The sequence below is a fragment of the Lygodium microphyllum genome, chromosome 6 (assembly GCF_053477565.2).
Source record: "Lygodium microphyllum isolate KBCC chromosome 6, Lygodium_microphyllum_v1.1.10, whole genome shotgun sequence".
Taxonomy (NCBI): domain Eukaryota; kingdom Viridiplantae; phylum Streptophyta; class Polypodiopsida; order Schizaeales; family Lygodiaceae; genus Lygodium; species Lygodium microphyllum.
In genome coordinates, this window is record NC_141140.1 from 135324163 (window position 1) to 135612520 (window position 288358).

The 288358-nt window shown below is 40.1% G+C and overlaps 1 pseudogene; it reads right to left on the minus strand.

The window, feature by feature from the left end:
- Window positions 1-180050: 180050 nt before the first annotated feature.
- LOC148035170 (uncharacterized) lies at window positions 180051-180648 on the minus strand (annotated as a pseudogene).
- Between the last annotated feature and the right edge of the window lie 107710 nt (window positions 180649-288358).

Consider the following 288358-nt stretch of genomic DNA (forward strand, 5'->3'; position numbering starts at 1 on the left):
GTGGAAGCCAGTCCTCTAAAAGCTACTAATGGCAAAGCTAACTCCAAGAAGGAGCTACCAAAGAAGAAGATAAAAGCTAAGAAAGAGACACCGAAGCCTATTCAGTGAGACCAATAGAAAGAATGGTTTGGCGGGAGAAGAGAACCATTAAATTATGATCTATGCTTAGTTCGGAAGAGAGGAAGAACTATATGTCCTTGATCCAAGAATTCTATGACATTTTTTCTTGGAGCTATGATAAGCTGAGGGTATCCCTCCTAGTTTGGATGTGCGTACTATTCCCCTGAAGGAAGGTAGCTGGCCTATTTGACAAAAAGTGAGGCATATGCCTTTTGAACTAAGGGACACTATTTGAGGAGCTACAATTGGCCTAATATTTCCTGTACAACACATGGAGTGATGTTTGCTAGTAGTTATCATGCAAAAGAAAAATAATCAAATCTGGCTTTGCATAGATTTTAGGGAGCTCAATAAACAGATGGTTAAAGATTACTATCCGTTGCCATTTATTGATTAGTTCCTAGATAAGTTTTAGTGGGTAGGAATATCTATTCATTTATGGACTACTTCGCTGGTTATAATCAAATGGCTATTGTAGCGAAAGAAAAATTGAAAATAACATTTATCATTATGTTTGGTACCTTTGTATATCATTTGATGGCTTTTGGATTATGCAATGTGCTAGGGTCTTGGAGACATATGGTTGCTAAAAATTTTGGTTATATTTTCCCAGAGGAGCTAAAAGTTTTTATTGATGATCTGGGGGTAGGCACTATAAGGGAGAGACAAGTGATCATTTATAGAAAATGTTTTAAGCAGTGTAGGCCATTCTACAACATTGCTCTCAATCCAAGAAAATGTGTCTTTGGAGTGCCCTATGGATTGTTGTTGGGCCATGTGGTTAGCTCGACTGGTATTGCGACAACTAATCTTGAAAAGATAAAGGTTATCATCGCTATGAGTCTACCACATATTTCTAAAGAAGTGCATAGCTTTCTATCGCTAGCAGGGATAGCAGCTGAATATTATCGATGCTTCATTAATGCATTGGCTGAGAGGACATTGCCATTGATGAATCTATTGTCCTTTAATTGACTATTTGTTTGGAGTGATCTATGTCAGGCATCCTTCGAGGATGTGAAGTAGGAATTGGAAAAAGCGCTAGTTTTGAAAGTACCTAAAAGGGGTGAGATATTTTATATATTTTCATCCGCTACGATATATAATATTAGCTACTATTTAGCCCAGATTTGGAAGGAGAAGTGGTACCATCCGATCGCATTTGCTAGTCACAAATTGGGGTTTTCCGAGATTAATTATACCTACATGGAGAAAATATGCATTGGGATGGTCTTTGCAATGAAGAAATTTAGGCACTACATCTTATATGAAAAGGTAGTACTCATACGAAGATAGAAGGGTTGAGGCTATTGTTAAATAAGTTGAGCCACTTGACCACCTAGCAAAGTGGTTGATCACTTTGTAGGTATTTGATTATGAAATTAGGAGTAAGCTCTCGAAGTTGCAAGGCATTGTTGAATGTCTTGTGGATTTTGAGGAGCTAAAAGAAGTCTTGGCTGAAGGTAGTGACCTCGGCGGTCTATTCAAAATCAATATGGCCTCCATTCCATCCTGGTATGCTACCATATCCACAAGAGAGGCTAACACTGCTTTGTCAAAGAGTGAAGAGAGAAAAATTAGGCAGTAAGCCTTGAACTTTGCCTTGATTTCAAGAACACTATATCGGCAAGGAGTTGATGATGTTTATCGTCGATGTGTTATGCTTGATGAGGTGTTGTCTATCTTGGACGAGTGTCATGACTCCGCTTGTGGAGGGAGATTTATTGGATGATTGACTACACAGAAAGCTTTGAGAGCTAGATATTGGTGGCCGTCCATTTTCCAAGATGCATTTGCATATGCCAAGAGATGTGCTACATGTCAGAGATATGACAATAGGGAGAATAGGAAGCATCCATCGAATCATATCATGGATATACTACCATTTGAGAAGTGAGGCATTGATTTCGTTGAACCTATACATCATTCGTCAACTACACAAAAGTGTTATATAATTGTGGCGACAAACTATTTGATGAAGTGGTTTGAAGCCACACTGCTACAATGAAGGATAATACCAAAGAAACAACCATTTCTATTTTGGAAAAGATTATTTGCTGTTTTGGTCCATCTAAGGAGCTTGTGTCTGATCATGGGACATTTCTTTGAATAAAGTGATTGAGGCTTTGATGGAAGCTCTGAAGATTAAACATAATAAGACCATGCCTTATAATCCCGAAGCTAATGGGCAAGTAGAGAGTATTAATAAGCAAATTGTGGGGATTTTATCCAAGATGGCATTTGAAGGAAACCATGATTGGGATAAGAAGTTATATGTGGTTGTTTGGGCTTATAATATAATATTTAAAAGAGCTATAGGCCACACCCCTTTTAAATTAGTATATGAAAAAGAGTGTATTTTACCTTTGGAGATTGAGCTGCCTACAATAAGATTTACTATAAACCATTCTTTGGGTGAAAAGGAAACGTTGCAAGCAAGGTTCATTTCCCTTACACATTTGGATGAGATTAGATTATAAGCTTGGGTACATTAGGAAGTAGGGAAGAAGTGGATGAAAATGCTTCACGACCTTCGGGCTAAGATGTATAGATTTGCTAAGGGTCAATTGGTCCTATATTATGATGCCCATTGTGAGCTCTTCCTAGGCAAGCTGGAACCCAAATGGGATGGTTCTTATAAGATTGTTTGTATAGGAAAGAATGGCTCTACAACCCTTTTAGTGGATTTGCAAGAAAGGAAATTTCATTAAACTGAAGCCCTTTTATGTATAGGGGTTGATGTTGGACTTGGTGCCTTTGCAGGTCCTTTAGGATCTAGCTGTTCTCATATTACTGAGTGGCAAGATGGATCTTTCACGTGGGATATTTGAGTCTATTGCCACCATTGTCATAGAGTTCTTACTAGCATCCCTATTGAGTTTAGTGAGGAAGGAGAGATTGTACTTATCTTACCCTCTCTCCCGATTACTTTGACTATCATAAGTACGAGTAGGTTGTTTGCCATGGTAGGTTATATCAATGAAGCCTTGGTTTACATATTATATTTTGATGGAGCTTCTTGAGAACCTGCTAAGCATTGAAGCATTGGGATTATCATTAAAGATCCTTGTTGTCAAGTGGTTCTAAAAATGGGAGTGTATTTGGGCAGTTCTTTTATGAATAACATGGCAGAATACAAGGACTTATGGGGCTGAATTTAGCCAAATGTGGTGGTATTCATGAGTTATTGGAAAAATGCAATTTACAGTTAGTGATCGACCAATTGAATGGGACCTATAGTGTGAGAGATCCCATTCTAAGAATGTACCATTGTGCAATCTTGGATGCCCTCGAGATCTTTGAGGCAATGACTTACCAGTTGATTCCGTGATAGTGAAATTGCTTTGCAGATTCCCTGGCTAACTATGCCTTTGTTGAAGATGTCTTTCTTAAATGTGGTCTTGAGGGGCTTTTGCATATACCTCTTGATGTTAGCCCAGGAGTATTGGGGGGACTGCTTTTGCTGACATATCTTGTTTTGGCCTCGATGGTTAGTCTGAGTTATGAGTCAAGTAGTGGCGATTGATCATCTTCCTATTCTGTCATGGATACATTGGATTGTTCGATGGCATATTCATAGGACACCCCTTACTATTTATGTAGGGAGGTTAGCTAATATTTTGATGCACTTAATATAGGGCTTGAGCATCCATTCTTCTTGGTCTAGTTTTGTGCTTCAGTAGGATTTATATTAGGACTAAGGGTTTGTTTTCAATAGTATATTACTAAATGGTGTGCTTTATGATTACATTTCGTTAGGCAAAGAGGGCCATTCGTTTTTTGTGGTGCAGATGTAATTGATGGTTTTTTGTTTTAGTGATGTACTAAACAGATTCGACGGAGCACATAGAGAGAGCCTCTTGCTGCACAGAAACTTCTTGTGGCCAAGTTTCGGGTGATGTCCCTCCTTTACCAGTCCTTTCCCTTTATGTTGTATTGTATATGTATGTGGAGAATTTTTTTCTTTTTGTTGGGGACTAGCATTCAAGGCATGAATTCCTAGGGGGTTAGTTTTGGTGTATCTAGGGAGTTTTGAGTAGTTGTCCGCCTCCTATAAAGACATTGTTGGGCACTCTAAGAGCTGTTTTTGAGAGTAGTCCTAGAGACCCTATTCTGCTAGCTTGCTAGGCAATTATTTCTAGGAATCCTTGTTAGTTGTGAGGCAGATAGAGAAGCCTACCAAATAAAAGAGAAGAGACAATGAATATATCTAAAATATATATAAGGTACGAAGGTGTGTAAAAAGGGGTTCTAATCCCTAAAATAAGAAAACAATGAAAGAAAAAATCAAAGAGCAGATGATCATTGCCTTGTGAAGGCCTAGTAAGTTCTTGGGGAGATGAGTCACACCCGATGCCTTGTCTTTTTGGGGGTGACATTTAGCTGAAAAATAAATAATGATGGCTGAAGCGAAAATAAAAGTGAGTGAAAGGAAAAAAGGATTTAGTGTCGCCTTGCAAGAGCTTGGTAGGTTCTTGGGTACTGAGACACGACCTGAGGCCGGTGCCCTATTCTCCTTGGGTCACAATATGCTTAGCTATCTCCTTTTTACATGCCCAAGTATAAAGTATTGAAGAGAAAAAATGTGGTAAAATGGAAAAATCTATAGACCACTGTCAAGATTGTGGGAGAGAAGGAAGGAGTCTCACTTGTAGCTTTCTTGCTTGCACAATGGGGGAATACACATAGAGATGGAGGCTGAAAACAGTTTTTCTCTTCTTAGTTGTGTAAGCCAAAAGAACACTTTTACAAAGAAATAGAAGAACCCTATATATGGGTCTCAAACCAAACTCAACTAACTAAGGTGGCATACTAACTGAGCCACGAACTAGAGTAGATAAGAATAGCTATCATGTAGCTATTATTCATGGGCGGTATACCGACCGCATTTACAACTGACAAGTCGGTGACATAAATGCACAACGGTCACCCTGGCATATCACGAGTGGAGCTCGATATCTCAACACTCCCCCTCGAGCTCAATCCCAATTCCTGCACGCCAAGCAGGTCTCTGAACTTGCGCAGCTTCTTTGTGCCCAATGCCTTCGTGAATATGTCAGCTACCTGATCTTCTGTGCTGACATAAACTAACCTAGTAAAACCCTCTCCCGCACATAGTGATAATGCACCTCAATGTGCTTTGTTCTAGCATGATAGACTGGGTTATTTGCCAAGTGTATACTACTCATGTTGTCACAATAAATGACAACTGGCCCATCTGTAGGCTGATGCATATCATAAAGTAGCTTATGCAACCAAGCTACCTCACATGCAGCCATTGCTGCACCCCTGTACTCAGCCTTTGTGCTGGACAAGGAAACTGTAGGCTGTTTCTTGCTGCTCCAAGTGACTGCAGCACTCCCAAAAGAGAACACATATCCACTGGTAGATCGTCTATCAGAAATGCTACCAGCCCAATCAGCATCAGTGTATCCATGCAACTGTATCTGAACCCCAGTCTCATAAAATAGTCCATACTGCAATGTGGACTTCACATACCTGAGTATGCGTCTAGCCGCATCCAAATGCAGTTTTCTTGGAGCCTGCATAAACTGACTTACCAATCCAACATCGTAGCTCAAATCTGGCCTGGTAATAGTCATATAAATCAAACTTCCTACTATGCATCTGTACATAGTAGGGTCTTCCAGAAGCTCACCTACATCTGTGCTCAGCTTCACATTCTGCTCCAAAGGAACTGAAATAGGCTTACAACCTGTCATTCCATATTTGGACAGCATGTCCAATCCATACTGCCTCTGCAAGAGCTGTATCCCACTTGGTGATCTAATCACCTCAATGCCCAAGAAATAACGCGGCTCTCCCAAATCCTTCATCTCAAACTGTTGCTTCAATAGCATTTTCACATGAAGGATATCTTTATCACTGTCACCTGTCATAATCAAATCATCAACATAAATGACAAGTAGCATAATACCTTTCTCTGTTTTTCTCACATAAAGTGAGAAATCTGCCTTGGAAATCTGAAAGCCAATAGTGACAAGATACTGTCCTATCTTGTCAGACCATGCTCTAGGTGCTTGCTTCAAGCCATACAATGCTTTCTTCAACCTGTAAACAAACTCAGGATGAACAGCATACACATAACCTGGTGGCTGTTCCATATAGACCTCTTCTTGCAAATCACCATGCAAGAAGGCATTCTTTACATCCATCTGATGTAAAGACCATCCCTTTGATGCAGCCATAGCAATGACTGCTCTTACGGTTGCCATCCTTGCAACCGGACTGAATGTTTCTTCATAGTCAATGCCATATGTTTGTGCATACCCCTTGACTACTAATCTTGCCTTGTATCTGTTCACAGAACCATCTGCATTTTGCTTCACCTTATAAACCCACTTACAGCCAATTGCATTCTTACCTTTAGGCAGAGGTACCAATTCCCATGTAGCATTTGCTTCCAAGGCATCCATTTCTTCATCCATGGCTTTCTCCCATTTTTCTTTTCCCGTGGCTTGCTCAAAAGAAGTGGGTTCTGGTTCCTGTATCACTTTGACCATATATGCATAGTGAATGGCTGTAAATCCATCATATTTCAGCCTATCCACAGGATACCTAGCTCTCGTAGACCTGCGCAAAATAGGTTCACTCCCAGGTGCTCTCAAAACATCCCTGGTCTTCCTTACTCCAGGTGTAACAATAGAAGGAATACCCAACTCATCATCAATGCTCTGTTCAGAGCCATTGGATTCAGCATCCACATAAGAGTGACCTGCATTCATATCAAACATGGGCTGATCAACCTTCTCTTTTCCTTTTCGTGATACCTGCATACCACTATCTGCATTCCTTTGAGAAGATTCTCCTGATCTCAATCTGCCTGTCCATGGCGAAGAATGTGAACCACTGCTAGAGGATGCTCCAAGTCCACTAATATCTTGTGACTGCTGCTGTGAATTCTGTGCAACATTACCATTTTGTGCATCTACATTATCAATCACATTTACTGGTTTATACCAGCTACTCATCTCATAAAAAAAAACATCTCTGCTCACTGTAAACTTGCGAGTAGAAGGGTTATAGCATCTATACCCTTTCTGCTGCAAAGAGTAACCAATAAAGATGCACTTCTCAGCTTTTGGATCCAACTTGGATCTCAACTCATCTGGCACATGTACATAGGCAATGCAACAAAAAATTTTCAAATGAGAAATATCTGGTTTCCTGCCAGTATACCTCTCCTCTGGAGTCATCCCATGTATTGCTGCAGTGGGAGTCCTGTTCATTATATAGACTGCTGTAGCAACTCCTTCAGCCCAATAAAAATCTGGCAAGTCTTTTTCGTTGAGCATGGCACGAGATACCTCTCCAATATGCCTGTTTTTCCTTTCTGCAATTCCATTTTGTTGTGGGGTATGACTGCATGAATATTGTTGCTTTATACCATGCTCCTGCAGGAACCTTGCAAACTCATTTGAGAGGTACTCTCCCCCTCCATCTGACCTTAGGCATTTTATTTGCAGGCCTGTTTCTTTTTCAACCATAGCTTTAAGAGTTTTGAAATGCCCAAAAACTTCACTTTTCTTTTTCATAAAATACACCCAAACTTTTCTGCTATAGTCATCAATAAAAGTGACAAAATAATGACAGCCTCCAAGAGATGCAGCTTTAGTAGTCCACACATCAGAGTGGATTAATTCCAATGGCTTCTCACTCTCTTGAACATGTCTAGGAAATGGTTTCCTTGCCTGTTTTCCAAATTGGCAGGCTTCACATACCTTATGCATTTCTGCAACCTTGAATTTAGGCAATCATGCAACAATGTTTTGGGCCTGCATTGATTTAAGTCGCTGTACATTAACATGACCAATGCGTTTATGCCAGATATCAATATCTGCAACTACACCGGTCCCATGTGCAAACATTGCTGCACTCAATTCAGACATGTCTGCATCCAACGTAAACATTCTGCCCTTCTTCTTTCCTTTTGCTATCAAGCGACCTTTATTTTTCATATCCTCAACAAAGCATCCATGAGGATTAAATCTGACCTGCAAGCCCTGCTCAACCATTTGACCAACAGAAACCAGATTCTTGGTGATATTCGGGACATGAAATACATCGGACATGTATTTTTTTTTCCCATCCTGCATAGACAAAGGAATTTTTCCAATCTGCACAATAGGATGTGCAGTATCATCACCAGTCTCCACAAATCCTGGTTTTTCCATTTTCCTTGCATCCTCCATCCATTCTGCGTGACCTGTCATGTGGTTTGATGCACCTGAGTCAACATACCATACATCATTGCTTTCTTCTGCACTTGTCACAGAATTATTCATGTGCTGCACCATAAACAAATGCTCATTTCTGTCATCACCCTGTCTACTAGAAGATGCATAATTCCCTTGTTGCAGTTTTCCATTCATGATGTCATTCTGCTTTTTATAGCAGTCTTTAGCCATATGATCCATTTTACCACAGTAGTAGCATTCAACATTGCTGTTTGCATTTTGGCCTCTTTGCCATCCACCACGACCTCTTTGGCTCCCCCTGCCTCTAGAGTTACCAGGTCCTCCTCCATAGGACTGGTTTTCTTGAGTTTGCTGTATATTCTGATTTCTACCACGGCCTCCAAATCGGCCTCCTCTACCTCTGCCTCTACCTCTTCCAGCATTTGAGTAGAAGACAGCTTCCTTTGAAGTTCCTCCCGAAGAAGATGCACCACCATTTCTCTGCTCCTCAGAAATTAGAAGAGCAATCAACTCCTCAAAATCAGGAAATCTTTCATGAACTGAAATGGATGTCCGAAACTGTGCATAATCCTTTCCTAGACCATTCAAGGTCACATAAACTAAATCATCATCTTCCACTGGCGACACTTTGGTGGGGATACAACAGCCCATAAGGTGCTACAATCCCAACTATGGTGGCCCACCCTATTTCGTGATGCTGCTAAATTTGTAAAACACTACGATGAGTGCTAGAGGACTAAGGTGCTTGTGCGCAAGGATAAGATGGAGTTGACCCCCGTAATAGCATGACAGCCCTTCAAAAAATGGGGCATTGACTTCATTGGACCTATCAGTCCTGCGGCACAGTACTCCCAGGCATGCCACATCATTGTGGCAATTGATTACTTGACGAAGTGGGCAGAGGCAAGAGCCACTAGGAAGGATGACACTAGAACCACTACGAAGTTCTTGTGGCAGCAGGTCTTTTCACATTTTGGTTGTCCAATTGAACTAGTAAGTGATCAGGGCACGCACTTCATTAATGAAGTGACATCCCACCTACTCTCGACCTTCCTAATCATTCATAGAAGGTCCTCGCCCTACTACCCTCAAGCAAATGGCCAAGAAAAATCCACGAATAAAATCCTAGTCAACGTGCTTACGAAGGTGGTATCCACATCACAAAGTGACTGAGATAACAAATTAATGGCGGCCTTGTGGGCCTATCGTACAGCTTATAAGACGGCTGTAGGACATAGTCTCATGGATCGTTACGTTTTTATTATGAGAGAACTCTGTTACGCTTATGTTCTATGTGTAAGACATTGTATCCTAGGGTCAATCCCTGGGGTGTAGGAGAGCTATATAGCATTTTGCTAGGGGGAGCTCTTTATGTATGTGAATTGAGGTGTTGATCACTTGTATGTTTGGATACTTCATCAGTTGGACTTGGGAAGAGAAATACATTGGACTACCAACTGATACAAATGCATGATTTATTTAGAGTAGTGTATAGCCTCTAGACGCTCCTGGCCATGAGGCCATGAGGGTGGTTTGGTGTGCACAAGAGGCCCTTGGCTAAAGCCCTAGAGCCATTGTCGGGCCTGCTTTAGGTTTCGACAATCATGGCACTTTTTTCCCTCTTTAGGAGGTTTTTTCCCATCAAACTTGTATATATGCCTAGCCACTTTCACGGCATACTAAGTCTCATAAACCTTCTCTATTGATATCTCTTAATACACGTTGAGTTGTGCTCTCTTAAACTTCTTTTTCTTCAAGCTATATATTTGCATTCCTACAACCCTAAATCTAACAATTGGTATTAGAGCACCCTTCAACCTCTAGGGTAGGGTCACCAATACCCTTTGCTTGATTTCCTTAGGTTGGGATGAGATTTAATGAGCATTCATAGGTCAATAAGTACTTATGTGATCTCATAAGGATTTGGCATTGTTAGAATTTTTATTTGGGTTTGTTTCAACCTCCATTTGTACTACTGCTAGTACTATACAAGCTATTTCTTTTCTACAAAATCTTTAACATCTATTGAATATGCAAGTAAGAGCCCTTACAGCCTCCTTTGTATTGTGCTACATAATAGCATAGGTTAGTTTTGTACATATTTTCCTCTAATTTTGCATCAAGTACAATCCATGGCCATGGTTGGCAACAATGATATAATTTGTATGTTGGTTGTTGAGGATAAGTTGGATGGAACCAACTATCCATTGTGAACTTTTATCATGCATTATGTATTGTTGCAAAGGATCTTTAGAACATTGTGCATGGGCTTGAAAGATGTCCTACTAGTGTTTTAGAAGCTACAAGTGCAGCAAAAATAATAGAAACAGATGTTGTTGAGGATGTTACCAGTTCTAATTTTGCTCCTATTGATGCTAAAGCACCACCACCACCATCTAATCCTAAGAAAATTTGGTGGATGGTAGAGATGCAAAGGCTCATGCTTTGATTGCATTGTTTGTTAAACACATCATGATCCCACATATTTGCTTATGTAAGGCAACTAAGGATGCTTGGTGATATAGTTGCACATTTGTTCAATGGAAAAATGAGGACCATGTTTCTTAACAAGCAATTAGAGAGTGAACATATGGATGAAGGTGACTTCATAGATATTCTTTTGACAAAGATAAAAGATCTTAAGGAGCATTTGATTACTATAGATGAGATTTTTCCACACAATTCATTGCTGTAGACTATTCCTAATGATATTCTAAATTCTTATCGTAGTTTTGCATCTATTCTTTGTTTGATGATGAAACAAAATCTAAACGATTTCTCATTTGATGATTTGGTTTCTATTTTACTATAAGAAGAACAATCTAGGAAAAACAAGTCCATTATGTGTATTGCAAAACAAGCTTTTGTGGCTAGTTAGAAAGGTAAAGGAGGAAAGCCCTACTAGTAAGTAGAAATTTGCAAGTGTTATTCAAATAAAAAAGGCTGGTGAGGATGAAAATAAAAAAGAAAGTTAATATTGCAATGCAAAAGATCATGTAATTAGAGACCTAAACTGGCTTCAAAAGAGGCTAAGAAGAGAGACTAGTACGGTTGTTGCAAATGCCTCTCCTTCTAAGTTAGAATTTGCAAATGTTGTGCAAGATACAAAGTAGGCATTTAGTGCACAATGTAGTTATGTCCCTTCTTTACATAATTCTTATATGTTCATTATAGATTTAGATGTAAGGTACTTTGACAATGGTGCCACTAAGCATATTATGTCTTTACACAATATGTTCACTTTTCTTGAGTGTTGTCCTAAGTGCAATACTATGAAATTTCCTAATAACTCCTCTTATCTTATTAAAGGAGTTGGAAAATTTGTATTAACTATTATTAATGGTAGTACTTTCACACTTATTGATGCTTTGTATGTACCAAAGAAATTGTTGTCAGTTTCTACATTTGCCAAGATTAGCTTGATTGTGAAAAATGTATGGTTCATGATCTCTGTTGTGGTGATATAATTGTTGCATATAGTTCACTACATGCCGTGAGTTGTATAAGCTTAATGACTATGAACGATCTACAGAAGACAACATGACATGTGCAATTTCAGATGGGTTGCAGATTCGTAAGTAGTTTCAGATACAAAACTTTAGCATATGTATTTAAGTCATATAAATTTAGCTAGTTTGTTGTGCATGCAAAAATTTGATATTTTTCTTCAATGCCTACTCTTGAGGCACCTAGAAAATAGATTTTGGAAGGCTACATATTGGATAAAAGTAGCGTGTTTCATTTTCAAAAGATGGCTTGATGAGAAACTACATTTGGCATACAATGATGTTTGTGGTCTCATGCTAATATCCTCTTTTGGCAACTATTTGTACTTCATGACTTCCAATAATGATTACTCGATGCATGCATGGGTATGTAGCTTAAAATCTGAGCCCAAAGTGTTTTGTGATTCAACCAGTTTTTTAGCATGGCTAAAAATTATCAGGGTGTAAAGTGGGCACTCTCCATTTAAGTTAAGTGAGTGGAGCCCTAAGGTGAACACCAAGAAAAATGGGAAAACTACTGCAAGCAAATCTATCTTGTCACATCAACAAGCATGTTCTTCATTTTTAATCAACCGCAAGAAGAAAATGAACACCAATCTTCACAAATCTTCATGCAACATCACATAGCAATTCTCCCACAGATTTATTACAATAAATTTTCAACATATTTTGCATATTCTTCATAGAAACCATCAAAGAACCACAATGATAGAAAGGAAAGATCAGCTTTGAATGGAATTCATCACATAGTATTAATCTTTCATCATCTTCATAGTCTTTATATAGTCTTTCTATCATGTAGATACAATGTTTTTCATAGAAAAATTGGCTCTCTCTCATATTCTCTCTCTCATTTATGCTCTCTCTCAATAGCACATTGGAATTACAATGAATTAATCTCAATAATCCTCTCTTGGTTGTGGGTACCCCTCCCAAAAGGTATGTCTGAAATGAAAAGTCACCAGAGCCACTATAGTGTCTCCCCTTGAGAGCTCACTATTGTCATTGTCATTGTAGTCTTCATTTCAAGTATTCTTCAACTAATTCTTCTACTTATTCAAGCTATTTTGAACTTTTATTATTTCTCTTTCAAGATTTCAAAACATTCCCCAAGCCAAATATCCATCCATCAGAACAACAAATACAGAAGCAAATAGAGGCTTACAGAATAGAGATGGAAGCTCTACAAAACATTGCTGTAGAGGGTTAACAAAAGGCATAAAAACCATACAACTCAAGTCAAAATCATTTCAGACCATCCAAAACCATCCAACACACTCTCATTAGTTCCTCAAAATACTCATTCACAATCCCAACCTCACAAATAGAAAGAAATCAAATCAAAATAAAGGCATAATAGACCCTATCACAATCAAACAGACACATTACAGAACCTATTAGAACATTATATCTCCAACCAAAAACCATCATGAGCTTCTCAAACATACTTATACCATCCCAACACATTCCAAAACACTTCCAGCTCAACAAAAATCAATCAATAAACCCTCAAAATCAACCATTCCATCTCATAAAAACAATAAAAATCAACCCAAAAAAGAAGTTGATTCTGCCCTCAACATATCCCCACACTTAATCAAGGAGCCCTTGTGACCTGAAAACAAGGCAGAATGCTAAGCCCAAAAACTAGCTCAATATTTCGTTCTGAAAATTCAATCAATTACCATCCACAAACAATGTCAAGTCCATCAATCTCCAAAATAGCTTGGATCCATCAAATAGATTGATGACAACAAAATATCTTAAAGCACAAATCAATTTTTAGTTTTTAAAATATAACCAAAAAAATTAGTAAAGGATATAAGAGATTCTTCCATTCCTTTGCAAGTCTTCAAAACTTCAACCAAATCCATAAATCAACATCTTTAAATCTTTTTCACTTTCTCAAACCATATCTTAAGATAAACACAAAGTAATCACACCCACACACTAATACATAACACAGAAAAATTTGAATGAAACCCCAAAAAGGGAGAATGAAAAAGGGATTTCATTAAAGCTCAATCCACCAATTAAATCTATAAAGAAATCATCAATGAAGATGTTGTCATTTAAAGGCTTGATGATTTCAGAACCTATCCATAGAAATGGATTCATCTACAAATATATTGGGAGGATTTTGAAAAAATTGTAAACAACACATCCTCTCCACAAGGTCAAGATATCCGCTTGGAAGACAAAGAGTATGAAAGCACAAGATATCTAATTGACGGGAATCAATATCAACATTGGCATTCAAGCACAACTTTGGAACCCGCTTTTGATCATTATGAGAGTGTCGATGTATATGTGCTAGGTATGAAGCAAAATGAGCAGTTAATCTAATTGAAGGATCAATAGATTGATGATGGATCTGGGAAAACTTTAAATAATTCTGATAAGCATGGATAGTAGTCTACCAATCCCCTGGAATTATAGGCTAATTTATTTGAGGTCATGTCAATGAATCAGTTTGGCTCCACCCTCTTCATCTTTATATCTGCAGATCAAAACCACAGTGTGTACTAACCAATTGAGGGGGGACTAGGAATAAAAGATATAGATGGTGGAATTGGAACAAGTATAAGGGGGATGAAGGGATGGATAGGAAAAATCATAAAAATAAGAAAGGGTTAAAGATGGAGATTCATATAATTTTACTAAATTAGATAAGAAAGAGGTTAGAAAATAGGCTAGAAAAGTGGAAAGGAGTGTGATAGACAGGGTAGAACAAGGAGGAGCATGAGAGAAAACATGATGGACAATAAATGGGCAATGAGTGAATATAGGAATTTGAGGAGCACCTTGTGTTTGGAAAAGAAGAGGAGAAATAACATGGGGAGCCGCTTTAAGTATGGATAGGTAAGAATCCAATCTGTGGGCCATCTATTGATAATATACAAGGGAAGGCATTGATGGACCTAGAACATAGCAACGATTATAAGCTTCAAAGAAAGAGGTATCAAAAGGGAATTGATTAGAAATATGGGCTAAAAGATCCTCCCTCAGTTGATTAGCAGTTTGTAATCATGCAGGAGCTTTTAGTTGTCTCTAATTCAACAGACTCAATCATGGAATGCAAAGCCACCTCAAGACATGCATCCACTTTGGAAGGATAGGCTTGAAAAATCTCATCCATTTGCAACTCCAAGTCTTTGGCATAAAGAAAAGCTTGCAAGATGATATCCCCCGCATACCAAGACATATCCTCATAATCTTGAATTAGGAGATCAACTCTAAGATACATGTAAGACATTAGCATGGTGTCTGGTATAACTAAATCCATAAAAACCATTCGGGCAACTTCTATTAAAAGATATGAGGACCAAGCACCACCCCATCCATCCTCTTGAGGATGCAAATCCATCGTGGATAGCTTCATATAAAGGCCAGCTTTTGTTGTTGATTGTGCACAAAAGAATGAATGATCTAGCGGGATGTATTCCAAAAACTGCTCAAAATAAGACCACAAAAGATCCATTCTAGACTAAAGTCTCTCCACTTTAGCTTGGAACAAAGGACACAAGGTTGCATTACATTGAAAAGTAGCGGAGTCCATAGCGAATAAAGATGATAATGATGGTATATTAGGACTTGGAGAAATGGAGTGTACTTGAGTCAACTGCTCTTTTAATCCCTCAATCTTGGTATTCTAATGCTCAACTGTACAATTTGTTAATTGTAGCTCCATTGTTTGGGAAAATTTAAGCTTTAAACTCTTGGGTTTCTTGAAAAAGATGATCTTTATCCTCATTGATAGTAGCTACTTGAGCCATTGTTTCAACCAACTGGCCTGCAAAGAGGAGATTTCCAATTTATGGGCTTTTATCAATTTGGCCTATGACTCTGTTTTCTTGAAAAGATCGAAAAGAGTTTCCTTTGTTGAGGTAAGCTCAATGTTAGCCTTATGTAACTCCTCCTTGGAGTGCTGCATCCCATGGAAGGAAGAGTACAACTATTGATGAAAACAAGCTATAATCGATATCTCTATAGAACTTTGAATATCCTTACAGAGGAAAGGAATCATGTCTCGTGAAACTAGGTGATGCAAAGAAGGAATTGGTATATCCAAACTACCATCTCTGTGTGCCCTTAATAAATTTGGAGATGTGAGGCATGTAGGAAGGGTACTGCTCGATGTAGCAGGGATCGGTAGCACTGGAGGAACGGAAATAGGAACCGTTTCAGCCACATACTTTAAGGGCTTCCTCTGAATGACTAGAGGAGGAGGAGAGGAGTCATGATCTTGTGCCAAATGGGCTTGATTATTGGGCACTCCTAGAAGAGGTGTTTCTCATTTTCTTCATGTCTCTCAACAAAAGACATAGAGGGGGACAAGGGAATTCTTTTGGATAGCTTGCAATTTTCTTGAAAGGAGCCTCCATTTGAAAAAGTTCAATTTGTAATAAGGGATGGCCTTCCAAACATGCTTCAGTCAATGTTGCCAAGTGGAAGGCCTAGCCATTGGGCGAAATCCCTTCCACTTTGGTCAACGAGGGTGAGGGGGTTAGCAAGAGACGGAGAGCAAAAAAATTTCCATGCTTCCTGCATTTGATCAATTACTTACTTGTTGAACTCATTAAAGCACCAAGGGGGTGACAAACAAGTTGTAGTGGACATAGCCCAATCCATCCTTAAACATCCAAGGGTGCACTGGAGCCATTGTGACTCCCTATAGTAAAATTAATGCTAGCCTTAATTGTCTCTAGAGGCATCTAGCACATGTCCTATTTTTTCCAAATCTACTCCCAAGTCCTTAGATATTTTAGGTAGATCCTCTTGGTGAGAGAGTAATTAGTGAGGAGAAGTGCAACTAGCACGTCAAATGCAAATGGATTGAGCTAAATGCTAGTGACTAGTGAAGCATCGCCATTTCTATTGGAGTCCAAGGACCAATTGATTTGGGAAATAATATGTTGCCATCTCCTACTAAAGCTTGGGCGGGATCTTGACTAGCTAAAGGTAATTGCAAGATATGTCTCACCAAGACAGGTCATACTTGGCATTCCCCCTTCTTTCTAGGGATGTAATCCAAGCCTCTAGCCGTAGGGACCAAGGTTGTGTCTTATTGATTTTTCTAGTAAGCTTGAAGCATAGTCTATTTGTTTTATCTACAAAAGTCTCTAGGCCAACACCTCCTTCATTCCTAAACTTTGCTGCCTAGAGTTGCTTGAGTCTATCTTGCAAAAAAGGTTATGCTTCATACCCACAAGGATCAACCTAAAAACAAGGTTTTTAAATAATTTCCAAGGTCACCTCATAGTTTATCTAGTGTCGGGTTACAATTAGCTAATTGTGTAAATCTACTCAAATCAAAGTAGGCATGTGTCATACTTGGTTCAAAGAGAGTGAGAAATAAGAGGAAACTAATACATCGACCCCTCTACCTATAAGAAAAAGTCTCATCCTAGCCTCTTAAAATGACACAAGGTTAGGATCTATGATTATTTTCTATGGTAGTCAACATTTCGCCTTCCTAATTTCTCGTAGTCTAATGCTTTCGAGGGAAATCTATTAGCTCATCAAGACCACCCTACCATAGTACGGATTTGTTGCCCTTTTGCTTTCCTTCTTATGATGGGTTTGCTTAGTTGCTTAATTACATGGTATGTTTAGTTTGACATATAAAAATAGGCTCTTTAATTCACTCATTAGGCATAAGGTCAATTCACGTAACTTAGTAATGACACAAAAATAATTAAGATAATCCTTTCAAAAAAGCAAATATTTATTTCAAATTGATTAAGGTAATTATATTAGATCAACCATCTGTATAGGACTTAATCCAAAGGTGAGATAGTGCCAATCCATTTCCTTGCTCTCATTCAGCTCCATTAGGCATCATTGATCTTTTTTCCAACTTGCTACCATTGCATGTGTTGCCGTTGATTACGGTACCTTGATGCTGACATGGGGACATGTTAATACATCCTTCTAGCTCTTTTATTGATAGGATAGCATCCATAATAATACATTTTATTCTTGTAGATGAAATCCATCTCTCTAAAATAATAATCCATGTAGTTGACCTATCTTGTAAAGGAAGATCATGTAGCGGCTTTATTAGTTAGCCTCTCTAGTCCATCTCCCCCACACTCCTTAGGCTCTGTAATAAGGACATCCCAATTGATTTGCGTTAGGGATTGTTTATCCTAGTATGACCATAGAAAGCTAAGAGTGAAGTTGGATGCCCTAAGTATCTCTAGGTATAGATTTCTGAAGCTTATCCCAATCTTGATTTGTTTAGCTACAAGTGTAAGGGAGCAAGATGATTATGATAGCCTCGACCTGGTTAGGTAATTGACCTACTTGGCATGCATTTTAGGTGCTGCTCATCATGGTTCCTAATACAAGTGTAAGGGATCAAGATGATTATGATAGCCTCGACCTGGTTAGGAGATCAAGATTGACCTAATTGGCATGCATTTTAGGTGCTGCTCATCATGGTTCCTAATACTTTTGCCGGCCAAGCATGGTGGCTAGGTGGTCTTTAGGGTAATCCTATAGGGAGTTGTGTGTTTCTTTCTCACTTATTGCCATACTAATAGCTAGAGTGTTCTTATTAGTGAACCCCCATTTCAAAGTGTCATGGCTTTCGATCACAAGTTTAACTACATCCAACTAATGTATAGTGTAATATCATACTCTTGGAATACCAGTAGTTCTCTCCAACCTATTAGAATTTTGTCACTATTGGAGTGTTTGTGTTACAAGTTCTCATTTCAAACTATGATTTCTTTTTTTTGCAACTTAAATGCACCAAACCACCATAGCTCCTCATTTGAGTGGACACTAAATGTTTCCCTAATAGTTGGATAGTGTGCATCATCTAGCACTTGAATGATTACAATCATGGGCCATCCACTCTAGCTGATAACCTCTAATACCCCGCCTCATAAAGTTTCAATAGGAAGTTTTGGTTGGATAGTGCCATGCATGCTTCCATACCATTGCAAACATTTAGCTATTTAGTTAGAACAATATATTTTGATGGACTATATGAGATAACTTGTATGAAGATGTTGTTAAAGTGAGCAATTACAATCAACAATTAGAACAACTCAATAATTATGTTGTTAAACTTGTTATGCTCAAATAAAATCACATCCCAAGTTATTGAGAAAAGAATTATTTTTTCTTCTTATAAGTGCTTATTCTATTTGGCTAATGCCTTCACATCTTCATTGATTATCAATCTAGAGTGTTCACTCTTGTATTTTCATGGACTAATTGTATAAAAATGTATTCAATAGCATGGCTTCAATGATTTCTCTAATTCTACAGTTTTTCTTCCAACATTAGTTGCATTCTTATTGCAACCTTGTGAAGATTGTGTATTACCAAGCACAACTGTTATGAAATTTCTTGCAAGATATAATAATACAAAGATCAAGAATATAGAAATATCATAAAACTTATCTAAGTAACCTTAATATACTAAGGTACTTGATTGGAGAACTTCGTTATGTTGCCATGGTCCTTCTCTTTAAGGCATCTCCACCTTTTGTGAGTGAGTCCATGTAGATTTCTCCTCCTTCATGAGATATAGCTCCTAAGCATATGATTGTTTGTTGCCTTCTCTATCTAGATTTAAAGTAAGCTTTTAGATTATATCTCTAATAAACTCTTGTTGCTTGCCTTCTCTCTCTTGAGATGAATGAGATTTTTAGCATTGTCTTCACACTCTTGTTGAACAATTTTGCAATTGCCCTTGAAATCCTCATGTCTTGTTCAACTTACAACAAGTGTTTTTCAATACTTATAGTTTTTAAATTAGATTGTCTAAGTAGATTTTCCATCTATTCATGCATGAATGTCAATGTTGATTGGAATACCCATTGGCACACATGCTAGGATAATTAAGAATCATTGGAAATAATAAAATCACCCTTGTTTCCATATGCAAAAGGTATATATGAAGGGACATATAACAAAAGGAAGAGGGGCTCATGTGAACAAATCTAGAAAGGTTTGACAGACGCTACGCTTGCCATGCAATATTAAATACTTTTTAAAGGTCTCCTTTAGCCACAACAAAATAGAATATTATATATATATATACATCATCCACAAGTAAAATAAGATATTAATATATGCACGATATGCGTTTTCTTACCCTTGGTTTTATTGACATGATCTAGAGAAAATTAATGAGAGCATATTATGATGTGAACAAGTACCTAAGAGAGTCAACTTGTAATGATTTCAGAACTTATTGAAGTTTACAAAATCCTGATGTTAGATAAAGTGAGCATGCCAAGTGATTGATTTAAGGCGGATGTAGATAAGAAGATATTTAACTTCACGTTGACAATTGAGGAGATGCTACTTAAAGGAGCAATATTGATAGGAAGATACAAGATGGAGAGGTGATGAAAAACCAATATGTCTTAACGAACTAAAATTTTGTGCCTTCTAAAGTAGGAGAATATATATACAAGTTTGCTCCCATATTTCTTTAAGTGTAATAGAAATTGCGGTAAAAGATATGTAATTACATACATAACCCAAAATTAAATCACATAAGCTCCTTAAAAAGCTTTGAAAAGCACTAGATTGCATGCCACAAGGTTCCACAATACTGTAGCTTCTATTAGTTGGGTTCAAAACCAATTAGGCAAGTCATAGACTATATGACTTCACAAAAAAAAGCATTTCTAACTATTTGTGTGTTTCTAGCATTCATGCTTTCAAGATATTTTAGAGCTTATGAGTTTCATAATTCTCTTCTTTATCACCCAACAAAATATGCTTAAGTGTGCTATGTGGACTACCTACTTTTATTATCCCCATGAGTTTGTACCATAGAGCCCTATTTTTCTCTATAGACCCGAAATTGGCACCCAAAATTATCTTTATTTCTTCCACATACAACATAGTTAGGGCATATTTGATAATGCTTTTTACCCTTATCCTTCCAAAAAGATTGTTATCCCTCCTTGATAGAGTAAAACATTCCATTCATGAGAAGAAGTAGATTTCTAGGCATGCTTTGATCTCCTGTCCAATAATTATGTCTCATGCAACTTTTGTATCCTCAATCCATCTTGACATGGTATGTTCAAAGTCTATTCTATTCTTTATGAGATCCAAGAGTTCCTCCTTAGGAGTTGTTCACTATTTGAGCCAATGCAAGTCATTGATTACAAAGAAAGTTGGCCACTTTCCTCACTGTTATAGTTTGTAACTACTACTTCTCTTCTTTCCCAAGCTTATGTCTAGCAATTTCTTGCAAGCCATAAACATGCAAATTCTAAGAATTCCATAAATCCTACGAGTTACACACCCCTTTCCTATATTTTTACAAATTTAGATTTGAACTAATCAATACCATGGTAAAGTCATCATAAAAGCATTCACTTTGCAACAAATTTATACCTAGAATAAAGAGGAATCACCCCTCCTATGCTAAATATTTCCATTAACAATCTCCCTTCAAGCTTTTATCAATTTTTGATCAACTTGTTGAGTTGTGATTTGTATATTTTCTTTCTTATTTTGGTACATAATCGCATACCATCATGTTTGGTTCCATACTCACTAGGAAGTCCAACTTTAGCTATCTAGTCATGCAGTAGAATTGACTAAAAGATTGACCTTTTAAAGAGATTGAAGCACAACCTCTTGACTTATATGATAGCCATTCCAATCCACCACCTTAATTTAAGTTAGGAGCTACTAGTTGGTCTACATGCAATGAATGTTTATCCCTAATGACCTAATAAAGTGTCTAAACATACTCTCCAATTTCTGCCATTGAACTTTTATAGAAGGAAGTATAATATATGCAAAGATCATCATGGGAATTGATATTGATTAGTGATAGTAGATTTTATTACAACATGAATTTGGTAACACTTTGGATGTGATAACTAAAAGATGGGTGCGACATTAAGTAGCAAGTGCACTAGTTTGTCTATTCTTTCGAAGTTTAAGACAAAGGTTTGAAATCAACAAGTAGATTTGGTAAGCTTCAGTAGCACCATTGGAGTAGCTACCCATTTTCTCAGAAATGCAATGAGAGAAAATATACCTTATGCCTAAAGATTTGAAATCAATAGTAATGTTGGTAAGCTTGAGTAGGATCACTGAAATGGCTATCGAGTTTCTCACAATGAAAGGAGAGAAAAAGACATGTTATGGGAGTTATCTTTGCACTTTATATTACATCACAAAACTAAGTAGGAAAAACATGAAAATTGCAAATTTTATAAACCCTAACTTCATTTGCAATATATATTTGAAATTGGAAACTCTTGCGACAACCTTTTAAGAAGAAAAATTACATTCACTGTCTTAATGCAATGGAACAACTTTTATGAATAATGTGCAAAAATAATGAGGTAGATACAAAAGGGATAAGTATATTGTGCATATTGTCAACATCTTCCACCTATCTTAAAAAGGCCACTTGGGCTTTTGGAGACTTCTTGTGCTTGGACAAAAATGATAGAACCAACGAGTCCTTAACTACAATATCTAAGAGTTTATAATCGTGAATACTAAATTTTCTCCTTGCTAAGTACTATATGACTGAAAACAAATATGTCATTGTGAACGTTGACTTAATAGGCTTGTAGACAAAGTAGTGCTAACATAACTTTGATAAGAACTATCATTTATATTGTGCCCTTTCACAATAACTTAATCTTGTAGTTCATGTAAAATTTCTTGTTAAAGTTTCAAAGAAGGAAAAAGAGATAGGTTTTGAACATATTTTACCTATCTTCAATATAAAAATATCATCAATAACTTAACATTCATTCTCAATCTTTTAGCAAGTTGAACGAAGAGACATCCACTTGCTATTCTTGGAAACTTTATTGAAACATCTATATCTTCATTATACTCTTTATGGACGATCCACGTACATGGATAATGTAGAGAGTATAGTATTATATGTTATAGAAAAGTTAGCAAATGACAATAATGATATAAGAGTTATAAAATTTGGATCTATAGTGGAGCCAACCTCCTTATTTAAAGTACTTGTTACATGCTATACCAGTAAATTGAGGAAATGAAGCTCTAGTAATATGCACAATTATTCAACATTGTAATGCTATTATAAAATCTAAAGTGTGGCCAACATCCTCATTTGGGACATGCTATAAATTAAAAACTTAAGATGAAATGTACAATTTTATCCAACTTTGCAATGTAGGTTTTCATTTTTTCAAATGTGCAATCAACTTTGGACAAAGTTTCATTGATAACTTCCTATAAGTTGTCAATACTTGAACCTATATGAGTGCAAATTAGTTGAATGAGTGGAACAAGGTTGCTATGTAAGGCCTAGAATTCCTTTAATGTAATCATTGGGTCATGTGGAATGATATCTTCCCACTTTATTTGTATCGCATAACGGTTGTGGGGGATTGAGAATTCAAGTTGTATTTTATTTAGAAACTTGAATTTTCTTAGTGTTCCTTTTTTCTTGCTTTAATTTTGATCTTGCTTTGTCTTTCATATCATAATATTGGAGAGGGGGAATGTTTAATGCCTCTCTAGCTTTATCGAGCAATGCCTCTGAACTTTCTTCATATTCCAAGCTAAGAAAACCATGGAACAAGATCTCAAGTGATTCCTTGGCGGAAGTGGCTGGAACCCTTGAGTTATCAACACAGTTTGATGATTTTGGGGGTGAAGGTGACTCATCAATTAATAACCTTCTTCTTTTTCTGGAGTTCACTTTCTCAAGGCTTGGATAAGTTTTAATATCTTTTGTTGCCAAGCAAAAAGGGGGCATCTTCTTCCAAGACTCTTTCACCCATATTTGTCTTGACCGAATTTGGGATGCTAAGAAAGCACCACTTCTCATTGAAGAAGAAGGGGAGTTACTAAAAACAACAATATATTTAGTGTTTGGGAGGACTCTCACAACCCAACCACCCAACCAAACTCCTCGAGTGAAGCATTCTACACAATCCCCTACTATCCATTGGTCATCTCCACGTATTGGTCTTGGACTAGGACGAATGGCAGATGATGGCTCATTGTGCATCATAGGATCCTTGAGATAGCCACATGGTTCATACTCCACAACATACCAATTTGGGCGATTCTTTGATCTCCTAACTATGCGGCCTGGAAACCAAATGTCCTCCATGTCTCTATTGCCCTCCACTTTCATGCCCTTGTAGAATTCCTCCTTAAACTTTCCATCTTCCCCTTCCACACCTTTTTGAGTCTCTTCTTCCATTGACCATCAAATAGACCCTTTATCATGGTGCCCTAAACATAATACTATGTTGACACTAAACCACATTAGACTAGATCATGATATTTATACGTCTTAGAAATATAGTGCAATAAAGTTGTATATTGCAACTTTCAACTCATTGGTATTGTGTGCCATAAACTTTTGATATAAAGTTAGTTAGAAAATGAAAGTTAGATTACTTGAAAGGCGAGCAAAGGGGGACTATAATTAACTACAAGGGAAATTGATTTACAATCTTGAGTTAAGATTGTCAATCAATTTCCCTTGTAGTTAATTATAGCCTCACAACAGGCACTTTACAGAAACTTGTTCTACTATGTGATGGCCCTTCTTCTGATATCGCAAAAAGGAATGAGAGAGAGGATGTTGGCATTGCTGAGCCTTCCTTGCTCATATGTGCCATTTATAGCACTTTGAGCAATGCAGATATAACTTTGTTCTACACACAATGTGTCTCATCAACTTATTCTTGAAACGTGATGGCCCTTCTTCTCATATATGACAAAGGAATGAGGGTTAGGATTGCTAGCAATGTTGTGCCTTCCTTGCAAATAAGTGGCATTTGGAGCATGTCGGATAGAACTTGTTTTACAAGAGTGTGTGCCATCAACCTATTCTACAATATGCGATGGCCCTTCGTCTCATACCGCAAGAGGAATGAGAGAGAGGATGCTGGCATGGATGTATCTTATAATTCCATGCTAACGAGAGGGCCATGCACAGCATTCTTGAGCCTCTGATGGATAGAAGGATTGGCCGGCTTGCGACTGTGCAAGCGGAGCCATTGATGTTCTTCAGTGAAATATAATGCGTCTCGTGTCTGTCAGAGATTTTCTTCATGATGAGCCATTTGTTTCTGAGAGGCGATGGAAGGCGGAAGATCAAGCCTGCTGGGACTGAGAGATAATTGGCACAGACAAGGAACTTAACTTGGGAGGGAGAGAAAATGTGTGATTATATTTCACTTACCTGGTGGTGCCGCCCCCGACATGCGACACGCAGAAAGAAAGAGAGAGAGAGAGCGACCGCGCACGCCTGCTGACCCTCTGCCTTTTCGTTTGATATCCACGGTGATTTTCGATTAATGTCAAAAAAACACCTAATTTGAAGCCCTAAGTAGAGGCCCAAACCCTCGATTAATGTCACAAAAACACCTAATTTGAAGCCCTAAGAAGAGGCCTAAGAACACGGGTACACTCTTGAGTGGGTTAGTTGATTACCTTGAGAGGTGCACAGATACCACTCTTGGCCATTGATCCCATCAATGGCCAAGAGTGGTATCTGTGCACCTCTCAAATGGAATCAATGGCCAAGAGTGGTATCTGTGCACCTCATGGCCAAGAGTGGTATCTGTGCACCTCTCAAATGGAATCAATGGCCAAGAGTGGTATCTGTGCACCTCTCAAATGGGATCAATGGCCAAGAGTGGTATCTGTGCACCTCTCAAGGTAATCAACTAACCCTCGATGGGATCAATGGCCAAGAGTGGTACTTGTGCACCTCTCAAGGTAATCAACTAACCCACTCAAGAGTGTACCCATGTTGCCCCACCTCACTAATCTCAATTGTGGCCCCGGTGAGAGAGAGATGGGATCAATGGCCAAGAGTGGTACTTGTGCACCTCTCAAGGTAATCAAGTAACCCACTCAAGAGTGTACCCATGTTGCCCCTCATCACTAATCTCAATGTAATCCACAAAAAAGTGGTAACCCATGTTGCTCAACCTCCGTAACCCGTAGCCACCTCATTAGCTCGATAATTATCTATCCATTGAGCTATCATGGTTTAATGTGGAAATTCGTGGCCCTTCTTAAAGCCAAAAAAGAAATTTCAAAGCCTTTTCCTGCTTGTGTATCATATCAAGGTGTCCTCTTGTGCAAGGGTTCTTGTTTTTTGCACGAGCTACTACTTTTACACTGGTTACTCTTTTCTAACACCACGACTCAAAAACCTTGCCTTTGAAAAGTGCACACGATTCTCAAGCCATTGATCGTATATCTTTGGGGATCTTTAACCATGTGAGATAGTGATGACACCCAATTGCGAGTGGACTGCGCACAAAGGGGTCAAATATAGTTCTTCAAGTCTAAGGCAAGGGGTCAATATAGTTCGTCGAGACTAGGAAAAAAAGGCTAGTCTTTTCCTTCAAACCTAGTATTGTTCTTAATGGTTGTTAGGTTTTGATAGTTTTACATGTGTGATTCTCATTCCATCTCCATAATATTGATAAATTTAGAGCTTGGTTACACTCCAAAGCTTCAAATAAGCTAGCCTCTTGCACACGAATGTAAGCACTCTAGAACAAATGAAGTCTATGCTTCGAATCATTGCAAACTGTCAACATCAATGCAAAGAGTAGGACTTTAAATCCCCATTGGCTGAGTTTCATGGCATGGACCCCTATATTTCTCATATTCCAATCATTTCAATAATGATGCACTTATATTTTGCATCATGGAAGTTCGATACCTATTAAGATTAATAAAAATATTTATTTCTAGGATTAATGTGTTAAGCTATTATTTTTTAAAAATAAAGCTTAATCCTTTTGAGCTCAAATCTCTAAGTCATCATGCTATTGTCTATACTTTAGATTAGAACCCTCTTGCAAAGCTATTTTGTAAGTATTATACATTTTGCTTTGTTCGTAATTTGAAGATATTGTAAACAAAAAATTCTTAGGTCTTGTTAAGATCTACAATTATTTTGGATATAATTTTTAAGAATTATAAATATTTAGCGGGATATTTCAATCTTAAGATTAGCTTGAATCCATATTCCACATTACATTAAGCAAAAAACTATATTTTAGCTAATTTTGTACTAGAACGTTTTCTTATCTATGACTCTCTATTTATAATCTTAAACCAGTTCTGAATACATACAAAGATATTTTTTTGCTAAAGCACACCTCTAAATTGACCTATACTTTGTTAAATTTTGAAGTTCAAACTAGTATAAAGAACTAACTTCCTAGCAAAGTAACTTTAAACCCAATCTAAATTTGAACATACTGTAATAAGAAAATATGTAGCTTGTAGAAAGCCCTAAAAATTGTATTGCATATGATTTTAGGCAAATACATATAGTTTTGAAGTATTCTTATCCAAAGATAGCTTGTTAGCCTAGTTCTATAGTGAATTGCACTGATATATGCTTTGTGGTCATCTTTAAGTACTAACTTTACCAAATCTTAATCTCTGTTTGGAGAAAGTTAATGAAATACTTTTTGTAAAGCATAAAAAGATCTACAAGTATTCAATTTTATGGACTAAATTTACCCATTCTTGGTCCATTTTTGGAGATATGTAATGATCATTAAGATATCTTAGCTCCAAGCTACCCTTAAGACTCAAATTTCCCTACATCAATCTAAATATTAGGTTTTGGCGATCTTTAGCCTCCAAAATGATGCTCTTAGACTTAGAATTATCTAGCCTTGTTTAATAGTATATATTTTGTACAACTTTTAATCAACCACACTCTTTAGTTATGGCCTTCATCTAATACTCAACCATATGAAAGCTATATATATTCAAAGTAGGCATTTCACCTTGGCTCACACTTAGCCAAGTTTCCATACTCCTAATCTATCATTCGAGTACATATATAGTATATGAATAGCTTATTCTAGATTATGAACCTAGTCATAGGAGTTGAATCAACAATAACAATTCATTAGTGAAAGGTAGAGCATGAGTGGAAGCACACAAGCGGAAGCAAGAGCAAAGCAAGAGCTACGGCGGTTGGAGCAAGAGAGAGAGAGAGAGAGAGAGAGAGAGAGAGAGAGAGAGAGAGAGAGAGAGAGAGAGAGAGAGAGAGAGAGAGAGAGAGAGAGAGAGAGAGAGAGAGAGAGAGAGAGAGAGAGAGAGAGAGAGAGAGAGAGAGAGAGAGAGAGAGAGGGAACTCGAACCGTCACAATGTGTGATTGGCCCTCCCTTATTCAAATGTCATTGAAAGAATAAATAATGAAGTTATCGTGATGGGTGCTTGTCACCTACATTGTATAAGTGTGTGGGTACTATCAGTGTAATGAATACACAAGAAGTTTGGCACATGCACCTTTATCCCCAAGAATTAGGACCTACTAGTATATCTATTGTCTTATTTTCCATATTTTGGGAGTAATATGCACGGAAACACTTTTTTCTTCCCTCTATAGGATGCTTTTTTCCTTTGGCCTTGTATATATTTACTCACTTAGGGCATACTTAGTCTTGTAGATCTTTTCTATTGATACCACTCAATATACCTTTTGTTGTATGCTCTTAAAATCCTTCTTCTCCAAGTTATGTATGTATATTTTGACAATCCTAAATCTAACACTAGTATTAGAGAAAAGTTGATGGTGTGGCTTGTAGTTTGAAGGAAAACTGGCTAGCATTTGTGACTGGAAAAGTCTTATTGGCTAGTGAAGTTTCTTGGGATCCTTTTAGATCATTGGTCAACAAGGATTATAGGGCTAAGTTGGCATCAAGGGGGATGTTGTAGTAGTGCCAAGTTGTAAGATGACTCGAATTGGCTAAGACCAAAGGTTCCCATAACCTCAAGGTTTTGGAGTCTAGATAGCCATAAACAACTTTGGAAAACCTTCTCTTTAAGTATACCTTTGTGCCAATAGTACTAGGATAGATGACCTCCCAATAAGTAAAGGAAAATCTTATTTTTTTGTTAGAAATGAGAAATTTGCAAATATTGTCCAAACATAGAACCTTGAAAAGGATGAGAAGAAAATGAGACAAAAATCTATTTCACATATTTTAAGGTGAAATATCATGTCATTAAGCATTATCCTAAATTGGGTGCAAAATAGGCTAAGAAGAAAGAGACTGGGCTCTCCTTCTAAACTAGAATCTACAAAAGTTGTGCAACTTACAAAGTGTGCACTTAGAGCACAATGTAGTGATGACCCTTCTTTGCATGATTATTGTACATCTATTTAGATTTGAATATGCCATATTTTGATAGTGGTGCAACTAAGCATATTTATTCTCAATGCAATCTATTCACTTCTCTTGAGTTTGCCCCTAAACGCAATATTGTCACATGTGCCAATAACTCTTCTTATCCTATTAAAGGAGTTTGAGAAAAACTATTGCTAATGGTAGTACTTTCACACCAGATACTTTGTACATACCAGATATCAAGAAGAATTTGTTACCTATTTTTGCACTTACCAAGATTGGCTTGATTGTGAGGTTTATTGATGATATATATACAATTCATGATTGCTCATGCGTCCATACAATCATTGCATCTAGTTAACTATATCATGGGTTGTACAAGCTCAATAATTATGATAAATATGTGGAAGACATGGCATATGTAGTTGCCAGTTCATATGTCATTTTAAATGCAAAACTTTAGCATGCATGGTTTTTCTAGTTTGTTGCACTCGCAAAAATCTATTCTTCATTTCTCACTCTTGAGGCACCTATAAGATACATTCCTGAGGGTTATGGTAAAATGCAATGTGATTTCTTTCCAAAAGATGGTTCCTGGGGAGTTGTTTAGAAACTGTATTTGTACACAATGGTGTTTGGTCCAATGCAAGCACGGTCTTTTGGTAACTACTTGTACTTTGTGAGTTTCATTGATGATTATTCCAAGCATGAATAGGTAAATGCTAGGAAAGTTTAGTCCAAATTGTTTTTGTGCTTCAAGAAGGTTGTAACAATTGCTAAAAATTTGTCAAGATGTAAATTGGGGTCTCTCTATTCTAAGGGAGTACTTGTCTTAGGATTTTAATGCATATCTAGATGAACATGGGATAAAACACATGCCTTAGACTTTGAGGCAAAAGTAGCTAGCATTTGAAAGTCAAAAGAATAATTGGCTAGTGAAGTTGCCTAGGTCCTTTGGCATGAATTGTTGGTACCTTGGGCATAGTTAGCTTATATATAATCTTGGACAACTTGGCATGAAGGGTGAGTGTTTGGAGTGGTGTTAAGTTGTAAGATGACCCAAAGTGGCTAAGATAGAAGGCCCATGTCACAATAAGTTTTGGGGTCTAAATGGTTACATACCAGTTTAGAAAATCTTCTAGATAAGTGCATGCTTGTGTCAATAATACTAGGATGAGTGAGACCTCCTAAGAAGCTTTTTCCCTCTCCAACAATTTAGAAGATCATAAGGTATCTATTATACTTTGTTTCCTCTTCTCAATGGTGGGTAGTCAAATGAAGCACCAAATGAGGTCACTTTTAAGCATACACAATTTTTTCATAATTCCACATTTGTCTTTTTTGGATGTAAATGTGAATGATGCATGTTTTGATGAGAGAGTAGAGATTGAGAAGTTGAGGACTATGCCAAAATGGTTGGTGCAAACATTGAGTGTCAAATAAATTGGATGTACATTTAGTTGCATTCATTTTGGCTCTTGATAGTGCCTCTTATGCATCAAATTGCTATGTGTCAACTATATCTAGTCTAGGTGATGAAGATGAGCCTTGATCTTTTGAAGAGGCACAAAAGTCAAGAAATTGGATGGTTGCTATGCAATTTGAATATGATGTTATCGCTCAAAATAGTACTTGGGACTTATGTGACTTGCTATGCAATTTGAATAGGCCATTGATACTAAGTGGGTTTACAATTGGATGCTTGAGTTATGTATGCATTGTGAGGCATGGCATTTGATTTGGAGTTTCACATTTGAGTAGGTCTATGCGTAGCCCAAGAACCAATCATTTTTAGGGAGTGAAGTGTATCTTTTGCTACTTGAGTGGTACTCAACACCTTGGGTTGTTTTATCCCAAGGGCAGATCATTGCCACTAGACTTACATGCTTTTTTGTATTTCGATTAGGTTGGTTGTTATGGCACTCATGTATCCACAAGTGTTTTTTTCTTTATGCTCAGTGGGTCATACATATCATGGTTGAGGAAGAAGTAGCCTAATATGACAACTTCTAGTTTTATGAAGCTAAGTACAAGGTAGCTTTCACAACTATGATGGAGTGCCTCACATGTCCTTTAGTTGATTTGGGTGTTGGATAGTCATTTGCCACCATTGTCTTTAATGATAGTTAGAGTGCATAGGCAGTTGCATAAAAGTCAATGTTCAACACTCACAGTAAGCACATTGAGGTGCATTATCACTATGTTAGGGAGAGAATCTCTGTAGGAGAGGTCATCTTGGCCTATGTGCCAACATAGGATAACCTTGCATATTTTTCACAAAGGCTTTGCCTCATGAGAAGCGTGAAGATTTTCATTTTTCTTTGGGCTTACTCCTTTTGGTGGACCATTCATTGTCCACTAGGCTTGGAACTTCCATATACATGGCTTCCAATTCTTGCTCATCAAATCACTTCCAATGTGTATTTGTTACCATTTCTTAGTACCGATGCGCATGAACACATGTAGGATCACTAAGGAAATTTTTTCCCTTGGCCTTGTATAAATGTATATCCACTTTAGGGCATAATTAGTGTTATAAATCTTCTCTATATTGATACCACTCACGCACTTTATGTTGTGGGCTCTCAAGTTTCTTTTTCTTCAAGCTATGTGTGTATCCAACAATCTTTACTAATCAAAGAATATGTATAACCTTAAAAAATATAATGTAACTAAATAATTACTAGGAATATTTTACTAGCATAGTTTTTTCTTATAATTACTTACAAATCTATTCCAACCATAACCTCTTCTGAAAATTCAATCTAGTGTTGTCATCTTGTCTAAAACTTAGTTAGATTACTCAGATTGTGATTTCATACACTTAAATATATAATTTACTCGTTTGTGATGAGTACCTCCATTTTCAACACGTTTTGCCTTTTTTGTCACCGTTAGAAATAGTTTTATTCACCTTTAAAGATTTATTACATTTGTAATACCATAACCTTATTTCTTACCTTGGTTGACCAATGCTATAAATCTTGATTCATCCTTATCTTACATATGCTTCTTATCATACATACATTTATTTTCTAGCATAAATATATATACATACACACATAGATATATGTATATATCTGTAGAGATTTTGAATTCATAATTTACTAAGCTTGATAATATCTTCAATATTAGAATCACTTAATGTATTATAATAGATATGTATTGATTATTTCATGTCTACATGTTTTAGCTTATCATCACTATAAAGTAAGCCCCCTCAATATTACTTATTTCAAGTTCTCGATGACACTAGGCCTTTCCATGCTCCTAGGCTAGTACAATTGGAATTGTTCATACTAGACAATCTCATTGTGTAAGACCATTTACCTATCCAACCAATGCTCAAGATGTGATTACTAAAGCCATGGAATCTAAGGAGGGTAGTTTTGTTTGGTCAAGAAATGCAAAATATCAATCGAAAAGTGTTGACAAAACTCCCCCTATCAATTTATTATAAAATTTCGACTGTTATGAAGGAAAACCCTAGGCTTAGTCACACCAATGAGTATCGAACTATTGTTCACATGTCTATCGTATCGGGCTTTTCTATTAGGCTGGCGTATCTAAAACAATACTTTTGTCTAATAGAAACTATTCATGACATCATTGCAAATAGTATTTGTATCAAATAATGATTTGAATGAATTGTCATTTTTCTAGTCAAAGGAAATACCTAATAAATAGTTGAATATTGCAATTTTTAGCTATTGTAATCTACAAACAAAGTAAGCTAAAGCCTCATCAACTTGCTCCTAGATTTATGGACCTATTAGAGTTTCTAGAAAAATCAATCACAATGCCTTTAAACTTGACCTTCCCTTTCGTTGTAACATTCATAATGCATTCCACATTAGTCTTATTAACCTTTGAAAGGACTCTTCCATGTTCATTCAATTTATGACCCTCCTCCTTAGCTTGAAGATATTTTGAAATTTGAAAACACGAGGCTATCATAGACATTGGCTAGATGGCAACTCTTGCATGGAATACTTATTCTAGATACCTTACTAAATTTAAGAATCATCCAGTTGAGGAATCCCAATGGATGATAGCATGTGCTACTTTGCACTCTTATCATGCTTCTTCATATCATAGGTAATTGAGAAAGATTGTTTTTCTGCCTTGAAAGTATGTTGCTAGGAGGCAATAGTTTTTATTGGTAGAGGGATGATGGCCTTAAATGGTTCTACTCTATGTATCAAGAGACATTACTGATACCTTTTTTGGTACCTTTTGAGGCATTTTGTACGTTTTGGTATAGTATTGTATATTTTGTAATTAACCATTTTGTACAGTTTGAAACATTGGCCATGTTGACAAAATGCTTGAAGCACAAAAATACTTTAGACTTAGCTTTCAAACTATATATACCCATGCATACCTAGAGTAATTATCAAAGTCCTTGCTTTTATTGACTTTTTTGATATATTGGTACGCATTCTTGATGTGAGAATCTATAGATTAAAAATTTGGCCTCAAGCACATGATGAATGAAGTGACACCTGACTTCAATGTTCTTAGTTTCACATCAAATGCTAGATTATTTTCCAACATGATGGCACTCTAACTGTCACTATGCAACAATTGCATGTCTTCTCCCTGAGGCTAAAAAATCCTACTATAGACAAGTAATCCATATGGCTCCTTTGCATGTCTTTGTGGCTGTAACACTTCACATCCACATTAGAATTAGGTTGATCCATGGCATCATGAGAAACTTGCATAGGCTAAAAAATTACCTCATTTTGGTGGTACATGTGATTGTGCACCACTAAAAAGAGGTAATAAAGTATCATATGTATCTTGTGAGTGTATTCTTTTATACATAAAATTATTGAGAAATAAATCATAGAATAAGATATAACCTTGTATGCACAAATAAAGTAGCCTGCTTGGAGTTGAGATCCCTTCTTTCTTGTGCTTACTCTGCCTTCTCTTTCATTGGCTTGCTTGCTTCTTCGTTTCCCACCTCTCTTACTTTTGGAGACGTTCATGGGGTCTTTAGGACTAGGGAGAGGTACTGCTCTTGGATGGGAGATCTCTTTGGAGTCTCCCCTTCTTCTTCTTCCCTTTTTGTCTCTCCCATGGCTTCTTGGATGATGGCAATTAGCACCCCTCCAAACCATATTAGGGATGCTTTTGATGCAGGTGTTTTTCGATCCACAACTTGGTGTTGTGGTGACTAGTGACTCACCTCCTGCAGGTCTTTGGCTCGATGACAATGCCTTGGTTGATGATTCGATAATTTTGCAGATGTGGGCATTTGGATTTACTTCATCTAGGGCCCTTGCTACGATACTTTCAAGCATTGGCACTGGGATTCGAGCCATGAGGGTATTGTATCTATGATTAGAGAACAAGGCATGCACCATCTTGGCCTGCTAGATGGCAGGGTCAATGTCTGCTAGATTGATCCCATTGTTGGTGTGCACCTTTGTCATTAGCATCTTTAGCATGCTATAAACATCCATGTTTTGTCTCTTCCTCTGTGTGTTGGCCAACCCTAAAGCCTTCTCCACTATCTCAGGGGGGCTAAGCACAACCTCTATCCTTTTAGGGGAGCCTTCCTTCCTAATGGTTACCATGCCATTGTTCTTCCTCACATTGAAATTTCTCAGGAATTCTGTGCACCTGCTGCGGTCAATCTTCTGGCCAACCTTCTCTTTGTATCTATGGAGATTGCACTGGTTGGCTATTTGTCTCACTACGCCTTCATTGTGGTACTTAAGTTGGTTTTAGACTTATGTTTCAATGTGGCTAGTCGATATCTATTGTGCTCTTCCTTTGAGAATGGAAGTTGACCTACTATCTCGAGTTCCTGTTATGGAACAATAGCTTACAATTAGCTCATTTGAGAGTACCTTTTGCGAAAAAGAAAAAGTTTAAGAACAAACATTATGAAATGGTGCGATGTTCAAGTAAGGATTGGAAAATTTTTATACTTCAACTAATCCACACAGTGCAAGCACATATTCCATAAAAGATTTTTTTCAAGTTCAAGTTCCCTTTATTCATCATTTTTTTCTTTTAAACCTTTTTTGCTTGTGAAGTTCTGTTTGAAGTCGGGTTTGAAGTTCTAAAGCTCAAACAATATTTTCTTTTCCACCTTACCCCCTCCCCCTTAGGAATGATGAAAATCCTTCCTAGGGTTGGAGGGTGAAATGTTAAGGGCGTAAAGCACTTGCTTGTTGCGCTTTATTTCTTCATGAGCCAAGCATAGAATTGTGGGTTATACTCTAAGTGGGCGTGATGGTCCATGTTTTGAGGCCTAATGCCTATATGTGTAATGTAGGTCATCGGTTAGGAAGTCTCTTGAGTCCATCCTACTAGCGATGTGCATTTCTTTCTCAATTAGGAGTTGATTCAAATAGGGATTCATATCATGTTCTTCTAAAGGTTGTTTGCATGTGATGGCCAATACTCTGAAGAATGAGGTAGGAGCCACATAGGTCGGATGATACTTGGAGGTTTTGATTGCATGTCTCAGCTTGGCATTGGTCATAATTTGGCAACACTCTTGTTCCCATTGGAATAGAGAGCATACCATTTTCACACAAAGAAAGAGTTAGACTCAGTTAACCATTTCAGCTCTTCTAGCTCTTGGGTTATTGTTTGCAGAGACTTTGTTTTTGCTATAGGAGGTGAGACACTGCTATTTGCCTTGCTCCCCAGAGAAATCTCGTTGGCAACCAAGGCCTCGTTCACCTCTAGAATCTTGACGAACATGAACTCATATTCCTCCCAAGTGCATGGCAAGGAGCGTACCCTTGTTGCTAATAGCTCCTCGCGAGGAGGCCTACATCCAACTGCTCATAGCTTTTAGCAAACATGGTGAAGTAGCATCCAAGTGTTTGATGCAGGTGTGAGGAGGCCATCCTCTGTATTCGCGACTATGTTTGAGGCCAAAGCAAGGATGTATTTCTACTTATAGGAGGTCTAAGGCGGCCTACGAGTTTGGGGTTTGGTTAAGTTGGATAACTCAACTACTGATGCCTAGGCTACTCTGGGTGTTTTTTGGCCACTTGTGTAATGGATTGGTCTCATGGCTCAGTTGATATGCTACTCTCTACTTGTCGAGCCATAGAATTGTTAGGTTGAGCCATTTCGGATGCACTTGATTACAGTTTCGGTCGATAGACTTGTTGGGGCTCAATGGGGTTGGTTTCTTTTGGGGCAGTTTTTTTCTCATACCTAATTGGCTTATAGTCTTGTGGAGATGCTTGTAAAGTGGTGGGCTGAGGGACACTTGTGCCACTCATGGTCTTGGGCAACCAGATCCAAGTGTTGCCTTGGTAGTAGCCTTGAGCACGCAATAGGCTTTGGGTACCCATCGTGGCTTGTTGGCTCTTGTAGCGCCAATTGTGTCTCCTAGGTCAAGGGCATGATGTTTTAGGATCATGATTTTGTGTTGCGGATTGGCTTCTAGGTGATTATGGTTGTCGTTTGGGTATCTATTTGAGCTGCTACTCAATGGCTTTAAGTGCGATTGTTGGTGGTTGTGGCCGATTGGTTATGGTGGGTCGGGATAAGTCGCGATAAGTCGTGACCCCCTCCTTAGGCTTGGTACTAAGTTGCTTTAATAGTGGCATTGTGGTCTTAGATGGAGCTGCGCTACCCTTGTTGAAAGCCATCACTAAATTGAACATTTCCAATGGCAAGGTGAATGCACTATGAGTCGTAATCAACATTGCAGTGTACTTGCTTCTTGAATGCACGTTCTAGTAGCGATTCCTTACCAATGGCTTTGGTGTTAGGCATCACGTAGAAAATCATTGGTAGGATTTTAGTCTCGATAGAGACTGCTACCTTGCACTTTCCTAGTAGTGAATAAGATTTCCCCCTAAACGAGCTAAGTTTTGCACTAGTAGGTTGCTATTGGGGTTGATCAATGAGGGTCCAATGATCGTGTGTAAGGATATTATAGTCAGCTCCCTTGTCAATGAGTGCATCAAAGGCATATGTCTTGTGACCAGTGATCGATATGCATAGGTATGCAAGTGCCACTACTTCCTCATCCTCATCCTCATCCTCTATCTCAGTGATGGTGGCTACTCTTACGTTTATAGGTGGGTCTAGAATTGGAGGCTCATGTAGTGGGTGCATTGGAGGAGGGTAGTACTTCTTGAGGTGACTACCATTAAAGAAGCCTATGCTCTTCTCCTCTAGAGTCTCGAGGTCTACATTGCTGGTTGGACTAATGTTGTGAACCTTGAAAGGTCCTAGTCCCTTGAACTTCATCTTTTGCTTATGGCCCTTCACTAAGTACAAGAGCACTAGGTTGCTCTACTCGAAGTCACGTTGTTTGACATGCTTGTCAAACCAACTCTTGCATCTCACCTTTTTTCATATCAATGCATGGGTTGCTAGGAAGTTGGGTTTCAAAGAGGTATTCTAACTCCACCAGCCATTCCATCCATGCTTCCTTGCCATCCCATCTTTCTTGTACTGCCAATCGCAAGCTTGGAACAAAGAACTCCACTGGAAGGATGGCCTTGGTCCCATGGGTTAGCTTGAATGGTGTTTGCCCTATGGCCATCTTGTAAGCTATCCATAGACCCATAAGATAAGATACAACATAAAGGAAAGTGGCCTACTAAGTCAAACAGTGCATAACCAACTACACTAACCGACTGGCACTATGTCTTTGCCAACTGTAGGTAGGTGTAACAAACTAAATATAATAAGTGATAAGTCAATGGCCATGTGAGTATCATAATAACCACCAACGTGCTAAGTGTAGATGTGCGGACCCATCTAGCCAAGCGGTCCATCATCAATGTTCGCACATATTGACCTTGCCATCTCAACAAGAAGAAGAGAGAGAGAGAGAGAGAGGAGAAGAAGAGGAGGTAAGGAAGAAGAGAAGAAGAAGAGGAGGAGAAGAAGAAGAGAGAGAGAGAGAGAGAGAGAGAGAGAGAGAGAGAGAGAGAGAGAGAGAGAGAGAGAGAGAGAGAGAGAGAGAGAGAGAGAGAGAGAGTCTCCGAAGGAAATCGTTCCTCCTCCCCTCCTTACAGGGTGACCACGCGTGTTGCTCTTCCCTCCATCTTTCGATGAGTTTAACCTCCATCTCCCCGCCAGTTTAACCCCATTGCAATTGAAAGGAGTAACCCTAGCACACCATTTCTCTGATGAGAGAAAGAGAGAGAGATTCGTAAGGTGAAGGCATGGCCCCAAAATGGAGGAACACACGCATCATTAGTAATCTTGTATCCAACAATGGAGCCATTGGCCAAGGTGTTACTAGGAATACAAATACAACGTCGAGTATGGACAATTCATATTTGAATATCCAGGTACTAACTACCATCTCTGCTATCCATTGATGCATAGGCATGCGCATGAATTCATTTCAGCAAGTAGCTTGAATTTACTTTTTGATAGTTAACGAACTCATAAGGGATCATAGGTTAATTCCTTTTGCAACCATAGATGACCTTGCATAGATTTATGCATACGGTCCATTGAGGTTTGCACAAACCCATGTACTCAAATACTTTGCATCCCAGTGCTACGCAATGAAGTCATATGTGGCTTAAAGAACATAAAGGGTACTTAAGGGTTATGCACATAGTCGGTGCATAAATAGGAAATCTTATATGAAACATGCATCGATGATACTCAAGTTGACCTTGCATTAAACTCTTGCATCCATCCTATGAAGATTTCGCATTGAGTAATGGTTAAAGAGTTGTCTTGTGCTGCCAAACCATGAGTTGAGCAGAACTCGCACGATAATTCAGGGATTACTTTGCATTAGAAGATAGCCTTGCATCGTTATAAATTTGTCTGGCATTCTTTAGGGGAAAGGAAGATAAAGTCTATTAAAAATTCTACATAGTATAGCCCTTTGATCCCAAGGGGGAGAGTGAGTACGCGATGGGAAGGTTATAGCGACTACTCCTGCAATGTTGGAAAATGATACCATTGTTTTTGTTGAATGATCAAATAACGTCCTAAATGCTTTTGCATTAAACTGATTGTGGAATGTGATTTGGATGATTATACTAAATGTTTGTATTTGATGGTAAATGCATGGCAGGGGTCAGTAATTAAAAGTTGCATGGGGAATAAAGGAATGTTTTCTTGGAAGATGGCATTAGAACACCATATTGGGGAATATGGTAATTTTCCATAAGTTTAGGACACGTGGTCAAATCTTTGGATTTGTCATAACTTGAACACTATAACTCCCAATCGAGCGCTCTATAACTTAATTGATTCCATTTTTCAAGTGCTTTCTAATGATAGGTCACACCATATGGTTTTGAGAAACTTATGGGCATGTTATTTGGGTGCCACATTTTTAGTATTCAAAAAATGGAAATTGGGAGATTCCCAAACTCACTAATGTTGTGTTTTAGGCTGATTTCCTTGATTATGCTTGATTCTCAATTGGATTAATCAAGGAAGGATATTCTACACAGGTGGATCATCTCCAAGGTCACTCCACCGCGTTTCAATCGGAAAGGGCACTGCTCAATTCGCAGGCCAAAGGTCGAGTTGTGAAAAGGCCAACCATGGAAGTTGTGTCTCACTCCTAGGTCACTTGGGGTCAGTGGAGCTCTGGACACCCCTTGCCTAGTCCGGAACGAAGGTAAAGACTACCGTGGATGTTGGAAGATCTTATTCTAGATAAAGGATAGAATTTGTGGTGCCATGTGATTTGGACCAATTACTTCTGCAGGGCAGAAGGGGTACTTCTGTTGGACACAAGGGGATACATAATTCTCGTATATGGGCAGGGGACAAAGATTAACTTGAAGATAAGTTAAGGAACTTGTTTGTCGAAAGGACTGCTTGTTTTTTTTTTGTGTCGATGCTGTAAATTACATGAACGAATCCTATTCCCTACGATGCTGTAAATTACATGAACGAATCCTATTCCCTAAAAGGCCTAATTAAGGAAGCTGATTTTGAATGTCACACACAAATGTGATAGGACCTAATTAGAAAACTAAAGCATCAAGGGAAGTGGGTGGGAAGAACCCTGATGGGTCTATCCTACAATATCCCAGAGAACTCGGAGGCTTCTCACAAGGTTTTACATCGTTTGACCTATAGGCATGGTTAAGTTAGAACCTGTTTCATGTTGTTTTAGGGGACCGAGATGGGACTATGCCCTACAGGTAGAGAGGTTGAGTGGCGCATCCCCCTTGTTTCCCATTCTCTTTGAACTAAGTGCGGTATGGATATCCACATTTCAAGTCACATTTCAAGTCGATCCTAGTGGGTTTGGCCGCGAACATTCTGTTGCAAAAGGCGGACTCGGGAAACCCTAGGCGACAAACCTCGGAACATTCCATGGCGGCGACACTTAGATTCATTTCTTGATGGACTATTAAAACGTGTTTGGACAACTGATAGGTGGGCACATTACAACTTTCTTCTTTGGGGCCATGGTCTTTAATCGTGAGATTAGAAAAATAAAAATTTGGCGAATGAGCTTGGGGATAATTATATTGACGGAATTTTGATTAACGGGGGGTGGGAGGGGGGGGCAAAAACGATCAGCAAGAATTTCAAGAAATTGAGAAGAGCCTTGATTCCATAGGGGAATAGGATAGAAGGGATGGAGGAATTTAATTTGAGAGCTCACGGAGTATCCTCCTTATCTTCTTGACGAGAAATTCACGTGCTCACGCTTCTCTTGCCCACTCCTCCCTCTTGCTCTATACTCTTAAGAAGGGCCTCTCCCCTCTTGCTTGGATTGCTCTCAACAGATCCCTATGCCTCGTATCTATAGCTAAATTGGAGAAAAAAGGTTGTGGCTAAGAAGAAGAGCTCTTTATGGAGGGGATCTTGGCAAAATCAACAATCTAAAGCTTCCAATATGCAATCTGATGCTAGCGATTTGATCTTTGAGGTCCAGAGAGGCTGCAGAGATGCCATGACCGATTGGCCTGGCTCTAGGATGATCTTACTTCATCCCAAGTCTCTTTTCAAACTGAAAAGAGGAGGATATTTCCGGAGTTAATTGCTAAATATCTGGAGTTGAATTCAAGCTTTTAGATACGGAATTGGAGATGCCAAATTGGGGGGGGGGGGATATTGCGCTGTTTTTTTCCCAAAAAGAGGGGGGTGGCAACCAGAGATCATTGTCACCTTCCTCTCTTCTTTCTATTTTCTCAAACTTTTTAAGCTTTAAGGTTTAAAGATTTTGTGATCTTTCTCTACTTACCAAGTTTTAAATGTGTGTAGTCAAGTTCGACTTATGGCTCCTAACTCTCGTTCACATGGTCACTTCCATGATAGATGGCTACATTCTTTGTTAATGTCGGGTTATGATCTTTGGGTTTTTTGCTCGAGATCTTCTCTATTTAATGATTCTAGAGTCCTTCAAGTCCATTCTGTGAGAAGTCGAGAAGGTTTACATTAAAGTTGGGATATCACAATTGTACTTAGCTTGCCAAAGTTCAAGTACATAGATTTAGGACATGTATGTTCCATTTATCAGTTTGGAAAGTAAGGAAGATTTCCATTCGTCAAATATGTCAAAAAAAATTCTAGACCTTTGCAATTTGTGCATTCGGATGTATGGGGTCCTACACATAATGCATCCTTTAGTGGTGAAAGATATTATGTATCATTTATTGATGATTTTAATAGATATACAAGGCTATATATTTTGAAGCACAAAGATAAAGTACTAGGTATTTTCAAGGATTTTAAAACACATGTTGAAAATGAATTTGGGTGTTACATCTCATGCTTGAGTTCTGATGGAGGTCGTGAGTATGCTTCTCGAGACAAGTACTTGGCTATGTATGGCATCAAAAGGAATCTTACATGTTACACAATGTTACAGAATCGAGTGCTTATGGAAGTTATGAGAGCCATGCTTAATGAGAAGAATCTACCGACAAACTGCTATTAAGCTAAAGCAATTGTAATTGTAGTTTATGTCTTGAATAGAATACCTACAATTGGAATTTATGATATTACACTCTATGAGAAACTGTATAAATACAAATCAAATATTAGCCACCTTAAAGTCTTTCGATGTATTGCTTATGTACATGTGCTTGATGAGAAGAGGAAGAAGTTAGATTTAAAGGCTACTAAGTGTGTCTTTATTGGCTACATACTTATTAGCAGAGATGTATTATTTGATGAGTTGGCTTTGTGTTATTGTGGTTAGAATATAGTGGTTTCTGATGGACCAACTAGTCATACTCATGCTGAAAATTATCCTTCTACTAGTACTACAATGAGTGGACCTACAAGTGATGTGTCTTCTATTGTTAGTCCTTGGACAAGATGCTTATGCAATTATGGTTTTGTATCTACCATTGACATGGATATGTGGGTGAGGGGGAGATTAGATAAAGGAAAAGAGAAGATGTTTGATGATGCTACTGGCACCTGACCTCTGGATATGAATCACCTGGCAATGAAAGTCTTGATAGTGACTTGAGCATACCATTTGTTACTATGCCTAGACTTAGGTAAAGTAGGTATGTGCCAACTCATGAGAGGGAATTGCATAGTGCACTACCATTAAGAAGGCCAAAGAGAGTCAAGAAGCCTATTGATAGGCTAACTTATAGTGGGTATTCAACCAAACATTTTGCCTATATGACTAAAGTGATGGTCCGCAAAGAGCCTACAAAGTTTAGTGAGGCAGTTGGAGATAAAAATTGGTGTGCTGCCATGGATGAGGAATATGCAACATTGGCTGAAAATGACACATGGGACTTGGTCAAATTTCCTAAAGGCAAAATACCCATTGGCTATAAATGGGTTTACAAAGTGAAATGTAGGGCAGATGGATCGTTGGAAAGATTCATAGCTAATTGTTAAGGGTTATGCATAGTAGTATGGTTTGGATTATGAGGAGATTTTTAGCCAAGTTGTAAAGATAAAATTTTTGAGAACTGTCATTACTTCATCAACATCTAAGGGATGGAAGCTTTGGCAGATGGATGTCAAGAATGCATTTCTAAATGGAGATTGAATTGAGGTGTATATGGAACAACGTGAGGGCTATGTACACCTTGATTACCCGAATCATGTGTGTAGGCTGGAAAAGGCCCTTTATGGATTAAAACATGCACCAAGAGCATGGAACGTTCACATTAGTTTGTATTTACAAGAGCTTGGTTTTTAGATTCAATATGAAAAATATAATCTATTTACAAAGAAGACAGAGATAGGTCATGTATTCTTGCTCATGTATGTAGATGACTTGATCATTACTAGAGATGATAGCCATGGTATTGTTGAGATTAAAGCCATGTTCCAGGCTGAGTATAAGGTGAAAGATTTGGGAGAGCTAAAATAATTTATTGGGATTGAGGTCATATCTACACCTCAAGGAATCTAGCTTCTACAAAAATAGTATGCACATTATATATTGCTGAGATATGGCATGATGGATTGTAAGCCCTGTTGAATGCTGAATTGACTACGTTTTTTTGGTTGATTTTTGTTGTTTTTGAAGGCTGACTAGTTGATTTTTGATGGATTTTGAGTGATGAATAGTTGTTTTGGAAGTGTTTGAAAGTGTTTTGGATGATATTGATTATGTTTTGGAAGCTCATGATGATTGTCAGTAGAAATATGAGGCTCTGTGATGTTTTGATAGGTTCTGTTTAGCTTCTGTTTTGTTTTGTTTCTCTTTTTTATGAAGCATGGATTGATAATTGATGGAAGTTGAGGTCTTTTGCAAGGTAATTGAATGGTTTTTTTGATAGTTTGGAATGGTTTTAGTATGAGTTATGTGGTTCTGATGCTTTATATTGACCTTCTATGAAATCTTCTGTTGATCTTATGTGAGCTTCTATAAACCTTCTGTAGATGTTCTGTAAGTGTTCTATGGAATGTATGCATGACTTTGGGAAAGTTTTCTAGCCTTGGAAAGAGGTGAATGTAAGTTCAAAAGAGTTCAAGGAAGCGAAAGAAGTAGCTACTGAAGAGTCAAGAGAAGATTGTAGTGAAGTGACAGTGATGAGCTATGAAGAGTCACTGTAGTGGCTCTGGTGACCTTTCATATCAGACACACCTTTTGGAAGGGTCATCCATGACCAAAGAAGGATTATTATGAGTGAATATAGAGAATTTTAGTGAGGAGATGATGTACTATTGATTGAGAGAGAAAGAGAGAGTCAGAGATAGCCAATTCTATGCAAACAATGTATCTATCTATGAAAGACTGTGAGAGAAAACTAAGAAGACAATGAATATGAATACTATGTGATATTTTTCCATTCAAAGTGGTTTTTCTCTTGTGTTCTCTTTGTTAGTTGATAAAACATATGAAGAATATGAAGAAAATGATAAATTTTGTTGAAGATAAAGCTGTGGGAGATTATTTCTATGATGTTGCATGAAGATTTCTTGCTAGTGGTGTTCTTTTCCTTGTTGTGGTTCTCTAAAGAATGAAAAAAAAAAGCTTTTTGATGTTACAAGATAGATTTTCTTGTAGTAGAAACCCCTTTTCCTTAGTGTCTCTCTTGGAGCTTGTCATTAACAAGCATTACAAAAGTCTGAAAATGAGGGAAATGGCATTGCCAAGAAGAGAATAATTCAACGGATGCTTGCAAAGTTCCTTCTACCATTGAAGAATTGGAGATTCTCATTTCCAAAGCCACTTTCCACAAGAATTTCATTCCACAATGGCGGAAACATATTACCATCATGATGCAAACTCTATGTGGTGGACTATTTTCTCTTCCTGTTGAAGCAACAGAAGCTTGCATCTTGGTGGAAATTTGTTCGGGAACAAACTGAAGAGTAGAAACAGAGAGAATAACCATCCATGGAAGATTTGGCATTCATTGAGAAGTTTCCAGACATCATTAAGTGGTGGGAGATCATGAAGAAGCTTCAGGACTCATGGTCAGTGGAGGTTCACAAAAACAAGAAAGAAAAGAGTTGAATTTGTTCATGGATGCTCAACAACAGGACACGTGGGATGCATGGTGCACTGACAATCTCATGTTTGTCCAATTAGCAACCCATGGAAGTTGGTGGATCGAGTATTCTTCACAACATACCCTATTGAATCCATCATAAGATGGCATTATTATGATGACGGCACAACAATGATCCTCAAAAGAATGAGTTTTAATACCTTTAGAACACAATATCTCCCCCTCTGTAGTGGTTTGAAAGCTAAATTCAGAGATGTAGAAAAGAAGGAAGTAGAAGAGATGTTGACCAGAGAGTCCTTCAGAGACTAAAGCCCCTTTGATTCTATTTAGTTGACTACAGACTAACTGGTTGGACACAACCCCTAACGAATGACACAATCAAGAGGCAAGTACTAGAACGAGTCTAGAGGTATGTGAGAAGAGAAAAGGCAAAAATCAAGGCTGCAAATGAGCTTACAGTAGAAGCCCCCTTTGATGCCTTAAAAGCACTCTTTACAGAAGTCCCCATGGTGACTCAATGTCCCCTTCCTAGACAGATTCGTCCTAGAAATATTGATGAGAGGCTAGCAAATGTAGTCCCATTGCCAAATTTTAAGGGAGAGTACAATGAAGATCCCGATCTTCATGTAGCTAAATTTATGGTAGCATGTGTGGCTAACAATGCCAGAACCCCTGAGCATTGGTTAGCAATATTCCTCGCCACTTTCAAGGGCATGGTGTTTCAATGGTATGAAAGACAAGAAACATGAACTTTTGGCACATGGGACGACTTGAAGTTGGCCTTTCTCACTAAATTCAATGTGAAGGTTTTGAAGAGCATATGTGAGAGAAGTTCATAAATCTAAGTCAATCCTCTGGAGAAAGAGTAGAAGCTTATGTCTTGCGAATGGAATCCATCCTGAAGAGATGGACCAATCATCATTTGGATGAAGGCATCTAGAAAGGAGGCCTATAACCAAAAGTTTGCAAGTTTGTGGAATTGAGAAGACCACTTAATCTGCAAGCTATAGTGGAAGGTACAAGACTATATGACGAAGTTAAAGCAAGATTGCCAATGTCTTACCTCCTCCCATGCTAGGAATGGTATACCCACCAAATGCAATTCCAGGAACAGTTCCGTATCGCTACCCCTAGATGTAAACAATGTCACAGTACAATGCACCTAATCCATAGTGACTGCAGATGACAATGCCTCAAATGATGGTTCAACCACAACAACAGTGGTCTCAAATAGTTTCTCCAATGGTGACTCAACAATAGTGGAATCCTATCCACTGGAATCAACAACCCCAAGCCTCAATAGGAGCTTTGAATCAAAACCAGAATAGAGGACCTCCTGGATTAACCCAACCAGTGCATGTAGTAATCATAAAAGCTTCCCAAAACCCTACTACAAGTACTTCAGGAAGTGAAAATATGAAGGACTACCTGTCCAATTCAGTGGCAAGTATCAAGAAAGAGCTTATAGATGTGATTACAGAACAACTATAGATGTTGAAGGTGAATATCGCCAATATATCCACTCTTGCAAGAGGTGGAAGAGATGTGATGCGTTCTAATACATGGTGTGGAAAGTGCCATCAAGTGGGACATTTAGCCACTAAATGTACCCGAAAACCAACCATTCCTGGAGCCTTTTGTTCATACTACTTGAGGAAGAACCATAAAGAGGATATCTGCTCTCTGAAAGAGATGCATGAACGAAGAAAGAAAAATGAAGATGCATGATTCAACTTGCTAGAATCCAAAATGACAATGCAGGACATTGGACCAAAACCTAGGGAGTTTGGTCTTAATTTTGGTCCAAGGAGGTTTCCCTCTCAGAGTTATAGAGGACAAAAATCTGGTGGTGGTTAAAGATCAGAGGTGGAGTGCTATAGATGTGGAGAAAAGGGTCATATCTCACCAAATTGTCCAAAACCTAGAAGGTCTGTGGAACAAAGCTCTTATGTAGTCAATGCAAAGAAGAAGGCCACACTACAAAAGATTGTCCAAGTCCAATCCTTGTGAAATCTAGTTCTGATACCCAACAGAAGACCCAAGAACCTGCTTCCAATCTGGTAGAATTGGAAGTGACTGCAATAATACGTGCAAAGAAAGGAGAACCCGTAGTTCCAAAAGAGAACGTTTCCTCTGTCAAGACTGTGAAGTTCAACCTTCCTAAGGAAAAGAAGAACAATGCAGTTCAGGACAATGAAGTACAGAGTACTACAGAGCCATAGAGAGCCACAGAGATAGTTGCAGAGACAGAACCAGAGGTCCAGGAGATAGAGGATGCAAAAGTACCTCCTCATGTAGAAGAAGCATAGATGTTGCTGCTACTAGAAGAAAAAGGGAAGATAAAAGTGGGTGTGGTCCCATTTCCTAGCTGATTGGAAAAGCTTGTGGATCTTATTATGTTGAGATGGCAAGTTCAACACGTGTGAATATTGATGATAGACCGCCTGGCTAGATGGGTCCGCATGTCTACACTTAGCACATTGGTGGCCATTATGATACTCACATGGCCACTGACTTATCACTTATTATATTTAGTTTGCTACACCTACCTCAGCTGGCAAAGACATAGCACCAGCCAATTAGTGTAGTTGGATATGCATTGTTGACTTAGTAGGCCAGTTTCCTTTATGTTGTATCTTATCTATACTTTGTGTACATTGTATAGTATGTGGAAGAAGAAGAAGAAATCAGCAAGAAAACGTTTTGGCCTCCATCTCTCTTCTTGTATTCTTGAGTGAGCTTCCGCTTGTGTATACAGTGTGTGTTTGGCGTCGTAGCTCAAGCAAGTCCCCCCACCATGCGATTCTTGACATGGCATTAGAGCCACGCCACTGAGAGAGGCTGATTTCAAAGGTTGAAGTGAAGGAGAAGAAGCAAGGTTTGAGCAAGCAAGCAATGGGTAAGAAGCTCTCCCATTCTTCCACTCTCTCTCTCTTGGATAGTGCCTATGGAGGCACCGGAAGCAGGGTCGAGCAAAAATCTCAGATTGCTGTGAGATTTGGTGTGCGAGCAAAAATCTCAAATTGTTGTGAGATTTGGTGTTATTTTGGGCGTCTAAGGCCGTTTCAAGCCCCGTTTTAGAGCCGCAGGGTTGCGGATAGTAGTTTCATGGTACATTGTGATTTCGACTATATTGACCAAAAGTGGATGCATAGTTTACAGATTGCAAATATGTAACTTTTGAGGTGTTTGCAGGAAGCAAACATAAGGTTTATCTGCAAATAGGTTGCATATTACATGTACTATTGAGCAATCAGTGAAAAAGGTTGCTTGGTATAGTGCTGTGCACGTGTTGTGAAAGATTGCAGAAGACTAGATTGTTGTGTTGTATCCTTGTTTGTGATAAATGGTAGAGAACAGTGGAAATCCGATTATTGAGAAGCTCGACAAGAACAACTACCCTTCATGGAAGTTTCATGTGATGAACTTCCTTATTGGAAAGGGCCTTTATGAGTTTGTCTCAGGTGAAGAAAAGGAGCAAGAGCCCTCCGACTACAGATGAGTTAAAAGGATGGAAAGAGTGGAATGCGAAAGACAAAAAGGTGATGTACTGGCTATTTGCAGTAATTGATAATACTATGGTGGGACATATCAGGAATGCAGAAACTTCACATACAGCTTGGACAATTTTTGAGAGCATGTTTTCAGTAAATACAAAGGCACGAAAGATTCAACTCAAGCAAGAGTTGAATGCCTTGAAGAAAGGAAAAATGTCTGTCAATGAGTATGTTTTGAAGGTGAGGAGCATTGCAGATGCCTTAGCAGCGATTGATGCAATGCCGGATGATGATGATTTGGTTTCATCCACTCTGAGTGGCCTTACCAATGAGAAGGCATGGAAATCCTTTGTTACTTCAGTATATGTACGGAAGCCATTTCCAGATTTTGATGAGCTGATCTCTCTCATGATTACTGAAGAGATCAATATGCAGGGTGATTCATTTAAAAGAAATGGTGAATAGGTCCAAGCATTTTACTTGAGTTTAGGAAGGGGACGTGGAAGATCCTCTTCGAGAGGCCGTGGTATGGGACGTGCTAGCGATAACTAGCAAAACAAGTTCAATCAACAGTTTAGTGAAATGTAGGTTTCTAGAGGCAGAGGAAACTTTAGAGGCACGGGGAGCTCTAGAGAAAGAGGTGGATGGCAGAATAGAGGTTCTGGAAATTCTGCTATTGTTTGTCATTATTGTGGCAAAACAGGCCATATTGCAGCCCATTTCTATGCAAAGAAGGATGATATTTACAGTGGTAAATTGCAGCAAGGAAACTATGCATCGTCTTCACGAAAGAATGAAGACAAAAATGAGCGTCTGTTTGTTATGCAGCATATGATGAATGTAGTTACAGGAAAGGGGACACATGATGATGTATGGTTGTTGATTCAGTTGCATCTAATCATATGACCAATCATGTTGAATGGTTTGGGAGAGATGCAGGACTTACAAAACCCAGGTTGTGTGCAGACGGGTGACGATTCATACCACCCAATTTCACACATTGGAAAGGTTCCCTTGTCCTTTTATGATGGCCATACAAAGAGTCTAACATATGTATTACATGTGCCTTCAGTTACAAAGAATCTAGTGTTTGTTGGCCAAATGGTAGAGCAGGGGTTGCAGGTCCGATTCAATACAAAATGTTGTTTTGTAGAAGACTTTAATGATAAGTGCAGGTTGGTCGCAAAAGGAAGTAGAGTTGGCCGAATGTTCACTTTAGATGCTGGAATTCCTGCAATGGATGCTACTATGTATGCTAAAGGAAAAGGAGTAGTTGCAGATATTGAAATATGGCATAAACGTATTGGACATGCAAATGTGCAAAGGTTGAAATTAATGCAATCCACAGGATTGGTTATAGGGTTGCCTTATTTTAGAGTTGCAGAATTGCATAAAGTCTGTGAAGCATGCTAGTTTGGTAAGCAGGCAAGACAACCCTTCTCGCATGATAGAGAAGTGAGCAGAAATATACTTGATGTAGTACATACAAATGTTTGGGGGCCTACATAGAATGTATCTCTTGGTGGCAGAGCAAACATTTTGTCACATTTATTGATGACTATTCAAGGAAGCTACGGGTATACCTCATGAAGGAAAAGAGTGATGTTTTGAGCACTTCAAATATTTTAAGGTAGTTGTTGAAACATAAACATGCTTAAAAGTGAAGTGCTTGAGATCAGATGGAGGGGGAGAGTACCTCTCTAATGAGTACAGTGGCTTCTTGAAGACTCATGGGATAAAGAGGAAATTTACTTGCAGGTATACCCCACAGCAAAATGGTGTTGCAGAAAGAAAAAACAAGCATATTGCAGAAGTTGCACTGGCATTAATGGCTGAAAAGAATATGCCCAAACATTTTTGGTCTGAGGCTGTCCATACTGTTGTCTACATTATGAATAGAACTCCCACATCTGCAGTTCATGGGATGACTCCTGAAGAATGCTTTACTAGCAAGAAGCCTGATGTATTGCACTTGAAAGTATTTGGCTGTGTTGCATACGTTCATGTGCCAGATCAGCTACAGAAGAATCTCGATCCAAAGGCAAAAAAATGTGTTTTTATTGGATACTCTTTAGAGCAGAAAGGGTATCGCTATTATAACCCTGTTACAGGTGAGTTCAGAGTGAGCAAGAATGTTATCTTTGATGAGATGGGAAGTTGGTATACACCTACTGGTGATGTTTTGGATGATGATAATGATCATGACAGCTATGTGCAAAAAGATAAACAAGAATCACGGAGTCTTAGTGGACCAGAAACATCATCTGGTACTACACCTACATTGAGCCCTTGGTTTGGGAGACTAAGGAGTAGCTCCACACCTTCAAGTGGATCTATAAGTGTTGCAGGGAAGGACAAAGGAAAGAAGAAAGTGCTGGATGGTAATGATGCATCTACCAGTCATTTGGGATTTAATGGATATTCTAGTGGTTCGGAGAGTTTGGATGATGAGCTTGGTATTCCTTCAGTTAGGACGCCAGGTGTATAGAGAGCTCATAGTAATGTAAAGGCTCCATTGAGTGATCCGGTGGTATGCAGATCTAGCAGGGTCAGATACCCTATTAAAAGATTTGGTTTTGAAGGTTATGCAGCTCATCATTATGCTTACATGGTGAAACTAGTTGAGGATGTTGAGCCCACTTGTTTTGAGGATGTTGTTGGTCATGCTCATTGGGATGCAGCAATGGATGAGGAGATGGCTGCATTAGAAGCCAATATGACTTGGGATTTGGTACCCTTACCTAAGGGTAAGAAAGTTATTGGCTGTAAGTGTTTACAAAGTCAAGCATAATGCAGATGGTTCAGTTAGCAGGTGTAAGGCTAGGCTGGTTGCAAAAGGCTATGCTCAAACATATGGCATAGATTATGACGAGACATTCAGTCCAGTTGCTAGGATGGCAATTGTTAGGTGTGTGATTGCCTTGGCAGCAGCCAAAGGTTGGAGTTTGCAAGAAATGGATGTTAAGAATGCCTTCTTGCATGGTGAATTGCAAGAAGAAGTGTATATGGAGCAGCCAGCAGGCTATGAGGATTTAGAGCATCTCACATATGTGTGCAGGTTAAAGAAGGCGCTCTATGGGTTGAAGCAAGCACCTAGATCATGGTCTGACAAGATTGGAGAGTATCTTGTCAATATTGGATTTTTTATTTCTGGGTTTCTTTCGATGCTCAAATTACTAGGAAGTTATCTTTGCTAATTGCACATCTTAGCAAGGCAAATGTTGTTATTTGGCATGAGTTCATCTTTAAGAAAAACGGAAGTTAAATTAAACTGTATTGACTGGAAAGTAAATTGTCACAAGGATAGCAAAACCGTGACAAGACGATTAATATTACCTTCCAAAAGATAACTAAACCAATCTAAACATAGAAACATTCATACCCTAAGCACTTGACTACTTTCCTTACTGTAGGGACAATAAATTCGTAAAGATAAGGAACTAGGGTTTGTCCCTAAGGTTCTTAAAAAAAGAAACCCTAGGCCTAACATACGTCAGCTTAAAGGATCTAAAGCAGATTATTCCATTGCAGGACTTGCGCAGCAAGTACGAAATCATTTAGTCTTGTGATTGATTCACAAGGAGAAAGGGTAAAAACCCTCATCAAGGATGGCAGATCCCTACACAAGTTATCTTGCAAAAGGACGTATTTTTGGATATCCTTCTAAATAAGAAAAGTTGTAAACTGGAAACTAGCATATCTAAGGAACTTTAGGGTTGACCAAGTTGGGTTAATAAGGTATGCCCTACACCGGAATGTAAAGGATCTTGCCAATTTACAAGACACCTTGGGAACGAGTGCTGATACGCTCAAAAGGAAAGAACACTTCCTTAGCAGTTTGCCAAACAACTCGGTTGATTAACAGAAATGTTTGTGCTTGCTAGAGATTTTAGGGCTCTATTTGAATTATGAATTACAAATTAAATGAGTACCTATACTTCAGGTTAAAGGCCTGAAGGAAGAGGCAGTTTCAGTTACCCCCGACTACCTGCCTAACCCTAACCAAGGGGGTTGTTCACCGCGCCAGGAACGTGGACCGAACCCGCTGCGAGAGGTCTCTCCGTTGAGCTCTACTTGGAGTAGGAGGACGCTTGGGTGCCAGGGGGGGCTCTGGCCATAAATCCCTCGCCTTCCGGGTCCTGCACAAGAGACTAACGTGACTCGGGATTGGATCTCGAGGCCCGCATACTAGTTTACGGGCGGAAGCTTGGAATAGTGATCCCTGAGGATCACTGGATAGCCTTCGAGCAGATTATGGACAAGCCTACGGGCGGAACTCCTTGTATTTCAAGATAAAATGATGAAATGTAAAAAAGAAAAAAGAACTTGCTTGATATTGTTTTTCTATGTCACGTGATAAGATTACGTGAAGGAACCAGTGCTTAACAGGATTAATTAAAGAAGCTGATTGTTATATATCAAATTAATGTGTTAGATAATTACATAACTAAAACAAACCGAGGAAAGTGCGGAGGATGGGCCATGGGTCCGTCCTACGGTTGGGTGGTCCCGGTTAGCCAGGAACTTTTCTCAAAAATCTCGAAGAACAGCGGGATGATCATCATCATCAAAACAAATAACGAGAACGATGACCTAGAGTTACGTCTTACCCGATTTACGTTGTTTTAGGGGAACGGAATGGGAGCTGATCACTCACTTTATGTGAGAAAGGAAGATGTAGGGTTGGTCATCATAGTCATCTATGTGGATGACTTGATTATTACAGGTGACAGTGACAATGGGATTGCTGAAGTTAAGGACTTCTTGAAGAAGAAGTTTGAGATGAAAGATCTGGGTGAGCTGAGATACTTTCTTGGTATTGAGGTGATCAGATGTGATGATGGTATATGGCTATCCCAAAGGCAGTATGGCTTGGATATGTTATCCAACTATGGTATGACAGCATGTAAGTCTCTTTCAGTACCATTGGAGCAAAATGTGAAGTTGAGTGCTAATGTTGGGGATGAGATATAAGACCCTACTATGTTCAGGAGGATAGTAGGGAGTTTGATTTACATGACTATCACAAGGCCAGCCTTGAGCTATGCTGTTGGCCTTGTGAGTCAATTTATGCAAATGCCTAGAAAGCCTCATTTGGATGCAGTTAGACGTATATTGAGGTATGTGAAGTCCACTTTACATTATGGACTTTTTTATGAGGCAGGTAAGGACGTACAGGTCTTTGGATACACAGATACAGATTGGGCTGGTAGCATGTCAGACAGAAGATCTACAAGTGGATTCATGTTTTCCCTTGGTAGTGCATCAGTTACGTGGAGCAGCAAAAAGAAACCTACAGTTGCTTTATCGAGTATAGAGGCTGAGTATAGAGATGCTGCTATGGCAGCATGTGAGGTGGTATGGCTGCAAAAGTTATTAGGTGATTTGGATGTGCAGGGAGATGGTCCAGTTGTCATTCATTGTGACAACATGAGCAACATACAGCTATCTAGGAATCCAGTGTTCCATGCTAGGACAAAACACATTGAGATGCACTACCACTTTGTGAGAGAGAAGGTACTTGCAGGAGAGATTGACTTGGTATATGTCAGCACACAGGATCAGATAGCTGACATTTTGACAAAGGCATTGGGTGTAGAGAAGCTTCGAAAGTTCCAAATCTTACTTGGAGTTGCAGAGATAGAGTTGAGCTTGAGGGGGAGTGTTGAGATGGCAAGATCAATACGTGCAGACATTGATGATGGACCGCCTGGCTAGATGGGTCCACACGTCTACACTTAGCATGTTGGTGGCCATTATGATACTCACATGGCCACTAACTTATCACTTATTATATTTAGTTTGTTACACCTACCTGCAACTGGCAAAGACATAGCGCCAGTCGATTAGTGTAGTCGGTTATGCACTGTTGACTTAGTAGGCCACTTTTCTTTGTGTTGTATCTTATCTATACTTTGTGTACATTGTATAGTGTGTAGAAGAAGAAGAAAAAATCAGCAAGAAAACATTTTGGCCTCCATCTCTCTTCTTGTGTTCTTGAGTGAGCTTCCTCTTGTGTATACAGTGTGTGTTTGGCACCGCAACTCAAGCAAGTCCCCCCACCACACGATTCTTGACATATTAAAGAGTATGATTTGGTCAAAGACCTAGACACTTTTAAACCAAACTTAACATTCGATAGTTGATATTGTCTTCTAGATGTCAAAAGAAATTCAAAAGCATACTGACTAGAAGGAGAGGCTTAAGAATTGTTCCTTCTGTGGCGACCAAGTCCAACAGAGCCTCAGAACTTGCAAAGGAAGTAGATGTGGCTAAAGCCTTCTTGGATCCTGGAAACCTAGCGATTGGCATATGGATTGAAGGGTGCTTTGTTGCAAATGCATTGATTGATGGAGACTCATCAGTAAACATAATGACAGATGTGACATGAAGGATCTAGGATTGCAAGGAATGCAACCTGCACAGTGGCTCATCAGATTGGCAAACCAAAGTAGAATCAAATCATTGGGTATTCTCCCATATGTAAAGACAACCCTTGCAGGAAGAGACTATTGGCTGACATATCTAGTGGTCAAACCAAATTCCTACGGGGCTTGATACCCTCTGTTGTTGGAAAAATCTTGGCTTTTTGAAGTAAGAGCTAGGACGGATTGGTTCAAAGGGACCCTAACCCTAGGCAAAGGACCCAATAAAGTAGTATTGAAGTTGTATGGATTGCAAAAAGGAAATGGATCCACATCCTTCTAAGTCGTAATAGACTCCTCCAATGAAGTAACAAATGGTACATCAGGAGAAGAAGAGGCCATCAAATAGATCCTCCCCAAGAAAACAGAGGCACAATCCCTAATAGTGAGCACTATAAGCCAACTCCCAAAAGATGCAAAGTCCTTGTCAATGGATGAATACTTTCTACCTAAGCTAGGAATGACATCTGAAATCACTACTGACAGTGAGATAGAAGCATGGATGTATTGCTCTCCCTATTACATGGCCATAGCAGAGCTAGAGATAGAGGTAGATGGCGAAGGAGAGAATGCGTTGTTCTCTTACAAAGCTCCTACAGAGGTAGAGTCAGAGCCTAAAGAGGACAATAATGAGCCTAAAGAAGAAGATTATGAAAGCGAGATAGAAGAATCTATTCCATTCGAAGAAGGCATAGATGAAGAGGGAGTCCCAAAAGCCTTAGAAGTAGAAGACTTTATGCTGTTGTGGATAGAATGATGATGGTACCCTTTGGAATGGTAAATGGATCTTCTCATATGCAAAGCCTTTATAAGAAATGGATTAAGAAAAAATAATTCATCTTTTATCAGTGGTTCCTACCACCCTCATCCACCCTTTCCAAGAAAGGATGATGATGATGCCCATTGTCAACAAGCACCACCCCCAAGGGCCCAACAAAATTTCGAGTGTCCCTGTTATGTGACCTTCCTGGATGCATCCTTAGAAGAGAAGTCCTCAAGATTTGAGGTAATTAATATCCAAACCAAATCTGAGACATCCTTGATACCATTTCAACATCCCAAGGAACAACCCAAACCAAATCTGAGACATCCCTGATACCATTTCAGCATCCCAAGGAACAACCCAAGTCCTCATTGAAACAAGAAGTTGAGTCTAGTGGGACATCAGAAGAAGACACCACCCACTTGAAGGAGTAGAATCTATACCCAGAAGCACTCTGTGGGACCTTCATCCGTGAAGTGGAAGGTGAAAGGCAGTTAACCTTTGTGGATGTACATGGCACTGAATGCTACTTGAAGGTGGGTAGTAGTAGCCTGCTAGAAGGGGAGTTGTTGATCTTGTACAACTTATTGAAGGAGAATTTAGATGTGTTTGCATGGTCCTATAAAGACCTAAAAGGGATTGATCCCACAATATGTTAGCATCACATTGACTTGGAGCCTGATGCTAAGCCAATACAACAATGAAAGAGGTGCATGAATCCAAATTACTCCACCTTAGTGAAAGCCGAGCTACTAAAGCTTTTGGAAGCCGAATTCATCTATCCAATGGCTAATAGTGAATGGGTTTCGCCCATCGTGGTCGTGCCTTAGAAGAATGGTAAGCTTTGCATATGTGTGGATTTCAGCAAATTGAATTCCAAAACCAAGAAGGATCACTTTCCTATCCCTTTTACAGACCAACTGTTAGACACAATTGCAAGACATGAGCTTTACTCCTTGTTAGATGGCTTTAGTGGATACAATCAAGTGCAGATAGCAGAAGAAGATCAGTCCAAAACAACCTTAACCACGAATGGGAGACCTATGCTTACAAGGTGATGCCGTTTGGGCTCTGCAATGCCCCTGCTACCTTCCAGAGAGTCATAATGGTAGCATTCCAAAATCATCTGCATGACTTTATTGAGGTATATCTGGATGATTTTTGTATTTACAATTTGATCCTTAAACATTGGGGACATTTGGAGCAATGCTTTGATCGATGCCAGGTGTATGGGATATTCCTCAACCCCGAAAAATGCATATTTGGAGTCTCTTCTAAAGTTTTGTTGGGCCACATTGTTTCTGCACAAGGGATATCAACAGACCCTGTAAAGATTGAGAAGATCGCAGCCTTAATAGCACTAACCAACCTCAAACAGTTGAGGGGATCTCTAGGCCATGTGGGCTACTACAAAAAGTTCATAGCCCATTTTGCAACAAAGGTAGTCCCCCTACATAAGCTTCTAAGGAAAGATACTGAGTTTATTTGGACAAAAGAATGTGACAAAGCCTTCAGCACTCTGAACCAGTGTCTAATTGAGGCACCATCTTGCAACCTCTTGATTGAATGAAGGAGTTCCATGTACACATTGATGCATTAGTTGAAGGATTAGGTGTAGTCCTATGCCAGAAGGGATCCTTGAAGCTGGATCAACCCATTTATTATGAAAGCAGAAAGGTCACTAAGAGAGAGCGGAACTATAGTGTGATAGAGCTGGAGTGTTTGGTAATGGTGTTTGCCCTAGAGAAGTTTTGCCACTACTTGCTGTCAACTCATTTTAAATTTTATGTGGATCATGAGGCCCTGACCTTCCTAATGAACAAAGCAGATGTGAAGGAAACAATGATGAGATGGCTCCTTCTATTCTAGGAGTTTGACTTTGAGGTAATCACGAAATGTGGTCGCTCCTATGTTTTGGCTGATCATCTGTCGCGTATCCTGTAGAATGCAGACGAGGAGTAGGATGATCTAGACCTCCCTGATGCTTCCTTCTTTTTAGTCAAAATTGTCACCCCTTGGTATACAAACATCGCCAACCTACTGGCAATCCAACAGTATCCTCCTGGTATCTCTAGTCTGGAAAGGAAGAAGCTTCTATTAGAATTAGCCCCCCTAGGCGGCACACTGTACAAGAAAGGCAAAGATGAAGCGCTCAAAAGATGTGTTGCAGGAGACGAGATTGGGATTGTTATGAAGGCTTGCCATGACGAGCCATGTGGAGGCCACTTTGCAGGAGAAGCAACAATCATAAAGGCTCTATTAGTAGGATACTGGTGGCCGACCCTCCATAAGGATGCCTATGACTACTGTAAGCAATGTGATGCATGTCAATGGATGGGAAAAGCCACCAAGACCAGTGCCATGCCACTCCAACCTATCCTTCCCTTGAAGCCATTCAAGAAGTGGGGCATTGACTTCGTAGGTCCAATCAAACCCCCCTCTAGATGGAAGCAGAATAGATACATCATGGTATGTACAGATTATGTCACCAAGTGGTGTGAAGCTGAAGCTCTGAAGCAAGATGATGGAAATAGCATGGCCTTGTTCCTATATGAGAAAATCATCACCCGTTTTGGCAATCCCCTAGAGCTATTAAGTGATAGAGGTACTCATTTCATTAATAAGGTCATGGAAGAACTCATAGAGCTATATAAGATCTGTCATCGCAAGTCCACCCCCTGTTACCCTAGAGCCAACGGCCAAGTTGAAGTCACCAATTGCATCCTCTACTGGATCCTGACAAGGATGATTGCCGCACATTGCCATGATTGGGATGATTGACTTACAGAGGCCCTTTGGGCGTCAAAACCTCCCATAAGGAAACTACAAGACATACACCCTTCGAGTTGATGTATGGTACAGAAGCCATTTTTCCTCTTGAACTGGAGTTTTTCTCCCTACGAGTGGCTATTAAGGAGTGCTAGGGAGATGCCGAGTCCTTGCAACGCCGTCTCCTGCACTTGGAATGTCTAGACGATACTCGTAGGATGGAATCGCATCCTTTGCTCGATCTTGACAAGGACGATTGCCCACATTGCTTTGGGATGATCGACTTAGAGAGGCTCTCTGGGTGTATAGAACCTCCCATAAGGCAGCTACAGAACACATATCCTTCCAACTAGTGTATGGTACAGAAGGCATTTTTCCTCTTGAATTGGAGTTTCCATCCCTATGAGTGGCTATCAAGGAGCGCTTGGGAGATGACGAGTCCCTGTAATGCCATCTCCTACACTTGGAATGTCTAAACGAGACTTGTAGGATGGCCCTACAGTGCATGGAAGCCATGCAAGCCTGACGAAAGGCCTATCATGACAGCTTCATCAAGCACAAGGAGTTCAAGGAAGGTGATCTTGTCCTAGCCTATGATTCGGGATTTGGCAAGTTTCCTAACAAGCTTCAATAACACTAGATGGGCCCTTATAAGGTACTTGTCGTCAATCCGAATGGCTTAGTCCAAGTCTAGACAATTGTTGCTTTGGATGATCCCTTATTAATGGCTATCATCTCAAGAAGTATTACCCTCCTTGGGGATCTTGACAATCATCGTCAATAGCTTCATTATTATTTGCACAATGGTTGAGCTGGCTCCTGATAACCCTCTTGCTGATTCTAATGATATGGCTCCATCTTGATAGCCCTCACAACTGCGTTCTCCCTCCCCTTGGCTTCCTTTTGGTTTGATGCAATAAAGGTGGCGAGGATGGTTCTGATCTATGGCATCCATGCCATTCAATGCTTCAAAGACAATAAGAAAAAGAAAAAAATATAAAATAAAAATATATCAATCATGAGAGAAAAGGACTTTGGTCCCTATCATGCCGACCTATTCTTCAGGAAAAGATGGAAACACCCTCGAGAGTAGGGTAAAAGAAAAAAAAACAATAAAATAAAATAAAACTATTATGGGAGAAAAGGAAGCAATTCCTTGTCATAACAGGCCTCGTTCCAAGACCACATGCACACACCCCTTGGATGGAAAGCTGGTAGTGGAAAAAGATGGTAACACCCCACAGTCTAGGATCACTGAATCTCTAGCCGAAATCTTGCATACGATGTTTTCAAGCCACCTCCCTTGGTGTGTTAAATTTTATAACCTCTCTAGTGCTCCTGATTCCTACAACAGACCAAGTTCCCAATACGTAATTTGAGCATCAAACTTATTGGCTATCTCCCTGGGTAGGCTTCTTCATCAACCAATCCATGTTGATACCATTAACCAGGCAAAGCTGATCTTCATCGACAAACAATTGAGTGATGCGAGCTTTCATCCTAACAGGATGGGCTGTGAGTATGGGTTGCCCTTTGTATTATCAACAGAGCGTGAGACAGAGGGTGGGGTGAGTGACCAGTCCTTTCCCTTCAATTCAAATGAGAGGTGAGCTATGTGGAATAGAGGGTTGCACGCACGGGCTGACCTCTAAATGTACAACACATGATATGTCCTTGTGCACTGCACTATAAGGCTCCCTAGCCTTTCTTTTTGCACTGTATGCCAGCACAAGGTGGGATACACTAATGCACCATCAAATGCACACAAGGCATACAACCTTTGCACAAGCGATTGTGAGGATAACAATAATGGGTGTAAGGATCAGGTTGCCCTTCTATATTCTCAAATAGAGTGTCAGTCAGAGGGGGGTCGAGTGTGACTGGTGTGTCCTCAAAACAATCATCGAGAGGTGAGATTGAGGGATGTTACAACACTTGACACAAGGTATATTTTCCTTTCTTACACACCCATGGGATGGGTCTCTACAGTCATCATAGGACACGCCACCCTATTCTGTACACTGCACCATAAGACTCATGGGCCTTCCTGCTTGCATCTATGCCAGTCGGGGTTGGACACACTTATGCACCATCAACTGTGCACCGTGGCATACTCCTTCTATCCCATTTTCATTGTCAATTTCTAAACCGGGTGTACGTTATGGGGTTTTCTACGAGATTCATCGAGTGAGGGAGGAGTGACTGTTCTTTCCTCCCCACTATGCGCCAGTGCAATATCTTTCGTGATGACCCGAATTCTTGTGCCTTCGTCAGCAAAGCTGCCTCCTTGGGTGCTACTGGGTGGCCCCTGCCACGCTAGACGTATGCTATGAAGACATCTTGGTACCTCCTGCAGTCGATTGTGACACAAGATGCAATATCAATAATCAATCGCAATGCTTGGAAAACTGGGTCAAGTTTTTCTAACCCTACACCTTTTGTTTGACAGTGATGGTCATGTTTTTAAGTGTGGGGACGTTAACGTACAATCCGAGGACACGTCTTGTGTTCATGCGGAGTCATTTCACCCTACACAATAAGGTTTTAAGAGTGGGGACACGTCCTTGCACATTTGCCAAGCATACATCTTGCATATGTCATTCACAGAATCTGTGTATATCCCATGTCTTCACTTTACCTTAATGGGTCCCTTGCCCACCCACCAACCCTTGTCTCCCTTATCTACCAAGCCATTTCTATTGTTATTTTTCTTTACAGGATCTTTTGGTTATTTTTCCATGTGCACACATCCTAAGTTTACAAAAACCCAAATCCAACCTTGCATCCATGTGTATCCCTTTAAATTGTACATTTTTCATTTTTCTCACCCCCTATTTTGAGCAACGGATTGAAAGTTATTAATTTTTAAAGCAATTCTTGTACATTGAATGATTTTCCATGTGAACTATCCTTTGTTGTTTCAGAACACTGATCTGATGTAGCAATGTTGTCCTACACCTTCCATATGACATTTTTCCTTTTTACACCCTGTCCTTTTGACGTATGGTTTTTTCGTTATTAAATTTTGCGAGTTTTCGTGCTTATTTTTGTCCTTTTTCCATGTGAACTTGCCCTATTCTCCTCAAAATTCAATTCTGAGTGACTAGCCTCGACCAACCCCCCTTGCTGCCCATTTCTCCTTTTTCCATTGCCTTGTTCTGACCTACGAATTTTTCATTATTAATTTTTATAAGTGTTTTCGAGCTTCGTTTTATTATTATTTCCATGTGATTACCTCCTAATCCCATCGAAACCGAGTTCTAATGTGCCAGTCTTGAAGATCATTTGTGTGCTGACATTTCTCCTTTTGACTGGCCTCTATTCCGGTGGATGGATCATTATCTATTAATTTTCGAATCCTTTTTCGGATATGATTGTTGGGTTTTTCCTATGTGAACACATCTTATCTTGATCGGAATTGTATTTTGATGTGATAGGATTATTGGGCATGTTCTTTATCATATTTCTCATTCTTCTCACACTTCGTTTCAATAAATGGATTCTCCAATATTAATTCCCGTATGCATTTTCAACCTGGATTTTTGCATTTTTTCCATGTGAATGCCTTGCATTCTCCCCGGACCCCCTGTTGCATTTTTCCACCATCTTCCCCTTGCCTTTCCACACATTTTCTATTTTTACAGCATTTCATTTCAATGCATGGTTTTGGTTTTATTAAATTTTTTTCGTGTTTTTACGTGTGTATATGCCTCTCGCGTTGCGTGTGAACATCCATGTTTTTCAATTTACACGTCTTTTGAAGCATCTGTTGCACCCCCATGATGGTGTCCCGATCGTCTACGGGTTCTGGCATTGAAATTTTTTTTTACCCCCGCCCCACGCTAGTGCACGGGATGAGGGGAAGACTACCTTTGATTTTTCTTTTTCTTAACAAAAAAAATTCAATAAGAATTGTTTTTTAATTTTTTTAAATGCAAAAAAACCCTCCCCCTCCTTGACGGTTCCATTCTCTCCCCTCCTTCCCTCCTCCTCTCTCTTCCTTCTTTCTTTCTTTCTTTCTTTCTCTCTTTCTCTCCCCGACACAACCTTCTTTGCTCCTTCCCCCCCTCTCTCTCTCTCGCTCTCTCTCTCTCTCTCTTTCTTTTTCCCTATTCCTGTTGCTTCTTCTTCCTCCTCCTCCTCCTCCCTACCTCTATTCCTCCTCTTCTCCTCCTTCTCTTCGCCTCCCTCCTCCCCCCCCCCCTTCTTCTCCTTTCTTCCTCCCCCTCCCCTTCCGCCTTCGCTTTCTCTTCTCTCCCTCCTCGCGCAGCGCCTGCCTCTGTGCCCGCTGACTGCCTAGTGCCACCCCCTCTGCCACATTGCTGCTGCCCCTCCTCCATGTTGGCGCCACCACTCGCTAGACGGAGCTATCCCACACCATGGGTCACCACAACCATCGTCGCCTTCCACTGTGGCCCTCGCTGCCCTTTGGTATATGCCCGCCGCCCCGCCAGTCCCTTGCCATCGCCGCACCGATGCCCCACCCCACACCCCACCCGCTAGCCCCTTTCCCCCCACCCCTTCCTACACCCCCCTTCACCCCTTTCCCTCCCACCCCTTTCTAAGCCCCCCTTCCCACCCTCCAATCCTGCAGCATTCCCCACTATTCCCCACCACTCTCCCTTCACCCCTCACCCTACCCTCCTCCCCCTTAGCCCCCCTGCACACCCGCCCTCTGCCACATGTCTTCTTGCGGTTGTTCATGTGTGAGCCTCTCACTAGTGTTTCCGACGCGTTTGTAGCTGCCATTCCTGTGCAATTTGTGTCTCCTAGATCATGCCGTGACTTGCTCATGAGCTGTTTAGCAGCTGTTCACACGTGCAAACACGTGTGTCCCCTTGTTCATGCAGTGGTGCAGATATTAGCAGCCATTCACACATCGTAGCCGTTCCTGCGTAGTTCATATGTGCTAGCAGCTGTTCAATGTAATTTTCAAACCGGAACCCATTTAAAAAATCCATTAGAAACACCAAAAACCATAAAATAATTTAAAAAAGCATAAAAAATCTATTTAAAAAAATAAAAAATCACAAAAAATAACCGAAATTTTCTTGATCAATTGTTGATTTTTGGAATCATTTTTCTTTGTTGAACGCACATGAATAAATGACAGAAAATATTATTAAAATTTTCAAAATCCTTTTACAATTCATAAAAATTTAAAAAAATATTTTAAAAATCAATAAAAATGTTATTTTTTTCCCAAAAAAACTTGAAAAAAAATCACACACTCTTCCATATGTTTTTCAATATTTCATGAGCTTACATTACCTATATAAACTCATTTAAAGAAAAACAAAACAAACCAACAAAACACCACAAAAAAACAACAAAAAAACCCAAAAAAAAAAAACCACACACACCCAACATCATTAAACCAACCAATACTACACTAAACAAACCAAAAATAAAGCTCACAAACCCATTTACATTTTGGAACCCTCATTTATCTTTTCTTTAAAAGAGAGAAAAAAAAGAACAAACAACAAACAAACAAACAATAATCACAAACACACAACCTAAAAACCAATCTTATCTATATTTTTGACCCTTCCACCACCCATCTCCACAATTTAAAAAAAAAACAAAACATACATACCAAACTAAAACAAAACCAAACACACAGCTTTAATGTTAAACGGAACACCCCACCCAAAATCCTAATAAATGACCGATAAATCTTAAAACAGACCCATAAAAATTTTCCAATTCCCCTTCCCTAATGATATGATCATCCACATTGCACAAGTTCCCCATCTTTTTCTTTGGTGCATCATGGTATTCGTCTTTTGGTTTGTATTTGACAGGAGGCAGCTAGTCACCTTATTATTACCACATGTGGATTTTTTTTCTCTTTTGTGCGGATTCTTTGGACGCGGAGTACATTTCAGACCTTGCTATCCACCCACCGCTAGGTTCCTTTCCTTCTTCCCTCTGCCATGTACACCATAATACACCATTAATTGTAATTTAAAATTTACCGACCATTGCACCCACCACCAAATGAACACACTGCACATCATAAATTGTAATTAAAATGAGCTCTATTGTTAATTATAAAAGGAACCCCACCATTGCACGTGCACTATTGCACCATAATCCACGTAATTTGCAAATCAAAATCCATTCATAGTGCATGTGCACACGCACTAGTGCACATACACATTTAAATTGTAATTAAAATAAACCCCTCGAAGTCACGGATGCATGTGCTTTGCGCCAAACATCATATAATAATAATAATGAACTACATTTTTAGAGACCCCCAATCCAATTAGTTAGTTATTTTGTCAGAGTGGGGTTGGGTTACAAATTCAATCTACCATGCATTAAGGGTTTAATTAAAAATGACTTGCAAACCAATTTTTCATTGATTAAAATGAATGCGATAGTGATCACTTGCTCACTTCACCGCCCTTTAGGTGTACGCTCAATGATTACGGGGATTGGGATTCCTTAGTCCAGAGGTCAATTGTATTTTTCCATGATGGTCTGAGTTAGTCATTTTGTTTTTGGTCGAGTTAGTGTCTGGGCTATGGTATGTTGGAACTTATATATTTATTTTTGTGTGCTTGATTATGGGGATTGGGGTGCTTGATTGTCATGCATATCACAAAGCTTTCGATTGCACATGTATGTAGGTCATGTCAAATTTTTTATGTAGGCTGTGGTTTGTTTGGGGAAGTTTGGTCTAGTCCTGTTTTTTTCTCTATTGCGACTTTTTTGTGATATCCTTCTTAGCTGTGGCTTTGTTTATTCTTTGTAGGAAATTTTCCTATTTTTTCTTGGTTGTGTGTGTGTATACATCTTGTGTAGTCTGAATGGCATCGTCTTCCTCTACTCCCCCACTTGTGATTCAACATGTGCCATTACCAGTACATGATTATTCCCTCCTTTTGGAGGTGGATTGTATTCGTCGTGCTGGTCTTTGTCATTTTGTGGCCCTGAAGTTTCTGCCAGTGGTGGATAACAAGCTCTGCTACTCCTTTCTATCATCATACAAGAACCAGTCTGACTTGGTTTATAACCGACGCTTTTGCTTATCCACAACCAACATCAATGATGCATTGTGTTTGCCTCTTTCAACTTCTTTTGTCCCTAGTGGAAACCAATTAATGACAGTTGAAGAGATCCTTTCCCTTCTTCAGAAGGAGATGTCCACCCCTTTGGTGTCCAGCAAGGTTATTACTAGTTCAGGGGTTTCTGTTGCTCATATCGCCTCCCCGATATGGAAGCAACTTTGCCAGTTTCACGTAAGACGGCAAGCCTGCATTTAAATGTCTCTCCAAGGATCTTTTCACTGCTTCTGTTCAGATCTTGGAAGGGGCTAAATTTAAATGGTCAACCTTCATGTTAACCAAGATGGATCAACATTTCCAAATAGTTAGAAAAGGTCAGGGAAATAATGTGTCTTATGGTGCTTTCCTTCAGAAGATTATCACTCTTGCTCCTCCTCCTGGTGGTGTGCCAATGGCTAATCCTACTCCTCTTTCGAAGTAGCCACCACCTCGTGTTCCATCCCTTCCCCCATTACAGAAAAACTCAAATTCAGAGGATGAGCCCCCTCCAAGATTTTCTCGAATTAAGTGCTGACGTACTAAAGGGTTTTTGTAGTATCAGCTACAAATCCTCTGGTCAAGGATACTACTCCGCATGTTTCTAGTAGTTCCCTTCATGCGTTCCTCTCATGTCCTAACATATTTGCAGCTCAGAGAGATGGACAACTAGATCAACAGATTCCTACTTCCCTACATACATTGATAGCTGGACCGTTGCTCTCTCAGATAGTTTCTGGTGTCTAGTCTACATTGGAGACCTCCCTTACATCCTATCTTCAGTTTATTTACATAGGAGTGTATACTTCCTTGCAAGACAAAGTGGATTCATTGACCAGCTAGTTGAGTAAAGCCTTGAAGGATTTGGCATTAGCAAAAGCTACCCTGAGTGACATTGATAAGTAGATGACTAAGGTGACTATTTTGATGGATAACCAAAAAGTCAAAATTCAGGAGCTGGAAGCTAAAGTAGCTACATTAAAAGCTGAGAATTTGTCCTTAACAATTGACAAAAATGCAGCTCTTGAGGAGATGTTAGAGATAGCTCGTAAATTGGGAATTTGTGAAGGTCAACTGCAACATTTCCAAAAAACTATTGAGGCCCAAAAGAAGCTTATTGAGGAGCTTAATCAGAAAGTTGCCACTCTTTCTATTCCTCCTCTAGCCCCTGTAGTTTCTTCAGTCATATCTTCTAGGGAGGAGCTTGACCAATTGTAGCATAAAGCTAAGCTGTGTGATGGGTTTTCTACTAAAGTAGAATGCCTCCAACAATGCATGGCTTGTGTGTAGGAAGATTTTATTTGCTATACTGACTTGGTGTCACCGCCTCCTTCCTTTTGGGTTAAATATCATCATCATAGATTTTCCTTATACATATCCTTAAGCAATGTGGATTTGGAGCCTCCAGAGGATGGATGGTCAAATATTTGGTTTGTAGATTTCTTGAGAGCTATTTTTGATCGATTAGTGGATGAGTTGGTTTTCCATGAAGTTCAGTTATTATATTTTATGTATCTTATAGGCCATTTTTGCAGATCCCTGATGAGAAATATCTAAATGTTTATGTGGGGATGTGATCTTGCAAGTTGTTATGTATGTGCACTCAGTGGAGCTTTTGCTAGCACAGAGTTTGAAGACTTATCATAAGTAGATATCTTGGTGTAAAGGACATGCTTAGTATCCACCTTTGGAGATTGCCACTTGAGAACCTCGTTGTCTCAATAGTGTATTCCACAAATCTGATATCCAACCTTTACAGTCTTAGTTCTTGAGCTATCTTGTTGATCATCCATTATTTATTGATTCCTTTTTCCAGGATTTTCATTTTCTTTATTCTTTCTATCAATTTCATTCTGCAGATCTTTTGTCTTATTCCCTCATATCTTATCGTTTTCCTTTATATGTTTCTCTTCTTTTTTCTGAACCTGATATCATTCCTCTTTTACCTTCTCATCGTCTCCTAGGTTTGGGTATATCGCTTGTCTCTAATCAGGGACTAGGGCCCAATTGTACATGAGGTTTAAGTCATGCACCCTGGTCCATTGCCACCTTGGTTCGTCTAACAGATCTTGGAGTGGCTTGAAGTTTGCTGCTAGATTGCCAGCTAGCTTGCCAGTCAAATACTCCAGAATCTCTTGGAGTTCCCTCTTGTTATTTGGCACTTGAAATGTGATAGGTTTAGGTCGCCCACGAAGGGCTCCTGCCATTATGCAGACTGGTATGGAGGGTGTGTCTTTTGACTTGCCAACTGTCTTGATGGCTTACTCGTATGCCTCATGATCTGAGAATGGCAAGTTGATCCTAGCAAGGACATGCATCCAGTCTTCCTCATCCTCCAAGCATGGGATATAATTTGCTTAAAAATGACCTAAGAATGACACAAATAAATTTTTATAAAACTTTTTATTGCAAACTTATAGGCAATGATATTTTTTCCATGAAGACAATGATTCTAGAAAGTTATTAAGTTTTTTTCATAATTTTTAGAGACTATTTAGTATATTTAAAAATTCAAAAATATATATTTTAAAACAAAATAATTTTCACATTAAAAATGGATTTCCAAATAAGATAAAACACACAAGCTCCAAGAAACCTGCAAACCTCCGAAGTGAAGAGCAAGTCTTCGCAATCTTCTTTATGGCATCAACCTTTGCAGGAGAAGGCTTCCTACCATAATATCCACACATATGACCAACAATCAAAACTTTTCTGGCACCAAAAATTGACTTCAACCCTGACAAGGTCAGATTCACTTCCTCTAGTTTGCAAAGAATCTTCTCAACATCTCTAATATGTGAAGCCACAAAGAATCTGCATCCATGGACGTCTAAAGAATCATATTTTCCTTCTTCTAAGCAACCCTTGATAGGTAAGTCATCAATGAAAGGCATAGTAAGCTCAGGAATAAAATCTCGTAGAACCTTGCTTATTCCATTCATTAGATGGGCAACCAAATTAGTAGCTCCTTGTGGAAGCATACACATTCGGACAAGGCCTAAAGGTGTCTTCATCGTAGTAAAATCCCTACTCTCAAGGGCAAGCTGAAACTGATCATATCCAGAATAAAGATCTCCAAGAGAATAGATAGCACGTCCAGCAAAAGATTTAGTAGAATCATCCACAATAGGTCTAGCACCAACATTTTGAATAGTGGCCTTATTTACTGGTTGTAGGTCTTGTATGAATCTGAGTATCCCATTCTTCTTAGGAACTGTGAACCATCTGTTAGAATATGGAACTAAAGATGGCTCTAGAATCCCCATTCTTATCCACTCATTCAAAAGCTCTACAAATTTGGGCAAGTGAGCCCTCGGCACATTAGGCCGTAGATTCCAAGGGACATGCGGAATGGTAAAAATAACCATAGGCATCACAACCCTAGCATCAACGCATCCAATCTCATGTGGAAAGAAATAAAAAACTTTTTCATGTCTGCATAACATCTCTTCAAAAAATCTTACCTCTTCAGGAAGCGGAAAATCTTTAGTCCCAATCTTCATCTCTTTCGATGTCACAACTGAAAACTTATGTCCAATACCTGGAGGATCTTGCAAAAAGAGGTTGCATAGCAGCTCTCCTAATCATCTCATTAAATATCCTAATTAGACTTTATAAAGTGTATGACCAATTTTTAGCCCTCTTAAGGAGTCGGCAAATTCCCTTCAAACCTTTTTGATGCATTCTCCATATTTTCCACCTTCCTTATCACTTCATTTACCCTCATTCTATGATTTATCTTATCCTTCCTTACAATCTTCTCCTCTTATTCCATTGTCTTCTCCATCTGATTATATTAACCTTCCTCCCCAGACAATGCTGGATACACCTGGCTATGATTATGACATTCTTCGTCGCAATAAAAATGGATGCTGTATGATTCTATGACAGGACTTGGCCTTTTATTTCAGGGTCTTGGGATATGTCTGTGGCATGTTTGAATTCTTATCTTCATTTTGCTAGAGTACATGTTACTTTTGAGGATACCAGTGTTCACCTTGTAGCTCATTTTTGCTGGTATCTTGCCTTCATGCATCATCAATCTCATTTGAATACTCAAAAGAGTATCCCCCAATCGATCATAGATCCAAATGTGGATGTAGCTGCTACTCAAATGGATTTACTGTATTACTTTGCACAAGCCTTCCCCAGCAAGTTTATCCTCTTACTAGAAAGGATGTGTTGTCTCCAGTTCCTCCAAAATGTACCTCAGTACTTTGTAGATGAGAACAAAGCCTTGGAACTTCTTAAATTGAGTATGCAATTTAAGAAGAAACATCTTCATCCTACTTAACAAAATAGAGTTTTCATGATTGTATCATCTTTTTTCTTAATGAAAAACTTTTTTTGTGCTCTCCATTTTTGGGAGTGTATGCCATTCAGACTACCTGGTTTTGTATCAAGTGTTAATGTATGCATTATTTTTCTCTCAAGTGGAGTTGAAGATGAAGATGGATCTAATCGTGAAGCTAATTGATGGATGGATGGACATAAGAAACTTCTTATATCCTTTACCAGTTTGTTTTTTTTTGTTGATTTTAAGAAGTGTTTACGGATAAAGGTACTTTCCTTTCGTTGTATTATTTATCAGAGATACAGGTTATAAGTTGGGGTCATGGTTGGATGGAATTTTCATGAAGATTGATATTGAAGATCAACAATTTAAGCTCTTGAATGAACTTGTATTTCCTTTTTCTTAGGTTGCCAGGATGCTTCCCTTATTAAGAGTGGGGATATGTTGAATGCTGAATTGACCAGATTTTTTTTTGTTGATTTTTGTTGTTTTTGAAGGTCGAATGGTTGATTTTTGATGGATTTTGAGTGATGACTTGTTGTTTTGGAAGTGTTTGAAAGTGTTTTGGATGATATTGATTATGTTTTGGAAGCTCATGATGATCCTCAGTAGAAATATGAGGCTCTCTGATATTTTGATAGGTTCTGTTGAGGTTCTGTTTTGTTTTGTTTCTCTTTTGTATGAAGCATGGATTGATGATTGATAGAAGTTGAGGTCTTTTCCAAGCTTATTTAATGGTTTTTTTGATATTTTGGAATGGTTTTAGTATGAGTTATGTGGTTCTGATGCTGTCTGTTGACCTTCTATGAAACTTTTTGTGAAATCTTCTGTGAGCTTCTGTAAATTTGTAGATCTTCTGTAAGTGTTCTGTTGAATGTATGTGTGACTTTGGGGAAGTTTTCTAGCCTTGGAAAGAGGTGAATGTAGCTTCAAAAGAGTTAAAGGAAGTGGAAGAAGCATCTACTGAAGACTCAAGAGAAGACTTGAGTGAAGTGACAATGATGAGCTATGAAGAGTCATTGTAGTGGCTTTGGTGACCTTTCATATCAGAGACACCTTTTGGAAGGGGCATCCACAACCACAGAAGGATTATTATGAGTGAAAGTGAGGAGATGATGTACTATTGATTGAGAGAGAAAGAGAGAGTTAGAGATAGCTAATTCTATGCAAAACAATGTATCTATCTATGAAAGATTGTGAGAGAAAACTAAGAAGACAATGAATATGAATACTATGTGATATTTTTCCATTCAAAGTGGTGTTTCTCTTGTGTTCTCTTTGTTGATTGATGAAAAATATGAAGAATATGAAAAAAATGATCAATTTTGTTGAAGATAAAGCCGTGGGAGATTGTTTCTATGATGCTGCATGAAGATTTCTTGCTAGTGGTGTTCTTTTCCTTGTTGTGTTTCTCTAAAGAATGAAACAAAATCTTGTTGATGTTATAAGATAGATTTTCTTGCAGTAGAAACCCCTTTTCCTTGGTGTCTCTCTTGGGGCTCCAAGCCCATGGAAACACTACTAGATCAAATTGTTAAACTTGCTGTTGATGTTTGCAGTGAGATAGAGAATGTCATCATGTATAGGAAGATGGTAGGCAACATGATCTATCTCATTATTACTCATCTTGACCTCAGTTACTTACACTGGGGCTGACTAGACAATTTATGCAGAATCCACGTAAGCCTCACCTAGATGCAGTCAAGAGGATTATATGGTATGTGAAGGGTACTACTGATTATGGCATGTTTTATGAGTTTGAAAAGTGACTTGAGTTAACAAGTTATACATATGTTGATTGGGCTAGCTGTGTAAATGATAGAAGATCAACTAATGGTTATGCTTTTAATCTTAGTAGTAGTATGATCAGCTAGAGCAGTTAAAAGCAACTAACAACTGCTCTCTCTAGCATAGAGGCAGAATATAGAGGTGCATCCTTAGCTACATATGAAGTAGTTTGGCTCTTGAAACTGCTACATGACATGGATATATAATTGGACGGGAAGGTCATATTACATTGTGACAAACATGAGTAGTGTGCTATTGTCTAGCAACCCAGTTTACCATGCTAGATCTAAGCACATAGAAGTTCATTATGACTTCATTAGTGAAATGGTACTTGGAGGACAAATAGATTTGCTTCATGTGAAGATTGAAGACCAAGTAGTTGACACCTTTACCAAATCACTAGGTAGAGATAAGTTTGTTCACCTCAAGAAGCTAATTGGAGTACAGAAGGTTGACTTGAGCTTGAGGGAAAATGCTGATTCAAGCTTAGTACTTATGATTGATCTAGTGTACACTATATCTAGCTGTCATCAAAATGTGTGCCATAATAATGAGTCCGTGTGTGCTTGGTCAGTTGTGACCTATCTTATCTTTTGTATGGTGTGACTTAGACTTTAGAGGGTATTACATAGAATGCATGAATAATGAGAATGAGAGTCCACACTACTCTCACTTAGAAGCTCCAACCCTTTGTCTATCTCGACTCCTCTCCTTCAACATAGTTGTATACTTCTCACCACATTTAAAACAAAACCCCCTTTCTTTTCTTTCCTTGGATAAGTCCATGGGAATGGATTTTGGAGTGCTAAATGTTGAATGTTGAAGTACTTTTAGGCTTGTTGTCCCCTTATTTATTATCCATTCTTGGACTATTTGCTATCCTAATATCGCTTTGAGATCTTGAAATATTAAATGATGGATAAATTGGCACTCTATAGCCCCCACTAGATGTATTATTGTTTTGACATAAGCATTGTCAATCTATCCTACTTTAAAATTGTCCTTGGCTATCCATAAGTGGAATGAAATGTAGACTCTCTTCTATACTTCCTTCCATACCTTTCTATAAGCTCAATAGCTTTAAAAAGGATAGTGGGGTTTTGAGCCATAACATCAACCAACAATGAAATTTTGAAGCCATACATATACTTATGGAGCTTGGCTCTATCAATTATAGCCTCCATATACATAGTGAGGTTGAGTAATTGGTTTGTGATTCCCGTACACTAAGGCCTCTTTGCTCTAGTTGATACCACCTTCTTATCAACTTTTCCTTTTCAAGAGGAGAAACAAACTTTAGCCACGAGTATCTTAAATGCATTCCAATTCTCCCCTATTATGTTCTCTTAATGTACTACAACCAAGTGTGTGTGAACCCTTCCAAGTGTAATGAAGCAAAGGGAATTTCCATGTCATCATTATTAGGGAATATATCAAAATATGACTCCAACTTTGAAATCTATTCCTCTAGGTCGATAGATAGTGAAGATGATTGTCCATTATACTTTGCCAAAAGTATTCTATCCTTTAATTCCCATTCATGGAAAGGTTACTATCCCAAAATAAGTCGATCATGATTGGTAAGTATTGGACTTCCAAATTTTGATGATTCTCTTTCATAAGGTGATTGAGAATTTGTTTTTGGAACCTTCTTGAAGGCGAAGGACCCCTTGGTACTTGACCTTATATATTTCCACCATTAATGTTGCCCAAACAGTCATCATTCATTTGTGAAGTCTCTCCTACTTCATATTAACTATTGGGTATACCCTAGCATCCAATAATACATTGACTTTGAGAATTAGGATTAGGTGGTTGAAGTGGGACTAAAGATTTACTGTTTGACTTAGCTTTTTCTTTTGCATCCTTGTTACCCATTTGCATTTGTATCCATTGGGTGAATTGGGGTCATAATTTGCATATTGAACTCCACTAACTTATCAATGAAGACTTTATTTGGGTTGTTGAATCCACTAATTTATCAATGGAAGACTTCAATTGATGGCTAGACAATATGATTTTCTCAACCCTTGAAAGTAGCAATGCATGTCTATAAGCATGCATATTCTCATGTTTACACATGAGATGGTTGAGAATGCTAATTTCCCCTTGCAATTGAGGCTCTTCAAGCTTTCTCTGGGTGCATTTTCTAGCATGGAATCTCTAATTTGTTTAGTATACTCAGCGTGGGATGTATTCTTACCCTTGTGACTTGTCATTATAATGTTGTCCTAGAGACATGTTTAGTAAATTGGCTATAGCTTAAGATAGGTGTTAACCCTCAGACAAACAAGGTGGGAAATCTAGAAAATCAAAAGCAGAAGGCAATGCCAAGGCAATTTTGGAATGGAAGGAGGACACAAGAAGTATAGAAAAATCCTAAAATCAAGGAGAAAGGCACACAAGAAAAAGCGCAAGTCAATACTTTTGTAAAAGAGCGCAAGGTGCACCGTGATTTATTTTAAGAGCACCGGGTTCTCACCTATGAAAATTGTTAAGGTAGATGGGAAATTGGAAGGAAGCTAAGAAGATAGGAGGATAATGGGAAAAAGGACCTAGGCCATGGTCGGCCGTGTAAAAAAGGGGATAAGGGGATGACCGCCCAAAAGGGATTTTTGGCCTTGTATATAAAGTTCAAAAAGTGAATGAGAGCCCATTCTTTGGTGTGTGGCAAAATGGATTCATCTTCTTCTTCTCTTCTTCTCCTCTCTTGCTTGCTTGTGAGTGCTTGAGGGAGGGAGTGCGAGGGAGTGAGGGAGTGAGCTTGTGAGAGTAAGTGAACTTGGAGGTGAAGCTCTCCATCGTCCTCTCTCTTCTTCCCCTTTTCTCTTCTCTCATCTTGCACGTGGCTATGGAGGATGGGGCTTAGAAAAAGAGGCATGAGGATGCTTTAGCTCACATCACAAATTGTGGAGCTATTAGAGTGCTCGAGAGAGTAAGCAACTCAATCGGGCATCAAGGTAAGCTCACTACACTTGTAGAGAGGGATAGCGTGTTGGCTATGTGAGAGGTAGCCATTAGTGCTTGCTTGAAACTCTTGAGCAATAAGTGGTCCATGGGTCTTGGCGGTTGAGCTTGAGCGCCACTACATTTTGGTTGCATTGCTGGGACTAACGGATTCAAGCTTGAGTGCTTGTATGCTTCAAATCGAGCTTCGAAGTAAGGGTTTCATCCCCGAACTAGAGCTTGATATAGATAGGTAGGAAGTGAGAAAGTTTGAAGAGGTATTTGATCTCCTTAGCAAGTAGGTTTTTGGTTTTCTGGATTTGGAAAAGCAGGCTGGAGTAGTTTAGGTGTTTTCTTTGTGATTTTTGTTTGCATTTAGGTAGGATAGGATCAAAATAGTGTGAGCACATAGTAGGGTTTTTTGTTGCTATATAATAGGCTGAAATAGAAAAAATAAGGGAAAAAATTTGAAACCTTGGATTAAATGCTAGTAAGAGGAGCAAGATTAAGGCAAATGCAAACCTAGGCATGGCAATAAGAGGCCGGGAGTGGCAAGGGAGACCTCATTTTTTAGTTGAGAGAGAGAGAGAGAGAGAGACCTATTGAGCAAAAGAGATTAGGGCACTAGATTTTGGAGCTATTCCTCTGATCCAGGTATGCAAAACTCTCCTTGTATGTCATTATTGCTATCTGGAAAGTCTTGCAAGAGGCTGTGAGATGTGCTTGAAGAAACCAATCAGAATTGTCATGTTGCACCCTGCCACTTCGCAGTCGGACCAATGTGTCTAGTTCGATTACCAGAGTCGGGCAGTCGGATCTTCGAGTTCCAACTGGAAGAATTGGACCATCCGACTCTAGGAGCTGGACCACTAGGTCATCCAGTCAGACACACTTTGATAGTCAAACAAACCCCTTGGTCCGATCAAACCAATAGCCCGATTGGAAACCCACCCATCCAACCGGATGATCTCCCCAATTGGACACCTCATTTGTTTAGTGAGACTACCACTCAATTGGACCTAGTAGGAATCAGACTAAGCTATCCGATCAGAACACCTTTGAGAGTCGGACCATCCAGAATCGGACAAGTCCAATTTTGGTAATCGGACCAACAAACTAGAATAAGAAGATACACATCCAAGACCAATTCCACAGCTCAGAGTCAACCAAGATTGAAACCAAGACACCCCTGGAAATCTACCCTAGCTCGCCAAAGCCAATAAACTAGAGGAAACCATGACTATACGGCCTAGAGGTAAACTCTAGGAGCACAATTGCGTAGGCGACTAGATGTATAGCCCAAAGATTGGCCTCTAGACTATAACCCAGCCTTGATAGAGCGTAGAGGGAGCAACATAGACCCCTCACAATCCTTAGGAATGACCAGAGACCACACTTAGAGCCATATTAAGTCATACATAAGAAGTGGGGATAGCTAGAATTGCATAATCATTTTGTAGGTGCACCCCACACAGTGATTTATTCCACATAAGTGCATTGGAAAAGGACAGAATGCCTGATTTTGTACCATGCATAGCAGAGCACTAGCATTGAACATACATAAGTTTAGGATAGTTTTCAATAACAAGGAACATAGGCAGACCTAATAACTCGAAGGAACCCAGCAGTAGGAGGAGGCCCCAACACATAGTCAGGTGCCTCTCAGAGCCACATTAATAGGACCTATGAAGACGGCACAATGACTAAAAGGACACCAAGATTGAGGGCAAAGTGCTACCAAAGTTGCTTAGATTAATCGACAACCTTGTGGAGTAGGAAGTAGGAACAATGTCAAAAGTAAACACTGACCAGTTGTGGACTTGGATGAATTCCCAGTTGTGGTCCAAGACATGGTCAACGAGTATGACATGCTAACCAATATGGTGGTCCACGGTAGGCCAGTAGAGGAGGTAGTGGCAAGCCTGGAGGAAGAGAGGAAACTGGTTAGGAGAGCACTGTAGGGCATAACTACCTACAACTGCAAGCAGAGAACTCGGAAGTTGCAACAAGATGTAGATGTGCATGAGTCTTGACGCATGCTAGCCTTAGCCAGCAAAAACAAGGCAGGACCAACTGCACAGAGAGAGAGAGAGAGAGAGAGAGAGAGAGAGAGAGAGAGAGAGAGAGAGAGAGAGAGAGAGAGAGAGAGAGAGAGAGAGAGAGAGAGAGAGAGAGAGAGAGAGAGAGAGAGAGAGAGAGAGAGAGAGAGCGATAAAGGTAGACCTCACGCTGAGCCAGCTTGTGACCAAGTGTCTTATCGACAACACAATTGCTAAACAGAGGGTAACAGCACTAGTGACCTCGCTGCTCTCAGGCCTGGGAATTACTTAGGAGGCAAAGAGCCGATCAAAAATCCATGCAGTAGCTAAGCAACTAGACAAGTATCAGCCTAGTAGCGACTCCTACAGTTTTGTAGATCAGTTCAAGAAATTTTGCAAGGCCAACAGTCTCATAGACCTTGCACAACACTCCCAAGCTTTTGCACTCTACTTAGGCAAGAAGGGTAGGACATGGTACACCAGCTTAGACATGGCAGAGCAAGCAAACTTTGCCCGAATAAAAGATCTCTTCATTAAGAGATTCTTGAAAGCGGGATACTCTAATAACCTCATAGTGTGACTGACGAATGTCAGTCAAAAGGACAAGGAGGACGTAAGACAATACGTCACTCATGTGCGTAGCCTCTTTAAGAGAATCCCCACGAATGAGTGACCAAATGAAAGAGCAATCTCCACCATGTTCATGAACGGAATTCATAGTGAGGAGTTGTACAAGGCTTTGATAGGTAATCTAGCTTGTAGTGAGAAATGTTAGCTAGGGTCTTTGACAAAGCAATTAGGGTGGATGACCAGTTGAGAGAGAGGAGCTCTCAAAGTTCAAAACCGTGACAAATCTAGTCAGAGGACCTCAGAGAGATCACCACCTCTAGCAAGGGATCAACTCCTAGCATGTGGGACAGGGGGGAAGAGTGTAGATCAAGGCCAGGAGCTAGCCAAGGTGAGGATGGAGTTAGCACGACTATAGACATTGGTGAGGAAACCAATGCGACCGCATGTCCAATGCGTGCATTGTGGTGGAAACCACCTCCTGCGGGCCGAGTGCCAGGATCCTAGGTCTAGGTCTTGTGCGAACTGTGGTAGATTCAGGCCATGATGCCATGCATTGTAAGTTGCCTAGGAGATTCCCTTATGTCCAGTCATACAGCCCACCATACTTGGGGAATAGGCTACCAAATTTCCTTTGAAAGAGAAGCCCAACTGGCACTTCCATCACCAAATGATGCAAAGCATGTCATCCCTCGGATGGAGATCAACTCGACGAGCATACCCCGGCCACTAGGACCCTGTGTGACCCATCCACCAAGTGATGCTCTAGTCCATTACGTGGAGGAGCCTAACAAAGACGAAGCCTATGTAAACTCTTATATCTCATATGATGAGGAGGGCAACCTAGTCCTGATGGACTATCAACCACAGTAGCGATGATGGTGTTATATATAGGTAGGGGAAGAGGATTTGCAGGGCCGACCCAAGATCCAATCTCGTGTTGGGACTTACAGTCACCTAGGCCACATCTCATCATGCTCTCTAGAGAGAGAACAAGCGAATAAGGAAAAAGTCGACCTCAGATATGTCAAGTGTGGCATCAATCACCTCTTTACTGATTGCCCTAGATGGAAGCCATTCCCTAGCTAGGAAAACATGCCCTCAGTGCCCTTGGGGCTGTTCAGAGTCAAGACATTCAACAGCAAGGACACACCCATCTCGCTACATGTCATGACTAGAGCATAGGCGAAGTAGGCAAGCCTATCACTGCCAGGGCCCAACAATGTAGATGCAGTATCAATAGGAAAAAAGAGCCGATGGAGGAGGAAAAAGACTAACGCAAATGTCACTCTTAAGATTGAGGGTGCGACAACACTAGTGACTGGCAAGAAGGTCACAGATTCAGAGGCAGAGACTACCACTCCAAAGAGGCCAGAGAAAGGGAGTGTAAAGGTAGGGGAGTATCCCCACCCTAGGTGCCAACTCGAGGCAATAGACAAAGTCAAGGAGTGGGTAAAAAGCCCAAGAGCACCTCAAGGATGCTTAGCCTATCTTAGAGGATGAGATAGAGCCTATCTTAGACGCACCTATGCCACACAAGCGGTGCCACCTAGGCCAAGTTTAGATACCATGGGCTAGCCGGTTAGTCAAGACCAGTGGCCAAGAAGCACAAACCTAGGAGAGAGGCAAAAACTAGCAATCTCCTTGCAACATTAGTGACCACCCCAATGACCCTGAGTTTAGAAGACTTGCTTAGACAGCACCCCACACTATGACAGGAATTGAAACATTAGGTATTGTAGGATCCTGATGCAGTCACGTAGATACCCATCTTGACACTACACTCAGTGCTGAAGTCATTACATGTTAATGCCTTTTGGGAAGGCGTTGAGACTCACGTAGTTTTACCTATCCTAGCCCTAGGAGACATCACATTGAAGGGAATCGTAGATACTGGGGCGGGTGTGAGTGTGGTGAGCCATACTACGCTCTAGATTTGGGGAAACCCGCCTGTCAAAACTACTAGGTTCAACATCACTCTAGTTACCGGAATAAAAGTAAGGCCATTTGGAGTCTCAAAAAATTAGCCAGTGAAGATTGTGGGTGTCCAATTCTCTGTGAACTTCATTGTCATGAAGGGAGTGGACTATGACATTCTGCTAGGATGACCCTAGATGAGGAATGCTCGAGTCGTTGAAGATTGGGGCAACAGTCGAATGTTCCTAGGGAATCGAATGAAAGTGGTAAAGGTTGAGATGGATACTTGGAAGACGACCCCTGTTGACTTGGATGCCATCTCTACCATGCTCAGGGGTGATACACCAATAATAAAGTCTCATGGACCCCTAACCAAATACATCCCTTGTCCTGAGGATGAGTGAGATTGGATGCATGTCCTAGTGACCATTGATCTCTCATTCTCAAACGAGGACAAGACATACAGACAGGCTGCAAAAACTGTCAGTGTGTCAAGGAGGGAGCCCGCATTGCCACTCTGTATGATGGCTAGGAGCTCAAGAAGCCGACCTAGACCTATCTCTTCCCATGTTCCTAGTAATAGGCTATAATTTCATGAGATCCTCGAGTATCTAGCAGGCAAATTGATTGGCAATCCCATTGCTAATCTCAAGCCCCTCAGAGACCTCCTAGACAATCCTAAGTGGAAATGGACTAAGGTGCATGACCTAAACTTAATATACAATTGGGCCTTAGTCATCGACAAAGGACAAGCTAGAGACGAGAGTCTAGAGGATGACAAGTAGACAGGAGGAGCCAATTCTAAATACGAGTACAAGGACTGCCACTCTAGTAGTCAGGAAATCGGGGAAGAAGTAGGCACCGTAGAATACGACACTGAGGGAAGGGTGATATAACAACTCAAAGCAAACTCCAAGCCCCAAAAAGGGAGTCCTTATAGGATTGAGAGAGGAGTCATGCGGATGGAATGTGATCGTCTTGGCTGGAGGGAGCAATAGATTACGAACAAGCATGGATAGCCCAACCTTCGGCAACACCCTTGCTTAGGACAGACGCACCCACCGGGATTTGACTACCAGGGGAAACTTCTTCCTCTAGCAAGGATTGTGAGTTTAATTCTAAATCGGAGGTGAGTAGAGAGAGTGACCTAGAGATACCCCAACCTCCGAGGACCAAATGCACGAAGCGGACCTGCCTTTTCACCTAAGGCACAGGTAATCAAAGGAAAAAAGGAGAGGACATATGAAGAAGGCAGAGCAACAAAAGAAACGACAAGACCTACCGAGACGCTTTATGAAGTTTAAGAGAGATGACAAAGTAGTGGTTCTGTTGGGAGAAAAATGACAAGGACAGACAACTGAGCCAATTAAGGGACTCGCCAAGGTCAAGGAAGCTTGGCAAGGGGTGAGAAGCCTCAACCGGTGTTTATAGTAGCTAACACCCTGACTGAGGAGGAATAGGCTAGTCTCATTGTGCTCTTGCAAGAGTACGTGGATGTGTTCGTCTGGTCCTTAGATAAACTCAAAGGCGTGGATCCTAGAGTGGTGATGCATAACATACCAACGGCCCCTAATGCAGTGCCGGTAAAACAATGACCATACCCTATGAACCCAAAACATGCCCAAGCTGTGAGGGAGGAAATCGATAAGCTAATGAGGGCAGGATTCATCTACGAAATAGAGCACACAGACTAGGTATCACTGATTGTGATAGTCATGAAGAAGAACGGGAAGATATGAGTGTGCATGAACTATAAGAAGATTAATGCCACGACAAAAAGGGATAACTATCCACTACCATACACAGGGCACATGCAGCGGGCAAAGAGGCCTATAGCTTTTTGGACGGCTTCTTAAGATACAACCAGGTGCAAGTACATCCCGATGATAGGCACAAGACAACATTTGCTACTGAGTGGGGTGTTTTTTCTTACATCGTAATGCCCTTTGGGTTGATGAATGCACCTGCAACCTTTCAGCAGCTAATGTGCACCATCTTCAAAGATATGCATAGATGAGAGCTAGAGGTGTTTGTAGATGACCTATGCTTGCACTCTAGTTGGGCAGAACACCAAATAATCTTTGAATGATGCAGGCTTTACAACTTGTCATTGAACCCTTTGAAATGCTAGTTCTGGTTTAAGCATGGATGCATCCTAGGGCACGTGGTGTCCAAGAATGTCATAGTCACTGACCCTTTGAAGGTTAGGGTCATTGTCGACTTGCCGCCACCAAAGCACTATAAGGGAGTTCAGTGTTTCTTAGGTCACACCAAATACTATCGATGCTTTGTGTTGAATTACGCATTGATTGCAAGACCATTGTATAAGCTATTGATAGTGTTTGAGTGGACTGATGAGTGCCAATGAGCATATGAGGAGTTGAAGAAGGCTCATATGACTACACCAATCTTACGAGCCCCAAACTAGAACATCATCTTTCACATGCACATAGACACATCTAAATGTGCTATTGGAGATATCTTGTGCCAGTCTGGGGAGCATGATTTGGATTACCCCGTGAGTTTTGCTAGCAAACAACTCACTGACACGGAGATGAACTACTCCACCATAGAAAGGGAAGGGTTAGCCATGGTGTTCACGGTGAAGAAGTTTCAACACTACCTCCTGGCCACGCATTTCACCTTCTTCATAGACAATCAAGAATTTCTCTATCTCATAAATAAGCCATGCGCTACGGAACGCATTTCTAGATGGTTGCTTCTTCTTCTAGAATTTGATTTCTCTGTGGTGGTATGCAAAGGCAAGCAGCACTACATAGCTAATCACATGTCCCGAATACCTACAGGAGAAGTCGCTAGGCAGGGCATAACTAACAATTTGCCAGACACCCATCTTTTCAGCTTTTATAGCAAGAAAGATTTGTTCAAAGTCGATCTAATGTCATACTAGGCGGATATTATAGTCCAAGTGCTAGAGCACGGTCTGCGCAATAGACCTATCGAGAAGGCCAGCCTTAGGTGACTTATTCTGAGAATCCAACCATACCAATTGATGGCCAGTCAACTCTATAGGTTGGGACAAGATGGGTTGCTACAATGATGTGTGTGCGAGCACAAAATGCACAACGTCTTGAGAAAAGTGCATGGATGGATCGCTAGAGGGCACTTCATTGGGGATATGAGAGCATGCAAGGTGTTGCAATCTCAGTTGTGGTGGCCCACCCTATTTTGTGACACTATTCCATTCGTGAAGCATTGCGACGAGTGCCAAAGGACTAAAGCTCCTGCCTGAAAGGATAAGATGGAGTAGACCCCTATCATTGCATGGAAACCCTTTGAGAAATGGGGAATTGACTTCATTGGACCCGTCAGTCCCGCAGCACAATACTCACAAGCTAGATACATCATCATTGCAATCAACTATCTTACAAAATGGGCCAAGGCACGAGCCACCAGGAAGAACGATGCTAGGACCACAGCGAAGTTCTTGTGGGAGCAAGTTATCTCACGATTTGGTTGCCCTATTAAACTAGTAAGCGACCAAGGCATTCACTTCATCAATGAGGTGATTGCCCACCTGCTCTCAACCTTCTTAGTCATCCACAAGAAATCCTCACCCTAATACCCTCAAGCTAATGGCCAAGAAAAATCCATGAACAGGATCTTAGTCAACTTCCTTACGAAGGTAGTTTCTACCTCACAAAATGGCTGGGACAACAAACTTATGGCAACATTATGAGCTTGTCGGACAGCCTATAAAATAGTTGTGGGGGACAGACACCCTTCAGTATGACCTATGAGAGTGAGGCATTTTTTCCACTACAATTCTTTGTCCCTAGCCTGAGGATAGCAATGCAGGAGAGATGGGAAGGGAAGGAAGCTTGGACCTACCACCTCATGGAATTGGAATGGCTCATTGAGACTCGGCTCCTAGCCACCCATGCCCCAATTTGTGGAAAGCATGACACAAGATGTGGTTTGACAAACATGTCAAACAACACAAATTTGAGCAGGAAGACCTTGTTTTTCTCTATTTGATAAAGGGCCACAAGCAGAAAATGAAATTTCGAGGGTTGGGACCGTTCCGAGTGCGCACCATTAGTCGGACGGGCAACATAGAACTTGAAACCCTTGAAGGTGAGGGTATATGCTTCTTTAATGGCGGTCGCATAAAGAAGTATTACCCTCCCACACACCCACTACATGAGTCCTCTATGTTGGAAGCCCCTATCAATGTCCGCGTAGCCACCATCATCGAACTACTAGAGGACAAGGATGAAGCAGTTGTAGCACCAGCATAGCTACGCATCATGACCACCACTCGACGCACACACGCTTTGATGTCTTGATTGATGAAGGAGTTGACTCCAATGCCTTGGCTCACACTCATTGGACCCTCATTGATCAGCCACAGCTACAGATCACCCACGCTAAACTTAGTCCATTCAAGGAAAAGTCATATGCACTCTTAGGGAAGTGCAAGATCGCGGTATCTATCGAGTCTGAGAGCCTATCACTCATCTTCTATGTATTTCCAAATACAAAAGATGTAGGTCAAGAGTTGTTATCAGGATGCACAATTAAGAAACAAGTGCAGTGCAACATAGATTATGATCTGTAGTGTATTCACCTTGCCATTGGCAATGGTTGAATTGAATTGTGACAGCTTTCATCAAGGGTAGTGAGGCTCCACCCAAGCCTGCCATGCCACCAATAGACCAAGCCTAGGGAGGGGGGTTGTGGGTCATCACAACCCACCCAGACTACAAAACCACCACCAACTAAGGCCATCCCCAAATCCACAAATCCCACACTTAAATGGGTTCCAAAGCACCAAAGACAACTTGCTTATAGCCAGCAAATGCAGCCCCACAAGGCTAACAATTTTCATTCAAAACCTAAGTGACCGATCTGACGCTATCGACATAGGCGCACAATCAAGCTGCAATGGATCCCCAAAGACCTATTGTGAGCCCAAGGATACTACAAATGCCACACCTCGATATGGGTGCCCAAGAAGAAATATCCTAGAAGCATAGTCCAACCATGATCATCACTTGCCATCCCATCCCCAAGAAGCCACACTCCTACTAAAGCAGCGAACCACCCAGAAAACTCGAGCAACCAAGAATATAGAACCCACGATACTTGCGTTAAAAAAACCCCAACCAATCTATCGACCCAAACAGCTACATGATACCAGAGAATCATCTAAATCCAGAGAGCTTGGCACCCCAATGGCTGCGCAAGAAGAGGACAATGCACCATCTGTGCCACTGGAGCCACCCTCAGTACCCCAAAGCAGCTGTGGGCACACGAATCAGACTACGGAGCTACCCTTAGAAATAATTCTTTCAAGTTTTCCACCCCTCAAACCATTACTATCTAGCTCAATTTCACACCAACCACCAGTAGGCCTTAGGCCTTCCTACGATGGACATTCATTTCTATCGGTCAAGGACCTTGTTGACAATACAAGAGATGACTTGGTGACTTGCATCAAGCTCTTGGATAACACCTTTACCACATTTGCTAGGAGCTATGAGAACTTGACCTCAACTTGCTTGACGAACCCCTTGCCACCGTTGAGGTTCATAACTTATCTTTCACTTGGGAAGAATACAATTTTATGACCGTAACGGCCCCCAAAGTCTCACTGGAGTTGATCGATAATGGTGAAATCTCAAAAGAGCACGTGTTCATCAAACGACTAATAACATTATACTGCAAGCCTCAAAGGCCTATGTCAACTCTTGAGCATGAGGAACTTCACTCACCTTGCTACCTCAGACTCCTAGTTCTTACAAAAATGGTGTAACTTACGTCTCCAGTGGGAGAAACAAGATTGCCAAATAATGACTAATTTTGAGTAGCGACATGCCATCAAAACAATCGAGTATGACGCAACTTACATAGCACCAACCTATTTCAGGGTCTTGGACATCACTCAACATAAACACCAAGATGACTAGGTCTTGGCCCATCCGTACATTGATCGCATCCTTACGGAAGAGAGGAGCTACATGTGGCTAGCCGCATCAACTCGGGTGATTTTCTAACCGATGTCCTAACTTACATTACCCAAATATGCATTAGTCCTCGTAATCTCGATTGTCATGCCCACTTAGAATACAACCCTGATTTCTACAATTGGCTTCTACCAAAGTAGATAGCACCACACTATGCTCAAATGTCTAATCCTAGGAAGGATTCTTCTCATTCCCAAAGGGGGAGGGTGTAAGGTGAAGTAAGGTGAAATCAAGGAAAAGTGTCATAAAATCCTAGGAATGAATAGAATTGCTTGAAGGAAAATTCTCTTTTTATGCTTAAAGAATGTTTTTCTTTCCATAAAAGCATGATCAATCCCTGTTTATCCTCCAGCAAGAAAATGTCTTAAGAATACTAATGGTGAACCATGATATATGACAAGAACCTAAAATGGCATGGCAAGATGAAGGTAGCAAGCTTTCATTCACAGAGGAAGAGTATGGCTTGATGGTAGAAACAAGGGACTACAGCCACTTCACATTCAAGCATGCCATAAACCTAGAAAACGCCATCATGGAAGAGCTGCCCATAAAACAACTCGTGGACCAGTGCAACCTACAAAAGTACATAGAGTGGGTCAACTACGTACTTCTGTGTAGTCTACAGAAGTACGTAGGCATTCAACTACGAAAAGTGCATAGAATTTTTTAGAAGCTTCAATGCCAGAAGAAACTATGGCATGGTGACAATCAGGAAAGGGGAAGAAGCCCACCAAGTGGAGGTGGAATTGAGCCGTGTGGTGTTGGAGAGGGTCCTAGGTTTGACTAGCAAAACAGAGCGATGCCCAAGGAGGGACGTGTATAGCATGCTAGGGATGAACAAGGCTATTGTACACACAATGGATGGGATAAGCTTAGCGGATATCCCAAATCCTAAGATCAACAAGATGCATGCAAAGATAGTCCATGCCCTCTTTTCCTGTCAAAGCTACAATGCCCTTATGAATAGAATCGGGGTGCCACTGTTGGAGAGCATCGCAACAGGATCCCCAAATGAAATAGATTGGAACACCTTCGTGTGAAAAACTATTGAAAGCTTAATGAAAGCTTTGACCACCAATAGAGCAGTGGCGAGAGGAGAATCCCCGGCCTCCACAGCAAGATCAACTTGAAAGAAGTCCTCCTCCAAGGCATCCACCATCAAGTTTGGTGGAATCCTAACGGCCATCATCCAGGAGGCCTTGAAGGACACAGAGGAAGGTGGAGAGGGAGTAGGGGAAACCCTTAACCAATTGCCTCACCACGAATAGGTGCGGTCAAGCAAAATGACTATAAGTGGTAAGGAAGAGTAGAAGACACAGTCCAGACCAAGGACAGCCAAAGACATAGACGAAGGGAACCCCATCAAAGCTACAGAAGGAGACAAAAGAAACAATGACAAGGGAGGAATGGGCCGAGTTGAGAAAGGCCCAAAAAGAGTCAAAGAGGGCCAAAGATGAGAGAAGGAGAAGGGCTGAGAAAGAGACAGAAGAGCTAAGGAGAAAGGAAGATGAAGACATGGCAAAGGCCATGCACAGGTCTGTAGAGGAGACCCAGGGCTCCAAAAGAATGGCCACCTTGAGCCCATGGCATGAAGGCAAACCAAGTGGTAGCACTAAAGTAGCCCTAGTTATTGCGAGGAAGAGCAAGGCCCTGTTGCATCCTCTCCCTTCGACTCTCACACCTTAGACCACCACCACAACCTCCACCACGCATGAGCCAGTGTCTACCACATGGACACCACTCAACTCATGTCCATGATGCAGTTCCTGGTCATGAAAGTACAAGAAATGGCCCCAGGGGTAGGAGCCAAAAGGTTGGCTATGATGAACGCTGAGTCTAGGCAAGACCCAAAGTGGAAAAAGTTGGAAGCATCCACCACAGCATTGCCAATGATGTTCTTGGCTGCGGACAATGACGCCTATGTGGGTGAAATCCTAGCCCAACTAGAAAGGGTTAAGGAAGAGAAGAAGGCCATTGATGTGAAACTAGAGGCCGAAAGAGAAGTTGCCATGGCCCTATGGCTAGAGATGACACAGCAAGTCGTTGAGCATCAAAAAGAAATTTCAAATCTGAAAGACCAACTCAGTGCCAAAGAAAAGGAGGCTCAAGAGAACGAAGATTGCCTAAGGCAAAGACTAGAGGATGAAACACAAGACTTGGTAGCAGAGCAGCGGGACAATAAGTTGCTCATCCAACAATACGCTGAGCTCCAGCAACAAATGGCACAGGTGGAAGCTATGCATGAAGAACTAGGGAGGTCTCGCAAGAAGGAGACGAGGCATCAGGAGAACGATGCCAAGAATAAGAGGATGCCCTGGTATTCCAGATATGGTCGGCAATGGAAGAGCAAGGAAGGATGGAGAGAGAAATAGGAGCCATTTTGAAAATGAAGAAAGAGGCCATTGACAAAGCCACAAGAGGCCTACAAGACGACCTGGAGAACACTCGGGAGGAGGTGGAGGCACTAATGGCCATGGCGATGACTGAAAGAAAACTACACTGGGCGGAGCTAGAAAGCTGCATGCAAACTACTAAAGATCTATCAGAAAGGGTCGCAGAAGCCTACTAGTAGTGCTCCGTGGCTGAGCAAGGTAGGAGGATAGCAAAAGAGCAACTGAACCACCAAGATAAAGAGAAGACCCAAATGATGAATGCGTGGAATGAGTAGCAATAGGTGGTAATGACGGTGTCTTAGGAGATGGAGAGGGGTAAGGAAAACTTGGAAGAAAAGGCATAGTAGTGGGAGAAGTACTACTTTGAAAGAGTGTGAGGGCTGACAAAGCGCCTGGCAATATCGGAGTGTGAGAAAGTGCTCGCAGAATAATCTAGAGCTGAGGTCGCTAAAGCATGCTCCAACACACAGAGGCAAGCCTTTTTTAGCACTGTGCTTCATGTCACACAAGTTGAATGCAAGGATTCGGTGGAGAGAATGAAGACGAAGTTGGAATTGATAGCCAGAGCTTTAAGGTATGGCTTGCAAGAGCACACACTCCCAACCAGCATGGGCATAACCAAGGAGCAGCAATGTAGCTACTTGCAACAAGCCGGCCACTCCATCGATGAGCTTAGGGAACTTGGATTCGAGGAAGCACCCCCAATTCAACTCACTATGGAACAAGACACCGAGGAAGGGTTGGACTTTGAGCAAGCATTTAAAGAAGAACTGCAAATCAGAGAGGGAGGCCAGTCTACCCTTACCTGATCTACCCCCAAAAGAGCTAAAGGGTGATAAGGTTCCCGAGCGCGTTATTGATGTAAGAAGAAAAAGATAGGAACTTGTGGAGCAAGCCCATCAAAGGGTGCAAGCACAGCCACATCAGCTTGAAAGCTACAAGTGAGGCTCCTTCCTTCTCTCCCACAATCTTGACATGGTATCAGAGCCTTGTTCGTGGTAAGGAGCTCAAGAAAGCAAGCCAAGCTCGCGGTGTTCTGTTAAGAGGAGCAGTGTTGCTTTCATTTTCTGTTTTGGGAGCAGATCTCTGCAGGTAGCACAGCTAGAAAGTGCAGGAGTTCATTGTCTCAGATTGAGACGCCCTTCATGGTGAAGCAAGAGTGCGACCTTGTTTTTTTTATTTGAGGCCATTTCGGGGCCTGTTTTGGAGGCGGAAGTTTTCTGCATGCACTTAGGAAAAGGCCCAGTTTTATGTGGTGCAGCCACTGTTCTACAGGTCGGTGAAAAGTTACTGTAGAAATTGCATCGTATGCTTGTGCGCAGAGACATTGGGAGTTACAGAATCATCCCTGTTGCCTGTTGATGCAAAATCGTCACTAGGAAGTGACTGTATGGTCAAATACCACTTTCGTCAGTTTTGCAGATTTGCCTTTGTGAGGCTGAAGCTGTGTTCTTTGCAGTTACAGAATTTTTTGCAGTGTTCTGTAATGGCGTCTGATTCTCTCTCAGATTGTCACTGAAAATCTTGACAAGAACAACTTCCAAGCATGGAAGTTTAGAATGACAAATTTCCTTATGGGAAAAGGATATTGGGAATTTGTTGCAGGAAATGAAGAAGAACCAGTTCTTCCTGATGTTCCCAATCAACAGCAAATGCAGGCATTTAAAGCATGGCATGAGAGAGCCAGGAAAGTTATGTACTAGCTGTCTATCAGCATTTCAAACTCTATGATTGTGCATATTCAAGATGCAAGTACGCCAAAGGAGGCATGGGATACTTTGTCAAAAATGTATAGCACAAATACGCAAGCCAGGAAAATGCAGCTCAAGCAAGAGTTGCATAATGTGCAAAGAGAAAATATGAGCATCAATGACTACCACATGAAGGTGAAGAAGATTGCAGATGCACTTGCTTCCATTGGGTCGCCAGTGGAAGATGATGATTTAGTTTCTGTGACCTTGAATAGTCTAGGAAAGGATTATGCATAGTTCCGAACATCCATTTTCGTCCGTGAAAGATTTCCTGATTTTGAGGAGTTGATTGCTCTTCTAATTTCTGAGGAGCAGAGAAATGGTGGTGCATCTTCTTCAGGAGAAACTTCAAAAGAAGCTGTCTTCTACTCAAATGCTGGAAGAGGTAGAGGCAGAGGTAGAGAAGGCCGATTTGGAGGCCGTGGTAGAAATCAGAATATGCAGCAAACTCAAGAAAACCAGTCCTATGGAGGAGGACGTGGTAACTCTAGAGGCAGGGGGAGCCAAAGAGGTCGTGGAGGATGGCAAAGAGGCCAAAATGCAAACAGTAATGTTGAATGCTACTACTGTGGTAAAATGGGTCATATGGCTAAAGACTGCTATAGAAAGCAGAATGACATCATGAATGGAAAATTGCAACAAGGGAATTATGCATCTTCTAGTAGACAGGGTGATGACAGAAATGAGCATTTGTTTATGGTGCAGCACATGAATAATTCTGTGACAAGTGCAGAAGAAAGCAACGATGTATGGTATGTTGACTCAGGTGCGTCAAACCACATGACAGGTCATGCAGAATGGATGGAGGATGCAAGGAAAATGGAAAAACCAGGATTTGTGGTGACTGGTGATGATACTGCACATCCTATTATGCAGATTGGAAAAATTGCTTTGTTTATGCAGGATGGGAAAAAGAAATAACTGTCCGATGTATTTCATGTCCCGAATATCACCAAGAATCTGGTTTCTGTTGGTCAAATGGTTGAGCAGGGCTTGCAGGTCAGATTTAATCCTCATGGATATTTTGTTGAGGATATGAAAAATAAAGGTCACTTGATAGCAAAAGGAAAGAAGAAGGGCAGAATGTTTACATTGGATGCAGACATGTCTGAATTGAGTGCAGCAATGTTTGCACATGGGACCGGTGTAGTTGCAGATATTGATATCTGGCATAAACGCATTGGTCATGTTAATGTGCATTGACTTAAATCAATGTAGGCCCAAAATATTGTTGCAGGATTGCCCAAAATCAAGGTTGCAGAAATGCATAAGGTATGTGAAGCCTGTCAGTTTGGAAAACAGGCAAGGAAACCATTTCCTAGACATGTTCAAGAGAGTGAGAAGCCATTGGAATTAATCCACTCTGATGTGTGGACTACTAAAGCTGCATCTCTTGGAGACTGTCATTATTTTGTCACTTTTATTGATGACTATAGCAGAAAAGTTTGGGTGTATTTTACGAAAAAGAAAAGTGAAGTTTTTGGGAATTTCAAAACTCTTAAAGCTATGGTTGAAAAAGAAACAGGCCTGCAGATAAAATGCCTAAGGTCAGATGGAGGGAGAGAGTACCTCTCAAATGAGTTTGCAAGGTTCCTGCATGAGCATGGCATAAAGTAGCAATATTCATGCAGTCATACCCCACAACAAAATGGAATTGCAGAAAGGAAAAACAAGCATATTGGAGAGGTATCTCGTGCCATGCTCAATGAAAAAGACTTGCCAGATTTTTATTGGGCTGAAGCAGTTGCTGCAGCAGTCTACATAATGAACATGACTCCCACTGCAGCAATACATGGAATGACTCCAGAGGAGAGGTATACTGGTAGGAAACCAGATATTTCTCATTTGAAAATTTTTGGTTGCATTGCCTATGTACATGTGCCAGATGAGTTGAGATCCAAGTTGGATCCAAAAGCTGAGAAGTGCATCTTTATTGGTTACTCTCTGCAGCAAAAAGGTTATAGATGCTATAACCCTTCTACTCATAAGTTTACAGTGAGCAGAGATGTTGTTTTTGATGAGATGAGTAGCTGGTATAAACCAGTAAATGTGATTGATGATGTAGATGTACAAAATGGTAATGCTGCATAGAATTCACAGCAGCAGTCACAAAATATTAGTGGACCTGGAGCGTCCTCTAGCAGTGGTTCACATTCTTCGCCATGGACAGGCAGATTGAGATCAGGAGAATCTTCTCAAAGCAATGCAGATAGTGGTATGCAGGTATCACGAAAAGGAAAAGAGAAGGTTGATCAGCCCATGTTTGATGTGAATGCAGGTCACTCTTATGTGGATGGTGAATCCAGTGGCTCAGAATAGAGCATTGATGATGAGTTGGGTATTCCTTCTATTGTTACACTTGGAGTAAGGAAGACCAGGTATGTTTTGAGAGCACTTGGGAGTGAACCTACTTTGTGCAGGTCTACGAGAGCTAGGTATCCTGTGAATAGGCTGAAATATGATGGATTTACAGCCATTCACTATGCATATATGGTTAAAGTGATAAGGAACTAGAACCCACTTCTTTTGAGGAAGCCATGGGAAAATAAAAATGGGAGAAAGCCATGGATGAAGAAATGGATGCCTTGGAAGCAAATGCTACATGGGAATTGGTACCTTTGCCTAAAGGTAAAAATGCAATTGGCTGTAAGTGGGTTTATAAGGTGAAGCACAATGCAGATGGTTCTGTGAACAGATACAAGGCAAGATTAGTAGTCAAGGGGTATGCACAAACATATGGCATTGACTATGAAGAAACATTCAGTCCGGTTGCAAGGATGGCAACCGTAAGAGCAGTCATTGCTATGGCTACATCAAAGGGATGGTCTTTACATCAGATGGATGTAAAGAATGCCTTCTTGCATGGTGATTTGCAAGAAGAGGTCTATATGGAGCAGCCACCAGGTTATGTGCATGCTGTTCATCCTGAGTTTGTTTGCAGGTTGAAGAAAGCCCTGTATGGCTTGAAGCAAGCACCTAGAGCATGGTCTGACAAGACAGGACAATATCTTGTCACTATTGGCTTTCAGATTTCCAAGGCAGATTTCTCACTTTATATGAGAAAAACAGAGAAAGGTATTATGCTACTTGTCATTTATGTTGATGATTTGATTATGACAGGTGACAGTGATGAAGATATCCTTCATGTGAAAATGCTATTGAAGCAGAAGCTTGAGATGAAGGATTTGGGAGAGCTTCGTTATTTCTTGGGCATTGAGGTGATTAGATCACCAAGTGGAATACAGCTCTTGCAGAGGCAGTATGGATTAGACATGCTATCCAAATATGGGATGACAGGCTGTAAGCCTATTTCAGTTCCTTTGGAGCAAAATGTGAAGCTGAGCACAGATGCAGGTGAGCTCTAGAAGACCCTACTATGTACAGACGCATAGTAGGAAGTTTGATTTATATGACTATTACCAGGCTAGATTTGAGCTATGCTGTTGGATTGGTAAGTCAGTTTATGCAGGCTCCAAGGAAACCACATTTGGATGCGGCTAGACGCATACTCAGGTATGTGAAGTCCACATTGCAATATGGACTATTTTATGAGACTGGGGTTCAGATACAGTTGCATGGATACACTGATGCTGATTGGGCTGGTAGTATTTCTGATAGAAGATCTACCAGTGGATATGTGTTTTCTTTTGCGAGTGCTGCAGTCACTTGGAGCAGCAAGAAACAGCCTACAGTTGCCTTGTCGAGCACAGAGGCTGAGTACAGGGGTACAACAATGGCTGCATGTGAGGTAGCTTGGTTGCATAAGCTACTTTATGATATGCATCAGTCTACAGATGGGCCAATTGTCATTCATTGTGACAAGATGAGTAGTATACACTTGGCAAATAACCCAGTCTATCATGATAGAACAAAGCACATTGAGGTGCATTATCACTATGTGCGAGAGAGGGTTTTACTAGGTCTTATTGATCTAGTTTATGTCAGCACAGAGGATCAGGTAGCTGACATATTCACGAAGGCATTGGGCACAGAGAAGCTGTGCAAGTTCAAAGACCTGCTTGGTGTGCAGGAATTGGGATTGAGCTCGAGGGGGAGTGTTGAGATATCGAGCTCCACTCGTGATACGCTAGGGTGACCGTTGTGTATTTATGTCACCGACTTGTCAGTTGCAGACGCGGTTGGTACACCGCCCATGAATAATAGCTACATGATAGCTATCCTTATCTACTCGAGTTCGTGGCTCAGTTAGTATGCCACCTTAGTTAGTTGAGTTTGGTTTGAGACCCATATATAGGGTTCTTCTATTTCTTTGTACTAGAGTTCTTTTGGCTTACACAACTAAGAAGAGGAAAACTGTTTTCAGCCTCCACCTTTGTGTGTATTCCCCCATTGTGCAAGCAAGAAAGCTACAAGTGAAACTCCCTCCTTCTCTCCCACAATCTTGACAAGGGCGACTACTCGACTTCTAACTTGTAATTAGATCTCGGCTCCCTTGGCCTAAGATGTAGTAGTAGCATCCTATGGTTTAGTTGCAATAGCATCTGACCTTGCAGACTAGTTGCTCGAGATAGGTAGTAGTGCCTGTCTTGAGGAATTACATTCCTTTTGTCGATATTACTAGTATTCATGTCATAAGGCCTGATACCCTCTCATTACTTGCAACATAGAATGATCTAAGTGCGAGATCGTTGGATTAACTTTGCAAGTGGCTATCTTTTCATATTGATTGTAACTATCACTTCATGCGTATTGCATCCTATATGCTTTTCACCAAATGAAATATAACCCTTTTCCTTTTCATACATTTACTTATGCATGCAGGTTATGCTATGTACAGTTACAATGATATTGAAATAAAAACATAATCTTTTCATTTCCCATGCAAGTCTCGCGAAATAGAATGCAGTTGCTTATGCAAAAATATAATCCTTTTATTCCCCTCCATAGCAACTACCTATTCTTTAATTAAACATCCTTCTACGAATCAACCTATTTACGGTCGTCACAAGGGTTTTTTTTAAATTGCACAAATCCAGTGTGTACAACATAACCCATTCTTGCCAACGTAAGTTACCCAATGCAAACCTTCCAATGCACATGAGCATTGCAACATAAATTTAACCTATGTGTGTGATGCAACTAGGACATTATTGCATGAGTGCATCTTTTAACACATGAACCATACATTCAAGAATGCAACAACCATTTATCATGATGGTGCGAGGAATATGAGTACCTTGTCATGCAATTTAAAACTTTTCCAAATATTCCTATGATCTTTTTAAAACAAAGCGTTCTAATAGTGCAACTAAGTTTTCCCTATGCGAATTCATACTTAATGTGCCCATATCATGCGGAAACAAAAAGGGTGAATTTGATGGAACCTGAACTTCTGCAAGAGGGGTATTATTAGCTTTCGCGCTTTGGGTGGAGACTCTTACATGTGCTCCTTTTACTCCCGCATGTGCTCCTCTTGTGTGACGATTTGGGGCCATCACAATCGGGACTTGGGAATAAGTCCCGGGCAGGTGGAGGGTGTGCTGAAATTCTCTGCAAACTGGCAGTCCTTCCCTCCCACAAGGAAACTCCCTTCACACACAACTATGTCCATTACGCGATTCCGTGGGTGAAGCACCCTTAAGAAGGCTCTTTGTGGAAGCTTTGTAAGAAGCTTCTTTAGCTTCTTTTTCTTCTGTCAGGCAAGCCCGACATCATCTCCTCCTCCTTATTCACGTTTTGATGGCAAAATGACAATGATGAGGGTATGGCGGCCTGGTGGAGTGTTGGCTAAGCAGGGGGTGTGGCACGTAGGCGGAGTAGGGGGCAGCACTGCTGTAGATCACCGGGGGGGAGGGGGGCGCTGCGTCTCAGCCCATGAGGGGGGGCTCCCCTTTATAATGGGGAGGGGGTGGTATATGAGGGGGGAGATGGCCGTTTAACGGCCGCCACCCCTCCACCTAGGGGGGTGCATGCCCCCGTCTCCCTCTCTTACTCTCTCTCTCTCTCTCTCTCTCTCTCTCTCTCTCTCTCTCTCTCTCTCTCCCCCTGACATGCTGTCAGGGAGAGAGGGGAGAGAGAGGGAGAGGTAAAAAAATTTGAATTAAAATTTAAAAAAATTAAAAAGGGGGGCGTTCTTATGCACGGGGGGGATGCTACATCCTCTCCCTCTTAGAGGAATCGAGATGTCCTCATCTCGAGAAGATTTGGGGGTATTGTTGGTTGAGAATATTTTCATCCATCCAGGTGGCATCCTCTTCGGGATAATCTTTCCATTGGATGAGGTATTCTCTCAAGGTCCTTTATCTCAAATGCCTCTCCTTAACATCTAGGATTCTATCAGGCCATAGCTCAAGGACTCCTTGGCTGGCCATTACAATTTGCTAATCATCAAGTACATGATTCAGATTAGGTAGATACTTTTTCAATAGGCTAACGTGGAATACATTATGAATCTTTAGTGTTGTGGGCAACTGTAGTCTGTAAGCATTAGGCCCTAGGCACTTGATGATCTTATAAGGTCCACAATACCTCAGACTTAGCTTTTTGTACTCTCCCAAGGATAATGAACTATTTTTTGGGCGTACACAGATGAAGACCATATCACCTTCGACGAAGGATCTATCTTGTCATTTCAAGTCAGCGTAGGCCTTCTGTCTATCCTTGGTAGCTTGAATATCCTGTCTTATTGATTTGATTTGATCATCCATGTCTTCCAACATCTGTCTTGAAGCTTCTACCCTCAAAGTTGGATTTGAGAAGTTCAAAGGGGTACGACAATCATGCCCATACAATGTTTGAAAAGGGGTCATCTGAATACTCTGTTGGTAAGAAGCATTGTAAGAAAATTCAACCAGTGGTAAGTATTGAATCCACTTTTTGGGTTCACGACAGTAGTATGCCCTAAGCATATCTTCAATGACTTGATTGACTCGTTCTGTTTAACCATCAGTTTGGGGATGGTAAGCTGTGCTGAAATAGAGTTGAGTTCCAATAGCCTCAAAGATAGCCTTCCAGAAGTGTGATGTAAAAAGAGAGTCACGATCACTAATGATTCTTCTAGGCAACCCATAAAGTTTGAATATTTCCTTGATGAATAATCTTGTGATGTCTTAGGCTTTATGTGGGGTAAGCCAATAATAAAATCCATACTAATGAACTCCCATTTCATTTGTGGAATGTCAAGTGGTTGCAATTTCCCAGGCATTTTAACATGTTCTGCCTTAATGCGTTGACAAGGCAAACATTCCGTAACATATTTGAGTACGTCTCCCTTGAGCTTTTCCCACAAATAGCTCTTCCTGACCATGTTAAGGGTCTTGGCATAACCAGGATGTCTTGAGAAAGGGGAGTCATGGGCTTCCCAACGTATCTTCTGCTTGAGAGTTTGGCTTGCACGGATACATAATCTTGTCCTAAAATAGACAAGTCCACTACTGATGGAGAATTCTTGATACTTCGTCTTTAGCTTTGGGTCTTGATCCTTGATGGGGATCTCCCTTAGCATTTTCTGATAAACTGGGTCATGATATGCCCCCTCTTTTGCTAGCTCAAGAATCGGGTTGTTTGGCATTGATACCTTTGTGGCTAAAGACCTTGCTATTGATGGATCTTGCAAAATGATAGAAATTAGAAGTGCATTGCCACTGAGTGCATTGGCGACTACATTCTCTTTTCCAAGCCTATATTTGATTTCAAAGTCATATTCTTCCAGCACTTTGATCCATCGACGTTGCCTCATATTGAGCTCATTCTGAGTAAAAATCCATTTAAGACTCTTGTGGTCCGTTACTAAGGAAAATTTGTTACCTAGCAAGTAATGTCTCCAAATTTTGAGAGCATGGATGACAACCAACAGCTCCAGGTCGTGGGTAGCATAATTTCTTTCATGGCTCTTCAATTTTCTTGAAGAATATGCTACGGGATGACCTTCTTGTATAAGTACACATCCTAAAGCAAGTGCGCTAGCATCAGTTACCACTTCGAACTCCTTACTAAGATCAGGAAGTTTGAGGATGGGTGTGTGCTGATACTAAGCTTTGCTTTAGTTTGTCAAAGTTGGGCTATTCAGCAGGTGACAATACAATTGCTACTTGCTTCTTTAGTAGATCAGTCACCAGAGGTACTGCAATCAAAGCATAATCTTTGATTAAAATTCTGTACCACCCTGTCAACCTAAGAAAACTACGTATTTCTTTGATAGAAGTTGGTGTTGGCCATTCCAAAACATCTCTGACCTTAGCTAGATCTATCGAAATTCCTTATGCTGATACAATGAATCCCAGATATTCAATTTATTGCTTGAAAAATGCACACTTCTTCTTCTTAGCATAAAGCTTGTGTGCTCTCATTGTTTCAAGAACAATGTGAAGCTAGGTTTCATGATCCTTTCCCCGTTTTGAGTAGACTAGGGTGTCATAAAAAAAGACGAGTATGAAGTCATCAAGATAGGGCCTAAATATATCCTGCATTAATCTGTTGAAGGTAGCAGGAGCATTTGTTAGCCCGAACAACATCACTAGGAATTCGAAGTGTCCATACCTTGTACTGAATGCAGTCTTTGGGATATCTTCTTCTTTGATCCTTATCTGATAATGTCTAGATCTGAGATCTATCTTTGAGAAGATCTTTGCCCCTTGAAGAGGCTCAAGTAATTCATCTATTCTTGGAATGGGGTATTTATTTTTTATGGTTGCTTGATTCAACCCTCTGTAGTTAATGCATAGGTGAAGTGTTCCATCTTTCTTCTTTTGGAATAGCACTGGAGCTCCCCATGGAGAACTGCTAGAATGGATGTAGCCTTGGTCTAACAGTTTCTTGAGTTGCTCTTTCAGTTTGGGATGGGCATTTTATATGGCCTCTTTGCGACCGGTGCAGCTCCTGGCACAAGTTTGATTTTGTGGTCGAATTCCCTTTGGGGAGGAAGTTTCGTCTGATCTTTAGGGAATACGTCTGTGTATTCTTTTAACCATGAAGGTTCTTCTTCAGATTCCTGATTCTGATCTAGCTTGTTTAGCTTAATCAGATAGACAGGTAGCCCCTTTTGAACACCTTTAATTATTCGGGTTGCTTTTGCCAACTGCATTTTTGGCTTACCAGCCTCACCCTAAGTCGTGACTAGTTCCCCTTTAGAATTTCGGAAGGAAACTTGGCCCTTCCCACAGTGGATGTGGGCATCATTGGGTATTAGCCAATCCATTCCGAGTAAACATTTGTGGACACCTAGGTTCATTACCCTGAATCTCACAGAAGTTGGCTTCCACCCAGTAGGAATTTCACCTTAGCAGTTTTCCTAGTACAAGGACCTCACGACCATTTGCTAATTCCACAAGTAAAGTAGGTGCATCTATTGTGGCTATCCCTAATCTCTTTGCACAGATTGGTGAAGGAATGTGTACTACCACACTCAATCAAGGTTTTGAAGCTTTTACCTTGATATTTTGATGGAGTTTGAATCACCGATTTGGACCCTTCTTGTGAAGAGTGGCGTGAACCATCGCCCTCTCAATGTCAACATCCATGGATAGATCTTCTTCATTGTCCAGCTCCTTGTTAGAAACACTAGAGGTTCTCCCTCTGGCCATGACAGTGGTTCCTTGGCCATGAGCAGCTCTATTTTGACCTTGGAATTGCCCCTGGCGATGCCCTCTGCCAAGCTTGGGATACTCCCTCTTGAAGTGTTCAAGCTCGTTGCAATGGAAGCAATGTGGATTGCGATCATTGCTTTGTGTTGGAACAAAGTTGTTGACAGCATTGACTCTAGCTTTCTTTCTTTGGCCCTGATTCTGACCATGTGCTCTCTTAGTCTGAGCCTTAGACATGCCCTTATTCTGATCCTTGTAAGGCCAAATCCTGTTGTTCCTTGGTTTAATCTGCACCTCCTACATTATTGGAGCAGCTCAAATGAGTGCGTCTTGTAGGTTCGTTGGGTGCATTCATTCCAATCGAGTGTTTATGGGTGGATTCAACCCAATACATAATTTTGACACTTGCTGTGTCATATCCATTGGGGGTGCATACTTTAGGAGTGAAACGAACTTCGAATAATATGCTTCAAGGGATAATCCTAGTTGCTTCAAGTCATAGAATTCATTCATCTCTTGTGTGTGGTAGGTAGGTGGAAAAAACCTTCCTCGCACAGCTTCCTTAAGCTTATCCTAAGTGACTATCCCCTTCGAGATCATTTGGTCTCTGCACCACTGTTTCCACCAAATTCTCACTTCGCCTATAAGCTTAAGTTTGGCGAGCATGGCTTGGTTAGTAGGTGCAGTTCCTCCTGCCTCAAAATAGTCCTCCATGGACTCAATCCAGATCTCGGTGCCGGCTTGAACAGTCCTTCCCTTGCCATCAAACTCGGGTGGTTTAATTTGTTTGAGAAGGAATTTCTTCTCTTGAGCCACAGCTGGACTTAGTGCAGGAGTCGGATTTGGAACCTGTGCTTGTGGTTGCATCTGAACAATAAGATTCTTTATGTTAACATCTTATCATATGTTCTCATATTACGTTAAAACGTTCGTGACTTGGCGAGATTCCAAGGGCTTGGCAAGCTAGGTTGCTTGTTTCCCCTTTTTTTTGGATTAGGGTTTGTACCCTACTGACCCCAATTATTCTTACCTTAGGTCTCCTTGTAGAATAGATCTTGGACAACCTCGTCATCCTCGGTTGGTCAATTTTCTTCTTGGCAATTCACAATTTCCCTAAGTTTGACAAATCGGTCCCCAAGAGAGAGAGTTGTAGGAGGGCGACTACTCTACTTCTAACTTGTAATTAGTTCTCGCCTCCCTTGGCCTAAGATGTAGTAGTAACATCTTATGGTTTAGTTGCAATAGCATCTGACCTTACAGACTAGTTGCTCGAGATAGGTAGTAGTGCCTATCTTGAGGAATTACATTCCTTTTGTCGATATTACTAGTATTCGTGTCCTAAGGCCTGGTACCCTCTCATTACTTGCAACATAGAATGATTTAAGTGCGAGATCGTTGGATTAACTCTGCAAGCGCCTATCTTTTCATATTGATTGTAACTATCACTTCATGCGTATTGCATCCTATATGCTTTTCATCAAATGAAATATAATCATTTTCCTTTTCATACATTTACTTATGCATGCAAGTTGCTTATGCATGCAAGTTATGCTATGTACAATTACAATGATATTGAAATAAAAACATAATCTTTTCCTTTCCCATGCAAGTCTCGCGAAATAGAATGCAGTTGCTTATGCGAAAATATGACCCTTTTATTCCCCTCCATGCTACTACCTATTCTTTAATTAAACATCCTTCTACGAATCAACCTATTTATGATCGTCACAATGGATTTCTTTTTATTGCACAAATGCATTGTGTACAACATAACCCATTCTTGCCAACGTAAGTTACCCAATGCAGACCTTCCAATGCACATGAGCATCGCAATATAAATTTAACCTATGTGCGCAATGCAACTAGGACATTATTGCATGAGTGCATTTTTTAACACATGAACCATACATTCAAGAATGCAACAACCATTCATCATGATGGTACAAGGAATATGAGTACCTTGTCATGCAATTTAAAACTTTTCCGAACATTCCTATGATCTTTTTAAAACAAAGTGTTCTAATAATGCAACTAAGTTTTCCCTATGCGAATTTATACTTAATGCACCCATATCATGCGGAAAGGAAAAGGGTGAATTTGATGGAACCTGAACTTCCGCATGAGGGGTATTATCGGCTTTTGCGCTTCGGGTGGGGACTCCTACATGTGCTCCTCTTGTGTAGTGCTTTGGGGCCATCACAATTGAGACTTGGAAATAAGTTGAGCACGTGGAGGGTGTGCTGAAACTCTCTGCAAATTGGCAGTCCTTCCCTCCCACAAGGAAACTCCCTTCACAGACAACTGTGTCCCTTACGTGATTCTGCAGGTGAAGCACCCTTAAGAAGGCTCTTTGTGGAAGCTTCTAGGAAGCTTCATAAGAAGCATAAGAAGCTTCTTTAGATTTTTTTTCTTCTGTCAGGCAAGCCCAACATCATCTTCTCCTCCTTATTCACGTTATGATGGCAAAATGACGGTGGTGAGGGTATGGCGGCCTCGCGGAGTGTTGGCTAAGCCGGGGGTGTGGCATGTCGGTAGAGTAGGGGGGGGCGGCACTACTGTAGATCACCAGGGGGGAGTTGGGGGGCATTGCATCTCAGCCCACCGGGGGGGGGCTCCCCTTTATAGTGGGGAGGGGGTGGTATATGAGGGGGGGAGACGGCTATTTAACGGCCGCCACCCCTCCACCTGGGGAGGTGCATGCCCCCCTCTCCCTCTCTTACTCCCCCTCTCTCTCTCGCTTGCTGACATACTGTCGACGGGGAGAGAGAGGGAGAGGTAAAAAATTTAAAAAAAGGGGGGGCATTCTTATGCACGAGGGGGATGCTACACGGAGGAGGATTTGGGACATCAATTTTGATGCATGGATGGCCTTTTTCAGTATGCTACAATAAGAATGTAATGATCCCGTCTACATGCCCTACCCTCACAGACACGGAATGGATTATGATAGGGGGTGCATGGCATGTATGACTTTTCGAAGATCTATAATGCCAATTCAGCAAGAGGAATGCATGACCTTTAGAGCTAGGGACTTGCGCCCTTCCATTAACTACTTCCTCGAGGATTTCTCTTCCTTCCCAGACCCAGCCTTCATAACCACTTGTAATTACCTTAGGATCATTAGGTTTCTTCTTAAACAAAAACCACTCTTTTTGGACATTAAACTAGGAATAGATAGTTGTGCTATGGCTAGGATCATGATGAGGTCAACCCTGCTTCCCGTGTTTTGTATGAGGATCCTTGAATACATGAATAATAGTCACTTTATGAGGTGCAACCATCCTATCTTGTGGACCACACCTCTCAATGTGAAGGCTAACATCAAGGAATACTTGGAAAGCCAAGACTTTTTTACTAAATCTCTAAGGCCACCTCGCAACTCGTCCAAGGAAGATCAAGGTAGAGCCTAAGAGGACCCCTTGCATCCAAATCTACATTTTAAAAAAAATAAAAAGAGAGCACCTTGTACGCCATAATTACTGCACCTAGGGTTTCCATACCTAGCCTCGTCCCCCATGACACATGCTTAGGGAACAACAAGGGCAAGACACACCTAGGAAGGCAACCCTCACCTATGGTTAGACATGTCACCCTAAGCTCCACCCACTACACCTTCCGTATGCACCCAACTGAGTCCTCAAGTGTGGGACACTACCGAGGGCTTACCCAAGGTAGACCCATCTCCCAATTCCACAAGCATTGGGACCACGCACTCCAAGGTCAGGCAGACACACCCCAGGTAATGCACCTTCTTTTCTTTTCAAGCACAAACAAATGCCCCAACCACCAACTCCAAAGACCCCAACATCCATGCAATGTACTCCCCGTCTTATGCGACATGTCACCATGCAAGCACAACAAAGCAAGGGGTAGATGCAACAATGCCGGAGATGGCAGCCACCCACGGAGAGGCAACCAACGGATCCATACAACTTTGTCTTCAATTTAAAAAATGGATCCCAATATCTGCCTCTCTTCACATTAAAAAAAAAAACTAGATCTAATTATGAAACTGAATCTCATTATGAAGATAATTATTATTATTAATGAGGTATTATATGTCAGTTCATGGAAGAAAGACTTGAGAGACCCTCCCAAGACTAGCTTATTAAAACTATGTTTGTAGTATAGAACAACAAAAATAACTAGCCTAGTGGATAGTCTGTAATGAGTGGGGATCAGAGAACATGGCATGGGAACATACCAGTCACACTGATGGTATATAAGGTGTAAGAGGGTATTTTGAGGCATCACAAAAATTATCAAGAAACTCTCTTTTCACCTTCTCAAGCTTCCATGGCTTCTTCTTCCTTTTCTTCTCCTTCTTCCCTTTCCTCTCTTTCTCTCTCTTCTTCCCATATTTCTCTCTCCTCTCCCTCTTCTCATGCAGTCCTTCTCTCCCCTCTCTCCCTTAGTTAGGACAGTTAGGTCTCTTTCATTACAAGTGGTATCAGAGCTTTGTCCTTGATTCTTCTCTTTTCCCATAGATTTAGGGCTCTCATAGTTTTCCCACAGTTAGAAAACCCCAGTTACATTTCTCTTACAGGTACACAGGAGTACTCAGGCAAGCTATCAGCCTCTTGAAGACTATGGCAGCCTTTCTTGGAGCTTTCCCAAGAACCATGGACACATCTGGAGGTGGACATACAAATTTGACAGGTCATCACTAATTTTCATATAAGTTTCTTGAGGGTTTTGGGCAAAAAGGAGTGTAGCACAGTTAGAGAAGACCAAAAGCTCAGTTACTTTCCTTCAAGCTGTCATGGAACCTTCAGCCCAAGAACATCAGAGATCTTGCTCCCTCCTCTTCCTCAGCAGGAATGGTTGGTCCCAATGCTTCCCCTTCATCTTGCTCAGCATCTAGAGCAGCATTGAGCCTTGTGTACCTTGTGTGGAGCCTCTAGGGAGCGGCCCGAAAAACGCGGCACATTTTGCGCTAGTCTTCCTGGCCTACTCCCTCTACTCCAGCTCAGTCTCAGCCCTCCCTTGCTTCACTCCTCAGCTTTGGCACACCCTTGGGAAAGCTTGAGCATGGGTATTGACCCCCCCATCAGTTCTTGGCAGCACCTCAAACCCTACTGTGGGCAGCAGCCATGGCAGCCATTGAACCTTCAACCCAGCTCATAACACTCTGAATCCCCTTCAATTTACTATTCCTAGGAGCCTTGGGAGCAGCCACAAGCTTCAACAAGTGAAGATACACGACATTGAAGACCCCTGTACAACCATGGGCAGCAAGAAGATGGGCAACCACAAAGCTCTTGAAGGAGGCAGCCAATGACTCTTCCCCAGGCTTGAATAAGGTATGTCAATCAGTTTTTCCTCTCTCTTTTACATCCAATTGTTGAGCTCAGCCACTTGATGAGAGAGATGAAAGAAATGCTTGGGTTGAGATTGCCAATGGGATTCCCACCCTCAGCCCATACCCTGGGAATGCATGCATAGCTTGATAATCTTCAATTTCTTTCCCATTGATCAAGATTTTACTCTAATCCTTAACCGTGCTCTTGCTTGATTCCTATTGATAAAAAATTTTGTAAGAAGGATAAGTCATGCAATCAGTGAGTCAGTGAATTGCAGAGGTAACCCCTTCCCCATCCCATTTCCTTATTGATCATGCATATCATGAAAGGTCCAATCCTCAATTTGTAAATGCATATCATGTTGGTTGCTTAATAATAAATGCATGCCATGCATATTCTGGGTGAGGAAAAGCCCGATGCTAGGCGAGGTGGCAAGACAAAAGAGGGGTGACCCCCCCCCTTGCCATCAAAGACCCTGAAGAGGTGCACAATCCGGCCGCTCGGAGGGAACTTTGCCCACCTCCTGGTGATTCGGAGCCCAAATATTATTGCAAGTGTAGGTACATTTGATGGAACAGCCCGAGCCCTGATCATCTAAGTCTACAGCCCTCTACATGCATTGGTAACGTCATGTATCACTTGGAAATTATGGTGGATGCATGCAAGAAGGGCAGGGTATGCAGTCATGGAAATTGTCTTAGCAATAGAACTACAGATGCAAAGGATGTATGGATCTATGTGGCATTGAGAACCACCATTGAGGCCCTGGATGTCTTGGAATAAGCTCCTCACCATTGGGATAAGGTATGCTCCTTGAGAGAGTCTTTGCAAGGTATTGTAGACAGTCAATCCCACACAGTCAACCCGCAAAAGTTGATTATAGCAAGCCTTTTTGTGTGATTGAGTGCGGGCTCTATAGCTTGATTTGAAGAGGGCATTCCCCCCTTTGATCTGAACTAAAAACCTCCCCATTCCGCCCCACGATTTGGGAGATACGCTCAGTTTTGTGCTCAGAGGTATTGTGGGACATGCAACAATCCTACACAGTCAGCCCACAAAAGTCTATTATAGCAAAGCCTTCTTGTGTGACAGAGTATGGACCCCATAGCTCGATTCGAAGAGGGCATCCCTCCCTTCAATTTGAACCAAAAATGTCCCCATTCCACCCTACAGTTTGGGAGATAAGCTCAATTTTATGCTCAGAGGTATTGTGGGACAGGCAACAGTCCTACACAATCAGCCCACAAAAAGTGATTACAGCAAAGCCCTAATCATTTATTGTTATAGATATTTTTACATAGCCTCGTAGAGGGGATCAAGGGCTTTCATTTGAATCAAAAATTTTGGCAATCAGAGCTTCGTAGCTCAAGATATTGTCATTTCTGTAACAAGGGGTCTGGTGGACTGCACTTGGGATGGAAGGCGCCACAAGGGTAAAGCAAAGGCCCAGGAGGACTTCCAGTGTGAAATAAGGGACTCTTGTGCCTCAATGAACGATCCTAGCTCAGCCCTGAAGACATGTTTGAAGAGGGTGCCCCCGAGACGGACCACTTATCTATGCTCAACCAAACCCTATGCTAACATGAGACCCGTCATGCTGAACGACATCGAGAGATGGAACAATGCCATAGGGAGATGGAAACCCGCCAAGATCACCATCATTCCGAGATGATGGCCAAGATAGACTTACTCATAGAGTGCATGGGCACCCTCATCCCCGCCATCCCCCCCCCCCCCCCCCCAGATCGACCCAAGGAGTATGTCCCTCCCCGTGAGGCAACTGGGCGTAGCCCACAAGGTCTTGGTGGTACCCATGGCGTTTCCCATAGCATTTATGAGATAGGTGAGCCTTCCACCCAACATGATGAACCCCTCCTTCCCTCCCCCGTTACAAATCCTTCAAGCCCATCCTTGGCACCACAACTCCCCCGTAACGGAAGCTATATGCACACTCATGGGAATGGCTCCAACGCAAATCTTGGGCAGCATGGAATGCAAGGAGTACATGGGCAGCATGCACATGGCAATGGGAAGCATGCACATGGAAATTTTGGGCAACATGGCCATTTTGGACAGCAAGGTCCTAATGTGCAATTTGGTCCTCATGTAATGCATGCACAGCATGGCCCCCATGGAAATTTTGGATAGCTAGGGATTGGACAGCAAGGCATGTATGAGCAATATGTAGCACATGGCATTCATGGACATCAATGCCCAAATGAGCTACGTGACAAGATTGTGTTTACTAAATTTAATGGGCAGTCCTCATCCCCAACTGAATTAGAGGAACGGACCTCTAAATTGGAAGCCTATTTTCTCATCTACCCCCGTATCGATGAGGTGAATATTATTTTTGCCTCCCTTCATTTAGAAGGTTTTTCCCACACATGGTGGAGATTCGTTCAAAGAGAAAATCAGCAGTTTCATGATTGGGAAGAGTTCAAGATGCATATGATCCAAGTTTTTGTCTCCCTGGTAGAAAAAGAACGCTTGGCTAGGTAATGGTATCAGTTTGATCAGCGAAATCTCACCGTGAGGGAGTACACCAACCAGTTTATGAACCTATCCATGTATGTTGAGGCAGTCAGTGATGAGGCCAAATTGCATAAATACATTTATGGGCTAGATGCGCATCTCTCAGAGCTGATGTAATGGCTCAAAAACCAGCCACCCTATTTGTAGCCATAGAATTGGCTGAACGGTATGGTCGGAAATACTGTCACAATGAGGGCATGCAACCCATTGCAGGACAGCAAAGATACCCTATCAGGAAACCCCCATATGCCAGTAATTATCACAGCAATAATGCAGGGAATGGCAGTCCCAAAATCCCCACTTACCCCACTTTTAATGCTGAAAGGAAATATGGCAGTTTTGGGACAACACCCCCCTCCAAAAGTGACCCGAAGTATGCTAAAAATAAGACATGGAATGACTTCAGTCCTAACTGCTAAAAATAAGACATGGAATGACTTCAGTCCTAACGGCCAAAAATTCATTCCTCTTGAAGTTGTCAAGGATCGCAAGGCTAAAGGCTTGTGCTTTAAATGTGGGGATAAGTACACGATTGATCATGCATCCAAATGCCCCTTTAAAAACGCCATTGTCAAGTTTAATAGCATGTATGTGCTAGAAGATAGTGACAAGTTGGAAGAGGACTTGCATGACAACTCTCCCATGATGACACTTGCTGAAAATGCTGAATATGAAGAGGATCTTGACACCAATCAGTTTTATGACTCACCGGATAGGTTCCCTTTTGACCCCGGTGGCTGCCCCATAGATGACATGCTTGGGAATGACCCTTTGCATCCCTCATTCACCACTATATCAACTTGCTCGATCTCCATGGATGCATGGACCTACTCTAGGAGCCCGAACACCCTATGAGTATATGGTAACATTGATGGCAAGAGTGTATACATTCTTATAGATAGTGATAGCACACACAGTTTTGTGAATAAATAGACTCTTGGCCGTTTGACATGTGTTCCTAATGAATTACAGCAACCTCTTAGGGTTCAAGTGGCCAATGGAAACGAGGAAGTGAGCTCCCATGTATGCACACAAGTGTCTCTTATGCTAGCTAAAAATTATACAGCAAAGGTGGGCTTGATTACCCTTGATATGGGCCCCGTGGATGTTTTTTTGGGATGTGATTGGCTTCAACAGTTGGGAAAAATCTCTATGGACTTCTCTCAGCTGTATATGGAGTTTGTAATGCATGGGTAGCTTGTACATTTGGAGGGAATCAAAGAAATTACAGATTTTCAGCTTATAACAGCAAGACAACTTAAAAAGGAATTCAAGAAATGCTCCCAGATCTTTGTCTTACATTTGCATAAGGATAATGATGACCAATACACCTTGGGGAAGTAAAATGCATCACTAAAAGCACTTTTGGCTGAATATGAGGATATATTTCAACCCCCCACCACCCTCCCTCCTCAGAGATCGGTGCATCACCCGATTGACTTGGAGCCCCATGCCAAGCCCATCAATAAACCCCCATATTGGCTCTCTAAATGTGAGAGAGAGGAGGTAGCTAAGCAAGTCAAGGAGCTCATTGAAATGGGATTCATAGAGCCTAGCTCTTCCCCTTATGCCTCCCCAGCTCTATTGGTTAAGAAAAAGGATGGATCCTTCCAACTGTGCATTGACTACCGTGATCTCAATAAGATCACCGTAAAAAATAGATACCCTATCCCTCGAATTGATGACTTGCTTGATGAACTCAAGGGAGCATGCTACTTCACCAAGATTGATTTGTGATCCGGTTACCACCAAATCAGAATGAGGGTGGGTGATGAAGTCAAAACAGCTTTTCGGACTAATCGTGGCTTGTACCATTTCCTTGTCATGCCATTTGGGCTCACTAATGCACCCCCCACATTTCAGGGCTTAATGAACAAAATATTGCAGCCATGGCTTTTCCAATTTGTGTTGGTATTCTTTGATGATATATCATTTACAGAAAGTCACTGCATGAGCATTTGAAGCATGTCAGACAATTTTTTTATGTACTACGAGAGCACCTATTATTTGCCAAAGAAAGCAAGTGTGTCTTCATGCAAACAGAGGTTGAGTACTTGGGACACATTGTTAGTGAAAAAGGCATCCAAGCTGATCCTAAGAAAGTGCAATGTGTCCGGGATTGGCCCACCCCCACCACTACCTCCTTGCATGGTTTTCTTGGCCTCTCCTCTTTTTATTGGAGATTTATTCGCCATTATGCCACAATTGCAGCCCCATTAACAGACAAGCTGAAAAAAGAGGCTTTCCTATGGGATGATTTGGCTTACCGTAGTTTTCAACAGCTGAAAGACTTTCTCACTTCAGCCCCTATCCTCGTATGCCCCGACTTTTCAAAGGATTTTACCATCCAGTGTGATGCTAGTAGATGGGGTATTGGTGCAGTCTTGTTGTAAGAACACGGGGTAATAGCATTTGAGAGCCAAAAATTGGACAATAAAGAGAGAGAGTTGCATGTCTATGATCAGGAGATGTTGGTAGTCATTCATGCTGTTAAAAAGTGGCATCACTACTTGTATGGCAGTAGATTTAAGGTGAAAAGTGACCACCGTGTGCTCAAATACTTCTTGACTCAGCCCAACCTCACTCCCAAACAACATAGATGGGTGGCTACCCTACAAAACTATGACTTTGAGATTACCCACACCCATGGCAAGGACAATGTAGTGGCTAATGCACTCTCTCGCATGTGGGCATTCATCCATCACTGAACTCCACCATGATTGGATTGAAGAGCTCCAAGAGGCATACTTTCTTGATGCTGAATTTAGCCCTCTTTTCCAGAAATTACAGCAAGGTGTCATGGATGACAACTCTCAATATCAGCTCCACAATGGCCTCACTTGGATCCATGGCCGCATTGTGATTCCCCATGCATCTCCTTTAACCCAAAGGATCCTTGAAGAGATGCATTCTTCACCGATTGCTGGCCACTTAGGGGTCTTCAAAACATATGATCGAGTTTCAAAAAGCTTCCATTGGAAAGGCCTATGGTAGGATGTTAAAGACTTTGTGTTTAGATGTGTGCCTTGTCAGCAAAATAAAGATAGCACTCTTAAACTGGGTGGATTGTTGCAACCCTTACCTATCCCCGAAAGAAAAATGGACCTACATTACCATGGATTTCATCACTGGTTTACCTACAACCAAGAAGGGTTGGGATAGCATCCATGTGGTAGTTGACTGACTCACTAAAGTAGCCCATTTCATCCCCACAAAATCTCAGTTTATAGCATCTCAAGTTGCCACTCAGTTTATGGAGCATGTTTTTAAGTTGCATGGCTTACCCCACGTCATAGTACATGACCGGGACACCAAATTTATGAGTTAGTTTTGGCAGACAATTTTCAGCTCCATGGGGACCAAATTGGCTCCATCTAAAGACGATCATCCCCAAACGGATGGCAGACCGAGCGAGTCAATAAGTGGCTTGAAACTTATTTGCGACATTTTTGTCATGATGTGGAGAATTCTTGGGATGTATGGCAACACTTGGCTGAATTTTCTTATAACAATTCCACTCATTCGAGCATTGGAGTATCTCCCTTCGAAGCATTGTATGGTTATCGAGTACCCCTCCCTACCGTGATCTTCAATGAAAAGCTCAACCCCCTTGGAAAAGAAGAATTGGACCACATGCAAGCTTTACTTCAAAAATGCAAGATAAACCTCAAAAGGGCTCAAGAGCACATGAAGCTCTATGCTGATGCAAAAAGAAGACTCCTTGACTTTCAAGAGGGTGAATTGGTACTCCTCAAGGTTCCCAAGTCCCGTTATGCTACATTAAAGGATGGTTCTTGCAACAAGTTGGCACACCGTTACTATGGGCCCTACATAATCATTAAGAAGGTCAGGGACTTGGCTTACCGTCTCCAACTCCCTCCCACTACTAATATCTATAATGTCCTCCATGTGAGCCAATTGAAACCTTTCATTGGCACTCCCAAAGATCATGTAGAGGAGCTACCCCCCATAGATGAGAAGGGCCTTGTCCAGTATATTCCTGAAGCGGTCATTAGGCAGCATGAAAAGCAACTCCGCACCTATTCCATTTATGAATACCTGATCAAATGGCAAGGCCTACCAACAAAGGAAGCTTCTTGGCACCCAGCATCTATCTTGGATGAATTTCCACACCTCAAGGAGGCTGTATTAGCTGGAACTTAACCATGACACCTGCTTTGGGCTGCAGTCTGCATCTGGACAACCACCTGTTTTGCACCAGTTTTGGTCTTGGTCCATTTTCAGCCCCATCCCCCATAGATGGCCTGAAAGTACACCTTGAGGGCTCTGCGCCAACACCTCACTTGTGCCGATTGGAGTTTCCTAGAGGAAGTTATGGCTGTTTTTCTCCAGCCATACCATCTGGGATAGCACACTAGTAACTCTTGAACAACCCTCTATTTTGCAATAGTTTTGGTCCTGACCTAACTGCAGCCCCGCCCCATCCACATGGGCTGAAATTACATTTCATGGGATCCATAATGACACCTCAATTGTCCCATTCGGAGTTTCTCACACAAAGTTATGGCTGATTTCCTACAGCACACCCTTACAGGACAGGACCTTATCCCTTGTTTTTGAGGACAAAAACTTTATGAGACGGGATGGTTTGTAATGAGCAGGGATCATGGGAACATGGCATGGGAACATACCAGTCACATTGATGATATATAAGGTGTAAGAAGATATTTTGAGATATCACAGAAATTATCAAGAAACTCTCTTTTCACCTTCTCAAGCTTCCATGGCTTCTTCTTCCTCTTCTTCTCCTTCCTCCCTTTCCTCTCTTTCTCTCTCTTCTTCCCATATTTCTCTCTCCTCTCCCTCTTCTCCTGCAATCCTTCTCTCCCTTCTCTCCCTTAGTTAGGACAGTTAGGTCTCTTTCATTACATAGTCACTTGGCAGTTAAGTGCACTTGGGTGACGACAATACCGGGATGGGTAACCTCTCGGAAAGTTTTTCCTACAAGCTAGTGGGAGCTTCTTGCGTGCAACCAATAGTACCAACGAAGCCTTCATAGCCCATTGCTAAATATTCCAAGGCAAATATGCCTTGGTACATTCCTTGGTCGTAAGCCTTAGAGTGACGGCTGCCCGATGATGCGCCACGCAGTGTTGCTCACCCATAGATTCATAAATTTTTATATTTGTGCTACAAAAATGGAGCTCCTCTCTGAAGTCATCAATGATATCATCAGAAGGGCTAAAAGAAAGCATTCTCTCTTTCTCATCGATGATGACATCAAAAAACACTAAAAAGCAAGTGTCCTCTCTTTTACCTCCCCTCTGCAATCCTGACAAGGACGAGACATTGATCAAGGAGGAGGAGACTCTATTCCATGAGACGAAGAGACATCATTCCATTCAACCCAAGGAAGGGGATACACAAAAGGTCTCTCATCCTCTTCTACTCTAATCCAAGAAGAGAAGACACTAAAGAACTTTATCCTATTCTATCAATCCGGTTAGAAGTCATACATCTACTCTCGTCCCTATTCTGTCTACCAGAGAGAGAGAAGTATTGCTCTCCACGAGGCAAGAAGAACCATCCACGAGGCCTATATCATTGAATCCCACAATAACCATCATCAACATCAAGAGTCTTACACCCTTACCAATTGGTATTATTGTCGTCTTCTTCTTCTAACACAATATTAGTGAGTTTTGGAATCTCCCAATTCCCATTTTTTGAATACTAAAAAGGTGGCACCCGAATAACATGCCCATAAATTTCTCAAAACCATATGATATGACTAATCATTGGAAAGTGCTTGAAAAATGGAATCTATTAAGCTATAGAGCACTCAATTTGGAGTTATAGTGTTCAAGTTATGACAAATCCAAAGATTTGATCACGTGTCCCAAACTTATGGGAAATTGCCATATTCCCCAATATAGTGTTTTCTTCTATGAATCATATTTTCGTCATATCCCCAAAGAAAAAGAATTCAAAAGCAGAAATTGCAAATGACCCTACTAACATGGAAGCAACAGTTAGAGTTTTGAGCATGGGAGTCACTAATGGAGTCACGGGGTAGATAACAACCCTTTACCAATCACAATACCATAGGTCTTTCTAAAAATTTCTATCTGAATTTAATAGAAATAAGATAAGTTGCTTGAGAAATACTGTGATCTTAGAGTATTCACTTGGTAAAATTATTAGAACATCTTATAGGCTAAAAACTGTTAGGGAAACTATGAAAACCTAGAACTAAAGAGAATTCATGATGAATTTTAATGCTAACCCCATAGAAAAGAAGACTAGTGAATTCAAGACGAATTTGCTAAGGATGAAACCTTGAAGAAACTAGCCAAGGATACAGTTTTAATCTAGAAGCTCTTATAGAAGATTTTTTTTGAAAAAATCGAAAATAACTTTAAGTTAAAGAAACCGACTTAAGGCTAAGAAACTTGGTTGCAAGAATAAACCTTAAACTGGGAAGTTAGAAACCCCAAAATCTAGATATCCTTAGTTAAATTTTAAGGGTAAGAGTTCATTATGTGAAATTCAAGTGTTGATTGCTACTAGATTAATCATCACTGGAACGTTGCATGATTGATTGAAGTCATAACTGCTTGAAGACATCAATCTTGTTTGTGATTTTCTAGATTAGATATTGATTGAATTAAGTATTGGAACAGATAAAAATTGAGGAGCCCTATACCTCCCCCAAGGATAGGTGCTAAATCCCCCATACCAAGAGGAGATGTTTTTACCATCGCGGAAGCATGGACCACCTCTGATGGCAAGAGGTCTCCCAGCAAGGATCATATTAAGTAGGAGATGGATAGGATGCCAGGGGGGCTCTGGCTAGTAAATTCTTTATGCACCTAGGAACTACTTGGTCCCTTGAATGGCCAAGTTCTACTTGGGACACCTAAAAATGCTAGCTATAGGTGGATTTGATCTTGGTGATGTGCAAATGCGCGGATGAGGCAACACGTGAAATTGTAATTTTTCTCCTGTATGGGTGGGAGAACACACATTATGGAACATAATCAATGAATTTTTTTTCTCCTGATTGTATGTTTGTGAGTAAATTACGCAAATGAACAACTTTGCATAAAAGCATTCTTTTTAATTAATGAAGTTAATTTTATATGTTTCATGTAATGTGATAGGTAATTAGATAAGTAAGAACTTCCATAGAGGAAAGCGAGTGGATGGATTTTCGACGAATGTAGTCCTATGGTAGGGTGGTCTCGGTTAGCCGAGAGGTTTCCCAAAAAACAAACGCTTGCACTACGAGGGATTTCATAAATCCTTAGTCTACTGGAAACTACTGGAAAAAAGTGTTGTACTCCATGAACCAAGGGTAATAGCAATCGCTCCTTCCGAACAAGAAGCCTCTCGAAGGACATCTCTAGGATGTGAGCTAGTTGTTGATAGGTGACTGTTAGGTCAATTAAGAACCTTCAGGTCGGTCCTCCATGGGTAACGACAGGATGCTTCCCCTGCAGGGTAGACCTAGGGTTATAGAGCCGGACAAAATATGATTATTCTGGTTAGAGTACAGATGGCAACAACTGGTGAAGGTAAACTCTTGGTGACTACTAAAATGTTACTTGTCACGTAATAAAGGCGGGTACGTTACACCAAGGATGCATCTTCAAGTTAATTATTATCGTGTTATAATAGATTTAAAACAAAAAAATCCCATAATCCAATCTCTATGGTTATACTATCTAGTCATGTATCCTATTTCAACTTGTAAGTGCCATGTTTCCACCTTTGTGATGGAAATTGATACATTTTGAAGCTATCAAACCCTATGCAAAACTGGACAGGACTTGTAGACATAAGAGAGAGAAAGAAAAGAGAGATGACTATAGAAGAGGGAGAAGATCAGTAGGAGGAGAGAGAAACCTAGTCAAGGAGAGAGAAGAGAGTAAGAAAGAAAAGGAAGCCATGGAAGCTGAGGGAAAGAAGATATTGATGAAGAGACTTTTGTATTAATATGAATGGTGGAAAAAGTCTCTTACACCTTATATGCCAGCCACAATGTAGCTACTATTTTTCCACATTATTATTTTCAGTCTCTTACATTCTATCCCCACCCAAATTTTTTTGTCCCCAAAAGCAAATTTGGAACTTATTACAAAGTATGGGATGGAGTAAAACATCTATTTTAGCCATTACAATGGATAAATTAATGAATATTCCAAAAATGTGAAAAGAATAAAGGAGTTATGATCAAGTATATTGCATGTACATCAATGTGGAATGAGAAAATCCAAAACTTAATGATATAAACTTTTACCAAATGAAGGTTGCAAATATGGAACAACATGTTGTCTATTACAGTACCTTGCTATAGTAAATCCATCATAACTTTTTATATGAGGCTCCAATCAAGACATACTAGGCATCAAAATAGAGCTCTTTTCAAATGCTTTCAGTCCATGTAGGTTGTGTTTTGCTATCCATAAAATAGAATAAATTTTGTTTTAAAATAGAGGGTTAGCTGCAAAACATGGTAAAAAATGACTAGTGTTCAACCAAGATTGCTTCCTTGAGATAAGGAAACTCCTCCATAATTGATAATGGTATCCAAGAAGCTTCTTCCAAAGGTAATCCTCTCCATTTGATCAAATATTATTTGATCGTTCTTGATCTAAGATTCTTTTCCCTCTAGGCAATGACCTCCTCACAAATAGATTGAATAATGTCCTCCTTATCTATGGTTGGAAACTCCTCTACATAATCTATAGTAAATCCAATAAAAGGTTTCAACTAACTCACATGGAAGATGTTGTGAATCCTAGTGGATGAGGGAAGTGCAAACGATATGCCAAGCCATCAACTCTCTTCAAAACCATGTATGGACCATAGAATATATAAGCCAATTTAGCACTAGAACCATCTTTGAGAGTAGCATAACGAAACTTGAGCACTTTCAAAAGCACTAAATCTCCCTCTTGAAGCTCTAAAATCCATGTTTTCTTATCAGCATAAAGCTTCATTTGATCGTTGGCTTTCATTAGATTCACTTTAAATTGTTAGAGGAGAGCCTACATGTGATCTAATACTTTCTTACTTTGAGGGTTGATCTTGTCATTGAAAATGATCATGGGAAGGGATACCTTGTAGCCATACAAAGACTCGAAAGGTGAAACTTCGATGCTAGAATGAGTGGATTTATTATAGGAAAACTCAATCAAATATAACCAAGAATCCCATGCATTGTGTACATCATGGAAAAAGTGTCTCAAGTAAGTTGTAACATACCCACCTATTGGCTACTGTCCAAGCACATTTTAGCGGTCCATGGAGAAACGAATCTAAGCGTCGCCGACTGGCACTCCTAGGGAATATTCTGGGTTTGTCGCCTAGGGTTTCTCAAGTCTGCCTTGCAATGAAATGTTCATGGCCGAACCCACTAGGATCGACCTAGAATTTGGGTTCCTAGGGCCAAGGTCTCCTAACAACATTCTAGCATCTGGTTTTGGACATTCTATGTTACACAGAGATATCCAATCCAAGGCAGATCCATACCACACTTGGTTCAAACAGAATGGGAAACGAGAGGGATGCGCCGGTCAACCTCTCTGCCCATAGGGCATAGTCCCATTCCGCTCCCCTAAAACAACATGAATCGGGTTCTAACTTAACAATACCTAAAGCCGAGTGGTGATAAATCCTTGTGAGAAGCCTCCCACTTCTCTGGGACCACCCTACCATAGAATAAACCCATCGGGGATTCCGCCCGCCCGTTTCCCTTGATAGCTTTAGTTTTCTAATTAGGTCCTACCACATTTATGTGCAACATTTAAAATCAGTTTCATTAATTAAGCCTTTTAGGGAACATGTTTCGTTCATGTAATTTACAACATAGACACAAAAACAAAACAAGCAGTCCTTTTGACAAACAAATTTCTTAACTTATCTTCAAGTTAATCTTTGTTTCCTACCCATACAGGAGAATTATGTAACACTTCTGTCCAACAGAAGTACCCGATCCAAATCACATGGCACCAAAATTTCCATCCTTTATCTAGAATAGGATCTTCCAACACCCTAAACGTTGGGCTCACGGTAGTCTACAATTCCATTCTGCTCTAGGCAAGGGGTGTCCAGAGCTCCACTAACCCCAAGCAACCTAGAAGTGAGACACAACTTCCATGGTTGGCCTTTTTACTACTCGACCCTCAACCTGTGAATCGAGCAGTGCCCTCTCAGGGTAATCCGCGGTGATCCTGGAGATGATCCACCCATGAAAAATATATTTCCTTAATTAATCTAATTAAGAATCGAGCAAAATCATGGCAATCAGTGTAATTATCATCTTTCAGTGAAACATTCCTTTATTTTCCATGGCTACTTGTCATTACTGACCTTTGCCATGCTTTTACCATCAAACACAAGCACTTGGAATATTTATCCAAATCACAATCCAACAATCAATTGATTGTAAAAAGAATTTAGGATGTTGTTCAATCAACCAACAAAACTAATTGTATTTTTTCCAAACAATACAAGAATAGACGTGTTAATAATTCCATCACATATTCGCTCTCCCCCTTGGGATCAAAGACTGATTCTATGCAAAATTTACTTAATACTTGTATGCACAATTCCTAATGTTATTCTTTTTTTGATTATGCTATGCATAACCCCTGACCAATTGCTCTATCAACAAATAAGCCATACGTAACTAAGTGCAATTAACTTCCCTTGATACATGCACTTTGCAAACTCCATCTTTCGAATATGTGAGAAGAGGCCTATCCCTTCCCACGACCTATTCTCGTACATCATAGTATGGAGCCTAATGTATCTCATGCGAGAATCAAAGCAAGCATCTATCAATTTAGAAATACATTACTTACGACCGGAACCGCAGTTGTATTGGTAGTGACGCCCTTGTCCGAGGCTCCATTGCTTGTTGAGGGATTGCCATCTATGCGTAACATTTTCCGCTTGGGGGACATGATCTTATTCTCTTTTAAACACGAATCGCACAAGACTTTAACAGCCACTTGCTCGAGAGGAGGGAAATTGGGAAAAATTGGCTTGGGAAAAAGGAAAAGAGAGAATGCGTTTGGGCACCCTCTAAGGAGGGGGAAAGGGAAGAAGAACCTTCTCTCTCTCTCTCTCTCTCTCTCTCTCTCTCTCTCTCTCTCTCTCTCTCTCTCTCTCTCTCTCTCTCTCTCTCTGCCTCTCGGGGTCTCCTTGTGCTTCCTTGTGCCTCCCCATGTCTCATATTTATATGAATTAGAGAAGAGGAGATGTGGCTGAGAACAAGAGTTCTTGGTGGAGGGACTCTTGGAAAAATTAGTGATCTGATGCTTAGCTCATAAATATAATGGTTCCATTGGCTCCAAAAGTGGAGTAAAACCCCAAGAAACTCAAGACACTTGGATAGAAAGCTTTCAGATCACTCTCTCTTTCTCTCCCTGTTTGAAGTGATGTCTATTGCATGTAGACTGCGATCGTGGCGTGCGCGATTTCGCCAATCTCTCTTTATTTTTTTCTTTTTATAAAATCTCCAAAACTAACTAAAACATGACTTTTCTTTTCTTTTAAATGATATCCAATTCTAGAAATCTCCATATCTTTTTGGAATAATATCTAAAATGTCTAGATTATGCTAGTTTTGCCCAAAATCTAATATTTTTGTACCATCCATACTATACATACTAACACTAGTGATTAATATGGCTCATAACTCTTGTTCACATTGTAACTTCTGTGAAGGGTGGCTATGGTCCTTAATAATCCGAGGAAAATATCAGATTTATGACTCTCAACTTTTTTAAATAAAATATTTTTAATTAAATAAAAATTGTTAGTTAGTTTTTACCTTAGTAATCTTACTAACTTATTAATTGACTAGCTAACTTTCAAACTAACCAACTAACTTTTAATTGCATGAAAATATTACATAAGTCTCCAACCACTTATTGTCCCTCGTTGACTAGCTATCTGTCTGAGGATGGTAGGTTGTAGAACGAGCTAATTTGGTGCCCATAGAGCTAAATACCACTTGCCAAAAGTTACTCATAAACTTAACATCTCTATGTAACTTGAAGACATACTCCATGAATTGATTGGCTACTTGAGACATTGTATATTGAACTTTTGTGGGAATAAAGTGGGCTACTTTGGTGAGTCTATATCCAACACCACATAAATGCTATTCCACCCTTGCTTAGACACAAATAGACTAGTGATAAAATCCATAGTAGTATGTGTCTGTTTGCCTTCAGAAACATGTAATGGCTATAATAAACCTCCTCGATTCAATGTGATGTCCTTGTTTTGTTGGCATGGTACACAATTAGAAACAAAAGTCGTATTGTCCTTCCAAAGGCCCTTTGAATCAAAACTCTTAACAATGGTGTCATAGGTCTTGAAGATACCAAAATGACCAGCTATAGGTAAGGAATGCATCTCCTCAATGATTTCTTGTGTGAATGGGGAAGTATGGGGAATGTCAATCCTACCATGGTAGCATATGAGACTATTTCTCAATTTGAATTAGGGGTTCTCATCCATAATGCATTGCCGTAATTTTTGAAATATAGGGCTGTAGTCATGGTCTAAAAGGTAAGCCTCCTATATCTCCTCTATCCAATCACTATGAAGTTCTAAAATGGCTGAAACCTTGCATGCCTACATCATGGGGATAAGAATTGGTAACAATATTATCATTGCCTTGGAATGTGTGATGCCAAAGTCATAGTTTTTAATGTAGCTATCCATCTACATTGCTTTAGAGTGAGATTCAATTGAAATAGGAAATATTTGAGGACTCTATGATCACTTTTCACCTTGAATCGATTGCCATAAAAATAGTGCTACCACTTGAAGAATGGCCAACATTTCTTAGTCATAAACATTCATGGTCATCTCCTTATCATTCAACTTGTGGCCCTCAGGCTATAGAGAGAGAAAGATAGGAAGAGAGAGAAGGAAGCCATGGAAGCTAAGGGAAAGAATATGTGGGTCAATAAACTTTTATATTAATCTCAATGGTGAAAAATAAGTCTCTTACGCCTTATATACCAACTAATGTAGCTAGTATTTTCCCACATTATTATTTTTAGAATTTTATAGTTTCCACCTAGATCCCCACATATTTGCCATTGCTAGTAATGCGTTAGAATTGCTAATAGAGGATGAAGTTGCAAGGGAAAACTTGCATGGTATTGAGCTTTCAAAGAACATCAAAGGTATGATACATAAACAATTTTAGATAAAAAATTTCTACAATGCTTCAATTTCAATCATTTAAACAATGACCTCCCCTTGATTGGATCACCCAGGAAGGGTACAAGAGATAGAATAATTTTAAAAAATCAAATTTCTTGGAATCCCAATGGTGTTTGGGGTAATATTAAAGCACAAATGGAATATGCATGAAAAAGGTAAGGAAGAAACTTGATTAATGGAAAGGAATGCGATTCAACATAGCAAGTAGGAATGTATTTCTAAAGCACATCCTATTTCTTTCTACCATATACTTGTTTTCATGCTAGAAACGTTCTTACAACCTAGGAATCCCTACAAAATAATTTTCTTTGGATAGAAAACATACAAACATATAGATAGCCTAAAGTGGCCTAGAATGATTGTACCCTTCCAACAAGATATGGATTCCTTAGGCTTCTTAACTTGGAACTCCTAACAAATAAGTTGGCTTCAAAATGGGTGTAAAAGTTTCCTCCATGAGGACTAGGATTTGGTTGTACCATTACACAACTACATCAATTTCCAAATAGAAGGAGTACTTAGATGGAAAATTCTAGAAGCAAGAATTATAATTGCATTTGGGCATGCAAACTTCAAACCATAGGACTACTCTCAACTAGCAAAAACCATATGCTCAACTTGGCTTCAATAATATAATATCCTTGGGCTACAACATAAGGATCTCACTTGTTTGTCCCCTATGTCTAACAATAAAGACTCTATGATTCAATTGTTTTCAAGAATCTAGTCAATCTAGAGCTACTAAAAAGAGCCCATCACATTCGAGAAAAAAGGACTTAAAGTATGAATGGACCTTTGAAACTATGCCAAAAAAATCCTCATTTTAGCTCCTCATTTTATCCCATCATTTTAGCTTTAAAAACAATGAATCCATGTTTTAAATAAATAGACAAGCCCTTCAACTACAGAGCTAGTAGGATGATAAACCTCTTCTACCTTTCATTGATGTCCCTGTAAACAAACATGAGCTTATCCCCAATCTTAACAAGACATTAATTTTGAATTGGTCCTCCCATCAATGGGAATGCAAGTTCTTACTCATATAAATGAAATGCATCCAACCCTAGATGGCATGTTTGCTATAATTATTTTTTCTAAAAGCAAAATGGAGTAGGGTGATAAACCTCTTCTTTGACTAATATCCCTATAAAAAAACATGAGCTTATCCCCAATCTTAACAAAACATTGATTTTGAATTGGTCCTCCCATCAATGGGAATACAAGTTCTTATTCATGTAGGCAAAATGCATCCAACCCTAGATGGCATGTCTATTACAATTAATTTTGCTAAAAGCAACATCAACTAATGAAAGAGCACATAACGTTCACATAGGCACAATGATCTACCTTAGAAATTGAAACTATTCGTCATTGGTTTGTTGATGTAAAATTAACAATAAGATTTTGAATATCCTGTAGCTCATCATCTTCCACTTCCATCCCTCAATGCGACACCCAGAAAAACTTTCGGGAAAAGTCTATGGACTACCCCCAATAGTTTGGAATTGCCTAAGGAGCTACTATGTTTGGCACTTATTATGGCTTAGCAAAAATCAAGTTGTACTTAATAAGATAGTAGAAGCATAATTTGGTTTTAAGTTTAACACTTTATGAAAAGGTAGAACATACTCTACATTTATGATTGAGTGATTGACATCCTACCCCTTGATAAGGATAGCTCAGCTAGGAAGATTAAAGTAAAACAACAATGTTCTCAAAGGATTCTCCAAGCAACCCAATCAATATCTTCTTCTTGAAGCTCATGAGATAAGCCTCATATATTTAAGGAAATCTTTGTTGCCAAGTTCCATGATTAGAAACCCTTAGTGTATCAAAAGACTCCTTTCAAGCTTGACCAATGTATTTATGCAATTTAAAAAATGAGTTTTATGGTGTACTTTTCTACAATGGGATGAGCATAGCCAATCAAGCTATTATCATCCGATTGTATCTCATTGGAGAAGCCCAACTTTGGTGGAGGCAACCGTGTCACAATAAAGTTGCTACTGAGACATCCCAAACCTAGGAGAAAATTAAGGTAGCTGTCTAAGAGGAAGGTACCTCTCCCTAGTGTACCAAATCTGAGAAATGGAATTCTTCACATTGAGGCGACAAGCCTAACCATAAAGGATTATTACTCTTTTTTTTCCCCCTCATAAAGTATGCCCCATAAATGACAATGATGCAATAAGTAGATCGCTTTACCAAGAAGTAAAGGAAAAATCTATGGAGGCTCACATCAAATGATATGGAAAAAGAGAGGGGTTGATAAGAAGACAAGCAACAATTGCACATTCCTCCAAATGAAAAATAAACACAAAAGTAATTCTAAAAAGGTTGCACTTTACATTTCAAGATAACAAGTAGAATAGGAAGCAAGAGCAAATGTAATTGCCTAGATGTATTGGCTTTAAGCCAATGGCTATTGTTATATATTAAAAAACAATGTTACTTCATGTTTTCCCTTTCTATTAAGTAAAAATTTCTTATTTTCTCCCAAAAAAAGAGCATTCAAAAGTACTATTTAAATCACACAATGGAAAGAGTTTCAAAGTGCATGACCATCAATGTGACTTTGACTTTCAAACATAGAGAGAGTGTGTGTGGGAGATGCATCTTCTATAGCACATAATGAGCCTCCTATTCATATCTTATTTCTTGCTCAGTTGTTAGACATGTCTAAGGTTTCATTCTTTGAGCATGGCCTTAGGTTACACACCAACATATAGTTATTCATTCTTGGGTTTTGGGCAAGATTTTGTCCATGGACACTTTACCATTGGAACATACCTATTTCTTTCTTTTGTTGAATTGGGTTGTGGTCTTTGGCATGTCCAGAGGACATGCAATGAATTCTTTTAGTATTTAACCTTACCTATATGTGGTCGTGTGGGCTGTATTGAAGGACTATTATTGTGGTAAGTTAGTTAAATCATACTTTCTATTGGTGTGGCCTTCAAAGAGGTGGCTACTTAATGGATGGAAATCAATTATGCCACCCCAATTTCTGATTCCCTTTTCCTCTCATTTTAGCACATTAGCTATTGTAGGCTACTAACTTTCTATGCTATTGTCCACATGTCTTCAAGTCTACTTGATCGACCAAAAGGCACTTTGTAAATATTTCTATCCATTTATCTCAAAATACTTCACACACACACACACACACACACACTCTCTCTCTCTCTCTCTCTCTCTCTCTCTCTCTCTCTCTCTCTCTCTCTCTCTCTCAGAGAGAGAGAGAGTGTGTGTATGTGTGTCTGTGTGTGTGTTCAATCAACAAACATAGAGAATAGATGCAATATGTGTGTGTGAGGAAGGAGAGAGACTGCAAAAATTGTACTATTATATTGATGCAAAAATATCTACAAGGTTGTCCTATGTTGCCACATAAGCCAAGTTGATCTCTCTTGTAGAGAGTCTCTTCCTGACATATAGTGCACCTCAACATGCTTAGTATATGCATGGAATACTAGATTCCATGCAACTGCCAATGTTTTCTAACCATCATTAAAGATGGTGGTTGTAGATGATTATTCAACATCCAAATTAACTAAGAGGCATTTGAGTCAAACATACTCAACTATAGTTGTAAAGGTTTCCTTATACTCACCTTCACAACTAGAAATGGTCATAGTGGACTTGCTCAACCACGATATGCATGAGCTACCAAGCATGAAGCCAAAACCACTTATAGATACACAAGTATAATCAAAACTAGCCTAATCTAAATTTGAAAAAACATGTAAATCTGGCAATAACAATCTCCCCTCGAGATAAAATAGCCCAAGGTACCGAGTACACTCAAGTAGTAATGTAGTTCATTGCTTGCCAATGCTTATTGTCTAGCTATGCATAAACCTACTCATCCATGAGACTATAAATTGAATGCTAGGCCTCATAAAGCATACATAAATCAAGCATCCAAGAGCATGTTGATAGAGGAAGACATCAAAACTATCTCAAACGTCATGAAGGCTCATCAACTTCAAACCTATCTCTATAGGAGTAGCAATAGGCTTGTAATCTTCAAGAAAAAATGTCTACAATAATGTTTTATGTTGTTTAACACAAAGCAATATCCCCATAATGCTACCTAAAGAAAATGCCCAATGACAATTATAAATTGCAATGAATTTTTATTTAGTCGTTTCTTCTCAACTAATTTAGATTGGGTCTCATCAGAATGTCGAAGCTTGGAAGTATTCTTTAGTATTACAAGCAAAGTCAATTTTCCATGGAGCTTAGTCCAGAACTAAGAAGAGGACAATCTAGAATGTAGTTTCCGAGATAAAGGACCACTCTAGTCTGCTAAAAGAAGCCTAGGACAATTTGGTCTAGAGAAGAAAATCCTACCAAGGACAACCAAGAATCTTGTGACCACAAGTAATAAAGTTCCACGATGTTTCTATTGCAGGGATTTAGGTCATTTCAAAAGGGAATGTCCAAAGCACCCTAAACACCGATGCTCCGAGTGCCACAACATTGGACATAACTATATCAACTATCCCAACAGAACTCCAAGAGAACTTAAACTTACAAGAAATGAAGTTGTACAAGCTCTAATGATCCAAAATATACCAAGTGCTTAGGAAAAACCTGGGAGATATCCATGAGATGTAACTACAATAAAATTTCTATTGTAATCAAGACTCCAATTTATCAAATACAATAGGTTGTTGTTTCAAAAGACTGCATCTCTATGAGTGATCAGAGTAGCGTAGCAAAAGAATGGTGGACCAATAACCCACAGGTTCCAAAATGATACCCCGAATTTCTTTCGAGATGATGACATCTCGATTTCTCTAAGGGGAGGAGGATGTAATATTTCCATGCAATAAAAGTTAGTTGGTTAGTTTGAAAGTTAGTTAGTCAAATAATAATTTAGTCAGATTACTAACTAAAGACTAACTAAGGTAAAAACTAACCAACATTAATAACTAATCATTTTTATTTTATTAAAAATATTTTATTTAGAAAAATCGAGAGTCGTAAATCTGATATTTTTCTCGGATTGACAGGACCGTAGCTACCCTTCACGTAAGTTACAACGTGAACGAGACTTATGAGCTATATTAATCACTAGTATTAATGTGTATAGTTTGGATGGTCCAAAAATATTAGATTTTGGGCAAAACTAGTATATTTTAGATATTTTTGATATTATCCTAAAAAAGATATGGAAATTTCTAGAACTGGATGTCATTTAAAAGAAAAGACAATTGATGTTTTAGTTAGTTTTGGGGATTTTATAAAAAGAAAAAAAAAACGAAAAGTGGCTGGCAAAATTGCGCACGCCGTGATCGCAGTCTATAGACAAAAAACAACACTTTGAACAAAGAAAAGAAGAAGGAGTGAATTGAGAGCTTTCTAAACAAGTGTCTTGGAGTTTTACCCCCCTTTCGGAGTCAATGGAACCATCAGATTTATGATTTGAGCATCAAATCACTGATCTTTCCAAGATCCCCGTCCACAAAGAGCTCCACTTCTCAACCATAGGTCCTCTTCTCTAATTCACTATAAATATGAGGCATGGGGAGGCACAAGAAAGCATAAGGACACCCCGAGAGGCTATGAGAGAGAGGTAGAGAGAAGGATACCCCTCCAAGATATTGTGAGAGAGAGCTTGAGAGAGACAGAGAGAGAGAGGGAGGGAGGAGTTACCTCGAGAGGCTGCAAGGAAGAGAATTAGCTCAATTCTCTCTATCTCAATCCTCAACTTAACCATCTTCTCTTACACTCTCCTATCTCAAATCTATTCCGCCTTCTTAATCTCTTGATTCTACTTGCAAACAATGGCCCCCAAGTGAAGAATGTCACATGCAGATGGCAATCCCATTGCCAACCACAAAGCTTCAGACAAAGGCATCACCTTCAATCCGAATTGCGGTACCGGTCGTAAGTAATGTATTTCCAAATTGATAGATGCTTGTTTTGATTCTTGTATGAGATACATAAGGCCCATACTATGATGCATAAGTATAGATCATTTCATCTCACAAATTTGTAAGATGAAGCTTGCAAAGTGCATATATCAAGAAAAGTTAATTACACCTAGTTGCCTATGGCTTATTCGTTGATAAAGCAATTACAAGGAAGAATTAGTGAAGGGTTATGAAGGATATCGTCATTAAAAGAACGACATTAAAAGATTGTGCATACAAGTGCTAGATTAAAGCATAGTCAAGGGTTATAAATAGCATAATTGCTAAAAGAATATGACATTAAGAATCATGAATAGAAAGTACTAGTTTAGATTGGCCAAGAAATCAAAGAAAGAGACTCCGTCGAAGAAGGCCAAAGAAAAAAGAAGAAAAAAGAGAAAACTGTCTATACCAAGGAATCAAAGCTCACCCTAAATCTCCTCGATCTTGTGGATATGATCCCTCATTGTACAAGAATCTTCAACAGAGAGTTGTCGTAGCTTCAACTCAAGAGATGAGTGATGCCAATCTCCTCTACATCTTTGTAGTGGTGCAGAAATGTCTAACATACATGAGCACATAATCTGTACAACTCAAAAGGAGAGAAGAGTGTGCTTTGGTGTCTAACCAATCCCATAAAGTTGCCAAATCCGTAGTCACATCATCATGTGGATCCATGGTACATCGGGCTTTAGTGACTGTAACAAAATCCCAAAGGTCATAGTTGTCGAGGGAGGCACTCCATGCAACATGACCATAGAGGGTAGTTTGTCCCATCCAACTTGTTGGATGCAGAGATATTTTGCACGGTTGGATCACCTCCATGATCGCACCGCGGATTAGCCCAAAGAGGGCACTGCTCGATTCATGGGCCGAAGATCGAGTGGTGAAAAGGCCAACCACGGCAATGATGTTTTTCTCCTAGACAGCTTGCGAGTCAGTTGGAGCTCTGGATACCCCTTGCTAGGAGTAGAATGGAGTTGAAGACCTCCGTGGCCCCCAATGTCTGGGCATGTTGGGAGATCCTATTTTAGATAAAGGATTGAAATTGTGGTGCCATGTGATTTGGACCAGTTACTTTTGCAGGGCAAAAGGGATACTTCTATTGGCCAGAAGGGATACATAATTTCTCCTGTATGGGCGGGAGACAAAGATTAACTTGAAGATAAGTTAAGGAACTTGTTTGAACTTGCTTGTCAATAGATTTCTTTGCTCTGTTTTTGTGTCTGTGTTGTAAGTTATGCGAACGAACCCTATTCCCTAAAAGGCTTAATTAATGAAGGTGACTTTAAGTGTCACATATAAATATGATAGGACCTAATTAGAAAACTAAATCTATTAAGGGAAGCGGGTGGGCGGAACCTCTCGGATGGGTCCGTCCTATAGCAGGGTGGTCCTAGAGAACTGGGAGGCTTCTCACAAGATTTTTACCATCATTCGACCTTTAGAAATTGTTAGGATAGAACCCCGATTCATCCCATTTTAGGGGACCAGAATGGGACTATGCCCTATGGGTAGAGAGGTTGAGCGGCACATCCCTCTCGTTTTCCATTCTCTTTGATCCAAGTGTGGCATGGGTCTGCTTCGACTTGGGTATCTCTACGTAAAGTAGGATGTCTAGGATCCGATGCTAGAATACTATTAGGAGACCTTGGCCATTAGGGTCCCAGATTTTAGGTCGATCCTAGTGGGTTTGACCGTGAACATTCCTTTGCGAGGCAGATTCAGGAAACCCTAGGTGACAAAACTCAAAACATTCCCTAGGAGTGCCAGGTAGCGACGCTTAGATTTGTTTCTCGATAGACCGCTAAAAACATGCCTGGAAAGCTAATGGGTGGGCACCTTACAACTACACACTGTTGAACAAAGGCAACAAAGTGTAATAGATATCTTGTGAGTGTAAGTTTGTCTCTTTTGTATATGAAAGTAAAGGCTAAATAACATCTTTCAAAAAGACATCATGGTTGACCAAGATATGCTTACTTTGTGAATGGTATAGCTTATAACCTTTGCTTTCATTATTGTACCTAACAAAAATGCATTTTATAGCCTTGTCATTCAACTTTTTGCATTGTTGCACTAGAACCAAAGCACAAGCCAAGCAACCAAAAACATAGAAGCAAGCCACATATGGATTTTTATCATGCCAAGTCTCATACAAAGTGATAGATTGTAAATCCTTAGTGGGAGACATGTTAAGTACATAGGCTATACATAAAATAGCTTCAAGCTACAAAGTATATGTGGTGAAGCTTGACTCTCAATCATGTATCATTCCATCTCCATAAATTATCTATTTTTCCTCTAAGCTACACCATTTTCTTATAGTGTATCTAATGTACATGGCTCTTTACATTGGTGTTGTATCCCATGTTCAGCCTAATTTGCATTAAATCCCTTAGACATGTGCTCTCCCCTCCCCCCAATTAGAACTAAGAGTGCTTACTTTACATCTTAAATTTTTTTTAATAGACTTCTTGAAGCACAAAAACACTTTGAGATTTTCTTTTAAACCATATACCCATGTGTAAAGCAGTCACCATCAATGAAAGTCAGGAAGTGTAGGTTGTTTCTCGGAAAGATATTGTTGCATTGGACCACAAGCATCACCATGTGCAAGTTAAATTTTGCAGACATGTCTCATTGAACCATCTTTTGGAAATAAATAATGATTTATTTTACCTAGTATATAGCCTTTACAAATAGGTTTCCTATGTGCCTCAAGAGTAAGCAATGAAGGCACCATATCAAATTTTTGCAAACACGACAAACTAGCAAAACTCAAATGACCAAAACACACATGCAAAAGTTTTGCATTTGAATAGAAATAGCACATGCTATATCTTTCACACATTTTTTATAGTTAGTGAGCTTATAAACAACCCATGACATAGTGAACTAGATGCAATAATCATATCACTACAAGAGAGATCATGAACTATACATGTATCATCTAAAAACTTCATAATGAAGCTAATTGTTGTATATACTAAGCATCCATAAGTGTGAAAGTATTACCATACATTAATCAATACAAATTTTCCAATGGCTTTGGTAGGATAAGAGAAGTTTTTGTAGGTCACAATATTATCCTTAGGGGTAGACTCAAGAGAAGTGAACAAACTGTGCAAAGAAGTAATATGCTTTATGGCACTAATATCAAAGTACCATATGTCTAAATCCACAACAAAAATGCAAACATCATGTAAAGAAGGATCATAACTACATTACACACTACATGGCCATTCTATATCATGCACAACATTTGTAGATTTTGACTTAGAAGAAGAGGCAACTGTACTATCCTATTTCTTCTTAGCCTTTTTGTAGCTAATTCAGGATAGTCCTTTATGGCATGATCTTTTGCCTTATAATACCTACAAAACATATAACTCTCTTTTTCCTTCTTATCATTACTATCCTTCTTTGTTTGAATAGCATTAACCGATTTCTACTTATACTAATAGAAAAGGAAGTTTTTTCTTTACCCTTCTAACTAGCCCAAAAAGCTTGGTTTTCAACATGCGTTGTGAACCTATTTTATCTATATTATTTTTCTTGTAGCAAAACAAAAACCAACTCATCAAATGACAAAGAATTCAGATTGTCGTTCATAATTAACAAACAACGAGTAGATACAAAACTTTGATAAAGATGAAGAATACCATTGAGAACAATTTGGACAAGTGAATTGTTTAGCAAATCTCATTCACAACAATCAACTGCTCCTTAAGATATTTGATCTTTGTCAAAAACCTATCTATGGATACATCTTCATCCATGTGTTCACCTTCTAATAAACTACTACGCAAATAAGCAGCATAAGACTTATTTCTTCCTTGATACAAATATGCAAGAGTATCCCAATCATCATTAGCTTTCTTCGAGTATGTGGAATCATGGTACCTTAAATAGACAACGCAATCAAAGCATGAGCCTCTACATCTTTTCCATCCCAATAAATCTGCTCATGAATAGGTGATGGTAGCACTTTAACATCAACTAGAGCAAAACCTAAACCCATAGCATCCTCAATATCACTATATTTGTATGATATCCCGACTTTAATTTCAAATCTTCTCAACTTCTCACAAAATGGACTTGAAGAACTCTAAACCATTAAATAGAGAAGGTCTCGAGTAAAATGGTTGGAGGTTTATAACCTGACATTTTCCCGGATTGATAAGGATTGTAGCCATCCGTTACAGAAGTTACTGTGTGAACATGAGTCATGGACCGTAAGTAGAATTTGACCAAACCTATTTAAAACTTAGTAAAGCAAGAAAAATCACAAAGCTTTAAGCTTCAAAGCTTAAAGATTATGAAAATAAAGAAGAAGGAGAAGAAGACGTCGAGAATAGGCCGTCGCGCCCCTCCCCCCCCCCCTTTTTTCAATTTAAAAACAATGCCATAAGCCCCCAAATTCGGAGTTCATGTTTCTAGATGAAAAAACCTGAATTTTCCTTCTGTAATTCAATAGTTAACTCTAGTAATCTCCCCCTCTTCTCAGTTTGACAAGAGGCTTGAATTGAAGCAAGATCATCCAAGAGCCATGCAAATCAATCATGGCACCTCTCGCATCCTCTTTAGACCTCAAAGATCAAATCACCATCATCAGATTGCATCTTGAAGACTTCTAGATTATTGATTTGCCAAAATACCCTCAATAAAGAGCTCTTCTTCTTGGCCACAACCCTTCTTCTTCAATTTAGCTATAAATACAAGGCATGAGAAGCCGTTGAAGGCAGTCCGAGCAAGAGAGAAGAGGCCCTTCTCAGGAGTATAGAGCAAGAGGAAGTGGGGCAAGAGAAGCACGAGAATGGGAACCCTCATCACGAGACAAAAAGGATATTCCATGAACTCTTGGAATCAAATTCTCCATCTCTTCTATCCTATTTCAATGTGGAATCAAGACTCTTCTCAAATTTTTTCTAAATTCTTAGTGATTGGCTTCCCCCATTAATCAAAATCACATCAATCTAATTGCACCCAAGCTCCTTCGCCAACCAAAATCCCCTTCTCAAACTTGCGATTAAAGACCATGGCCCCAAAGAAAGTTACGAAGGTCGTAGAGGCAGGAGCTACCAATAATGCTGTGGACACAATCACTACAAACTGAATGATGAGTATTGGGGTTACAAACGAATCTGCGAATATGAAGGCAACCCTCCCACGAACAGAAACAGCCACAAAACTGAGGACAAAGCACACAAAATCTATGTGTATGGCTCTGCCCTTAATCTCAAAATTGAAAAGAAACCATAAATCTCTCTTAATAATGAAAAAATTCATCATCTTCATCTATAACTTCAACCATTATGCACAAAAGAAATAGCAAAAGGGAAAATAGAAATTTCTGCATAAAAGACATAGGAGAGAGAGAAATTTTGGCACCATCCAAAAGGAGAATGTGTGTATCTTGGAAGAAATGAGAGAAAGAGGCACATAATCAGCCGTGCACTCCACCCCACCTTTTCCCCAAAAGACACACAACCCTTCATATTTTTATTATTTCTTTGATTTTTTGAGACATTTGTATTTGTAAGGCTTTAGCCTTTACATTTCAATTCTTTCTAACCTTTTGCAAATGCATGCACATACACTTTTGTGTATACCATTTATTAATGATGGATGTGGATGTGATCCCCTCATGTGGTATGTCTTTATATTGATTTTACAACAAAGTGAATATTATTCACATTACAAAAACTAAAAATGTGGTATATGCATAAACATTTTTGTGCCTTGTTTTTATGCTTCTTTTGGTATCATCATTTCATCCCGCACTGAAATGTGAAGCTGTTGAGATGACAAGCTCAACACATGCAGACATTAATGACGGACCGCCTGGTTAGATGGGTCCACACGTCTACACTTAGCACGTCGGTGGTCATTATGACTCTCACATGGCCACTGACTCATTACTTATTATATTCACGTTGTTACACCTATTTACAGTTGGCATAGGTATAGCGCTAGTCGACTAGTGTAGTCAGTTATGCATTGTTTGACTTAGTAGGCCACTTTCCTTTATGTTTTATCTTATCTATACTTTGTGTAGATTAAAAAAGAGTGTGGAAGAAGAAGTAGAAACTAGCAAGAAAACATTTTGGCCTCCATCTCTCTTCTTGTCTCTTGAGTGAGCTTCTCCTTGTGCATTCTGTGTGTGTTCAGCGCAGCATCTTGAGCAAATCACCCCACCACGCGATTCTTGACATGGTATCAGAGCCGCACCATTGAGAGAGGCTGATTTCAAAGGCTAAAGTGAAGGAGAAGAAGCAAGGTTCGAGCAAGCAAGCCACGGGTAAGAAGCTCTCCCATTCTTCCACTCTTTCTCTTGGACAGTGCCTGTGGAGGCACCAGAAGCAGGGCAGAGCAAAAAATCTCAGATTGGAGTGAGATTTGGTGTGCGCGAAGAGAACTGTGTATTCTACAGATAAGGGCTTACCTACAGTTATTTTGGGCATCTGAGGCCGTTCCAGGCCCCGTTTTAGAGCCACAAGGTTGCAGATAACAGTTTCAGGGTACACTGTGACTTCGACTGTGTTGACCGAAAGTGGTGCACAGGTTACAGATTTCAGATCTGTAAGTTCAAAGGTGTTTACCAGTGAATAAACACAAGGTTTATCTACAAACTGGTTGTAGATTGCATGTATTGTTGAGCACATGGTGAAAAAGGCTGTCTGGTGTATTGCTGTGCACTACAGGTCGAGGGTTGCAGAAGATTTGCTTGTTTTTTGGTATTAGTTTTGTGATAATGGCAGAGAATAGTGAAAACCCCATCATTGAAAAGCTTGACAAGAATAACTACCCTTCATGGAAGTTTCATGTCACGAACTTCCTTATTGGAAAAGGCCTCTACGAGTTTGTTTCAGGTGAAGAAAAGGAGCCGGAGATAAGTGATCCTCCAACTGCAAAAGAGACAAAGGCACGGAAGGAATGGAATGCAAAAGGCAAAAAGGTTATGTATTGGCTGTTTGCAGTAATTGACAATAATATACTGGGACATATAAAAAATGCAGAGAATTCATATGCAGCTTGGACCATACTTGAAAGCATGTTTTTCCTAAATACAAAGGCATGAAATATTCAACTCAAGCAAGAGTTGAATACATTGAAGAAAGGGAAGATGTCTATCAATGAGTATGCACTGAAGGTAAGGAGCATTGCAGATGCCTTGGCAGCGATTGATGCAATGCTCGATAATGATGATTTGGTGTCATCTGCCTTGGGTGGACTTAACAATGAAAAGTCTTGGAAGTCTTTTGTAACTTCTGTATATGTCAGAAAGCCATTTTCAGATTTCAATGAGTTGGTCTCCCTTATGATCACTGAAAAGATCAACATGCTAAGTGAGACATCTGAAAAAAGTGGTGAACAGATCCAAGATTTCTACTCCAATTCAGGAAGGGGACATGGCAGGTTCTCTTCAAGAGGCCGTGGTACAGGACGTGGTAGTAACAACCAGCAAAACAGATTGAATCAACAATTTGGCAATATGCAGGTTTCAGGAGGTCGTGGTAACTTTAGAGGCAGGGGGAGCTTTAGAGGAAGAGCTAGATAGCAGAATAGAGATTCTAAAAACTCTGGTATTATGTGTCACTACTGTGGCAAAACAGGTCATATTGTAGCCCAATGTTATGCTAAGAAAGATGATATTCGCAGTGGTAAGTTGCAGCAAGGAAACTATGCATCGTCTTTGTGTGACAGAATGAAGACAAAAATAAACGTCTGTTTGTTATACAGCATATGTTGAATGCTGTTACAGGAAAGGGAATACATGATGATGTTTGGTATATTGATTTAGGTGCATCCAATCATATGATCGGCCATGCAGAATGGTTTGGAGAGATGCAGGATTTGCAAAATGTAGGTTATATGCAGACGGGTGATGATTCATGCCACCCAATTTCACACATTGGAAAAGTTCCCTTATCCTTGCATGATGGTAAGACAAAAAGTCTTTCAGATGTATTACATGTGCCATCTATTATAAAGAACTTGGTGTCAGTCAGCCAGATGGTAGAGCAAGGGCTGCAAGTCAGATTTAATGCAAAGGGCTGCTTTGTAGAAGACTTCAATGACAAGTGCAGGTTGGTTGCAAAGGGAAGTAGAGTTGGATGTATGTTTACTCTGGATGCTGAAATTCCTACTATGAATGTTGCTATGTATGCTAAAGGAAAAGGCATTGTTGCAGATATTGAAATTTGGCACAAACGCATTGGACATGCAAATGTACAAAGGCTAAAATTAATGCAGTCCAAAGGGTTGGTTACAAGTTTGCCTACATTTAGAGTTGCAAAATTTCATAAGGTATGCGAAGCATGTCAGTTTGGTAAGCAGGCAAGACAACCCTTTTCACATGACAGAGATATAAGCAGAAATATCCTTGATGTTGTGTATACAGACATTTGGGGGCCTACACAAAATGTATCTCTTGGAGGCAGTTCATACTTTGTCACATTCATTGATGATTGTTCTAGAAAGCTGTGGATATATTTTATGAAGGAAAAGAGTGAAGCGTTTGAGCACTTTAGAACTTTCAAGGGTACAGTTGAAAGAGAAACAGGCTTGAAAGTAAAGTGCTTGAGGTTAGATGGAGGGGGAGACTACCTCTCAAATGAGTTCAGTGATTTTCTGAGGTCTCATGGGATAAAGAGACAGTTCACATGCAGGTATACCCCACAGCAAAATGGGGTTGCAAAAAGGAAAAATAGGCATATTGCAGAAGTTGCACGCGCCTTGATGGTTGAAAAGAATATGCCTAAGCATTTTTTGTCTGAGGCTGTTCATACTGCTGTTTATATTATGAACATAACTCCCACAACTACAATCCATGGGATAACTCCTGAAGAATGCTTTACTGGCAAGAAGCCTGATGTATCACACTTGAAGGTATTTGGCTATGTTGCATATGTTCATGTGCCAGATGAGCTACAGAAGAAGCTTGATCCAAAGGCAGAAAAATGTGTCTTTATTGGATACTCTTTAGAGCAGAAAGGGTATCGCTGTTACAACCCTATCACATGTAAGTTCAGAGTGAGCAGGGATGTCATCTTTGATGAAATGAGCAATTGGTATGCATCTAGTGGTGATGCATTGGATGATGATGATGATCATGACACTCATGTGTAGGGGCTGAAAAGCAAGAATCACGGACTCTTAGTGGACCAGAGACATCATCTAGTAGTCCTTGGTCTGGGAGACTAAGAAGTACCTCTACATCTTCAGGTGCATCTAGTAGCACTACAGGTAAAGACAAAGGAAAGAATAAAGTGTCAGATGGCACTGATGCAGTTCTTGATGGAGACTCCAGTGGCTCAGAGAGCTTGGATGATGAGCTTGGCATTCCTTTTGTTAGGACACCAAGTGTACAGAGAGCTCATAGTAATGTAAAGGCTCCATTGAGTGATCCGGTGGTACACAGATCTAGCAGGGTCAGATACCCTGTTAAAAGATTTGGTTTTGAAGGTTATGCAACTCACAATTATGCTTATATGGTGGAACTAGTTGAGGATGTTGAGCCCACTTGCTTTGAGAATGCTGTTGGTCATACTCATTGGGATGCAGCAATGGACGAGGAGATGACTGCATTAGAGGCCAATAAGACTTGGGATCTAGTATCATTGCCAAAGGGCAAGAAAGCTATTGGATGTAAGTGGGTTTATAAGATTAAGCACAATGCAGATGGTTCTATTAGTAGGTACAAAGCTAGGCTGGTTACAAAAAGCTATGCCCAGACATATGGCATAGATTATGAAGAAACCTTTAGTCCAGTTGCTAGGATGGCAACTGCCAGATGTATGATTGCTTTGGCAGCAGCCAAAGGTTGGAGATTGCAAAAAATGGATGTGAAGAATGCCTTCTTGCATGGTGATTTGCAGGAAGAAGTGTATATGGATCAACTAGTAGGTTATGAAGATTTAGAGCATCCCACGTATGTGTGCAGGTTGAAGAAGGCGATTATGGGCTCAAGCAAGCACCTAGAGCATGGTCTGACAAGATCAGAAAGTATCTTGTCAATATTGGCTTTTATGTTTCTGATGCTGATCACTCACTTTATGTGAGAAAGGGAGATGCAGGTTTGGTCATCATAGTCATCTATGTGGATGACTTGATTATTACAGGTGATAGTGATAGTGGGATTGCTGAAGTCAAGGACTTTTTGAAAAAGAAGTTTGAGATGAAGGATTTAGGTGAGCTAAGGTACTTCCTTGGCATTGAGGTGATCAGATGTGATGATGTTATATGGTTGTCCCAAAGGCAGTATGGCTTGGATATGTTGTCCAAGTATGGTATGACAGCATGCAAACCACTTTCAGTCCCGTTGGATCAGAATGTAAAGTTGAGTGCTGATGTTGGGAATGAGATAGAAGACCCTACTATGTTTAGGAGGATAGTGGGGAGTTTGATCTACATGACCATTACAAGGCTAGACTTGAGCTACACTGTTGGTCTTGTGAGTCAGTTTATGCAAGTATCTAGAAAGCCACATTTGGATGCAGTTAGATGCATATTGAGATATGTGAAGTCCACATTACATTATGGACTTTTCTATGAGGCAGGTACAGATGTACAAGTATTTGGATACACAGATGCAGATTGGGCTGGTAGTATGTCTGATAGAAGATCTACCAGCGGATACATCTTCTCTCTTGGTAGTGCAACAGTTACTTGGAGCAGCAAAAAGCAATCTACAGTTGCTTTGTCGAGTACAGAGGCTAAGTATAGAGGTGCTGCTGTTGCAACATGTGAGGTAGTATGGCTGCAAAAGTTATTGGTTGATTTAGATGTGCAGGTGGAAGGTCCATTTGTCATTTATTGTGACAACATGAGCAGTATACAGTTGGCTAGGAACCCTGTGTTCCATGCCAGGACAAAACATATTGAGGTACACTACCACTTTGTGAGAGAGAAGGTACTAGCAGGTGAGATTGACTTGGTGTATGTTAGCACATAGGATCAGATAGCTGACAACTTCACGAAGGCATTGGGTACAGAGAAGCTTCAAAAGTTTCGAAGCTTCCTTGGAGTTGTAGAGATGCAGTTGAGCTTGAGGGGGAGTGTTGAGATGACAAGCTCAACACATGCGGACATTAATGATGGACCGCCTAGTTAGATGGGTCCACACGTCTACACTTAGCACGTCGGTGGTCATTATGACTCTCACATGGCCACTAACTCATTACTTATTATATTCAGGTTGTTACACCTATTTACAGCTAGCATAGTTATAGCGCTAGTCGACTAGTGTAGTTGGTTATGCATTGTTTGACTTAGTAGGCCACTTTCCTTTATGTTGTATCTTATCTATACTTTGTGTACATTAAAAAAGAGTGTGGAAGAAAGCCAAACTGCTTCTATGGTTGTCTTTGCTCCATTATTCTATGGCATCTTTTTCCAAAAGGATGAGATCCTGCTATAGAAGAAGATAGTAATCTGGTGATGCTTTTTGTGTCAATCATGGGATGGAGATCATTGAACGAGATGGCCACATGTGCAAGGGTGGGAGATGTAAAAAGCAGTGCATTGGTGGAGGAGAAAAGGTTGTCAAGAAGAGGGATATGATGACATGTGGAGAAGGGAAAAGACGACGGGTGTGCCATGGAATCGAGCATCAGAATAGAGGATGCGATGAGGAGAGGGATAGAAGAAGGGAAAGGTTATATTGGAGTGGGTGCCGGCCTTCATATTTGCTACATGGCCTTGATCCTTCATCATCCTCCTCCTCTTCATACTCGTATTCCTCTTCCTTTTCTTCCTGCTCTTCAAGCAGACAGAGCGCAATGGTGACGGCACGTGCTTGTGGCACGTGAGGCTAAAAAGGCTTATCCTGTACATCCCTGCCTCTCCCCTCTCCCTCTCTCTTTGTGTGTTTCTATGTCTCTCTATTTGTGTGATGCTTCTTCTTGTGATTAAAGTGATCCTTAAAGGAAAATTCAAGGTCTAAGTAAGGAAGTAGCACAGCACATTGGCTACATTGCCCCTCCACAATGATGCCGCCCCTTCTTCTTTGATAGTGTGGGCAAATCTTGTCATGGTTCTCATACATGATGTAATAATCTTCTCTGATGTCCATTGTCTCATACATAGTGGCCAATACCCTTGCCACTTTTGCTATGGTGTAATGGGATTATATGCCTTGAGGAGATCTTCTACAACATGCTTCAAGAGTTCTTCAAAGCTCATTTCCCTCCTCTAATCAAACCAACAAACTGAGAAATCCTTGAAGGAGAAGGTACACAAGCATGTCCATGAACCTCTCGTGTTTGGAGGATTAATGAGTCAAAACCATTGCCAAAATCAAAACAAGATGCGATGCTAAGTTGATTAATGTAAATCAAAATATTTGATAAAACATATAAGCAAAATCCCTTTCAATACAAGCGTCCAAGGTAGGAGCTGCATTTTGTGGTTCTTCTTCCTTTTACTTCCTCTCAAGCTCTAATTTTTTAGATCAGCTACTTCCCCAGCTGCGTACCAAAATGAAGGCAACCCTGCCATGAACAAAAACAACCACAAAACAGAGGACAAAGCACACAAAATCTATGTGTATGGCTCTGCCCTTAATCTCAAAACTCAAAAGAAACCATAAATCTCTCTCTTAATAATGAACAAATTCATCATCTTCATCCATAACTTCAACCATTATGCACAAAAGAAATAGCAAAGGGAAAATAGAAATTTTTGCACAAAAGACATAGGAGAGAGGAGAGAGAAATTTTGGAACCATCCAAAAGGATAATGTGTGTATCTTGGAAGAAAGGAGAGAAAGAGGCACATAACCAGCCGTGCACTCCACCCCACCTTTTCCCCAAAGGATGCACAAGCCTTCATATTTTTATTATTTCTTTGATTTTTTTTATACATTTGTATTTGTAAGACTTTAGCCTTTACGTTTAAATTCTTTCTAACCTTTTGCAAATGCATGCACGCACACTTTTGTGTATACCATTTATTAATGATGGATGTGGATGTGATCCCCTCATGTGGTATCTCTTTTTACTGATTTTACAACAAAGTGAATATTATTCACTTTACAAAAACTAAAAATGTAATATATGCATAAATATTTTTGTGCCTTGTTTTTATGCTTCTTTTGGTGTCATTAGAATTCCATCAACCAAGCACCCATCATGGATCCCCATGTACGATATTTTTATAATAAAGGCCGCTAGTAGGCCATCATCCCATTAATTGGCAATAAAAGCTGTAGTCATAACATAGGATATTTATTCATTTCTTGCATATAATCTTTTAAAACCGCAAATTCCAAGGGGTAACTTGAATTGTAGAAGACAAACCTAAGCAAGTACAAGGAAGGTACTGTGTCCCTAAAATATTTAATATTTTTTATTTATGTTGATCAAACAAAACCTCTAATGGGTAATCACGGATGCTAATTTTTGGTATATAAAAGACCTTATGATGGAATTGTCGAGAAAATACTTTTTATAATAAAACTAACCAATATTTCTTTTATCACAGGCAAGGACCCATGAAACTCCAAGGGATTTATTCTCAAGAATAAAATTCTTTTGTAGATTCAATCCAACTAGATCTCAAGGGAAAATGTGGGAAGGCTATTGGAAGGTATTGCCACTTTACGCTAAGTTTTGCCTTGATGTTATTATTTTTAGAAAGAAAAGATTTGTCTTTGAAATAAATTTGTTAAAAGTAATGCATTCAGAATAATATGTTTGTGATTGTAAGTTAGGTACCGATCCTTCCTAAAATCATCAGGCTAAAAGATGGATGACTGAGTACAGATCACCGACTGAGGCAGTATTTTGGTGAGTAGAGAACGTCTGAGACAGTGTTCTTAATGGCGCTAGACCTCCTCAAGGCTAGTGTGAATAAAACCTGCTCCAAGGGATTTTCTCTTGTTGTTTCACGTTAGTGAGTGTAGACCAATCATGATGCGAAAGGTCTCATCATTGGGAACTCTAGTCGATAGGAGGAGGTGAGGGTACTAGGGGGCACTGGTCATAAACTCCTTAGGCTCTTAGGAGCTGCCAACTACCCTTTAATTTCTAGACTAATGTCTCCTCGAAGTTCCAATACTACTTGGAAAATGGAACTTGGAGAGAATAATACCTTTGAACAGAAAACAGTGTTTCTAAAAGGAACCATTAAGAAGGAATTGCTTTACTCTATTTTTGTATCATGAGTTAAAGGTGTGTAAGGAATTTGTATTAGGAGATAATTCAAAGAAATTATTTTAACATGTTGAACCTAAAGTGGTAGGTAATTAGGTAATTAAAAATACTCTCTCAAGGGAAGTAGGAGGATGGACCCCGACAGATCAGGACCTATAGTTGGGTGGTCTTGGTAAGCTGAGAGCTTTCCTAAGAAGGAATAAAAATCACATCTTTGATGGACCATTAGAGATCAAAAAGCCTAACTCACATCACTTTAGAACCCTGGGAAGGAGGGATTAAAGTGTCATACTTCTCCCATTCTCTTGAACCCAGTGCAATATAAGCACGTTTTAGTCAACAATTCCTCTAAGGAATGGAATCTCGAACTACTAATACTAGTCAGCCGTTAGTAATTGATTTGACCAAAAAGACTCAAATTGATTCTCGTGGAAACGGCTAAAACTTCCACTGCAGGGTAGACTCAATGGAGCCTAGTTAACAAACTTCGAGGGTTTTTCATCAAAATCCCAGACGATGCTTTCTAGGACATCTCTTGGCTACTAGAACGTACCGCCAAGGGCAGGTATGTTACAATTGGTATCAAAGCACATTTGATGTAGGACATGGCACAAGTAAATAAAACTAATTATAATTACAACATAAAATGTCTTTCCCTTAAATAGTGAAAATCTTCTCTTGATTAATATATGTTCTTGATTTTTGGCAGAAAGATGAACCTTGGAAACGATTCTTGATTTCCCAAGTTATATTTATGTCAATAATGCACTCCTCTAGTTTCAGTTGGAGAAACTAGATGGTAAGAATATTAGATTAGTTATACAATCCCTCACCCTTGTATTACGAAAGACGATGGATGCTAAGCAGAGGGTATTGTTACATTGACACAAACCATCTTGCTTACCTCGAAAATAATTTAAAGAGGCTAAGGTAAATGGAAGCCCTTAAGGCTGGCAAGATTCATCTCTTCTATGAGGCTAGAGTAAACTCAAACATGTTCACTAGAGGGCGACATGGCAAATTAAATCAATACATCTATGAGGAGGTTACAAGAGTTATACCGGCTAATCGAGTCATGGTTGTAGGACGCTCCAGTTGCTGCAACTACAAGAAAGATGGATTACCTGATCTTTCCCTAAAATATAAATTTTTGGATATTTATTCCCAGAATCCTAATTACTATATGATGGATGTATGGCAATGTCATGCCTAGATTGTGGTAGAAAAATCTTTTCCAAGAATAATATGAGCTCCCTAACCACTTAAATAATGTAATCCCTTCCTATTGACATAAAGAATTATTTTTTACCATCCATTTGTCTCCTTGATAATCAAAAATAGTGGAAAGATATTATCTACTTAATGAGATTTTTTAATTAAATTAAAACTCTCTCTTGAAGTGTAAACCCTCATCATTATCAAAAGGACAAGTAGTACATACTTTTCTTCCTAAATTAATGAGGTAGATTAAGTAAGTAAACATCTTTTTTTAATATAGTTGGAGAGAAATTTGATCATAAAATTGCATAATCCCCCAGAACATCACCCTGAATCTCAATATTACAGAAGTTCAAGAGAAGAAATGTCTTCTCAAGTAGTACAAGCCACCAGAGTTTGATGGTAAAGGGAGGGACATTCCAACTGAAGCAAAAACATGGATAGAATCTATCGAAGACTATTTCATTGCTACAGGGACTACACCGTCAAATCAAGCCATGATCGCCAAACTAAAACTCATAGGAGATGCCCATCTTTGGTGGAAATAGTGGTGCAAGAACCAAAGAGCATCCGAAAGTGCTATCACTTGGGACAAGATTAAGGACGATGTGCATGGGAGATATCTTCCGCCCACATATCAAGCCCAAAAGATGAACGAGTTCTTCAATCTAAAGCAGTTAAGCCTAAGCCTAAAAGCCTAATACTTCAATTGTAACACTTCTAAAATATGCACCTACGATGGATGCTTCATAGCAAGTATCCAAATTTTGCAATGGTCTAAATCCTCCCCTGAATATGCATCTTGAATCAACGAGACCATCGGATTTATATGATGCATTGATTTGAGCAGCTCCAATAGTTCAGGAGATCAAACAAAGGCCAAGAAATGCAAAAATTCAAAACAGAAACAGTCAGGGTAAGGGCAACTTCCAAGGTTATGCAAAAATATCCCAAGGATAGTACCAACCAAACAAGACAAAGAAAGCCAAATCAAATGCATTGGGAAGATTTATACCCACAGGAAAGAGCAATGAGGCTTCAAGGTGCTTCTACTACAAGGAACCAGGACATTTCAAGAGGCAGTGCCCAAAGCTCAGTTTCGCAAGCAAAGCCTAGATGCCAGGGGAAAGGTTGCTAGAGTGATGATAAAGATCCCACAATGGAATCCGATATGGAAAGAGCCAGAGTACGCACCACTCTCAATAAGAAGGATCCAAATCGCCAATTCTCAATAATTCAAACACCAGAAAATTATCAAGGTAAACCCTTTCAAATTTTAATCGACTGTGGAAGTACCCATTCTTTTGTATTACCAAAATGTGCAAAAAGGCTAGGATAGTGATGCCAAGGATCAACCATCTTGGCTAAAGGAATATGCAGATGTTTTTCTAGAAAACCTGACAGAGCTCCCACCAACAACAAGGGAAGTAGATCATGAAATTTGAGGCACTTCCCCCATCACCAAAAACGGCCCTACCGAATGTCAATTCCTGAAGCCATTGAGGTAAAAGAACAACTCAAGCAGCTCTTAGACTAGGGATACATTTGGCCAAGTAATTCACCATGGGGAGCCCCGATACTATTTTAAAAAAAGAAAGACGGAACACTCCGCCTTTGTATCGATTATCATGGATTAAACTAGGTGACAATAAAGAACAAATATCCAATTCCCAGGATATACGAGTTTCTTGACCGACTCTAGGGAACAAATGTCTTTTCAAAGATTGATCTCAGATCAAGATATTATCAAATAAGAATTAGAGAAGAAGATATCCCTAAAATTTCTTTTAACACAAGGTACGGTCATTATGAGTTTATTGTGATATCGTTTGGGTTACCAAATGCTCTTGCCACTTTCAACATATTGATGCAAGATATTTTTTGACCCTACCTTGACGACTTCATCCTCGTCTTCTTTGATGATATCTTAACATATTTCAAGAATGAAGAAGACCATGGACCACATCTATAAATAGTTCTTGAAACAATGAGAGCCCATAAATTGTATGCTAAAAAGAAGAAATGTGCCTTCTTCAATAAGAATATTGAATATCTAGGATTCATAGTATTAGCAAATGGTATTCAGTGGATCTTGCCAAGGTCCAAGATGTACAAGACTAGCCACCCTCGATAACGATCAAAGAAGTGCAAAGATTTCTATGGCTAATGGGTTGGTATAGAGTCTTCATTAAAAACTATGCCTCAATTTCTGCTCCTCTCACCAACCTTCTCAAAAAGCAAGTCTCCATTATATGGATATCCGCTGAACAATCTAGCTTTGAGAAGCTTAAGCAGAGTTTGGTAACTGCCCCTATCTTAAGGCTACCCGACCTTGGCAAAGAATTCAAAGTCATAACTGACGCAAGCTCTCTTCCTTTGGGTTGCGTGTTTATGCAAGAAGGACATCCAATAGCCTATGCTTCAAGAAAAGTAAAGCTCCACAAAAGAAACTATGCCACACATGACCTTGAATGACTTGATGTAATTCATGCCTTTAAATTATGGAGACATTACATGCTTGGTAATAGGTTTTCTCTAGTCACTGATCATAAAAGCCTAAAGTGGATTTTTTCTCAACCTAATCTCAATATGAGACAATGTTGATGGATTGAGACCTTTCAAGAATTTCACTATGGCTAAAGAAGAGGCAGAAAAGGATCCAAGCTATCAGAGATTGTTAAGAGAAATTTTCATCAAGGATTCAAATCCAAAACTCAAGACGAAGTATCAAGATTTTTCCATAAACAAGGAGCTTGCCCATTACAGGACAAGACTATGTATTCCTACAAGTCAAAAACTAAAAAGGAAAATACTCTGCAAAGCTCACGATTCTCCATTTTTGGGTCATCTTGGTTATGCTAAGACTCTCAATACAGTCGGAAGAAGCTTCTATTGGGAAAGACTCAAGGGTGATGTACTCCAATATGTAATTGAATGTCTAAACTGCCAATGAATTAAGGCCGAACGTGTCAAGTTGCCAAGAAAGCTCCAGTCACTTGGCATCCCTCAACTGAAATGGGAGTATATCATCATGGACTTCATAGTTGGATATACCACAGTACAAGGAGGATATAACTTCATAATGGTAGTCATTGATATGTTAACAAAAGTAGCACACCTTATTCCCGTAAAAACCAATTACAAGGCTTGCGATATTGCCAGGCTTTTCATTAAGGAAATTTTCAAGTTACATGGATTATCCCAAAGAATCATCAACAACCACAATTCTCTCTTCACCTCAAACTTTTGGAAGAGTTTGTTTGAAGCTCTAGGAACCCAACTCTTCTTTAGTACTACTTACCATCCCCAAACCGATGGTCAAAAAAAGTGGGTAAACCAAGTTATTAAAGACATATTGAGAGCTTATGTAATAGGGAACCCAAATGGTGGATCCAATACCTACCCTTAGTTGAATTCGCCTACAACGCATTATACCATCAAAGTATTCAAATGACTCTTTTTTAGGCACTATATGGGCAAGATTGGCTTACACCATTAAATTTTTCTAATCCATTCCTATAGGTAGAAGCATCTAGGAAAATGATGGAAAAAATGGATCAGTATGAAAGCTATAAGGCAAGATATTCAAGCCGCCAAGGATCAACAAAAGGCATATGCCAATCAATGAAGGCAAGAATGTATTTTCAAAGAAGGTGACATGGTTTTCCTACAAGTTCGTCCAAAGAAAATTTCCTTATCTTTGGGGGAATTCAAGAAGCTAAGTCCTAGGTATTGTGGGCCATATAAGGTGCTAAAGTGTCTAGTACCAAATTCCTGCAAGTCGCAACTCCCTAATAAGCTAAAAGTACATAATGTATTTCATGTCAATCTATTGAAAGCTTATGTTCCTAACCCAAACCATGTACTTAACAGCCAACAAATTGTGATGCCAAGCCAAGGAGTCCTCGAACTTCATCCAAAAAAATATACTTGACATGTGGGAGAAGAGTCTAAGAAGCAAAACCCTTAGAGAGTATCTCGTCCAAGTGGAAAGACTACCCCCCGAAGAGGATGCCATTTGGATTGACCAAAAATCACTATGTAACCAATATCCCCAGTTTCATTCGAGATGAGGACATCTCGATTCCTCTAAGGGGAAGAGGATGTGATATCCCAACTCTAATTTCAAATCTTTCCGACTTATCAAAAAATGGACTTGAAGAACTCTAAACCATTAAATAGAAAAGGTCTCGACCAAAATGGTCAAAGGTTCATAACCTGTCGGATTGATAATAGAATTGTAGCCATCCGCCACGGAAGTTACTGTGTGAACATGAGTCATGGGCCATAAGTCGAATTTGACCAAACCCATTTAAATCTTAGCAAAGTAAGACAAATCACAAAAGCTTAAAGCTTATGAAAATAAAGAAGAAGGCGTCGACAAACAAGCTGCTGCCCCCCCCCCCCCCCTTTTCTTGATTAAAAAAAGGTGCCATAAGCCCCCAAATTTGGAGTTCCTATTTTTGGATGAAAAAACTTGAATTCTCCTTGTGTAATTTAGCAATTAACTCTAGCAATCTCTCCCTCTTCTCAGTTTTACAAGAGGCTTGGATTGAAGCAAGATCATCCAAGAGCTAGGCAAATCAATCATAGCATCTTTCGCAACCTCTCTAGACCTCAAAGATCAAATTGCCAGCATCAGATTGTATCTTGAAAGCTTCCAGATTGCTGATTTTCCATGATACCCTCCATAAAAGGCTCTTCTTCTTGGTCACAACCCTTCTTCAATATAGCTAAATACGAGGCATGAGGAGCCATTAAGGGCAGTCCGAGCAAGAGAGGAGAGGCCCTTCTCAGGAGTATAGAGCAAGAGGAAGTGGGGCAAGAGAAGGGCGAGGACCGGAACCCTCATCACATGACAAGGAGAATATTCCATGAACTCTTAGAATCAAATTCTCCATCTCTTCTATCCTATTTCAATGTGGAATCAAGACTCTTCTCAAAATTTTTCTAAATTCTTTGTGATCGCCTTCCCCCATCAATCAATCTAATTACCCCCAAGCTTCTTTGCCAAAATCTCCTTCTCAATCTTGTGATTAAAGACCATGACCCCAAAGAAGAAAGTTATGAAGGTCGCAGAGGCAGGAGCTACCAATAATGTTGTGGACACAATCACTACAAGTGGAATGACAAGTACTGGGGTTACAAACAAAGCTGCGAATATCATCAACCCAGCACCCATCATGGTTCCCAAGGTATTATATTTTTATAATAAAGGAAACTAGTAGGCCATCATCCCATCATGAATTGGCAACAAAAGCTATAGTCATAAAATAGGATTTTTATTCATTTCTTGCATAGAATCTTATAAAGGAATTCTTAACTGAAAATTCCAAGGGATAACTTGGGTTGTACAAGATGAACCTAAGCAAGTATAAGGAATGTATTGTATCCCTAAAAGATTTAATATTTTTTATTTGTGTTGATCAAACAAAACCTTTGATGTGTAATCATGGACGCTAATTTTTTATATATAAAAGACCTTATAATGGAATTGTCAAAAAAATATTTTTCATAATAAACTAACCAATATTTCTTTAATCGCGGGCAAGGATCCACGAAACTCCAAGGGAGTTATCCTCAAGAATAAATTTCTTGTTTAGATTCAATCCAACTAGGTCTCAAGAAAGGGAAAATCTAGGAAGACTATTGGAAGGTATTGCCACTTTACGTTGAGTTTTTCCTTGATGTTATTATTTTTAGAAAGAAAAGATTTGTCTTGGCAATGAATTTGTTAAAAGTAATGCATTCAAAATAAGATGTTTGTGATTGTAAGTTAGGTACTGATCTTTATTAAAATCACCAGGCTAAAAGATGGATGATTGGGTACACATCGCCGATGAGACTGAGAGTATTTCGATGAGCACAGAACGCCACAACTGAGGCAGTATTCTTAATGGCACTAGACCTCCCCAAAGCTAGCATGAATAAAACCTACTCTAAGGGATTTTCTCTTTTTGTTTCGCATTAGTGAGTATAGACCAATCATGACGTGAAAGGTCTCATCATTGGGAACTCTAGTCGATAAGAGGAGGTGAGGGTACCAGGGGGCGCTAGTCATAAACTCCTTAGGCTCTTACGAACTGCCAACTACCCTTCAATTTCCAGACTACACTCTCTTGGAAGTTCCAATACTAGTTGGGGAATGGAGCTTGGAGAGAATAATACCGTAGAATAGAAAACATTGTAAAAAGTCATTTTTCTAAAAGGGACCATTAAGAAGGAATTGCTTTGCTCTGTTTTTGTGTCATGAGTTAAAGGTGTGTAATGAATTTATATCAGGAGATAATTCAAAGAAGCTATTTTTATTTGTTGAACCTAAAGTGGTAGGTAATTAGGTAATTAAAAATACTCTCTTGAGGGAAGCAGGGGAATGGACCTTGAAGGATCTCGACCTATGGTTGGGTGGTCTCAATAAGCTAAGAGCTTTCCTAAGAAGGAATCAAAATTGCATCTTTGATGGGCTTGCTTGTATGGTTACTAATCATTAGGGCCAAAAACGCTTTAAAAATGCACTTTTATTAATCATGAGATTAATAAAGGGCCAAAGAGAGTTCGCCATGTGTGCAAGAATATGGTATTCTTGTCTCCTCCTTTTTGGAGATAGTAGAGTCCACTTCATGATTCTCTCCTCCTTTTTAGCCAAAATCTCCAAAGTCTAACATGTTTTGGTAGTCTCAAAGCCCTTATTTACTTATTAAAAATATGACAAAGGACATGATAAAGATAATATGAAGTTAATAATGACTTTTTAAAAAATGGAGAGCTTTTTGGTGCCCAATATATTTTGATTAGTCTTCTTAATATTTCTTTTTAGTTCATTCGCCTTTCTCGGTGAGCTTCTTTCTCTGCTCATTCACCTTTCCTCGGTGAGCTTCTTTCTCCTTGAATTCAATCTAAGTATGACATCCAGAAGAGGCGCCCTTCTTGTTTAGTAAACTCCTAAACTATCTATAGCCAAGGAGCTGATAGAAATTGAGATCCCAAAACCTTTTGCTAAACGATTGGGTTACCATGCTACCCTCTTACAAGGGCTCTCACAAGGTGAAAAGAAGAAAACAAAAGGATATAAAACATCGCTGGAAGGGACGTATCATTGCTTTTAAAATTACACATGAAGGGTGGTTTGTCAAAGTGCAACATGTTTACATGGCCAAGGATATGCACTTGCCTCCAAACAAACGTGTTTGCTAGTAAGCATATTGTAAGTCTTGAGTTGATAACATATGTGATATTTTTTTCATTTAAGCAAGTACTAATATCGAGTTCTTGGTTGTAGATATATTTCCATTAACTGAATGGCAACCTGTGGAGAGCTTAAGTGAAAGCTTCCATGCGATTCATAAGGCATTTGCAGACATGAGGCTGACATTATCTATGCTGATGAGACCATGGGTTCTTTTAGTGAGAGAAGGGTTTTTATTTTATTATATATAGTATGTGATTCCCTCTAGAAGGTACATATGGACATATCAAGGATTTTCCATTGCCAAGTCTTTCATCTCTAAATTGCAAGATTACTGATAAGGCAATGATGCATACCTACTTCAAAATAGCAAATTTACAAAAGACAAAAGTATCTTGGCTAAGTAGAATTTTGCAAAAGAGAAACTAGAAAACATTATAGGAAGGCTTTGGAAATCTAGAGAGTATGACCATAAGGGTGATACCATGAGGTGTATTGTATGCTCCCAATCATTGTCTTTATATTATAACATCACACAATAAACTCTTACTTTGGGCTTCAATTATAGGAGATACAAACTTAAACTAGGTGTTTGGATTCCCTTGGATTTTGATATAGATTGCATGCCCTTCAAACTTAAGGTGCAAGTTATAGTACATGAAGAAGAAAATGAGATAAATGTCACTTCCAATTGGAGTCTTAAAGATATAATGGGATACCTTGGAGCTGCTAGACAATACATCCCCTTGATATAAGTTCAAAGTCAATGGTAAAACAATTAGGAAAATAGTTGAACGCTCTTTCTCTTATATGAGTTGCTTGCCTCCCACAATTGTAAGTTTTGAGCCATAAATATGCAAACATTGATTACATTTACTTAGGATAAAAATATTTTCATTGAATCAAGAGTTACAAAACGGAAGTGAAAATATACAAGGATGCAAAATAACAATGGAGATTCCTCCTAGTTTACATTTGCATCTATTTATCTTCTTTTGGCTTTGTAACTTCTTCGTTGCTTTTTGGAAAGATATCTAATCTCGTTACATCGGCTTTTTTCTTTAGTTGTTGGAAGAATTTGGCTTGGACAGGGGGCCTCTTCTCTTCAGGGAGGACGAGGAGATGGATGAGACTACATAATAGGAGAAAGTGTTGACATTTCTTTCTTTTTGGAGTTCACGTTACTAGTCTTTCTAGATGACTTGCGCTTACCCTTTCCCTTACTCTTAGTTGAAGAGTTTTGTGGAGGGGAATCGGGGTCCACTAGTGTAATTTCCCTAACCAAAATCAACTCAATACATAGCTCCCTTATCCACCACATGTATGAATCAGGATAATCTTGGCATTGTGAGAAAAAATATAATAAGTTGAAAAACTCAAAGACAAGTTTCTCAAATAACAAACAATGTGAAAAATACTTACATTAACCCCATCTATCTTGAGTATCTTTGAATCTATTATCCTGCAAACATTTGAAGTCATTATCCATCCACAAGAATGCTATAATATTCCCGCCACAACACTTCATATCAAGAAATGAATTCAGACTTGAGATATTTTAAAAATTACTCGTCGAGCTATCACATAAGTGATTACACGTAATTCTCTTGATATTATCGAGTCTCGTGTTAAATCAATTTGGCAATCCAATATGAGAAGACGCCTCAATATTCCTAGCCAACAAAATGCAAAGACGTCTCATAAATAATATTACGACGGTTGGATCATAAATTTTTTACATTATATTTGATTTAGCATTTATTATTCCATTTAATGCGTTAAAGATCACATTGATTTCGTAATCTCACGACAAAATCGTAAAAGTCTTAATGGATATACGAAAAATGTGCAAGAATGAGCATGATATTGAGTAAGTTAAGTATCAAAGATATGACATGACTTTATAAACTAGATAAGTCATGAGCTAACTTGGCCAAAAACCACCAAATGAAGTCATTTTGAATTTAAAAATATATTTTTGAAAAAATATGCCAAAACTCATGATGTTTTATACGCCTGGAGAGAGAGAAAGCATAAAATAATCATCTCGATGCCACCATCCAATAGGTAGACGATCAAAATTCATTTTTAATAAAGCTCAATTGGCTCTTGACAAGTAGCCAAAAGAATGAGTCGACTGCATGCTCCCCCTCATGCCTTTAAATATACCCCCTCTCTTCACAAAAGAAGCAAGAATGAAGACCTCCCATTGGCAAGATTTCTCTACTCCTCTTATCCATTGAAGCTTTGAAGCTTGAAAGAGAAAAATACCCCCCCTTCATGTTGAGAGAGAGAGAGAGAGAGAGAGAGAGAGAGAGAGAGAGAGAGAGAGAGAGAGAGAGAGAGAGAGAGAGAGAGAGAGAGATTCGCAGGCCCTCATATTGTGGAAATTGGAGAGTAAGAGAGTGTGGGAGAGAGATAGGCCTTCTCAAACGTCAAGGGTAGAGGCCATTTATGATCATCTTTTAGGGAGAAAATACCAAATTTTTCATAAAGATAAAATAGACTTCAGATTCTTGAAATAACTTGTGGATCCCGAAAAAGAGTTGCAAGTAGGAAGCAAAACCCTAAGAATAAGGTGGGACCTTAAAAGAGAAACCCTAGATTTAGGTGGGGTTGTTTCCTATGCTAAAAACACTTGATGCTGCTTCTTTTTTATTTGTGAATGCATTGATGGTTGCATAGAAAAGATTGATTATGCTTAGAGCAATTAGATCTTATTGTAAATATATAATCAGGATAATAAGAGGAAAGATAGTGCTATGCCTTCCCCATGACTAGATGCAGAACCCTTCTCCAAGGGGGATTGTTTTGTATTGCCACGAGGAGCTTTGGACCGGCCTCGATGGCGAGAGGTTGCTTGGTGAGGAATCTGTAAGGCAGGAGGAGGTAGGAGTGTTAGGGGGGCTCTGGCCGTAAATCTCTTGATTGCTTCTTGGAACTGCCTAGCCCTCACACAAATCAGGATGGGATCCTAGTGAAAGGACAGAAATCTTGGAGGGTTTATTTTCTTTTACAAAGACAGAAGGTATTTTCCAGTGAATGAAGTATTTTCTGCATAGGCAGAAGGGGAAAATCATTGTAAATAACTTTGCGAAATAATAAACAAATATGTTTTGCCAAAAGATCGTTTTCTCTATCTTTGTGTTGTGCCGTAAAATTACGCGAAGGAACCTATGATGACACGATTAATTAACGAGGCTTCTTTTATATGCCATAACTTAATGTGATAGGTAATTAAAAAACTAAAGAAAACCATTTGTGAAAAGCGGGTGGACGAGATCCTTGATGGATCCATCCTACTACGGATGGGTGGTCCCAGTAAGCTGGGAGCTTCTCTCAAAAGATTGAATAAAATGTTAATTAGGAAAAATTAGCTAGAGCCAAGCATTGACTTACCTAGGGTTATTTACGGTCGTCTTAAAACCTTGATAAAAAATTATCTTAGGGGAAAGGTGTGGCAACTACGCCCAAACTCCATTAAGGTTCCTTGAATCCTAACTAGTTTACTGACAAAAGTGTTGCACTCCACAAACCAAGGATAACTACGATCACTCCAGTCAGACGAGAAGCCCTTGTGGGACACTTCGATGGAGCTAGTTGATGTATCGAGACCTTAGTTGTCAAATTAGGACCCCGAGCTTGCAGGTTGATCCTTGTGGGGATGACCGTTACCTTTCATTATGGGGTGGACTCTAGGAAACCTAGACGATAGACCCTGTGCATTCTCGTGAGTGCTAGGCAAAGCCGTCCAGGATAGTTCCCTGATGGACCACTAAAACGTGCTGCCACGGAATTGTTAGGCAGACACTTGACACATGGTATTAGAGCATAATTGAAATTAAAAATGTCTATGGTTTTTAAGACCAATTGTTCTAAGTAATAATCACCTTTTTAATTGTTAAGGGATAAACTTTGGCAGAATAATGAAGTCTGGAACCAGTTTCTTGTTTTTCAAGAAATGTACACATTGTGCTGAACTCCACGAATGACAAGTGGAGAAGAGAAATGATGAGGATAATCTATTGCCTATATGATCCATCCCCTGTGAATTGAGAAAGAAGATGATTTTGGGATGAGCATTAATGTTGCATCGAGGCCGATTGATTCTTCAACATGCAGACTAATCTAAAACACCTTGAACATATAGAAAATTTAAAAGTAATTGAGGCCTTTATCATGTCCATGTGATTATCAGTGGTCGGCAGATACATCTAGACCGATATATCTATGAAAAGGTATTGAAGGTAATCCCAGCCCACAAGATTATAATCCAAGGATGTTGCAAGTATCGAGATTACCGTATTCATGATTTTTTAGATCTACCATTTCCACATTATAGGTTTCTAGACATAGACAAAAATTGTCTACTTTCTTCTACATGAATGTAGCTGATATCCATCCCTGAAAAAGAAAGATATAATGATATCCTATTTTGGAATTTGTGCATAGCATCTATCAATGCTGATGCATCTCTACTTGTAAATATTTTCCATTTGTAAATATCCCTCACTTGTAAAAATCATAGCTTATAGCTACTGATAAAAAGATAACAGCGGCTAGATTTTGTAAACATATTGTGCTCTTTGGCCCATCATTGTTTTACAAAACTAGTAAGATATGTTAATGTGGAAACAAAGGTGAAAAGTTTAAGCGCTAAACTAATTCATGAAACTTATGATAACCTAGGGTAATATAGCTATTGCTAGTCCAACTGAAATTCAAGAGAAGAAGTATCTCCTTAAGTAGGTTAAGCCACTGGAATTCAATGGCAAGGGCAAAGACATTGAAGCCAAGGTAGAGATTTGGATTGAGACCATGGAGGACTACTTTACTGTTATGCGGGAACTACCCCTGCTAATCAGGCTATGATTGTCAAGTTAAAATTGACCAGTGAGACTATGCCTATGGTGGAACGAAAACTTCATACCTACGGGAAGCAATTCAAGAGTACCTAGATGTTTCCACTATAATGAACCAGGCCACTTTAAAAGACATTGTCCAAAGCTTCACCAAATTCCTCGCCAAGGATAGTGTAGAGGTCAGAACCAAGCTTCAATTGTAAAAGGAAAATCATCTGATGTAATTCTTAAAGAGCTTGAAGAAGAGGGAAACCCAACTATGGAAGCCGATATGGAGAGGGCATAAGTTCACGCCACCCTCCATAAGAAAGGCCCAAATCGCTAGTTTTCAGTGATTCAAACACCAGCAAAATATTAGGGGTAACTCCTTTAAAATTTTGATTGATTGTGAAAGCACACACTCGTTTACGTCACCAAAAGTGTGCCAATAAATTAGGTATAAACACAATACCTACATCTAGGTTGCTTGTGGAACTTGCTAATGGAAAAGAAATCATGTCTACTCAATACACTTGCAAAGTGACATTTAGCTTGGGAAGCATCTCTTTGAAATGGGATTTACGATCATGAATTTAAGGACCTACGAATGTCTATTGGGTATGGACTACCAATGACGCACATACTATTGGGTATGGACTGGCTAATCCCCAATGACACACATACGTAGTGCAGAAAATGAATATTGGGTATGGACTGGCTAATCCCCAATGACACACATACTCATTGTAGAAAAGGTCATGTGACTTTTCAAAACCTAAAGGGGGGAAAAGTGATGACCCAAGGTGAGGCAGGAAAACCCAAGGTCCAACTAGCCAAATCATCTTGCATAATAAAAGGGTTAAGAAAAGGATTACATGTGTATCTCATAAAATTAAATAAGGTTGAGAAAAATAATCAAGACGAGGGAGATCCATATTGGCTGAAGGAATATGATGACATCTTCCCAAAAGAGCTGACTAAATTACCACTTCAAAAAGAAGTCGATCATGAGATCAAACTTGAACCAAGAGCCGCTCCAATCGCTAAGAGTCCGTATAAAATATCTATCCCCCTGAAGCAATTGAGTTGAAAGAGCCACTCAAGCAGTTACTAGAGACCCAGTAATTTGCCATGGGGAGCCCCAGTATTGTTTCAAAATAAAAAGGATAGAACAGTATTTTCCAAGATTGATCTCCTATCTGGTTATTACTAAATAAGGATCAAGGAAGGAGATATCCCCTAAACTGCCTTCAATACCAGATATGGTCATTTTGAATTTCTTGTAATGTATTTCGGTTTAACTAATGCCCCTGCTACATTTAACAAATTAATGCATGACATTTTTTTACCTTATCTTGATGAGTTTGTTCAAGTCTTCTTTGATGGCATCCTAACATACTCCAAGAGAGACGAAGACCATGAGTTGCAATTGCACATTGTGCTAGACACAATGAGGATGCACAAGCTCTATGCAAAGAAAAAGAAGTGTGCATTTTTCAAAAGATAGATGGAATATCTCAGATTCATAGTATTTGCTGAAGGAATCTCTATAGACCCAGTCAAAGTTAGAGATGTTCAAGAGTGGAAACCACCAATGATAGTTAAGGAAGTGAGAAGTCTTTTAGGGCTGACTGGATGGTATAGAATTTTCATCAAAAATTATGCCCTAATAGCTGCACCTCTCACTAATTTGTGGAAAAATTAAACTGCTATCGTGTGGACGCCCATTGAGCAAGCCTGTTTTGAGCAGCTCAAGAAAAGTTTGGTAATAGCATTTATTTTAAAGCTACCTGACCTAAGTCAAGAGTTTAAGGTCATAATGGATGCAAGTTCTCTTGCACTAGGTTGTGTGCTTATGCAGCAAGGTCATCCAATAGCCTATTCCTCAAGAAAACGGAAAATCTATGAGAGGGATTACACCACCCATGATCTCGAGCTATTAGCTGTGATCCATACTCTCAATTTGTGGTGAAACTATCTACTTGGAAGAAAGTTTACTTTGGTCACTGACCACAAAAGTCTCAAATGGATCTTTACTCAACCAAACCTCAACATGAGGCAGCGTCGATGGATTGAAGTCTTGCAAGAATTTGATTTTGAAATCAAGTTCGAACCTGGAAAAGAGAATGTGATTGCTTATGCATTAGGTCGTAAAGCTTTTCTGAATGCACTTATCATGGAAGAGTCATCTAAAGGAGAGACTTTAGCTACCATGATATCGATGCCTAGCAATCCAGTCATTGAGTAGCCAAAGAAGGGGCGGACAAGGATCCTAAGTATTAGCTAATGCTTAGAGAAATCTTGGTTAAGGACATTGATCCTAAGCTCAGAGTCAAATACCAAAATTTTGCTGTTGATTATGGACTTGTCTATTTTAGGACAAGGCTCTGCATTCCCCTCAATCAAGTATTGAAAAAGAAGATATTATGGGAAGCCCATGACTCCCCGTTCTCAAGACACTTTGGCTATGGAAAAACTCTTAATGCAGTCAGGAAACGTTACTATTGGGAAAGACTGAAGCATAATGTACTCATATATATTATTGAATGCCTAAGTTTCTAGCAGGTGAAAGCTGAGTGCATCAAAATGCCAGGCAAGCTCTAGCCACTTGACATTCCATAGATAAAATGGGAGTTCATTAGCATGGATTTTATAGTTGGCTTGCCTTCTGTTCAAGGAGGGTATAATTCAATCATGGTGATTGTGGATATGCTGAAAAAGGTCACTCATCTTATCCCAGTCATCAAGACCAACTACAAAGCTTCTGATATTGCATCACTGTTTGTGAAAGAGATATTTAGGCTTCATGGATTGCCTAAATGGATCGTTAGTGACCGCAACTCTCTGTTTATGTCACATTTCTAGAGAAGCCTATTTGAAGAAATTGGAACCCAGCTTTGCTTTAGCACAACTTACCATCCCTAAACTAATGGTCAAATAGAGCGGGTTAATCAGGTCATTGAAGATATATTGAGAGCTTATTGTTCCATAGAACTGACAAGGTGGATACAGTATTTTCCCTTAGTAGAATTTTCCTACAGTGTGTCATATCACCAGAGTATTCAAATGACTCCATTTCAAGCATTGTATGGGCAAGATTGTTTGATGTCACTAAATTTCTCAGGTCATTGAAGATATACTGAGATCTTACTATTCTAGAGAACCGTCAAGGTGGATATAGTATTTTCCCTTAATAGAATTTCCCTACAATGTGTCATGTCACTCGAGTATTCAAATGACTCAATTGCAAGCATTTTAATGTCACTAAATTTCTCTGATCCAACCCTAAAATTGATGTTTCTAAGAAAATGCTAGAAGACATGGATGATCAAGTCAAAACTATCAAACAAGACATCCAAGTTGCCAAAGACCGCTAGAAAGCTTATGCTGATCTAGGACGATAAGAGCATATTTTCCAAGAGGGAGATATGGTTTTCATCTGTGTACGCCCAAAGAAGAGTTCTCTATCATTAGGAAAGTTCAAAAAGTTGAGTCCAAGGTATTGTGGACCATACAAGTTTCTCAAATGCCTAGGAGCTGATGCCTACAAACTACAACTTCCTAATCATGTGAAAGTCCACAATGTATTTCACGTTAGTCTTCTAAAAGCTTATGTGGCAAATCAAGATCATATTCTTGATGACTAGCAAATTGTAATGCCTAGTCAAGGATCCCTTGAACTCTAGCTTGATAACATTCTAGAAGTAAAAGAGAAACCTCTGAGAAACATAACCATTAGAGTGTATCTTATCTAGTGGAAAGACTATCGTGAGGAGGATCCACCTAGATAGAAGAGACATCTCTAGAAAAACCGTTTCCCCCAATTCTTTTCGAGATGAGGACATCGTGATTCCTCTAGGGAGGAGAGGATGTAATATTCCCACCATAGCACTTCATATCAAGAAACAAATTCGAGCTTCAAGCATTTTAAAAATTACTCATCAAGCTATCACATAAGTGACCACATGTAATTTTCTTGATATGGAGTCTCACATTAAATCAATTCTGCAATCCAACACGAGAAGACGCCTCAATGTTCCCAGCCAACAAAAAGCAAAGACGCCTCATAAATAATATTACAATGGCTAGATCATAATTTTTCTCACATTATATTTGATTTAGCATTCTCAATTCCATTTAATGCGTCAAAGATTGCATTGATTTCGTAAATGTAAGACCAATTGCAAAAGCCTTAATCCGTAGACGAAAAACGTGCAAAAACGAGCATGATATTGAATAAGTTAAGTATCAAAGAGTATGATGATGTGACTTTATAAACTAGATAAGTCATGAGGTAACTTGGCCAAAACCCACCAAATGAAGTCGTTTTGAAGAAAAATAATCTTTTTTTTTTAAATGCCAAAACTCATGATGTTTTTTACCCCTAGAGGGAGATAAAGCATAAAATAATCATCCCCATGCCACCATCCAACAGGTAGGCAATCAAAATGCATTTTTAATAAAGCTCGATTGGCTCTTGACAAGTAGCCAAAAGAATGAGTCAATTGCATGCTCCCCCTCATGCCTATAAATACACCCCCTCTCCTTCACAAAAAAAGGCAAGAATGAAGACCTCCTATCGCTGGAAAAATTTCTCTACTTCTCTTATCCATTGAAGCTTTGAAGCTTGAAAGAGAAAAATACCCTCCTCCCCTTCATGTCGACTGAGAGAGAGAGAGAGAGAGAGAGAGAGAGAGAGAGAGAGAGAGAGAGAGAGAGAGATTCATAGGCCCTCATATTGTGGAAACTGGAGAGTAAGAGAGTGTGGGAGAGAGATAGGCCTTCTCAAACATAAGGGGCAAAGGCCATTTATGATCCCCTCTTGCTAAACTTCTACACCATTTTCATTTTCTCTACCACCTGTTATGCCTTCACCCCATACAACCATATGACTAAGTGAAATGCTAGCAAAATTTTTCTTGACAACCACTAACTCTCCTAAACTACCACATCAATTTCGTCTGACATCCGATGGCTCCGCAAGGCCGCAAAATTTCAAAAAGCCTATTTGAAGCAAGGGAAGCAAGGAACGTAGCCGATGGAGAAAAATGCATGGTAGGAATTGGCAAAACCCACATTGCAACAAATCTGAGAGAGGTAACATCTCGTCCGTTTGAAAAAAATTAATGTTTTATAAGCTTATTGCTATATTTGGCTTTAAACTATTATAAATGCATTCTAAAGAAAATGCATATGAACTGCTGCTTAAGAAAATAACCGAGGTAATACAATAATTAGTTATTCAGTGAAAAGACTCTTTCACTTGAAAAAGCATTATATGCATGTCATTTAAAAAATATTATCTATGGTTTATTTTGTGATATTTATTGTTATTTTATTAATGACTCATGTGATCAAAATAACAAAAAAATGATAGATGTTAGGGAAGGGAATGTTTTATAATTTTTCCCTAAAAATGACTATATCTTTATTTCATTTTGATAATGATAAACAAATGCATATGAGCTTTATAATAATTTATAAAAAATCATTCAAATAATATCATAAAATAATAAATACATTAAATCAACAAAAAATTGTATAGGAAAATATATACTAGACACGCATAAATTAGGTGTGTAGTAATATTATTCAATGTCTGAAAGATGAAAGAAAAATTACACTTATGATTTTTGCATTGCCTAGAATAAAGTTTTCAGAAAAACAATTAGCATTACACTTAGGACATAGCCAAATGAAAATTGATCTTTCTAGATAATGTTGAAAGTTCGGCAAATGGTTGAACATCATCGATTAAACCATAGAATATAAGTAGAATAAAATAAAAATTATTTTCTTACTAAGAACATACGCAATGTTAATATTAATGATTATATTAGTGAGAGCGTCAATATCATGAGTTGACCCATGTATGAATCAGTGAGAAAACCTAACCTAAAATACCAAGAATGTTGAAGCAAAAACAACTATGAAATACTCAACAACCTTGAAACTATCAATATCAGGAAATTAATTAAATATCAGAGGTCTATAGGACTTGTTGGACATTGATAAGAATTTGTCGAAATAAATTCTAAAGTCTAAACATACTTGGAAAAGAATTTGAAATCTTGCTAAGCGCGGGTTAGTGTAGGACAACGCATGAATTGCCTATCATAGGTATAAATGCTCATATTATCTTTTAGAGCGAAAATACCAAATTTTTCATAAGGATAAAATAGACTTCATATTTGTGAAATAACTTACGGATCCTGAGAAAGAGTTGCAAGTAGGAAGTGAAACCCTAAGAATAAGGTGGGACCTTAAAAGAGAAACCCTAGATTTGGGTGGGGTTTCTTCCTATGCAAAAAACACTTGATGTTGTTTCTTTTTTATTTATGCATGCATTCATGGTTGCACAAGAAATATTGGTTGTGCTTGCAGCATTTAGATTTGATTGTAAATATATAATCAGGATAATAAGAGGAAAGATCGTGCTATGCCTCCCCCACAGCTAGACATAGAACCCTACTCCAAGCGGGATTGTTTTGTACCCCCACAAGGAGCTTTGGACCGCAGCCCTGACGGCGAGAGGTCGCTCGGTGAGGAATCCGTTAGGCAGGAGAAGGCATGAGTGCTAGGGGGGTTGTGGTCATAAATCTCTCAATCACTCCTTGGAACTGCCTTACCCTCACACGAATCAGGATGGGATCCTAAAGTCCCCAAAACTAGTGAAAGGATGGAAATCTTGGAGGGTTTTTTTTCTTCTACACAGACTGAATGGATTTTTCGATGGACGAAGGTTAATATTCTACATAGGCAGAAGGCAAAAATCTTTATAACTAACTTTGGGAAATAATAAATACATATGTTTTGCCAAAAGACTTATTTTCTCTATCTTTGTGTTGTGCCATAAAATTAAGTGAAGGAACCTATAATAACACGATTAATTAACAAAGTTGCTTTTATATTCCATAACTTAATGTGTTAGGTAATTAGAAAACTAAAGAAAACCATTTGTGGAAAGCAAGTGGGGGAGATCCCTGATGGATTCGTACTACGGATGGGTGGTCCCAGTAAGCTGGGAGCTTCTCTCAAGAGATTGAACGAAATGTTAATTAGAAAAAATTAGGTAGAGTTGAGTGTTGACTTACCTAGGGTCAAGTCTTAAAACCTTGATCAGAAATTATCTTAGGGGAAAGGTGTGGCGGTTGTGCCAGAACTTCGTTAAGGTTCCCTGAATCCTAACCAGGTTACTAGAAAAAAGCATTGCACTCCATGAACCAAGGGTAACTATGATCCCTGCAGTTGGACGAGAAGCCCTTGTGGGACACCTTCAATGGAGCTAGCTGATGTATCAAGACCTCAATTGTTAAATTAGGACTCGACCTTGCAGGTTGATCCTCATGGGGATGGCCAGTACCTTCCGTTATTATGGGGGTGTGGGCTTTGGGAAACCTAGACAATAGACCCCATGCATTCTCATGAGTCTCGGCGGGAGAAGCCGTCTAGGATAGCTCCTTGATGGACCACTAAAACGTGATGCCATGGAATTGTTAGGCAAGCACGTGACAAATGCGCATCACTTTGCAAGGGTACTTCTTGTTGGAGAAAGCTATATGTTTTTTGACGATTAGCAATATCCTCATATGTGGTGTCTAAAAAGGTAGCCATGAGCCTACTAGCACTATGAATGGAAACATGTTACTAAAATAGAAAATCAAATAAAATATACAATAAACCAAAAAGCAAGCAATATTCTATTCAATGCACATTTTTGCTTGGCCATGGATACCACTAAGAGATTTCATGAGGATAATTTCTCTAGTGAGTATATCAATACTCAGAAGTGCAAGAAACATTGACAACCATTTGCCCATATACCTCCCCCATTCTCTTCAGATTAACATGGCCAAGGACAAAAATTTTCCTCTTGCAAACTTCATCCTCAGACTCTATAACCTCTTGTGTTTTTCTTGTTGGACGAACACTTGTTTGGACACGGTCTTTGTTGGGTATACATGTGTCGCCTCCTTAATCTTTGGCCATTTTTCTCTTCTAGACAATTTCAGTGGAATGTTAAGGATTTAAAAGGCTTTTTTATTAGTAGTGGGCAAGGGCATCAATACCTTGTCGAACCTATACTTGATTCTACTGACTACATACTAAAGTCTTTATTCATCAAGGTTGCCCTATGAGCATGAGTAGCAGCAATGTAAGCATCATTGATAAAGTCAATAACAAAGTCTTCAGCTGTCTCTTGAAGACAAAGAATGGATGCAAGCGGCCATTTCTTTTGCATGCGAGCTTCAGTGTGGAGACATCCTTGATAATCTATCAAAAATGTCCTTGATAAATCTGATAAAAGCTATCTTTGGAATGACATGCGGTGTAGCTCTTTGTGCCTTCCTTATCTCACTAAAACACTTATGAACATAATAAAATCTAGACCTTCTCTTTCTCTTAGGCTTGGAAGGCTCTCCTCCATGAGTGGAAGAGGGTCAAGGTTGCTTTGTTTTGCTGAATAGGTGCTCTAAGAGAGGTCTAAAACTTGGTAGTTGTAGGAGAGGACTATCCAGCAAGCTCGCAGGGTTGGTTGTCAATTAAATGGAGCTTGCCATGGGTAGGGGGAGAACACATAGTCTCTGCACTTGATTGCTTTGATGGCATGGTAGAAGATTGAGGGAAACCAAGGGTAGGCGAGATCTCAAGTGGGAAAGCTTGAGAAACCATTGATGGCCTTGGCTCTTCCTCACTATCCTTGCTATCTATATACATATTCCTTACAATCTGTTTTGTCCTTGCCATCACCTACTAGAAAATGATAGGTAGACAAGTAAAAAGTTAAAAATAACATAGGGTAAGATACAGCATGAGAGGAGAGATACATGATCTTTCAATAGACCTATTTGCATCATATTTGTGACTTCATAGGGGCCTATAAGTGACTGTAGATACAGCCCGAAAGGAGCGAACCATGAGATCTCACATGATGTAGTCGCGCTATATCTACGAAGGCACAAGGGCAAAAAGGAACTACACATACACACAAGGGCAAATAATGAACTACAGATACGTTGCAAAAGGAGAAAACCCCAAGATCACACATGATGTAGTTGTGCCATATCTGTGAAGGCATCTATATCTAGTTATTATCTTGGCTGGAGGTTCGATGTCTCCAGAACCTCCATTTTTCTCCCAAGCCTTCGTGGTCTTCCCAAGCCTCCATTTCTTTGAACAAGATTTGAATTTGAATTGCATGTGCATGCATGGGGGTTGAGGTGGCTTTAATGCCCCCCACGTCCTCACGTCCTCCCTCTCTCATGATGAGAATGATTTGCATATATCCAGGCTTCCTCCAATCGCATAGGCTTCGTCCATTCGCTCAGGCGTCGTCAGCAAGGTGCTCGATCCATCCATCGCTCAATCGCTGGCTCGCTCAATCGCTGGCTCACTCTCTCTCAGGTGCTCCATCGCTCAGGTGCTCCTTCATTGGCACACACACACACACACACTCTCTCTCTCTCTCTCTCTCTCTCTCTCTCTCTCTCTCTCTCTCTCTCTCTCTCCTCAGCCTTCGTCCCGCCTCTGAGTAGCTATCCCCACCCGTCGAAAATCCGCCCCCCGCCCCGCCAAGTCAATCTCTCTCTCTCTCTCTCTCTCTCTCTCTCTCTCTCTCTCTCTCTCTCTCTCTCTCTCTCTCTCTCTCTCTCTCTCTCTCTCTCTCTCTGTGCCGTCCCGCTCCAACCGCCTGCTGCACCCGCTCTCCTACCTGGCGTCCCGCTGCGCTAACCCCGTCCTACTGACGCGCTGCCGTCCCGCCGCCTGCCGCGCCCGCCCGCGTGCCTGCCTGCCGTCGTCCCGCCCGTCCCGCTGGCGTCGTCCCGTCCCGTTGGCGTACTGCTGCCGTCGTCCCGCCCGCCTACCTGCCTGCATGTCATCTCGCCCGTCTGCCTGCCTGCGTGTCGTCCCACCCGCCTGCCTGCCTGCCTGCGCGTCGATTATTTATTTAATAATTAAGTTATAATAGTTAACTTATAAGTTATAAGTTATTAATAATTAATTAATTAATTAATGTTATTGTTATTGTTAAGTTTGTATTGTTATTGTGTTATTGTGTTGTTATTTATTGTTATTGTGTTGTTGTTAAGTTTGTTTTATATTATTATTTTATATTATTATTATTATTATTATTATTATTATTATTAGAGTTATTGTTATGATAAGTAGATATAGATAGATTATTTATTGTTATTAATTAATGTTATTGTTATTTTTTATTGTTGTTGTTATTATTATTATTGTTATTAATTAGTTAGGTTATTGTTATTAATTAGTAGTTATAGATTATTTATTGTTATTATTATTATTATTATTATTAATTTTTATTGTATGTTGTTATTATAGTTATTGTTATTAATTATTTATTGTTATTGTTGATTTGTTATTAATTTGTTAAGTTATTGTATGTTATTATCTTTATTATTGTTGGATGTTGATGTTGATGTTATGTTATTGTTATTATTATTTTTAATTGTTGATAATTGATGTTATGCTAAATTATTAACTTTGTTATTGTTTTGTTATTATTATTATTGTTATTAATTGTTAAGTTTATTTTATTATTAATTATTAATGTTGATGTTGATGTTGATGATGTTATGTGTATTAGTGTTTTATTATATTATTATTATTGTTGTTGTTGTTATTGTTATTATAGTTATTGTTATGATAAGTAGATATAGATAGATTATTTATTGTTATTGTTATTGTTGTTGTTGTTGCTTGTATTATTATTATTATTGTTGTTGTTCTTGTTGTTGTTGTTGTTGTTGTGATATGATATGATAAGTAGATATAGATTATTTATTGTTATTAATTATTTGTTGTTATTGTTGATTTAAGTTATTTTAATGTTAATGTTGATTGTTATTAATTAATGTTATTGTTATTTTTTTAATTGTTGTTGTTATTATTGTTATTTTATTGATTAGTTAAGTTGTTGTTATTAATTAGTTAAGTTATTGTTATTGTTATTATTATTGTTGTTATTAATTATTTATTGTTATTGTTGATTTGTTATTAATTTGTTAAGTTATTGTATGTTATTATCTTTATTATTGTTGGATGTTGATGTTGATGTTATTTTATTGTTATTATTAATATTAATATTAATATTATTTATTGATAATTGATGTTATGCTAAATTATTAAGTTAGTTATTGTTTTGTTATTATTATTATTGTTAATTGTTAAGTTTATTTTATTATTAATATTGATGTTGATGTTGATGATGTTATGTTAATATTGTTAAGTTATTATTATTATTATTATAGTTAATCAGTTAAGTTATTGTATGTTATTATTATTATTATTATTATTATTTTATTGTTGTTATTATTATTATTATAGTTATTGTTATGATATGATAAGTAGATGTAGATTATTTATTGTTAATTATTTATTGTTATTGTATGTTATTATTATTATTATTAGTATTATTGTTATTATTTATTTATTGTTATTGTTATTGTTATTATTAACTACTTAAGTTATTGTATGTTATTATTGTTGATTGTTTATGTTGATGTTATGTTATTGTTAATGTTAATTAATGTTAATGTTACTTATTGTTTTGTTATTGTTATTATTAATTGATAATTGATGTTATGTTAATATTGTTGATCTTAATTATTGATTATTGATGATGTTGATGTTGATGTTAAGTAGATATAGATGTTAATGTTGATGATGTTATGTTAATATTGTTAAGTTAAGTTATTATTATTATATTATTATTTATTATTGTTATATAGTTATTGTTTTGTTATTATTATTATTGTTAATGGTTAATTTTGTTTTATTAATATTATTAATATTAATGTTGATTGTTGTTGTTATTGTTATTGTTATTATTAACTACTTAAGTTATTGTATGTTATTATTATTATTTTATTATTGTTGATTGTTTATGTTGATGTTATGTTATTGTTAATGTTAATTAATGTTAATGTTACTTATTGTTTTGTTATTGTTATTATTAATTGATAATTGATGTTATGTTAATATTGTTGATCTTAATTATTGATTATTGATGATGTTGATGTTGATGTTAAGTAGATATAGATGTTGATGTTGATGATGTTATGTTAATATTGTTAAGTTAAGTTATTATTATTATATTATTATTGTTTTATTATTGTTATATAGTTATTGTTTTGTTATTATTATTATTATTATTATTATTATTGTTGTTGTTAATTATTAATTGCTAATGCTAATGCTAATTAATATAGTTATTGTTATAAATATTGTTATTATTGTTATATTATTATTATTATAGTTATTGTTATTGTTATTAATATTAATATTAATAATATTATTATTGTTACTATATTATATTATTATTGTTATTGTTGTTAAGTTATTGTTATTATTGTTAATTAGTTAATGTTAACGTGAATAATGTGAAGTTAAGTTATTGTATGTTATTATCTTTATTATTGTTGGTTGTTGATGTTGATGTTATTGTTATTATACTTATTGTTTTGTTATTATTATTATTGTTAATGGTTAAGTTTTTTTATTAATATTATTAATATTAATGTTGATTGTTATTGTTATTGTTATTGTTGTTATTAACTACTTAAGTTATTGTATGTTATTATTATTATTATTTTATTATTATTGATTGTTTATGTTGATGTTATGTTATTGTTAATTGTTAATGTTACTTATTGTTTTGTTATTGTTATTATTAATTTATAATTGATAATTGATGTTATGTTAATATTGTTGATCTTAATTATTGATTATTGATTATTGATTATTGATGATGTTGATGTTGATGTTAAGTAGATATAGATGTTGATGTTGATGATGTTATGTTAATATTGTTGTTGTTGATCTTAATTATTGATATTGATGATGATGTTGATGATAAGTAGATATAGATGTTGATGTTGATGTTGATGATGTTATGTAAATATTATTATTATTATTATTATTATTATTATTATTATAGTTAATTAGTTAAGTTATTATTATTATTAGTTAATAGTTATAATTTATTTATTAGTTGTGTTATGATTATGATTATGATGATATGATTATCATGTTATTATTATTTTTATTTATTAGTTATGATGTTGTGTTATGATTATGATGATGATGATGATATGATTATCATGTTATTATTATTTATTATTGTTTAGATATTATTAGTTTTTAGTTTGTTGTTAGTTTATAGATTATTTTATTGTTGTGGTATTATTTTATTTAGAGTGAGATATTGTTTTAGTTATATTATTTTATTGTTATGAATGTGAATGTGAAATAGTGAATGTGAATGTTAAATAGTTAATGTGAATGTTAGTTTGTAGTTTATTTTATTGTTGTGGTATTATTTTATTTGGAGTTAGATATTATTATTTTAGTTATGTCAATAGTTAATAGTTAGTAGTTAATGTTATAGCTAATAGTTATTAGTTAATAGTTATAATTATAATTTATTAGTAATTAGTAATAGTAATTATGTTATGTTTTGATTATGATGATATTATTATAATGTTATTATTTATTATTGTTTAGATTTACATATTATTGGTTTTTTAGTTTGTTGTTAGTTTATAGATTATTTTATTGTTGTGGTATTATTTTATTTAGAGTTAGATATTTATTTTTTATTATATTATTTTTATATTTTATTGTTATGTTAATAGTTATAGTTAATGGTTAATAGTTAGTAGTTAATTAATGTTATAGCTAATAGTTATTTGTAATTATGTTATAATTTATTTGTAATTATGTTATGGTTATTATTGTTATTGTTAATAATTGTTATTAATAATATTTTTTTGTTATTTTAATTAGTCTCTTTAATTGTTATTATTATTTTAGATTTTATATTATTAGTATGTAGATGTAGATGTAGATGTAGATATATGGATAAATAGATATATAGAATATATAGATATAGATATAGATAAAACAATATAAAATATTAGATTAGATTAGATAGATATAGATATTAGTTTATTGTTATTGTTATCTTATTTTATTATTGTTGTTATCTTGCTACTAAACGTTTTAGGATATGTGTTTTAAGACATGGAGTGGAAGGTAACTTTAAGATATGTGGAGCTAAATTATATAAGACGTTCCTGGCCTCAACGATCATGCCCTCCCCACCCCTAAAGTTATACCAATTTATACCAGCTTTACTCTCCTCTGCTCACAACCCCTCTATCTCTCATCCCATTTACACCTGAGCCCTCTGTATCCGTTATTGATATTAAATATAGATGTAGAAGATATAGAAGATTAGATTAGATAGATATACGTACAGATATAGATATAGATATACATATACATATAGCTACAACTATCCTTCAGAACTCATTACGATTTGTGGGGTTGGTGTGGATGTAGTAACCCTTCATGGCATTAAGAATCCATTATTGACGTTTTTAAACTTAGGAGATTGTTTTATTGGTAGGGGTGGGGAATGTTGCATTGTATTGGGGTATGATTTTCTAAGGATATTGTGTGGTGTGCACCGTGCAATGTTAAGTGCACCACCTAAAATACCAACTCACTGGTCATTGTGGCGTTGGCTTTTATCCTTGACTGGATACAGGAGCCATGAGAATTTGCTTCAAATAATCCAAATGCATCTTGAAGACCCGCTCGAGTCATATGGTTTAATGCACGTATATTTAAATTTAATGCATTGGAAGTTAATCTAATGTCATCTAGGATTTTTCATTGTTTCTAATTTTTAATATAAGATAAGAATAGTTGATATGCACCTTGATGTTGACGCATGTGTTTTGCGCAGCATGGAGGAAAAAAAAGTGTCTGTAGCAAGTGATGTGCAGTGCGCTCCCAGTGTTATAAGGAATGTGTACAAAGGGAAAGAGGTTATAAGGAAGAAGGCAGTTCGTCGTTCACTCAGGCACGTTGGAGGATATGAAAGTTCGGTTAGTTTTTTGAGAGTCATTCATCGCTTGGATGGGCTTGAGAAGTAAGTAAAGGCACTCTTTCGACGTCAAAGGGCTTCAGTTTCTCTTGGTGAGAGCATTGATAGCCGTCTACAAAGGATTGAGAGAATTTTGGAGGACAAATACGAAGGAAACCTTTGTGATGGGGTGAGGATAAAGGATGAGTTGGAAGAAATCAAGGGCTACATAGGGGAGATATATGAACATGTCCGCAAGTATTGGCTATGTATTGGATCCTTGGATGATCATGATGAGAAGATGAAAGATCTTATTGACAGTGTTGGTCGTATAGAGGATGGCGTATGTGAGTTAATTGCTCACAAAAACGAAAACGTTTCCTTTGATGTGCAACTTACTTCTTTGAAAGTTTCCCTTAATAGGTTTTCGGCACTGTTGACCCAGATGAATCACCGTGTGGGGTCATTGCCTTTCACTCAAGAGCATTGCCCTTGATGTGCGATTTGCTTCTTTTAAAGTTTATCTAGATAGGTTTTTGGCAATGTTAACTTGGATGAGTCGTTGATGTATAAGTGCGTCCTTGAAAATCTCCATTTTGAAAAACATTCTCTCTTTCAAATTGAAAATCGCCACATGCTTGATATATATAATCTTTGCAAGACTTTTTAAATGAGTTGTGTTTTATTCGATTGTTGAAAATCTCCATTTTAAAAAGCATTGTCTATCTCTTTCAAATTATTAAGATTTTTTAATCTAATTTTAATAGTTTATATATTTCATATTTTCACCTTGGTATTCATTCATCTTTGACACATTCGAGCCTTTGGCAAGATCTATGTATGGATCTACACGAATGAACATCCATTAGTAGGGCTTGGCTGGAGAGAGAGAGAGAGAGAGAGAGAGAGAGAGAGAGAGAGAGAGAGAGAGAGCGCGTCGGAGGAGAAGAGGTAAGGCATGGCTATATATTTCGTGAGTGTCATGTGCTCATGTATGATTATTTACACGTGTTTGTGCATGACTATTCTTTTGTCTTTGAGTCCAATACACTTTCAATTTGTGGTTTTCGGTTGAAAATGTGTTTGTCTTCAATGGCTTTGAGATTGAGATTTCTCTATTAGGACTCTTACTTATACTCTATTGAAAGTGTAGTGTAGTCATCATGGAACAAAGCAAAGCTACGGCTGATGTTCCAGACATAGTGCATTCGACTCCATTGAATGCAATTGATTTGGTTGAATCAAAGAAAACAGCCACAACATCATCTCTTCGACGCTTGCCTGCTTGGAGCCATTCGCATGGGTATGGGAGATAGTTATTCTAATAACTTGTATATTTTTTCCAAGGTATTGTGTTTTTTTTTTGGAGATAGTCATTAGTGTATTTTGTTGCAGCCAAAATGTGGAGTTCAATGGAGTGAATAAAGTTAATGTGCGAAAGATGAAAGAAGTGGCGAGGCAACAGGGAGGGCATGTTAGTAAATCCACAAGGACATCAACGATCTGAAGAAACACAAAGGCTGCTTCAAGCTCTTTGGAGTTTAAACTCCTCGAGACCAAGATGAATGAGTTGATGGAATTGCAGACGAGTTTATCCACTCGTGTCGATCATGCACTTGCTATTTACTCTGCAGAGTTACATGAACAAGCTAAGGGTTTGTTTGGTGTTGTGTGCGAGACAAAGCACACCCAGAGTGTTCTTCAACAAGTCTCGAGTGGTTTGGGTGGTGAAGTGAGGGAACTTTCAGCAATTGTCTCTGAGACAAGTAGGTTGATGAATTTGTTGTTGAATGATATGTGGGCATCGTTTTGGGGGCTTGGAGATGGCCACGAGCCTGTGATTTGCCAGAGGGGTTTTCGACTACCATTTTTGCAGTTCCAAATGAACGTTAATAGATTCAATGCCTTGCTACAACAATTGAGTCGTCAAATGAACGGTCCCAATTGAGAAGGATTTGCTTGGCGGAGGCTTATGATCTATTATCGTCTCGCTTATATCTTACTTGAAAGTGCTTGGACCAATGTTTTTTTTTTGTGATGATATGTGCTTCCTTTTTGTGAAGCTTATATTGGTTTTAATGTAACAATGTGATATCTCTTTCTTGAGGTTTGATCTCTCTTTGTCTCTCTTCAACATTTGGATGAAGGTTATGATCTATTGTTGTCTCGCTTATGAAGATATTGAAATACTTGGGCCATTGCTTTTTTTATTATTATGTGTGCTATCTTTTTTTGTAATGAGACTAAATTGAGTAGACTGTATTGGGTATCTACAGTGTGGTGTGATGTCTCTTTCTTGATGCTTGATATCATGTGAGTAACTTTATTCATTTTTATGGTGTAATGCATGCGAGTAATATTTTCTAATTCTATGGTCTAATTGTAATATTCTCTCTATCCCTCTCTCTCTCTCCAGTGTTTGCTTCAATTTATTGGGGGTGATGCATTCTTCTCTCTTTTAAAGAGTTTGTAAACATTGATCTATAGTTTATTTATAGATATGGATTATTATGTCTTACAATATAGTTTATTTATAGATATAGATATATAGTAATATTCTCTGTAAAATACATTTCAATGTCTAGGTACTTGCTATGGATTGGAATAAGATTATGTATTCTTCCTCTTTTCAAGATTTTGTAAATTTTAATTACATTTTTATTTTTAAGTATATATATAGCCTCTTTCTTGAGGTTTGGTCTATACAAATACTTATTATGTCTTAAGTATCCTAAAGTTTTTATAGTTTGTTGCGCATTCATGTTGAAGAGTGATGTTTGGGTTTGAGTTATAGTTTTCTTTTAAATCTTTGGGTTAGATATATCTAATTGTATAGAATAGATAAAAATATATAATGATTCTAATTTTGACTGTTATTGTTCCTTGCACGTAGGAGGATTGTGCTGATTTAAATTGTCGTGCTGTTTTTCGATTATGTGATTCTAGATTGATTCTACTTTTAAGTCTTTTTGGAAATACTAATCCCAATCAAGTCTCTGCTTGAAAGAAAGCATGTTTTCTCTTGATGTGCAGGCTTTGTGAGAATCCAAACAATATGGGATTAAATAATCAGAGAACTAGCAGGGATTATGTGTTGCGTATTCATAGGCATAGACTCAACTCTACATGATATAGACGACGACAGATTGCTAGGCTTAGGGCTCAAATGGCAAGACATGACCGGAGGGGGTATAAAGAGATGTGTTCTACTATAGTTGAGTGCCGAAACATTTTGCAAGGAGGGGCTCTAAATCATGATAGCTTGATACGTGAGGGACTTCACAATTTGGTTGAGCAGCAGTTTGCTAATGATTATAATTGTGATGCTGGAAATCACCAAAACTTAGGAGATGCTGTGATTGATGAGTCACGTGTCAATAATGCTCTAACCTTTAGTGCTCGAAATGGGGGTTTTTGCTCCATTTTACATGCTTTGCCTGCAATGGATATTCATCCTGCAACTATAATATTGCTATTTCAAGACCCGATTATGCATTCCATGGGGAGTCTTTCTGAGATGTGTGAGCGATGTTCGGCTAAATTGTGGAGATGTGAGGCTCAAGTGCAGGGGTCAATTTTGTTTGGTAAACATTGTTGTCGAAATGGAAAAGTAATGTTGCCACGGTTGCAAGATCCACCATAACTATTGCATGATTTGTTGCATGGTATGCATCCTCAAAGTAGAGTATTTAAAAATAATATACGAGCATATAATAGTGCTCTTGCATTTGTGTCTCTTGGTGCCAATGTTGATGAGCTTTTGTCTGTTGTGGGAAATTCTTATACCTTTAGAGTGCATGGCTCCATTTATCATCGTATAGGCCCTTTGATTCCTGATGTGCAAAGACAGGAAAGGCCAAGATTTGCACAACTTTATGTTTATGATATTGAGCATGAGTTATCTAATCGGTTGGATGTTATGCCTAATTTATTGCCAAACTTGCTTGGGGAGCTTCAGTCTATGATGCATATGCATAATGCATATGCACAAGCTTTTAGATCCGTGGGTATGCAATTGCAAAACAATCCCTTGCATGATTTGAGAATGACTATTTTTGGGGTTCAAGGTGCTAATAGACAATACTCAGCTCCTGTGGCAACTGAGGTTGCAGCTATCATGCCAGGACAAGGCGATGAGAATACTCTTGATCGTCGAGACATACATGTTTATAGTCGGGATGGACGATGTATTGCTATTTCAAACTTGCATAGGGCATATATGCCAATGCTATACGTTCTTCTTTTTCCTATGGGTGATGATGGTTGGCATGTAAAGGTAACTTATAGTGGTGTTAATGTTCCAATTAATATACATGGATTGTCTAATAAGGACTGTGTTACTCAGATGCAATTTTATGCATTTCGACTACAAGTGCGTGAGGACATTGAGGTGTGCATGTTGCGGGGTGGCCAATTGTTGCAACAATTTATTGTTGATGCTTATTGTAGTATAGAACAATGTAGATTAGCTTGGTGTCATCAAAATCAATCAGTTTTACGCTCGAAAGTTTATAAGGGCTTAGCAGATATGGTGGGAGTGATGGATGATGGGCCCATGGGGATTGTTGGTGCCTCTATTGGAAAAAGGGTGGTTTTGCCGTCTTCTTTTACTAGTGGGCCAAGACACATGTATCAGTTGTATCGGGATGCCATGGCTATAGTGCGAAGTAAGGGAAAACCTAATCTGTTTATAACGATGACATGTAATCCAAAGTGGTTAGAGATAACTAATGCTTTGTTGCCTGGACAGACTGCTTATGATCGTCTTGATTTGACTGCTCGGGTATTCCATAAAAAACATGCTGATATGATGCATACATTGTTGAAAAGGAATCTGTTTGGAAATGTTGCAGGCTATGTTAGTGTGATTGAGTTTCAAAAGCGGGGGCTACCACATTCTCATACTTTGTTGATTTTGGAGCACCCTTTTAAACCCTCTGAAGCATGCCATTATGATAGATTTGTTTGTGCTGAGTTTCCTGATAGAGCAAAGTTTTCAGCTTTGTTTGAAACTATCTCAAAATGCAATGTCCATGGTCCTTGCGGTGTAATGAATCCCAAGAGCCCTTGCATGCGCAATGGTCGATGCACTAAAAATTTCCCTCGGAGGTTTGTGAATGTAACAACTGTTGATAGCTCTTGCTATCCTATTTATAGAAGACGAGATGATGGAAAGACAGTCACAATAAAGAGTAATACTATTGATAATCGATGGATTGTTCCATATAATCTGTATTTGAGTAAAAAATACAATGCACATATAAATGTTGAGGTGTGCTCAACGGTGGCAGCTGTTAAGTATTTGTATAAGTATATATACAAGGGACATGATCGTGCAATAATCAATTTTTTTGTTCGAAACTCAGGGTTAAATGGTACGACCATTCGTGAAGTGGATGAGATCGAGAGTTATTTAGATGCACGGTATGTTTCTGCTTCAGAAGCGTGTTGGCGAATATATGACTATGCATTGCACAATGAGAAGCCTGATATATAGCGGTTGCAGGTGCACTTGCCTGATGAGAATTATGTAGTGTTTCAAGATACAGACAATATATCAGATGTTATGCAGAATGAAGATATCAGGAAAACTACTCTTACAGAATGGTTTGTGTGCAATCGTATTCATCCAGAGACTCGAGCTATTTGGTATCAAGACTTCCTGGTGTATTGGGTGTGGAATGCACAACGAAAGGTATGGACGAAGAGAAAGCGTGGAAATACGTGTGGTCGAATATACTTTGTGCCGCCCACATCTGGTGAGCGTTATTACTTGCGAATGCTCTTGACAGTGTCTCCAGGATGTATGTCTTTTGATGATTTGCGTAGTGTTGGCAACGTGGTGTACAACACCTTTAAGGAATCCTGCATTGCAAAGGGCATGTTAGAGGGTGATGATGAGTGTGTTGTGTGCTTGGAAGAGGCTGCATCTATACAAATTGGTGCCCAGTTGCGTGCTTTATTTGCTGCAATTTTGGTCTTCTGTGAGCCTGCGCAGCCTAGTCAGCTCTGGGATAGGTTTATGTCACCGATGGTGGAGGATATTTTGTATAAGTTACAGCTAGAGCATGTGCATATATCTTCTGCAGTTCTACAACAAGAGGCATCGAAGAGGGCTTTATTGCATCTTCAGGATCTTTTGCGACAACATGGGCGAAGATTGTCTGACTTTGATGGATTGCCAGAACCTCATCAAAATGATTCTCAGTTGTGTGCTAACCCTCTTTTAGAAGATGAATATGCATATGATATACTGGAGCAACGTAGAGTTTGTGTTTGTATGGAGGCAATGTTGAATGATGAATAGAGGAGTGCATATAATGCAGTTATAGGTGCCATTGGTGGAAACTTTAGGGGTGTTTTCTTCTTGGATGGTCCTGGTGGATTTGTAAGACATTTCTTTACAAGTGTTTGCTTGCTAGGTTGCGCAGTGATGGTCATATAGCATTGGCAACGGCATCATTTGGCATTGCTGCTTTGCTTCTGCAGGGCGGTCGTACTGCTCACTCGAGATTTAAAATTCCATTGGATCTATGTAATCAATCCACCTGTAATATTTCTGTTCAGAGCGATCTTGCTCAACTGTTCAGGCAATCCAGCCTTATTTTATGGGATGAGACTCCCATGATGCACAGGTTTGCATTTGAAGCTATTGATAGAACTTTAAGAGATATTATAAGCTGTGATAAACCATTTGGTGAAAAGGTTACTTTGCTTGGGGGTGATTTTACGCAAATCCTACCCGTCGTGATGAAGGGCTCTCGTGAAGATATTGCTAATGCGGCACTATGTTGCTCTCATTTATGGCAGTATGTTAAGGTGCTAAGGTTGTCTGGGAATATGAGAATATCGACCGTTGGTGGTGTAATGGATAATGGATTTGTTGCTTGGATTCAAGGGATAGGGGATGGAGTGGGTATTACGGAGAATTGTGATAAGTTACATATTCCATCTAGCATGGTATTGAAAGGGTGCTCTATTGAAAACTTGGTTAATAGTGTGTACCGTGAAGTGTCCGCGGTGAGAGACTTTGGGGCATATTTTAGTGAGTGTGCTATACTTGCAGTCCGGAATGTAGAGGTGGCTTCTTTGAATCATTGTGCATTGCAATCGATGCCAGGAGAAGTTATACAGTACTATAGTGTGGATTCAATTGCAAAGGCGGGTGATAGCTCATTTTTGTACTCTGTAGAGTATTTAAATACACTGGATCTTGGAGGTGGATTTCCTCCCCATCTATTGTTGCTGAAGATGAATGCACCTATTATTCTTCTTAGGAACTTAAATCCAGCAAAAGGTTTATGTAATGGTACACGGTTGATGTGTAAGGCATTCAATAAAAAGGTGATAGATCCTGAAATAATAACAGGGACAAATGTAGGGGAACGAGTTTTTATTCCTAGGATCACTTTTATTCCTAGCACCTTGCAATTTCCATTTGCTATGAGGCAGAGGCAATTTCCTATTCGATTGGCATTTGCTATGACAATCAATAAGTCGCAAGGCCAGACATTGTCTGTTGTTGGTCTTTACTTAAAGACACCAGTATTTACACATGGACAGTTGTATGTTGCATTTTCAAGGGTGAAATCCTCATGCGGTGTGAGGGTGTTATTGGATGACGATGGGAGCACTATGAATGTCACGACGAACATTGTGTACAAGGAGGTACTTCAGAAGATGCAATGAGGTGCATTGCTTTTTTGCAAGGATGCATACGGAGATGAATTTGAATTGCATGTATCTATTGAATTTTGATGGCTTTGTAGTCCTTGCTTGGTGTGTATGTGAGATAGCCTCAAAACTGTATTCGATTGGCATATACTCGATGGTAATTGAGTATATATATATTTCCTATACTGTATATAAGTGTTTGCTTGACTTTTGCAGAGATGCTTACTCCAAGCTGGGGTTATTATCCAGCTTCTGAGTATCAGAAAGAACTGCAGTGTGACTTGCGCGCAGTGACAACAGATGATATTATTAGAAGAACGCTTGCAAGGGTCATTGAGCGTTTGTATGATGATGTCAACATAGAGATTTTGCTTCTAGTATTTATTGAGGTGGTGCATTGTGGGTATACTCAGTGCTTTCGAGTGCACGTGGGTGAAGCTGAGCAAGACAAGAGGTTTCGGCGATCTCACACTGATAAAATATCGAGGGGGTGGCCGGCATATGAATTTAAGGATCTCAGTTGTTTTGTGACGCTACATCAAGCTGTGACAATGCCTGCCAAGTGGTTTGCAAGTATTAAGCCAGGTATTGTTATTCCACTGTTAAGTGATATTTGTCAATTGTTTGATGTGTTCATGTTTATGTTGTGAGCTTTTGAAATTGTAGGCGCAAGAAAGAGAGGAAAGACTATCATGTCCCCTGTACCATCACCGAGACGAAGAGTGGCAATGGAACTTGCTTCTCCTGAGCATGCTGTGTTGGAGAATGGAATTTTTCCCAGTGATTCCTCAAAGAAAAGAAAGCTTCATTTTGGTTAGGCCCGATGGAAAGTTTCAACATCTTTGTAGTGTTTGGATGTAGATGTATCTATATCTATATCTATATCTTTGTAGCGTTTGGATGTAGCGTTTCAACATCTTTGTAGCGTTTGGATGTAGATGTATCTATATCTATATTCATAGGTGTAATCAAGAAGTGGTATTTCGTGGTTTGTTGATCCTTGGATTTATGGTATGAAGTTTTCGGCTCTGGTTTGGTTTTGGCCTTTGCTTCACCTATCTGTATTTGAATCTTGGATATGCTTACGCTTTGTGGTTCATTTCAACGTAGCAATGTTATTTTTTATTGTAACATCGAATGATCATGTAGAGCTGCTTCTACCTATTGCGCATAGCAGGTATTGTTGTTTTAATGTTTAGTCCCCTGTACCATCAACAAGACAAAGAGTGGCGATCGGACTTCTTCGCCTAGCCATGGTATATTGGAGAGTGGAAATACTATTATGTCCCCTGTACCATCAACAAGACGAAGAGTGGTGATTAGACTTGCTTCGCCTGGCCATGCTATATTGGAGAGTGAAAAATTTTCCACTTATTTCTCAAAGAAAAGAAAGCTTCGTTTTGGTTAGACCCTATGGAAACTGTAAATTGTTTTGTAACATTTGGATGTAGATGCATAGGCACAATCAAGGAGTGACACTTTGTGGTTTGTTGATACTTGAAATTGTGGTGCAAGGTTATTGGTGCCGTCTCTAGAAGAAACTTTGGTTTCGGGCTTTGCTTCACCTGTGTGGGTTATTAATACTGAGAGTTTGCATGCAATGCTTGGACAAACTTAAATTTCTTTTGACCGTAGGAATGTTATTTCTCATTGTAACATCTAAGGGTACAAGTTTTTTCTAATTGTTGTGCAGAGCAAGTATAGTATAGATACAAGTCTATAAATTTGGTGCATGGTCATTGCATGTATATATGAGTCTATGTACTTTTTGATGCAAATGCATATTTGGCCTTTTATACATGTGTGTAAGAGAGAGAGAGAGAGAGTGTGTGTGTGTGTGTGTGTGTGTGTGTGTATGTGTGTGTGAGTGAGTGGGTACAGAGGGGGGAGGTGTAAATGGAATGAGAGATAGAGGGGTTGTGAGTAAAGTAGAGTAAGGCATGTGATGTTTTTGTGATAGCATTATCCACTGTGCGATAGGGAAGTGAAGCTGCCGTGCGATAGCACGGCAGCTTTACTTCCCTCGCACCCCGAGCACACCAGGAACGCTAGTAGGGACAAAAAGGAACTGCAAAAACGTAGAAGGAAAAACAACAAACTGTAGATACGTTGTGAAAGGAACGAACTACGAGATCACGCATGATATAGTCGCACCATATTTGCAACTGCATAGATGCAAAAAAGTAACTACAAATACGCACAAGGGTGAATAATGAACTACAGATACATCACAAAAAGAGAAAACCACAAGGGCAAATAATGAACTACAGATACGGCACAAAAAGAGCAAACTGCGAGATCACAAATGACCTTTTCGCCCCGTATTGTGCATTACAAATACGGGGTGAAAGGAGAAAACCAAGATCTTAGAAACAACCTATTCACGCCATATCATTCTGATTACCTTTGACTTGGATCCTCTCACACGATATCTTGGAAAGAGGAGTGGTAAGCACTGTTGAAGGTTGATCTTGGAAAGCCAAGAGATATAAGACTTCTAACCGAGCTAACCGATACAACACAATTTGGAAGAGCAATGGCAATGCAAGAGGTCCCTTGCTCCATATTGTTGTAAAGAAAGCAAGCAAGTGCAAAAGCAAGGCAGTATGGTGCAAAACACAAGAGATTCAATCTAGGAGCGATTGTTGTTTGTGTTGTATTGTGGATGTGAAAAATGAGCCATGTAAGCTAGCATCGGTCTTTTATAATTGTGTGGCAGGCAACACATGGCACTGTATAATTGGCTAGGGTTTGCCATGTGCATCCACATGGCTGTCGATGTGGCTATCCACGTGGTGAATTCCTCTCATTGTCTATAAATGCATGTTACCATGCATTTTTGGCTTTTCTAACAAATTGTGCACTCAAATTGTCTTAGTCCAACTAAGCTATTTTTTAGCTCCTCATGTTGTTTAGGGTGCAATATCATCAGTTGTGTGAATTACAATACAAAACAAGGGTTGATATTTGTCAATCAATGGACTTTGTTTTCACGTCGTATTAGCATTCAACGATATGGAGTGAGAAGCCATTTCATGTCTTGTCGGCTCTGTCTATTCTCACCATATCGTGCATCCTACAATACGAAGCGAGGAGGCCTTCTCCTTGTGATTGGGTTTGTCTTTTCACGTTGTATCGTGCATCCTACAATACGAAGCGAGTAGGCATTCTTCTTGTGATTAGACTAGTTTTTTTGCCTCGTATCATGCATCCTTGTGATTAGATTAGTTTTTTTCTACTCGTTCTAGGAAATGCAAGCTTGTGTCAAAAGCAGTTGAATTCATTGCGTATACTCTTGTTAGATATCCCATCAAATTTGATGAACAACAATTTGAGGAACCAAAATGTTTGAGCTTTTGCCTTTTGGATGAGGTGGAAAATGACAAGGATGCAAATAGGAATGTTTGGACCCCGAGCAAGACGCATATATTGCTAGCAAACTAGATGTTGCCCAATTCAAAGTTGAGACCATAATTCAAGAAAACCGTGTAAATGTAGATATTGTATGTGACTTCTCTTATTTCTATATTGTTCCTTCCCTTCCAACTTTCCCTATTAAGGACAAGGAATACATATTGCTATCAAATATCCAAAGGCTCTTCAATCTCAAGGAGGATTATTGTTTACGATCATTGTAGAGGCTTCCGATGTTGCAAATGGCATTGTTGACATCAATAATGAATTGAAAGAAGAGTTACTTAAACTAGATACTAAAATTACATATGACAAGTTTATTAATGTAGGGAATGCCCTTTCTCTTTGTTTTAACAAGGCAAAGGATGGTGAGAAAGAGTATGGGATTACTAATGAGGAGTTCAACCGCCTTCAAGACCAACTTTGAATTTCCAATTTTGGAAGAGAGGAGTTGGAGTATGTTAAAGAATTGGAAGATACCAACGAGGTACAATCATCAATTAATATATGGAATACAACTAATCTATCGAATGATGAAAATCAATTGGTACTATTATCTCCAATTTTTTAAGATACATTAACATGTTTGATTTCAACATTCATTTGACATTCACCTTTTTTCAGTTGTAGATTGAATATTTTGATAACTTCTTGGGATAGGGGAAAGGGTCGAGAGCTGGTATTAGTTCACTAAAAGATGTTGCACTTGGCCATTACTTAGCAAGGATTGATCCCCATGTTTTCTTGGTATTCATAACATCTTCTCAGAGGAAGAAACATGGTCTATACTATGTATCAAGGCACTTACAAGGTTACTTGGTTTCTTTGGGTTACAATACAATGTACACAAGGTGATGTTTTTGGAGAAGACAGTAGCAATTAGGATGTCCTAGTTTCTTTGCTTCTAGAGCAAGATACTTTCTGACCCTCTCATCTTATGCTTTGGCAGCAAATCGAACTAATATAAAATCAATAGTTGGCTACAAGAGAAGAAAATTTCTATGTTATAGAGGAAATATCCCTGAGGGGGAGGAAGATGTAAAGGCTTTTGAGAGCTAGCTTTATACTTTTCTTTCTTGAAAAATACTATGAATTTTCAAGTTTCATTGTCATATTTAGTATTCATTCTTTGAAGTTGTCGTCGAAAAAACCAATTGAATAGCTCATCAAGAGCATTGCTTTTTGGAACTCCTCCTCCATATCTTATGATTTGACAAAAACTTGTATGTGCTTGATAGTGAGATTTTTCCATGCCTTGGCCACTATAAGTTGCTAGAGGGCCTTGCTCCGCCACAAAGTAAGTCCCGTGGATATAAAGGATATGCTACAGATTCAAAAGAGTAACAACCATTTTATGCCATTGGAAATTTTATCAAAGAAAGCTTGGATTAAATATTCTCTCTTACCAAATAAAATGTGATATCCTTTTCTCCCCATGCCTCCTTTATTGCTTGAATAAGTTTTGTAATCAAGCATTTCAACTCTTCTAGATATGTACAGGTTGTCTTTTGTTACTTAAGAATCTTTAGGAAGACATCGAGGTGTCTCCAAATCTCCATCCTTAGAAATGAAAGTCGTGGTGTGCTTGCAACATTTGTCGTTATCCCACATAGCTCTCTCCAATGCTCACAAGTACTGCTCACATGTTCTCCTATATGGTTTCCTAAAAAGCGTCTGGCTCTTGAGCCTCCCATTGAGACATCAACCAAGACATCTCTTGTTTTCCCTAAAAGTGTTGGATCTTCTCTTAAGTGAAATTGACCTTCATGAAAACCCATTTTGGAGAGTAATGCCTCACACTTGTCAATACACTCATCTAATAAAGACAAGGGCTTAATCAAGTATGCATAGTCAAGATGCAATGTGAGAAGTTTATCAATTATTCTAATCTCTGCATGCAAAGTACATATATGAACATTTGTAACAGGAATTGAAAGAATGGGATCCCATATATCTTCCTTGTTTTTATATTTATTCAGATCTATAGAGTCTCTAGTTGGGGTTCTTCTTACAGGAGGGTGCAAGTTGTTTCAATCTTTAGACCCAACACTTTCCATGCAATAAATACAATGATATTTTACATTTGCCTCATTATATATTCCAAGCATACATTTGATATTTTTTAAGTCAGTGCTCATGTGCCATTCCACATTAAAATTACCAACCCCATCAACCACCAATATTTCTTCTTCACTTTGAGACTTAATAATGTTTGGAATACCTGTATGAGTGAACAACCATTTCAGTGTTTTGATGATTCTCAACTTGGTACTTGAGATGCACCAACCTACCAAAATCTCCATCTTAGAATGGAACTTATGCAGTGGTGCTTGACCCTCACAATTGTTGTAGTCCAATACCATGTTCATGATGCAAATGCTGACTATTTTCATCTTTTGTCCTTTTTTAATCTATACCTCATTTAACTTCAAGGAAAACTTCAAAACACCGTGATGTTTCTCTAATGTGAGTCTATATGTATGAACCATTGTAATATGCACTCTTCTTAGATCAACCCATATATTGTTAAATGTGTTGTATTCAAAAATAGATTTTCTTTTTGTCTTTTCTTATGGCATAGACGCTTCAATATGAATTTATTCCCCAAAAACATGTGGAATCTTATGATTCATGGAAATCCTTGCAACCGATATTGTAAGGGCTCGAGGCAACCCAAATGTAGTTATTCTATTACATTTAAGATTTTTAAACCATAATCTAGAGATAGCACAATAACTTTTTCAACTAATACCCACAGTATCACATGTCTCTACAATTTCGTTTGGTTTTACTGTGTCCTTTAAGTCCTTTACCAATTCTTTGAGAGTTGGGTCTCTCAAATCCATGTTCTGAGGTGACTTAAGAATCCTCAAATTATCATCACTACAAGGAAACTAGGCCATAGCGACGTCGATTAGCGACGCAAAATAGCAGCGACGTAAATAGCGACACCCCACAGAGAAAAAAAAGCGGGCCGAAACTCGAGCACGTTTCATTTCACGCATTCATGAAAGTTTTCAACAGGGAGAGCGAGAGAGAGAGAGAGAGTGACTGTTTTGCATAGAGGGTGAGAGAGGGAGAGGAAGAAGGCTTGTCACCGCTGCCGCCACCGCCGCCATTCGCAAAGGAGAGGAGGAGCCGCTGTCGCGAAGAGGAGCCGCCAAACCCTCCTTCAAATCTTTACTGTGAGTCCATTCTCTCTCTCTTTTACTTGTTTAGGGTTTAATTTATGTATATTGAGAGAGGGAGAGGAAATGAGAGAGAAAGAGAGGGAGAGGGAGAGGGAGGGAGAGAAAGAGAAAGAGAGGGAGGGGGAGGGGGAGGAAATGAGAGAGGGAGAGGGAGGGAGAGTGCATTCTCTCTCTCTTTTACTTTTTTTAATATAATTTGTGTATATTGAGAGAGGGAGAGGAAATGAGAGAGAGAGAGGGAGAGGGAGAAAATGGGAGAGGGAGAGGGAGAAAATGAAAGAGGGAGGGGGATGAAATGAGAAAACGAGAGGGAAGGAGAGTGCATTCTCAAGGGAGAGGGAGGGAGAGAGAGAGAAAGAGAGGGAAAGAGAGGGAGAGGGAGGAAATGGGAGAGGGAGGGGGAGGGGGAGGAAATGAGAGAGAAAGAGAGGGAGAGGGGGAGGGGGAGGGGGAGGGGGAGGAAATGGGAAAGGGAGAGGGAGAGGGAGAGGGGGAGGAAATGGGAAAGGAAGGGGGAGGGAGAGGAAATGAGAGAGGGAGAGGGGGGGGAGATGAAAACATAATAGGGAAATGAGAGAGGGAGAGGGAGGGAGAAGAAATGAGAGAAGGAGAGGAAGAGAGCAAAAGGAAATGAGAGAGAGAGAGGAGATAGAAAAAAATGAGAGAATGAGAGGAGAGAGAAAAATAGAGAAAAGATATTAAACATAATAGGAAAAGAGAGAAAAATAGAGAAAAGATGTTAAACATAATAGGAAAAGAGAGAAAGAGAGGGTGTGGGTGAGGGTGAGGGTGAGGGAGGGAGAGGAAATGAGAGAGGGAGAGGAAGAGAGAAAAGGAAATGAGAAAGGGAGAGGAGAGAGAAAAAGAGAGAAAAATCATTAAACCTAATGGGGAAAGAGAGAAAGAGAGGGTCAGGGTGAGGAAGGGAGAGAAAATGAGAGAGTGAGAGAAAAGGAAATGAGAGAGAGAGGGTTAGGGTGAGGAAGGGAGAGGAAATGAGAGAGGGAGAGAAAGAGAGAAAAGGAAATGAGAGAGGGAGAGGAGAGAGAAAAAATGAAAGAGGGAGAGGAGAGAGAAAAAGAGAAACAAATCATTAAACCTAATAGGGAAAGAGAGAAAGAGAGGGTGAGGGTGAGAGACGGAGAGGAAATGAGAGAGGGAGAGAAAGAGAGAAAGGGAAATGAGAGAGGGAGAGGAGAGAGAAAAAGAAATGAGAGAGAGAGGAGAGAGAAAAAGAGAGAAAAATCATTAAACCTAATAGGGAAAGAGAGAAAGAGAGAGTCAAGGTGAGGGTGAGGGAGGGAGAGGAAATGAGAGAGGGAAAGAAAGAGAGAAAAGGAAATGAGAGAGGGAGAGGAGAGAGAAAAAGAGAAAAAAATCATTAAACCTAATAGAGAAAGAGAGAAAGAGAGGGTGAGGGTGAGAGAGGGAGAGAAAGAGAAAAAGGGAAATGAAAGAGGGAGAGGAGAGAGAAAAAGAGAGAAAAATCATTAAACCTAATAGGGAAAGAGAGGGTCAGGGTGAGGGAGGGAGAGGAAATGAGAGAGGGAGAGAAAGAGAGAAAAGTAAATAGGACCTTACAATAAGCTCATCCTAGGATCATAGGGGTTAGGCCGATCCTCAACAAACCTAAGGGATATATGGCTAGAGAGCCCTAGCATACTTGTGCCTCCTAGCATAATGTTCTTCTTGCAAAGAGACCTCTCATACATGGGGCTTGTCCTAGCCTCCACCACGCAAATATACAACGAATGCAATCAGTCTATCAGTATGAAAAACATTCATTTTTCATAATGTAATCCCAAAAATAACTGTGGAAATTCCATAGAAATCAATCTCTTCTTAAAAAGACAAATACAGAAAACTAAAACAGCATCATTCATATGCTTCGCAAAACTAAAACAGCATCACCACAAGATATCTTAGGAAACTCATCTTCAACTATCAATTTTAATTAATAAATATAATATAAAATCACTTGCAAGGAAAGACACTCTTTTATCATTAATCCTCTTTCTTCCTTAGAATAGTCTTAGGAATAAATTTTTGCTCTAACAAGCATATATTTGAGCATAATAACTATTTTAAGGTTTATTCCATGAGTAGTAGTAGTATATATGCAACCATCAAGCTAGAGATCATGCTTTGGTATCTGTGGAGATCCCAATCTCATGCCCTCATAGAGATTATAGTGTGCAATAGTGTGGAGACAAAATGGGTGAGTTGTAAATGGTAAAGGAGAATTCTATTGATGATGGAGAGAAGATGAGGTGAATCGCCAATCCTATTCTTAGTGAGTGCAACCTACCCATAGTCATGGTCATCGTGGTCATGGTCATGGTCATGGTTGTGGTCGTAGTCGTGGTCGTGGTCGTGGTCGTGGTCATCGTAGTCATAGTCGTAGTCGTAGTCGTAGTCATGGTCGTGGTCGTGGTCATAGTCGTAGTCGTAGTCGTATTCGTAGTCGTGGTCATGGTCGTGGTCGTGGTCATGGTCATGGTCATAGTCATGGTCGTGGTCGTCGTGGTCGTGGTCGTCGTGGTCGTGGGTCATGGTTGTGGTCATCGTAGTCGTGGTCGTGGGCGTAGTCGTGGCCGTGGTCATAGTCGTAGTCGTAGTCATGGTCGTAGTCATAGTCGTAGTCATGGTGGTGGTGGTGGCGGTGGTGGTGGTGGTGGTGGTGGTAGTCATAGCCGTGGTTATGGTTGTGGTCGTAGTCGTCGTGGTCGTGGTCATGGTCATAGTCGTAGTCGTAATCGTAGTCGTGGTCATAGTCGTCGTCGTCGTCGTGGTGGTCGTGGTCGTTGTCGTAGTCATAGTTGTGGTCATGGTCGTAGTCGTAGTCATGGTTGTGGTCGTGATCATAGTCGTAACGTAGAAAAAGAGAGAGTGATGGAAGGAGAGGATAACAATTTAAGAAAGAAAAAAAAAGAGAGAGATGGAAGGAGAGGATAACAATTTAAGAAAAAAAAAAGAATGATAACAAAAACAAATTGTTTGTTGTAACGTAGAAAAAATGGAAAACGATGAAGGTCCTGTTGTTCAAGATCACGAGGCGTATCTTAATCAGCATGTCCCATGTCCTTGCTCTCAATGCAAGCTGGCAATTATATGAAAACGTCGATTGTCTATAGAACACGTACGATGATTTGGCGAGTTTCAATCTGAGATCATTGATCAGGAGATTGCAAATTTTCAGCAAACGGTAAGAAAAGTTAATATCAATCATGCATTGTACTCGCAAGCTAATTGAATACCACATACAATAAGATTGGGTCTAGCTAGCAAATTTTCTATCCAGGGAGGTGATGTCTCGTCCCAAGGAGGAGTGCACCCTTTGCGGCTAATTAGAAGAGTTCATGGGCATGCGATGGATGGAGTGCATGAGCCAATCCACCACTTGCAAGGCCAATCTATACCATCAATGCCAGAGGAGACATGCAACCTTCTAGACCTACCTACAATCTTGGAGCCTGAGATGGAGACAATGATTGATGCATTAATTCCCATGGATGTCGAGACTTCTGATCCGCTTAGAGAGGAAGCATCCGTACCATTATATGATGGGTGCCGAGTATCTCACCTGAAGACACCACTTGCACTCTTAAGTTTGCAAGCAAAATACGAGTAGAGCAATGCGAATGTGATCGAGTTGTTGAGGTACCTTGTACATATGCTTCGTTGATTTTTTTTTCGGCACTATTATTAAAAACATTTGTATTTTTTCAAGGTATTTATGATTTTTTTCAGATTATTAAAATATCATATATTACCACTTGTAAATACCATGCTTGAGTCTCGTGATGATGCACGACATGTTTTACGAAAGCTTGGCATGGACTACAACAACATCCATGCATGTATCAACGATTGCATACTATTTCGAGGAGAATACGAGACTATGGAGACACGTCCAAAGTGTGGTGCTCACAGGTATCGACAGGACTTGCAAGGGCAAACCATCCCTCAAAAAGTTCTCAGACACTTTCCGCTTATCCCTTGCATAAACCACATGTTTCGTAAGTCCGGCATGGCGAGCTTGACAACGTGGCATGCGCAGAATAGGTCCACGGATGGAGTTCAACGAATATCAGTGGATTCACGCGCATGGAGCCACATTGACTCTACCTTCCCAGGCTTTGCCTGAGAGCCAATGAATCTTCGGCTCAGTCTTGCAATGGATGGCGTGAACCCATTCGATCTGCGCTCAACTTCTTACAGTGTGTGGCCTATAGTCCTTGTCAACTACAATATCCCTCCATGGATTTCTACAAAGAAAGGACATCTCATCCTTAGCTTACTCGTCCCCGGTGGCTACAAAGTCAAAAATATGGATGTGTATCTTCGTACATTAGTCGATGAGCTTAAGATTTTGTGGGAGGAGGGGGTCACCGTGCAAGATATGAGCAAGCGCGATGGTCGGCGGTCTGCCAATATTCGAGCCATTCTCATGTGGATGATGCATGACTTTTCGGGATTCGGAGAGTGCTCAGGTGAATAGGCCTCCATTCTCATTGATAATATCTATATTTTATCTCGTTTAAGCTTATATTCACTAGGTTGTGGTGTTGGAACAGGTCTGGTTACCTCAGATTATCATGCATATCCATTGTGCAGACTCCCGAAGGTCATGAACCATGAAGAAGATGGTATATCAAGGACATGCCACTTTCTTGCCAGAGGATCATGAACTCAGGGAAGGTTTTCTTGGACAACCTCCAACACATATGAATGCCGAAAGCTGGTACGAGCTAAAAATGGTCGACGTGGAGTCACATCCAAACGGAATGCGATGATTCTCAATTTTCTACGAGTTGCCATATTGGACCCACTTACAGGTCAACCACTTGTTTGATCCCATGCATATTTTCAAGAATGTGGGCAGCTTGCTATGGGACCACATCACAGGAAAGAGAGACACTATAGGGGTACGAATGGATTTGAAGGAGGTAGGTAAGATGGAGGCGCTTTGGCCGCAATCGAGTGCTGATGGTCGCATGCAGCTACCTCGTTCTCCTTGGGTTTTGTCCACTAAAAAAGAGCCCATTGTGAAGTAAGTAGTCAAGTCTATCCGTACTCCGACGGGTATGATACGTTCTCTCAGGTCTGCATTTTCTAAAGATGACCAATTATCAAGGCTAAAATCCCATGACTAGCATAATATATGTCAGGTTTGTACTACAAATGGATTGTAATTGGCATGCGCATTTTGCTATTTGAAGTGTAGCCATTATTCATAATGCTTTCTCATTTGTGGCAGTTTGTACTACCAATCGCGATCACAGGATGTCTTACTCCAGAAATACATGGGGCCATTTACAGGTTGTCAACTTTGGTGCAATGGATCTCACAGAAGGAGATTAAGACATCCTCTATTGAATCCGCGAGGCGGGGAGTAGTGCAGACAGTTTGTCTCTTTGAGAAATACCTCCCCACCAGCATGCTCACGATACAAATTCACCTTCTTGTGCATCTTGTAGATGAAGTGGAGATTGTTGGACCTGTCCATACGCGATGGATGTTCTTCTTGGAGTGCTTCATGAAAACCCTGAAAGGCTTTGTGCGACAACGAGCTCAGCCAGAAGGTAGTATGATTAAAGGTTGGTTGGTGTCTGAGGCGCTAGTGCATATTTCACAATGGCTACCAACGGTGGATCCAGACAACAAAATGCTATGGTGGCTGAAGGACGATGATAGACTGACGGGAGATGTGGTGGTTGAAAATGGGGTAGAAAAAAGAATGGATGCTACAATGGAGGAGAAGGTGAATCGCTTTTGTATGTTGCACCATGCCTCCATGGAGACGTGGCTCGCCAAGTACCAGATCGCTAGGTAAGATCGAGAGGAAGAACGATCTGAATTCTGATGTAGTACGCGTCATCGACCAATTCGATATCTTGAGGGCATGGAGGAGATGCCGCGGTTCATGTCAATGCGATGGTTGCATGGAGCTTTGACCGTAGCATCTCGCGAAGGGACAGAGGTCTCAATGGAGGAGTGGGAATTCTTGAGGGGATGTAGTCCAAAGGTGATGAGGTGTTTAGGATTTGTCGTATCTATATTTTATATGCGACATCTAATTTGAGTGTTTCAATGTACAATACAAAATATATAGTGCAGCATGGTCGCACGGACGGCATTTTTGCGTGAAGCATATTAGCAAAATGCGCTCCACAATGGACTGTGGTATCATGGCAAGGTTCGAGCAAGAGAGCCGGCGACGAGCAACAAATCCAAACACAATTATAGATGAGATGGAGTATTTTGGAAACTTGCAAAGTATTGTTATGGTGGATTACCATAGCTTCTCCATAATACAATTCAATGTGCAGTGGTTCAAAGTGGTACTTGGAGGAGCTGGAGCAACAGTTCGACGAGGTCCATCTGGATTTCTCGAAATAGATTCTGAAAAAAAATGGACGGATTTGTGTGACACCTTTGTGTTACTGGCTCATTGTGAACAGGTGCATGGACTCATTTGTTTGTTAATTGTATTACGAAATGGTAGATGTCACAATAGTTTAAACTCTCTTGTACGTGTTTGTGAACAGATAATCTTCCATCCAAACCCCTAACAACCTCGATGGTGGTATGTTATACCTTCAACTCCCCGAAGTGCGAGAGTATATGATCAAAGTGATGTTCCGAGCATAGATGAAAACAATATGCAAATAGAGGGGTCCATATTGCAAGGGGTGGAGGCCACCGAAAGCTTGGAGCCAATATCGGCTAACAATGATGGAAATACAGGAGTCCAAGAACGAGGTGGACTCATCCTTTTGTGGTGACATGTCTATCGACCTTCCAGTGTATGCAGAGTTGTGTTAGGAGATTGACATGGGACCATAGGATACTTCATACTTGGAGCATCCACTTACTCAATTTGTTGATCAATCACTTATAAGGGTACATAAGATATGCATTTTAAGTGAGATTTTTTTTTAGGATTTATATTATTGTGCTTTGTATTATTTAAATTGATTAATCTAATATCATTTTTTGTCTGTGCAGGTGACATTTTTAGGATGAGTCGAGGGATGAGCGATAAGGATTTACAAGATATCTTCACACGCATGTCTCCAAACCAGATTGCGAGATTCAGAGACATGGCAGACTAGGAACTGTCTCGGTCTTTGTCAGTCGGTCTTCGTCAGGCCACTCTGCTAGATCTACTTCAGCGCGATTGGATGCTTCAGCTTTGAGCAAACGAGCTCGATGCTCCAAAATTGGGCCAAAGGGAGGGAGTGCTTCAGGGTCAGGGGGATGCTATAGAGATATGGAGGCAGTAAGCCCGCGGTCAACAAGGGATACAGGTGCGACTCCTCGCTCTCGTGGCAGTTCTAGGGAGCGTAGCTCACGCTCAGGTGGATGCTGTGGAGGCATAGACACGGTGTCTCTGTCTTGTCGTTCAACTGGAGTTGCGTCACCTCCAGGATTTGTCACACCTGTGGGGACGTCTACTCCAATTACTCCGGCTTTTGCTCACCGTCTGGTGGCACCCCTATGGGTGCCACTCCAACAAATATTACCCCGATCGATACACCGGATGCATAGGGGTCTCCTAGATATGCCTAGGAGCATGGACGCAGATGGGAGAGGACCCATCTTAGGCATAACCTAGGGGGATATGCATAAGTCAATGATAGGTCAGGAGCCATCATCATGAATGATGAGGGGAGGAGGGTGATGACTCGCATAAGAGAGTTGTGCCAACAAGTTTTTCAACACAACGTCTTAGATCATTGGAAGAATATACCGGAGGGGAGCAATGACTACATAGTAGCATCCTTGCATGAGGAGTTTTCGATTCCAGCCTCAGTAGATAGATTTTCTGCAAGCTGAATGATGGATTGCATGCGTGCATATATGTCACACAGACGATCCAATGCACATAAGGCAATCAAGAGTGGGGCTGCAAAGCCCGAGTGGTTAGATGCGGACGATTGGCGCCGACTGAGAGAGGAGGCTACAGATTCTCTAGGACGTTGAAGTCAACAGCGCGAGGCGGCAAGGGCACGACTCGAGGCCGGAGGGGTCCATCATCTTGGGAGTGGCGGCCACAGGACATATTTGGAGGACTTTGTAAGTTTTCTTTTGTTTTGCTTGTTTATTTTTTTGCAATATTCTTTGTACTAACAATCATGTTTCTAACTGTTAGCATTTTGTTTTCTTTGCAGCACTCCATTACAAATCGCGATCCGATCGGCCTTGAGACTCGATATGCAGAGAGGCATGGTCTCACTTCATTGATCGACCGATTGTATAGACGCGGTGGCCCTATAAGTCACTCATCTTTCTTGTCTGTAGTTACCATGTTTAATTAGAATGCATTATTGTATGGTGGACTGATGTGTTGTTTCTTTTTTTGTAGAGTCCATTCGATGCTCCTTTGTGGCGAGAGGAGCTTTCGGATGGCGAGGATATGTAGCTCGCCCTTGGATCCTTGGAGCTCACACACCTTTGTTTTTGGTCGCCTGATCTGTGTAGACATTTTCTATGTATTAGTGATATCTTGTCATGATTGTACCAATCGCTTTCATTATGCGATCATGTATTTATTTCATGTATTAGTGTTATGATTTCAGTATACTTTGTTTTTGTTTGCACGAGCATTGTAACAGTGCAGAAACTATTTTGTATGGCTCAAATAGAGCACACAGTGCTAAATGTGGCACAAAAAAAAAATTCCCTGTTACCGTCACTATTAGCATTGCAAATTTACTGCTCGCGTCATTATTGGCGTCGTTATTTTTGTCTCAAACCATCGGTATCAGTGTCGTTATTGGCGTTGGTATCAGTGTCGCATTGATACTGACGCCAATAAGGACGCTGATACCGACTGTTCTATGGCGTCACCAATAACGATGCTTTTTGCAAAGATGGGAGAAAATTTTATTATTTACATTTTTGTCGCTTTTAACGTCGGTATAAGGCCTATATCTTGTAGTGCATTCTTATTCAATGTCTCTTTCAAAGGATTCATTCTCTCCTTACTCTCTTGAATATTAATGCCCAATATGTTAGATACATATTTCTTTGCAAGATTCAATCTTCTTTTCTTTACTCTCTCACACAAGCTAATTCTATTTTTTAATGGTCTCTTTCTCTCTCTAAATCCTATTGGAGATTTCTTGAAGTGTGCTAGCTTGTCTTGAAATGACTTATTAGCGTTTTTCAGAATGTCAATCTTATTTGTAAGCTTAGAATTTCTTGTCTATTCAATTAATAATGTTTTTTTCATTTCGTTCATTTGAGCCATGAAAGTGTAAGATGTATAGTATAACCTTGTACAATAGCCAAGCATTCCATTATAACCTTCCCCAACATATCTCACATAGCCATGAATATTAAAAAAATTAGAAGGTTTACATGTGAAAGGATACTTAGGATAAATATTTTCATCCACCCACAAATCTATATGTTTCTTTCCTTGAGTTTGCAATCTGTTAGCCTCTATCTCATTTGTTAGTACTCGACGATGTATACTTCTCCAAGATGAATAAATTAGATCTAGTTGATAGTAATTTTGTACTTGCATGTACTCGCATCTGTATTACTTATAGAGGTATTGCTAAAAATTTTAGCAGATCAATGACAAATGTTATTTTTGTCGCAAACCGTCGGTATCAGCGTCGTTATTGGCGTTGGTATCAACGTCGCATTGATACTAACGCCAATAAGGACGTTGATACTGACATTGATATCGACTGTTCTATGGCGTCGCCAATAACGATGCTTTTTGCGACGATGGGAGCAAATTTTGTTATTTACATTTTCGTCGCTTTTAACATCGGTATAAGGCCTATATCTTGTAGTGCATTCTTATTCAAGGTCTCTTTCAAAGGATTCATTCTCTCCTTACTCTCTTGAATATTAATGCCCGATATGTTAGAGACATATTTCTTTGCAAGATTCAATCTTCTTTTCTTTACTCTCTCACACAAGCTATTCTATTTTTTAATGGTCTCTTTCTCTCTCTGAATCCTATTGGAGATTTCTTGAAGTGTGCTAGCTTGTCTTGGAATGACTTATTAGCATTTTTTAGAATGTCAATCTTATTTGTAAGCTTAGAATTGCTTGTCTATTCAATTAATAATGTTTTTTTTATTTCGTTCATTTGAGCCATGTTTGTGTAAGATGTATAGTATAACCTTGTACAATAGCCAAGCATCCCATTATAACCTTCCCCAACATATCTCACATAGCCATGAATATTTAAAAAATTAGAAGGTTTACATGTGGAAGGATACTTAGGATAAATATTTTCATCCACCCACAAATCTATATGTTTCTTTCCTTGAGTTTGCAATTTGTTAGCCTCTATCTCATTTGTTAGTACTCGACGATGTATACTTCTCCAAGATGAATAAATTAGATCTAGTTGATGGTAAGTTTGTACTTGCATGTGCTCGCATCTGTATTACTTATAGAGGTATTGCTAAACATTTTAGCAGATCAATGACAAATGTTATTTTTGTCGCAAACCGTCGGTATCAGCGTCGTTATTGGCGTTGGTATCAGCGTCGCATTGATACTAATGCCAATAAGGACGCTGATACTGACTGTTCTATGGCGTCGCCAATAACGATGCTTTTTGCGAAGATGGGAGCAAATTTTGTTATTTACATTTTCGTCGCTTTTAACGTCAGTATAAGGCCTATATCTTGTAGTGCATTCTTATTCAAGGTCTCTTTCAAAGGATTCATTCTCTCCTTACTCTCTTGAATAATAATGCCCGATATGTTAGAGACATATTTCTTTGCAAGATTCAATCTTCTTTTCTTTACTCTCTCACACAAGCTATTCTATTTTTTAATGGTTTCTTTCTCTCTCTGAATCCTATTGGAGATTTCTTGAAGTGTGCTAGCTTGTCTTGGAATGACTTATTAGCGTTTTTCAGAATGTCAATCTTATTTGTAAGCTTAGAATTGCTTGTCTATTCAATTAATAATGTTTTTTTCATTTCGTTCATTTGAGCCATGTATGTGTAAGATGTATAGTATAACCTTGTACAATAGCCAAGCATCCCATTATAACCTTCCCCAACATATCTCACATAGCCATGAATATTTAAAAAATTAGAAGGTTTACATGTGGAAGGATACTTAGGATAAATATTTTCATCCACCCAAAAATCTATATGTTTCTTTCCTTGAGTTTGCAATCTGTTAGCCTCTATCTCATTTGTTAGTACTCGACGATGTATACTTCTCCAAGATGAATAAATTAGATCTAGTTGATGGTAAGTTTGTACTTGCATGTGCTCGCATCTGTATTACTTATAGAGGTATTGCTAAACATTTTAGCAGATCAATGACAAATGAATCTCACAGTGATAAGAAAGTGAGCACAAAGAAGAGAATGGCAAAAGAGTGGTTGGTGTGCAAAAAGAAAATGTGGGAGTAGACAAACACAATTTTGGTGGATATATCTAAAAAATACAAATCCTCCCAAGTTTTAAGACAAAAACGGTTGAAAAGGTGACCCTGACACAAATTAAAGATGAGGGGAAATTAATGGATGACCTCTTCTCAATGAATTAAATATTCTCTCATTAATCACATCTAAGCAACCAAATTCGGCAGTTTCATTCTTCCAAAATCTCAACTAATTAACTTAATAAGTTTCTTACAAGTGCCTTTTTTGAAGTGTTTTTGGCCTAATGATGTTGTAGTTGCAAAAGTCTTCAATGTTGGTTGTTCCTAGCTTTTCTTTTATTAGTTGCTCATAGTTGATTATTTGTCCATTTTATATGAGCACAATCACTTGGGTTTGACAATTTCTTGCCTACACTTTGTGGATAGCTCATTACTTTGGCAGAACGCCTTGTTCTCAACTTGATTTGACCGTGGTTTTGAAGCCAATTCACAAGTTATTCTAGCAACCTACTTTTCCCTTCTATGTACTTGCTTGGTACTATTATGGCTAGTGGTTCTAATGATAGTGCTCTCTTTAATATTGATAAGTCATGTGGCATCAACAACAACTATTGGAAGGCCCAAATCTGGCAAGTTTCAGTGCAATAATATAGATTAAGCCTTTGAAACATGAGGATGTCAAGCCTAAATGTATTGATGCATATGATTGGGCTGAATTGGATGAGCTATGTAAGTCCATGATAATTTTGTCCCTCTCTAAGAGGTTTTCTATAATTTTGTCTTTGAGGAAAATCCGCATGGGACTTATGGGATAAGATTCACAATGTTTTTGACAAGCAGAGCCTTTCTTCTCAGATGTATTGTCTAAAGCAACTCATGGACCTTTGCATGAAGGAGGGCACTTCCATGTATGCCCACTTAAATGAGTTTCATTCCATTCTTAGCCATTTATCTTCGTCAAGGATTGAATTCAAGGGTAATCTTCCACCCTTGTTCCTCTTTGTTACACTGCTTAAATCATGGGATACCTTTTGTACTACTATATGTGTAAACATGCCTACTGAAGGGTTAAAGTTGCATGATATAGAGGATGCACTCTTGAATGAAGAGGTTAACAAAAAGAATATTGATGCTTCCCGCACCTCTGATGCTTTGACAGTTAGAGGGGTTTTCCTACCAAGTTGCCTTGCTCGTTCTTGGTTCGGTTAGGGTTTATGGCTTAGTGGTTTGTCTCTAGGACTCTAGGTCTCGCAACAGCCTACGCAAGCTGCTAAGTGGCCGTGCCTTACAATTTTGCCTATTCCTTGTGCCAAAATCGAGTTTTGAGTGTCAGGAAGACTCGCAACAGGTTGTGCGACTGAGCTCTAGCTAGGTCTTGGTCAAATTTTTGGAAAATTTGTAAAAGTCCACACTCGGTCCAACTTGTCCGAATTGCAGGGGCCGAGTGTGTGACTTGAACGAGCCGAGGCGCATGGGCTGAGGGCCGAATGGATGACTCAAAAAGGTCCACTCGGATGGGGTCACTCGGACCGAACAGGATGGTTGGCCAAGGGCCAAGTTTGTAAGTGGGGCAGAGTGATGTCATTCATTGTGAGAAGTTTCCAGACATCATTAAGTGGGAGATCATCAAGAAGCTTCAAGAGTCATGGTCTGTGGAGGTTCACAAGAATAAGAAGGAAAAGAGTTGGGACCTATTTGTTGATGCTCAACAGCAATATATATGGGATGCTTAGTATTCTAACAATCTTTTGTTTGTCCAATCAGCAACCCACTGGAAGTCGGTAGATAGAGTGTTCTTTACAACATATACTATTGAAACCATCAGAATCTGGCATTACGATGATGATTGCACCACAACAATACTTAGACGCATGAACTTTGATACCTTCAGAACAAATTTTTTCCCCATTGTAGTGGTTTGAAAGCTGATTTCAAAGACGTTGAAAAGAAAGAAGTAGAAGAAATGTTGGCAAGAGAGTCCTCTAGAGACTAAAGCCCCCCCTCTGATTCTATTCTATTGAGTACAGACCAACTGATTGGAGCCAACCCCCCTGATGAATGACGCAATCAAGAGGCAAGCACTAGAACGAGTCCAGAGGTACGTGAGAAGAGAGAAGGCAAGAATCAAGACTGAGAACAAGCTTCCAGCGGAAGCCTCCTTTGACGCCTTAAAATAACTCTTTAGAGAAGTCCTTATGGTGACTCAAGGTCCCCTTCCTAGTCAGATTCATCTTGGAAATATTGATGGCCAGGCCAGCAAATGTAATCCCATTGCCAATTTTTAAGGGAGAGTACAATGAAGACCCTGATCTTCATGTAGCATAATTTATAGTAGCATGTGTGGCTAATAATGCCAGAACCCCTGAGCATTGGTTAGCGATATTCCCCGCCACTTTCAAGGACGCGGTGTTTCAGTGATATGAGAGACAAGCAGCAGGAACTTTTGGCACATGGGACAACTTGAAGTTGGCCTTTTTCACTAAATTCAGGCATGAAGGATTTGAAGAATGGATGCAAGAGGAGTTCATGAACCTAAGTCAGTCCTCTAGAGAAAGAGTAGAAGCTTATGTCTCATGAATGAAATCCATCCTGAAGAGATGGACCAATCATCATTTGGATGAAGGCATCCAGAAGGGATGTTCCTCAGAGTCCTACAACCAGAAGTTTGCAAGTTCATGGAATTGAGAAGACCAGTCAATTTGCGAGCTGTAGTGGAAGATGCAAGACTATATGATGAAGTTGAATCAAGGCTGTCAATGACTCTAGGAAGAGGAGTCTTACATCCTCCCATGCCAGGAATGGTATACCCACCAAATGCAATTCTAGGGAGGACAGTTCCCTACCCCTACCCCCAGATGCAAATAGTGCCACAGTACAATGTCTTACCCCCCTTTCGGAGCCAATGGAACCATCTGATTTATGATCTGAGCATCAGATCACTGATCTTTCCAAGATCCCCCTCCACAAAGATCTCCACTTCTCAACCACAAGTCCTCTTCTCTAATTCACTATAAATATGAGGCATAGGGACGCACAAGAAAGCATAAGGTGTCAAGAATCGCGTGGTAGGGGGACTTGCTTGAGCTGCTGCACCTAATCCACAGTGGCCGCAGACGACAATGCCTCAAATGATGGTTCAACCATAACAGTAGTGGTCTCAAACAGTTCCTCCAATGGCGACTCAACAACAGTGGAATCCTACCCACTGGAATCAACCCCAAGTCTCAACAAGAGCTCTGAATCAGAACCAAAACAGAGGACCTCTTGGATCAACCCAACCCGTACATGCAATAATTACAAAAGCTTCCTAAAAACCTACTGCAAGTACATCAGGAGGTGAAAATTTGAAGGACTGCCTGTCCAATTCAATGGCAAGTATCAAGAAAGAGCTTATGGATGTGATTACAGAACAGCTACAAACGTTGAGAAGAATACTGCTAATATATCCACTCCTACGAGAGGTGGGAGAGATGTGATGCATTCAAATACATGGTGTAGAAAGTACCATCAAGTGGGACATTTAGCCACTAATTAAGTGTACCCAAAAACCAACCATTCCTGGAGCCTTCTGTTCATACTGTTTGAGGAAGAACCATATAGAGGATATCTGCTCTCTGAAAGAGATGCACAAACGAAGAAAGAAAGATGAAGATGCAATATTCAACTTGTTGGAATCCAAAATGACAACACATGACATTGGACCAAAGCCTAGGGAGTTTGGTCCTAATTTCGGTCTAAGGAGGTTTCCCTCTCAAAGTTACACAGGGCAACAATCTGCTGGCGGTGGTCAGAGATCAGAAGTGGAGTGTTACAAATGTGGAGAAAAGGGTCATATCTCACCGAATTGTCCAAACCCTAGAAGATCTGTGGATTACAAGCCCTTATGCAGTCGATGCAAAGGAGAAGGCCACAGTGTAGAAGATTGTCCAAGTCCAGCCCCTGTGAAATCTACTTCCGATACCCAACAGAAGACCCAAGAACATGTTTCCAATTTGGTGGAATTGGAAGTGGCCACAATAATGCAAGCAAAAGAAAGGAGAACCCGTAGTTCGAAAAGAGAACAATCCTTCTGCCAAGACTGTGAAGTTCAACCTCCCTTGGGAAAAATAGAACAATGCAATCCAGAATAAGGAAGTATGGAGCACTACAGAGCCACAGAGAGCTACAGAGAGAGTTGCAGAGAAAGGATCAGAGGTCAGGAAAATAGAGGATGCGGAAGTACCTCCTCGTGAAGAATAAGCACATATATTGTTGTTCCTAGAAGAAAAAGGGAAGATAAAAATGGGCATGGCTCCATTTCCCAGTCGATTGGAAAAGCCCGTGGATCCTATCAAAGAGTTGAAAGGGAAGTAGAGCCTAGGAGGAAGAAGCTTGGCGGTGATAGCTATGGTGGATGGAGAGCAAGAGCAAGAGAGAGAGAGACTCAAAAGTGGGAACTCCAACAACCACAATGTGTGGACGGGCCTTCCTTTATTCAAACTATCACTAAAAAAATAAAGAATAAGTGATTGTGACCTGTAGTGTGCAGTGGTGGGTACTATCAGTGTAGTAATATATGGGCGGCTAGGCGGAGGCGCCTTTACCCACTAAGAGAGAAAAGAAAAGAAAATACATTACAACATGTACACATGTACAACATGATGAGGAAAAAGACGTCATCTCATCCAACCCCATCAATCTCCTAAGGAAGGTAAAGCGCTCTATAGTGAGGCTCTTCGTGAGCAAGTCTGTAGGATTCTGCTTAGTTGAAATCTTGACAAGGTCAACAGACCTGTCCTCAACGACCTCGCAAATGAAGTGATACCTCACCTCAATATGTTTGTCTTCATATGGAAGACCGGATTCTTGGCCAACTGAATGGCACTCATAGAATCCGAATGCAGTGTAGGCATAGTAGATGTCATACCAAGGTCTGCAATCAAATGGCCTAACCAGATAGCCTCCTTGCAAGCCTCTGTGGCTGCAATATACTCGGCCTCTATAGTAGAAAGAGCCATGCACTTCTACACCCTAGACATCCAAGAGATAGCCCCTCCAGCATAAATGAACACATAGCCAGAAGTGGACTTCCTACTATATGCATGTCCTGCATAATCGGAGTCAATGTACCCCATGACTCCTGTTCCTGGCTGCCATAGCAAATACACATATATGTTATGCCCTTCAGGTACCGCATGATACCCTTCATAGCATCCCAATGTTTCTTGCCATGTGGAGCCATATAGTGTGCCACAACCTCAACTGCAAAAGTAATATCTAGACAGGTGGCTATCATGGCATACATAAGAGTGCCCACTGCTAATGCATAGGGAATCTTGGCCATCTTGGCCCTCTGCTCATCTATTTGCGGACAATCAGCATGTGAAACCTTCACATGAGAAGGTAATGGATAGCCAATAGGCTTAACATCCTGCATACGGGAGCACTCAAGGCTTTATGAATGTACTCTCTCTGTGACAGATAGAGTAGTCCCAGAGATCTATTGCGTGTAATGTGCATACTAAGTATATGAGAGGCCTATCCCAGATCTTTCATCTCAAAGCTCTTCTTGAGCTGAACCTTAAGAGCATCTAGCTCCTCATAATCTGTCCCTACTAAAAGTATGTCATCCACATAGAGTACCAAAATCAGTAAAGAACCGTCATGGGCTTTCTTCGTGTACAAGCACGAATCCATAACACTGCAGCTGTAGCCTTATGACTGCATGAATGCATCAAACTTATGGTACAATTCCCTAGGTTCCTGCTTCAAGCCATATAGACTCTTCTTTAGCTTGCACACTAGGTGTTCCCTACTAGGGTCTGCAAAGCCCTTAGGCTACTCCATGTAAATCTCATCATGCAAGTCCCCATGTAAAAAAGCCATCTTGACATTCATTTGGTACAAGTCCAGGTCAAGCTGTGCAACCAAAGCCAAGACTAAGTATAGGGTGGTCATCTTGACCACAAGAGAAAAGACTTCATCAAAGTCCACACCATGCTCCTGCTTAAAGCCCTTAGCAACCAATCGAGCCTTGTATGCCAGCTTGGGGTGTCCAGGGGTACTTTTCAGCTTGTACACCCACTTGCATGGCAAAGCCTTCTTAGTTTGAGGCAAGGAAACCAAATCTCAAGTCTGATTCTTATGCAATGAGTCAAGCTCAGATTGCATAGCCCTCTCCCAAGAGTGACAATCACCCCTGTGCATAGCCTCATCATAAGTGAGAGGCTCTCTTGCATCTGTAACCAATACATAATCCGTAGAGGGCACAAAAAGGTCAGGAGGTCGTCTATCTCTAGTAGAATGCCTCAACCCAGGCTCTGCTGCCTCACCAATATCCTATCTAACATCCACATGTCTAACATCTCGGCCATGAGCATCATGTGATGCTGCACGCTGTCTAGCTGGCCGTGGAGCGGGGGCTATACAGGAGCAGGTGGCTCCTCCAGAAAGATAACTCTGCGTACCTCAACCACTTTCTTAGGCTGCATATGCATTTTTTTCTCATGAAAGATGACATCATGGTTGCGGATCACTTTCCACACCTACGGATCCCATAGACTGTAACCCATCTCTCTTGCATCTCCATAGCCAATGAAAATGCATTTGACACTTTTAGGATCCAACTTATTGCATTTTGTCATTGGGCACATGGCAGAATGCATCACATCCAAAGACACGCAAATGATCATAAGAGGGGGGCTTGCCTGCCTATACCTCCTCTGCAACCTGAAAGTCAATGCCACTACTAGGTGACCTGTTAATGAGATGCACTACAGTAGTAACTACCTTAGCCCAAAAATGTTGCGATAAGCTAGCCTGGGTGTAAGGGGCGGTTAACTGATGCTTAATATCCCACTCATCACAAAACTGCTCAAAAGCACATGATACATACTCACCCTCATTATCTGACCTTAGGCATTTTAGCCTATTCCCAGACTGTTTCTTTGGTAATGCAAGCCAAAGGTAAAATGTGTCTAAGACATTGGATTTTCTCTTTATGGGATAATCCCAAACCTTACGTGAGTAATCATCTATGAAAGTAACAAAATACTTTGCCCCACTGAGTGACTGACAGGATATGGGCCCACATACATTTGAGTACGCAAGAGCCAAGGTCTCACCCATGCGTTTCTTACGAGACTTTTATGTGTATTTCTAGTCTACCTGCCATACAAATAATGATCACAAAGAATCAAAATGCGAAGAGTCAAAAGGCGGAAGATATTGCAAAGCACGTAGCATTTTCATTCCTTTAAGAGACATATGCCCCAAACGAGCATGACAAAGGGATACATGGGGGATAGAACCCACAGACAAAACATGATTCAAGGTAGCTCGAGATACAAGTAAGGGATAGAGGCTGCCAGACTTGGCACCTCTTGCAAGCACAAGCCTGCCACGAGTAATCTTCCATGCAGAGTCTCCAAAAGACACAAAATACCCTACATCATCAAGCTGTCTAGTTGACATAAGGCTGCAAGTCAATGCAGATACATGGTGTACATCATGCAAAACAAAAGAACTGCTAAAAGGAAATTGCAGCCTAACATCTCCAATGCTCATAATGCAAGAAACATGTCATCACCAAGACGTACATAACCAGAGATGGTATGATAGGTATGAAACCAATCTCTACAGGGTGTCACATGAAATGACGCACCCGAATCCAAAAGCCAACACTGCGCATACATAGAATGTGTCTCAGAAGCCTGTAAGGCATCGCTTGAGGAAGCTACAAGTGTGTAATCCTCATCTGAATTAGTGGCTTGCATGACATTAACCTCTTCTAGCTTCACACTGGATTTTGCAAGTATAATACTGCGCTCATAAGACTTTTCCTGCACTTTCTCTTTTCCCTTCTCCTTGCGCTTATCATCGCCCATCTTATGGCACTGTGGCATAATATGTCTTGTTTTCCCACAATAATGACAGGTAAGATCAGACTTCTGTCCATGGGACTTACTGTGGCCACGTGACTTTGACCTGGACTTCTGAGAGTCCTTTCCCTTATGATCATCATCATGTCTGCCATGTCTGCCACCTCTAACGGTCAATGCATGCGAAGAGCGGAAAGCATCATTGTTTCTCCTGTTGATTTCCTCAATCAATAAAGCACTCTCAAACATCTTTGATTTTCAGTCCATCAAGCTTTTTTGTGCATATGGCAGTGTACGGAAGACATCCCATGATTCAGGCAAGGTGCCAAGCAGAAACAATGGGTGCAAGTTGTCTTTGAACTCAATACACTGTGACAACAGATTCTACATGATAGCATGAAAGTGACTGAAATGAGATGATAGGGATGTCCCTCCTTTATGCGAAGGTCCATTAATTGCTTTAGCTAATATATCTATGACGTAGGACTCTACTGCGCATAAAGCTCCTGAATCTTCTCCCATAAGTCCCATGCACTCTAATTCTCATCTTCAACAACATTATGATGGACATCTTCTGAGAGTGACAAGATAATGGTAGACTTGCATAGTTCATCAACTTCCATCCAAACATCATCATCCATATCCTTGAATTTAACACCCTTGAAACACAAGGGTTTAATCTGCAATTTATGCACCAAAACCTGCCATATCTAGGACTTCCAATACCCATAGTTGGTACCATCCAACTTGGCAATGTTAAAGAGAGCTGTGTCTTTCAAATGACCAGCCATACTATCCCAAATCAAAGCAGAAATGCAAAATTTCATGTTGTTGTAATTAGCAAAAAATGCACTAAAACCACTGCTAAAACTAGCTGAAAGAGTGGATATCACCAAGAGAACCACCTGTCCACCAAATATGACCAAGAGAACATCAAACAATAAGCATTACCCTCATACAAGTGCTCAAAATCTGCAGATTTCAGCTTGCTGAAATAAATTATAGCAATATGTAAAACTATCCCAAAGTCAAGCAATCATTGATGCAAATGTCACTGCAACTGCTAGGTAGCAAGATACAGCAAACAATGAGTGTCAAGGGGCAAGAAGGTACCAAGAACCTATCAAGCAAGAGACATCTCATAGGTCTAAAAGTCATGCATGTAATGGGTCTCGAGGTAAGAGAAGAGACCAAGCACAAGCACAACTAATAGAGCAAGAACCTCAATACATAACCATCCAAGATGCATACAAAACTGACAAACTTGTGATAGAGATAGGTGCCTGCCCCAATAGGCGTATCAAATCATCCCACTACAGATTAACTGCAGACATAAAGCTCTCAAAAGAGCAAATGCATGTAACTGTCCCACAAGCTCAAGCTCAAGTGTAAGTAAACTCTATATACATCCAAATATGCTAAGAGGCTCCCATAAAAGTAAAGTCAAATGCAAATAGAGCAAGCAACGCTCAAATACATCGAGTACATAGCATCAGACATTCCAAATCCCAATAGGGTACATCTGGAGCATAAATCCCAAGCTATCTTAGACCCGTAAAGCATAAGCCTGAAAGCATTCAAAGAGTATGTAACTAACAACCAAATGTAATGCCCAGTAGGTCCAAAATGCTCAAATATATCCAAAGACGAAACTCCAAGTGACTATCAAGCATGGGCAAACCAAGTGGCATCCATATCTGACCAAAGCATAAATGCAAGAAGCCTAAATGTCAAGCAATGAGAATATGCATAAAATAGTCCAAAGCATGCCAACTCAATCCCAATGCCAGTGAATGACAACCAAGACGGAGCCTAATCCAAGCTCAAAATCATTTTGGAACCAGAAAGAAGCATTTGACAATCTCCAAATACATCGGTATGATCATTTAAATCTCCAGTAAAAGCACCCTGTATCCAAGAACCAATGCATACACCAAGTAAATGAGCTTCAGCCCACTGTATTACAGCAACATATTCACTGTCAAATGAAGCTCAATTGGTGCCCAAATCTGCTCCAAATCAGTCCCAAAGCATAGACATAGCATCCCATAACATCCTGGAATCACCGGGCATCAATAGGCATCAAATGGGCAATACCAAGAAGCATCAAACATTAAATGTCAAGTCTGCCCTATTTTTGACAGTCCTGGGACTGTGTATACAACAATGGCTAAAGGTGAAAGCACTCGTATTGATCATCAAGAGTCAAGAACCAATGCTAGGGAGTCTGAACAGGATCGAAAAGGTTTCAAACAGTGCCAGGAAGCCAAGGAAGGAGCTAGAAATGCCATGAGGAGATTAGCCTAGCCCCCTAAAAATGCACCACACTTTGCCCTAGCTACTCCTGGGGACTAGGGGGTCTTCATCAGTGCTACTGAGCACTTGGCAATGATTAGGGGGCTCCAATGCAGCCCTGCAAGGTGCTAAATGAAGGCCGAAAGATCGGGGAGAAGGCGGAAGATCAAAACATACTTGCAAATGAAGGTGTCATGGTTGCCATTGAAGCTCGAGTTGAAGCTCTTCAAATCTAGGATGAAGAGAATGCTGAATGCCTTTGCTCTAATACCAGTTGAAAGGAAAGTAGAGCCCAGGAGGAAGAAGCTTGGCGGTGAGAGCTATGGTGGATGGAGAGCAAGAGCAAGAGAGAGAGAGACTCAAAAGTGGAAACTCCAATAACCACAATGTGTGGCCGGGCCTTCCTTTATTCAAACTGTCACTAAAAGAATAAAGAATAAGTGACTGTGATGGACACCCGCCACCTACAATGTACAGTGGTGGGTACTGTCAGTGTAGTAATACACAGGCAGTTAGGCGGAGGTGCCTTTACCCCTAACAAGAGTATGATTTAGTCAAAAGACCTAGACACCTTTAAACCAAACTTAACATTCCAACAATTGTTGATGTTGTCTCCCAGTTGCCGAAAAAGATTCAAAAGCATCTTGAAAAGAAGACATGAACTAAGGATTGCTCCCCCAACAACAACAAAGTCCAACAAAGCCTCAGAACCCGTGAAGGAAGTAGATATGGCTAACACCTTCCTAGATCCTGGAACCCTAGAGATTAGTGTGTGGATAGAAGGATGCTTTATTTCAGATGCATTGATTGATGGAGGCTCATGAATAAACATAATGATGGATGTAACAATGAAGGATCTAGGTTTGCAAGGAATTCAATCTACACAGCGGCTTATCAGATTGGCAGACCAAAGCAGAATCAAACCGTTTGGCATCCTCCCATACAACCCTTGCAGGAAGAAACTATTGGCTAACATATTTTGTGGTCAAACCAAATTCTTATGGGACCTCATATCCTCTGATGTCTGTTGGAAAGACCATGGCTTTTCAAAGCAAGAGCAAGGACACGGACTGGTTCAAAGGAACCCTAACCCTAGGTAGAAGACCCAATAAAGTAGTATTGAAGTTCTATGGATCGCAAAAAGGCAATGGATCCACATCCATCAAAGTCATAACAAACTTCTCCAATGAAGTAACATATGGTACATCAGGAGATAAAGAGACTATCAAACAGATCTTTCCCAAGAAAATAGAGGCAGAGTCCCTAACAATAGGCATTGTAAGCCAATTACTGAAGGAAGCCAAGTCTTTGTTCATGGGAGAATGCCTCCTGCCTTAACCCAAATTGACTTCCGAAATCACCTCTGACAGCAAAATAGAAGCGTGGATGTACTGTTCTCCCTGTTACATGGTAGTCTCGCAGAGTCGGAGATAGAGCTAGAGATAGAGGCAGAAGCAGAATCAAACACAAAGATGAAGGACCTGTTCTTCTTCTATAGAGCCTCTACAGAAACAACGACGACAGAGCCTCCAGAGGAAGAGGAGGAAAATGATGAGGAAGAAAAAGAAGAAGGTTATGAAAGTGTAGTTGAAGAAGTTCCTCTGATAGTGGATGATCTTGTTGATATCCCTACAGAGATCTCAACAGCCAGCCGAGGATATTGGGAGGTTGGATGGAATGACCATGGTTCCATTTGGGTTGACCAATGGATCACAAAGCATGAAAAATCTGCATAAGCAATGGATCCAAGGTATAAAAATTAAGTTCACTAGTGGCACATGTCACCCTACCATTCATTCTCTAGAGAAAAGATGATGATGATGCCCCTTGTCAACAGAAGCCAAAGCCATCAGAGCCATGGCTTATAGAAGGTCCGTGCTATGTGACATTCCTAGATGCATCCTTTGAAGATGAATCCCTAAGTCCAAAAGAAATCACCACTCACGCAGAAACAAACAAAGCTTTAATACCCTTTCAACAATCCCAACAAACAAATGAGTCATTTGTTCAGAAGGAGGACACCGGTTCTAGTGGAACATCAGACGAAGACACTACTCCCTTGAAGGAATCAGATCTTTATCCAAAAGCAATCCGTGGGATTTTTATCCGCGAAGTGGAAGGTGAAAGGCAATTGATGTTCCTAGAGGCTGACGGTACTGAACATCACCTGAAAGTGGATCTAAATCTTCCAAAAGAACTAGTGGTCCTACGAGACCTACTGAAGGAGAACTTAGACGTGTTTGCATGGTCATATAAAGATCTAAAGGGATTGATCCCATAATATGCCAACACCACATTGATCTAGAGCTTGATGCCCAAACCTAGGAGACAAAGATAGAGGTGTATGAATCCTAATTACTCTACTCTGGTGAAGGCTGAATTATCGAAGCTCCTTGAAGTAGAGTTCATTTATCCCGTCGCTAACAGTGAATGGGTTTTGCCCATTGTGGTCGTACCCAAGAAGAGAGGGAAACTTTGAATATGTGTAGATTTTCGAAAGATGAACTCGAAGACGAAGAAGGGTCATTTCCCTATCCCATTCACAGACCAACTGTTGGACATAGTGGTTGGCCATGAGCTATATTCCCTCTTGGATGGATTTAGCGGATATAACCAAGTCCAATTCCCAGAAGAGAACCAATCCAAAACAACCTTCACCACAAAATGGGGAACCTATGCCTATAAGTAATGCCATTTGAGCTCTGCAACGTCCCAGCTACTTTTCAGAGAGTGATGATGGTTGCCTTCTAGAACCATCTGCATGATTTCATTGAGGTGTATCTCGATGACTTCTGTGTCTATAGCCTAATCCGTGAGCATTGGGGACACCTAGCGCAATGTTTTGATAGATGCCAAGAGTATGGGATTTCTCTCAACCCCGACAAATGTGTCTTTGGTATCTCATCAGGAGTTCTTCTAGGCCATATTGTCTTTGCACAAGGGATCGCAATTGACCCAGTGAAGATTGAGAAGATTGTCGCCTTGATAGCACTAACAAACCTTAAGCAATTGAGAGGATTTCTTGGCCATGTGGGCTACTACAGAAGATTCATTGCACATTTTGCAACCAAGGCAGCTCCTCTGCACAAGCTCCTAAGGAAAGATGCGGATTTCCTTTGGACACTGATGACTGCGAAGAAGCTTTCAACACCCTAAAACAATGCCTCATTAGAGCATCCATCCTACAACCTCCTGACTGGACAAAGGAGTTCCATGTGCACACAGATGCATCAGTCGAAGGGCTAGGTGTTGTCTTGGGCCAGAAGGGTTCTTCCAAGTTGGATCAACCAATATATTATGCAAGCCGAAAGATCACTGTGATAGAGAACCGAACTACACAGTGTGATAGATCTTGAGTGTCTAGCAATGGTGTTTGCATTGGAGAAGTTTCGACACTATCTACTCTCGATGCATTTCAAGTTCTACGTGGACCATGAAGCTCTGTCCTTCTTGAAAAACAAAGCAGATGTCAAAGGACGGATGATGAGATGGTTGCTCCTGTTTCAAGAGTTTGATTTTGAAGTGGTCACTAAGCCTGGTCATTCCCATGTCCTAGCCGATCATCTGTCTTCACGGATCCCTCAAACTACAGAAGAGGAGCAGGATGATCCAAACCTCCCTGATGCTTCCTTATTATTGGTTGAGACTGTAACTCCCTGGTATGCAAACACAGCCAACCTCATGGCAACTCAAAAGTATCCCCCTGGCATCTCGAGCCGTGAGAAGAAGAAGCTTCTGTTGGAATCAGTCCCCCTACACCTTGCTAGGTAGTGCACTGTACAAGAAAGGCAAAGATGAAGTGTTGCAAAGATGTGTTGTAGGAGAAGAAAATGGGCATAGTATTGAAAGCATGTCATGACGAGCCAACCCTCCACAAGGATGCCTATGACTACTACAAAAGATGTGATGCTTGTCAGCGAATGAGAAAATCCACCAAGACCAGTGCCATGCTCTTGCAACCCATTCTTCCCCTAAAGCATTTTAAGAAGTGGGAGATTGATTTCGTGGGTCCCATTGATCTGCCCACCAGACGAAAGTAGAATACATCCTGGTATGTACGGATTATGTCATCAAGTGGTGTGAAGCTAAATATCTGAAGCGAGACGATGGTAACAGTGTAGCCCTGGTCATGTATGAAAATATCATCACCCGTTTTGGCAGTCCCCTTGAGCTGGTAAGTGATAGAGGTACGCATTTCCTTAACAAGATCAGTCCAACCCCTATTACCACATAGCCAACAGCCAAGTTGAAGTCACCAATCGCATCCTCTGCTTGATTATGACAAGGACGATTGCCGCACATCGTCTCGATTGGGATGATTGACATACAGAGGCCTTATGGGCATATAGAACCTCTTATAAGGCCGCTATAGGATAAACCCCTTTCCAGTTGGTGTATGGTACAGAAGCCATCTTCCCTATTGAGCTGGAGTTGCCCTCTTTGCAAGTGGTAGTCAAAAAACGCCTCAGAGATGATGAGTCTCTCCAATGCCACCTATTGCATTTGGAATGTTTGGATGAGATTCGGCGGATGGCCCTACAGTGCATGGAAACCACTCAAGCGTGACGCAAGGCCTATCATGATAGCTTCATCAAGCACAAGGAGTTCAAAGAAGGTGATCTTGTCGTGGTCTATGATTCTCGATTTGGCAAGTTTCCTAGCAAGCTACAACAACATTGGATGGGTCCCTATAAGGTACTTACTGTCAATCCTAATGGTTCTGTCCAAGTGCAAGCCGTCGACGCTTCTAAGGATCCCTTTCTGATCAATGGCTATTGCCTGAAGAAGTACTTTCCTCCCTAGGGATCTTGACAATCACAGTCGATCCACCCTTTTTCTTTTGGGCATCGCACTGTCCTTCTCTTTGTGCTCCTAATAGCCCTTATGATCTTCCTCATGAGGCGGTCTCATTCTACTAGCCCCTCCCAAACATCTCCCATCCTTACTTTGTTCTCCTCTCGTCTGATCCAGTAGTGGTGATGTGGATGGTCCTGACATATGGTATTTCTACTATTCTCTTTATTCACGAAAAAAAAAACAAAACAAAAACACAAAAAAATATGTATCGGTCATGGGAGAAAAGGACTTAGGTCCCTATCATGCCGACCTATTCTTCGAGAAAAGGTGGAAACACCCTCGGGAGTAGGAAAGAGAAAAAAAATAAAGAAAAAAAAGTAAACTACTATGGGAGAAAAGGAAGCAATTCCCTGTCATAGCAGGCCTCCTTTCAAGAAAAGGTGGTAAACACCCTTGGGCGAGAAGCTGGCTGTGGAAAAGGTGGTAACACCCCACAGTTCAAGATAACTGACTCACTAGTAAAACTTCTTTAGATACAATTTCAAGCCACCTCCCTTGGTGCGCTATCCCTGCAACTTCATCAGTTCATTTGGCCCTCTTTAACCAGCAATCTTTCATATAAATCATCGAAGTACCAGATGTGTTGGCTGCCTCCCTGGGTATGCTTCATCTTCAACACAGTGATGACAATAATAGACAAAGCAATCTTCATCGACAACCCCTTGAGTGCTATGAGCTTTCATCCTAACTAGATGGGGATGTGAGTATAGCATGCCCTCCATATCTATCAATGAGTGTGAGACAAAGGGTGAGGTGAGTGACCAGTCATTTCTCTTCAATTCAAATGAGAGGTGCGATGTGTGAATTGAGTGTTGCACGCACGGGTTGGGCCTCTCAATGCACAAAGCACGATTTGTTATTGTGCACTGCACTATAAGGCTCCTTGACCTTCCTTCTCACACTATATTCCGGCACAGGGCGGGATGCACAGTTGCACCATCAAATGTGCACAAGGCATACAATCTCTGCACAATTGACTATGAGACTTACCTCAATGGGTGTAAGGAACTGGCTACCCTCCTATATTCTCCAACAGATTGTCAATTAGAGGGGGGTTGAGCGTGATTGGTGTTCCTAAATCCATTATCGAGAGGTGAGGATTGAGGGACATTACGACATTGGAGTTAGGTACGTTCTTGTTTCTATGCACCCACGAGATGGGTCTCTGCCACCATCACAAGCCATGTTACCTTGTTCTGTACACTGCACTATAAGGCTCCTTGGCCTTCCTGCTTGCACATGTGCCAGATAGTTGGAACGCACGAGTGCACCATCACTTGTGCACACTGGTATACTCCCTCCAAATTATTTTTCCTCTTTTTAATTCTAAACCGGGAGTGAGTTATGGGATTTCATGCTTATTAATTGAGCGATATGTGTCATGGGGTGAGCGACTGTTCTATCCTCCTCTTGAGTGCCCATGAGCTGAGAGTTCTATTCTTCATCATTGACATTTAAATCGTTGGACTTTACCAACAAAGCTACCTCCCTGGGTGTTGTTGCATGGTCCCTGCCATACTGGGCATGTTCTGTGGCGAGCCTTGGTACCTCCTGCCAATGGCTCCGATCTTCTTGCATCAACAATGACGGTTCCCTTCAACCAGCTACGAAATGGGCCAAGTGTTCCTAACCCTACCTTTCTATTTGTCAATCCATATTATGTCTTAAGTGTGGGGACGCGTCCTTGTGTATTTTCTGTGCATGCCCCCTACATATGTCATTAACCAATCATGCGTGTCTACCATGTACTAGTTCTGCCTTGATGGGGTCCCTTCCCCACCGACCCACCCTCGTACCCCCTGTCGTCGAGGTTGTTTTTCTTGCGGTTTCTTTTATTATGCCCTTTTTTTCATTTTCTATGCGAATGTACCTTATGTTCACCACACTCCCGATCCAACCTTATAGCCCTATTTGCCCTCTCACATGACACACTTTTCCTTTTTACATCCCCCAGTTCTGGCTTATTGTTTTTGCATTATTAATTTTTGAAGCAGTTCTCACCACTTGGATGTTTTTCCATGTGAACGCTCCTTTGTTATTTTGAAATGCCAATCTGATATGCCACCCCTGTCCTATACCTTCCTCTGGACATTTTTCCTTTTACCCTCATGTTATTCTGATGTACGGTTTGTTTGTTATTCATTTTTGCGGGGTTTCGTGTCTTTTTGTTTGTATTTTTGCCCTTTTTCCATATGAACTTTCCCTATTCTCTTCGGCATTCAATTCTGACTGGATACCCTTGTCCGGCCACCCTTCTTACACAATTTTCCTTTTTCCTCTGCCCTATTTCACCCACTAGATTTTTTGTTATTAATTTTTATTGGAGTTTTCGAGCTCCATTTTCTTGTTTTTTCCATGTGAAGGTCCCCTCACCCCCCTGGAAATGCATTCCAACATGACAGTCCTATGACACATTGTTGTCTGGGCATTCTTCCCTTTTATTGCCCTTCGTTCCGGTGCCCGGATCTTCTTATATTTATTTTTGCATCCCGTTGCGGGGATAATTTTTTGGTTTTTTCCATGTGAATGGGTCTTATCTTTGTCGGAACTATGTTTTGACATGATAGGACTGTCCGACGTGCCTTCTTCCACAATCATTTTTCCAGTGCTTCATTTTGGTAATCGGATTTTTCGATATTCCTTTTCGTCTGCATTTTTGAGCCCGTTTTCTTTGCATTTTTCCAATGTAAACGCCCTGAATTTTTCCTAGACACCCCGTTGCCCTTTTCCATTGTCCTCCCCTCGACTTCCAACCCCGTTTTCCTTTTTATTTAATTTTGTTTTGGGGTACACTTTGGGTTTTATGAATTTTTCCGGCTCCTTTGCGCCTGTCGTGCCTCTCGCGTCACGTGTGACCACCGCTTTTTTTTTTCGTTTTAATCATGACGTCACATCCATTGCGTCCTCCCGCACCCGCGCCGCCGTCTCGACCCCCATTGCTTCCCGCCACTACAAATTTTTTAACCTCGCCCCGCGCTTATGCGCGGGCCGAGGAGGGGGGTTTCCTTGTTTTTCCTTTTTTTTAATTATTATTATTCTTTTTCTTCTTCTTAATTATTTATCTTTTCTTTTTTACAAAAACCCCTTTTCCCCCCGCCCACCCGACGGTTCCCCTCCCCCTCTCATTCCTCTCTCTCTCTCCTTCTTTCCTTCTCTCTATCCCTCTCTTTCTCTCTCCCCGACTCCATCTCCCCCTCTTCTTCCTCCCCTCTCTCCTCCTCCTCCTCCTCCTCCTTCTTCCTCCTCCTCCTTCTTGTTCCTCCTCCCTTACCTACGCCTGTCGCCCACCCACCGCTCGCCGCCCATCGTCTGCCTGCCTGCCGCCACCCACTGTCATCCCCCTCCCCCCATCTCCCTACCCACCACCTGCCATCCCTTATTACCCCCCTACTCTCCCCCTCCCTGCCCGCCCACCATCCCCCATCACCCCCATCACCCTTCCCGCCTTCCCAAGCCCCCTTCACCCCCACCACCCTTCCCTCCCTACCCAAGCCCCCCTTCCCACACCCCCCTTTCTCAGCCACACCCTGCACAGGAGTCCCCCTCTCCAACAACCGCCCCCGCTAAGGCACCCCCGATGTTTCCTCGTGCACATCTGCTGGAACCCCCTCTTTGCAAGATTGTGCGCCCCCGTTCATGCGCAAGGTGGGACTTTTACATGCAGCCCTTGCATGTCTCTTCTTTTCGTGGTTGTTCGCGTGCAGGCTTGGCACTCGTGTTTCCTGTGGGTTTGTAGCTGATATTCGCGCAGTAAGTTCTTTTGATCGCGTCCGTGACTTGTTCGTGCGTTGTGTTCACGCCCAAGAATGCACGTTGGCCTCATTCATGGGTGTGTAAAGCTGCTGTTCACATGCAGCCAGGTACCCATTTTTCATTTAAAAATGTGTAAAAAACACATAAAAGTCAAAAAATAATAATAATTCATAAAATTTTCCAAAAAAATAGCTGAATTTTTCTTTGATCAAATAGACACTTTTTGAAAGCTAAAATTCCACAAATAAATTGCAAAAAATTCAAACAGTTCAAATTCATTTAAAATCCATTAAAAATTTGTCAATCTTGTTTAAAAATAAATGAAAAAATCCTAAAATTTTCCATCCACCTTTTGCTTTAATTTTTTTTTTTTTCAATGCTAAGCATGCTTTACAAAATGGTCACATTTCTATTGTTGGGCAAAATTCTTGAAAAAACACATGTTAAATGCTAAACATAACCGGAAAAATGCTGGAAAAATCTAGTATTGTCTTGCCAAAAATCTCACCAAACACCACATTTATTCGATGAGGTTCTGGTTTGGTTTTTTTTTAGCTTACCATGTTCAAATATTTTTTAGTTGTTGGCTTTTCTCTTTTGCGATTCATTTGCATTGTGGGACTGATACGTGTGCATTCAGTATCTTTGCACACATACATACTCTCATGTAATTCTTTTCCCCCTTGTTTTTTTTCACTACCCCGTCCTAAAGTGTATGCCTTGTCAGTAGAACAAGGATAGCACCCATAATCCAGGTGCTTTATTGCAAGCCATTGCCTATTCTCCTTGAAGGAAAATGGATACATATTACCATGGATTATTGACTTAACTATTACTAAAAATGGTTGAATAAACATTTATATAGTAGTGGATAGACTCACTAGGATAGTCCATTTTTGGAGTGGAATCTAGTCTGCAGATTTGTTGTCTGAAGTGGTCAAGATAGTGTTTGAGGATTCAGTAGTCCCAAATTCAATGTTGATGTCCTATATGTACCTCAGAGGTGACTTGTTAATTCCAGATGATGAAGACCTCTCTTGGTATGTTGGAGATGTAGTATTGCAAGCAGTACTCTATGTACACTAGTTGGAGCTTAAGAAATGTTTAAAAAGTATTCTTCTAGAGTAGCTGACTATCCACAAGATTCTTTGCATCCTATGTCGGATTCTATGATCTTAAATCAAAGATAATTAAAGGCTTCGTCTCATGTGCAAAATGTCAACCAACTGAGGATGGATCTGTTATCCCATCTTTCCAAGCAATCTCCTTTTGATCCTTTATTTTTTGAGGCCTATGCTAGACATTCTGTCTAAGGACCATCAGTTCATAGTGAGGGCTGAAATGATGAACGGGTTGCCTCTTACCCGTCCAACCTCCAATCCTCACTAAGAGAACTAAAGAGGGGCACCACCTAGCCAAAGGGAGGATGGGCTAGGACATCCCTTTTCTCAAGGAGAATCAAGAGAACCAAGACACAAATTTACAAGAGAGAATATATGTACTAGACATCATATTGGACTATAAGAGAGAGAGATGAGAGGAGAGGGAGACAAGAGGAGGAGGTAGAAGAAGTTTGCCATTATGCTACATGGAATGAGAAGATGAGAAGAGAGGGAGATAATAGGAGAAGAGGTAGAGGAAGCTTGCCATTATACTACATAATAAAATAACTTACTCATAGCTTACCTCAAAGAGATGAGGGTATTCTAGAATGCTCTCATGGACTTGTCATTGTCCTCTCTCCCCCCCTTCATTCTCCATGGGCTCTTTATATAGCCTCCATGAGGGATTAGATTAAGCTAATCTTCTTGATTAACATAATCTTAGATTATGTATGGCATCTTTGAAAATATGGAGAGTAGTGGATGGGACAAGTCCCCACCTTGGTCATCATGCAAGAAGCCAAGGGTGGTGGTAGACAAAATAGAGAAATAGAGCTAGATTACAAGATGTGGGTGCCCAAAGCACATTATTATAATATATTTACAAGAAGGACAGAGTGGAAAGTTGATGTGGTGAAAGAGAGAAGAAAATTGCATGTAGCCAGCAGTCTGCGCCTTCGTAACTTCAAATCCGTGAGGAATTTGAAAAAAGTTTCTTCTGCAACTTTGTAGACCAGGTCAAAACCGATTGGGTATCGTGGGAATTTTCTTGAAATTCACTTTTTCTTGGGAGTTATTGAGATTATAAAAAATGGCTTTCAAAAGCTGCTTTGACTTTAGTCCCCCATATGTATATAAATACATATAAGCATGTGACAAAAGGGGTCCATGCTTATAAGCTTTTGTGCAAGATCCAAATGACACCATGATGTGGATATTGACTTGTGTGCTAGGGTGAGGTGTCCTCTAATGATGGTGATAGATTCCAAATCTTAGTGATGCAGACGGAGCCCATGTGTAGTTGGAGGCTAGTCCTTTGAAAAATCTATGCATTCACTCAACTCCTAGGTGTAATCCATTTTCATCTTCACTAAGATAACCATCCCTTTGACCCTTTACATTGACATGCCTTCTAAGAACTTGTTCCCCCCATTTGCTAGAGTTATCGTAATGGAGAAGCAATGTAGCATACCTAGTGCTTGAAGAGTAAACCCAAAGTGATATGGTAAGCTCGTGATAGGAGCTTTGGCCAAAATTTTGTGGTAATAATCCGGGTTGTAAAAAACCCGGATCAATAGGTATGACGCTTATTTGTCTCTTTTCCAAAATACCCCACATGTTATTTTACCTCTTCTATTTCAACCTAAAGATGCACCCCGTATTCCTATTTTTACACAATGTCCTTTCATCATTGATCAGGTATTTTCTCCCCTTCGTCCTTGTCCCCCCCCCATCTTTTCATTTCTTGTCCACGTTCCCACCACATTTCCTTACTCCCTTCCTTTCTGATATTGCTAAATTGCCAGATTCTCCTACCTTACCTTATTCTTCTTTTTACGATTTTGCTTATCCCTCTCTTCATCCTTTATCCCTTATTCCATTCCCATCTCCTTCATCTTTTATTTAGACTCCCCCTCAATTGGTTACAGAATATGAAGTTTTTCATCAAAAAATCTTGAGAAGAAGAAGCTGGAGTGGTGGAGATTCTTTGACGGGACCCCAAATTAATTGGCTGGTGATTCCGGGAGAATGGAAGACTACAAATCAAGCCTTTCACAACTATTTACGTTTTGCTCAGCTTCATTCTCAATCTTTGGATCCATCAGTGAGACTACATGCTCATTTTTCATGGTATCTAGCCTTTATGCATCGTCACTCTCATGGTGATCAAAAGCAAGTGCCAAAGTTATGTTTGGATGTCAATGTAGATGTGGATACCCATCAGCTGGATGTGTTTTATTTTCATGCTTTGTGCTTGCCAAGCAGATCTATTATCCTACTGGAGAGAATGTGTTGTTTACAATTCTTGCAAAATCCTCCAAAAATCTTTGTGGATGAATCTTTTTCCCTAGAAAGGTTTAAAAATCATCAATCCTTTAAAAGGTATCATCTTCATTGATCCGTTATCCTTTGTAACTTTGATGCTTAATCAGAATATATATACCTACCTTTTTCCTTCTAAAGAGGTGCCATTCAAATATTGTTTGTGTAAGTGGTGTGAGTTGTGGTATGTGTATCTTGTTTATCTTTGTTGAATGGAGCTGAAGTTGAAGCTGGAGTGATGACGATGATATTGGATTCAAAGCTAGCAGAAGATGATGTTGATTTCAAGAAAATTCTTATATCCTTTATGAGTTTGTGTTGCTATCAATTTTTTTTTAAAAATGGAAATAATATCCACAAGGGTGTTTTCCTTTTGTTGTATTCTTATCAGATATATAGGTTACTTGTTGCGGTCATGGTTGGGTGATTATTGAAGATACTAAAGAAGATCGAATTGAGCTCTTTATTGAACTTATATTCTTCTTTTCCTTAGGTCACGAAGATGCTTTCTTTCTAAGTGTGGAGATATGTTGAATACTGAAATAACTAGATTTTTTGGTTGATTTTTGTTGTTTTTGAGGCCTAAATGGTTGATTTTTTATGGATTTTAGTAATGTTTAGTTGTTTTGGAAGTCTTTGAAATGTTTTTGGATTATATTGATTATGTTTTGGAATCTCATGATGATGCTCAGTAGAAATATGAGGCTCTATGATGTTCTGATAGGTTCTGTTGAGATTCTGATGTTCTCTGATGACCTTCTGTTAACCCTCTGTAGACCTTCAGTAGAGCCTCTGTTCCTACTATGTTTCTATTATGTTCTGTTCTATAGATCTTTTGTATGTGTTCTGTGATATGAGGGTGTACTTTGGGAAAGTTTTCTAACTTTTGGAAAGGATGAATTTAAGTTCAAAAGATCTAAAGCAAATGGAAGAAGCAGCTGTTGAAGACTGAAGAGAAGACTGAAGTGAAGTGACAATAGTGAGCTATGACGAGACACTATAGTGGCTCTGGTGCCCTTTCATACCTCCCATACCTCTTGGGAGGTGCATCCACGACCAAGAGAGGATTATTGAGAGTGATTATTGAGTATTGTAGTGAGGAGATGATGTATTATTGATAGAGAGAGAAAGAGAGAGTCAGAGATAGCCAATTCTATCAAAACACTATGAGAGATTGAGAGAGAGAACTATGAAGACAATGAAGATGAATACTATGTGATTATTTCAATCCAAAAATTGTGTATTCTTTTGTGTTTCTTGTTTAATTGGTGGATTCTATGAAGTTGTTGAAGATTATGGTTGATTCTATCAAATCCATGGGAGATATCTACTATGATATTGCGTGAAGATTTGTTATTTTCCTTGTTGTGGTTCTCAAAAGAATGAAACAAAAGCTTATTGATATTACAAGATAGATTTTATTGCAGTAGAAACCCCTTTTCCTTGGTGTCTTTCTTGAGGCTCCACCATAGGTCTTCTTCTTCTTCTTCTTCTTCTTCTCTTTCTCTCTCTCTCTCTCTCTCTCTCTCTCTCTCTCTCTCTCTCTCTCTCTCTCTCTCTCTCTCTCTCTCTCTCTCTTAGTTAGTTAGTAGGTTGGTTATCTTTGTAGTTATTATTGTTAGTACGTTGCCTTCTTTATTGTGAGTTGATAAGTTATTATACTTAGTACGTCATAATTAAGTTAGTGCCAATTTTGTTAATAGGTCTCTCTCTCTCTCTCTCTCTCTCTCTCTCTCTCTCTCTCTCTCTCTCTCTCTCTCTCTCTCAGTTAGTAGGTTGGTTATCTTTGTAGTTATTATTGTTAGTGCGTTGCCTTCTTTATTGTGAGTTGATAAGTTATTATACTTAGTATGTCATAATTAAGTTAGTGCCAATTTTGTTAATAGCTCTCTCTCTCTCTCTCTCTCTCTCTCTCTCTCTCTCTCTCTCTCTCTCTCTCTCTCTCTCTCTCTCTCTCTCTCTCTCTCTCTCTCTCTCTCTCTCCCCATTGTGTCTCTCTCTCTCTTTCATTCTTCTTCTTCTTCTTCTTCTTCTTCTTCTTCTTCTTATTCTTCTTCTCTGTGTGTGTGTGTGTGTGTGTGTGTGTGTGTTGGTTAGTTAGTTAGTAGGTTGGTTGGTTGGATAGTTAAGTTAGTAGAATTTGTCTTGTTTATTGTAAGTTAGTAAGTTATTGTAAGTTTATGATGTTAATTGGTAAGTTAGAGAGAGTGTGTGTGTGGGGACACAGAGAGAGATATATAGTATTAGTCGGTTGTTCGTTGGTTAGTTTTATTATGTTAGTTTGTGCTTATTAGTTAGTAGGTTAGTTAGTTAGGTGGTTACACAAAGAGATATATATGATATTAGTTAGTTAATTAGCTATTAGTAGGTTCTCTTCTTCTTCTTTTTCTTCTCTCTCTCTCTCTCTCTCTCTCTCTCTCTCTCTCTCTCTCTCTCTCTCTCTCTCTCTCTCTCTCTCTCTCTCTCTCTCTCTCTCATTTTTCTTCTCACACACACATTCTCTCTCTCCTCTCATTCTTCTTTTGTTAATGTATGCTTTTTTTCGAGTATGATATAAGTTAGTTGGTTAGCTATTAATAGGTTCTTTGTTTCTTTCTCTCTCTCTCTCCCCTGCTACTCTGTCTCTCTGTCATTCTTCTTCATGTTCTTCTTTTTTATCTCTCTCTCTCTTTCTTTTTCTTCGTTCGTTAGTTAGTTAGTAGGTTGGCTAGTTGGATAGTTGTTATTGTTAGTAGGTTGCCTTCTTTATTGTGAGTTGGTAAGTTATTATATTAGTAAGTTCTAATTATGTTAGTGTCAATTTTGTTAATAGGTCTCTCTCTCTCTCTTCTTCTTCTTCTTCTTCTCTCTCTCTTACAATCAGTTAGCTATTAGTAGGTTCTCTCTTCTTCTCTCTCTGTCTCTCTCCTATGTTCTCTCTCTCTCTCTCTCTCTCTCTCTCTCTCTCTCTCTCTCTCTCTCTCTCTCTCTCTCTCTCTCTCTCTGTGTGTGTTGGTTAGTTGGTTGGATAGTTAGGTTAGTAGGCTTTGTCTTCTTTATTGTAAGTTAGTAAGTTATTTTAAATTTGTTAAGAATCGTGTGGTGGGGGGACTTGCTTGAGCTGCGGCGCCAAACACACACTGTATACACAAGAGGGAGATCACTCAAGAACACAAGGGCGATGGAGGCCAAAACGTTTTCTTGTTGGTTTCTTCTTCTTCTACCACACACTATACAATGTACACAAAGTATAGATAAGATACAACATAAAGGAAAGTGGCTTACTAAGTCAAACAGTGCATAATCGACTACACTAATCGACTGGCACTATGTCTTTGCCAGCTGTAGGTAGGTGTAACAAACTAAATATAATAAGTGATAAGTCAATGGCCATGTGAGTATCATAATGACCACCAACGTGCTAAGTGTAGACATGCGGACCCATCTAGCCAGGCGGTCTATCATCAATGTCCGCACATGTTGAGCTTGCCATCTCAACACTCCCCCTCAAGCTCAACTCTATCTCTGCAACTCTAAGTAAGCTTCGAAACTTTCGAAGCTTCTCTGCACCCAATGCCTTTGTGAAAATGATAGCTATTTGATCCTGTGTGCTGACATCTACCAAGTCAATCTCTCATGCAAGTACCTTCTCTCTCACAAAGAGGTAGTGCACCTCAATGTGTTTTGTCCTAGCATGGAACACTGGATTCCTAGCTAGCTATATGCTGCTCATGTTGTCACAATGAATGACAACTGGCCCATCTTCCTACACATCCAAATCACCTAATAACTTTTACAGCCATAACACCTCACATGCTACCATAGCAGCACCTCTATACTCAGCCTCTGTACTCGATAAAGCAACTGTAGGTTGTTTTTTGTTGCTCCATATAACTGATGCACTACCAAGGGAAAACATGAATACACTCATAGATCTTCTGTCTGACATGTTACCAGCCCAATCTGCATCTGTGTATCCAAAGACTTGTACGTCCTTACCTGCCTCATAAAAATGTCCATAATATAAAGTGGACTTCACATACCTTAGTATACGTCTAACTACATCCAAATGAGGCTTTCTAGGCATCTGCATAAACTGACTAACAAGGCCAACAGCATAGCTCAAGTCTGGCCTTGTGATAGTCATGTAAATCAAACTCCCTACTATCCTCCTGAACATAGTAGGGTCTTCTATCTCATCCCCAACATCAACACTCAACTTCACATTTTGTTCCAACGGTACTGAAAGAGGCTTACATGCTATCATACCATACTTGGATAACATATGCAAGCCATACTACCTTTGGGATAGCCATATACCATCATCACATTTGATCACCTCAATACCAAGAAAGTATCTTAGCTCACCCAAATCTTTCATCTCAAACTTCTTCTTCAAGAAGTCCTTAACTTCAGCAATCTCATTGTCACTGTCACGTGTAATAATCAAGTCATCCACATAGATGATTATGATGACCAACCATGCATCTCCCTTTCTCACATAAAGTGAGTGATCAGCATATCAGAAATACAAAATCCAATGTTGACAAGATACTCTTCAGTCTTGTCAGACCATGCTCTAGGTGCTTTGCTGCTCTAAATCCTCATAACCTGCTGGCTGCTCCATATATACTTCTTCTTGCAATTCACCATGCAAGAAGGCATTCTTAACATCCATTTGCTGCAAACTCCAACCTTTGGCTACTGCCCAGGCAATCACACATCTAACAGTTGCCATTCTAGCAACTGGACTGAATGTCTCTTCATAATATATGCCATATGTTTGAGCATAGCCTTTTGCAACCAGCCTAGCTTTATATCTGCTAATTGAACCATCTGCATAATGGTGAGCTACATAACCTTCAAAACCAAATCTTTTAACAGGGTATCTAACCCTGCTAGATCTACGTACCATCAGATCACTCAATGGAGCCTTTACATTACTATGAGCTCTCTGTACACCTGGTGTCCTGACTGAAGGAATACCGAGCTCATCATCCAAACTCTCTGAACCACTAGAATCTCCATCCAATCCTAAATGACTGGTAGATGCATCATTACCATCCAGCACTCTCTTCTTTCATTTGTGCTTCCTTGCAACACTTATAGATCTGCCTGAAGATGTGGGCCTACTCCTTAGTCTCCCAGACCAATGGCTCACTGTAGGTGTAGTACCAGACGATGTTTCTAGTCCACTAAGACTCTGTGATTCTTGTTTATCTTTCTACACATAGTTGTCCTAATCATTATCATCATCCAAAACATCACCAGCAGGTGTATACCAACTTCCCATCTCATCAAAGATAACATTTCTGCTCACTCTGAACTCACCTGTGATAGGGTTATAACAGCGATACCCTTTCTGCTCTAAAGAGTATCCAATAAAAACACATTTTTCTGCCTTTGGATCAAGCTTCTTCCGTAGCTCATCTGGCACATGAACGTATGCAACGCAGCCAAATACCTTCAAATGCAATACATCAAGCTTCTTTCCAGTAAAGCATTCTTCAGGAGTCATCCCATGAACTACAGTTGTGGGAGTTCTGTTCATAATGTAAACAACAGTATGGAAAGCCTTAGAGCAAAAATGTTTGGGCATATTCTTTTTAGCCATCAATGCCCGTGCAACTTCTGCAATATGCATGTTTTCTCTTTCTACAACACCATTTTGCTGTGGGGTATACCTAGTAAATTGTCTCTTTATCCCATGAGTCCTCAAGAAGCCACTGAACTCATTAGAGAGGTACTCTCCCCCTCCATCTGATCTCAAGCACTTTACTTTTAAGCCTATTTTGGTTTCAACAGCTGCCTTAAAAGATTTGAAGTGCTTAAACACATCACTTTTTTCCTTCATGAAGTATACCCATAACTTCCTTGAATAGTCATCAATAAATGTGACAAAGTATTTGCTGCCATCAAGAGATACATTCTGTATAGACCCCCAAACATCTGTATGCACTACATCAAGTATTTTTCTACTCACTTCTCTATCATGCGAGAAGGTTTGTCTTGCCTGCTTACCAAACTGGCATGCTTCACAGACTTTATGCAATTCTGCAACTCTAAAAGAAGGAAACCTTGTAACCAATCCTCTGGACTACATTAATTTCAGCCTGTGCACATTTGCATGTCCAATATGTTTATGCCATATTTCAATATCTGCAACTACTCCTTTTCCTTTAGCATACATAGCAGCATCCATTGCAGGAATTCCAGCATCTAAAGTGAACATTTGACCAACTCTGCTTCCTTTTGCGACCAACCCACACTTATCATTAAAGTCTTCTACAAAACAACCTTTTGCATTGAATCGAACCTGCAACCCCTACTCTACCATTTGGCCAACAGATACTAGATTCTTTGTAATTGATGGCACATGTAATACATCTATCAGACTCTTTGTCTGACTATCATACAAGGACAAGGGAACCTTTCCAATGTGTGAAATTGGGTGGCATGAATCATCACCCGTCTACACATAACCTGGGTTTTGTAAGTCTTGCATCTCTCCAAACCATTCAACATGACTGGTCATATGATTAGATGCACCTAAATCAACATACATACATCATCATGTGTCCCCTTTCCTGTAATTGCATTCATCATATGCTGCATAACAAACAGACGCTCATTTTTGTCTTCATTTTGTTGTGAAGTCGATGCATAGTTTCCTTGCTGCAATTTACCACTGCGAATATCATCCTTCTTTGCATAGCAATGGGCTGCAATATGGCCTATTTTTCCACAACAATGGCAAACAATAGCAGAATTTCCAGAACCTCTATTCTGCCATCCACCTCTTCCTCTAGAGCTCCCCCTGCCTCTAAAGTTTCTTCTGCCTCCAAAAACCTGCATTTCACCAAACTGTTGATTGAACCTGTTTTGCTGGTTATCGCTAGCATGACCCATACCACGGCCTCTCGAAGAGGATCTACCACGTCCCCTTCCTGAACTTGAGTAAAATGCTTGGACCTGTTCACCATTTCTTTTAGATGAATCACCCTGCATATTGATCTCTTCACTAATCTATACATATATACATATATATATATATACATATATACATATATAGATATATACATATATACATATATATATATATGTACATATATACATATATATATATATATACATATGAGAGAGATCAACTCATCAAAATCTGGAAATGGCTTCCGTACATATACTGAAATAACAAATGATTTCCATGCCTTCTCATTGTTAAGGCCACTCAGAGTGGATGAAACCAAATCATCATCATCTAGCATCGCATCAATCGCTACTAAAGCATCTACAATGCTCCTCACCTTCAACATACACTCATTGACAGACATTTTCCCTTTCTTCAAGGCATTCAACTCTTGCTTGAGTTGAATCTTTTGTGCCTTTGTATTTACTGAAAACATGCTCTCAAAAATTTTCCAAGCTGCATGTGAAGTTTTTGCATTCCTGATATGTCCCAGCATAGTATTATCAATGACCGCAGATAGCCAGTACATCACCTTTTTATCTTTCGCATTCCACTCTTTCCATGCTTTTAATTCATCTCTAGTCGGAAGGATACCCAGCTCTGGCTCCTTTTCTTCACCTGAGACAAACCCATAAAGGCCCTTTCCAATGAGGAAGTTCATCACACGAAACTTCCATGAAGGGTAGTTGTTCTTTTCGAGCTTCTCAATAATGGGATTTCCACTGTTCTTTGCCATTATCACAAATAAGAATACAGCATAGCAAGCTAGTCTTCTGCAATCTTTCACAACACACGCACAGCGCTACACCAAGCAACCTTTTTCACTGATTGCTCAATAGTACATGTAATCTGCAACCTGTTTGCAGATAAACCTTATGTTTTCTTCCTGCAAACACCTCAAAAATTATAGATTCGCAATCTGTAACCTGTCCACCCACTTTTGGTCAATACAGTCGAAATCATAGTGTATCCTGAAATTACTATCCGCAACCTTGCCGCTCTAAATCGGGGCCTGAAACGACCTCAAACGCCCAAAATAACTGCTCGCACACCTTTTCTCACAGCAATTTGAGATTTTTGCTTGACCCTACTTTCGGACCCTGCTTCCGGTGCCTCCACAGGCACTGAAGAATGGGAGAGCTTCTTACTCGTTGCTTGCTTGCTCGAACCTTGCTTCTTCTCCTTCACTTCAGCCTTCGAAATCAGCCTCTCTCAATGGCGCGGCTCTTATACCATGTCAAGAATCCTGTGGTGGGGGGACTTTCTTGAGCTACGGCGCCAAACACACACTATATACACAAGAGGGAGCTCACTCAAGAACATAAGAAGGGAGATTGAGGCCAAAACGTTTTCTTGCTAGTTTATTCTTCTTCTACCACACACTATACAATGTACACAAAGTATAGATAAGATACAACATAAAGGAAAGTGGCCTACTAAGTCAAACACTGCATAACCGACTACACTAGTCGACTGGCACTATGTCTTTGCCAGTTGTAGGTAGGTGTAACAAACTAGATATAATAAGTGATAAGTCAGTGGCCATGTGAGTATCATAATGACTACCAACATGCTAAGTGTAGATGTGCGGACCCATCTAGCCAAGCGAGCCATCATCAATGTCCGTATGTGTTGAGCTTGCCATCTCAATAAAATTTATGATGTTAGTTGGTAGGTTAGAGAGAGAGAGAAAGAGAGAGAGAAAGAGAGAGAGAGAGAGAGAGAGAGAGAGAGTGTGTGTGTGTGTGTGTGTGTGTGTGCGTACTGGGACACAAAGAGAGAATATGGTATTAGTTTGTTGGTTTTATGATGTTAGTTTGTGTTTATGTTAGTTGGTAGGTTAAGTTAGCTAGGTTGTTATAGAGAGAGATATATGATACTAGTTAGTTGGTTAGCTATTAGTAGGTTTTCTTCTTCTTCTTCTTCTTCTTCTCTCTCTTAGTTATTTAGTTAGTTAGTAGGTTGGTTAGTTGGGTAATTGGGTTAGTAGGTTTTGCCTTCTTTATTATAAGTTAGTAAGTTAGTAAGTTATAATTATGTTAATATTAGTTTTGTTAATAGCTCTCTCTCTCTCTCTCAATTGGTTAGTTAGTTAGTAGGTTAATTGGTTGGATAGTTAGGTTAGTAGGCTTTGTCTTCTTCTTCTTCTTCTTCTTCTTCTCTCTCTCTCTCTCTCTCTCTCTCTCTCTCTCTCTCTCTCTCTCTCTCTCTTTCTTCGCGTTAACGTATGCTTTTTGTCCAACATGATATTAGTTAGTAAGTTAGCTATTGGTTGGGTAGCTATTAGTAATAGATAATTTTATGTTTATTAGTTGGTTAGTTAGTCAATTAGATAGGAAGAGAGAGAGTGTGTAGGTTCATTATGTTGGTTATTTTGGTTAGTTAATAGGTTGGTTGGTTGGTTAGGTGTAGAGAGACGGGGGGGAGAGAGAGAGAGAGAGAGAGAGAGAGAGGGTTAGTTGAAATTTGTTGGTATTAGATCTAGGAGTCTTTACTCATTCTAAATTTTAAGAATATTTTATATATCCCTCAAGGTTAATGAATGGCTTTTGTCCACTATGGAGGCTTCCGCAGCAAATAAGAATGTGTTTGTAGTAGTTGAAGATGATATGCAGTGCACTCCTAATGTACAAATGAATATATGTAAAATGACGGAGGTCACAAGGAAGAAGGCAATTCATCGTGCATCCAAGCATGTTGGAGGGCATGATGGTTATGTTGGTTTCTTTAGGTTCATTCGTCGCTTGGATGGGATTGAAAAGCAAGTGGTCACAGTTTTGGCATCAAAAGGCTTCAATTTCTCTGTATGAGAACATTGGTGACCGTCTACAAAGGATTGAGAGAATGTTGGAAGAGAAATATGAAAGGCACCTTGCTACTAATAGAGTAACGATATATGTCGAGTTAGAAGAGATTAGGGATTATGTAGGTGATATTTATTAACATATCCATAAATATTGGTGGCCGCATGTTGGATCTCCAAATGATCAAGAAGAGAAGTTGAAAGACCTATTTAATAGTGCAGGTCGTATAGAGGATGGAGTGTGTGAGTTAATTGCTCACAAGAACAATAACTTGGTGGCAACAGAGAACATTTCTCTTGATGTGCAACTTGCTTCTTTGAAAGTTTATCTTAATATATTTTCAATAATTTTAATGTAGATGAATCATAGTGCAGGCTCATCTACTTGCATAGGAGAACATTGCCCTTGATATGCAGCTTGCTTCTTTGAAAGTTTATCATAATAGGTTTTTGGCAACATTAGCCCATGCTTCTTTGCCATGGTTTACTTGGTATATGTAATTCCTACAATACTTCTTAAATGAGTTGTTTGATGGAAATCTCCATTTTGAAACACATTGTTTGTCTCTTGCAAATTATTAAACTATTTTTTAACCATTTTAATAGTCCCTCTTTCTCTCTATCTCTCTCTCTATTACTATACAATTTTACTAAAGTGCTTTTATAAGGCTTAGATTAGATTAGATACATAGAATGGTTGAAGCATAGACGTATTGGGATGCTTTGTATAGTTAGTGGGTCAGTTGGTTAGCTAGTTAGGTTAGTAGGTTCTGTCTTCTTTATTGTGAGTTAGTAGGCTATTATAAGTCATCTCATAATGTAGTCCTATGGTATTGGCACGAATAAGAATTTTGAGACTCGAACACCTTCCCGTGTAGGACACATTGTTTTCTCTCAAGAATATAGCTATGTGCAGAAGTAGTTGAATGAACATCCATTGGCAAGGCCTATAGGCAATGCTTGGCTAGCCTTTAGTGAGTGCCATGTGTGCATGGCACTCATGCATAGCCATACATACATTATTTCATGCATTTAGGGTTTGCAATTGTGAATGTGTCTATCACTTATATCTTGAATAGCTTTGTGATTTATTTATTGTGTGACTCTTATATTCTCTTTAAGGTTTGGTGTAGTCATGGAACAAAGTGAAGCCATGGGAGATATTCCCAATATAGTGCTTTCAACTCCATTGAATATAGTGGATTCAATAGAATTTTAAAAAATGGCAACGACATCATCTCTTCGACGCTTTTACCAGCTTGGAGCCATTCGCATGGATATGGAAGATAGTTGCTTTAATTGTACTTGCATCAAAGTGTTATATATATTTTTGGAGATAATCATTTATATATTTTGTTGCAGCCAATGTAAAGGCTCTAATAGAATGAACGTACAAAAAATGAAAGAGGTGGAAAGGGGACAAGGAACGCACATTGCTAAATGTACAAGAACTGAAAAGATTCGAAGAAACGCGAGGACTACTTCAGGTTCTTCAAACTTTTGAAATCTTGAGGCCAAGATGAATGAGTTGATGGAAATGCAAACGGGTTTATATGCGCGTTTTGATCATGCACTTGCCCGGTACTCAACAAAGTTACATGAACAGGCTAAAGGTTTGCATGGTGTTGTGTGTGAGACAAAGCACACCCAGATTGTTCTTCAGCAAGTGTCGACTAATCTAGGTGGTGAAGTAAGGGCATTTTAATTTTATTTGAGACAAGAAAGTTAATGAATCTACATGTGAATGATATGTAGACATCATTCTAGGGACTTGGAGATGACCATGAGCCGATGATTTGCCAAAGTGGTTGTCAGTTGTTGTTCTTGCAATTTCAAATGAATGTTAGTAGGTTTAATGCCTTGCTGCAACAAATTGAGTCATCAAATGAATGGTCGCAACTAAGGAGGAAGACTTGCTTAGGGTGGAGCTTATAAGTTTTGATTGTCTCGCATATTTTAAAGTGCTTGGGCCAGCACTTTTTTGTGATAATATATGCTTCTTTTTTGTGAAGCTACACAGAATGTGCTAAGATGTGCAATTCCTTTTATGTAACAAAGCATATTTGAGTAAAATGTATTGAGTATGTACAATGTGATGTCTCTTTCTCAAGGTTTATATAGAGAAATTTTGATAATCGAGTGATGGTTGGTATATTTACCTCATATTTATATTTATATTTTATATTTTATATTAGAATATACATAATACATTTAATTTTAAAATTAAACCATGCTTTTGACAAAATGTGTTGATAATGGTTTCTGTGCTTGCATATTAACTTTGTTTTGTTAGTTAGTTGAAACAGATCAATTGTGCATGTGTTTGTAACTAAATTCTCTCTCTCTCTCTCTCTCTCTCTCTCTCTCTCTCTCTCTCTCTCTCTCTCTCTCTCTCATGGGTGAGCTCAAAAACTTTATAGTCAATATGACTAGGCTGTAGGCATTGACTCAAATACATTGACTGGGTATTGTATGTCTTAATATTTAATATTTAATGTGCATGTACATATATATTTAGTCATGCCTTTGATGCAATGTGTTGATAACATATTCTATTGGCATCCAATCAATATGGGATGTTCGCATCGAGCAACTGGCAAAGACTATGTGTTGCATGTTCGTGTAGGGGTGTGCTTACCTCTGCAAAGTATGAGCAATGGCAGATTGCTAGGCTCTGGCTTGGAAAGGGGTTTTAGATCATGGTAGACCCTTTCATACGGATGTTGAAAACTTTCCTTTTCATGAAGAGATTCCAAGTGCTCATCATAAACTAGGCCAATGACTGTTTGGTATAGACGTGGCTAATGCTTTGCCATCACCAGTTGGTTGCAATGCTCGGCATCACATGGATGTAGAGAATCATGTGATTGGTGAGTCACATGTTAATAATGTTCTGGCATTTACTCTCAAAGATATATTTCAAGTCATGATAGAACCATTAGGGGATGTTGCCGAAGGATGCATAATGTTCAAAGTATGCCTTTTCACATTGAGATTGCAAGTGGTGATAATGAATTGGCTCAATAACAGTTTGGTGTGGATTTGACTAATGCTTTACCATCGATAGGTGGTTGCAATGGCCTTAACCATGTGATTATCAAGTCACATGTCAATAATGTTTCGATTTCTAACTACCAAAATGGGAGAAATCATAATGGAGTGGTCTATGAGAGTGTGTCTCATCGTGTTGAAATTATAAATGGGGATAATCAACCAGATGAATAGCATGTTGATATAGATTTGGCTAAGATGCATGTTGATCGTGTTGTACCTAATATGTTAACATCAACAAATGATTGTGATGTTGGGAATCACCACAATGTGGAAAATTCTATGGAGTTAATGAGTCACATGTTGATAATATTGTGATTTTTTATCCCCTAAATGGTGGATTGTGCTCCATTTTTCATGATTTACCTACAATGAATGTTCATCCAACAACAATGGTATTGCTATTTCAAGAGTCACATGTGCATTCCATGGGGAATCTTTCTAAAATATGTGAGAGGTGTTTAGCTAAGTTGTGGAAATGTGAGACTCGGGTGCAAGGGTCACTTTTGTTTAGAAAGCACTGTTGTTGAAATGGAAAAGTAATGTTGCCACTATTGCAATGTTCACCATAGCCATTGCATGATTTGTTGCATGGTATGCACCTTCAAAGTAGGATATTTAAAAATAACATACGAGCATACAATAGTGCTCTTGCATTTGTATCACACTCAGAGACAATGTTGACGAGCTACTTGTTGTCGGGAATGGTTACACCTTTAGAGTGCATGGCTCTATTTATCATCGTATAGGTCCTCTACTTCCCAATGTGCAACGTCAAGAAAGGCCAAGACTTGCATATCTCTATGTTTATGGTACTGAGCATGAGTTGTTTAACTAGTTGGGGGATATGCATGATTTGTTACCAAATTTGCTTGGGGAGCTTCAGTGTATGATGCATCGACGCAACATATATATCCACATGCTTTTAGGTCTATGGGTATGCAACTGCAAATAATCCCGTGCAGGAATTAAGAATGAGTATTTTTTGTGTTCAAAGAACTGGCAACTCTGCTTCTACAGCAATTGAGGTTGTAGCTATCATGCTAGGGTGGCAGGGTGATGAGAATACTCTTGATTATTGGGATATTTGTGTTTACACTCAGGGTGGTTGATGTATTGCTATTTCAAACTTGCATAGAGCATATATGCCAATGCTATATGTCCTCCTTTTTCCTATGGGAGATGATGGTTGGTATGTAAAGGTTCCCTATAGTATTGTCAATGTTCCTATTAATATATATGAATTGTCCAATAAAAATTGTGTTACCCAAATGCAATTTTAAGTATTCCGTCTTCAGGTGCATGAAGATACTGAGGTGTGCATGTTGCACACAATGCTCGACTATTACAACAGTTTATTGTTGATGCTTATTGTAGTATAAAGCAGTGTGCAGGTTAACTTGGTGTCACCAGAATCAATCAATGTTGCAATCAGAGGCCTACAAAGGCTTGGCAAACATGGTGGGGGCAAACAATAATAGGCCAATGAAGATTATTGGTGCCTCTGTTGGTGGCAAGAGGATAGTTTTTCCATCATCATCGGGTGGGCCAAGGCACATGTATCAATTATATCAGGATGCTATGGCTATAGTGTGATGCAAGGGGAAACCTGAACTTTTTATAAAAATGACATGCAATCCAAAGTGGTTGGAGATAACTAATGCTTTGTTGCTTGGATAGAGTGCTTATGATCATCCAGATTTGACTACTCGCGTGTTTCACAAAAAACATGTTGATTTAATATACACGTTGTTGTGGAAAGACCTCTCAGAAAATCTTGTAGGCTATGTTACTATGATTGAATTCCAAAAGAGGGGGCTGCCACATTCTCATACTTTGCTAACTTTAGAGCGGTCTTTTAAACCTTATAAAGCATGTCACTATGATTTTTTTTTTTTGCAAGTAAAATGTGGCTGATTATATTACTTTTTTTTTAAATAGATTACAACAAAGTGCTCATGCTCAACAACAGACTAGCTAGAGCTGAAGAAAGTCATAAATACATCATGTATACAAGCCTCTCAAGGCGGTCTAGGGGGGATGGGGGCAAGAAGCCATGGAGGGGGGTGTATCGACATCTGGGGCAGCCTACCTGCATCACTAAAAACAAGTCATGGTCACCCCAAGTGCACATGAAATGACATCGGAGCTCCTAACGAGCCCTGGACTCACCCTGCAATGAGTAAGGCTCCCTATGATCTCCCATATACCTGAGAGCGGTCTGTTGTGGGCTCCAGCACTTGGAGGATGGGTAGAGCCTCTAAACCAAACACTGCGCACAACCCTACCTTGATAATGAATATCGTGTCCTGCATTCTGGTCTCATACAGAAGGTGACGGCCCTAGCTGACTGCCTGCCAGTAGAAAGCTCCCCATGAGATACATCCAAGGTTGGGTGCTATACAGCGAAGGATGGGGCATGCTCCTCGCCACATGAGTTGCACTACCTCACATGACCAGAGGTAGTGCTTTGGGGTTTCCAAAGGCTGCTGTGTGTAGCACTTACAACCTCCCTCCTGCATCTGGGCAAGACAACTTCCCACGACCAAGCCTCCATGTGTCACCAGCCCATTAAAAAAAATGATACCCTCCTCAGCCCCAACTATCCCATAGGCAGCACCAGAAGGTCCGTCAAAAAGGCTCCATGATGCTATGCTCCACCCAGAGCCTACTACATGATGGCGCCCAATCCATATCCTCCTACATCAATACATGTTTGCCAATCCTAGCGGTGTACTCTAGGAACCTTGGTGGCTTCTTGGCGATTGCAATGGCTAGCCATAGCCACTCTCATGGATCCCACTCTAGTTCATCAAGTGACTTTCCCTCCCAGATCTAGAGGCGCCACTCCCTGAGCTGCTGCCAAAAGACAAAAGGTCCAGTCGCCATGTCTTCCCCTGAAGGCCAATTACTTGGATCCTCTTCCATGAAAGAATAGCTATCCCCTCATCTTGCTATCCTCTGTCAAGAGCTAGATGCCCCCCTCCTGTATGCTGAAGAAGGTCCCAGAGGTGGAGCACCGCCCACTCTACCTACCACCTGTAGGGGGATGCCTGATGGTGAAAACTGGAGGCCCATACCTCCCCGAGCTCTATTAGCTCTCGTATTGGGGGAGCAAGTCACTCTAAGGTATTGCTGCATCTATCTCCCTTCTCAACTTCACTTCTCTCTGGCAGCCTGATACTCATTGCAGTACATCTCCTCCTCCACCATCCTGTACACCTCCCGCCATGTCTCGATGGTAGTTGAGCCAGCCTCCCAACCAGCCCATTGGATGTGGGGGGACTCGCCAATCTATGCCCCTTCCTGATCCTTGACCTGGGGATTCCAAATCATCGATTGACAGTCTATCTCCTCTTGGCAGCCTCGAGAACTCTAGATTAGGGCCTTACGGAGGCTCTACCACACACGCGAAGCAAGCTGTGTAGGAAAGGTGATCTAGGGGGTGATCTGGGTTGACGTGAAGATCCAACTCAGGGACGGCCTCCACTCCTTGCTAAGCCTCGGTCTACAATCTTGAAGACCCTCCTGCAATAGGACCTTCCAAGTCTACCCTCTCAGTGTGAGGCCGCAGACAATTAGCTTGCCCAAGAGGGCCATACTCTGATACTCTAGGTCTATGACCCCAAGCCCTCCCTCTGACCGATGCCATATGATGGTCACCAACGCCACCTTGGCCCTAGAATCCTTGGAGCCATCAGACCTAGACCAAAGGAAGTTCCACACTAGGTGGCAAAGCTGCACTATGTAGGATGAGGAGAAGCACCAACACGAGGCGATGTACCAGGCCGTTGCTAGGAGGACCTGGTTAACCACCAGGGCTCGGCCGACTACTAAGAGGTGAGCCATGCTCTAGTAGGTCAGCTTTCTCCAAATAGAATCGAGGACTGGAAGAAACTGTTGGTGGGCAAGAGTGATGTCGAGTCCCACCTGGAACCCTAGGTACCGGACGGTCTGCACCCATCTAAATCCCAGGTGGACTCCCTGCTCCGTGCTAGATTCTGGGTCTGTGAGGAAACCAACCAACTTTTGCCAGTTGATTTTCTCTCCCGCTGCAAAATAGAACACCTCAAGAGCCAGCCTCACTCTCTCCAGCATCAGCTCATCATCCTCTATGTAGAGTGTTGTATCATCTGCATACTCTGAGTCTAACAACTCAGTCCCCTCTCTCACTAGATGGAGGCCACGTAATCTACTCACACATGACATGAGGAAGTGGGACATTGCCTCTGCAAAGAGTAGGAACAGGTATGGGGCCAGGGGGTGGCCCTACCAAACCGATCTCTCCAGTCGAAACTCCTCCCCACGCCTACCACCTATGAGAACCTTGCTAGTGGCCGATTTGTAAAGTGCAGAGACCCCATGAATCCAAGCTTGGGGGAAACCCAACCTCACCATGGTGCCCTCTAGGAAATACCAATCCACCCTGTCATGAGCTTTCTCAAAATCTAAGAGTAGTATGACCAATCTCTACCCACTGTGTTGATCCCACTCTGTCACCTCAAAGAAGGTGAATACATTGTCCACGATGCTCCTATCCTGGACAAATCTTGTCTGTGTGTCATGGATGATGTCTAGAAGCACGGGTCATAGTCTCCTACCAATCATCTTTGCCAGTGCCTTATAGGCCACTGACAATAAGGTGATCGGTCTCCATTAGGAAAGCTCCAACCAGTCTCTCCCTTGGAGGAGAAGACTGATAAGGCCTACCAAATACCATGGCATCTAACCTGAAGTGAAGATCTCTTGGAAGGCCATCAGTAGGGGGTCCTTCACCACTTCCCAGTAGGTAGTGAAGAAGGCCTTAGAGAGGCCATCCTCTCCTAGGCATTTTTGCCCGGTCCTATGTATGGGGAAACCCTCCTCTAGTTCCTTCTCTATGAAGTGGGCTAGGAGGGAGCATCCCATCTCCTCTGAGACGAGGGACGGGATGTGATCCTAGACCTCCTATCTACATCACTGCCCTCTAGCTGAGGCTATCTCCTACTGGAAGAGGTGGCTACAGTAGTCGATGGCAATCTCCATCACCTCGTCTAGGCTAGAACGAGTCCTCCCATACTGATCTCAAAGGCTAAGTATTTGTTCTCCTGAGGTGCGAGGCTGGTGCACCTAGAAAAACTCCTTGCACATTGTGTCTCCCTTTCGCGCCTAGAAAGCTGCTGAGGTGCGAAAAGAGAACTCTAACTGCCTATCCTCTAGACCATTAATGGCTGCTTGCACGCACACCTCCTCTGTGTGGAGGGTGGGATCCCTTGGTGCCTCCTGTAATAATCTCTGTGTGGTTGCAAGGTCCCACCAAAGTGCTCTCTCCTCCTCCTAACTCTGTTGCCTGGTCTATATGGTTGCCTTCTTGTGGAAGATTTTTCTCGACTAGGCTAGGACCTCTGCAACCTCCTTTGTGATCCGATCCCTCCTGCCCCACTCCCTGGTCCAAATCTGCTCTATCTGTCTCATCCCCTCCTCCCTCCAATAGATTGAGTCAAGGATCCGACAGGATTGTGTGTCTAGGGCAAATGTTGGGGGATCTAGTGTCAAGAGAACGGACAACGTGGTGCCTGACAATTGCCTAAGCTAGCCTCCACGAGAGCCTCCCCACTCTCCCACATAAAGCTTGTCCAACCGCTCTAGCAGGACTCCACCTAGCTGTCTATATCCCCAGCGACCTCTCCATCCTATCGAAGGCAGGCTCTCTCTAGGCATCGTGTGCTCCTACTGCCAGTAGAAAGACCTCCCATGCCTCATGCTCCTCCCCATCCATGCCCTGGTAGTTTGTGCCTCTACCCTATTGGTCCTCCAAAGCCTCCAGGTTGTTGAAGTCTCCTCCAACAATCCAGGAGTCCACCTCTAGGATTCCATCCGCGATCTCCACCCAGAACCTACTGCGTGTCCTAACCTCCGTGGGGCATAGAAATTGAGGACTCCAATGCATGAGTCCCCGATATCCAATCTAATCCATAGAACCCTCCCTGCCACTATCCTCCCATGGTCTCGTACACAGGCGGTGACACTTGGGCCAATAGAGGTGCATACGCCTCCACTCCTACCGTGAGCACCTATGGTGTGCTAGTAGGTGTGCGAGCTGCCCAAGAGTACCTTCCCTACCCGCTGGGCTTGGGTGGGAGTGAGCTTGTGCTCCTGTGGAAGTAAGATGTCAATCCATCTGGAAAGGGCATGCTGCAGCTCCTACCGAACAATCAACTTCTTGAAACCAGGTGCCCCACTCTAGTGGAGACTTTTCACATTCCAGGACGCAAGGTGTAACCTCATGGGGAAACCTATGACTAACCAAACAGAGGCATCTGTTCAGTGTGGAGGCTGCTAATGAGGAAGAAAAACTATGGGGCATGCAAGTACGCTTTGCCACAGGTTTGGATGGCAAACTCCAGTCCCCATGGTGGCCCTCGGCCCAGACCGTAGGGGTGATAGATGCTTCAGGTGGTACTATCAATGCATCTATCAGCCATGCTGAGAGTCATGACTCTGTACATTGGTAGAAATGGGCCGCCTGTGCCATAGGCCACTCGATCACATCCCTCAGTGCTCTCCACTATGGGGGGCTCGAAAGATAATGATCAAGTGTGAAACCTTGACACCATCCCACCAGTTAATGTCCACCATGCAACTAGGCCACTGTTGTGTAAATAGTGCTAGTCCTTCTTCTCCATCCACTGGGAGATGTGGTTGGCCACTTACTTCTTCAACTCCTCCTCTATCTGTGTCGTCATCTAATCCCCTAAGTGAGAGGACTGAAGGAAAAAAGTGTAGTTTCTATCCAGTGGTGCTAGTAGATGGACCTTGCCCCTCCTTGACTTACGAACCATGAGCATCCCCACCTCTAGAGGTAGTGGAAACTCTCTGTGCTCCACAACTCTTAGGTAGGACCATGGGCCACTGCAGAAGAACTCCTGTGTGGCAACAACAGTGCCTATCTTGGGGAGGTGTGATGGGCGGCAGGGGCAAATGAGCTAGTGGTTGTGTGGGAGGGGGGAAACTGCTAGTGCGAGGAGGATGTAGGCATGTGTGGCTCATCACCTCCTGTGGGAGGAGGGGTGGGTCTAGGGGGATCACCTAAAATGGGTCCGGATCAGGGGGTGCTCGGCAAGGGGGTGGTGAGGGGGAAGAGGATCGAGGGATGGTGGGATGATCGGAGGTATGTGGTGAGTGTGGGGGAGGGCTGGTGGCCCTGGAAGTGGGGGCTATGGGATCTCAAGTGGGGTAGTTTGTGGTGCGAGTGGTAGCTGTGGGGGACTGCTTTCTTGCCGGGTGGGGTGGGAAGGGGGGCTACGGAGTGCTGCCGAGGGGGCATCACTCGCCCTCCTGCTCCCCATTATCGAGGTTGTGTCTGAGGGGCTAGCTATGGTCCCCTTGTCGTCTCCCGCTCTATATTCTCTGGACCTGTGTGGAGCCATTAGCATCCACCTGCGGGCCTATCGACTAAGCCACCTTGGCTCCGAAATGCGTACAATCTACTGCCTGATGCCTAAATTCATGGCAGCGCAGACATTGCCCTATTTGCCTAATCACAATGACCTACTACCTAAAGGAGTGACCTCCTACCTCAATCTCCAGGAACTTTGGTATACTCTTTGTGTCTTTCATAGTCACGCATACCTTTGGGAGTCCTGCAGCTGTCACTGCATCTACAAAGGAGGCAGGGAGAACTATGTCGAAAAGCCATCCAAAGTCCTCCACTAACTAGTGGTACTCTACCGCCAGTCTAGGAAAAGGTAAGATGATTGGGTGTCTAAGAAATCTGTTGTGGAGCGCAAATGACTCCACAGTGAAGCCGCTAAACTAGGAAACCATGTAAATGACCCACTTTGAGGAGGCATAGGGCAAGCTCTCCACTAACTCACGAGATGCATCCGCAGAGGTGAGTTGAACCATGAAGATCCCTTGGCCCATGAGGACTGCCTCCACGATCTTCACTATGCCAATGCACAGCATGGAGTGGAGCCAATCTCTTAGTTGGGCACTCGATGGGGAGTGTCCAACGACCTAACCAAAGATCGTTGTTTCTTTCAACTCCAACTCTGTGGCACGAACGGCTAAGAGCTGTTCCTCAGAGAGGTTGATGCACAAGCTGTTTGACTGGGGGGCACTCGCAGAATGCACCAGTGTCTGACTAGAGGTTTCCATTGCGCGTCCCTGCTGGGAACCTACCTATCACGCTGTTGTGCTACCGGGGGGGAGTTGCTATAGGGGGGAGGGAGCAACTAGAGGTGGGGGGGCAGGGGAGAGGGAATTTCTATTTTCAAAATGGTGGTGTGACCTCAAAATGGAAGAGGCGGGAGAGCGCACGAGGGGGAGGGGGGCGCAAGGGAGGCAGGCCCAGGGTAGGCGGCGGGCGCAAGGTGGGCAACAGCCACAGGGCACCGAGGGGGGGTGTTGAATGGGGGGGAGAGGCTTGTCGAGCGGGAAGGGGGAGGACTGACGAGAGGGCGCATGGTGGGGGGAGGAGGACTGGCGTAGGTGAGGGGAGGGGAGGACTAGCACAGTCGACAGTTCAGTCGAGATGAGGGGTAGTGTCGTGTCGTGATGGCGGGAGTTGCATGTCACTATGATAGACTGGTTTGTGCTAAGTTGCCAGATAGAGTTACGTTTCTAGTCTTATTTGGAACAATTTCAAAATGCAACATTCATGGCCCCTGTAAAGGGTTAAACCCCAAGAGTCCCTGCATGGAAAAGGGTAGATGTACTAAAGACTACCACAAAAATTAGTGGGCATGACAACACTTGATAGTTCTTGCTATCCCATCTATCGAAGATGAGATGATGAAAACTCCATGATCATAAATGGTAATGTTATTGATAATCAATGGGTTGTTTCATATAATCCTTACTTGAGTAAGAAATATAATGCATACATAAATGTGGAGGTGTGCTCAACAGTAGTAGATGTTAAATATTTGTATAAGTATGTGTACAAGGGGCATGACCATACAACCATCAAATTTTCTATTGGGGTTGATTCAACACGAAATGGTGGCAATGTTCATTAAGTGGACGAGATTCAAAGTTATTTGGATACATGATATGTTTCTACCTCTGAGGCATGTTGGCAGATCTATAATTACCCATTGCACAGTGCAAAGCCTAATATATAGCATTTGCAGGTACACTTCCCTGGTGAGAATTATGTGGTGTTTCAAGATACAAATAGTATACCGGATGTTGTGCTGAATGAAGACCTCCAAAAAACTACTCCTACTGAATGGTTTGTGTGCAATCGCATTCATCTAGAGGCTAGGACTATTCGATATCAATACTTTCCAATGTATTGGGTATGGAATGCACAACATAAGATGTGGACTAAGAGGAAGCATGGGAATACATGTGGCCAAATGTATTTTATGGTGTCTACCTGTGGTGATCTCTACTATTTGCGGATGATTTTAAGAGAGTGTCGGGGGTGTACTTCTTTTGAAGATCTGCGTACTGTTGATAATGTGATCTATGATACTTTTAAGGATACTTGCATTGCAAGGGGTATGTTGGAGAGAGATGTTGGAGAGAGATAATGTTAGGGATACTTTTAGGGATACCTTATTGGAGACTGATCACCTTATAATGAGGGCTATCAATTTATTATGTAGCTACTAATTTGTTGGGTCAACTACTTGTGCTATAAGATGCTAAGAATTTGTCCACTTAATGAGTCTATCCCCCATTTTCCCATAATTGATCTTTACAATCGTCGAATCCTCTTTGGTGAATTACTACCAACAAGAAAACAAAAATATGATGTGAGTAAATAAATTTGCATGCATCTGTGGGCATGTATCATATGTATTGGTGTGTAAGATTGTCAAATGAATTTTAAGGCAAAGTTGAGAGAGAGAGAGAGAGAGAGAGAGAGAGAATGTGTGTGTGTGTGTGTGTGTGTGTGTGTGTGTGTGTGTGTGTGTGTGTGTGTGTGTGTGTGCGTGCGTGCGTGCGTGCGTGCGTGCGTGCATGTGTGCGTGCGTGCGTGCGTCCACATGTGCAAAGTCCACTAGTTAAAAGAATTTCCTATGAACTAAGATGTGATTATGATATTTCGTCTAGCTACAATGTTACCCACCTTTTAGGTAATACCCACCATAATACTTTACAAGTTTCCACCTACCTTAGAATTTTGGTCAATATTTATCTGTGTTAATTCAAAGCTAAGTATAAATGTGTATGTGGCTGTCTATGTGTGTATCCGTGCCTCAATCATGTACTATGTAAGTGTACATAGGAGAGGAAATTATGTGTGCGTGCATGCGTGCGTGCGTGTGTGTGAACAATCTAAAACAAGAAAACCAAATAAGAAAATTATTTGTTAGATTATTAAGAGCACAAATTTGACCTTGAATCAACATGATGATCCACCTTCATGGAAAGAGAACTTAGAGACCACATGACAACTCAATGGGGGCATCCCATCTTTAAAGTTTTCCTTAAAATAGAAGCTTTATTAGTGCGATGAGTAGTTATATTCGTTCAAATAAAATTAAGATATTTACATCATTTGATAGGCTTTACGCTAAACAACCACAGGCTTGGTCAAAACACGATCACAAAATCTATTATAGACTATTAGCCTCATTTGGCTAGTCTTTTGTAAGCTAGTTTAAACACATGCTCATGGCTCTTTATAGCTCTAAGATAGCTAAGGAGTCTCTCCTTATGCACCTCTACACATCTATAGCAAGGAGTTTCCTCTCTTTTTTTATCAAAACATTATTTCTATTGCCCCAAGCATGCATAAGGAGTCTCTCCTTATGCACCTGTACACATCTATAGCAAGGAGTTTCCTCTCTTTTTTTATCAAAACATTATTTCTATTGCCCCAAGCATGCTTCATCATTATTGCATGAACCACATTCCAAAGCCTGTGTGATTCTTCATCCAATTTTCCTTGGTCTCCAAACAAGGCAGTCCTCATTCAGACAAGTTCATTTAGGCCAGTTACCTTAAACCAAAAACCAAACTTTAAGTTTATTCCATTTTATTGAGGCTTTCACTCAAATGGAAGGATACATGGGACCAAGATGGAGGAGAGATATGCACGCTAGACGAGCTCATCGTTGTAGAGAAGTTCAATTTGGATGAGAAAGAGACGGCTTGATTAAAGGACACTTTAACAAGAAAGAAGAACATTTGGCCACCCACAAGGAAGATTGGTTTGGCGAAGCCTCATCAATCATAAAGGATGTTTGCATTGAAGATGAGAAAGAGGAGAGATTTCTAGGAAGATAAATTGGATCCAAGCAAATGTAGCGGTGAGGACACTCGGGATCGGAAAGCTACTCCTAATAGGTAGCTAAATCTACTGAAGTCGTTGCTACTGAACTCACTGCAAGGATAGATTGGGAAGATGGATAAGGCTAAATGCCGATTGTGTTAAGAGTTTGTACCACGCTTTAATCCATGTTTCAATTCAAGTCCTAATCGTGTGCAAAAATAGAAATGCGATGCACACAAAGCATAGACAATAAAAGTATATTTTGAGAAAACATGGCACTAGTAATCTATTATATTCCTAGGTCCTAACTTTAGTTATTTGCAATGAAGTAGAGAATTTGAGTAGGGTAAATCTATTAAAGAAGGGCCCTTGTGTGAAGTTAGGTCTTAATAAAGACACTAAAATTACACATTTTTATCAACATAAATTGCACAAAAGTTTCTTGATAAACATCGAAGTTATGTGCCTAGATGAGGGAGGGGTTAATCCCAACATACATAGAAATTATACACTAGATAAAGCTTAGGTGTTAGAGTAATCCCAAAGGTAAAACATCTATACTATTAGTTAAGGAGAGGTGGGGGGCGGGTGCCACGCGTCCCCCCCCCCCCCCCCCCCGCGGCAAAAATCGCGCCCGCCGAGGCGAGTCTAGGCACGGAGCGCCTAGTAAAAGGTATGCACTAGATAAGGTTTACTAGGTGCTATAGTAAGTCCAAAGTTAAAACATATAATTAAAAGCCACATCGGAAGAGCGTATGTGTGCATCAGGTGACAATTTTTGGGGCACTTGCAAGGCATGGTCTGTGTAGGTGTATGGAGATGAGTGTTCATGAAAAACATTTTTGATAATAGATACAAAAACGTATGACCTGATTTTTCTAAAAAATGGGGTGGGAAATTATATTGAAGGAAAAGAAATATTTACATAATGGAGGAGTGGTTAGAAAACTACGGACACTGCAAAACCATGCGGAAGGCGCCAGCTGTTGTGTACTAGTGTCATGTCACATGGGGATCCATGGCCATACCTGATATTAGTAGCTGCAGGCCATCCGTCCACCTGTCAGCAGATCTGTGCACTCCGTAGCAGCACCAGCGTCCAGTCTCGAGAACACATCACGTGCCATACACAACCAACATTCAACAACTCAATAAAAGGACATCATCATCATCATCAGTACTCACAAAATTCGCTTTTCGTACGTCCTCATCACCACAGTGGCTTTTCTGGTGTGAACCAACCCGCCCTCGTTGGCATACACTTCGTAAGGGTTTCTCTAAGATGTGAACACACCCCCCCACCCACTCCCCTCAACCCTACCATTCCTCACCTACTATAGGCAGCTAGAATACAGCAAAGGAAAGGAAACAAAGAAAGGGTACAAACAAAAAGCCATGTTTGCCAGCATTTGTCTTACAATTCAAATAAGAAAAGAATTTACAAAGAGACATCATTCTACTTGTGTTAGTCCATGTGTGTGTGTATGTGTGAGCTAATTATATGGTGGAGGTGAAGCAAGAAAAAGGGGCATGTGCAAATGTGTGAACTAATCCTCTGGTGGAGCTAAAGCTACAAAAGGGCCATGTTGACCTAGTGGATATAAGAGAGAGAGAGAGAGGTATATATATATATATATATATATATATACACGTTCTAATGCACACCATTACAATAAACATGCACATACCTACCTCTGTGTGTGTGTGTGTGCCTCAACCAAGCAATTTGAATACTTGTAGAAATATACACTTGTATAATATTAATAACTTGAAATTACATCAAACCATAAATTTTTTCCTTAGCTATGCATTTGTCCTTATAGCCACCATCAAACCAGTTTGAGAGGGAAGGACGTTGCCTATTACCTACAAAATCGAACAAGAAGATTATTAGTAAAGGTTAGATAATCTATCCTATGTTGCAAGTATCAAATGCAATATCTGGTTGCTATCATGGTCACCTTACAATTCTTGTGTCCATTTAGGATACATCTAGAAAAAGTGTTGCCTTGGAGCATGGAAGGAGGAAGCTAGAGTAGATTATGAGACGTATAGGCTAAAGCATGTTTGGGCCTGTATAGGAAAGAAAAGGGGTTTGATTATATTATTCACACTTTTCAAATGGAAAAAAGTATTTTCTAATTAAGTCTTGGAGATTTCTATTTGAGTTTGCATAACAAGTTAGAGGTAAAGGCTATGAATAGTCATTCATGACTTTTTATGTGAAAGAAATTTTCTTCGATTAGGGTTTGAACCTATTTATTAGAAGATGTTAAAAAGGCATGGTTTGATTTTGGTGTCGAGCGAGATGCGTATGGTTTGTCATTCTAGATTATCCTAGGTAAATTACCATCAGTTTTAATGGGGGCTTTTTTACCCCAACAAATTAAATTATGAGTTAGTTAAGCAAGAAAATACTGTAAGATTAAATAAAATTTGTAACTCAATAAGTATGCAATTCCTAGTCATAGTGTACTACAAAAAATTTATTCATGAACCGTTTGGAAAAAAGAAACAGTAAATGTTGAGTTGACCTAATACACTTGCAGAACTATAATATTAAGAAGTTAATTTTGTTAGAATAAGTAGTAACATAAAGTGGTTGGGTTTAAGATTAGGAAATACCTTTTTTGTTATAAAATGAAATGGCACTAATCAAAGTCTAAAATGTAATAGCATAGCTTGGTTAGCTTACGAGCTACTTTAAAAAGGCCAACTGGTTAGCTATTAGAAAAATTTGAAATTGTCCACTTCTGAATTGTGGAAAATCAGAGTTTGTAGCAAGAAGAATGTGCACAAGAGAGATGAGAGCTCAAGGTACAAGAACAAATTCTTGCTTACTAAGTTGCTCAAAGTACAACTTGGGTACACTCTATCTCACTCTTGATAGTGATCCATAGGCTGTTTAAATAGCCTCTGTCAAGTTAGGGTTAGGGTTTCCCCTACCCTTCAGGCCATTCACATCCATCTACCCTCATATACCCTTGCTTAGGGTGAATTCCCATGCCTATATTGTAACACGAATGCTATTGACAATAAGCTATATAAACAATGCTTAGGTTTACGATAAGAAAAACTTTAACAAATTTTGATTTTCTAACAAAATCCATAGCATTAAGGATGGAGTTAAGAAATGAACATTATAGTTGAGATGCCACATTGACTCAAACACTATTGTAACATACCCGCCTTTATTACGTGACGAGTAACGTTTTAGTAGTCGCCCAAAGTTTAACTTCCAGTCGTCACCATCCGTACTCTAACCAGAATTATCAGATTTTGTCCGGCTCTATAACCCTAGGTCTACCTCGCAGGGGAAGCGTCCTGCCATTACCCACGGACGACCGACCTGAAGGTTCTTAATTGACCTAACAATCACCTATCAACAACTAGCTCACATTCTCCGAAGGTGTCCTTCGAGAGGCTTCTTATCCGGAAGGAGCAACTGCCATTACCCTTAGTTCATGGAGTACAATGCTTTTTTCTAGTAGCAGACTAAGGATTTATGAAATCCCTCGTAGTGCTCTAGCACAGCCGTCGTACCATTTCCCCAAGAAAATTTACAATTCGGGTTCTGAGACCAAACCCTAGGTAAGTCAGCAAATCGGCCCTTCCTAGAGTTTCTTCCTAGCATTTGTTTTTGAGAAAACCTCTCGGTTAACAGAGACCACCCTGCCATAGGATTGGATTCATTGGGAATCCGTCCACCCACTTCCCTCTATGGAAGTTCTTAGTTATCTAATTACGTACCACATTACGTGAAACATGTAAAAGCAGCTTCATTAATTAAAAAGAATCCTTTTATGCTGCATAGTTGTTCGTTTTGTGTAATTTACTCATGAATATACAATCAGAATAAATTCATTGATTATGTTCCATAATGTGTGTTCTCCCGCCCGTATGGGAGAAAAATTACAATTCCATGTGTTGCCTCACTACACTTCACCAATATCAAATCCACCTATAGCTAGCGTTTTTACGTGCCCCAAGTAGAACTTGGGCCATACAGGGGACCAAATAGTTTCTAGGCGCGTAAAGGATTTACTAGCCAGAGCCCCCCATGGCACCCTATCCACCTCCTACTTAATACGATCCCTACTGGGAGACCTCTTGCCATCGGAGCCATCGGTCCATGCTTCCGGGGTGGTAAAAACATCCCCTCTTGGTATGGGTATTCAGCACCTATCCTTGGGGGAGGTATAGGTCTCCTCAATTTTTATATATTCCAATACTTAATTCAATCAGGATCTAATCTAGAAAATCGCAAACAAGATTGATGTCTTCACGTAGTTATGACTTCAATCAATCATACAAGTTTCAAGTGATGATTAATCTAGTAGCAATCGATACATGAATTTCACATAATGAACTCTTCCCCTTGGAATTTAACTAAGGGTATCTACATTTTGGGGTCTAATCGAGTTTAAGGTTTATTCTTGTAACCAAGTTTCATGGCCTTAAGTCTGATACTTTAACTTAGAGTAATTTCTGTTTTTTTTGTAAATCTTCTATCAGAGCTTCTAGATTAAAACTATATCATTGGCTAGTTTCTTCAGGGTTTCGTTCTTAGTAAATTCGTCTTGAATTCACTAGTCTTCTTTTCTATGGGGCTAACATTAAAATTCTTCATGAATTCTCGAGTTCTAGGTTTTCATAATTCCCCTAACAGTTTCTAGCCTACAAGATGTTCTAATAATTTACCAAGTGGATACTCTAAGATTGCAGTATTTCTCAAGAGACTTATTTTATTTTTATTAAATTCAGATATAATTTTTTAGAAAAACCTGTGGTATCGCAATTGGTAAAGGGTTGTTATCCGTGGCCGTAACTCCCTCACTAACTCCCATACTCGCAACTCCAACTCTTGCTTCCACATTAGTAGGGTCATTCGTGATTTTTGCTTTTGAATTATTTTTCTCGGGACCATGACGGAAATATGATTCGTAGAAGAATAAAAATACGGTAGTAATACCGGTTGGTAAGGGTATAAGACTCTCGATGATGATGATGATGGTTATTGCAGGATTCAATGATGTAGGCCTCGCGGATGGTTCTTCTTACCTTATGGAGAGAAATACTTCTCTCTCTCTAGTAGACGAAATAGGGACGAGAGTAGAGGTATGACTTCTAACTGGATTGATAGAATAGGATAAAGTTCTTCAGTGTCTTCTCTTCTTAGATTAGAGTAGAAGAGGATGAGATATCTTCAACATATCCTCTTTCTTGGATTGGGTGGAATAATGTCTCTTTGTCTTGCGAAATAGAGTCTCCTCCTTCTCGATCAGCATCTCGTCCTCGTCAAGATTGCTCTTATTCCTCCTCATGGTCATCCCCAAGCACTCAATTTATAGTTTTGCAGGGGAGTAAAAGAGAGGACACTTGCTTTTTTAGTGTTTTTCGATGACATCATCAATGACAAAGAGAACACTTTCTTTTAGCATTTCTGATGACATCATTGATGACGTCAAAGAGGGAGCTCCATTTTTGTAGCGTGAAGATAAAAATTTATGAATATACGGGCAAGCACCGCGTGGTGCATCATCAAGTGGCCGTCACTCTAAGGCATAGACCTTGGCATCTTGGCCTTGGCATACTTGCCAACGAACTACAAAGGCTTCCTGGGCATCGTTGGTTACATGAGAGAATCTCCCACTAGCTTGTAGGAAAATCTTCTCGAGAGGTCACCCATCCCGACAATGTCGTCACCCAAGTGCACTTAACTGCCAAGTGACTATCCACTAGGCTAGTTCTTTTTGTTATTCTATACTACAAACATGGTTTTAATAAAGCTAGTCTTGGGAGGGTCTCCCAAGTATTTCTCCCATAAATTAGCATATAATACCTCAATAATAATAATAATTATCTTCATAATGAGCGTCAGTTTCATAATTAGACCTATTTTTTTTAAATGTGCAACATAAATTAATTTTCTTTGGAATATATATGCACATTAAAATAAACTAAGAAATGGAGACATTACAACTATGGTAGGGGTTACTCATAGGTGTTAGTCTTCCACCCCCTAATTTTAATAACAATTTAAAAACAAGCTTATATAAGTAATATTATATAAAGCTTGTATAAGGACAAGCTTAAATTAAAAATGTGTAGGCCTAAAAGAAAAATTTGCAAATCAAGCTTATATAAATCTAGAAGAGTAGATGTTAGTGTAATAAACTATTTATAGAAAAATTGAAACCCTTTTTTATAATAATCACAACTTCAGAAAATAACTATGACCAAACAAAAAATTAATTGTATAAGTTAACCTACATCAGTATAAATCCAAATACTACAGCATATTAGTATACATACTATTAAAAATCAACCTTGAAAATGATTCAAAAATGAATTTATTTATCCAATTTAGGTTGCAAAATCTAAAGTAATTAGAGTCAAATTTCAAATAATAATAATAATAATAATGCCTTAAAATTTTTTTAGCATTTAGGCTGATATAGATCAATATGAGAACATATTAATGTGATAAACTATGAAAAAATCTTGAAGATTACATTAAAAAGGAAATTAATAAGAATATTTAGATCTTGAAAACCACAAAATTTTAAGAAGTAGACATGTTAGTTAATTTAAAATGCCTTATGGAGATTAAATATTAAAGCCAAAGTATGGCCCCCAAAAAAGAAGTATGTAGGAATTTTTGAATACTAGCCTAAAAATTATGGCCTAAACTATAGGTATAAAATAATTTTTAAATATTTAATTATTCATTATTATAGCCAAGGATGAATACAAATCCATATGTAGTATCTTAAGTGAATTTAATATGAAATTATTGCTTAAACAAATGCAAGCTCTTAATAGTAAGTAATGCATGAGATAGATGCATTGTTGTGCACTATTTATGGTCCATTTAATCCTTAGTCAATGCACAATTAGTCAAAAACATAAAGATTTATAATCCATTATCCATAATAGCAATTGAGATAACTCGTGGCCTATTTTTGTCAAGAATAAGGATGCTAAACATTATCATGAAGCAAAACTATGGATTAAGAATTGAACAAAAGTAGCCATATACATATTGAGTGAGAGAGATTACCACAACACCTAGATGGGGGGACAAGGGGTGCACAATAAATTTAAACTAATGTAATCACCTAACCATCTTACAGCTATGAATTGTACTTCGAGCATGGAAAGACGAGAATGGTGAGGTGGATCAATAAGCGTATGAGTTGGCAAGTCAAAGTAGACCAAATGCATTGTATCTAATGTACTCATGTGCCTATTTAACGAGGTATGCTATATGAATTATGTGTACTTATTTTTCATGTTTTATCAAACTTGGCTCTCCTTGTTTATGATCCTCCACAAATATTCTATCCTATAGGCCACCCCTACATGGGCTAGGCCCATTATTTTATCATCAATTTGCATAGGGAATTCTCACTCTTGTCCATCCACTCTCAGTACTAAAGTCCTAATGTAATGTCCCCATTACTTAGTTTATTTTAATAAAAAATTTAATACATTCCAAATAAATTTGATTTATGCTGCATATTTTTTTTAATGAAATTGACTCTACTTAAGAAAATTATTATTATTATTAATGAGGTATTATATGTCGGTTCATGGAAGAAAAACTTGGGAAACCCTCCCAAGACTAGCTTATTAAAACTATGTTTGTAGTATAGAACAACAAAAAGAACTAGCCTAGTGGACAATCACTTGGCAGCTAAGTGCACTTGGGTGATGATGACACTACCGGGATGGGTGACCTTCTAGGAAGATTTTCCTACAAGCTAGTGGGAGCTTCTCACGCACAACCAATGGTGCCAATGAAGCCTTCATAGCCCATTGCCAAGTATGCCAAGGCCAAGATGCCAAGGTATATGCCTTGGTCACTGCCTTAGTCCTGCACCTTGGAGTGACGCCCACGAGGCGCGCAGTGCATCCTCTCCCACATATTTGTCAATTTTTATCTTTGTGCTATAAAAATGAAGCCCCTCCCTGACGTCATCAATGATGTTGTAAAAAATTCTTTAAAAAATTATTCTCTCTTTGTCGTCGATGATGTCATCAAAAACGCTAAAAAGCAAGTGCCCTCTTTTTATCCCCCCTCCCCCTCATTACTATATAAGGAGGGGTAGAGCATCATGTCAAGGACACACAATGATCCACGTAGAAGTCTCTATGTTGCTATTGGCATGACAAAGCTCTGTTATAATCAACGGAGCCTCTCTTTCTCTCTTTCTCTCTCTCTCCACTCTTATACAGAAGCACTGCCCAAACCCATCAAGCTTCTTCCATGGCTCCTAAGAAACATCGAGATGTTGAGCAAGGTCATGCTCAGAGAGCTCCCTAACACGGAAGTGGTTGCTGCTCTGCTGAGGGAACTCAACACAATGCTAAAGTGCAAGTGAAAGTTAACCCCAAACCTACTCAAACCAAAGAACCAATCATCCCACAACAAATCAAGGTTACGGCCATAATCCATAATCACGATGAATGGTCGAACAAAGATAATCTGGTTAGTACATAAGAAAAGGATTACGATTAGTTAGAACTTACTTAAACTTGAAAAAGAATTATCAATTAATTTTTAGAAAATACCATGAAAATTGATGAAGGGAATTGATTCTGTGCATCGCATATATTGACAACTATGTTAAAAATGTTTTATGGTTATGATTGTTATTGGATTTGTGAATGATCAATTATGGCTCTTATGATTCCGGGCTTGCATAGCCAGACGAGTTGTGGATTGTGGTGGTTCAAGATATTGGGATCCCAACCCAATGCTCCCTAACACTGTGCAGAGTGTGGAAAAACTCACCTGCAAGTGGGGGTCCTACACTCTTGAGGGAGGTAAGCGTTTTTGGTTTTTGATCACTCGAGTACCTGAGAGGGCAAAGGGCCGAGTGGTAAGTGCCCCTATTATATAGGACAGCTCCAAATACTCAGGGAATCTTAGAGGGACTCTAAGCCAGTAAATTTCCTGTTGATCGCAGATGGAGTGAGATCACATACAGCCAAATCCCGAGGGATTGGAAGGTCCTATCCTAGGCGGACGGTGTCTTTCTGTAAAAAGATGGTTTTATATCACTCTACGAAGTGATGGTGAAATAAAGTATCTGATTTTCAAATTGTTTGTTATGTGCTAAGGATTGAGTTTAATGAATCCAATTTAACAAAGTAATAAAAGGAAGCTAATTTTACATGTCCCAGTGTGGTAGTATGCTTTGCTAATTAGAAAACTAAGCAAACCCCATTGAGGAAAGTGGGAGGCTTCGATCCTAGCAATTGGACGCCTGTGGCTAGGTGGGCCCGATAAGTCGGATAACTTTTCAATACTAGATAGAGCTGATTTAATTGTGATCTCTCAATATTGGTAGGATTAGTTACCAGGTTTAACATCGTTTTACGGGGCCCAAACCTTATGGGTTGGGGATCGAGTTATACTCTCCCTCGTCTCTCACTCTCTTTGAACCAAGTGCAGTGTTAACCTCACTCTTGCCTTTGATTGATTACAAAGTGGCCTTTCTTAGGTGGCTATTAGATTGTTGTTAGGGGTGACTTGTCCACACTTCCCTTGTGAAGTAGAACTGAGATTCCCATGCCTAACTAAGTCCAAGGTTTCCCATGGGGAGACGGGATGATAATGTCCATGGATATGAATTTCAATCGACTACTAGAGGACTCCTACGGGTTTGTTGGAGGAGGCACCTCACACGTGGTATCAGAGCATAGGTTTCAAAAGATCCTAGGTTTCAAAAGAGCTTTTAGTGTAAGGTTAAGTAATCAATGTATAAAAGGAATTTAAAAAAATAACCACACTTGTTTGAAGAAAACTGCTATTGATTATCTTACACTAACACTAGCATACACATTGTGCTCATCAGGAACTTAGCGATGAGGAAGCTACACATTTGCGGGATATTTTTTCCATTATGTATCAAGTAGCCTTAAGGTTGAATAATTTCTCATATCGCGTGGTTATATTTGAGATAATGGAAATGATATTTGTTCCTTCAATTGTTTTGCAACATCATCCTAACTCATGGTACATGAGAGATTTCTGGCCAAGGAAAAGGTCACATGTGGAGATATATTATGGGCGTAACATCCTTCTTCATTACGAACTATGGAGAGTTTGATGGGCTGAACATCTAAGGATAGTTAAGATATATCTTTTGTTTAGTACCTTTGTTGAAAAGTTACTAGACATTGGGGATGAGCCCGTATTTGAAACCTTGTGGGTATATCGAAAAGTGCTACAAATAGTACCACCTGAGAGAGTTGTTGTAGTGCCAAGAAGGCTTTATTTCGGTACAAGATGTTTTGGTTATCCCCAAGAGCCATCACATTATGTTGTTTGCCATGTACATGAGAATCCGCCAAGATATGCGACTATAGACCTTGATACTTTTCATGAGGAAAGGATCCATGAGATGATGTATTGGTAGATCATAGTATGATCAATACATCTTTGTAAATACCTTTCATAAATATAAAGTCTCGTTATTATTTTTGAAGGGTGTGAGTTATGAGCTTATGATGATAGTTGAGTTGCTTTGACAAGTTAATGATGAAGTATGCTTTATGCGAGTGACTTTTGAGATCATGTACTCCACTACTTGCCAGTCAAATATATTGGAATTAAGAGAAAGGCTAATGGCTATCTTAGAGAAGACTCATCTATGGAGTTGTTTAAGCTTACAAAGGTGCTACAACTATAGCCCAAAATCTGGGGAAGGGATGACCCTTACCTATACTTAGACTCAACTCTATACGAAGATGTGAAAGTCCACCTCAAGTTGTTGAAATGGCTTCAAGAACTAAAACTAGTTCGATGTTCTTATACTATGACAATTAATGGGGAGCCAATGACCCTACATGGTTGGGTGTATGACCAATATACAAAGGTTATCTCTCTCGATAGGATAACACTTATACCATGAGTGTAAAGTCAAAAAATTATGAGCTTCCAGAGTATCCCAATCTCCCAAAAATCTTATCAATCCCTAGAGACGAAGGCCAAACCACCTCGTTTTGTAACAACGAAGTTACAGAGATAATTAGGATCGCCAACTAGTGCGAATTGATGAAACATACAAGAGACTCCAAGAGAAGAAGTTTTTTCTCAAGCAGACACCAACACCTAGGTTTAGCGGTGAAGGACCCAAGGTGGAGCAAGATGAAGAAGCGTGGATTGAGGCTTTGGACGACTATTTCCTAGCCGATGAAGCTACTACTGCAAATCAGTCCATGACTGCTCGTCTTCGTCTTATTGGCAAAGTTAAGCTTTGGTGGAAACAATTTTGCCAAGATAAAGGGGTAACATAAGCTTCCCAAACTTGGGAGGAGATCAAAGAAGCTGTGAAAGGACGTAATCTTCCCCATTTTTTGAATCAATCAAGATGAATGAATTCTACAATTAAGCCTAACCTTGGAAGGATACTATTCTAAGTTTGTGTGTCTGCGTAAATATGCACCCCCAACAACACGTCCCAACATATTGCAAGGTTCTGGCAAGGACTAAATCCACCTTTGGACACTCGCCTTGAATCAATGAGACCAAGGACTCTCAAAGATACTCTTATACAAGCAAAACCTATGGCCAAGGAAATCACTCAAAATGGCCAAAGGAACCATTCAATAAAAAACTATGGAAGGGGCTACCCAAATTGTGGTATCGACATGACCAATGCAGAGGAAATGGTAGAGCTAATGCAATCACCCAAGGACCAAATGGGATAAGAATCAGGCAATGCTACTAGTGTGAAAGGATTGGACACCTCAAGGAAAATTGTCCTAAATGTCCTCAAAATCCTAACCCAAACTCGGTTGGTGGAAAAGGCCAAGGGAACGGCAACAACAACCCCAGGCCGTGGATGTGGAAGAATAGCTGATGCCCGGGTAAATACCATGATTGGATAGCCTGAGGAATGCACTTTAGGTGAATAAATTGAAAAAGGATCCATTCATGCTTCTGTGGAAAAGAAAGGAGCAAACCACCAATGTTCAAAAATTCAATCTCCAGCTACTTACAAGGGTACGTCGTTTATAATATTAATTGATTAAGGTAGCACACATTCTTTTCTTGCACCCAAGATAGTTAAAAGATTGCATCTAGAATCCAAGGAGACAAGGAAAATGATAGTGGAATTGGCTAGTGGGAAGGAAATCGCCTCAACCGAAACTGTAGGGAAACTTCAATTTGAGTTAGATAGCCATATAACTAAAGTAGAATTTTGGATCCTACCATTAGGATGCTACGATTGCATTCTGGGAATGGATTGGCTCAAGAAGAACAAAGCCCAGATTCTATGTGCTGAAGTGGAAATAATCTTTCAAGACTTGAAGGGAGAATTTATAAAGGCATATGGGAAAGCTATAGAAGAACTAGAATCCAACTAGCCAAGGCAAGTCAACTTAGGAAGGGATTGAAGAAAGGTCAACCAATCTACATGATCCGGTTGAATAAGGTCGAAAAGACTAATGAAGGCACTCTAGCTTCGTGGATCAACAACTTCGAGGATGTCTCTCGAGAAGAATTGACTCAAATGCCTCCAAAGTGTAAGGTTGATCATGAAATAAAATTGATTCTTGGAGCCAAGCCAATGTCAAAATGACCGTACAAAATGTATATTCCTGAAGCTATTGAGCTTAAGGAACGACTAATGCTACTGATAGAGCAAGGAATTATCTGCCCAAGTAATTCACCTTGGGGAGCGCCTATCCTCTTCTAGAAAAAGGACAAAACACTTGGACTCTACATTGATTCAGAGGACTAAATCAGGTTATGGTCAAAAACCAGTACCCCATACCTAGGATAGATGAACTTTTAGATCGCCTACACGGAGCCAAGGTTTTTTCCAAGATTGATCTAAGGTCCGAATACTATCAAATTTGAATCAAGGAACAAGATATTCCAAAGACTGCCTTCAGCACTAGGTATGGTCATTATGAATTTTTAGCCATGCTATTCGGATTGACTAATGCCCCAGGTACATTCAATCGTCTAATGCAAGACATCTTTCGACCATATCTAGATGATTTTGTGCTAGTATTATTTAATGATATACTAGTATACTCAAAATCAATAAAGAAACATGAAGGTCACTTAAAGATCACCTTAGTAACACTCCGCAAAAATCAGCTCTATGCCAAGATGAGTAAATGCATATTTCTCACTAACAGGATTGAATATCTTGGATACATTGTTTCTGCTAATGGAATCTCTATAGACCCTACCAAAGTAAAAGATACCCTAGAATGGCCAATACCTAAGACACTAAAGGAAATCTGAGGATTTTTGGGACTGATAGGATGTTACCGAATCTTCATCAAGGATTATTTCCTCATTGACGCACCCTTGACAAATCTTTTGAAGAAAAATGCAGTAATCATTTGGACCAATGAGCATCAAGAAATCTTTGATCAGCTTAAAGAAACTGTAGCCATTGCACATGTATTAAAACTCCCTGACTTCAATCAACCATTTGAAGTGATCACTGATGCAAGTGGACTTGCAAATCGGTGGGGTGCTAGTACAAGAAGGAAGACTAGTGACCTATACTTCTAGAAAATTTGAAACCCTACAAGTCCAACTATGCCACTCATGACCTTGAGTTACTCGCAGTAATCCATGCCTTGAAACTATGGAGACACTATCTATTCAGAAGGGAATTCACTTTAGTGACAAATCATAAAAGTCTTAAGTGGATCTTCACCCAAGTTGACCTAAACATGAGGCAGAGAAGATAGGTAGAGATACTGCAAGAGTTTGATTTTAAAATCAAATATCGTCCAGGACAATGTTGTTATAGATGCATTAAGCCAAAAATACTTTCTTAATAGTGTTGTAGAAGTTTGAATCTTAAGAACTGTATCCATACCTAATAATCATGTACTTGAGCTTGTACACCAAGCTATTTCTCAGGATAAGGAATATGAAGGACTTGTGGCTAAGGTACTTCAAGGAGAAAGCTCTCACAAAGAAAGGTCTAAAATTAAGGATTATTGTGCTAGCAATGGTTGTCTATATTACCATGATCACCTTTGTGTCCCAAAAGGACCAGAAATGAAGACCAAGATCTTATGGGAAGCACATGACAGCCCCATTGCAAGACATCCGGGGTATACCAAGACACTCAACGTAGTTCATAGAGAGTTACAACCCTTGGACATTCCACAAATGAAATGGGAGTCAATAAGTATGGACTTTGTTGTTGGATTACCTACTGCTACTAGTGGATATGAATCCATCATGGTAGTGGTTCATAGATTGACAAAAGTTGCACACTTGATCCCAGTCAAGTCAAAACAACCTATAATTCATTTGACATTGCTCGAGTCTTTATCAAAGAAGTATTTAGGTTACATGGATTGCCAAAGAGCATAATCAGTGAATCGAGACTCCAAATTCACCTGTAAGTTTTGGACTTGCCTATTCCAAGCAATTGGAATGCAGCTATGCTTCAGTACTACTTATCATCCTGAAACTAATGGCCAAACTGAGAGGATGAACCAGACCATTGAAGATATTCTAAGGCCTTATGGTGGCAAAGAACCGAAATGGTGGATTGAACATTTACCTTTGGTGGAGTTTGCTTATAACATTGCCTTTCAATAAATAATCAAGATGTCACCATTTCAAGCCTTGTATGGGCAAGAATGTCATAAATCTCTAAACTCCTCAGATCCCACTCTCAATGTAAAGGCTTCTAAGGCTATTCTTGAAGAGATGGACCAAAAAATCCAATTGATCTGACATGACATCCAAGCTGCTCAAGATTAGCAAAAATCTTATGCAGATCTTGAAAGATCCATAAGAACATTCAAGGAAGGTGACATGGTATTTCTAAGGGTAAGACCCGAAAAGAGCTCATTATCCTTGGGAAAATACAAAAAGCTTAGTCCAAGGTACTGAAGACCATATGAAGTAATCAAAGTAATGGGAAGGAAAGCGTACAAGCTTAAATTGCCACCCCATCTCAAGATTCACAATGTATTTCATGTAAGCCTATCGAAAGCTTATGTATCCAATCCCGATAATGTGTTTAATGACAAACAAATAGTCATGCTTTCCCAAGGAATTCTGGAAATGCAACCCGAGAAGATTCTAGATATAAGGGAGAAATCTCTAAGAAGTTGAATCCTAAGAGAACACCTAGTACGATGGAAGAATTATCTTAAAGAAGATGCCACTTGGGTCGATGAGGCAACCCTTGTGAAAGAACACCCCCAGTTTCTCTCAAGATGAGGACATCTTGATTTCTCTAAGGAGGGAAGAATGTAATGTCCCCATTAATTAGTTTATTTTAATAAACAATGTGCATATACATTGCAATTAAAATTGATTTATGTTGTATATTTTTTTAATGAAACTGACTCTACTTAAGAAGATAATAATTATTATTAATGAGGTATTATACACCAGTTCATGGAAGAAAGACTTGGGAAACTCTCGCAAGACTAGCTTATTAAAACTATGTTTGTAGTATAGAACAACAAAAAGAACTAGCCTAGTGGATAGTCACTTGGTAGTTAAGTGCACTTGGGTGACGACATTGCCGGGATGGGTGACCTTCCGGGAAGATTTTCCTACAAACTAGTGGGAGCTTCTCACGTGGAGCCAATGGTGCCAATGAAGCCTTTGTAGCCCATTGCCAAGTATGCCAAGGCCAAGATGCCAAGGTATATGCCTTGGTCATTGCCTTAGTCCTGCACCTTGGAGTGATGCCCACATAGCACGCAGTGCATCCTTGCCCACATATTTGTCAATTTTTATCTTTGCACTACAAAAATGAAGCCCCTCCCTGACGTCATCAATGACGTTGTCAAAAATGCTTTAAAAAAAGTATTCTCTCTTTGTCGTCAATGATGTCATAAAAAATGCTAAAAAGTAGGCGCCCTCTCTTTACCCCCCCCCTCCCCTCATTACTATATAAACAGGGCTAGAGTGTCATGTCAAGGACACACAATGATCCACGCAGAAGTCTCTATGTTGCTATTGACATGACAAAGCTCTGCTACAATCAACCAAGCCTCTCTTTCTCTCTCTCTCTCTCTCCACTCTTATGTGGAAGCACTGCCCAAACCCATCAAGCTTCTTCCATGGCTCCTAAGAAACGTCGAGATACTGAGCGAGGTCATGCTGAGGGAGCTCCCCAACATGAGGAAGTGGTTGCTACTTTGCTGCTGAGGGAACTCAACACGATGCTGAAGCGCAAGTGGAAGTTAACCTCAAACCTACTCAAACCAAAGAACCAGTCATCCCACTACAAATCGAGGTTGCGGCCATAACCCGTAATCATGATGAATGACCGAACGGAGATAATCAGGTTAGTACATAAGAAAAGGATTACAATTGGTTAGAACTTGCTTAAACTTGAAAAAGAATTATCAATTAATTTTTAGAAAAGACCATGAAAATTGATGAAGGGAATTGATTCTATGCATTGCATATATTGACAATTGTGTCAAAAATATTTTATGGTTATGATTGTTTTTGGATTTGTGAATGATGAGTAATGGCTCTTATGATTTCGAGCTTGCATAGCCAGACGAGTTGTGGATTGTGGTGGTTCAAGACATTGGGATCCCCAACTCAATGCGCCCTAACACTGTGTAGAGTGTGGAAAAACTCACGTGTGGGTGGGGGTCCTACACTCCCGAGGGAGGTAGGTGTTTTTGGTTTTTGATCACTCAAGCACCTGAGACGGCAAAGGGCTAAGTGGTAAGTGCCCTTGTTATGTAGAACGACTCCGGGCTTTGAGCCAATAAATTCCCTATTGACCGTAGATGGAGTGTGATCACATATAGCCCGATCCTAAGGGATTGGAAGGTCCTATCCTAGGCTGGACAGTGTCTTTCTGTAGAAAGACGGTTTTGTATCACTCTACGGAGTGATGGTGAAATAAAGTATCTGATTTTCGAATTGTTTGTTATGTGCTAAAGATTGAGTTTAACGAACCCAATTTAATGGAGTAATAAAAGGAAGCTGATTTTACATGTCGAAACAGTGTGGTAGTATGCTTTACTAATTAGAAAACTAAGCAAACCCCATGGAGAAAAGTGGGAGGCTTCAATCATCCTGATGATTGGATGCCTGTGGTGGCTGGGTGAACTCGATAAGTCCAGTAACTTTCCAATATTAGATAGGGTTGATTAAATCATGACACTCCCAATACCAATAGGATTAGTTACTAGGTTTAACACCGTTTTAGGGGGTTGGAGCTAAGATTTTACCTTATGGGTAGGGGGATCGAGTTATACTCTCCCCCGTCTCTCACTCTCTTTGAACCAAGTGCGGTGTTAACCTCACTCCTACCTTTGATTGATTACAAAGTGGTCTTTCTTAGGTGGCCGTTAGATTGCTGTTAGGGGTGACTTGTCCACATTTCCCCTTGTGAAGTAGAACAGAGATTCCCATGCTCAACCAAGTCCAAGGTTTCCCATGGGGAGACGGGATGGTGATGTCCATGGATATGAGTTTCAATCAACTACTAGAGGACTCCTCCAGGTTTGTTGGAGGAGGCGCCTCACACCTAAGGTTTCCTAATTTAGTCAAATGATATCTAATTTAGTTGTTTCATGGAAACTTCATAGGTTTTCCAGTCTTTTCCTAAGGAATCTCAGAAAAGGAGATGCCCTTTTTGCACATGTCTAGTTATGGTATACAATATCCTGACTCTTTATCAAAGCATTTGACTAATCTCTCCTTGCTATGTGAGTGTCATGGTGCAGCTAACTGAGTGTTGACAAGAGATGTGACTATCTACTCATCTCACAAGGGTGTATGCACTCATAGGTTTTGGGGTCCTCATTGACTTGCTATACTTGTGAGGCTCCTATTAGCTCTCTTAGAGCTCTTGGATTCAGTGGCCTTCTTGTTGTGGGGTTGCTTTGTTGGCCTTGTTCTTTTTCGGGGTTCAAGAGTTGCTAGCTCTATTGATCCATTTACTTGCTCAATTCAAGGACTTCGGCACGTACTTCAAGATAGTTGTGCCTTTGCACTCAGCCTAGTTCCTCCTTGGCAACCAATGTGTAGTACACAAGAAGTCTAGGCCCTATTCTTGACTATGGTAGGATGGCATGTTGTGTGTGATAGAGCCCCTTATGGATTTCTACAAATCACGTGTACACTTGAGAAGGCTGTGCAAGGGTGACTTGGGTCAATGTTGTGACATGCATGTAACCTAGCATGTCATCTTTTCAAGTTGTCGTGACTAGACTTGTGCTTCATGTGTTGTGCACCTATGCTAATATGATGTGTGTGTCTTACAATGGGGGTGCACATGACCATCTATGTGGATTGTGTAAGGGTGTGAGGTGTATATACCTTTACTTAAAAGATCCTATGACTGAGGATTAGCTAAGGTCTATGTGTGCATGCAAAGGCCTAATGTGCATGAGAGGGAGGTGCCTGCAAGTTTGGGGCTTTTTGAGTGCGGTGCCTAACTATGTGTAAGTGTGTGCGGCATGATGACAAGATCAATGAGAGATGTGAATTGTGATACAATCCCCTATGTGTGCATTAATGGATGTGTGTGTAAGCATGAATGAGTCCTATGGCCTCAAGTGCTTCCTAGGGTTAAAAGAAATGGACTTTCTTTTTGGCCCCTTTGATGGTGTTTGGTCTATCTTGTTTGCCCAAGGCGGCGTTGGATCTTGAGACCCTCATGACGCTTTTGTTTGTTGGAACTCATGTTTCCTCTTTCTCTTTTCTTCTAGTCACCTTCCCCACTCACGAAGTCCAATATCTGGTAAGTATTCTATTTCTATGCTTGCTCCCACACATGCTCATCACTGCTAGGACATTGGGATGCTTAGGCTCATGAATCGAGTGCCTTACACCCTGTTTCAACAAATGAAGGGCCACAATCATCAATCTAGTGAGTAGGAGATAAAGCCAGCAACTTGAGCTTTTTTCGATCAATTTTGGTGTCACTTGAGATGATTGAGTCCTAGTGTCCATCAAAGTGTAGTGGGCATCATGAGATGTAGGCATGAGTTGCATTACTGGTTATTTGAGTACTAGCCAATCAAATCTATTGAAATATATATATTTATGAAAATAATTCAAGGCAACAATTGAAACGTCACCTATTCCATGTGTGTGTGTTTGTGAACATACATAATGGCATCTTCAAGTTTATCTACAAAATCCTATAAAATAGACCACCTTAATAACAAAAATTATAGAACATGGGTTGTTTGGTTTCAAATGGTGTTAATACTACATAAAGACGTATGGTCCTCTGTTGATGGGTCAAATCCTTATCCTGCCCCTATCATTCCTCCTAATTCACCATCTAGCACAGCACCCACCAATGCTATAGACATTACCACTTGGAAATGAAATGATGCACATGCTATTTCCAATATCATTCTCACATTTGGTGATAATCAAGTCCAACTTGTCCATCATCTCTCACAACATCCAAGGAAATTTGGGATCGTCTCAAATCCATTTATGAACACTCTGATATTGCTTTATAAGTCTTCACTCATTATGGTTTGGTAAATCTACCTCTTAATGAGGAAGATGATGTCCCTACTTTTTTGGAAGAGTGGCAATGTCTCTTAGATGAGGCTTCCACTGTTGGTCTCATGCTCACTAATGTACAATCAGTTGCCATGCTTCTAGGTGCATTACCACCCACATGGAGTGCTTTTGTTACCACAAACGGAAGCACACCTAATCTCACATTATCCATCCTCTCATTGGGTGAATCCTTCAAGAGGATACAATGTGAAAAAATGCAACCTCTCATTTTACTAGTACTCCTTCTACCTCCTCACCTTTAGCCATGGCTACTATAGGTTGACGATCCCCATCACCATTGTTTCGAAAAAAGGGAGTGTCTTGGAAACACTCGCCTTCCTCTTTCAAATTCACTAGTTCTTCATCATCACATAGCTAATCACCTATTTCTCCTTCTAAACATGATATAGAGTGCACTTACTACACTAAAAAAGGCCATTATCGAGAGGATTGTTGGAAACACGCCTATGATAAACGAAAAGCACAAAAAGATGAAGGGCAAGTAGAATCACACTTTGCTTTAGGAGAGGGGGAACAAACTGATGATGAAAATGATGATACTAACATTGGTATACATTTCTGAATAACATTAAAAACATTTGTATGCATTTCTAATTCTTAGTTCTTTGTGTTTCTTAAGGGGTTGTTTTGCAAAGTGTGGATAAGAGGAGGTGAAGCAAAGCATCTCAAAAAGATCCATAAGAGGCAAACAAAAGAAGAAGTGAAAGACCAAAGTCCTCATCTGATCTTCTTTTCTATGAAGTGAAAATTTTACTTAAAATATTTTCCCTTTAGAAAAGAGAGGGAATATTGAAATATATATAGTTATAAAAATAATGCAAGGCAACAACTAAAACATCGCCTATTCCAAATGTATATATATCATAATTAATGAAACAAATGACATCTGGCTATTTGTGTCTTCACACACACACACACACACACACACACACACACACACACACACACACACACACACACACACACACACACACACACACACACACACACACACACACACACACACACACACACACACACACACACACACACACACACACACACACACACACACACACACACACACACACACACACACACACACACACGTGCATGCACGCATGCACACAGGCACACGCACACGCACACGCACACGCACACACACACGCACACGCACACTCACACGCGCGCGTGCACACACACACACACACACACACACAAAACAATGACTCCATTCTTGTCGTGTGATCACTAAAAGCAATGTGTTAATATGCAATTCAATCTCCCTTCCTAATTACTACAAAATTGACTATGACTAGGCTTGTGTCACACTCAATTGGATGGTTAATAATTGTCATGTGTAGATGGTAGCATCGGTTCGACAACTACTATGGAGCACATGGTGGGCTGATGTAACTATGCTTGGTTGATCCCTAGCTCGACAATGACTCGGTAGCTCATCAATGATTAGACCACTCAATAATGACTCAATGCTCAACAACAGCTCGATGGCTTAAGGATGCCTTGATAGCTCGCTAACGCTTTGATCACTTGCTACTTATGGCTCAAATGCTTTGTGATTTTATTACTCAATGATGACTCAACTAGTCACTAATATCTCGATGGTAAATATTAAGAGTTTCTAACGGGGTGCTAGCTCAAATACTGGTTTGAGCTTGTGGGTACGGACATGGTACATGGGTGCATGAATTCAAACCTTGGGGACATCTCTTAGGCATCTTTCAAATTTCAAGCCTCTCAAAACAAAAAGAAAAACCAAGAGTTGAGTTGAGTACATGCTATTCTAAGTTGATCGTAGGAGCCAAGGAGGCTCTCTCTCGTTGGAGTCAATTGAGGAGTTGGTAATTTTACTCGATTCCAAGAACACAGCTTTGCTAAAGTCACTAGTGTGACTTAGTTCATTGGAGGCTAAGGAACATTTATGGGAAGAATGTCATGTATAGGGAAGGGGTAATTTTCAATTTTACCAACCTCCAAGCCATCATTTCCATTATTTGTGCCAACATGGCTAGCCTTTCATTACTTTTTGTGAGTGAATGGTTAGTGTTAATTTTGTGAGTGAACGATTAGTGCTAATTTTCTCACCTTTTGGAACTCTCTTTTTCTATGATTTTTGGAGTGGGAATAGAAATCGTTATGCTTAGCCAAGTAGTTCACTCCTTTACATAGTCACCTATAGGGTACTCTATCATAGAATGGTTCCTTAAGACCTTTTTGTGCTTATCAATGATTTTCTCAGGCTCTCATACAAGTAAACCATCCTCATCAATAGGAGGGAAGTCTTCAAAAAGTTGGATGTCAAACCCATATATTTTTTGAGTTGAGAAATATGAAATATATTATGAATACATGTGGAAGGAGGAAATTTGAGTCAATAGACAAGATCACCAACTCACTCTCAACCCCCTCACCAATGAATGGGAAGAAGAGAAGAAAGCAAGAGAAGAGTAGAGCTTCTCTCTACCAAGTCCCTCACTCACACTCTCACTCTCACGTTTTGCACAAGAAGATGTATGGTCCCCTCAAGTGAATATAAGTTTAGCACATACAATGTCTTATAGCTATGGGTTCTCCTATCTCCTTCAAAATATTTTACAATTTGCATACGGGCAAGCTTGACTCTCGAATTAATGTTACAAGATAAATGTACACAATGTAGCTATCAGAAATAATGCAAATACATCTTGATCACACATAGTGGAAGATAGTGTCTAAAAGGATGGAGTGCAATCCAAAAAATATAATCCTTCCCAACTTGGTCCCACAAACATTGCACTTCTACTTGATACGTGTCCTTCACCATTGTGGTTAACACTATGCCTTTTATGGGGTTGATGTTTTTGCAATAGGTTGTTAAGGATGCCTACTACAACATTGAGAAATGTAGGTTTGCTTAATGTTGATCAATAAATTGTATGCATAAAATTATATCAAGGGTTAATGGATCTACTTGCTCAATGGATGATCCCACTATACAATTAATGTGTGTCAACATAAATAAGTGAGTCATCTTTCCATCAACCTTTAATGGACCTGAGGTAAACATACTAAGCAAAGTAGAGGGGCTAAATCTTTTCCTAACCATGACATCTAATCTAAAGTGGGGTGAAATCATTGATGTTGTTTTCCCTAGACAAACTACTCATGATTAACCTAATCTTATTGCACGAGTATTCATAAGAAACATGATGACATGATGCATTTATTGCTAATGGACTACTCTATGTTGCTCTCTCTTGATTTAATCACCTAATGCTCTGAAGGTTTAGCTCCCTAAAGCCCTTAACATAGTGGCAATCACCACAAATATAGTTTACCTAAATATATTGTAAAGAGTTAGATAGCAAGCTACTAATTGTTTGCAAGAAGCTATTATCAAGATTTTTTTATTGTTTTTTTCTTTAGTTTAATTGTGTAGGTTGAATTTCCTTTTTGTCACATTTATTCTTGATTCAAGTTTTCTCTTTTGTGTATGAAATAAAATTGCAACCCTTGATTCTCTATTGCATTCCCTTATCCAAAAATGGCAAGTTACACATATACCTATTGTCTAACCTTTAACTACCAAAAGAAATTCCAAAAAGATTTTTGTTTACTTTTAATTATATTATCATCTCAAGGACCTTGGCAAGAGTTGTGGAACATTTATTATACAATGAGATTGTGAACATGCTCTTCCTAGTATTTGTAGAAATTAAACATGATGCTTATAATGAATGCTTTTGAGTGGTTCCAATAGACTTGAGCTCATGTGCGGGTACCCATAAACACACTAATAGAATACCAAATAAGTGCATATAATATGAACTCAAAGATGTGTCATGCTATACAATATTGAATTGGGTTCACATGGTGTGTTTAAGGGTTGGAAATAACACCCTCTTTTTTTGGTTTACTCATGTATTTTATGTGTTGGTTATGTATACATTTCTGGATGTTCTTGTTCTCTTCTCAACAATATTGCCAAGGAAAATTGCAAGTACATTGTATGTCTCATCTATAGGCTCTCTATTTGCAACATTTGGGACAACTTTTCATGAGCACTTCAAGACCCATGGAGGGTTTGTTGTAGAGGGATCCTCTAAGAAAAGAAAAAATTGTTTTACTTGGGATAGTGTGTTTGTATGTAGTAAATAGAGTTTTGATCCATGATGTTATATCAAATGGTTGTTCATATGTTGTTATTTTAATGCAAGACAAGACTACTACTTGGCTAATTTCATTTAATGGTGCCACATTGGTTGTTATATTTCAATTAAGTATTGTTTCATGGTTATATTCGATTCAATTGCATGTTGGACTTATCCATTGGTGTAAAACTATGTAACAAACAATAGTTTGAAATCTACCTAAAGATATTGCACATTTGATTACATATTAATGGTGTTAAGGCTAAGGCATGGCTATGTGACGAGCATGGCATGTACTTTCTTCTTATCAACAAAAGTGGAGCAAGTGCATTCCTAGTCTTCATCACCAAAACTGAAAAGCTTAACAAGCAAAATGTAGCCTCCTGAGTTTCGCAAGCCCATAAACTATTGGTTAGCATGCTTAGTTGGCAAAATTAGCCAAGAAAGCTACTCTCCCTAACTTGAATAATCATACTTTTAGAATGTTCTAATTTCAAAAATATCTTACACTTCAAAAGTGTTTTGGGAAATCTCAATAATGAAAGCAACTGTCTATAGCCTCTGGCAAGCCAACAATGGGCTTGATATGGTAAGCTAATATTGAGAACCTTCATGGAAATGGTATGTTCCCAATTATTACTGAGGCATATTCAAATGATGATGACAATATCATCTTATAACCAAGTCTCCTACTTATAAATGTAGGTATTTACACATGAAAACTATTTGTTAATTAGCACTTGCAACTATAGAGTAAGCAAAAAAATTTAATTACCATGCCACTTTTCACATCATATGTGATCTTGAAATTAAGCTTTTCCTAAGCAATTTAGCAAGCTAAAGTTGGCCATTGGAGGGCAATAAGGCCAACTTTTGAGAGAGGTAGTTTTTGGTTCTAAACATTAGCCCATCAAATTTCCATAGTCCTCTAGATCAACCCATATATTGAAAATAATCCTATTTTAAGCTTGCATTTTCCAAAAAAAAAAAGTGATTTTGTATAGTTTTAAGCATTATCATACCAAATTCCAATAGTCTTTTAGGTTAACCTATGTGCTAACATTAACCCCATTTTAAACTTGCACTATCAAATGAACCCATGCATGAAAAGCCCTAATTTGTCGGGCTTGATTTTCATCATGAACTACCCTCCTTTTTAAACAAGATTCAAAGTAGTGAGAGATAACTTTTCATCTATAAAAAGATGTCCCAACTATATTATAAATTTGAACCCTTCACCTCTTGTTGTTTTGTAGATAAACTTTCTTAATGCATAATACAATTTCACTCTTTGAATCTTATGATCATAAAAAGGAAATGTTGACCACTCGATATGCACATCAAAATGGTAATTCAAGACCTATGAGTATCATGGTAACAACTTTGTGAAACTATTGGCATGATTGACAAAAACATATATAATTTTTGTACTACACTTTAATCACTTCTATAGTAATGCAAAAAATTGGTAGCATGATAGATAAATAGTCTAAGAAGAATGCCTCCTACATTTCATAGCTGATAATTCATTTCTAGTAGTGGCATAAGGACCTTAAGACACGCAAACACTTTCTTGTCTTTAAAGATCATTTAAATGTATCGACTAGCATGCGATATCAATGTTGAGCTTGTTATTACTTCTGGTTCCCATTATAATTGCTCTTTTTCTATTTGGTTCCCATTATAATTGCTCCTTTTCTGTTTGCATGTTAGCTTCAAAGATTTTGGTTCGCAATATAATTGCTCCCTTTCTGTTTGCGTGTCAGCTTCAAATATTTTTGCCAATGTAGTGCAATTTATGGTGAGTTATGTATCGCTTTCTTGCAAATACAAGGCTAGAGATTACATGGTGGCTTTGGAAACTCAACCCTACTTCATTGTCAAGCACACTCGTCCTTATCTTAGTCCAAATGCCAAAATGAGCCATATATTGCACTTATCATTCATGTATGACTTTAAAAGATGTCACTTTCATCATCTTAAAGTGATTGATTTTGTAGCTTTTTTCAGTGTCATAAGAGATCAAAGCATTTACTTGTAAATACGTCCCATAAATAGGTCTATTTCAAGCATGATAAAGTTTTTTTCATCTCTACTAATTATTTGCATAGTCAAGTACCCACCTTCTTTACGAGTACACCATTCCTACATACACAAGTCCCATATGTACACTACATTGACACACACACATATAATAAACACCATACATAAGTACACAGTCATATGTTGTCTTGTAAGGCTTAGGGCGAAAACCCCCTACATCCACCTTCCATTATGAAAATCTTTTTACTCAATATTTCTTGAAGAAGCTTTTCTTGATTTTGAACCAAATTTTATAATTTTAATAAACACTCAATTAGCATCTTAAAGTAACTTCAAACATGATTCTACAATCGAAAATGTGCATTGATATTACGATGATGCATCAAAGTGGTTTGAAGATGCAACACAACTACCACATGAGGTGGCACACATGGGTACTACATTCCCTTCTTATATTTTATTTAAGAAGCCTAAATTAGCATGCACTCACCTCACATTCCAATGTCCAAAGGAGACCATATTTGTGCATTGCTTTTGCAAAGACCAATCCAACTCTTTTTACATTAAATAATTTAAGTATTATATTCCTCAAGGTTTTGAAATATATTTACATTATGTCATGCATTGGTTTGTTGCAAAATGCATGATAAGCTAAGACGCTAGATTCCTAAAGTCGCGAGCATAGTTATGGTATACCTACAAGCCCCATGCACTCAACATCCATTGTTCTAATTCACTGATGCATAAGACATCTTCTGCGTGGGGCTTTAAGGCATACCCATAGCAAGAGTGTTCACAAAAAACATTTCTTGGAGTAGATACACAAACCTTCGACTCAATAATTTATAGGGATTTTTGAATCAAATTATACATATCCACAATTTTTATTAACTATAAATTTTATAAAGTTAAAGGTTTTCAACCTTCTTCTTTACATTTTGAAGGTGTTTTGTTGTGTATAAGTGGGTAGCTTAAATGGCAAGGTGGGTTTGGAGTTTGATTCCTTAACACAACTAAGTATCTTTGAGACACCTTACCCCTTAAGGATTTTGGTGAGTGAGTTGCAACTTGAAATGTTCAAGAAAAACACTATTGAGAAACGTACACAAATCCCATTGGCCTCTTCTCATATTGGCATGTCTAGCAATTAGGACATGCATTTTTAAAATTTTACATTATTTGAGAAACTTTATTTACGAGCTTAATGCCACCTAGGGTTTAAGTCATATAATCCTCAAAGCTAACCTAGACTATGATAAGCTAAGACACCACATTCCTAAAGTCGCGAGCATGTGTCCTAAAACAATAATCTTTTATTATGAAAATGGCAAACACATACAATTCCATTAAAAAAATCCCTACACAATCGAAAAACTCACATTTAATGTAAAAATAATTGCCAATTTTTTGAAAAAAAACACCTTCAAATTTTGCAAAGGAAGGTCTTAAAACCTTGGAGTTAAAATTTTAGCTATAAAACTTAAGAAATACCTATAATTTGTTTCAAAAATTCTTACTAAATGGGGAGTCAAAGGTTGTCATATATGCTACTAAAAATGTTTATGTAAACCCAAGGTTTAATGTAAAATGAATTGCCAAATTTGAAAAGAGAATGCCTTCAAAATGTAAAGAAGAAGGTTTAAAACCTTGAACTTTATAAAATTTATAGTTATTAAAAATTGTGACTATGTATAATTTGATTCAAAAATTCCTATAAATTATTGAGTCGAAGGTTTTTGTATCTACTCCAAGAAATGTTTTTTGTGAACACTATTGCTACTACTTTTGTGGTGTATCATAGTTATAATTGTGATTTACACATATAAATGCTATAAGCCCTCTCCTCATTGCAACCCCTCCCAACCTATTTGTGTGCTATCTACCTCATCTTCATGATATTTGTCTTGGTCAATGGCATTTCCCTCTAAGATAACAAACATCAATTATAAGGGTGGAGATGATGGTAGCACTGTTCAAAGCATTATGGCATCCTCATCTGTAACGTGCCCGTTTGTCCGAATTGCAGGACACGTCTTATCAGCCCATCGGGAGGAGGGTCTAGAAGGCTCCGCCTGGCACTCGCAGGGAATGACACAGGGTTTGCGATCTAGGTCTTCCCGAGTCTGTCCCAAGCAGAAGAGTCCAGCCATTCCCACTCCAGATCAACCTGAGGTCAGGGTTCCTTTCCTACCGGCAAGTCTCTAGGTCCTCATTGTCTTATCATCTCATCATTTGAGAAAAGTTCCCAGCTAACCGAGACCACCCTTTCGTAGGACGGACCTAAGTCACGTCCACCACACTTTCCTCAGATTGCTTTAGTTATCTAATTACCTAACACATTACATTTTGACATGCAAAATCAGCTTCCTTAATTAAACAAATTAGTCATGGGTTCCTTCACGTAACTTAGGCACTGACACAAAAACAATGTCAAGCAATTTCCTTTTTCTCAAGCATCTGTTTTTTATTTATCATAATTTCGGATTACATCCAACATCATGCCCGAAGGCCATCCTAGCAATCTATAGGATCGCTGATCCAAGTTCCGCCTGTAGACTAGTACCTGGGCCTCGAGATCCCATCTCGAGTCACGTCGGCCTCTTGTACGGGATCCGGAGACAAGGGATTTATAGCCAGAGCCTCCCCTGGCACCCAAGCGTCCTCTCGCTCCAAGAAGTACCCACGGAGAGACCTCTCGCAGCAGGTTAGGTCCATATAGCCGGCGCGACTAACAACCCCCTTGGATAGGGCCAGGCAGATAGTCGGAGGTAACTGTTCCCGCCTCTCCCTTGAATACCTAAAATAATTAGCCATGATTTATAATAGTGAAAGTCGAGCCCTACTCCATTCCTAAACCACATCTTGCAAGATGTTTAAAGGTTGCCTTAAATACATGCACTCTCTTCCTTAACAATCCAAACAAAACTAACCATTCTTGCTTACAAATCTTAAATAATTCCTCTATGTTGATTTTCCCCTCTCTTCATTGCAACTTGCTTTCCTATTCTCCCATGGCAATTTCATGGATATGGCTCTCATTACATTCCAAATCTTCAATGTTTCTTCATTGATTGAGCACCCCTCTTTAGACAAATTTGACATCATTTTCAAGCTATCATTTAAGCCAAATTGCTTGAACCAATCCCTCAGCCTTCTTCATAAACCTCTCTCCTCTTTTCGTGACCAAAACATATTCTTGAATGTGGCTTCCAAGGCAAAAGACACAATTTGAGCCCACTCTCAACACCTTGACTAACCTGTCTTTGGTGGAAAGTTTTCTAGCAACTACTTTCCACAACAAGTTTAATGATTTCTCGTTGTGGCTCTCCACACCCTCCTCAATCTCTTTCTATAAGTGTTCACTGAAGTATGGGAAAATTTCTATTTCCAAGCCTCTATTTTTTTCATAGCCCCCAATGGCAAACTATTAGAAAAGTCACCCCTCTTCCTAAGTTTTATTTCTGGCTTTCCTTTTTAGTTGACCAAGAACTTTCATAGCTTTGTGGATCCAATGAAATTGGATAGCAACCACTCTTGCTTCCTCTTATTTAAAACTTCTCCCAAGAAGGTCTGCTCTCCCTCATCTAGTCATATTTTGCCACAATTTCCTCTAATAATATGGTCCTCTTGTGTTATTATGCCCACACATTCCTTCACCTTAGTAGACCTTTTGATGCTATGTTAAATGCCAATTTCAAGTCTCTATTTATTGGAGCATTGTTATCCTCGTAAGCTTGAGGAAAAGTTTAAATCATAGCTACATTTCCCTATCTTGGTTGATCTTATGTCCCTTTTAGCTCTCTTAGCATTGACCAATTATTCAACAGGGCCTTAATGGTATCATACCTCCCCTGATGGTGGTCTTGGAATCCATTGCCAAGATTTTCTCTTCCCATGTGAGCTAGTCCCATTTGCACCCTAGCAATCTTTCCATACTCAAGGCATACCTCACGATCACCACTCATGGCTCATCACTCTATATCCTAAGGAGAAGCTTATATGCTTATCTTTAAGCCTTGTCTTCCAAACTCTCTAGCCTCAAGTCACCACTCTTAAATGGCATTATAATCCTTTCCCAATTTTGTGCCACTATTCCTACTCTCCACAAGACTACATAAACTTTGTTTGCATATTCTCCCATTGACTCCATGCAATGAGGTATCTACCGCTATAAAGAAACCTTCTGGTGCTATTATTTTGTTTGCAATAACTAGCCTACCCTCATACAATATCCAAAGCTTACTATACTTACTTATTTTTTGTCCCACTTTTTTTTAAAGCTACTCCATTTTTAGATATGCATTTACCCCTAGCCTCACTAAAGCTCCTAGATATCTCACGGCCTGTCCTATGTTATATATATTTTAAACCCTAGTCGCTTCACCGACTCTAATCTTTCCTACAGTAGCCCACATAAATCAACTCAGTCTTGGGTTTGCTAATAATAGCTCTAAAGAGATAAGAGTACTCTTTGTATGACTGCAAAAAGATCTCTAAGTTATTATAATATGCAATGATAATGTTAAGTTGTCATCTGCAAATAGTTGAGACTCATCAAGGAGGATTAAGTGTTGCATTGTTCTCCTTTGAACTCGAAAGTCCAAGGCCTTGAGTAGGGGGCTTGTTGCTATAACAAATAATAATGGGTCTAAAGTACACCCCTACCTCATAGATCTTATGAGAGGTAAGGGCTAAGACAAATACCCATTTACTCCAACGTTGGATTATGCATTAAAGAATAATGTGTTTACCATCCCATAGAATCACCCCCAAAGCCTAATTTATCCATTACAATTAGAAGGAAATCCCACCTCAACTTGTCTTATGCATTGTCCAAATATAAGTCTCAACCTACTTCTCGTGCATGCTCTATAGAGAGTATGAGATTTAGATTTGCATCTTGGATTTTTTGACCATATATAAAACCATATTGAGCTTTATGGAGGATATCAACAAATGTTACAGACATGTCACGAACCATATAGCCCAAAAAGAAGCAGAGGAAGACCAAGGAAGCCCGAGTCAAAAAGTGAATAGAGAAGCTCATTTTGCCCAACTAAGAAAAGTGGAAGAGAAGGCAAGCCCAGAACAAATGTAGGAGAGCACTGAATATTCTAGCAAGGTGCATCGAATATTCTAGCGAGGTGTAGAGATTGCTCTAGCAAGGAAAGCATAGGGCGCAATGTAATTTTATAGGGAAAGAGGACCTTGGCAAAGAGTCCAGTAATGTAAAAAAGGGGATGGGTGCCCAAGGGATTTAGGGCTTATATATAAACCCAAAAAGTTAATGAGAAGCTCATTCTTTGGTTTGTGGCAAAAGTGGTCCCTTCTTCTTCTATTTTTCTCTCCCTCTTGCTTGCTTGTGTGTGCTTGAGAGAGGGAGTGTGAGAGTGTGAGGAAGTGAGTGTGTGAGAATGAGGGATCTTGGAGAAGAAGCTCTACATCATCTCCTCTCTTCTTCTACTCTTCTCTTCTCTTGTCTCATGTACGGCTATGGAGGATGGAGCTTGGAGATGGAGGCTTGAGGTTGCTTGAGCTCGCATCTCAAATCATGGAGCTATTGGTTTGCTTGAGGGAGGAGGCTACTCATTCAGGAATCAAGGCAAGATCACTATACCCCTATAGGATCGAAGGTGTGTCAGCTAGGTGAGAGATAGCCATTTGTGCTCACTTGAAACACTTGAAGCAATAAGCAATCCATAGGTCTTGGTGGATGAGCACGAGCTCCCACTACAAACAAGCAATAATTCCAGCCTTAGTGCCAAAGGCTTTGACATCATTCTGTATATTGCATTAAGTATTGAGAGTGGCCTCCGATGACATGGCTTTTCTTGTATCATCAATTTCAGTGTTGGAATTTAAAGACTCTGTCTGTGCCTAGCCACCCACATTTACTATGTACTTAGTGCACACCCATTTTTACTTTGCAAGTGGCAACCACCCAACCATCACTATTGTTGAAAAACATGACAAATGATGTATGCTCTAGGAAGAGATGTCATGAATCCCATATGCACAGTGAAGCAGAATGCTACTATCCAACTATTATAAAGCATTGTACTTGACTATCACTTTCAATAGTTGAATATCATGATGCTTTGTACTTTCAGTTAGTGTCATTGTCATTGCCAGTCTCTTACACAAGATTGTGTTTATGAGTCCAAGCTTACATCTTGGAACCTAATTCACTTGTGTAATAATTGGTCTATTCATCGTCCATGTCATTATGAATCTAGCCTTCATCTTCCAACTTCCATAGCTACCATACTCTAGATCCATGCTTTTGACATGGTATCAGAGCTCAGTTGAGCATGGCTTAGCTCTCCTCTCTTCTCCTCTGATCTCTCTTCATCTCTGGTTAGCTTAGTTCTAGCTGAAGGTCTTATCTTCCACCTCTATCTTCACTTTACTCTTCATGGCAACCATAGCATGCAGGATCCTATCCACTTGGAGCTCTTGGATCTCCTCAACTAGAGCCTATCTCAACTAGCTCTCTTCTAGAGAGTTATTCCCCTACTCAAGGCACATCACTACATCACATCAAAAGGTTGACATTACATGATCCTTGCCACGACATTTCAAAAATTTGTCATCACTGTCCTATTTGCATCTGTTACTATTCATACCATCAATCCTCCTATACATGCCGTGGTTCACTGTACAACTGTATGTATTTTAAAGCTCCATATCCAAGCTTTCTCCCCAAAAAATATCTCTAGGAAATTCTTCTCCTACGAGCTATGCCAAAAGAAAAACCAGTTGGCTGCCTGCAAACCCCAACAAGGAAGCCATAGCTTCCTCATTTCAAGCTTAAAAATCTATTCACTTTCTCACCTCTCTCAACTCAAAGAAGTCCATGCTCCTCTAATTCACTAATTCATTGAAGTTCCCATCAAGATTTTTCCTCCAAGTCAGCAAGAAAAAGGTTAAAGAGAAGACCAAGCATCCATAGCTCCAAGCTCAAGCTCTTCTCCCACTTCAATTTGCCATCCTTCTCAATCAATTGGAGTTCATGTCATTCAAACCTGATCAGTCCCAACAAAGTGCAAACTTCAAGAAGAAAATTTGAAGCGACCTGCTTGAAGATCAAGCAGCCTACCTAAAGATCAGGCATCATCAAGCTTGACATCAAGATAGTATCTCTTGATACTTATCTAGGGCTTCTTGGTACTTGTGTTTCTTGACACATCCAAGAACAACTCATTTGTTGGCTTTAGTTCAGTTTTTGCAATGACAAACATGAATATTTTTAATATGGAATGCCCAATTGATTAAATCCCTTGTAAGCCTCAATCTCCTTGTAAAAGGATAGACACTACCCAAGTATACTTGCAATAAGACCTCCTTCAAAATGCATGAACTTGAGCAAATAGCCAAATTCAATTCATGGCTTGCAATTTCGAGTCTGTTTGGCCCTCCAAACGGGCCGATACCACTTAGTTTGCAATGTGAACATGGAGGTTTTGAGCTAGATAATTTATAAATGAAATGAAACTCAAATGAAACTTTGAAAAAACATGCAAATTTCATGTCAAGCAGGTGGAGAGGGGGTTTTTGATTTGCACCCCAAAATTTGGAAGGTTTTGTGCCTTTTTATGCCCCACAATCAAGAGAGATGATGATGATGAAGGCTTTCATGCCTGGAAAGAAAAGACAATGTACCATCTCATGAGAAAAGACCTTTGGATCTATTTGAGGATGATACATGAGATGTAGATGGAAAGAAAGAAGATGATGAAGACGGGTTCGTTGAACAAGTCCAGCTCAAGACAAAAGAGTGGAAAAGATGAACAACAAGGCTCTAGGCATCATTGCCTAGGGACTGTCTGATGATTTATTGCACCATATCTTTGGCATCAAAGATGAAAAAAAGGCATGGGATGAGCTTGACACGATCTTTGGAACTCAAGCAAAAAACTCAAAAGTAAAATTACTCATGTAGTCCTATAAGCTAGATGTAAAGGATAGTTTTTCTATGACCATGCACATTAACAAGTTTAAGAGTCAAAAAACTCAACTTGCAACTTTAAAGAAGAACATAGATGAGGATGAAGCCATAGCGGTGCTACTAGCAAGTGTAAATCAAGAAGCATATGAGAACCTTGTATTTACCCTAACTAATGTTCCTAATCTCTCACTCAAAGACATTGAGAATTCTCTATTGATGGAGAAAGTAAACTTAAAACCAAGGATGCAAATGAAACCATCTCAAAGAACAATCTCTTGTACACCAAGGGAACTTATGGAGCAAAAGGACATGGACGAGGATTCAACACCAACAACAAGGATTGGGCCACATGTCATTATTGTGGTAAGACTAGTGGGCACATGGCCAGTGAATGTTTCCATTGAAAAGAGTACAACAGGTGCAAAATGGTAACCATCAAAATCGATTCATGAATGAAGACGATGAAGAAGATGCTTTTGCCTATCGACAACAACTCTCACAAATTGTTTTAAATAAATTGTCTTTCCCATAGTGTATTTCCTTTGTAAAACAAAACCCTTGCCAAAGATGTAAAGTTTCAAGCTTTAACTTGACTAGGCTGCCTATAAGCTAGTCTCCCAGGCCATGTCATCATGTAGGGGGGGCAAAAAGCCAGCAAGTGTAGGAACTCATCATTTGAAGGGGGGTGCTGAAAAATATGAAAAATTATGTGTGCTCCAGGAAGAGACGTCCTGAATCCCATATGCACAGTGAGGCAGAATACTACTATCCAACTACTATAAAGCATTGTACTTGACTATCATTTTCAAGAGTTGAAGGCAATATCATGATGCTTTGTACTTTCAGTTAGTTTCATTGTCATTGTCAGTCTCTTGCACAAGATTGTGTTTATGAGTCCCAGCTTACATCTTGGAACCTAATTCACTTGTGTAAGAGTTGGTCTATTCATGATCCATGTCACTATGAATCTAACCTTTATCTTCCGAACTCCATAATTGCCATGCTCTAGATCCATGATTTTGACAATTATCACTTTACTCTTTATTATTTCTATGAGAATAAAATAAGGGAAGATAGGTCACACATTGTGATAGTTGGAGTTCCCACAAACCATCTTGCTCTCTCTCTTGCTTGAACCTCCATAGCGCTTGCATCCTCTTTCTTGCATTTGTGCTCTCACTCTTGCTCCACCTTTCAACTAGTACCAGATCGGGCATTTGAGGAGCCTCACCACACACCAAAGAATGAGATCCTCATTCACTTTTCAACTTTATCTACAAAACCCTAAATCCCTTTTGGGTGGTCATCCCCTCATCCCCTTGGCCTAGGCCATTTTTCCCATTGTCCTCCTATCTTCCTAGCTTCCTTCCTACCGCCCATCTACCTTTACAATTTGCATAGAAGGGAGCTTAGTGTTCTTTTACAAAAAAATTTAGGAATGCCTTGCATTTAAAAGAGTGCTTTTGCCTTTGCCTTAGCTTTTGAGACCGCCCTTGCGCTTTCGACCATTTCCCTTCCTACTTCTTCTGTTGTGTCCGATTTCCTTCAAGGCCACCTCTTTTAGGTCCCGACTTGCGCTTTTTCACTTTTTTCACTTTTTCTTATGCTCGGGTTAACATTACCCCCGCTCCTAGCCTAGTGCCAATCCCATGGCACTGATGGGTAGTAATTGGAAGGTGGGATGGGTGTAGCCAGATGGCTTCTTTGAGTTTGTATACAAGCCCTTACAGGGGATGGTGTCGGGTGGATCGACTCTTGAAATTGAAGATGGTGTTGGGCCTAGTCATTTGCCTCATGTTGATGGTAAGGCGATTTGTCCTTTGAAATTGAAGATAAAGTTGGGGTGGGTCCCTCCCTGACATTGACCTTGAGTGGATCTGTCCCTTGAATTGAAGATTGTATTGGATGGATTCTTCTTGGAGAATGGTGGATGGACGGCTCCGTTTTTTAAATTGACAATGGTGTTGGATAGATGCCTTCTCATGCCTTCCAAGGGTGCTACGACATGGCTTCTTCTTATTTCCTTCAAGTTGCCTTACCCCTTCACCTATGCCCATGTAGACTTTTCCACTTGCACAGGAGGAAACCTGGCATTTCTCATTAAATGAATTACATTACACCTTGCACTTTCCTTGCGAGAGCCTTCGTAGGTTCTCCCTCATCCTTGAGAGAGCGTTGCTAGAATATTCAATGCTTTCTTCCGTCATTGAGAGAGCATCCTTCATCCTTGACAGGACTTCCCTCATCCTTGAGGGAGCCTCGCCAAAGTAGTCGGAGCTGTTACCGTGTTCCCGCAGCACAGAGGAGCGGAAAATGGAAAAAATGGAAATAGCAAAAAAGGCGCAGGATAAAAGCAGAAAAAGGCACCTTGACCAGGAGCCAGTCCCTGAAAAATTCAAATGTTCGGGCACGACCCTCAGAAAGCTTCGATGTCGGCCCAAGGCAACAAAAGAATTAAAATGCGAAAGTGCCCCCGAATATTTGTAAAAGAGTGCCAGGCTCACTCATGTGCAAAGTGTATGCATTAGTGGGGAATAGGATAAATTAGAATGGTGGGAAATGGGAAAAAGGGCCTAGGCTATGGCCGGCCATGTAAAAGAGGGAAAAGGGGATGACCGCCCAAAAAGGATTTAGGGCTTTGTATATAAAGTTGAAAAGTGAATGAGAAGCTCATTCTTTGGTGTGTGGCAAAAAGAGTCTTCTTCTTCCTCTCTTCTCCTCTCCTTCTTGCTTGCGTGTGCTCTTGAGAGAGGGAGTGTGAGAGTGTGAGGAAGTGAGTGTGTGTGAGAGTGAGGGATCAAGAGGGTGAAGCTCTTCACCGTCTCCTCTTCTCTTCTCTTGTGCGCGCGGCTATGGAGGATGGAGCTTGAGATGGAGGAGGCTTGAGGATGCTTGAGCTAGCATCAAGAATTGTAGAGCTACCGGAGTGCAAGAGAGAGGAGGGTACTGGATTGAGCATCAAGGTAAGCTCACTACACTCGTAGGATCGTGAGAGCGGAATTTAGGTGACGGGAAGTGCTTAAAAATAGCTAAAAATCATGGATATCAAGGGAAAAATATTCACTGTCAAAGGCGGCGGCTCGATCTAGGACGATTTTAAGCGTCAAGTGCTTGACGGGCACCGGTACGACACTCCGAGAATTTTCATAATTTTTCCGTGCGCTTGTGCCAGTCAGTGGAGCTGCCAGTCAGTGCGGGATGTCGAGACGAGCTCACAGAAATTTTTTAGACTGACGATCGGAGTCCGTATGCGGAAACTGGACGGAAACCGGCCGGGGTGCCCACAAAGGGGGCCAAATTTGAAATTTGAGGGGGTGTGATTAGTGGGGGGTGCCCCTTGGCCCCTCCACCCCCCTAATTTTTTCGTGGGGGGGAAGGAAGTGCCGTGCAGGCAACGGCGCGGAAAAAACGCGCCCCCCCCCATAATCGAGATGCCAACCTCCATGTAAGGCATATGAGAGAGCACACAGGCTGACTACATTTATCATACGCTCCGTATCGCCGGTCTCCGCTCCCGCAATGGTGGACTGTAGAGAGAGAGAGAAAATCAGTCTTTCTCTCTCCTCCTTCTCTCTCCTCTTAACCCCCGTTCGTGCGTGGAAGAGTAGAATGGAAATGGATGGCCGGATGGATGCCGATTCTTGATGAGACTGAAGGGCAATGCCAAATCATTGTAGATTGCTGATTCCAAGCAGAATTCATGTCTGGAAATCAATCGTGGGACGTGCCAAATTTAATGGAAAAACCCGCAAGACATGGTAATAATTGTTTTTACAAAGAAAATGGCCTTTTGATGCAAATTTGGTTGATAAAAATTTACTGTTTCAAAACAGGGCAAAACAGGGAAAAATCGTGCAAAATGCTCAAAATGCTTGCTAATGAGGCCTAAGATCGACAAGAGAGTGATTGGGGGCGTCAACGCCACATTTGGGAAGGCACATAAGAGCCAGGAGGCCAAAAGAGAGCTCATTTGTGCCATTTCAGTGTGAGAGAGAGAGAGGAGAGAGCTAGAGAGCCCCAGCCCGTGTGATTCGATCGCATCACCGACGCACTTACCGACCCGTTCAGGTATACAAACCTCTCCCTCTACTTCCCTAGATAGGATCTGGAAGTGCATGACCATGGCGTCGGCCTACATTGGGTGAAACGATCGAAATCGCATTCGCGTGGGCTATGTGCGCCGCGTTCGGCCCGTCCGAGTGGCCTCTCCTGGGCCGAGTCCCTGAGTCGGCCCTCGGCCCTTGTCACTCGGCCCACTTGGCCAAACCCTAGTCGTCCCTTGGACCCGTCTGAGGCAACTGTCCGAGTCAACCCACTCGGCCGTCCAAGTCAAAGCTCTTTGCCACGTGGCACATCCGGCCTCGGCCCGTCCGAGCGACCCGTCCGAGTCTCAAATTTGGCACTCGGCCACACCCGAAATTCGGCCCTCGGCCAAGCGCCGTTCGGCCCGTCCGAATTACCCTATCCGAACCTACCATTCAGCCCATGCGAATAAAAATCATCCGAGTCAAATCCGGAAATTCGGCCCTCGACCCCGTGCCTCGGCCCGACCGAGTGACCTACTCAGACCCTGCAATTCGGACCAATTGGTCTGAGTGCAACTTTTTGTCAAATCTGTCAGAAATTTGACCCGACCCGGCAAATACGCATTAGCGCAACTTGTCGAAACCCTTCGAGCACTCAGAACTTGATTCTGGCACACGTGATAAGAGAAATTGTAGTACACAGCCGCTTAGCGGTTGGCAGTAGACAGTTGAGGGACTCAAGGACTTGGACGCGAGCCGCCGAACCGTAAAGCCTGATCGACCGGAAGCGAACAAGGCAACATACAAGGAAACCCTAAACCCTCACTAAACGGCTAGAAAATGGCCTACAAACCTATCAGACCCAAAACGAGTGAGAGTGAGTAAGACGCCGAGGAATTGCTTGCGGCACTCACATTGAATTTCCGCACTTGAAGTACACTTAAGAAAACTGAAAGCCTGATTGGGCACAAGTGCACAAGAAACAACACACTCACCGAGTGACCATAAATTGAGGTTTGTATTCAATAATCAAAGGAACTCACTCAGATAAATCGCTTAAGGAACCCGCTAGTAGGAGAAGACCCCAAGACTTAGACAGGTGCCTGAGTGCCCTACTAGTAGGACCTGGAGAAGACACGAAGACACAGGAAGCAACAAGATAGAGGATTGGACGCTGCCGAAGCTGCTTGGATTTATTGACAACCTCGTGGAGCTGGAAGCAGAAACAATGTCGAGATCAAGAGGTGAACGAGGAGAGGACCAATTAGACTTAGGAGAATTTCCAACCTCAGTCTTGGAACTGGTCCACAACTACGATCTACTCACTAGGACCGTGATCTAGGGCAGACCTTAGAGGAAGTGGTAGCAAATCTAGAAGAAGAGAGAAGAGCAATCAAGAGAGCGCTAGAAGGCATAATTGCCTACAACCATGAGCAAAGGGCTAGAAGGCTACATCAAGACGTAGATATGTACGAGGCTAGACGAGTGCTAGACCTAGCTGGAGCGGCCAAATCTAGACCGAATGTAGAGAGGGAACGGGCAACAGAGGCTGACATGACATTGAGCGAACTGGTAGCAAAGCGACTCTTGGACAACACATCCGTTGAACATAGCGCTACTGCCCTAGCCACCGCGCTACTATCGGGATTGGGAGTCACGCAAGGGGCTAAAGGGCAGGCTAGAATCCCCATCGTAGCAAAACAACTGGCTAGATACGAACCTAGCAGTGACCCGTACAGCTTCATGGAGCAGTTCGAGCAAGTATGTGAGGTAAACAGTCTTACTGACCCTGCGCAGGGAGCTCAAGCTTTCGGCCTGTGCTTAGGCGATAAGGGGAGGACCTGGTATTCTAGTCTAGATGACGCAGAATGTATGAACTTTGCTCGCCTTAAGGGCCTCTTCATCAAGAGGTTTTCAGAGGCAGGGTATTCGGATAACCTCATCGTTAGGTTGATGAATATCAATCAAAGGGAGAAGGAGGACGTTAGGGATTACATCACTCAGGTGCATAGCCTCTACAAGAGAATCCCTGCCAATGAGCGACCTATCGAGAGGACAGTGTCTACAGTGTTCATGAACGGGATTCGGAGTGAGGAGCTCTACAAGGCTTTGGCCAGTAACTCCACCTTGCAACGGGACATGCTAGCTAGAGTTTTCGAGGAGGCAATACGCATAGATGATCAACTCAGGGAATGCAGCATGAGGACTACTAACCGAGAAAGTGCAAGCTAGAGGGACCATGAGAGATCAACTACTTCGGGGGAAAAAGAAACTGCTAGTGTGCAGCATAAGGGAAAGAGTGTAGACCACGACCAGGGGATGGCAGAAATGAGAATGGAGATTGCACGGTTGCAAGAGCTCGTGAGGAAGCCCGTGAGATCGCATGTACAATGTATATATTGTCGTGGCAATCACCTCCCAGTTGAGTGCCAAGATCTTAGATCTCGACCGTGCTCAAATTGCGGTAGATTCGGGCATGATGCAGTGCATTGCAGAATGCTGAGGAGATTCCCATACGCACAGCAATACAACCCTCCATACTTAGGTAATAGGCCACCTAATTTCTTTGGAAGGGGAGCCCAGTTAGCTCTTCCAACACCGACTGACTCAAGACCTGCCGTGCCTAGGCTAGAGATGAACCCAACTGGTATACCCAGACCACCAGGGCCTTTTGTAACCCACCCATCTAGCGATGCTCCTATCCACTTTGTGGAGGAGCCTAATGAGGAAGAAACATATGTCAACCTGTACATATCCTATGACGAGGAGGGCAACCCAATCCTGATGGTGGCGGTGCCGGTGATGGCTTTAGGAAGAGGAAAAGGCAGAGGCTTTGGAGGGCCAAGCCAAGATCCAGTCACATGCTAGACTTGCGGCCACCCAGGCCACATTTCATCACCCTGCCCAGAATGGAAACAAGCTAACAAGGACAAAACGGATCTCCGATGCACAGAGTGTGGAATCACACATCTGTTTCATGACTGTCCTAGGCGGAAACCATCAACCAGCTCTACCAACATGCCATCGGTGCCTTTGGGGCTCTTTGGAGTGGAAACCTTTGGTAGTGAGGATACGCCCATCCCACTACATGTTATGACGCGAGCTCAAACAAAACAGGCAGGCATCTCCTTGCCAGGGCCAAGTAACATTGACACAACCTCAATAAGAAAGAAAAGCCAGGGCCAAGTAACCTTAACGCAACCTCAATAGGAAAGAAAAGCCGGAGGAGACAGAAAAAGAGAACCGATGCAAAGATAACTCTTAAAACTGAGGAAGCAACTACGTTAGTAACGGGAAATAAGGTCATAGACGCAGAATCGGAGACCTCAGCTCCTAAGACAGCCGAGCGAGGGAGTGCCAAGGTAGGGGAATATTCCCATCCCAAACGGAAGCTAGAGGCTATAGCTAAGGTCAAGGAGTGTGTCAGGGACACCCAAAAGCACCTCAAGGATGCTGAACCCATATTAGAAGATCCTATTGACGATTTCTCTAGCGTGAGCACACCGGCCTCACCTTCAAGACCACAAGCTGTGAGCATACCTGCACCACTGGGGGCAACTCAGCAGCAGCAAGGCCAGGGGGGAACTTGCCAGGGAAGACAGAACGCATGGCCTAGAAATGCTAGCCTCAGGGGAAGACAAGAGCCTAGTAGCCTCCTCACAACCTTGTTGTCTACTCCAGTAACTCTAAGCTTGGAAGATGTGCTTAGGCAAAATCATTCCTTGTGGCAGGAGTTAAAAGACTTGATGGAGGGACACACAGGACTTGCGGGTCCTGATCCGCAAGATCATGATGCAATTACACAGATCCCAAGTCTAACTCTACACTCAAATCCTAAGTCTTTGCACATCAATGCTTTTTGGGAAGGCACTGAAACGCATGCAGTTTTACCCATCCTAGCCTTAGGAGATATGACGCGAAAAGGAATTGTAGACATAGACGCAGATGTTAGCGTACTAAGCCATGCAATCTTAGAGGCATGGGGAAACCCTCCTGTGAAGACTGCCAGGTTTAACATCACGTTAGCAAATGGGATGAAGGTAAGACCATTCGGGGTCTTAAAGAATTGGCCAGTAAAGATTGCCGGTGTGCAGTTTTCTGTAAACTTCATTGTCATGAAGGGAGTGGATTACGACATACTATTAGGCTGACCTTGGATGAGGAATGCGCGTGTCATTGAGGACTAGGGCGATGGTTTGATTTTCCTAGGGAACAGAGCTAGTGCAGTGAGGGTAGAGATAGACACTTGGAAGACGACCCCCGTTGACCTGGATTCCATCTCAGCTATGCTGAAAGGCGATACTCAAACGACCAAACCCTATGGATCACTCACTAAATATATTCCTTGCCCTGAGGATGAGAGGGATTGGATGCACTTTTTGGCAACCATTGACCTACCATTCTCGGATGAGGAAGAATTGTATCAGCAGGCTGTTAAAGCCGCAACCATGCCAATTGAGGAGCCACTTGTGCCACTCTGCATGATGGCAGGAAGCTCTCTCAACTCAGGCAAACCAGCCTCGTTCCATATCCCCAGCAATAACAAACTAGAGCTTTAGGAAATCGTAGAGTATCTAACCAATAAACTAAAATGCAACTTGGCTGCTAACTTAAGACCTCTGCGTGATCTATTAGCTAAGCCAGAATGAAAATGGACCAAGGTCCATGACCTGAATTTGTTATATAACTGGGCCTTAGTTACTAATGACACAGAGACTGGAGAGGAAAGCTTAGGTGATGATGAGCAGTCAAAAGGACAGGACTCTAATGAGGAGGAGTATGAGGACTGTCGCTCTATAGGAGAGGAGAGTGAAGAAGAGATAAATACAATAGAGTACCACACGGAAGGAAAAGCGATAGAACAAATCAGGGCAGACTCGAGGCCTAGGAGAGGAAGGACCAGTCAGAACGAAAAAGGAGTCATGCGAATGGAGTGTGACAGATCCTGGCTAGAACGCATAGGAGCCGTGGATTATGAGCAAGCTGGAGTGGCACGACCATGGGTAATCCCAGTGCTCAAGACGGATGCACCTACTGAACTACGACCCCCTGGGGAAACACCTTCCTCAAGTGAGGGGTGCGAGTTTAACTCGGAATCGAAAGTCAGCACTGAGAGTGATCCCGAGATACCACAACCTTCTAAAGTCAAACGCACCAAGGGAGACTTGCCAGTCCACCTAAGGCGCAGGAGACTAAAGGAGGAGGCCAGGAAGCAAGCAAAGGGCTCAGAAGCAGAAAGGCAAAAGAAACCGCAGGATCTACCCAAACAGTTTACAAAATTTAAAAAGGGTGACAGAGTGGTGATTTTGCTAGGTGTGAAAAGACAAGGCCAAACTAATGAACCAATTGAGGGACCCGCCAAAGTCAAGGAAGTTAACTTGGCTGGGGAAGGTGAAAAGCCAAGACCTGTATTCATTCCTGATGACTTAACGGAGGATAAGGAGACCCAACTTGTTGCACTCTTGCAAGAGTACATTGATGTATTTGCCTGGACATTGGATGAACTTAAGGGAGTTGACCCTAGGGTTGTGACTCATAATATCCCAATGGTCACTGATGCAGTGCCAACGAAACAACGACCTTACCCCATGAATCCCAAACACGCCCATGCAGTAAAAGACGAGATCGATAAACTCATGAGGGCAGGATTTATATATGAGATCAAGCACATGGACTGGGTATTACCTATCGTGATTGTCATGAAGAAAAATGGAAAAATTTGAGTGTGCGTAAACTACAAGAAAGTGAATGCCGCTACAAAGAGGGATAACTATCCTTTACCTTACACCGAGCACATGCTTGAGAAGGTAGTAGGTAAAGAAGCCTACAGTTTTCTGGATGGTTTCTCGGACTATAATCAAGTGCAAGTGCACCCCGACGATAGGCACAAGATTGCCTTTGCCACGGAATGGGGTGTATTCGCCTACATTGTCATGCCTTTTGGGCTGATGAATGCACCTGCGACTTTTCAATGCCTAATGTCCACTATCTTTAAGGACATGCTTAGGCGAGAACTGGAAATGTTCGTAGACGACTTGTGCTTATACTCTAGTTGGGCCGACCACTTAGAGAAATTGAGAGCTATCTTTGAAAGGTGTAGGTTGTACCACCTCTCGTTGAACCCCTTAAAGTGCCAGTTCTGGGTGAAACACGGATGCATTTTAGGGCACGTAGTGTCAAGGAATGGCATTGCCACTGACTTTTCTAAAGTCAGAGTCATTGTTGACTTACCGCCACCCGATAACTACAAGGGAGTTCAGTGCTTCTTAGGATACACTGGATATTATCGACGCTTTGTACTAAATTACGCACTAATTGCTAGATCATTGTACAAGCTGTTGATAGTGTTGGAGTGGACTGAGGAATGCCAGCACGCATATGAGGAGTTGAAAAAGGCTCTTACGAGTGCACCAATCTTACGAGCCCCAAACTGGAACATAATGTTTCATGTACACATAGATGCCTCTAAGTTCGCTATTGGAGCCGTGCTATGCTAGCCTGGTGAACATGACTTAGATTACCCGGTCAGTTTTGCCAACAGGCAACTCACAAAGACCGAGATGAACTATTCCATGACAGAAAGGGAGGGGTTGGCCATGGTATTTGCGGTAAAGAAATTTAGGCATTACCTGTTGGCCACTCCCTTTGTCTTTTTTGTTGACCATCAAGCCTTGCTATATCTTGTAAACAAGCCTTGCGCAATGGGACGCATAGCTAGATGGTTACTCCTTCTACTGGAGTTTGACTTCTCTGTGGTTGTACGCAAAGGAAAGCAGCATTACATGGCTGACCACATGTCCCGCATATCCACAGGAGAAGCCGCTGGACAAGGCATACCTGAAGATTTACCGGATGCTCATCTCTTTAGCCTGTTTAGCGAGAGAGAATTGTTCAAAGCTGATCTGACACCGTATTGGGCCGATGACATAGTGCAAGTACTAGAGAGCGGACTACCTGAGCGACCCATTGAGAAGGCCAGGATGAGAAGACTTATCCTGAAAATTTAGCCATACCAACTGATAGCCGGCCAACTCTACAGGTTGGGACAAGACGGTTTATTATGCAGATGCATATGTGAGCACGAGATGCACGATGCATTGAAAGAAGCACATGGCGAATCGCTCGAGGACACTTTAGCGGGGACATTACAGCCCAAAAGGTGCTACAATCCCAACTATGGTGGCCCACCCTTTTCCGCGATGCAGCTAAATTTATAAAGCACTGTGATGAGTGCCAAAGGACCAAAGTGTCTGTGCGAAAAGACAAGATGGAATTGACCCCTGCCATAGCCCAACAACCCTTTGAAAAATGGGGCATTGATTTTATTGGACCTATCAGTCCTGCGGCACAATATTCCCAAGCTCGCTACATCATAGTGGCAATCGATTATCTAACAAAGTGGGCAAAGGCACGAGCCACAAGGAAGAATGATGCTAGGACCACTGCAAAGTTCTTGTGGGAGCAAGTCATTTCACGATTTGGCTGTCCAATCGAGCTTGTAAGCGACCAAGGCACGCACTTCGTTAATGAGGTGATTTCCCACCTGCTCTCTATCTTCCTAATAATTCATCGGAAATCCTCTCCCTATTACCCTCAGGCTAATGGCCAAGCCGAATCCACGAATAAAATATTAGTCAACGTGCTTACAAAGGTAGTGTCTACTTAAAGAAGTGGCTGGGAAAACAAGCTAATGGCGGCCTTGTGGGCCTATCGCATGGCTTATAAAACGGCTGTAGGACATGTCAAGATTGTGGGAGAGAAGGAAGGAGTCTCGCTTGAAGCTTTCTTGCTTGCACAATGGGGGAAGACACACAAGGGTGGAGGCTGAAAACAGTTTTCCTCTTCTTAGTTGTGTAAGCCAAAAAAACTCAAGTACAAAGAAAAATAGAAGAACCCTCTATATGGGTCTCAAACCAAACTCAATTAACTAAGGTGGCATACTAACTGAGCCACGAACTAGAGTAGATAAGGATAGCTATCATGTAGCTATTATTCATGGGCGGTGTACCAACCGCATCTGCAGCTGACAAGTCGGTGACATAAATACACAACGGTCACCCTGGCGTATCACGAGTGGAGCTCGATATCTCAACACTCCCCCTCGAGCTCAATCCCAATTCCTGCACACCAAGTAGGTCTCTGAACTTGCGCAGCTTCTCTGCGCCCAATGCCTTCGTGAATATGTCAGCTACCTGATCCTCTGTGCTGACATAAACTAGATCAATAAGACCTAGTAAAACCCTCTCTCGCACATAGTGATAATGCACCTCAATGTGCTTTGTTCTAGCATGATAGACTGGGTTATTGGCCAAGTGTATACTACTCATGTTGTCACAATAAATGACAACTGGTCCATCTGTGGACTGATGCATATCATAAAGTAGCTTATGCAACCAAGCTACCTCACATGCAGCCATTGCTGCACCCCTGTACTCAGCCTCTGTGCTCGACAAGGCAACTGTAGGTTGTTTCTTGCTGCTCCAAGTGACTGCAGCACTCCCAAAAGAGAACACATATCCACTGGTAGATCGTCTATCAGAAATACTACCAGCCCAATCAGCATCAGTGTATCCATGCAACCGTATCTGAATCCCAGTCTCATAAAATAGTCCATACTGCAATGTGGACTTCACATACCTGAGTATGCGTCTAGCCGCATCCAAATGCGATTTCCTTGGAGCCTGCATAAACTGACTTACCAATCCAACAGCATAGCTCAAATCTGGCCTGGTAATAGTCATATAAATCAAACTTCCTACTATGCGTCTGTACATAGTAGGGTCTTCCAGAAGCTCACCTGCATCTACGCTCAGCTTCACATTCTGCTCCAAAGGAACTGAAATAGGCTTACAGCCTGTCATCCCATATTTGGACAGCATGTCCAATCCATACTGCCTCTGCAAGAGCTGTATCCCACTTGGTGATCTAATCACCTCAATGCCCAAGAAATAACGCAGCTCTCCCAAATCCTTCATCTCAAACTTCTGCTTCAATAGCATTTTCACATGAAGGATATCTTCATCACTGTCACCTGTCATAATCAAATCATCAACATAAATGACAAGTAGCATAATACCTTTCTCTGTTTTTCTCACATAAAGTGAGAAATCTGCCTTGGAAATCTGAAAGCCAATAGTGACAAGATACTGTCCTATCTTGTCAGACCATGCTCTAGGTGCTTGCTTCAAGCCATACAAGGCTTTCTTCAACCTGCAAACAAACTCAGGATAAACAGCATGCACATAACCTGGTGGCTGCTCCATATATACCTCTTCTTGCAAATCACCATGCAAGAAGGCATTCTTTACATCCATCTGATGTAAAGACCATTCCTTTGATGCAGCCATAGCAATGACTGCTCTTACGGTTGCCATCCTTGCAACCGGACTGAATGTTTCTTCATAGTCAATGCCATATGTTTGTGCATACCCCTTGACTACTAATCTTGCCTTGTATCTGTTCACAGAACCATCTGCATTGTGCTTCACCTTATAAACCCACTTACAGCCAATTGCATTTTTACCTTTAGGCAAAGGTACCAATTCCCATGTAGCATTTTCTTCCAAGGCATCCATTTCTTCATCCATGGCTTTCTCCCATTTTTCTTTTCCCATGGCTTGCTCAAAAGATGTGGGTTCTGGTTCCTGTATCACTTTGACCATATATGCATAGTGAATGGCTGTAAATCCATCATATTTCAGCCTATCCACAGGATACCTAGCTCTCGTAGACCTGCGCAAAGTAGGTTCACTCCCAGGTGCTCTCAGAACATCCCTGGTCTTCCTTACTCCAGGTGTAACAATAGAAAGAATACCCAACTCATCATCAATGCTCTGTTCTGAGCCACTGGATTCACCATCCACATAAGAGTGACCTGCATTCACATCAAACATGGGCTGATCAACCTTCTCTTTTCCTTTTCGTGATACCTGCATACCACTATCTGCATTACTTTGAGAAGATTCTCATGATCTCAATCTGCCTGTCCATGGTGAAGAATGTGAACCACTGCTAGAGGATGCTCCAGGTCCACTAATATTTTGTGACTGCTGCTGTGAATTTTATGCAGCATTACCATTTTGTGCATCTACATCATCAATCACATTTACTGGTTTATACCAGCTACTCATCTCATCAAAAACAACATCTCTGCTCACTGTAAACTTACGAGTAGAAGGGTTATAGCATCTATACCCTTTTTGCTGCAGAGAGTAACCAATAAAGATGCACTTCTCAGCTTTTGGATCCAACTTGGATCTCAACTCATCTGGCACATGTACATAGGCAATGCAACCAAAAATTTTCAAATGAGAAATATCTGGTTTCCTACCAGTATACCTCTCCTCTGGAGTCATTCCATGTATTGCTGCAGTGGGAGTCCTATTCATTATGTAGACTGCTGTAGCAACTGCTTCAGCCCAATAAAAATCTGGCAAGTCTTTTTCATTGAGCATGGCACGAGATACCTCTCCAATATGCCTGTTTTTTCTTTTTGCAATTCCATTTTGTTGTGGGGTATGACTGCATGAATATTGCTGCTTTATGCCATGCTCCTGCAGGAACCTTGCAAACTCATTTGAGAGGTACTCTCCCCCTCCATCTGACCTTAGGCATTTTATCTGCAAGCCTGTTTCTTTTTCAACCATAGCTTTAAGAGTTTTGAAATGCCCAAAAACTTCACTTTTCTTTTTCATAAAATACACCCAAACTTTTTTGCTATAGTCATCAATAAAACTGACAAAATAATGACAGCCTCCAAGAGATGCAGCTTTAGTTGTCCACACATCAGAGTGGATTAATTCCAATGACTTCTTACTCTCTTGAACATGTCTAGGAAATGGTTTCCTTGCCTGTTTTCCAAACTGACAGGCTTCACATACCTTATGCATTTCTGCAACCTTGAATTTGGGCAATCCTGCAACAATATTTTGGGCCTGCATTGATTTAA